The sequence below is a fragment of the Panthera onca genome, chromosome F2 (assembly GCF_046562875.1).
Source record: "Panthera onca isolate mPanOnc1 chromosome F2, mPanOnc1 haplotype 2, whole genome shotgun sequence".
Classification (NCBI taxonomy): Eukaryota; Metazoa; Chordata; class Mammalia; order Carnivora; family Felidae; genus Panthera; species Panthera onca.
This window is the reverse complement of record NC_138356.1, coordinates 22,201,651-22,490,008: the sequence shown is the minus strand read 5'-3', so window position 1 is coordinate 22,490,008 and position 288,358 is coordinate 22,201,651. Positions and strand designations below refer to the sequence as shown.

The window sequence follows — 288,358 nt, the reverse complement described above, 5'->3', positions numbered from 1 at the left end:
GGGTTGGAATCATAAAAGGTCACCAAGGTAGCAGTTGGAACCCCCATGGAGGTTAGTACACTCCCTGGGATGCAGGAGTCACAGCAGTCTGCCTCTTCCTGCTCTATACCCATCACTAGTAACTGTCAACTACTGTCAGAACCAGAACCATGAAGTTTTTATCTTCTGGCCTCCCTCCATGTCTCCCATGGGCAGAAGCAAACAGGAAACCAGCTGGCAAAGGCACATGGGAAACGTAGTTTTCAGATTCCCCAACCCAGCAGTAGTGAGCAAAGAACAGAACATGGGGATTGAGGCACATCAGAAAAATAAGCAGCCCTTTTGGCTATTCAGTATTCAAACACACCGTTCTATCCACATTTGAGCTTCCACACAACAGTGACAACTACTTTACACTTCCACGTAATATGAAGACGATGAATATTCTTTACTTTTCCTCAATAGTGCCTTGAGAGTACAAATGAAGATGACCTTACCCTCTCCTACAAAAAGTTGAGACACAAAGATCCGTCAATCATTTTATCTATCTTTGGATGACAGTAGTTTCCTTTTTAGTTCAGTCACCATCTCACTTGACTATTCTGTACCTGAGAGTCCATATTATAAAGCAAACCACCATAATACTCATAAAATAAAAAAATAATTTGGGGAAAAAAAGAGGAGGATAAGCTAATATTTATACACGTGAAATAACAAGTGGATTGTTTCCCTATTTCTGCATAATAAATTGCCTCAAAATACAAAAGCTCAAAACAACAAACATTTATTACCTCAGTTACATCAGTTTCTGAGAATCAAGAACCTTACCTGGGAGGTTCTGGCTCAGGGACCTCTCATGCTCTGCAGTCAGGATATTGGCTAAGGTTATAGTCATCTGAAGGCTTGATTGTAACTGGAGAGTTCACTTCTAAGCTTGTGCACATGGTTGTTGGCTGGAGCCCTTAGCTCCTTGTCATGTAGTTTTCGCCATAGGACTGCTCACGATGACAGGGTGGCCAGCTTCTGCCAGAGCAAGTGATCAGAAAGAGAAAACGACAGAGAGACCAAGACGTAAGTGTCAGGGCCCTGTTTAAAAATCACAGTCTTATAATTGGCATACCGTAATTTCTGCCGTATCCTCTCGGACACACAGATAACCCTGGTTTGATTTGGGAGGGGGTTACACATGGTGGGAGCATCAAGAGGCAGGAATCATGGGGGCCATCTTGGAAGCTTGTCACCATGACAAACAAGGAAGAAAATATACACAGCTGCTATAATCATTTCTGTAACATGTCATAAGGTTTTAGTCCACATTTATAACTTCCTTTTTCCACTATTCTTTGTGTTCTCTTTGCATACTGTCAGCACTTCAGCTGATTAGGATATTTTACCTAAATACCCCAAACTTTCATTCCTAAAGGATCTAGGTTCTCAATGATTCTACCTTGAGTTCTTACTGTCTTCTCTTAATTGCACTAATTGACATGGAAGTGCCAGGGGTATCCCACAGAATCCTGTAGGCTCCAAGCATACTCCTCCCTTTCCACGCCTATGTATAACTGCAACCAAATTTCGTTTTGCTAATTGGGGTCAATAACAGTAGCCAGCACAGGAATCTGCTTCTTTGCCTGTTCGGTCTGTACAATGATGAGACTCAAATGAATAGGTGGCAGGACCAGTTTCCAACTGGCAAACAATTGTTGTGTCTCCAGGGAACAAATCATATAAAGATGGGAAGGAAGATTTTGTGATTATTAGGTCACACACACACACACACACACAGATTAGAAACTTCACAGAGAATTAGCTCCATAGTTGGGATTCAATAGGCCAATTTTATCAGGTAAATGATAAGAACAATGAATTATTTGGTTGAAGTATCATTGCCTCTCTCCGTTTCTATAAAATGAGCTTCTTTGCTATATGGGGAAATGAGAAGGCACATACAGCACCACATATGAGGGGTGCTAGAAGTACACTGGGCAAAAAGGCAAACCTATATCCAGAATAAGCATCTGTTCCAGTGAGAACATGTAACTGTTCCCTGTAAGGTTAAAAGGGGCCCATTATAATCAGCCTCCAGGTGGCAGGTGTCTTACAGGAGCCTGGTGTTGGTCTACGCTACTAGCAATCTGGGAAGTGAACAATGGTGGCATCCAGATGAGCGATAGTGAAGGGAATCCACGTTGTTGAGCTTCTGCATATCTTCCATCTCTGCCCTGTTAAGTACTTGTAGGTGATACCATTGAGTACCATTAGGGTGACTGGGGGAGGAGTTTAGCTAACAACCAAAGAATGAATGAGTTTGCCCACCTGCTTATTGATAGACTCCTTTGAAAGCTAGTGCCATTGGTGACCAAATATCCTCATGCACTGGTCTCAGTTTGAGAGCTTCTTCCACATTGCTTTTCCCCAAACCTCTTTACCACCAATTCTCTAATCTTATGCTTTCTAAATTCTGATCATATAGGCTGTCTTAGTTAGCTCAAGCTGCCATAATAAAATGCCATAGACTGAGTGGCTTAAATAACACAAATTTATTTCTCACAGTTCTGGACACTGAGAAGTCCCAGATCATGGTGCTGGCAGATTTAGTGTCTGGTAAGAACCCTCTTTCTCATTGGAGATAGCTGCTTTCTTCCTGTATCTTTACATGGCAGAGAGAGAAAGAGCACTTTCTCTGGTCTCTTCCTTCCCCTATAAGGTCACTAATTTCACCCATGTGGGCTCCATCCTCATGACTTCATCTGAACCTAATTACCTCCCAATGCCCCACCTCCAAATATTATCACATTGAGCATTATGGCTTCAACATAGGAGTTTGAAGAGGTACAAACATTCAGTCCATAGCATAGACAACCCATTAGCACCTGTCCATGAATCAGTACATAACTACTCTGCTGGCCATCTCTTCATCCAGGCAATGTGGACAATCAGATGAACTGCTAAACATGCTTGGTGGGAGGGTTTCTCTTCCCCCTGTCCTCCTCTGAGTGACATTACAGTGCTGTAGCACCCCACTTCCGGCTGATACTGGATGCCCTGCATATCCACCTGTCAACCAGGCACAAATTGTTTTTTTCTTCCTTACTCAGTTCTTGATTGGCAGGGTGGGACTATGATAACGCAAAGGGATGCACCCATCACACAAAATTTAAGGAAGCATTCATTCCCAGGATGCAAGTTTTAACTTCTGTGAAAGAAAATAATAAATAATAAAATTTGTGCATATCTACTAATTTTGGCAAAAAGAAACACAGAAAGAATAAAGAATAAAGTAATGAGTTTGATTACCTATCGGGGGATACAAGTCAGGTGTATAAACCTTTGCATATTTTTGACTTTTGGAACCATATCAACGTTTTCATACCAAAAAAAAAAGTAACCAAATTAAAACATCAAAAATGAAGGAGGGAACTAAAATGTAATATAAACAAGAGCAAATGTATCTAATTGTATTTCAAATGAATAATATAGCTGTACTGAGGGAAGAAAAAAACAAGTAATTTTGAACAGAATGTTTTGCCTATATATCCACAGATTAAAGACAAAAGGAGCTATTAATGATTATTAAATATTAATCTAGTAGGTTTGTTTTCCCTGTGGTGTGGGTTAGCAATTTTGAAACTGCTTTTATGTTTTCTGCAATTGAGAAAATAAGCAAATGCATCGATGAAAATGAAAAGCAGATTTCTCATTGTTGAAGAAGGGGGTCAAAATATAAAAAGGGGGAAGGCTAGTATGAACCTCCTGATGTTGGACTGGAATTGGTGGTATTAGTATAAACATAGTTTTGGATATAGACATAGAAGTATATGTTTATATGCACACAATTTATGTCTTAGCTTTTTCTGCTGAAATGGTTTAGAAGCAATAATACTCTAGTATCAATGTTCATACATTAAGCCCAGATCTTGGCTTCTTTAAACCATTCTTCATTAAAAGGACTCTAGAATTAAAGCAGAGAAGGGATAAGATGAGCCTGGAAGTTCTCATGGGATCTGAAATTAAGAATGACGTCGAGATGCCTGAGGGGATCAGTCAGTTAAGCGTCCGACTTTGGCTCAAGTCATGATCTCATGGTTTGTGGGTTTGAGCCCCGCATTGGGCTCCGTGCTGACAGCTCAGAGCATGGAGCCTGCTTCGGGTCTGTGTCTCCCTCTCTCTCTGACCCTTCTCCACTCATGCTCTGTCTCTCTCTCTCACTCAAAAGTAAACATAAAAAATTAAAAAAAAAAAAAGAAGGACCTCAAAAAATGATGGGAACATGTCAAAAAACCAGAGGAACCAAGTCTAAAGGGGGTCACACTGGCCAAAATCTGGGAAAAGTGAGCTTCAAAATAAATAATGATAGCAAAGGGCAAAATCTGCTTGTGGTCATCTCCAAGATGGTCCACAATGCTTGTCACCTCCTAATATCTACCCCTTATACAGTCCCCTCCCACAGTAAATCAGAGTTGGCCTGATATCCACAGAACGCAGTGGAGGCAGCAGCAAACAACATCCAATGTCAAGCCACAAAGGCTTGCAGCTTCCCCCCTTGGCCTCTTGGATTGCTCGCTCTGGGGGAACCCAGACTCCAACCATAAACACACTCAAACAGCCCTGTGGAGAAGTTCCTATCACCAATCAGCACCACCTTGCCAGCTGTGAGCGAGCCACCCTGGAAGTAGACCTTCTGATCACGTCAACCTTGCTAAGTACTACAGACTAGCAGATACCCACTGCAACTCCACCAGAGTCCTCAGCAAGAACCACCCAGCCAAGCACCCTGAATCCATGACCCTTAGAATGCATGAGAGATAATATTGGCTATTGACTTAAATCATCAATTTTGACATGATTTGCTATGCAGTATTGGATAAAAAAAAATCCACCATCAAATAAAATGAGAATTCATGAGTTGCTCTCATGCGATAGATAGATAGAAAAAGAAAAGGACTCCTCTTTACAACAGATTGCCAAATAATAAACATAAAAAGATGATGGAGCTAGAAAATCACCGTAGTCACTGTAGTAATAAACAATTTGGTACAAAAAAAATTGTCAGTAGTTGCTAAAATTATTGGGTGAAAGTTTAACGAGGAATGAGATATTACGTAGTCTCGAAGTATCCTCCCACAAGGTGTTTTTTTTTAAATTAATTTGGAAGGTAAAACTAGTGATCTTACAGTAGAAAACCATAGCAGACGCTACCCTAAGAAATCAAAGTTGCCTGTCAGGGGACAGTCACATATCATGAGCCCCTTGCTACAATGCCCTGAACACATCGCAACTCTTTTCTTGGGCATTCTTGCCAAAAATGCAGTCTGAACCAAGGGATGAGGAAGCATCAGATAAAGCTCAAATCGAAAGGTATTATGCAAAACTATCAAATCAAAGAAAGACTGGAACCATTCCAGTTAAAGTAAAAGAGACAGGATGGCTGCACGCAACGCCCGGGCTTCTGTACTTAGGTGTGGCTTTATTTGCAGGTATAGTAGCTCCAAAGAACGTAGTAACTTCTGAGTTTTCAAATGAACAGAAAATATAATACAGGGTTGGTAACTCAGGGAGTTGTGTGGGTGCAGGGCTTGTGTGTACAAAGTACTTCTGCCTTATGTACGGAGCTTTACAAAAACCAAATTACATTTGTTTTAGTCAGGTTTATCTCCAGACTATTTGCCTGTCCTATTCTTTTTATTCATCTCTAGGTTCTGATACCTGAAAGGATGTAAGTCTGTTCTAATTTTACCTTACCTTCCTCTATACATATATATCCTTCCTACCAAGATGTATAAATGGAACTCAATTTTAGGTGTTAAAAATTTCACCATTGAAAGTACATATGTGAAAACTTAGCTTCGACCCAAATAGGGTTAAAAATGTAAACTGACCTTTTTGAAACAGATTTTAACAATGTAGCTAAGATTCTTGCTAAACATTATGAAGAAATCCACTGCATATGTCAATATATTTCAGTAGAACATAAAAAAAAATATTTGCATACATGAATCTTTCCCAAAAGGGTGGATATTCTAAGCAGAATGCTAAGTGCCTTTGTGGGTGACGGCACATAGGTTTGAAGTAGAACTTGGGACAGAGGAATTGCTTTGCAGTATAACTTCCTGAGAATTGAGAAGAAAACAGAGAATGCAAGGCAGGCTGGCACCCATGGGATGGGAGGTGAGCTGTGATGCAGAGTGCATGCATTAGCATGGGACGTGGGGATTGGAAAGAGAGAGGTCAAGGAGCAATGTTAGGGCAGCATGCTGTGCAGTATGACTCACAAATCCCACAATGCTTAGTGTGCTTGAACTGTGGTAGAAACTGGTAGAGATGGAGTTATGCATGTTGACTGACATGGGGCTGAAATCATCAGCCTTTGGACAAGGGCACTGCAGACAACTGACTTACAGAAGCAAACTTGGGCAATTGGTAACATGGACAGACCCAGTTGGGAATATGTTCCTTCCTGGGCCTTAGTTTGGTGGGCGTGTATTTCTCTGTATCATAAAGACTGGTCAACAGTCATTTCCTGTACTTTTTCGCACGAAGCCATTTTTACAATGGGACAATTTAATTTATTTGATAAATTTCTTAGGCTAAATCAGAGGCAAACAAACTCACAAGAGGATGGATAACAGTCTGTTCGCTGGTTTTCTCTAAATAGATACATGAGTCATCTCTTCCCCTTAGTTTACCATCTGCTATGATTTAGAAAAATCAGTCCTAATTTAATCAAGAATTTATTCTTTTTTTTTCCTTCCATGATATTCTTGCAGAAGGACTGTCCTAGGACTCACACATTTATTTTTTGTTGTACGTGACAAGCCGTATTTTCCGAAAGCCTCATTCTCTTGTTGTAAGCTAGGTAACCTAGTGAGATGTAATAGCTCTTTCAGATTGAAAGGGTGAAGCCTAGTGCTAAATTTTTCTGCGAGCCTGAAGGTTTTGTTTTGTATTAAGGCTTTAGGTTATTAATAGCCGTGTTATACCATGCATGTTATCAGATCAAGAGTTAGCAATTTTACTCAGGCCATAGGTGTTTCCACATAGAGACCTACTGGGCTGACAGCTAAGCTTGCAGGCTGACTAAGTAGCAGAGACCTCTCCCCGGCATTCTATGCTTTTCCCTGCCTTCAAACCACTTGGCAGATATGTGAACATTGTGAATAAATATGGCCATACTGAGAAGATGAACTTGTTAATTATCAAATCCAAGTTCCTTCCATTTCTAAATGGGCCAGGTCTACACTCATCAAAAAATTTGCTGATGGTGATCAATGCAATGTATTCCACTGTAATCTCTGCTAACTTTCTTTGAAAAAGGCTAGCATCTCTGTGACTTGGACCTGATTTAACTATTTGGAGATGATACAATGGTGTATACATGTGAGGAGCATCACTCAATCATTCAAAGAGCTATTCAGTGAAGAGTGTCCAACTCTTATTGGGTGTTAATGGACTGTCTGTCATGTTGTTATCTTGGAAGAGAACTTCAGAGTCAAAGAAGATAATCTGTATCTTTAGCCAAACTCAAAGGCTCGGGGCTCAAAGAGAGACGGAGAGGTATAAATCCTGTGTCTCAGGAGGATTTGTTTGAAAAAGTATAGAAGCTAGGAACATAAAATGTGTATCTACAGTAGGGGTTATGATGAAGATACAGAATTTGAAATGACATGGTCTTTCTTGAGAGTTGCCTCAGGAGATTTCCTTATCTTGTGCTGTGTACTTTTGCACAAAAGTTGGTCCTTTTGGTATTTCAAGGGTAGGAATTTCAGTAACTATCACTGGATAAGGGAATGGGGATACAAAGGCCAGAATAGAAACTAAATATAACTGCTTAACTTTTCTAAGTGTCCTCATTTATGGAGTGTGCATGAAGTAAATAACTCCTGAAAATGTGGTTGCATTTAATTGTCACAGCAATCCCAGGAGGGTGGTGTTATCAGATGAATTTTGATACTAAGCACGGAAGGCAGTGGTAGAGGCAGTCTCGGAACCCAGGGCTCTGTGGCAGCATATGTCACAGTCTGCCCCTGTATGCTAGAGCTGTGAAAGCAAATGCAAGTCAAAGTCTTGACACAGACCAGCTGCAGTTACCAGAGACCAGCCTCTTGGAGGTTTTGACTTGGCCCCTGCCTGTGGGAGTGGCTTGTGCTGTGCCTGGCACATGAAAGCACTCAGCTAATGTTTGCTGCATTTCTTTTCAGCTATTTCTTGCTCTTCCTAAAACATTACTTTGAATACTGTTATTCCCCTGCTAAAAATGGAAATTTTGATGGAAATCCATCAAAACCATAGAAAGTAGAATGGATAAATGACACATGGGATGTTTATACAATGATATATTAAATAGCCAAGAAAATACTTGAACTGTAGCTACATGCTACCTCAGAAACGAATATTACAGTGATGTTGAGCAAAAGACATAAGACTGAAAGCATTTTGAAAGTACAGAGGTATCACTTTCTAAAAATTTAAAAACATGAAAACTAGACTATAATTTCATCAGGATGCAAATCTAGGTGTGAAATATACATGAAAGCATATCAATTGTTGTCACAGAAGAAAGGCTAGCTGTTACATGATGGGTGGACGGAAGAGGCTGTGACCTAGAAGAGATATACCGGAGGCTGTTGAGATTCTAGCGACGTTTCTGTTTCTTGATCTGGCTGGTAGTTACCTAGAAACTGGCTTTGTAGCTATTCACTGATTCAGGATGACAACACACCTCAGCCCATGTCTATTGTCTTAGTGTCACAATAGAGGTTCACTTCTGGTTCGAGAGTCCCATATTGGGAGATAAATTATATGGGCATGCTAATGAAAATGTACATATAAATTTTAGCACTTTTCTTGGTGTGCATTATATCTCACAGTAAAACATTTTTAATAGAAAAAAACAATTGATATGAGTAGTATTGTCTATTGTCTAATGCAGCACTTGAAAAAATGAATGTTAGTAATAACATAGTAATAATTATATATTATTTGAAAAGTTACTGTGTTGAAAAATTACTATGTAACTGACCTTATTCTAAGCACAATGTATTAAATGATTTTATCCTTCCTAACAACTGTATGAAATAGGGGCTATTTTTATCCACATACGAGTATAATTTTATCCATACATACTAGTATACGTACATTTTATCCATAGATACTAGTATAATTCCAGGATTCAAATCCAAGAACTATGGCTCCAGTGGCCATTGAATAATTTTATATAAAACTATACTTGTCTGTATGTCATGGGACATAATGTCATTTGACTTCTGGTGGTCTCTGGTAGAGCATGCTTAAAGAATTATTTCCCCACAAGCAATAAGAAGGATGTAAATGCATCAAATCTTGACTACAACTCGTAACATATCACAGATGGCCATTTAAAGTACTTTGGATAATAGGGGCGCCTGCGTGGCTCAGTCGGTTAAGTGGCCGACTTCGGCTCAGGTCATGATCTCGCGGTCCGTGAGTTCGAGCCCCGCGTCGGGCTCTGTGCTGACCGCTCAGAGCCTGGAGCCTGTTTCAGATTCTGTGTCTCCCTCTCTCTCTGACCCTCCCCTGTTCATACTCTGTCTCTCCCTGTCTCAAAAATAAATAAAACATTAAAAAAAATTAAAAAAAAAAAGTACTTTGGATAATATGTGTCTGCTGGATCCTTGTTTGCATCTCAGTTTGTTGGCCTTCCAGTTCTTGCTTTCTGACATTTTCCTCACTATTCCCCAGCACAAACCCTCTGATTACATTCTTCTTCACATTAAATAACCACCCCAACTTTTCCTTCCTTCCTTATGTTCAACTCGTCCGTGTCACACCATCCAAGCCCCGCATCTTATATGTAACCCCTCGAACCAACTCCACAGTGACTTTCCCCCTTCAGAGGTTCTATGTCCATTATTACTGGGATAAAGAGTGGGTAGGATATAGGTATTTGCCTTGTAGATTCAGGACAACTGCTGAGACAAGGAGGGCAGAATGGAGGATGGGTATGCAAGGGTGCACACCAAGGCCAAGGTCCAATTAGCTACCCTGTGTTCAGGGTGAGCCTGTGGCTACAGCTAGAAAAACAGCCTGGACACTGACTGGATGGACACAGGCAGTATACCAAAAATGTGTGCCTGGTGGATCAGGAAGACAAGTGAAGATCCCAGGAAGCACATAGAATATCTAGAGACAGCTTGGTCACAAGGTTCAAACGCAACCGAGGGAATCTTAATAGTGGATGGTGCAGCCACAGCAAGAAACTGGCACTTCCCAAGAACAGGACATTTAGGGCCAAACCACACGCAAACCTCAGGACTTTGCAGGTGGATGTTACTGGGGGCAACCTATTAAAGTGGAAACAGCAGTGGAAAGAATGTCGTTTGTCATATTCCTGATACCACTTCTCCAAGGTCCTTTGGAATATGTCACATGCTGTCTTGCCTTTGATATTTATCTGTGTGAGTCTAGTACCCCAGCTCAATTATATGGTGTTAAAGGATAAGAATCACATGTTTTCCCGAGCTTCTGGAACAATCTAGCCCTGTCTAGAATTCTCCAGTCTTGGTCCAGCTACTCTTACCCTTCCCCTCCACGTTCCAGCCATCTGTCAGTTCCTCAAATCTGATAGATTCTTCCTATCTAAGAGTACTCACAACAGATTCTCCTGTCACCTGGATATTCTTCTCCCACCCTGACCTTCCTTCGCTTTTGTCAGCTAATAAATCTGCTTCTTTGAGGTCACTATTTTAACACTGTGGTCTGTGACATTTCTTGACCAGTTAATACACTCCTCTGGAGTCTTGTACTTGTATTCCAGAACACTCAGGTAATAGAACTAACAACTCACCTGCTATGCTGCAGGTACGATGCTAAGTGACATAATTAGACTCCTTTTAAATTCTGACAGCAGCCCAGAGGAGTAGGTATTATTACTGGTGTCACCAGTCACAAATGGAGGAGATGGAAGTGTGAGAATTTGAATAATTCTTCAGGATAAATGGTCAAAATCTGAATCTAGACAATGATTACAGGGCCTAAAACACAGTAAACTCTGGATAAATAATCTGTTCATTATGATTGGTGGTGCTCAATAAAAGACACAAGTGAATAAATGTGGACAAAAGGTTGTTCTCATCAAAGGTAACATCTAAGATCCCAAACATCTGTCCATTCTACTTTCCACAAAAAGGGTGGATTGATTTTCTAGTTTAACTGGAAAAGAAATGGTGAGGTCTTTCCAGAGGTTCAATAATTATCACCCTTTTTCTTTTCAGGTTTTCAAGTGACTTATAGTACCATCACTCAGCCCTAATGAACCCACTGCTAGAAAAAATTTTCCCCTTCGAACCCAGGTTTGTTTCAGCGGGAAAATCATGTTTGGCAGATGCTTAAATTGAAGCTGCTCTTTCTGCCCTTATGTTTTTTCCCCCTGGGGCATTGGTTCTCAAAGTGTGGTCCCTGGACCAGCACTGGCCGGTGCACTGGGGACTTCTTTCATTTTCAGGTCCCAGCCAGCCTTACAGAATCAGAGCCTCTGGGCTGGGGCCTGGCCATCTGTGGATTCACAAGCCCTCCAGGGGATTCTGATGCTCCTCACTGTTTGAGAACCACTGCCTGAGGGGATGAGTGAAGAACACACCTCAGACCTGGGCACCCAGTACACTTAGTTCCCTTTGTTGTTGAATTCCATATATTTGTCATGAGTTTCCCCTCCAGGCACGCTTTCAAGACACCTACATTAACTGCATTACCATGAGAAGTTATTTGCTATTTGCTATTTTTAAACTCTCAAGTCTAAAAATGAGGTAACTGAATTCTAAGATAGTCTCTCCAGTTTGCTCCTTGGTCCTGTTACAGATGCAATTTGGGGCAGCAATTCAGCCCTTTCTGTTACAGTGCTTGGTACTAATCACCTACAGGTAGCATCTAGGGCATGGCCGCAAGTGCCCGAGCACTTAGAACTGCCTTAGCAGATTCAGCTAAGACAGTAAAATCTGTGCAAAACTGTTCTTTCCCCACCACATCCTAAATAAAGTCCTTAAAAAAAGTCCCAATAAAGCAAGCCTCTTTTTTCCTGCAGGTGCATCTTCACCCAGGCAGTGACCACTTAGGAAGCCCCACCTGCATGGTGAGCTGCTACAGTCTCATCTGTGGAGACTCGCACTCAAGCTGGGGCCCTTCCCAAGTCCTTCTCAGCCCCTTGCTGAGGCCAAGCTCCTGTAAGGCTGACAAAATCTGAGCTCCACTTTCTCCAGTCTCCAAAGTACAGACCCACTTCTACACAGTCGCTGCTTATACAGGCAACTGACGTAAGTTGAGGCTACCAGTGTGATAACGACACCACCATCAGCCATCAGGCTGATGGCTTTTAAAAGCCTGTCTGGGGGCGCCTGGGTGGCTCAGTCAATTAAGCAGCCGACTTTGGCTCAGGTCATGATCTCACAGTTTGTGGGTTCGAGCCCCGTGTCCGGCTCTATGCGGACAGCTCAGCGCCTGGAACCTGCTTTGGATTCTGTGTGTCCCTCTCTCTCTGCCCCTCTCCCATTCATGTGCTGTCTGTCTGTCTCTCTCTCTGCCAAAAATAAATAAACATTTAAAAAGTAAAATAAATAAAATAAAAGCCTGTCTGGCCTGGGGTAAGATCAAGAAACCGTCAAGATCAAAACACCTGCTTATACACTGAAGTCCAAAATCCAACACCATAAAATCCTTCCTCCTCTAACAACTTTTCTTCCCCAAATTCCACTTTCATTTATCGATTTCAATGTTTCTGGTTCATGCACCAAGTCATAGGGTATCTGACAGGACCTAACATAAAAGCGCACTATCTCAACTTGAGATCTGAATAAGGTGAGAAATAAAACATGTAGACATAAAGTTTATTATGACAAATGCGAAATTGGAGAATGTAGCTTAGTTTGGTGGTCAAAGGTACCACTAATGGAAGCTGTATACCCTTGTCTCATGAGGAAGAATAACTGAGCCATGCACATCTGGTTTAATCTTCCAGAAAGGTATGGTCCTCAAAGTTGATATTTATCAGCCAGATGGGTGTTCTGCCTTCCACAGGAGAGACGGAGGGAAGTGGTGAAAGGAGACAGCAGCACTGGTGTTCCCTAACACTGAATAAGAAAACATTTTCAAAAGTCAGTTTCTATGGCTTATGCAGGCTGTTTTTGTAAGGTGTGGAAGGCCTGTGTGCACAAGCAACCTAAGATCTATTTAATTCTGCGTTCAAAAGTTGTATGCAGAATTTAAAGGCAAAGCACTTTAAGAAATATGAAGTTTTTGGGGCGACTGGGTGGCTCCATCGGTTGAGTGTCTGACTTCGGCTCAGGTCATGATCTTGCAGTCTGTGGGTTCGAGCCCCACATCAGGCTTTGTGCTGACCGCTTGCTCGGAGCCTGGAACCTGCTTCAGATTCTGTGTCTCCTCTCTCTGCCCCTTCCCTGCTCACGCTTTGTCTCACTCTGTTTCTCAAAAATAAATAAATGTAAAAAAAAAATTAAAAAAATAAAAAGATATACGAAGTTTTTGTTGTAGCCCAGTTTGGTTTATAAAACTGCCCAGAAACCTGCAGATTAAAAAAAAAAAAAACTTTTCAAAGGGTCCAATTTCGATGAGTGGGAGAAGTAGGTCAAATGGAAAGATTTCTATTTTCCTAATTGGAAAAGGAACGATAATTAAAGGATTGATTTTGCTTTGCACCTTTCTGTCTTTTATAGCTTTCTTTTATAGCTATAACAAAGGTGCATGGAGCCTAAGCTAGTTTTCCCCTCCTAAAAAAGAACAACTTCACTGAAGATTTGTGTTCTTAGTTATCAAGTTTTAAGATGAGAGATTAATGTTGCAAATTCACCAACTGTAGCCAAGTTGACTTAAATACGTAATACATTGAAAAGGGTTGAGTTCATGAGAGTTCTCCTTGTGGCACTCTAATTTTGTGGAACTATGATAAAAGTTTTTCAGTGTGAGTAATAAGAAAACTAACGAGTTTCAAAATGCAACTTTAAAGCAGCCTACTTTTTATAAATATCAAAGAAAATACTCTGGAAATTGATTGGATTGTAAAATTTTTGACAAGTGTCCCGATTCTAAACAACTTGTAACTATTTATTACATATCTGTATGTGTCTTTTACTCTGGAATGACATTTCAAAATGTCAATGATTTTCCCCAAATTTCTCTCAAACTGATGGGTGTAAAGATAGCCACACAGGGACATCACTAAGCAAAGTTCTAGGTCACAGTTGTAGTGTGATTCTAAAATCTGAAACTTTTAAATTTGTTTTAAGGAACTGACATGAGCATTTAAACCTAAATACACCCAAGAGTTTGTAAATTTGAAAGTACCGTGCCTGAAGACAAATGAAGTTCAATGAAATCAATGGAAAATCACATCTTTATTTTTCATTAATACCCCTCCATGAGGAAGGAAGGGGTTACGTAAATGTAATGCCTTAGGGTTAGCAAAGATTTAACTGTTTTTGATTTCTCATTCAGAAGAGACATTCACTATTCTTGGTGGTAGGCTGATCTGTGAATTGTGGAAGTGGTTCATGGAGATACAGATCAGTGCACAGAGTGTGGGTTTGGGGTGTGGATGTGCTGCTTGGCACCAAGGGCACAGGGTGGAGACAGGACAGGAAGTTTCCAGACGCTGAGCTAGCACCACAGTTCATGTGCTGAGTTCAATCCTGAGTCTTGAGGAATACATCTACTATGAATTACAAATCTGGCAAGATACAGGTAAGGCCAAGGTTAAGTCTTCATAATCAGGCTTTGAACAACATATATAAAGGCAAAGCTTGCAAGTTTATCTCCTTTAGTGAGTGTTTTTGATGCCCTATCACCAGCACTATTTGGTAGAACTGACACCGTATGTTTTCATAGTATGCATTTGAGATGAGCTGCAGGTGACTTGGGATGATTTTGTAAAGTAATCACAAGACTAAGAAGATAATGCAGAGAGGCTGGGGCATGTAGATGTAGGAAAGTCCTATCTAGAGCAGCTGCTAAGTTTCTTTGTTTAAACCCATCCTCCATTTCTCTATGTAGTTACTACAATGGGTGACCCAGTTCTTATAATTTGTTCATAAGTTTCATTCAAAAGTGTGATAAAATTTTTGAGCACCTACTGGGTGTGATCATTGAATGAGATAAAATCCTTGTGTTCAAGAAGCTAAATGAGAAAACCATTATACCTGCAATAATAAGGACATACAAACAGACTGAATAGGGTGATTTGGTCTAGCCTGGGAACTGAATGAAGGCTTCCTAGAGGAAACACCACTTGAGTTGTGCTGGAAAAAGGACAGATTAACCAGGAAATGGGGGTAGCAGTGGTGTTGGAGAGAAGACAATAAATGTTTACAGTGGAGGGAGTAGAACGAATAAAACCTCAGAGGTATGAAAAAAACGATGGGAATCACAGAGGCACAGCTAAAGAGTCACAAGCAGCTGAGAGCATGGCAGGGCAAGGCACGAGGACAGAAGGGTGGGGGTCATGCCTCAATAGTTATGTGGAATGGGTCATGGAGAACACTGCAAGACATACAGGGAGGTATGGACCTTATCTTTAGGTAATGTGGGAGCCACTAGAGGATGTGGAGAAGATGTCTTTAGAAAGACATGGTGGGGCGCCTGGGTGGCTCAGTCGGTTGAGCGTCTGACTTCGGCTCAGGTCACGATCTCGCAGTTCGTGAGTTTGAGTCCCTGTGTCGGGCTCTGTGCTGACACCTCAGAGCCTGCAGCCTGCTTCGGATTCTGTGTCTCCCTCTCTCTCTGCCCCTTCGTGCTCATGCTCTGTCTCTCAAAAATGAATAAACGTTAAAAGAAAGAAAGAAAGAAAGAAAGAAAGAAAGAAAGAAAGAAAGAAAGAAAGACAGACGTGGCTGTGTGCAGGAAGGATTCAAACAGACAAAAAAAAGCAGGAGGAGGAGGAGGAGGAGGAGGAGGAGGAAACCTTCAATGCTTTTTGCTTTTGCAGAGGGAGAGAGATGATGGACTAAATAAGGCAAAAACCACAGGGATGAATAAGGGAGATGGATTTGAGACCTCTCAAGGGCTAAAATTAATAGAATGTGGTGGTTGAATAAGGTAAAAGATCTGTATGCTGAAAACTATAAATGCTTATGAAAGACTTTGAAGAAGACACAAAGAAATGGAAAAAAACATTCCATGCTCATGGTGGAAGAACACATATTATTAAAATGTCGATACTACCCAAAGCAATCTACATATTCAATGCAATCCTTATCGAAATAACACCAGCATTTTTCTGAACTAGAACAAATACTTCTAAAATTTGTATGGTATCAGGAAAGATCCCGAATAGCCAAAGTAACTTGAAAAAGAAAACCAGAGCTGGAGGCATCACAATTACAGACTTCAAGCTGTATTACAAATCTGCAGTCATCAAGACAGTATGGTATTGGCACAAAAACAGATACATAGATCAATGGAACAGAAGAGAGAACCCAGAAATTGACCCAGAAATGTATGGCCAACTAGTCTTCAACAAAGCAGGAAATCAACAAATAGTGTTGGGAAAACTGGACAGCATCATGCAGAAGAATGAAACTGGACCACTTTCTTATACCATATACAAAAATAAATTCAAAATGGATGAAAGACTTAAATCATTCAAAATCCTAGAGAATAAAACAGGCAGCAACCTCTTTGACTGTGGCTATAGCAACTTCTTACTCAACACATCTCCAGAGGCAAAGGAAACAGAAGGAAAAATGAACTACTGGGACCTCATCAAGATAAAAATCTTCTGCACAGAAAAGGAAACAATCAACAAAACTGAAAAGCAACCGACAGAATGGGAGAAGATATTTGCAAATGACATCTTGGATAAAGGGTTGGTATCCAAAATCTATAAATAACTTACCAAACTCAACACATGAAAATCAAATAAGTCAGTGAAGAAATGGGTAGAAGACATGAATAGACACATTTCCAAAGAAGACATTCATATGGCTAATACACCCATGAAAAGATGCTCAACATCCCTCATAATCAGGGAAATACAAATCAAAACCACAATGAGATACTGCCTCACACCTGTCAGAATGGCTAAAATTAACAACTCAGGAAACAACAGATGTTGGTGAGGATGAGGAGAAAGGGGAACACTTTTGCACTGCTGGCGGGAATGTAAACTGGTGCAGCCACTCTGGACAATGGTATGGAGGTTCCTCAAAAAGTTAAAAATAGAACTTCTCTAGGACCCAGCAATTGTACTACCAGGCATTTCTCCAAAGGATACAAAAATGCTGATTCAAAGGGGCACATACCCCTTCTATGTTTATAGCAGCACTATCAATAATAGCCATATTATGGAAAGAGCCCAAATGTCCTTCGAATGACAAACTGACAAATGGATAAAGATAGTTGATGTATGTATATGTATAGACACACACATATATACACATATTACTTAGCAATCAAAAAGAATGAAATCTTCCCATTTGCAAGAATGTGGATGGCACTAGAATATATTATGCTAAGTGAAATAAGTCAATCAGAGAAAGACATTTCATGTGATTTCACTTATATGTGGAATTTTAAGAAACAAAGCAGATGAACATAGGGAAGGGAAGGAAAACAAAATAAGATAAAAAGAGAGAGGGAAGTAAACCATAAGAGATTCTTAAATACAGAGAACAAACTGAGGGTTGCTGGAGGGGAGGTGACTGGGGAAGGATGGGCTAAATGGGTGATAGGCATTAAGGAGGGCACCTGTGATGAGCACTGGGTATTATGTATAAGTTATGAATCACTAAATTCTACTCCTGAAACCAATACTATACTATATGTTAACTAACATGAATTAAAAAAAAAAAAAAGAATGTGGTGGTTGATTACATGGGGGAGGGTGAAGGAGGCTGTCTACACGACGAACAGACTTGGAGGGTCCTAAGTTTAGTTTTGGATACTTTATGTTAGGGCTCCCCAGTGGAGATGTCCACTAGGCATTTGGATATGTGCTGAGGGGCACAGCCAAGGTTAGAGCTGACACTACAGATTAGGAAGTCAGCGGTGGACACATAGGAACTAAAACCATGAAGTCAATGGGATAACTCAGGGAGAATGTGCAACATGCAGAGGTCAGTGATCAGAAGCAGCAAATGAATGAGAGGCCCATAAAAGAAGGGAAAAAAAAGAATCTATTAGTAAAAAGGAGACATAGGAAGGCATGGGTTGCAGTAATAATAGGGGATGAGCTTTAGAAAGGACCAGAGGGATTACAGAGAATGTCATAAAGAGTTTGATCTGGAATAAGACCATAAGCTCCCTTTAAAAGTTTAATTCTGGGGGCGCCTGGGTGGCTCAGTCGGTTAAGCATCCGACTTCAGCTCAGGTCACGATCTCACGGTCCGTGAGTTCGAGCCCCACGTCGGGCTCTGGGCTGATGGCTCAGAGCCTGGAGCCTGCTTCCGATTCTGTGTCTCCCTCTCTCTCTGCCCCTCCCCCGTTCATGCTCTGTCTCTTTCTCAAAAATAAACGTTAAAAAAAAAACAACAACGTTTAAAAGTTTAATTCTGAGACAGCCTTCGTTGATTAAGTGCACTTAAAATAGTTGAGCAAGTTTTAACCTACAAAGGAACATTAGTCCATTTGATATTAGGAGAAGCATTTTGATCTTTTGGCCAAGTCATTTGTGCCATCTAGCACCGTATTGTTTAGTACAGTTAACTACCGCCACACAAAGCTACATATATTTAATTCAAAGTAAATAAAGTTAAATATTTAATTTCTCATTAGCACTAGTACATCCACTATCCTAGTAGTAACCATACTAGTAGTAGGCGTAGCACCAGCATATTTCAAGAGTTCAACAGCCACATGTGGCCTGTGGCTACTGTATTGGACATCATTGATATAATACTGTCACCATGGAAGACAACTCTGTGAGACGCTACTGATCTCGAAAATAACTAATTTTTGTTATTGCCCAAGGAAGGAGCCATGTGCTAAGCAAAATGCAGTTCATCGGTTGGAACATGGTAGATCTGGTCACAGTAATTATGCAGTCCTATGCTTGAGATATAATGCATCGTAGTATTAGAATTAGAAATACTTCGAAGGTTGAAATTACATGGAGCTAATACCGAGAAGTAGTATTGCAGTAGTGAATAAGAAGTGAATTCTTTTCCGGTGTTCAGATTCAATAAAATTTGGATATGCTGCCACCATCTGGATGAGTAGGAAAATTGAACCAAATCTGACCATTGAAAGTTTGTATTAATTTTCCCCAAATCTGCTTGCTAAGTGCCTTTTGTGTATCAGAGATATTTTGCTTGCTGAAAACAATCTTTCATTGTCTCTATTCCAAACCAATGTCTAAAGTTTAAAGCGTTCAATGTTATAAAGTGAGAGATCAGAGGACCCCCAAATACTGTTTCACTGGAGGAAAAAAAGTAGGAGAAAAGTAAAAATTCTTCATGTTGGAGAGTAGTAACGTTAGCCTCTACTGAGAAGCAGACATTGGTAATAACAATAAACTATTCAAACGAAATTAGTTATCTATCATAGTAGTGACTCAGAAGACGAAGGTAGGAATTCACTAAGTAGCTCATTTGCTATGGCATTGATGCTGCTTTAATAATTACGCCACGGTTATCTGAGATGCTGGCCAAGTGGAGGATTCTGTCCAGTCTGGATGACCGCAGTGTGAGGCCACGTGGTTCACTGCCAACAGATGTGGTTGCCCGCTTAACAGGGGAAGCATAAATGGCTAACGGTGTTTTTGTGAGTGTGTGTGTTGACCCCAAGTAGTGGGTCTCATTGCTCAAGGAACACAGACATAAAATTGAGATGCCTTGTGGAAAACTGTTATTCTAAAGGCATCCAGCAGGTGGCAGCAGTGCTTTAGTTAATGAGCATGCTCTTTCTGCTAACTATAACTGAAACAGGGTAAACTTATGATCAACCTTAACTAATCATACCTCTTTATGACGTCAAGCCAGAAGCATAATCTAAAATCTATATTTTCAGGAGGAGTCTATTTTAATCTTGAAAATGACCAATTGAAATTGGTCAAATGACCAATTAATCTTGAAAACACAATTTACAGAAAGCTTACTTACAGCCTAACTTCAAAGGCAGGAATGTGATGTGAGGTGGGGGTAGGATAAGAAGAGTCCAAACATGAGATAAGTGGATAGACTTCCACTCTAGAGGAGACCATCTGGGAAGAATGACTTCTTGCTTTCTGTGGCTTCATAAAACTCTTACAAGTAACCCTAATGCATGGGAGGCAGATATTTGGAAGCAATATCACAGACGATTGGAATACAGCGACTGAGCCCTTGTTGCTGGTGCATGTCACTAATGTACACAGAGGAAGCTTGCTTTAGGGCTGCTGCCAGGAGAGAGCGAACAGCTCCTGACAAGGGCTTGAGGATTACAAAGATGAAAAACAGATGGGAGAAGGGTCTAAGATGGCGGTGTATGAAAATCATGAACCCACCTCCTACCATGGACACGCCAAATCTACGGCTACATATGGATCACATCCTTCTAAAAGAAGATCCAAAAACTAGATGAACTGCTCTTGACGACAAAAGATAAAACGACCACATCCGGATGGATAGGAGAGACAGGTGCATGGTTTCACAAAGTGAAATAAGACAGAGAAAGACAAATATTGCATGGTTTTGCTTACATGTGGAATACAAAACACAAAACAAAAAACCAAAACTAATAAAACCCAGATTCACTGATGGTTGCTGGAAGGAAGGGGGTCTCTGGGTGGGTGAGTGGGTAGAATGTTGAAAGGGTGAAGGGATTAAGAAATACAAACTTCCAGTTATAAAATAAGTCATAGGAAAAGTGAAATTAGTCAGAGAGAGGCAAATATCATAGGACTCCACTCATATGAGGAATTTAAGATACAAAACAGATGAACATAAGGGAAGGGAAGCAAAAATAATATAAAAACAAAGAGGGGGAGAAACCATAAGAGACTCTTAAATACAGAGAACAAACTGAGGGTTGCTGGAGGGGTTATGGGAGGGAGGATGGGCTCAATGGGTAAGGGGCACTAGGGAGGACGCTTGAGCACTGGGTGTTATATGCAGGGGATGAATCACTGGAATCTACTCCTGAAATCATTATAGCACTATATTGTAACTAATTTGGATGTAAATTAAAAAAAAATTAATTAACAAAATAATAAGTAAGTCATGGGGATGTATTGTAATGTAGAGCATGGGGAATACAGTCAATACTATTGTATTAACTCTGTATGATGACAGATGGTTAAGTGGATGTGGTGACCATTTTGCAACGGATACAAGTGTTGAATCACTATGTTGTACACATGAAACCAATATAATACTGTATGTCAACTAAACCTCAATAAAAAAGAAAAGAAAATAAGAGCAGATGGAACACAAGGATGCAGGTGCTGAGGAGGGCTTACTGGAACCAGAGCTGACGGTGCCGCTAATGTGAGGAGAAAATTAGTTCTCAGCTATGCCTGCACAGCAGGACCACTTGGGTTATTTTAAGAGAGTCACACCCCAGATGAAACAAGTAAAAAATATCCAGGAAGAAGACCAATGCATCTGTGTTTTTAAATCACCAGGTGCTACCAAAGTGTAGACAAGGTTAGGAGCCAGTTGGAATCTAAGAAAAGGTAGGAGAGAGGGGCGTGGGACCAAGCCGCCAGGGGGAATGCAGGTAGGAACATTCAGGCTGATCAGGTAATGTTTGGGGGAGGTACAATTTTCTAAAAGTCAACTATATTATGTCAGCATCATATTAAGCATTGAGTGCATGCAAGTACAAGGGCATGCCCTCGGAAATCAGTCCAGCCCCTGTAAGTTTGTTAGGACCATGTTGCTCAAAGCCAGGAAACCATTGTGGCCTGGTGGGGAGTGTAAATGGCTAATGGTAAATGTTGACTTTATCTTGGCATTATTGGAGTTAAAATGATACAATGCCACTTAAATGGGGGAAGGCTTATTTAGGAATTCATGAGCAGCCCCTGCCCCGGGCATTCTCGGCTGGTCATGAGGGACTCGCCTTCTGAGGCCACCCTCTAGAGAAGGAGAAACTCATTACCAGGGTCCAATAAAAACCTGGTTAACAGAAAAGACCGTGTGGAAAGGGTGCAGTGAAAGTGTGGCTAGACTGTCCACTGTGGAATGGAGCCCCAGGGGAAATAAAGTTTAGGACGCTCTCACTGAAGAAGTGAGGGATGCTGAACAAAACCAATGCATACAAAGACTCTTGGCCTATATGACCCACACAATCCATTAGGCAAACTGAGGCTGTTGGGTGACCACCCTCAATTTTCATTCATTCCTACCTGCAACACGTACCTTCATCCCACTCTCTTATTTATTCACTCATCAAAGATGTAGTGTTGACCATTTGCTAAGATTCAGTATCAGCCTTCAGAGAGCTTACCCTTTATCAAGGGAGATTCTTGCACTGCTTCTCCATGCTCAGTGAAGGAAGAGCCTCTACTCTTGTCCAAGACCAACCCCTCCACCTATGCCCTTGACTCCATCCATGACCTTGACTCCAAACCTTTGGCTTCCTCCAGGACCTTGCTCAAACTCATCCCTTCTCTTCTTTTTCTCTTCAAACACCCCTTTTCTATCAGTTCCTTCCCCTCAGCACATAAGGAGAGAAATATTTCCATCTTCCAAACCTCTCTTGACCTTTGTTCCCTACAGTGACCACCAAATTTTACTCTTCTTCTTATAAGCCAAAAACTTCTGGAAACCACTGTCAATACTTCCTTATCTCTATTTTCTCATCTCTCATCCATTCTTCAACTCAGCCTAATCTGTTTCCGATTCTCTTGTCTCTCATATCCTTCCTACAGCCAAAAGGGAAATTTGCCCAATCTCAAATCTGAGCATCTCTTTTAAGGTCACTTAGGACAGAGTTCAATTCCTGAGTTGGACATAGGAAGCCATGCCTCCTTACCTAACCTCATCTCTCCCTAGCAAATGTCTCACTTGATACTCCAGCAATCCTGAACTGCAGTGCTTCCCCCAGGCCTTTTCTCATTTCTGTGTTTTTTTCCTACTCTCTTCTATACCTAGAATACTCTAACCCTTCTCCTTTCCCAGCTTTGCCTGAATTTTCCTGCACATTCTTTCACACTCAGCTCAAATATCACCTCCTCCAAGAGGCTTTCCCTGATTCCCCAGATGTAGCTGGATAAGTGAACTCAGCTCTGTGTTTCTGCAATATATTGAGAGTATCTCCAGGATGTTCTTATTAGCTAATATGCTAATTATCGGTTTGCATGTCTATATTATTGTTATTTGCTTGTATGTCTGTGTTCCCTTCCAGACTGAGAATTGCTTTAGAGTAAAGAAGAGGTTTGAAAATTTAACAATACATTGAAAACTCCAAATAGAAACAATTATTACAGTACCATGCTCTGTCTTCTACACATTATTGAAATTTTTGTTTAAACAACTGCTACCTCTAAATACAGGCATTATAGTTATTTCAAAAGAACTACTGTAATGGAAAAGTTATGGAATTAATCTAAGAGCTCATTACTTAAAAAGAATGGAATATGGTTCTTTGGGAGGAAAAGTATACAAGCCTTAGAAAATCTAAATAAAGGTGAAAAAACATTGAAAAACAAAGACAATGTGACAAATACTTAAAGAAGGCTACTACCATTACAAAACACCATGGCCAACGATATGTTAATAAATTTGGAAATCATAATTAAAATAAACGTTTTCTGGAAAACTACCAAATTGATTCAGTATGAAGTTTATAATGTGAATAGACTATCTCCAAAGTTCAAATTTAAACACTTGTCAAACAGTCTACATACAGTACTTTGGATATCTATAAGTAAATTATTTAAATATTTCAAAGAAAATTTAATTTCTGTCCTCTTAAATTGTTTCAGAACATATAGTATGATTCATATTTCAGTCTAACAAAGAAAAAACCAAAAATGTATCTTTAGCCCCAAAACAAAACCAAAAAACTCCCAACACATTTCAATTGAGAATATATATATGTATATACATGTATGTATATATATATATATATATATATATATATATATATATATATATATATGTATTCCAAAGAATATATATATTTGAAAATCCAAAGAATATTGGCTAACAAAATGCAACTATACATTTTAAATATTATGCCTTGATTGTAAATGACTTAAGGAAAATGGGGTGATTCCATACCTGGGAAGTCATTAACATGTGGTATCTCAAACTTGGAGGAATATCTACACAAAGTTTTCAATTCTATCACAAAGGCATTTGATTAAATTAAATGACTATTTCTAAGAAATTCTCTTTGAATAGAATGGTCCTTAAACATAATGAAGAGCTTCAAGTATGGACCTTAATAAATTTACATTTTATGCATTTTTGGAGAAAGAGCCAATGGTTTCAATTTTGTGTCCTGGAGAGAGACTGTGGCAAATTGTTTTGAAATCCAAGTCCCCTCCAACTTTGTGCTAAAGAGCCCACAATATGTCTTGCTGGATATTTATGCAGTATTCTGCTAGGTTGCAGTGCTTTAACAATAGGTCTAGATGACTGAAAACTCTGAAATGCTTTTCCTGTAAACTATGTCTGTATAATTCTGGAGCTAAGCAATATCTCTATAACAATTGGGCAACTATCACTTTCCAGAGCAGAAAAAAAATTATATAAAATAGTGATGGGACAGAATTTATGTAAAAATGATTTAAGGAATTAGAAATATGAATTTTCTCTGTCAATTCTGTCCCAGGAGGAATCCAATGGCAGTTATGTTACCTTTGCTGCATAAAACCATCAATAAAAGTTGAACTACTAAAATACCTTAGAAAAATCTGATGGACAACCTCTCATCTTCTTAGTGATCGTTGATCTTGGAATTTGGAAGTGACAAGTAATCATTTCCCTATGTACATTATCCCCCCTACCCCAAATCAAAGCCAATTAAAAACACAACACACTAGTGGAGATGAAAAACATTAGTTTACAAATCGATCAAGTTAAATGGGGATGTGAGGCCACATTAGACTGCCAAATAACTCCCTCACTGAGGTTAACTTTCCCTCTATGCCTATGAGATTCTCCTGTTGTCGGCAGAGCAAAGTATGGCAAACTTATCACAGAGAAGAGCTGGGGAGCAGTCTAGCCTGAAAAACATACCCTTACACACTCCTTTCCCTAAATTCACCAACAAGATCATTTCTCTTCCCATGGGAAAAGGTGAGTGAGGTACACCTCCCAGCACTAGAGAAAAGGGATAAATTCCTAATTTGTAGGCTGACAGAAAGTACAGTTGATGCTACCAAATTTCCCATCTTCACTAAGTTCTTAGAATACTTAGAACAAGTCGTCATTGATCATTAAATGACTCCATGGTTTAAGATTATACCTAATTCATATGCTTAAAAAACAAACAAACAGTGGCTTAAGCAAGAAGGAAGCAGATTTCTCTCATGAAAAAGAAATTCAGATGTTTTTAGTACAGGCTGGTTTAGCAGCTTCATCATCATCTAAGGTCCAGCCTCCTTTGTGTTATTCCCTCTACCAATCCTCTTCCGTATGGCACAAGATAGATTCTAGAGCTGGAGCCATCATACAAAACCCACATTCAGTGTAGAAGGAAAAAGAAAGAAAGAAGTAAAGAAGAGTATGCCCTACATTATTAGAAAAATTTCCTCAAATCATACACAACACTTGTATGTTTAATTCCTTCGCCAGAACTTAGTAACGTGGCTATCCCTAGCTACCAGAGAGGCAGGGAATGTGCCCGGTTAACAGTGCTTATTATAAAGCAAGAAGGGGAGGAGGTGTTTGGGAGGCCAGGAGCCAAATCTGTCATGCCAATCAGGCAACGGTGAAGGAGTAATGACATAGAGCAACCCAGCTGATCTGAACTGAAAAGTTCTTAGGCTATCAATTTCTTTTACATTAAATTCTTACTCTTACCTATTTTTAATAGCATATAGTGATATAACAGTTTCAAGCTGTAAGTCAAACTCTTCATAGGACAAAAGATATTCGTTTTAGTCATATGATATTTGCATCAATTTCTCCATTCATATTTTAATGTCCACAGTGAAGAGAACGTGAAAGAGCAGTTTATATTATTATAGTAATGAAAAACCAACCAGATCTGCATAAATATGGCAACTTTTTCCTTTATACTTATAAATAACTTTTTTTGGGGGTGGGGGACCACTATGCATTTCAACTGTATATGTCAGGTTAAGATCAAACTCTTGAATCTGAGCCAGTCCAGGTTTTCATAGAGTTAAAGTTAGATTTTATCCAATCCTAGGAAAATTGTTAACTAACCAACCTCTAAATGTGAATTGAATTAAAAGAGAAAGAACCTGGAGGTTGATATGAATGAATCCCTTAGTTCTTCCCACTCCCAGGGGGCCTTATTCTTACACTCCTATTCTTATATTCTTATTTGGTCCGATTAACTCTGAGCTTAGTAGACATCCTGGGACTAAGCTAACATACATTCAAAATCTAGGGCACCCCAGAACCTTTAAGGCAATACAGCGGCAAAAAGGGAAGATTTTTTTTCAAGATTTTTCTTAATGTTTATTTTTGAGAGAGAGAAAGCGTGTGCAAGATGGGGAGGGGCAGAGAAGGACAGGGAGACACAGAACCCGAAGCGGGCTCCAGGCTCTCAGCCATCAGCACAGAGCCCAACAAGGGGCTTGAACGCACAAACCACGAGACAATGACCTGAGCCAAAGTTGGACACTTAACCGACTGAGCCACCCAGGCGCCCTTGGAAGGGAGCAATTAAAACATTTTTTTCCCCAGATGCTGTCACATTATATTAAGCCAAAGTACACACTCATTCCTCAGCCTGGATGGCTGAATAGTATTCCTGACAAGAGGGCACTGTTTGTTTCACTCATCTGTAAACACCATACTCATGCTTCCACAGGAATCATATCAGAGCCACCAAACTTCAGTGTCTAGTTTCATAACACAGCCACAACTCCTACAGAACATTACGAGCCACCTTTGGTTACCTGACATTTCAGGAGACTAATTAAATATCAGCTTCAGTTTGCAGCAAACGAACTGAGCTAGCTCCCAGCAAATGTCAATCCCCATGAAATCCTTAAAAAGGACAAAAAACAAAGGACAAAGAAGGTGACATTTTTCCACGTGGTGTCTGGCCATGTCTAGTTCAGTGGCCCTAGGATTATCCAGCATACCCCCAAATGGTAATCATTCTTACTTTTTTATGGCTCGGTCTTTCACTCAGGAGGCATGGCAGTGGCAGTATATTTGCCTGGAGTTAAGAAATCTCAATTACAATCCCAGTTCTTCTCCCAACTAGAGATACACCTTGGATGAGTCTCTTAATTTACTTCTCTGTTTCATACTCTAAAAACTCTAAAGTTTGCATTATATAGCTTTTAATCTCATTTTCAGTTCAGAATTCTATGATTTTGAGTACTTTTTGAGAACTCATTCCTTGGATGATACCTAGGAGTAATATACGTCCACATTTCTACGTTTCAAAGAGGCAATCTTGCTCTAAAGGAAATGGGCGCAACACTGTATGTAACGTGGGTTTTGTTACTACCACTTGTAACTCTCCAACAAGCAATAGTTCTTAGTGTTTTATTTCCAAAGTAATAATTTTTCAATACACGTTGAAATGTGTCCTCAGAGAAAAAAATTTGCAGAGGATTTCTTAAGCACACAGTGGAAGAAATGGGATAGTGTATCCATCGGCTCCCTTAATTTTACAAACCTTAACACCCTTCCTGCTACAACACTAGGAAACTGTTGCAGGCAAAAAGAAAAATACCTCCATTGAGGAAGAACAAGGAGGGCTTTTTCAAGAGTAAATAAAGTCTGATAAACTTGGTATAAAGTTGAAAAAAATGCTGGACTGCATAACAGCACCACCCCATGAATTCTTCCTCGGATGAGTGAGTCTATGTAACCACACACCAATGGGCAAGGAGAGCAGTACATAGTAGTTTCTTTCACAAGGAGGGAGTAGGGATAAAAATATTAGATTGAACTTTATGGCCGATTTTGTAGGACAATATTGGAAATCAGATACGCCTCGGCCAAATATTTCTGCTTCTTACGTGTGGGTATCGAGTGCCAATTCTCCTGGAATGTGGTACTGGGCACCAAGAATGCAGAAATACTGTTATCCTTAGTAATATCATGTCCTTAGTAATGACACCGTGAGAAGTGTTAGGCTGGACCTCCACAGGAGGTATGACCACAGCAGAACCTTCAAAAAAACACTCCAGACCTTGAGAGAGGGGATTGAGGGTAAGGAATAGTGATGAAGCCACAGGGAGTACACAGGGAGGCTTAGGGCACTGCTTAATTTGTATCTATTGCACTAACATTAACTAGAACCTCAGGTAAACATGTTGAGGAAGAGACAAAAGTATAATTGCAACTTTGTTCCATTTGGGAAATAACACATTTGAATACTCCACCCAGGAGAATGGAGTGTACAATGCACAGATTATTGATAGGCAGCTAATGATATCATCATTCCCCACCCTGTGGCTCCTGTCCTCACACTTCCCAGCCATTACCAAGATGCTTTTCTTAGAACTTAGTCTCAGGCCCTCTGCTATCACTCCTTCTCATGCACCTCCAAGAGCTCTTTCCATTTACATAATTTTGTCTGATTCCCTACCCGCTAGAAAGCCCTCTCATCTCAGCTTCTGGTCAGTCTCATGGGTACAGGTGTTTCTTTCCTGATTAATTTCACCCATGTACTACTCCATTTAATATCCCATAAATGTTAACAAGATCTTTAAACGCCTACTCCTTTGTAAGCATTCTCAGTCTTCTTGATTTGAATGCCTTGTGTAGTTCAACAGAATTGTGAACTCTGAAAGTGAAAACTTCATATTCTCAGGCAAGCCTGATATAAAACTGGATTCAGAGAAGAGATCACATACGTGGAAGTCTGCTTATTATTATTGATTCGTAGAATGATGTTCCACCTATCTAGGACCCTGGCTGGAAATCTCAAACTTCTGGGAACATAACTAACAGACACAAAATAAGATGAGAAAAAGTATCGAGAGAATCTAAGAAACCCAAATAAGTGTCATAGTATCCAAACACTAAGGCTAATGAACATTTCACATGGGAGGCCAAATCTGAACCCATTTCTGCTTACTTTGTATAGAAACGTAACAAATTTGAGTACCTGGTTTCCACAGATTAGAAACTTTGGTCAAATTAATATAAGTAGGTACGAAACAAGAGGGCTAATATGGCTATTATATAAATACCAAACATCTAAAGAAAAGGCAGAAAAAAATCAGAATGTAACATGAGACTTCAAAAGAGCAACTTCGGGTTCTTTAGTATCGTGACAAACAGTAGGACTTTCAACGGATTCTGTGGTAATGGCTATATTAAAATTCAGAACAATATTTGATACAGATGAATATATTTTCAACAAAAGTTAAAGGTAAATAGCTTTTAAGGTAACTAACAAAACAGATTTTAGTCTGTAAAAAATCATACCCAAAGGTTATTTATTTACTGATTTATTAAGGTTTATGGCTGAAAGTCATAATGTTCAGTCATCCAGAAATTCTGCTCTTTAGATGGACTTATCGCCCAAGGATTCTAGATAACTGAACTGCTGTTTAATTATTAACCTACTCAGTGTGAGCTTAATAAACAGTATTTATTATTACCTGAATGACCAATGTAAAATAAACTTCCATTGTATCTACCTACTCTAACCTTTGGGAAAGAACGTGAAGTATGAGAAATTTTATTTTTAATTGTGACAGGGTCATAGGTCACATAGATAAAGGGGAACGAACCCAGTGACATACTTTAACCCAGTTTTGTAAAACTTCTCAATTTCTCTATTTGTATTCATAATGACAAGCTGTAAGTATGATACCTCTGAAGAGTGAATGAGAAACTTCAATCTGATAGTTTACCAGATAACATCCAGGCAGACCATATGTTTGTGGGGGTGAAGCTATTAACTAAGAAAGCCCACAGAGATGGATCGATGATCACATGCAGGACGACTGTCAGACCGTTTCTGGGCAGTGGGGGAGCCTTTCCAGCTCAATCTGGTGGTTACTCTGCTGGCAGGGCCACTACTCACCATGACATTAAGCAGCAGACTGGAAGCAGACAGCAAGTAGGGCTCTATCATGGCACAGCCACCCGGAGAAGCCATTTCTCACCGCCAGACATCATGGCTGAGGGGCACCCTTCTTCACTTAAAGGGGGTGAAGACTGGTCTTAAAACCTGGTCTAAGAATTACCATTATTCGCAACAGCCTCTGATACGGAGCAGCAACAGCCCCGGGACACTTTCACACAAGATAAGAATAGCATATGACAAACAGACAAAGGTCTGTGGGATCTGGGAAGCACAGCAAAAGCAAACAGACACATTTCTTAAGTATCTCTCGGTTATGGGTCGAATTATGTCCTCACCATCATCCCCCCAAATTCACATGTTGACTTCCTGACATTCAGCACCTCAGAATGTACCCTTATTTGTTTTTTTTTTTTTTTTTTTTTTTTTTTTTTGGGACAGAGAGAGACATAGCATGAACAGGGGAGGGACAGAGAGAGAGGGAGACACAGAGTCGGAAACAGGCTCCAGGCTCCGAGCCATCAGCCCAGAGCCTGACGCGGGGCTCGAACTCACGGACCGCGAGATCGTGACCTGGCTGAAGTCGGACGCTTAACCGACTGCGCCACCCAGGCGCCAGAATGTACCCTTATTTGGACACAGAATCACTGCATCTATGATGAGTTAAGGTACAGTCATACTGGAGTGAAGCGGGACCCTAATTCAGTGACTGGTATCCTTATAAAAAGGGGAAATTTGGAGCCTGACACAGATGTATCAGGGAGAATGCCATATAACGAGGGAGGCAGAGATGGGAGTGAGGCGTCTGTAAGCCAAGGAATACCAAAGATTGCCAGCAAACCACCAGGACCCAGCAAAGAGCCATAGGACAGATGCTCCCTCACAACTTTCAGAGGAAACCAACACTGCTGACACCTTGAACTTGGACTTCTAGCCTCCACAACTGTGAGGCAATAAATGTTGGTTGTTTATGACACTTTGTTATGACAGCCCTAGCAAACGAATACATTTATTTAACCAGTTCCTTAGGAAGTATTAAAACTAACTACCAGAATACTACTGTACAGAATTTGTAATTATATTCATATAACTCATGTATGGATAAATAGGTGGAAGAAGGAAAAAGAAATAGGTGAATAGGTTTTAATTGTTTCTAATTATCTCTACATTTATGTGTCTATCCATCTATTTAATCTCCCTCCATAATTAACTACATAGAAAACTGTCCACCAATCTTATCCCATATAGAGGCATCAGTCATTCTCAGCGTCCTTTCTCTGGTGCTGTAATACATTCCAAAAAGTGTTAGAGGCATTTGCATTCCAGACCCTGTTGACCAATTAAATAGTGCCTCTCACGGACTGATGCTTCAGCCACACTCCTGCTGGGGGTATTACAAGTCACATCCAGGAAATTAAACAACTATCTCCTGTGCAACCACTATGTATAAGGCTCAGGCGGGGGGGGGGGGGGGGGGCACGTGGGGACAGCACATACATTAATAATTAACGATTAACCTGGATATTTATAAGAATACAGATATCATTTTTGCAGCCATTCATTAATGATGCCTTGGACAGGAAAAAGACTCTATCTTTGTTATAAGGTAGAGCCATATCACAGGACTTCTTTCAATTTATGATAGGTTTTGTGTTTCCAAGGTCTGGAAAAACCTAATTACAGCATTTAGCTCCTCCTTACAAAGGGGTCCAGTCTCTAAGGGTCCCTACTTCCTGGACATTCACCAAGTGAAGCCCTGTCACCTAGAAACACAACGATTAATAAAGTCATAGGTAGTTTATTATTGTATGATTATAATAAATCATACCTCTTCCATTTTAAAGATTTTTTTAAAAAATGTTTATTTATTTATTTTGAGAGAGAGAAAGAGAGAGAGAGAGAGAGAGAGTGAGCGAGCAGGGAAGGGGCAGAGAGATAGGAGAGAGAATTCCAAGCAGATTCCACGCTGTCAGTGCAGAGCCCAATGCAGGGCTCGAACTCACAAACCACAAGATCATGCCTTGAGCTGATATCAAGAGTCAGACATTCACCTGACTGAGCCACCCAGGTGCCCCATACCTCTTCCATTTTAAAGGGCAATTTTCTCAAAACCCTTACAATATGCACTGCTTATCTTCATGTACATTGTGAAAAAATGTTTATTTATGTAGTTAGGGATAATTTTATCTTGAAATATTCAATACATTTTTTTTCCACGTATTTCCTTCTTTTGTTCAGTGACTTTATGGAAAATGTTTTATGAAACACTTTAAATGTCGTATCCCCTCTCCTGTGTTTAAGAAGCCCATAGGTAATAAAAGATTTTCACATGGGCTAACTGGACCTCACTGGATTAAGGGACTTAATCTTTGCTCCAGGATGGCCCTCTGAAGATTGGATTTTTAAACATCATCACTTCACTACAATCAATAAGTCGCTTCCTTACTTATACACCAATGAAACTACTTTGTGAAATTGTTTGCTTTACTGATGGGATGGGAAGAGGTGCCAACTAGCAATCATAGGATCCATGAGCAAATATTAAGATTCTGACTGAAAGATTATTAAATCTGAATCCTTTAATTAGAATCCAGTATTTTGTCATAAGTGAGTTACTATCAGAGAAAAGGGAATCAAAACCACAATGAGATACCACCTCATACTAGTCAGCATGGCTAGTATCAAAAGACAAGAAATAACAAGTGTTGGTGAGAATGTGGAGAAAAAGGAACCCTCACACATATTGGTGGGAATGTAAATTGGTGCAATCATTGTGGAAAACAGTATGGAGTTTCCTCCAAAAATTAAAAACAGAAATAGATCTACTGGGTATTTGCCCAAAGAAAACAAAAACACTAGTTCCAAAAGATATATGCACCTCTATGTTTACGGCAGCATTATATACAATAACCAAGATATGGAAACAACCTAAATGTCCATAAGTAGATGAATGGATAAAGCTGTGGTATATATACACAATGGAATAGTACTCAGCCATAAAATGAATAAACTCTTGCCATTTGTGACAACATGGGTGGACCTAGATGGTATTATGCTAAGTGAAATAAATCAGACAAAGACAAATACCATATGATTTCACTTATATGTGGAACCTAAAACACACAAAAAAAAGAACAAACAATAAGCAAAAAACTAAAAAGACTCTTAAGCACACAAAACAAACTGGTGGCTGCTGGATGGAAGGTAGGAGAAAGGTGAGATGGGTGAAGGGGATTAAAAGGTACAAACTTCCAGTTATAAAATGAGCCACGGAGATGCAAAGGACAGCATAGGGAATATAGTCAAGAATACCGTAATACTCTTCTAGGGTGACAGATGGTGACTACATCTACCATGGTGAGCACTCAGTAATGCATAGAATTTGCATTTACAATTTGCAATATACACCCCAAACTAACGTGTTAAAAGGCATAGATCTTCTCCCCTTTTGAAAAGCCTTCTCTTGCTATTCTTTATTCTAAACTATACATGTCTTAATTCAAAACTGTTGGGCAAATTAAAGAAATATGGCAAAAAAAAATGTGGCAACTGACAGTGCTGGGAGCAATAGGGAGTAGAGGACTGTAGGGGATGGAGCTTCTCTAAAGCCTTTAGCTGTGGGTTGCTCCATGCAGGAATGCTGGCCCAGGAGAGTGTCCTGCTTTTAATGTCAAATCTTTACACTGTGCCAGTTGAACAAAACATGTTTGTGTTTCTATAGAAAGATTATTTCTTGCCTTCAGGATGTTATAATCATCGAATAAAGTGTGATAATAGAGGTCGACAGGAATCTATGGAAAACGGACTCTATCCACCCTGAGTGGGGTTTGGAGGGGAGCAGGGGATGGGTGGAGGTGGTTGGTTCTGGCAGATGATCAACCTTACTTTGCATGATGCTTGGGGTGGCCGGACATGGAAGAAGGCACAGGGATGATATGAGTAGAGGGCAGAAGAGAAGCCATACAGGTATGTGAACAAGACCACGGAAGAATTGGCTGTGGCTCTCTATGCCTGGGGTCCAGGTGAGGTGGAGAGAGATGGAAGCTCTGGGTAGAATTTATGGAATTTGCGCTGAGCTGAAAGATTTAAAATATTGCCATTCTCAGTTGTTTATCTTTTATTCAAGGTCAAAACAAGGATTCTTTGCTTTTGGAACTTTGCGAACCAGCCAGCCAGTGGGGACATGCACTTTTAAAAACTGATATAGAAGATAGCCTGTTGATTTATCACAGTTTTGGTGGAACATATCTATAGCTTAATTGAGTTTTAAGGGACATAAACTTCACATTTGATTAAAATTATAAACATTATTAACACATGTGTAAAACTGTCACCTCAGTAAAGATAATGAATATAAATCTTTCACAAAAGTGTCCTCGTGACCCTTTGTAATTCCTTCTTCCCACTCCTCACTGCCCCACCCTGTACGTAGGCAACCATTGATTGGTCTCCTGACACTAGGGATTAGTTTGCATTAAACAGAATTTTAAATAAATGGAACCATATCATACATACCCTTTATCATCTGTTTTCTCTCACCCAGCATAATTAATCTGGCATTTGTCTGTGATGTCACAAGCATTTAGTTCCCAAATCAAGTATCTGAAAGTTTCAGTCTTTTAAAATTTTATCCATTCTAGTGGGTATAGTGATGTATCATTGCGTACTTGCTTCTCATTTCAGTAATGACTAATGATGTTGAACGGCTTTTCATGTACTTATTTGCCATCCATTTACCTTCTTTGGTGGGATACAACCATTTAGGGTCATAGGCCCTTCCAAACCAAAACCACTTTGTAAGAAAAGATTCTTTGACCACAGACTGATTCTGAGCTGAAGCTTAAGATACCGTTAACTGATGAGACTTCACATTGGAGCACCATGAATTTCTGGCACTGATGTATGTTTAAACTCTGTGTTTTGATTGACTTACGTATGCTGCTTTAAAGAATTAGTGTTATTTTTTTTTTCTTTTTTTTTTTTTTTTTTAATATATGAAATTTACTGTCAAATTGGTTTCCATACAACACCCAGTGCTCATCCCAAAAGGTTTGCATGGATTGCTCCAGACCTTAACTGTCTGGCCCCCTTTTATGTTGTTGAATAGCCCCTTCCTAAAACCAGGTTCTACCCTTGGAGGCCTGGCAACAAGTAGGTGGCCCAACGATAGCCTGGTGGATTTCCAGAAATGCCCAAGAGCCACTCATCATGATGGCAGGAGGCAGCAGGACACATGGTCAACTCATGCGGCTGCTGCCTTTACTGGGAACCTCCAGTAAAGTTCTGTCCTTCCCCTGGCCAGATAAAAATAGCCAGACTCTTTGAGAACCTATACTTGTTCAGGAAATCTGCTTCCCTATTCCACCACTCCCCTTTCTCCGCAATACGATAAAACAGATCTAAGATTCAGTTCTTCCCCAATACCTAGAGACTCTGCCCCTTCTGGTAATTGGGTCCTGGGAAGCCAGGAGCCAAATGAAGGCTTGCCTGTGGTTTTATACATACTCTAAGTTGTATCTCTGTGTAAATGACCTGCTATCTAGAGAAAATGAACATGTTTTATTTTAAAATTAGTCTTTAATCGAGTTACTACAGGTCAGTAACTATTTACTTTGGGTTTTAAAATTCTTCTGTGAGGGCTTTATACTAGGTAGTGTCTCATACTCCTGCCAGCTCTAAACTCCCCACATTTGTAAACCTCAGTTTATGGAGGTATAAAACTTGTCACTGTTCACAGCTCAAGGCCTGGCTGTTAGTTCTTTCTTTCCCCCTCTCCCTTCCTATGTAATGGAAACATCTGGCACAGAAATTAAACAATATTAGGAGTGTTGACTGAATTTTTTAAATTTGTCAGGACATGATCTGTGACGTATGTTTTTACGTGTTTAAATTTCTCAGGAAATTTCAGTTGGCACTGTTGTATTACCATTGTTACATACAGGTTATTATATTATTTCTATTTTGAATTACTCATGTTTGCTATTTCCTGCCTTCTCATATAAAGAAAATTTTCTCTGAGGAGAGACAAGATTTAGAAGTCAACAGGGTGGCAACCATCCATTGGCTCCAAGAACTGGTGGGAAAATTTTTCTTCTAAAATGGAAAGTGAGAATTGCTTTAATTACTATAAGAGGGCTATCATTTTGGCAGAAATCAATAGTGCTATAAATATCCTGGTGTTTAAAAAATTCTACGATTTTTACCAATTCTTTTCAATAATCAAATAGTTTTAAAATACTTAACAAAAAAAAGTCTTCACATACCCCCACCATTTTCAACCCCACAAAGGCAATAATTTTCAATTTTTTATCTAATTATTTTATCTCCATATCACAAAATGTTTCTTGATTGTACACTTCTCGATTTCTCAATTTTAGTCCTCTATTAACGGTTCAAAATGGAAAATGAGGCATAAGCTCTTTTTCAGTTTCTCACAATAACACATACACTTCCTAAAACTTTAGTTGATCATAATTTTACCTTAGCAGGACTATAAATGTTCTTGAAAGCTGAATTTTTTAAATATACAGTGATTAGTTTTCCTTTTCTATACATTCTATTCTCACTGGAATTAATACTTGTCCTATTTTTATTTGCTAACTTCTCTATGTATTTATTACTTCTTTAACCTCCAACTCTCCTTTAGTTGTATAAGTCTCTCAGTATGTCCAAACGCTTTAGATAATCTATCAATTTTGTCTTGAGGATGTTTCTCTCAGAGCTTTTGGACTTGCTTCAGTCTGGACTGTTTTTTTCTTAGTCCTCCCGCACAGGGTCATTGTGGGGTGGGTCTCCTCTCCACATTGTCCTGGGGGATTAGCCTCCCCTCTCCTCCTGTCCTCAATCTCCAGTTTCCTGGATTCCATGTCTTCTTCGCTCCATTCCCTGGGTATGGTGTGGCAATCCTCTTTCAGCTTCTTTAAACAGAAAGCATCGGAGGGGTGCCTGGGTGGCTCAGTCAGTTGAGCTTCTGACTTCGGCTCAGGTCACAATCTCACGGTTCGTGGGTTTGAGCCTCGCTTTGGGCTCTGTGCTGACAGCTCAGGGCCTGGAGCCTGCTTCGGATTCTGTGTCTCCTTCTCTCTCTGCCCCTCCCCCGCTCACACTTTGTCTCACTCTGTTTCTCAAAAATAAATAAAAAGTGTAAAAACAAAAACATTTTTTTTTTAAATATAAAGCATGGGAGATAACATCTTGAGCTTGCTATTTATCCTATCTGACCATTTAATTGATAGTTCTGGGCTTAAAATTTCAGTTTGGAGATGTACTTCTTTCAAAACGTCGAAGTCATGAATCCATTATCTCCAATGTTCCAGTGTTGCTGTCAAGAAGTCTCTTCTCACTTTTTATTTATTTATTTTGAGAGTGCAAGTGGGGGAGGGGTAGAGTAAGAATGAGAGAGAGAGAGAGAGAGAGAGAGAGAGAGAGAGAGAGAGAGGGATATATTAAGAGAATCCTAAGCAGGCTCCACACTGTCAGCAGAGAGCTGAACTCAGGGCTCAAACTCAAGAACCGTGAGATCATGACCTGAGTCGAAATCAAAAGTCAAACGTTTAATCAACTGAGCCACTCAGGCGCTCTATCTTTTCCTTTTTAAAAATCATTTTTCTTCCTTTTTATAAAAAATATTTTTCCTTTCTCTTTGGAAGCTTGTTTTGGTTTTGGTTTTTTTGTTTGCTTTTTGGGTTTGTTGTTGTTGTTTTGCAGTTTTGCTCCACTTTTATATACTGTGCTGGGCACTTGGTGGGTCCTTCTGTCTGCAAACTCCTATCTTTCTGTCCTCTGAAACTTTCTTGAACTACTTTTAAAAGTATTTCCCCCCTTCCATTTTCTCTTTTTCCTTTTTCTAGAAGTCCAAATATCTGGATGTGCTCTACTTACCTTATTTTCTTGCTATTTTTCATCTATTTCTCTGTCCTACTCTGTAAGATTTTAATATTATTTTCTAAACTTTTTATTGAACTTTAAAATTTTCTGAAATGATCTATTACATATTATTCCCAGAATTTTTTCTTTGAATAGTTTCATGGACATGGTATCTTTCTTTTCTTCTATATTAGTGTTAGTTTTTCTTCTCATTTTAATCCTTTCTTCCCTCTTTTTATCTCTATGCCATACTTTTCTTGTGTCTATTTGTTCATTTTGGCTTCTTTTAAGTTTGAACATTCCCTTACATGCTTGGTGGTTCTTGGCTGTCTACTCCTATTGAAAAGCAGAGCACTAAAAAGCTGACTGAAGCTGAATGAATGTTGGAGGGCTTGTTGGCCATGAGCTTCACTAAATACTGACACGACTGGGTTTGTTGTTGTTGGCAAACACCAATATCAGTGTTTTTAATTTTCTTCTTTGAGCTGATGAGACTTCATAGAGAAATATTTTACTGGATGCTGTGGTGCATTCTTTTATTCAGGGCCAATGCACCTATCCCTTGCTTGCTGCATATATCAGCTACTGAGAACTCAGAGCTTCATTATTCACTAGGGTTGCCCTGTGCCACAGGAAACTGCCTCATCTAAGGTTATGCTCCAACCCAGGTGTCAAACCTTGGTAAATGATTGGCTGTGGCACAAACACAAATTTCTGACTCCTTTCCTCAATTTGGGGCACTTCTGAAGAGATATCCCAGAGACAGAACTGCCCATAAGATTGGCTAAGTCTTCAGCAGCAAATGTGCTGAGGCCTGGCTTTTACAAGATTTGTCCAATCCTGCCTTCACTTTCTCGCAGTTTTGTCTCACAATTGCCTTCCCCAATACACCTTCTGCATCCAAATGTCTCAGAGTCTGTTCCCAGGGAATTCAATGTAAAACAAGTATCTTCTAAAAAATAAATAAATAAATATATATAAATATATTTATTTATATATATAAATATATTTATTTATATATATAAATATATTTATATATATTTATTTATATATATAAATATATTTATATATATTTATTTATATATATAAATATATTTATATATATTTATTTATATATATAAATATATTTATATATATATATTTATATATATAAATATATTTATATATATATATTTATATATATAAATATATTTATATATTTATTTATATATATAAATATATTTATATATTTATTTATATATATATAAATATATTTATATATTTATTTATATATATAAATATATTTATATATATTTATTTATATATATAAATATATATATTTATATATATATAAAATGAATGAAAATAAAATAAAATAAAATAAAATAAAATAAAAAATAAAACAAGTATCTTCTAATCTCCTCTTGGGGACAATAACTTTGGCTGCCAGAGATCTGGCATTCCAATGGAGAGGAAAGCTGGGGTTTTGAAATTTGATAGATAAAAATTTACTTAATAAACCATTTATTTATTTTTACCTTCAACTGAGCTATCTTCTCTGTCTGATCCACATGTATCTTTTTTATCATATCCAGAGAATAAATTTCTCTTTTTTTCTAGGACGGTAAACAGACAATTGCATAATGTGTGTGTGTGTGTGTGTGTGTGTGTGTGTGTGTGTGTGTGTGTGTGTGTGTGTGTGTAAATGTTCCACCTAGATGGTGGGCTTTACTTTTCAGACTTTCAAATAATCCTTCAGTCTATCTTTAAAAGCATGTGTGTGAGGGGCGCCTGGGTGGCTCAGTCGGTTAGACGTCCGACTTCAGCCCAGGTCACGATCTCACGGTCCGTGGGTTAGAGCCCTGCTTCGGGCTCTGGGCTGATGGCTCAGAGCCTGGAGCCTGCTTCTGATTCTGTGTCTCCCTCTCTCTCTGCCCTTCCCCCGTTCATGCTCTGTCTCTCTCTGTCTCAAAAATAAATAAACGTTAAAAAAAAATTTTAAAAAAAAGCATGTGTGTGTGTCACATCTAACAACACAAGAAACTGAATGTATGTCACATTTAGTTGGTGAAATTTTGTAAATAAATTTTACTATATTATATGCTTTGTTCAGATTAACTTTTATTGTATTATATGCCTTTCTTCACTGGTTTTCTAAAATCACGGAGGCTCTGGGACTTGAGTAGTTTCCCAGAAGCTATTTAATCTCTTTAGGCATATTGCTTACATTATGGGTTAAATTGTGTCCCCTCCAAAATGCCCATATTACAGTACTAACCTCCAGGGCCTCAGAATGAGACCTTATTTGAAAATCGGGTGCTTGCAGATGTGATTAGGTAAGATGAGGTCATACTAGGATAAAGTGAACCCCTAATACAATATTGGTATCCTTATAAAAGGAGGAAATTTCAACACACACACACACACACACACGCACACAGAACACAACTTGAAGATGAAAGCTGGGATCAGGAATGCCAAAGATGGCCAACAAACAACAAGAAGCCCTCACAAGAAACCACCCCTGGCAGCACCTTGATTTCAGATCTCTGGCCTCCTGAGCTGTGAGGCAATACAATTTTGCTGTTGAAGTCACCCAGTTTGTGAAGCTTTGTTTTGGCAGCCCTAGCAAATGAATACATTTACCCACTAGAGTATCTTAAGGAGTAAACCCAGTGCCCCAGCCAAGAGGATATTTAATAATGCCCAGGGGTCCCAAAGAGTGCTGACAACCAAAGTGAACGACCTGGTTATAGAGTCCCCCTCGACACTTAGGAGTAGAAGTTCTTTCCTTGCTCAAGGGTATTACATAGATCTCTAGCCCTTGAGGAGCTAACAAAAGACAAACAGAACACGTTGTTTTCACACGTAAAGTTTCCTGAATCCCAGAATTCTTTTTTCACTATTTAAAAATTGTGGCAAAACACACATACCATAAAATTTACTATTTTACCCATTTTTAAATTTTTAGTTCAGTAGTCAGTTAAGTACATTCTCATTGTTATGTAGCCAATCTCCTGAATTCTCCCATCTTGCAAAACTGAAAGTCTGTACCCAATAAGCAACAACTCCCAGCTTGGCAACTAGCATTCTACTTTCTGTCTCTATGAATTCGATTACTCTAGGTACCTCATGTATGTGGAATTATACAATTTTTGACTTTTTGTGCCTGGAATATTTCATTTGGTATAACGTTTTCAAGGTTCATACATATTGTAGCACGTGTCAGGATTCCGTTGACTTTTAAAGTGGAATAATGTTTCACTGTATGTACATGTCACATTTTGTTTATACATTCATCGTTCACACACCTGCGCTGTTGTGAATAATGCTGCTGTGAACGTGACCACGGATGTACAATATAATCCTTTCTAATTAATGTTGCGTTTGCTCAGACCCTTCCTCAAAGGTCTCCGAATGTCTTTCTTCCCTTTGGTGTTTCATTGAAATTTTCTTTCTTCTTTGTTTTCTTCTCCCAATTTCTCTGTAGCTCCTTACTACATTCACAGGCTCAAGAGGGATAGTAAAGCAATGAGGCCTCAGTAGTTAGCAGGGTTTAGCTAAACATCAAAGGGACCTGTGCTTAGAATAACCCAGGGCTTTGGAGATTAAGGGATCTGGTACATATAAATTAATAGGGTTTCAGCTATTTTATGGATAATGTTTTATATGGCTGATCTTAGAAACTTAACCACAACTTGTATTGAATTTTCTGTAGCAATATACCGAGTAAATATTTAGGATAAAATTTCTATTCATCTGTGTAATAGGGCTGCAACTTGTAATTAATTTACAACTTAGTGGTATTTGTAGAAACAAAATATTTTAGAAATAATTTTAGCTATATAGTAACAAAATAATATGGGTATGGAATTGAATGCTGCCTACAAGTCTACAGTAATTTTAAAATAAGTACAATATTTTAGGCACTGAATGTAATAAGAACATTACCTCTTACTACATGCTTTAAATATTCTACCATGTTATACTCATAATGAAACTATGAGGTGAGCACAATCACTCCAAACCCCTTGGCAGGGAGCTCTAGTCTTAGAGAGAGTACATAGCTTACCAAATCACACAGATGGTCTGTATCAGAAGCAACACGGTCTGATTCTGCTTTTGGTGCTCTTATCGCCATGGTAGAGAAAAAGGCACGAAAACTAGGTGAAAGAGGGAGGAGGTCTTGGCATTATAGGATGGAGAGGGAACCCCTTCATAAAGTTTTTCATTTTAACCTTTGACTTCATTCACTAATATGAAAAAAAAAATACATCTTTCAAAAAGACTCTTAAAATTCTCTACATGTTATAGAGTCACCACAGTGTAAATTAGTGTTGTTCATTTTCCAAGGACGATGAAACACCTTTCTGATCTGTTACTATAGATCATCGCTCAGTTATTTAGCATGCCATATGGCTTCTCTACACAAGCAGTAGCATAATACATGAATATGAAAGACACCTGGAAATCACAACAAGGTATTTAATTCAAGTTTTATACAGATCTTTGATCTTTAAAACACAAACCTATTTCCTTCATTATTATATTCTTAAACTCCATGTTTTTAACTTCTGCCAAAAAAGCCCTTTTAATCTCAATGCTTTCTAATAGAACCTAGTTTATGTGACCGCATGTCTAGATGAGGTGTCGTTCTAACTAAAATTTGGTAGAATCATAACTGAGAAAAGCTTAAACTGAGATTTTTGTAGTGTAGGACCTCAGATCAACATGGTCTTAGAAAGGAATCTTTTTAATGGGCTTAATTGCAGGAACTCACTTGCCAATTCCCTTGTTACTAGTGTCACTCCCTGAAGAAAACAGTATGAAAATGATCTGAATCCAAGGAAGAAGGGGGGGATGCTCTTGGAAGGCTAATGGGTTTTAAAAGCCTCATCCTCGTCATCTCTGAGTACCCTGACTGGCAGCATGAAGCATCTGGAAGATGAAAAGCGCTCTCTGAGAGCACCGTTTTAACATTATTAACCTCACATTGAATCAAGGGTTCATATACAAAAAAAAAGTGCTGAAGAAAACCTCAACCCTGATGGGTAGTGACAGTGTAGGAACTGGACAGCAACAATAACTGGAAGCAGATGCAGCAGTGAAACAATCAACAGTTCTCCTCACTGAGTTCAACAGCAATAATAAAGGGCGGAGAAGAAATTTCTCAAGGCCGGCTGAGAGCATATCGAACCCTCAGATTTTATTTGACTAATTCCAACTAAGAGAGGTAAATGTGCCGCTGTGAACCACTGCTGGTACGTTCTGCCATTTGAGTACGTCCAGTCTGCTGAGACACTAGAAGCAAGTCTCTTCTCGATATATTAAGTCATATTCCAACACTTTAGAAGAAAGAATGTTGACTTTCACAAAAACCACACCCGGTAAGGGTTCTTTAATGAATACTGATGATAAGGACATCCCTTATCCACATTCTTCATGAACATTGACTTTTGCAGTTTGAGCAGGCCAGAGCAGTGCAGAGTCTCTGGATGGAATGTGGCCGTCCCAGGTGCACACAAGTGCTTTTTTAGACCCACCTCAAGAAATTGTCTCAGGAGTCCGAGCGCTTTCTAGGCCTGACTCTCCAGAATTCATGATCTCTCCTTTAAACTATTAGCGCCAGGGGCGCCTGAGTGGCTCATTTGGTTAAACACCAACTTCAGCTCAGCTCACGATCCTACCGTTGGTGGGTTCCAGCCCCGCATCAGACTCTGTGCTGACAGCTCAGAGCCTGGAGCCTGCTTCAGATTCTGTGTCTCCCTCTCTCTCTGCCCCTTCCTCTTGCCCTCCCTCTCTCTCTCAAAAATAAATAAATATTAAACAAAAATTTTTAAATAATAAAAAAAACTAGTAGCCCCAAATATCAAATCCTTCTTGTTTCCCAAAGCCTGGTTAAAGCAGTTTAACCTTTTTACAAAGAATTATACTTAAAAGAGGCTGAAAAAGGCATATGTAAGTATATACATCTTTATGTGAGATATGGCTATACAAGTCCAAGGCAGGCATAACTGGCATAGAATCTTCACTTGGCTTTCCGATTCCCTGACTATCTGCTATTTTTTGCCACTTTGTAGGAATCTGTATGTCTTTCCATCTTGCTCTTTCCTAGAGAAAATGTTAAAAATGCCCATTCGGAACTTACATCCAATAAAGCAACACAAAAAGACCCCAAATCTCTTGGTTCAAACCTCTAAGACCCCCACAGATCTCTGCCACTCAGTTTCAGATTCCAAGCAGGTTCTAGTTGCAGGAGGTCAAAGCTGACACCCCAGAGCTTCAGGGAATGGCCTGCTCATCACCAGCTCAGTACTCATCCTGGGAAGTCTATGAGTGTTTGTGCCAGTTAATCCTCCCTCCCTGCACAGTGGTATTCCACAAATAGAACTGTGGAAGAGTTATGATTTCCAATGACCTCAAAACATGTAGTGGTAATAACATAAAATGTGCCCTCACACCATAAAAGGGTGCTTTTCTCCAAGCAGTGAGTAGCAAAGACTCTACTGTGACATTCTTATTAAGTTTGTCAAAATACATAATTAGAACACAAGTCTTTTTTAATCTCAAAACACCCAGATAAAACTCAAAAGACTAAATGAATTTAACAAAGTAAATGAAAATTAAGTGATTATCAAAGAACACTAAGAGATTTATTTAGCCTTTTGTTTTGCCAAGGGTTTTTCACTTTTTTAAAGTGATAAATTGTAAAGACCAATAGGATAACTATTTTTCATTAGAAAAATTTTTACATATATTTTCATTAGATTCTATCTCTCTTTACATTTTTATTTAAATTCCAGTTAGTTAACACAATATTAGTTTCAGGTGTACAGTATAGTGATTCAACAGTTCCATACAATACCCGGTGCTCACTACGAGAAGTGCACTCCTTAGTCCCCATCAATCTATTTCACCCATCCCCCTGCCCACCTCCCCTCTGGTAACCATCAATTTGTTACCTATAGTTAAGGGTCTGTTTCTATAATTCTTTCTTGCCTAAAATGCTGATCACCAGAATTCTCCATGGGAAAGAAATCATGACAAAAAATCTCTATTATTAAATCTCAAAAGCTTTATTAGCTTACCAGTCTAAGAAATAAAAGAATTGAGGGTAAAATTCCAAAACCGAAAAGAACTAGCCTGGCTGAAATTCATTATAATATAGGCTTTGCTATGAAAGTTATTTTTGTGTTTAAACAGATGTGTGGCATAATAAGAAATACAGTTTGGGTTTCTGTTCCTGGTTCCTAACATAGCTCCTAAAGTTCTATAATTTCCTGTGCTATAGGGATGATAAGAATACCTTTCTTTCTAATATTTGGTCTTTGCTCTTATCTGACCTAGAGCTCCTAAATCCTTTGGAATTTCCTGGGTGATCAAAGTGTCTTTTATTTTTTTTTTTTTAATTTTTTTTTTAACGTTTATTTATTTTTGAGACAGAGAGAGACAGAGCATGAACAGGGGAGGAGCAGAGAGAGAGGGAGACACAGAATCTGAAACAGGCTCCAGGCTCTGAGCTGTCAGCACAGAGCCCGACGCGGGGCTCAAACTCACAGACGATGAGATCATGACCTGAGCCGAAGTCGGACGCTTAACCAACCAAGCCACCCAGGCACCCCGAAGTGTCTTTTAATGAAGTGGCTCTTGGTAGGGTCCTAAGCAGCTATAGGATGGGAGCTGCATAAAATCACTTAGCTCACTAAAGGCATTACAAGAAATAAGAGCAAACTGAAGTCTGTTGTATGACACTCCTGGATTGGAAATGAAGCAGGAACTAGAAAGCCAGTGGGAACCTGAGTCTCTAGAGAGGTCAGAGATTCTGCAGCAATCCCTGAGGATGTCCAATAGATTCCCACACTCTGCATTGCTTCTCTATTAGCATCAACTGTTTCCTAATACTCTGTCAGCAAGGACTAGCATAATACTCTTCTCTAACTCAATAGGATTCATATATTTTTTGTAAAGTTGTTAAGTTTCCAGGGTGGCCCTGTAGGGGCTGCCATAGTGAGTTGGAGTTGAAAGAGGGTTTGGGGCCCCCTACCCTTGATACAACCAGAGTAGTTTTATGTTTACCCATCACATACTGGGACTGTGAGAAAACTTTTGTTAGAAGGACAATTGTTGCTGGGGGAAAAAGTCTGAAAACTTTTAAGCTACCTCTGCTTATTTATAGTTTCTGTTTTCTTACCCTTTTCTTTTTAATTGTCTCATATGGCTAAATCAAATCCTTCACCCATGGACATGGGCCTCTCACATCTCACTTCAGGATTTTACTCTAAACGTATTTTTGGTTTCTGTGTCCACTGCTCAATAATCTCATGCTTTTGGCATTTTTTTAATTTACATTTTTCAAAGAAGAAATATGATGGACACAGTCGTTTTCCCCCCTTGCCTTTAAGTTCCCTTAAATTCTTGTCTCTAGTCCCCTCAGCTGTAATTGTACAGTGTATGCACAGGGCAAATCTTGGCTATCTTGAAAATCACCCATGTGTCTGCATGTGCTTTCTAACATTGAATCGTACCTTAGTGTGATTCAGTGTGTGGGACAACTATTTTCTCCTAATGCAGTATATTATACTTAGGGGGGAAAGACAAAACAATGGGTATCAAAAAGTGTTCACACAATGTTAAAATAATAACATTACAGAAACTTTGGAGTAGGGGAAAGATTTTTCATTAAAAAATGCCACTGATATATTCAAACAAGTGATTATACAACTGTAAACTGTGTTTCTAAACGTGTTACAAGGTTTCCTCTCTTATTTTTCTTGGAAAAATTGTTAATAGTTAAATAAAATCAAGTATTTTTAATAAAGGAAAATTTAGAATATTACTAAAGCTATTTTGAATACTAATATGAATGGGATTTATTCTTCTACATAGTAAAAACAGGATTGTTTTTAGAAACAAAAAGATAATTTGAAGTGCCTAGGAGACTTCAATTTACTACAACACATGTTGTCACAAAAATCAAAGGTTCTGAATAAATTATTCATTAAAGGTCCTGGTTACCTCCTTCCCATTATTATATAATTTGAGGAGTTATTGCCCCATGGATTCCTGGGGCCACAATGGATTTCAGGGAGTGCACGATCTACTGAAAGTAGTATGCTTTTATTCATGTATTAATGTGTATTTTTTTCCTAGAGGAATGGTGTATGGTTTTTGTCAGATTCTCAAGGGAGTCTATAATTCAAGTACAATTCAAAATAACCTCTTTTACTCTTTCATCATTGCTTAATTGTGTGTATGTATATGTATATACATACACACACACAATATACATACATACACACACACACATATATATATAATGTCTTTAAGACAATTTAGTTTGGAGTCTCTGTAATTTGCAACCAAAACCCTCAATTTATCAACCCTATATTCCTGTCCTCAATTACCTGGCTTTGTGAAGACCAAAGCTTGGCCAAGATAAGTTGTCTTTCATTTGCTTGAACAGATTATATAAGAGGAAAAACACCAACCTTGTGCTAGTATTGAACATCCATGAGTTGATTTTCTTCTCATCAGCATTTCACTTTTTTTTTTTCCTGCCATAATAACTGTAGCTGTTTCCTTTCCTCAGTGGTTGTGGTTGCTTACTTGACATTGCAGACTTAACATTACTCCTTCCTGAAAAGTAAAGAGGTCATTTTTTTTTACCTTCACCCTCTAGGGCATTCTTCTATATATCATCCTTTCTCTTTTCTGGCTTCTTGCCCTAGCAAGGGAGAATTCTTAAATAAGCGTTCTGAAATTCAACTCTGTTGAAGAATCTTTGGTTCCTCATTAAGGCTTCTTGGGAGAGATAGAAAAGTCATTCCCAGGAATCATATGAATGAAACACTGGATACTACTCTTGATGACATTATATAAACCTTCTTTATGAGGACGCTAACTGGGATTGACTTAGCACCACTCCTCCCTCTGTAGACATTTTTTTTTCTTATTATACTTAATAATGGGAAATTGTATACATTCTGCAAAATAGATGGAATAGGCATGTGGTCATATGTTAGTAACAGCAGACTAACCCTCCCGCTGAAACAACTAGAAAAAGCCAGATAAGTTATGCAAACTAGATTTTTAAAGGTATCGTTGAACTGTGGAAGCAACAGGATGAAATTAACTGAAATAGAGAAATAAATCCATTACAGAGTAAACTGATGACAGTCACATGTTTTTTTTCTCTGGAAGCGCTTGAAAATTCTTAGCATGGGCTGAAGATAAACTTGAAAACACACAGAGGGCCTTTTCAGGAGAAAAGGGGACAAGCAAAGCTTTTAGTGGTTACATGGGGCTGGAGTAATACATTGGAGGGAGACATAAGGGACTCCACTGAATAGCAAATTTTCCCACGGGCCATTTTCTGATACCTAGGTCTGTATAGGAGACTGGCTGAGAAGGAATACAAAACACTTCTAAAAGGCAGAATGGGATCTTGCGTAGTTTTACTGCCTAAAAACAATAGCTAGTACCCCTTAAGCTCCTTGACAAAATGTAGAGCCATGTGGGGTAAGGATCTAAAGAGATCACCTGAGCACCTCTGAAAGCAGAAGTAAATCTACAGTGTTTCAAGATTAAAGAGGCAAGCACCTCATCTCAATTAAAATCCCAGAAGGACACTTCTTTAACATTGATATGCAGCAGACCTAGAATCAGTCTTATTAAAATGGCAATTCAGGCGTGACTTAGCACAATCCTTGACTGAATTGCGATGCTCATCCTTTCTCCTTCTTTTCCTAAAAAAGGAAATATGGAAACGTCTCCGGTGGGAAATTACATCAACTAGAATGTTTATGGTTTTTTTAATACTAGATCCAATATGGTTCTTTATGGTTCTTTTTTTTTTTTTTTTTTTTTTTTTTTGGTCTCACATTGAATCAGCAATTACTAGACAGAGAGCTGACCCACGAATGACCCAGATAATGGGGTTAACAGACAAGGGCATTAAAATTCCATCAACATCATTAAGACAGGGTTTCATTGGCGCAAAGTAGACAAACTGAACGGAAGGACTAAATAGATATGCCAGAAATAAGCCTACACAGATCTAGATACCTGCTTTATGACAAAATGACCTAGAAGTACACTAGACAAAAACAGCTTTTTAATAATGGTTGTGGATAATTAGATGTTCATATGTTAGACAAGTGTATTTTGACTCCCCACCTCACACCATATACCAAAATCAATACTATATATATTGTAGATGTCTATGTAACAGATAAAGTATCAACATTTTTAAAAAGAAATGTCAGAAGTTATCTCACGACTCAGAGTAGGCAGATTGTTTAAAACAATACACAAAAAGCACTAAAGATAAAAGCAAAAGTTGGCAGAGTGGATGTTAAAATTAAGAACATCTGTATATTAAAAGACACTACTGAAGAGTATAAAGATAGCTCACAGAGGTGGGGGAAGATAACCTCTTACATATAGCTTAAAAAAAGGGGTCTTATTCAGGACATATTAAGAACTCTTACCAATCAGTAAGAAATATACATACATACATACACACATATATATATATATATATATATATATATATATATATATATATCCATGTATATATATTTTTTAATTTTTTTTAACGTTTATTTATTTTTGAGACAGGGAGAGACAGAGCATGAACAGGGGAGGGTCAGAGAGAGGGAGACACAGAATCTGAAGCAGGCTCCAGGCTCTGAGCTATCAGCACAGAGCCCGATGCGGGGCTAGAACTCACGGACGGCGAGATCATGACCTGAGCCGAAGTCAGCCGCTTAACCGACTGAGCCACCCAGGCGCCCCACCCATGTATGTATGTATATATATGTATATATATATGTATATATATATATATATATATATACATACTCAAAATATTGAAAAAATACTTCAATATATATGTCACAAAAGTGCATATCCAAATAGCTAGTAAATGTAAAATGCCCAACTTCACAGTTATCAGGGAATTGCACATTTAAACCATGTGATATCACAATATTCCTGCCAGAAATAAAAAATGAAAAAAATGGAAAATACTGAATGCTGGAAGAGATGTGGATAAATTGGAACACTTGTACACCATAGATGTGAATGTAAATTAGTATATTGTTTTGTAAGACAGTGGCATCTACTACAGCTTAACATATACATACCCAATGACCCAATAATTCTACATATATACTCCCACAAAAAAAACCCATGAACATATATTTTCCAAAAGACATGAAAGAAAATTTTCACAGTGGCACTATTGTTAACAGAAAAAACCTGAGAATTTAAAATGTTAAATAGAATGGATTAGTAAATGGTGGCATACTCACACATTGGAATAAATGCAACAATGAAAATGAATGATTTACAGCTACATAAAACAACTCCAAAATATCTCAACCTAATATTCAATGTAAAACCAAGCCATGAAGGACTCTTTCGTTTACATAAATCATAAAATTAGGCAAAGATAATTATGTGAGAAGCCAGGATGGTGGTCAGCTGTGGGAAAGTGGAATTAATACTAAAAAGGACACAAGTGAGGTCTTCCTGAGGTTCTGGTAATATTTTGTTTCTTTATCTGAGTACCAACTACACAGGTTAAATTTGTGAAATATTCCCTGAACATTACACACACACACACACACACACACACACACACACACACACACACACACTTAAACTCTATGTGTAAAATGTCCCTGATTCCTATGGATCTCTATGCTAGAGTTTTCTAGTTTTCTTAAGTGTTTTTCCCACATTTTATTTTTTGTAATGATGCACATGAGCAATTATGTTTGATAAAATTGCTTTTTTAAAAATCAGTATTTGTATTTAAAATTGTAAGAAGGTTCACATGAATTCAAGTAGCAGAAAATGGAAATTTACCTTCCTGTAGCAAATTTTGGCTTTGTGGATTCAAGTGATACAATAATACATGGCCATGTTTATCACTGTGGTTTGGATATTTATATAAATGAATTACAGTGCTTCCTGAGCACAGGATGTTTAAACCAATGATACTCTCCTTTAAGATGACAAAAGGAACTTATATCATGACCTAATTTTACTCAACATGTCTTGATGTTAGGAGCCTGAGTCATCATTGAAAACATTGGCCTAAGCCCCTGAAATACAATGGTATTCTCATTCTGCTGCTTCATTATTGGTGTATAGAAATGCAACCGATTTCTGTACATTGATTTTATAACCTGAAACTTTGCTGAAATCATGTATCAGTTCTAATAGTTTTCTGGTGGAGTCTTTTGGGTTTTCCACATAGAGTATCATGTCATCTGCGAAGAGTAAATGTTTGACTTCTTCCTTACCCATTTTTATGCCTTTTATTTCTTTGTGTTGTCTGATTGCTGAGGCTAGGACTTCCAGTACTATGTGAACAACAGTGGTGAGAGTGGACATCCCTGTGACCTTAGGAAGCAAGCTCTCGGTTTTTCTCCCATTGGGGATGATATTAGCTGTAGGTCTTTCATAGATGGTCTTTATGATGTTGAGGTATGATCCTTCTATCCCTACTTTCTTGAGGGTTTTTATCAAGAAAGGATGCTGTATTTTGTCAAATGCCTTTTCTGCATCTGAGAGGATCATATTGCTCTTATCCTTTTTTGGTTAATGTGGTATATATTACATTGACGGATTTGTGAATATTGAACCAGCCCTGCAGCCCAGGAATAAATCCCACTTGATCATGGTGGATAATTCCTTTAATGTACTGTTGACTTTGATTTGCTAATATGTTGAGACACATGAAAATATGTTCAACATCACTCACCATCAGGGAATAATTGGCTTCAACAACAGAACATAAGGAGAATGTGGAGGAGCCTCCTGCTAGTTTATTTTGTTCTTGAAAATATGGGAAATGAGTTCTACTTCCCTCAATAAAAAATAAAGCCAAAATTGGCGGGGGGAGGGGGGGGCTAATCGCTGCTTGATTTTGATTGGTTTCTTCTTCTAGCACTCAGGAGACATCTTACGAATTTCTGTCATTTTTAATAAAAAGAAAAAGTAATGAGATTTTTGTTGTTGCTGTTTTGTTTTTATAATGAGTTACTAATATTTTTCCTGTGCCACCATTGGCATTTCGATGAGAAATTGGGAGAGGCTATGCATTTGAAGGAATGTTTTTAAATGCAAATAAAATAAAGCCTTTATTGTTTTATTGACAAAAAGTACAGAGAAAAGGGTTCTGGGGTGGGTTGTGTAGCTCCACAACTGTGTCACGGACAGTAGAACCTGTCTTCTGTGTCACCCTTAGCATGCCATCTTCCATCCAAGCAGTTTGCCTTATGCTACAAAATAGTTGCTGCAGATCAAGGCACTAAATCCTCACGTGACAATAACCAAAGCTAAAAGAAGAAGGTAAGAAGGAAGAAAAGGGCCTTTCATCAAGTGGTCCTCTCCTTTGATCAAGGAGAAAATCATTCTCAAAAACCCACTGCTCCCTGGCCAAACTCCTTATGTCTCACGTTCTAGGTGTTCATGCTCAGAGGAATTACCATGATCGGTTTAGCCTTATTATGGCCTCGTCCCTGGGGCTCACTGAGCAAAACTCAGTATTTTCTTTTTTATTTTTTTTTTAGTATTCTAAGTAACCTTTACAACCAACATGGGCCTCAAACTCATAACCCCTAGATCAAGGGTTGCATACTCTACCAACTGAGCCAGCTAGGTGCTCCAAAACTCAGGATTTTCAAAGAAAAAATTGCAATGTACATCAGGTAGGCAAGTAACAACATATATTCTGGGTTGCACTGTGGCTGTTGGCCATGCACCATTTTGAACAAAAGTCTTCAACCTGAGTTTTCCAACATCAGTCTCTTATGAGATGCCACATGTAGGTCAACAAGAAGAAGAAAAAAAATAAAAATAATTGTTTCTTAATATTTTAATGCACTGACATAATACCTGTGTATATATTTTAATGGTTGGCTCACAGATCAGGTCACATATTGGAATGTAAACTTGCTCTAGCTGAATGAGAAAACTGAAATGAAGATAATATTTGAACAGACATTTTCAATTCCACAATAACACTACAAAGAATCAGTAGAAAGAGATGCCAGCAGATGAATGCAAATTCATCACCACCATGCAAAAATAACTACAAGCTTATGAACCTCAGGTATTTCACCTTTGTACCACAGATGATCATGTTATTTCTGTGAAATCAAAATAAAATAACACTGTCAAATGTATCAAAGAATCCCAAAAGATAGCACAAAAGTACACCAAAGGAAAAAAATCAACATTTGAAAATGGAGATTCTATGTTGATTACTATTCCGGAACAAACACATCTGAGTTTATGCCCTCCCCAAATATTTATTTCACTTGCTAAGATAGCTTTCTTGATGTTTTAAATTTTTCATATGCCTAAACACCCTTGGGAATAGGCAACAGCACCATAAAACAGTGATGAGGCAACTTTACAGAAAATCAGGCAACATCTGGCAATATAAACACATGACCATAATGGAAGACTAACATCTGCTCAGAAAGAAAATTAGCTGCTGGAACAGTGTGTGCCAAAGTCTGAAATGTGCAGTGCACCCTTTGTACTTGTGGCTGGTCAAGTTGGCCAGCATCTTGTGGGAGCATGCTCTATAAGGGGAGTAGATTTTCAGATTTTCACTATTTGAACAGATGGAAGGAATTGGATTAGAGGATTTCCCTGAATGGGGCTGGAATCCTCATTTAAGGTAGCTCACCCAAGAGAAAAATATTAATCTGGAAATGCAGGGTGCAGGAGAAAAAGCAGAAGGAAGATAGCACTGGAGAACAGGAGGATGGTAAGACAAGATAAACAGAGGATGACAGTTCCTTCTTGTGGGGATTCTTGGATGATTTCAGGGGCTCCTTCTTAGCCCAAGCTACTACTTTGTACCACATTTTTTCCCTACCTCACCACTTAAAGAGGCAATGCACCACACCCACATGGTGGGGTGCAGGTGGCATTCCTTAGGACATCATTCTTGGCTCTCCTCTCTCTTGATTCTAGATACAGCCCCAAAAGGTTTTAGTTTGGCTTACAGTCTTCTTCTTTCCCCACCTGTTCTTGTCCTTTTCAGTTGCCTTGGGAGGTGATTCTGGTGGGCTCTGTTAAAGCTTGTTGATGGGCGCAGACAGAAGACACCAGCAGAACACTGAAGGACGGCAGGAGAGAGAAGTCAAGCGGTTCTTTTCTGCTTCCTCCCTCCTTTGGTGCTGTCTCTTGGACACTGGACTTGTTCCTAGCACTCTAGGCCCTGGTGGGTTTGGCAAACTCTCTTTTTTTCTTTCCTTCAGCTCTAGCAGGCTGTAATGCTTCCCGGTGCATTTTTGCTACCCAGTGGAAGGTTGACAGTCCGTTGTTGGTTCTCTTAATACTAACCTGCCTCTACAAGAAGGCCTTTTATTAAAGTTGCTACATTTGAGTCATCTGTGGTAATTCTGCTTCCTTCTGGGACCTTGACCACACAGCTGCCATGTCTTACAATTGGGAAAGTCCCTCTTAGGAAATGACACTTGACAATACCAGGCCCCTATTCTCACGTCGAAACAATTACTTACAGCAGGAAAACCATCTGACCTTTTCAATCAGTGCTTCTCAAACTTTAGTGAACCTGAGTATCAGTTGGAAGTCTTATTAAAATGAATAGCTGGTTATAGGAGCTCTGAGGCTGGGCCTGAGATTTTGCATTTCTAACAAGCTGTCAGGCAATGTCAGTGTTGCCGATCCATGAACTACGCTTTGAGTAGCAGGGCTTTAGACGGATGTAGTCACCCACATTTGCCACTCTCAGTGATGTTACTTTCACAGTACTTTTTCTTCCTCCACCAATCCTTGCTCATTTATGATACTACTTTGGCTTATAATCTTTGCTCTACCTATTCACTTTGATTGATTTCCTTCACTCTGATGATGTCAATTGTTCCTCAAATTCAGAGCTCTCTCTTGATTTTTAGATGAATGATACCATCCACCACCTAGAAATGGAGTAATCCCAGAAAGGAGTTCCCTTTCATCTACCCACATTCAATTGCTTAGAATTTTTGCTGTTTCTGCCTCCTATGAATCTTATCCATCCGCCAGGCTCTCCATGTGCATTTGTCATACCCCCAACCAGACTCTTACCATCACTTGCCTGTTAAAACCTCCTAACCTATCCCATCTGTAGGTTGTCTTCAACCTATTCTTCAGATCACCAAACTAATTTTTCTAAGAAGAAAATTGAATGTTATACTTTTTTTTTTTTTTTTTTTTGGCAGCGGGGGCAGGGGTGGCAGTTACAATCTACAGGATAAGAAAGCCCTTAACAATCTCACTTCCACCTTATGATGCAGCCACTCACCTATCAATCTTATGCTCCAAGAACACTGAAAAACTTATCAGACTCCCAGTCCCTCAATCCTTTGTCCATTCTGTTTCTTCTCCCTGATATGCCCTACCCACCATCTTTTGACTCCTGTAAACATACCTATGTGCTTTTCCCCTTAGAAGAGGTCTTCAGACCAGAAACCATGCCTTTCTTTCTTTTATTCTCTTTTCCTTTTATCTCCAGTATCTAGTCCAGAAGGTCTTCAGCAAATGTTAATTGAACAAACATATCATTTAAAACAGGGGATTAATGTTTGACCATGTATTTATTCCAATTTGTTCACTAAGATTTATCTTAAATGTTGTTACATGGAAAACAAAACTGTGATATTTCTCTTGATTTCAATAGTACGGAAGTGATTTTTAAAGAAAGAGGGTAATAATCTTCACCCTGGCTCTCCATTTGGCCTTTATTAGAGATTAATTGGCTATCTCCCTTGGATCTGTGCTTGGAATCTCTCAATGAGGGTGACAGATGATTTGTCCAATATTAACCCTAATTTGGATTAATTTTGTACCTTACTGAACATGTAAGCAGTCATAATTTGTTTCTTTTTCTTCAACCACAACACAGGAAATTTATATCTAGAAGGATTTCCTCTTGGGCAGGCAATTTGCCTGGAAGTATTTATTGAGCACAGTCAGGATGAATCAGACTATCAAGTCTCAGTGTTTACAGATAAAAATAACAATTACATGAGCAGAGCAATAGAGGGAGTATTTGAGGCAACTTGTTGATGCACAGAGACCATTAAATGTTAGAACTGCCAACCAAAGATGCTACAGAACCTCTATTCATAACAGTCCTTAAAAGGAGTATACACTGACTTGGGAAAATCACTCTACCATTCTATGCCTTAATTTTCTCATTTGTAAAATGGGCAAAATAAAGGACCTACTACATAAGTTGTCATGAGAATTCACTGAGATAATAAATGTGAAGCACTTAAATGAGATAATAAATATAAAACCTGGCTCACTGTGATCATTAATAAATGTTGCTATCAATTTAGTGAACAGTTTTCCAGTAATTACTGTTGCTTCATCACTCCGGAATAAAAAGGAAGCATAAAGTATTATTTCCCTTGTATTACAGTGACTCAGTTAAAAAACCACTCTAGTCATGTCCCCAAAGGCTGGTACTATTCCCAAGAACCTCAATAAAGCAACTTTGACTTTAGAAGAGTCAAAGATTTAATGCTTCTCCACCTGAAAGGTTCATAAATGTTTTGTTTTGCATTGTGATCCTAATGCTCTCTCCTATTACTGATCATCAGCATAATAAGCATTTTGCAATCCTGCTGGTAAAACCCAGATGATTATGCTGCACAGCTCTTTACAGTTTAAATAGCATTTTCTCATACACAGTCCAATTTGTTTGTAACATAACCCAGTGAGGCTGGTTTTGCTACTTCCATATTGTGCATTAGACAAATTCAGAAAAGTTACATGACCAATTAAAGGTCACAAAATTGTTGGATGGGCAAGCTGTGACTCAAATCTTGATCTTACTTCAAATCCCATGTCACTGCCTGAGCCTTTGGTCTCTCGGCCTAGAAAAGATTGGTTTAGCAGAGCATTTGTGGGATCTTCGGTGAGTAGACGGTGCTTTGGGCATGGGTTTGCTGACTTCTTAATGAGGTGACAGACCAACATTTGCAGTGTCCTCTGTATTAGGGTAGAGTTGTTTTACTTTCCAATGTGGAATTATTGCATTTACTTCATTCCTGGTGAGTCCACAAAAACAAAACCCAAAATGAGCAAAAGCAAAAGGCAGGTTACTTGTTTTTTTGTTTTTGTTTTTGTAAGAACTCAGCATAATAGAAGTTTAAAATAAATGCAGGTCATTTACCACTTAAGTTTTTGAGCTTCTCATGGAATACATAGTGAAAAAGTGTTCCGTTTCAGTTTGTAAGGGTATCAGTGGTTGTATTACCAAATATATTTAACGGGCCAATTTCTGCATCACTTTCATTTCTTTGAGATTTTGCTATTCCAGAGAATGCAGCATTGCATTTTAAGTTTTGAGAAATTGTGTTCTTAGTAAAACCACAATTTTGCCCTCTGCCATATCCAGTTTTGCTAGTTCCTAAAAGCTATTTCTTATCCTTCAGAGATTTGGTATTGTATATTAAATGTCTGTTATTAAAATGTTTAATATTGACAATAAATAACTAAAGCATGTTATTTGGTATAAGAATTGAAAAAAATATTTTTTTTATTTGGCATACATTGAAATTTCGTTGTCATAGATTCCACAAGGTCATCATTCCTGCATATAGTATGATTTTCTATCATTTTGACATTGAACTTTAAAAACATTATTGCAGGGGCACCCGGGTGGCTCAGTCGATTGGGTGTCCGACTTCGGCTCAGGTCATGATCTCACAGTTTGTGAGTTCGAGCCCTGTGTAAGGCTCTGTGCTGGCAGCTCAGAGCCTAGAGCCTGGAGCCTGCTTCAGATTCTGTGTCTCCCTGTCTCTCAGCCCCTCCCATGCTCATGCTCTGTCTCTCTTTCTCTCTCAATAATAAACATTTAAAAAATTTTAAAAAAATTATTGTAAATTACAACACTCAGCATGATATGTTAGTAATAATACTCACATGCATTATCATCATCAAATTTCCCAACAAACTTAGGCAGAAATGTCAGAGTTCAAACTCTAGTAATTTTGTATAGAAATAATTTTTAATTTTTTTAATGTTTATTTATTTTTGAAGGAGAAAGAGACAGAGTGTGAGTGGGGGAGGGGCAGAGAGAGAGAGAGACACACACAGAACCTGAAGCAGGCTCCAGGCTCTGAGCTGCCAGCAAAGAGCCTGATGTGGGGCTCGAACTCACAAACCACGAGATCATGACCTGAGTCAAAGTCGGATGCTCAAGCAACTGAGCACCCAGGCACCCCTAGAAATAATTTTTAATGTTCAGAGCATAATCATTAATTTTATGTGCTTAATATCATTGTGATAAATATTAAATCCCCTTCTGATCTATAACCAAATCGCTTAAATACTAAAGTAAGCTGTACTATTGGTTAAAAAAATTTTTTTTAATGTTTATTTTTAAGAGAGAGAGAGAGAGAAAACGACACAGTGTGAACAGCGGAGGGGCAGAGAGAGAGGGAGACACAGAATCTGAACTAGGCTCCAGGCTCTGAGCTGTCAGCACAGAGCTGGACGCGGGGCTCAAACTCCCAAACCATGAGATCGTGACCTGAGCAAAAGTCGGACGTTTAACTGACTGATCCTCCCAGGCACCCCTATTTATTATTTATCATAGCAAATGTGATATTATTTCCAATGTTATTACAGTGTTTAGCATTAACCAACACATTTAAATTCTTACACTGCTGTTTGCAAGGTTACTAGTGAGATTCTAGTTTCCAACAGTGAAAAGTTATCTTTTGGTTCTCATTTTCCTTACCATTTTGCAGATTTTGCAAAATTAATTTTTCTACCATTTTGAAATCTCTCATCTCATGGCTTTCTGGATGGCAGGATCTTTTTTCTCTTTCCTCTCTGAACACATCTCACTTTTTCCTTCCTGTGCTCTCCATTGCAAGGAAACCAGAAACCTTGAAGTCATTCTATGATCTACTGTCACTCATTTCACCCTCCAATTGTCCTCCAATGTCTGTAGTGTTTATGTCCCAAACATCTAACATATGCTGCTCCCTCTTTATTTTCATTGCCACACTTTAGGACATCTTCCTTGCCAACTTTATGGCCACTATGTCATCCTTACTGATTTTACTGACTCTACTCTTGTCATGTGTGTTTTATGCTCACAATATTGTTAGACACACAGAAAATGGAGTGTTTTTGTTTTTGTTTTTGAGAGAGAGAGCATGAGTAGAGGACAGGGGCAGAAGGAGAGAGAGGTGGGGAGTAGAATCTTAAGGAGGCTCTGCACTCGGCACAGAGCCTGACACAGGGCTTGATCCCACAAACCAGGGATCATGACCTGAGCTAAAATCAAGAGTTAGATGCTCAACCAATGGAATCACCCAGGTGTCCCAAAAAGTTTATTTTTAAATATTATAGCTTTCATAAGGTAACTTGATAATTACCCTCTTTACAAGTGTAATTTTCTTCAAATCATATCTATGGTAGACACAGATGTATGCTTACTGTATGAGGCATCTATAGTAATTTATTTTAGATAATTCTTTCTTGGGTAGGTCAGTATTTTTTCCTCAATTTACTGGTATGTAACATATTGTAACAGGTTAGTGACAATGCTGTAATCTTTTATTTACTTTTCTTAGCAATCTTTTACTCAGTAGGAAGATGGTAACTAGTTTTCTGAAAAAGCTAGATAATTCTCCTAAGAGAATTAACTACATTGTTAGTAGTTAACCACTGTTAATTAACTACCACTGTTAATTAACTACATTGATTTGTGGTACTGCGTTATAAAAGGGTTATAGCAGGTGAAAAATTAGGTGATTACTTTTCAGTAACCAATAATCAAATTTTAAAACTGAAATTATGAAATCTTTGTGTTTACCCATTATTTATGTAAGATAGTCTAATAAAAAGGCATAATATTGACTCTTAGAATGAACCACCCCTTGTATAATTATATGGAACTATAAAAGTGGATGCAACCTATGAACTCTGTCAGAAAAGAACAGTTCTGTGCTTGGACATTTATACTCGTGTACCCTGAGAAACAGGATGTCGATTTCCATTAATGAAGGTAAGAGTAATTCTTACTATCTTGTGACTTTCATAGTTTTATTTATTTATTTATTTATTTTTTGTGACTTTCATAGTTTTAAAGGATAATGCATGTATTTCAGAAGTTAGAAAAGTCAAGTTTTCTGATATGAAAAATTAGTGTAATTGTAATTCTAATTTTATATCTGAAATGCTAGTTTGGGTTTCATCTGAAAGGAAGGTAGGCTCTCATTTTACATTTGATGTTATTTAATTTTAATATGATCTACTTCCTATCATAAATTGGATGAAAAAACAACTTTATTTTACAACTAATTGTATTTGAATTGTTTAAGTTATTGTTGTCCAAAATTCACTAAGAAGCTTAAAACTTGGGACCCTAAAGTTTCTCTCTTCACAGACTGGAATAAGTTAATATAGCCTTGAAACAGTAACAAGAATCTCTCTACAACTAAAGACAAACTGAACTATAGACATTAGTGTTAGCTACTTGAGACAAATTCAATAAAATTTTTTCATATTTTAAATATTTTTAAATTTAAATAATTTAAAATATTTTAAATAAAATAAAATAATTTAAAACAATTAAACAATAATTTAACTAGAAAAGCTCTATATGTAATAAAGTTGTCAAGGTAAAAAGCAGAGATGCTAAAGAGAAAAGAGCTTTCTTTTGTACTAATACTTCTCCAGTCTAAAATGATCCAGGTATAAATTAATTGTGTATCAGGAACACCTGGGTAGCTCAGTCGGTTAAGCATCCGGCTTCAGTTCAGGTCACGCTCTCAGTGTTCGTGGGTTTGAGCTCTACGTCAGGCTCTGTGCTGGCAGCTCAGAGCCTGGAGCCTGCTTTGTATTGTGTCTCCCTCCCTCTCTGTCCCTCTCCCGCTTGTGTGAGCCCTCTCTCTCTCTCAAAAATAAATATTAAAAAATTTAAAAATTAAGTGCATATCAAGTAAAGTTGCACCGTACAGGCATTTTATAACCAGCGGGCAGCTTGAACTGTACTTTCAAATCTCATAAAGTAATACTGCTACTACGAGAAATCTCCCATTACCTCTCATTCACTGGCAGATATCATGGAAATATCTTAAATTTTGTTGCCTTGGGTTAAATAGTTAGAAATAAAAATTCACAATGTAAAGATTAATTTCCTCATAAAATTTTGGCTATTGCTTCAGGTTAAACAGAAATAAAAATTCACGACATAAAGATAATTCCATAATCTGATTAAGTTATGAAATAAACACTTATACGAATATAATGAAAATAAAATAAATTTATATACCTTATTTTATCCCCAAATTTGAGATATTATTTGGCATGACACACTAACTTTTAGCAAGGGTTTCCTTATCTAGAAGGCCAATTTAACTAGCTTTTTAAATATATCACATTTTAAATAATCGTATCAGATTTGCATTTTTATTAATTGTTCCAGTAATCTCTGTAGACCATGGTTGCTAAGGACCCTGGGAATGGTGGTTTGGATAATCTATGCACAGCAATTGGTCTTCTGGGAAGTAGAGCAGAATATGCTTCAGGTTTCTCTGTAACAAAGTACACTTTCTCTGATTCCCTGGTAGAAAAGAGCATTTTATAAATGTCCACAGCAATGCGCGTATGTGTGTCTGTGTGTATTTCATCTCACGATTTATCAGTATTAAGCAAAATTTTCTACCTGAGACTCAACTGTCACCAAACTAACGACACACCCTTGTGAGTAGTAGAGTCTCATGCACATTAGTTTCCTCCTTTCCTTCCTGCTCCAATTGTCTTCTAATGTAAGTATTTCAAGACACGCTATGTAAAAAATTTCTCCTTTGCATACAATTTGGTATAAACAGGGTAGATTTTTTTAAAAATTACATAAAAAATAAGAGAAAGTGATTTGATTAAGACAGTTGTCTGAGTACTCATATATGCCTTATTTCCCATCTGAAAACCTATGAAATGGTTATATATATATATATATATATATATTTTAACAAAGAGTAAATACAGTGTGTCTCACATCCATGAGATACAACCAGACGAACACTAAACCATCTTGCACACCTAGAAAACTGATCTGAGGATCAGCGCAACAACTGCACAACCTGAACCACAGAATTTAGCAGGTACATGGCGTGGAGGGGTGAACTTGGGGAGAGAGAAGCCACAGAGGGCAGGGAGCCACTTTCATGTGCGGAGAGAGGACGGGGGGTGCGGAGAATACGGGAAAAGCACCCCTCCCCAAAAGCAGCTGGAGAGAAAGTGGAAAATTGGAAACAGCCACAGGGACTGAACTAAAAAGGGAGAAGGGAGAAAGGAGAAAGGAGAGGGTTTAAATTCCATTAAGACTGTAAACAGGGGGAGCACAGAGTTTGAAACTCTGCAGCTCAATACCTGGCAGTGCTCTGGTGGGAAGTGTGAATCCCCAGGAGCAGAGTGGGGTCTGGGAGGTTCTCGGGCCACACAGGAAGAAGTGGTCCCACTGCTGGAAGGACATTTGGTAGAAGCCGTGAGGCCACCTGGGCCCAGCAGACCCCAGAGAACAGCAACATTCACTGGTGCTGGAACAAGATCATTGGGGGTGAAGCCTGGTGCCAGATGGGTGTTGTGGTTTTCCATAATCCCTGAAATGCTGCTGCTACACTACCTCGTGAACTTTTTCTGGGGCGGGCTGGTACCTGGTGACAGTCTCTGGGCATCAGCAACAACACAGTCCCACAAGTGTTCCTGGGTACGACTGGCATCTGGCCATTGCTCAGTGAGACCCTCCGCAGAGGGGCGAAGTGGGTCAAAGCCGCAGTCCCTCTGAAGTGGGGGGCCAGGGAAAACAGCCGCATCTGAGACAACTTGGGAGGGAGGTGCTGCCTGGGGCTTGGTCACAGACAGTGTGGAAGTGGGGAGTAGACGGAAGCCAAAGATGAAGGACAGGTGCACGACTGCTGATCGGGGAGAACAGAGTTCGGATACTAGAGACTGGGTAGCTGGGTGACACCATTTTCACCACTCCCATGCCTGTGCATATGCACCTACAAGTGCCACAACAATCCACCCCAGTAAGCTTAGCAGCGCCATCTAGTGGAGAACAGAGCCGTTACACTAAGCCCCGCCCAACTGGGCCAACCTCGCTCTTCAACAACACAAGTCTCACCACCTGCTTGGTTTATGAACTATAAGGTGCTACACAGACTGACTTCTAGGGGAAAACAAAGTAATTTCAGTTGTATTTCAGTCTGTTCGTCGGTCCAACTATTCAATTTTCTTTTTTCTTTTTTTTCTTTTTCTTGAATACATAGAGGAAAAAATTAAGTTTTATTTTCAATTTTTATTAAAAATATTTTTCTTTAATTTTTTTCTATTTTTTTTTTACTTTTGTGTAATTTTTTTCAAATTCTATTTTACTTCCATCATTTCATTTTAGTCTACCTTTAGTGTATTCATTTTTTCAAATTTTCAAATGATTTCCTTTTTTTTCCTCCTGTTTTTCTCTAATCTATCAAGCCACTTTCAACACCCAGACCAAAACACACCTAGCATATAGCATCATTTATTCGATTTTTTTCCTGTGTGCTTGTTTTTAATTTTTTAATTTTAATATTTTTAATTTTAATTTTTTTATTTTAATTTTTTATACCTCAATTCCTTTTCTCCCTTGAAAATGATGAAATGAAGGAATTTACCCCCAAAAGAAAGAGCAGGAAAAACAACAGCCAGGGACTTAATCAAACAGACACAAGCAAGATGTCTGAACCAAAATTTAGAATCACGATAATAAGAATACTAGTTGGAGTCAAAAATAGATTAGAATGCCCTTCTGTGGAGATAAAAGAAGTAAAAGCTAGTCAGGATGAAATAAAAATGCTATAACTGAGCTGCAATCTCGAATGGATGCTGCAGTGGCATGGATGGATGAGGCAGAACAGAGAATCAGCGATATAGAGGATAAATTTATGGAGAATAATAAAGCAGAAAAAGAGAGGGAAGTTAAGGCAAAAGAGCATGATTTAAGAATTAGAGAAATCAGTGACTCATTAAAAAGGAACAACATCAGAATCATAGGGGTCCCAAAGAGAAAGAGAGAGAAATAAGAGTGGAAGGGTTATGTGAACAAATCATAGCAGAAAATGTTCCTAACCTGGGGAAAGACACAGACATCAAAATCCAGGAAGCACAGAGGACTCCCATTAGATTCAACAAAACCCGACCATCAACAAAGCATATTATAGTCAAATTCACAAAATACTCAGGCAAGGAGAGAATCATGAAAGCAGCGAGGGGAAAAAAAAAAGTCCTTAACCTACAAGGGAAGACAGATCAGGTTTGCAGCAGACCTATCCACAGAAACTTGGCAGGCCAGAAAGGAGTGGAAGGATATATTCAATGTGCTGAATCAGAAAAATATGCAGCCAAGAATTCTTTATCCAGCAAGGCTGTCATTCAAAAGAGAAGGAGAGATAAAAAGTTTCCAGACAAACAAAACTTAAAGGAGTTTGTGACCACTAAACCAGCCCTGCAAGAAATTTTAAGGGGGACTCTCTGAGGGGGGAGAAGATGAAAAATAAATAAATTAAAATAATAAAATAAAATAAAATAAAATATCAAAAGCAACAAAGATTAGAAAGGACCAGAGAACACCACCAGAAACTCCAAAGCTACAAGCAACATAATGGCAATAAATTCATATCTTTCAGTACTCACTCTAAACGTCAATGGACTAAAGGCTCCAATCAAAAGACATAGGGTAACAGAATGGATAATAAAACAAGATCCATCCATATGCTGTTTACAAGAGACACACTTTAGACCTAAAGACACCTTTAGATTGAAAGTAAGGGGATGGAGACCCCCCATTTGTTGCTAATGGTCAACAAAAGAAAGCTGGACTAGCCATACTTATATCAGACAATCTAGACTTTAACATAAAGACTGTATCAAGAAATGCAGAAGGCATAATTAATATATCATAATTAAGGGGTGTATCCACCAAGAAGACCTAACAATTATAAACATTTATGTGCCAAATGTGGGACACCCAAATATATAAATCAATTAATCACAAACATAAACTCATTGATAGTAATACCATAATAGTAGGAGATTTCAACACCCCACTCACAGAAATGGACAGATCATCTAATCAAAAAATCAACAAGGAAGCAATGGCTTTGAATGACACACTGGACCAGATGGACTTAACAGATATATTCAGAACATTTCATCCTAAAGCAGTGGAATATATATTCTTCTCCAGTGCACATGGAACATTCTCCAGAATAGACCACATACTGGGACACAAATCAACCCTCAGCAAGTACAAAAAGATCGAGATCATACCATGCATATTTTCAGACCACAATGCTATGCAATTCGAAATCAACCACAAGAAAAAAATTAGAAAGGTAACAAGTACTTGGAGACTAAAGAACATCCTACTAAAGAATGAACGGGCCAACCAAGAAGTCAAAGAGGAAATTATAAATGTATATGGAAGCCAATGAAAATAACTCCACAACCTAAAACCTCTTGGATTCAGCAAAGGCAGTCATAAGAGGAAAGTATATAGCAATCCAGGCCTTCCTAAAGATCTCAGATACACAACCTAACCTTATGCCTTAAAGAGCTGGAAAAAGAACAGCAAATAAAACCCAAAACCAGCAGAAGACAGGAAATAATAAAGATTAGAGCAGAAATTAATGCTATCGAAACAAACAAACAAACAAAAACAGTAAAACAGATCAATGAAACCGGAAGCTGGTTCTTTGAAAGAATTAACAAAATTGATAAACCACTAGCCAGTTTGATCAAAAAGAAAAAGGACCCAAGTAAATAAAATCAAGAATGAAAGAGGAGAGATCACAATCAACACAGCAGAAATAAAAATAATAAGAGAATATTATGATCAATTATATGCCAATAAAATGGGCAATCTGGAAGAAATGGACAAATACCTAGAAACATATACACTACCCAAAGTGAAACAGGAAGAAATAGAAAATTTGAACAGACCCATAACCAGTAAATAAATTGAATTAGTAATCAAAAATCTCCCAAAAAAACAAAAGTCCAGGGCCAGATGGCTTTCCAGAGGAATTCTACCAAACATTTAAGGAAGTGTTAACACCTATTCTCTTGAAGCTGCCCAAAAAAATAGAAATGGAAGGAAAACTCCTAAACCCTTTCTATGAGGCCAGCATTATCTTTATTCCAAAACCAGACAGAGACCCCACTAAAAAGGAGAACTATATACCAATTTCCCTGATGAATATGGACGCAAAAATCCTCAACAAGATATTAGCCAACCAGCTCCAACAGTGCATTAAAAAATTATTCACCACGACCAAGTGGGATTTATACCTGGGATGCAGGGCTGGTTCAATATCCACAAAACAATGAACGTGATTCATCACATCAATAAAAGAAAGGACAAGAACCATATGATCCTCTCAATAGATGCAGAGAAAGCATTTGACAAAATACAGCATCCTTTCTTGATAAAAACCCTCAAGAAAGTAGGGATTGAAGGAGCATACCTCGAGATCATAAAACCCATATATGAATGATCCAACACCAATATCATCCTCAATGGGGAAAAACTGAGAGCTTTCCCCCTAAGGTCAGGAACAAGACAGGGATTTCCACTCTCACCACTGTTATTCAACATAGTATTGGAAGTCTTAGCCTCTGCAATCACATAACACCAAAAAATAAAAGGCATCCAAATCAGCCAGGAGGAGGTCAAACTTTCACTCTTCACAGATGATACAATACTCTATATGGAAAACCCAAAAGATTCCACCAAAAAAATGCTAGAACTGATTCATGAGTTCAGCAGAGTTGCAGGATATAAAATCAATGCACAGAAATCGGTTGCATTCCTATTCACCAACAATGAAGCAACAGAAAGAGAAATCAAGGAACTGATCCCTTTTACAATTGCACCAAAAACCATAAAATACCTAGGAATAAATCTAACCAACGAGGTGAAAAATCTATACACTGAAAACTATAGAAAGCTTATGAAAGAAATTGAAGAAGACACAAAAAATGGAAAAAGATTCCAAACTCCTGGATAGGAAGAACAAATATTGTTATAATGTCGATACTACCCAAAGCAATCTACATATTCAAAGCAATCCCTATCAAAGTAACACCAGCATTCTTCACAGAGCTAGAAAAAACAATCCTAAAATTTGTATGGAACCAGAAAAGACCCTGAATAGCCAAAGCAATCTTGAAAAGAGAAAACCAAAGCAAGAGTCATCACAATCCCAAACTACAAGCTATACTACAAAGCTGTAATCATCAAGACAGTATGGTACGGGCACAAGAACAGACACTGAGATCAATGGAACAGAATAGAGAACCCAGAAATGGACCCACAAACATATGGCCAAATAATCTTTGACAAAGCAGGAAAGAACGTCCAATGGAATAAAGACAGTCTCTTCAGCAAGTGGTGCCAGGAAAACTGGATAGTGACATGCAGAAGAATGAACCTGGACCACTTTCTTACACCATACCCAAAAATAAACTCAAAATGGATGAAAGACCTCAATGTAAGACAGGAAGCCATCAAAATCCTCAAGGAGAAAGCAGGCAAAACCCTCTTTGATCTTGGCCACATCAACTTCTTACTCAACATGTCTCTGGAGGCAAGGGAAACAAAAGCAAAAATGGAACTACTGGAACCTCATCAAAATAAAAAGCTTCTGCACAATGAAGGAAACAATCAGCAAAACTAAAAGGCAACTGACAGAATGGGAGAAGATATTTGCAAATGACGTATCAGATAAAGAGTTAGTATCCAAAATCTGTAAAGAACTTATCACCTCAACACCCAAGAAAGAAATAATCCAGTGAAGAAATGGGCAAAGACATGAATAGACACTTCTCCAAGGAAGACATCCAGATGGCCAACTGACACATGAAAAAATGCTCAACATCACTCACCATCAGGGAAATACAAATCAAAACCACAATGAGATACCACCTCACACCTGTCAAAACGGCTCACATTAACAACTCAGGCAACAACAGATGTTGGTGAGGATGTGGAGAAAGAGGATCTCTTTTGCATTGTTGGTGGGAATGCAAATTGGTGCAGCCACTCTGGAAAACAATATGGAGGTTCCTCAAAAAATTAAAAATAGAACTACTGTATGACCCAGCAATTGCACTACTAGGTATATATCCAAGGGATACAGGTGTGCTTTTCAAAGGGACATACGCACCCCCATGTTTATAGCAGCACTATCAACAATAGCCAAAGTATGGAAAGAGCTCAAATGCCCATCAATGGATGAATGGATAAAGAAGAAGTGGTATATATATACAATGGAGTATTACTCAGCAACCAATAAGAATGAAATCTTGCCATTTGCAACTATGTGGATGGAACTGGAGAGTATTATGCTAAGTGAAATTAGAGAAAGACAAATATCATATGACTTCACTCATATGAGGACTTTAAGAGACAAAACAGATGAACGTAAGGGAAGGGAAACAAAAATAATATAAAAACAGGGAGGGGGACAAAACATAAGAGACCCTTAAATATGGAGAACAAACAGAGGGTTACTGGAGGGGTTGCAGGAGGGGGATGGGCTAAATGGGTAAGGGGAATTAAGGAATCTACTCCTGAAATCATTGTTGCACTATATGCTAACTAAATTGGATGCAATTTTAAAAAATAATAAAATTAAAATGGGTGTAAAAAAAGAAAAACTTAAATTAGCACAATTTGCTCATACCACTCAAAACTAAAGATAATAATGCAGTTATTTTGTTATTGTCTACAGTTATAATCCTAGGACAATCAAAAGAATTACCTAATGTGATTTTTTTTTTTAATTTTTTTTTGTTTACGTTTATTTTTGAGACAGAGAGAGACAGAGCATGAACGGGGGAGGGTCAGAGAGAGAGGGAGACACAGAATCTGAAACAGGCTCCAGGCTCTGAGCTGTCAGCACAGAGCCCGATGCGGGGCTCGAACTCACGGACCGTGAGATCATGACCTGAGCCGAAGTCGGTCGCCCAACTGACTGAGCCACCCAGGCGCCCCCCCTAATGTGATATTTAAAAACAAAGTTAGCTCCTCTCAAAGAAAGTATTCCAAGTTCAGTCTGATGTTAAGTTATTGAAGAGCTTCTCTGTATCTTTTGTGCTAATTATGACCTTTGCAAATATTTATCTTATTTCTCTGAGTTGATCTGTGAGAATATGAACTTTATGAGTACCTGTAACAGACCCTTTCACAATAAAGGCTCAAAAAATAAAAATAAATAAAAATAAAAATAAAAATAAAAAGTAAGGAGTAAATACAAAGGTAGGAAACAAAAAACAATGCCACCTATAGTCTAGAAATGTTAAAGAACTCTAGAAAGATGGAAGGTGGGCAGGACCAGATCTGTAGAGATATGAATAAAGGAAAACACAAGCATAAGCAAAAGTATACTGTGATGAGAAGATTGAGGGTGGGGGAACCACGGGCCACAGCATAAAAAGAGGTGATCTTCAAGCATGCCTCACAGTGGTTGTTAATGAGGGAGAAACCATCAGAGTGAGGCTAGTCAGCACCTCTCCCCTCTCTGATTTGTGGTAGGCAGTGGACACCAATTGTGTTTGCCCATCAGTGAAAGTACAGTGTGGGCATGGGACCCTGGAGGCAGAGCAATGATCTAAAGGGGAGACAGCTGCTCCACCCAGAAGGGAAGTTGAGGGACACTGCATCCCTCCCAACAGGACATCTGGTCTCTACCACACAATCACCAGAGACTAACCTTGAATAGCAGAGGCAGAGGCACAGAGGTACCAAACACAAAAATGAGCAAATAGGGATTACTCAACATGTGAAGGAAATGAACACTATTGTAAAGAGAAAAGGAGATCAGGACTTAATAAAATAAAATAAAAATGTGACAATATATTACATTTACAGAGACTTAACCAGAGATTTTGAAATAAAAATTTCTTCATAAAATTAAAAAAAATACTTGAATTATAGACATTACTAGAGAGCAAAATAGTGAAGTGGAAGATCAAGTCAAAGAATTTTCCCATGATAGAGTATAAAGGGAAAAAGAAATTATACACACACACATACATATGCATATATATATATGTATATATATATATATACATATATATATATGTATATATATATATACATATATATATATATATGACAGCTTAAGGTACAAGGAAAATGGATCAGGAAATTTTAATATGTAACCAGAAAAATCAAACAGAATGAAGGTATATAAACATCTATAAACTCAGCTGGAAATAGATACCATCAATTCCCCCTTCTTTTGCCAGTTTTACTCCAGTTGATCTCAGGGTGATGGCAATTATCCTTTCCCCATTCTCAGTCCATGCAATTCATTGACTCCCAAGTATGACTTTGTTGAAGGGCATGTAACTCAGACCTGAATAATCAGATCATAGTTTTTTCTGGATGTGGTGACTGATTAAGATATTGATTTGTAACCTAATTAGAGCCAGAAGTACATCAGGAAATTTTGTAGGGCTGGTAGAAAATTCAGTGATGATACCCATGGATGTATATGAAAGATTTCAGCCAGGAGCTACTGTAGGTGAGCCTTCAAAGAAGTGAAGAAATTTCTTGCTCTTGATGAAAAAAGAGAACAGCTTTGATGACATTGAGTTCCCGATCCATCTGGGTCTGAAGCTAGTTCTACCACAGGCCTTTTTAGTTTGGGGAACAATTAATTCTAGTTTGGGTTAAGCCACTTCTGATTGCATTCTTCTATTACTTGGTATGAAAAGATGCTTAACCTATGTAAGAATAAATAATGATAATAAACAAAAGAAAATTTCCCAGAGTCCAAGAGAGATAATCACTAGATTAAAAGTGACCACAGAATACAGAACAGGCAAACAACAGAAGATCACCACTGGATTGCATGATGGTAAAATTTCAGAATAAAAATCTTAAAGGTTTCAGAGAAAGAAATGAAATAAAGTACCAAGAAATAAATGAGAAGTAGATTGATATAATACACTTTATCTGCAAAAATGGATGATGAAAAGGCAGCAATAAAGTCTTCAACTTTCTAAGGGAAAATGACTTTGAAAGTGTTTCGTATCCATTTAAATTGCTATCTAATAGGAAGCCAAAATAAGGAGAGTGTTGGACATGCAAGGACTAGAAATTCTACCACCAACATAATTGGTCTAAAAGAATTACTTACATGTGGATTCCAAAAAAAAATTATATGAATTCAGGAAAAAGAATAAAGATTTTGAGAAATGGCAAAATAAAGTGTAATAACTATACAATTTATACTTGTCTAAATACCTTATAAAGTTTAATTTCTTAAAAATCAAACTAAAATACTGGTTGTATTAATACAGATAGAAGAGATAATCAGGAAGAAGAGAAATGCAAGCATGCTAGCTTATTTTATCATAAGTGGGGGAAGTTACAGACAATCATTAACTTTTGAGATTAACAAAAACCTTAAGTTTGAGTAACAACATCATATTATGATGACTTCTCATCAGAAACAGTGGAAGTCAGAAGGCAGTATAATAATATTCAAAGTCCTTAAAAACACACCTGTCAAAACAAAAGTTCTCCATCCAGCAGTTTTCAAGCAGACCTGCCTTACCAAAAATATTAAAGAAAGTCCTTGAGATTGAAAAGAAATGACACCAGATAGTAACTCAAAATCTACAGGAAGAAATGAGTCCTGGGACTTTGGAGTGCGTAACATAAAAAAATAACTTATTTTAAAAACCTACTAACAGGTGCACCTGGGTAACTGAATTGATTAAGCTCTTGATTTTGGCTCAGGTCATGATCTCACGGTTTCTGAGATTGAGCCTTGCAGCAGGCTCTGTGCTGACAGCATGAAGCCTCTTGGGATTCTCTCTCTCCCTCTCTCTCTGCCCCTCCCCTACTCTCCCTGTCCTGCCCCCCTCAAAATAAACTTAAAACAATGTTTAAAAAACAAAAACCTACCAATAAATGAGAATGGTTTGCTAAAAGAATTGTTGAACACAAAAGAAGGCAGTAAAGAAGGAACATGGCAGAAAGACATGAGACATGAAAAACAAATATCAAAACAGCAGTATCACAGCAACAATTACATTAAATGTCAGTGACTAAACACTAATTAAAAGGCAGAGACATCAAGCCAGATCAAAGAGTAATATCTAACTCTATGCTATATATAGAAATGCACTTTGAAGACACAGTCTTTAACTGTTTAGCACAAACAGGTTAAAAGTAAAAGAATGGAAAAAGATTTGCCATGGAAGAAGCAAATATAAGATATCTGGAGTAATGATCTCAGACAAAATAGACTTGAAATAGACTTTAAACAAGAAATGCTACTAAATACAAAGAAATCTCATTACAATAAAGGAAAAATATAGAAGTGACAACTATAAATACGTATGCATCTAAGAACACAGGCTCCCTCCCCCAAAATGAAGTACATCCTGAACAGAATTCAGAGAATAGACAATTTAAGTTATAATTGAAAATTCTAATACTCCCCTCTCAGTAACTAATAGAAGGATAGAAAACCACTAAGAATATAGAAGACTTGAACAACAGTATTAACTGGATCTAATAACATATTCAGAAACTTGACCAAATCAGAGCAAAATACTCATTCTTTTAAGTAACAATCTCCAGGATAGACCACATGGCAGCCATAAAACATGTTTGAACAAGTCTATATTTGAATTTAGACAGATCAAAATCATAAAAAGTGTGTTCCTTGACCACAACCAGATTGGACTAGAATTCAACAACTGAAAGAAATGTGGGGAAATCCCACATAGTTGGAAATTAAACATTATACTCCCAAAAATAACCTGTGAGTAAAAGAAGAAACTACAAATGAAAACACAACAAATCAGAGTTTATGAGATGCCATTAATGCAATGTTTAGAAAGCATCACGTAGCTTTAAATGCTTATGTTAGGAGGAAGATCTAAAATCAATAACCTAAGGTTACACACCAGGGATGTAGAGAAAGTAGAGTAAATAAAACCCAAAATAACTAGAAAGAAAAAGACTGGAAAGAAAAATGAAACCCAAAATAACTAGAAAGAAAAATGAGAGAGAAGAAACACTGAAAACAATGAAACCTAAAGTAGAAAAACAATGGAGAAAACCAATAAAATTAAAAATTGGTTCTTTGATATCAAGAAACCTGATAAACTATTAGCTCAGGAAGAGGGATGACACAAATTACCAAAATCAGGAATGAAAGAAAGGACACTGTTATAGACCCTAAAAGAATTTAAAGGATTGTAAGGGAATCTTATGAATAACTCTATGTCAATAAATAGGCAACAAATTTCTTGAAAGGCACAAATTACCTAAATTTACTGAAGAAAAATATAAATTCAGAAAAGATCTATAAAAGTGAATTGGTAATTAAATATATTCCCAGAAAAAAGCCAAAAGCCCAGACAACCCAATTCACCAGGCTGTACTGGTGACTTCTATCAGGCATTTTAGAAAGAAATAATACCAATACTATATATACAACTTCAGAAAATAGAAGGGAACATTTCTCAACCCTATCAGTGAGGCCACTATTTACACTGCTACCAAAGCCATACAGAGACATTAGACAAAAGAAAAACTAAAGACCAATACTCTTCATGGATATAAACACCAAAATCTTTAACAAAAGATTAGCAAACTGAATTCAGCAACATATAGAAGGTTGATTTGGGGTGCCTGGGTGACGCAGTAGGTGAAACATCCGACTTCAGCTCAGGTCACGATCTCACGGTCTAGTCCGTGAGTTCAAGCCCCACATCAGACTCTGTGTTGACAGCTCAGAGCCTGGAACCTGCTTCAGATTCTGGGTCTCGCTCTCTCTGCTTCTCTCATGCTCTGTCTCTCTGTCTCTCAAGGGTGAATAAACATTAAAAAAAAAAAGTTGATTTAACATTAGAAAATCAATTAACGTAAAAGAATAAATGAGGAAAAGCACATAATCGCCTCAATAGTTGTAGAGAAAGCATCAGCCAAAATTTAACACCCTCTCATGATTAAAAACTCTTAAAGTAATCATGGAAGATATGTTCCTCAATCTGCTAATAGGTAACCAAGAAAACTCTAATTTAACATCATACTCAGTGGTGAAGAGGAATACATTTCCCCTAAGACTGGGAAAAAGGCAAGATGTCCACTCTCTGGACTTCAACAATGCCCTAGAACTTCTAGCCAGTGCATGACAGTGGAGAAAAAAAAGTTAAAGACATATAGTTCGGAATGAAAGAAGCCAACTGTCCTTACAGCAAAAAATACGATCTTATATGTATAAATTTCTAAGAAATCCAGAAAAAAAAGTTATTACAGTTAATTGGAAAAAGAACCAATTTGGAAGATTTATACTATCTGATTTCCAAATTACCAGGAAGCTACAAAATCAAGACTGTGTGGTACTGACTTACTTACACAGAGACCTACCTACTGATGAGTGGGATAGAATACCAAGTCCAGAAACAAACCCATATTTTATGGCCAATTGATTTTTTATGAAGGTTCCAAGGCAATTATGAAGAAAGCGTAGTTGTTGTTTTTTTAACAAATGGTAACATTTGAATAGCCATATGCACTAAAAGTAAACTTAGACCTCTACCTCACACCATATGCAAAAAGTAACTCAAAATGAATCTGCGTAAGAGACCAAAACCATAAGCCTTCTTTTTAACCTTAACATAGGCAAAAATTGCTTTATATGAAACCCAAAGCATAATCTATACTAACAAATTAGACTTTTTATCAACATTAAAAGTTTTGCTTTTCAGAAGACACCAATAAGAAAATAAAGAAAAGCCACAGACTCTGAGAAAATATTTGTAGATCATTTATCCGATACAAAACTTGTATCCAGAATAAAGAACTATTACAACTCAATACTCAGAAGACAACTCAATTTAAAAAAGCAAAGTAATAAGAACTCCGTTAAGACATATGAGCGGCTAATGAGGAATGAAAAACACAGACAACATCATTAGTCATTAGGGAAATGCCAATTAAAGCCACAAGGAGATACCACTCTATACACACTAGACTGATTAAAATAAAAAAGACTGCTGATACCAAGATTTGGTGAGGATATGGAGAAACTGGAAACCTCACACTGTGCTCGTGGGCACGTAAAATGGCATAGCCACTGTGGAAAAACAGTTTGGAAATTTCATACAAAGCTGAACTTATACGACCCAGCAATTCACTACTAGGTATTTAACCAAGAGAAATGAAAATTTACATGTCCACAAAAAAGATGTGCATGAACAATTTCATAGCAGCATTATTTACAATAGACAAAAATTAGAAACAATCCAATGTCCATCAACTGGTAAATGGCAAACTGATACATGGTGAGAACTTCAATATTACCCTAAAGCATTCCACTTCACAGGTGAAATTGATAACAAGTTGCAATATCTCTTGATAGACTGAGGGCGAGGGCTTCGTAGTTCCAGAATATCACCATGCTCGGTTACCTGCCCTTAAGTTCAACCCAGTGTGGCCCCTATGCCAAGTAGTCCACAAATCTTTATTTAGTGTAGGATCTATGGCCAGGTCCTGGAGCCACGTGCGACAGGTGCTGGAGATTCCCAGGTGAATATGACAATCAAGGGCCTTAAAGGAGCACACAGATTGTCCAGACAAGAGACCGCCAAAGCTAAGTGCTGGCCTGTGCAAAGCTAATCAGTTTTGGAAAGAAGTTTTTTGTTTTTCTTTCTAACCTTGTAGCCTAAACATCACTGCAACAGTTTCAGAGGCTCCACTGAATGAACATTAAGAGAAGTGGCCTCTGCAATTGAGAGGAGACCCTACCGCCCCACAATTTACACCCATGCCCTTGATTAACAAATGCAGTGCAGGCCCGTGAAGATAAACCTTTCAAACAAAGCTGAGGGTAAACAGCCCACAGGAGTCGATAGGATTTACCTTTAACCTAACAAGTAACTTTTTCAGCCATTGTGAAACACCAAATCATGAGATAAGCATTGCCATCCACAGGAAAAGGAACCTGAAGTGCTAAGAGACCTGATCTAGTTGCTCAAACCGGTGCTAGGATTTAGTCCCTCTTTTTTTTTTTTTTTTTTTTTTTTTTGAAAGAGACGCTTTTCTAAAAACCTTATTTCCAAGTCAAAGAGCTAGACTTCTAAAATGAAATGAGAAACACAACCTCAGAAGCTTTGGGGGGGGGGGGCATCCTAAAAATTAAAAATCTTCCCAATGTACCCAGTTATTCTCTCATTCTCAACTATCACCCCCCCCACCCCACCCCAGCCTCCCTTCCTTCCCCCGCCCCTCTCCCCGGTTGTGCGGTGGGCGGTTCTTACTGTTTTTATTATAAAAGATTCCAGATTCCTTGGATCCACACTGGCCTGACACCATGACTTAGGGGGTGCGTTGCCGCGGTCGCAGGTCGGACAGGCGAGTCGTGCGTGCTCTGGGCCCGAAGCGACGAGCGGGGGACAGTCTCGGCGCGGCCACCCCTTCGCCGCGCGCGGACAAGAGGTCTGTGTCCCTGCCTCTTCCCGGTGTCCCTCCTGCTTCCTGCGCTGCAAGCGGCCCCGGGGCCGAAGAACCCCTTCCAGAAGTTCTCTCGGCCTCCGGCCGCCTCCCCACAATCTCTCGCCGCAGGTGCTCGCGCACGTGGGGAGCAGCTGGCGCAGGTGGCGACGGGGTGCGGTCGATGAGGCGCAGCCTGAGGAAGATGCTGAGCCCTGGGGGTAAGCAGGAGCCCCAGGGCGCCGTCTACCAGGGCGTGGAGAACGGCATGGACGGCCGCAAGGACTCGCTGAAGGTACCCTAGGCGCTGGGCGGTGGGGACGGGTCCGGAGCACGGGCGGGGGCGGCTCTGCTGAACTCTGCGCTCCTTCGTTCAAGGTTTCCCAGCCGGCTGCCCCGGGACCCGAGGGCGCCGAGCGCCGCGAGGTGGGCGGGTGGGTTTCAGGGCGTGTGTGCGGTGCACTGGGGGCCCCGAGGGGCGCGTTAGCCAGGCGCCCCCGCAGCCTGCCGGGTCCTTTGTGTTTGTCCGCTGGTTTGCGCGGCCCGCCTTTGCTCACCGGCGGGCACCTGCGGCTTCGGGGACTTACCCCAAAGTACCGAAAATGGCGGGACTGGCAGTTCCTCCAGGGAGTGGGGGCTTCGGGAAGGACTGTGAAAGAGGAGGCCGTTGGACGCAGGGTAGGTGGTCTTCGCGAGACCCCGAGGGCTAGGACGGGTTTCTGTTGTTTGCACGGTTCCCGGGACACCCTGACCTCCAGAGAGGCAGGGCGCAGTCTGAGCGCCGAGGCTGTTGGGGGCTCTGCAAACCCGCCCCTGGCTGTCTTCACGTGGTAGGCGGGAAGAAGGGTCTCTTTTCAAGCGTTAAAACGTCCCAAGTGTGTCTCCCGTGCCCCACCTGGAATCCCTTTCCACGGTGGAATCCATGTTAACAGTTCCTTGTGTATTTTCCAGAGCGCACAGGGAGGGAGACGCGGGTTGCACAAATACACGCCCGTGACTTACTATGTTATATTTTAGAATACTTTAAAGTTCAGCACCTGGAGGTGTACTTCACTCTTATTCTGCAGCTTTATAGTAGTCTCTTGTATGAGTTTATCATTCATTGGTCCAGCAAGAGTGGACAGGGTTTTTGTTTTGCATCACAGGTAGATGCAGTTTCTTTTGTCAGTACATTTAGTGAATATGCATGTATGTAAAAGTCCCAGCAGGATCAAGAGCTTTAATTAAAAAAAAAAAAGTTTATTTTTGAGAGAGAGAGACAGACCGTGCAAGACGGGCAGGGGCAGAGAGAGGCGGGGAGACACAATTCGAAGCAGGCGCCAGGCTCTGAGCTGTCAGCACAAGCGGCTCAAAGGCATGACCTGAGCTGGAAGTCAGACGCTTAACCGACTGAGCCACACAGGTGCCCCAAGAGCTTTAATTTTGATATCACCAGATTGGCACTGCTGCCAATTATGTAAGTCAGGCACCTGTAGTAAGTCAGATAAACTGACAAACCAGACTTCCCAAGGTGACTCTGTTTGCACCTCCAGATTAAACACTTTTTTCCTCCTCCTTAGTATTAGAGTATTAACCGGCATCTATTGGGTTAACCCAAAGACCTGAGCTCTCCAGTTGATTTCAAGCACTAGGATAATGTCTTCGGAATTAATATTATGGAATGGAAGAAAATTTTACATTTCAAAAATCGCATCCGAGATCCTTCACTTACCAATGTGGTTTTGTCTTAGATATTTACCGGAGGTTTTCTGCAGCACAAAGTCTCAAACTTCATTTTCTTCATGGTTTTTATTTAACTGTCTTTAGTTTTATTGCCTAAGTCAGGTGGAGCCATTTAGGTTATTTGAGACTTTTAGAAGCCACAATAGAGCTTGTAGTTTGAGGGATTTATGTATTTTATTATGTACAATAATTCCAGATCATTCTGTAGAAATGTCAGTGGTAAGACTAATTACAAATAAGTACGTATAATACTGTGGAGAGTTCTTACTCTAAGGATTTCCTTATTAAAAAGATATGGTGTATATTTTCTCCAGCCTAGACCCACTATTTCAGGAATACTAACAAAATCAAAGGTTGGGAGAAACTTTACAAGATGAGAAATGTGGGAAAAGAACCATCTGATGCTTTTAGCTTTTTTTCATGACTTTCTTTCTTTTTTTTTTTTTTTTTTTTTTTTTTTAACGTTTATTTATTTTTGAGACAGAGAGAGACAGAGCATGAACGGGGGAGGGTCAGAGAGAGGGAGACACAGAATCCGAAACAGGCTCCAGGCTCCGAGCTGTCAGCACAGAGCCCGACGCGGGGCTCGAACTCACGGACCACGAGATCATGACCTGAGCCGAAGTCGGCCGCTTAACCGACTGAGCCACCCAGGCGCCCCTTCATGACTTTCTTTCAAGAGAATTAATACATAAGCATTTGACCCTTCATTTGCTACAGTCTTTCACCTAGATTCCCTCTTTTTTACTCCATTACTGCTTGTATGTATTTCACTGAGGCAACCTAGAACAAATGTATTTGATATCTCTATTTTAAAGGGCTTAGAATTAACTTCTTTAAAAGTGATCTAGTCCATCATGTTCCATAGCTAGTCATATAGTTCAGAAATCAAGAGAATCTGAAGTAACTCTGTGACCATAAAAAACTATATTGAATTTATAATAATTTTCTCTAAATGACCTCCTTGGCTTACTTTCAGAACTTTCTTTAAGCAGTCTCTTCAAAGCCTGCCTTAACATATCATGTACTGAATTCAGACTGTTGAGCACATCTGATGAGCTTATATAAAGTACTTAGATGCTCTTTTGTCATTGTGAATTCAGCAGTACTTTGTGAGTATCTGAACTTAGTACTTGTTCTCAGAGTGTGTAATTGGGTTTGTGTTGACTGCACATCGCTGAGCAGACCTGTGAATTGTTCTTTCTGGCACCGTGGGGTGGGCAGTGTAATCCCTTTATTATCACTGGAAGAACATCAAATTCAGTGGCTAAAATACTTCCAAATGGAATTAGACAAACCCTGCCTTTGCTGGGTGAGACATTGGAATTCGCTTATTTCTGTAAGAAATTCATTTTAAATTTATAACTGAATCTGTAAATTTGTAAATGGTTGGATGCTATTCTATCCTTCATCCACTAAAATTATGTGTAGCTTACATAGAATTTAGTAGTTGAAAAGTGATATAATGTATTTAAAGGACTGTCCTGGAAAAGTGATTTATTTCTCTGGGACTATTCCATGATAATAGAGCAAAACCCAAAGTTCAAAATTTTAAGGGATTTTGTTTTATTTATTTCAGCCTGACATTTGATGAGTGAATGCTAATATGCTCCATGTGTATTAACTATGTTTTAAAATGCATTAGGTACAGCACACCTGGGTGGCTCGGTTGATTGAGCACCTGACTCTTGATTTCAGCTCACGTCATGATCCCTGGGTTAGGGGATTGAGCCCCACGTTGGGCTCCACTGAGCGTGGACCCTGCTTAAGATTCTTTCTCCCCCTCTCCACTGCTCGCTCTCTCTCTCTCTCTCTCTCTCTCTCTCTCAATAAAATAAAATAAGTACTTTAACACTTCATTTTATTTCATGTGTGTGAAATGTGACTAGTCATAGCTAAAGACAATTAAAGCAAGTACCTGGATCATCTGTTTGAAGAAGGTTTCAGCATTCTCAGGAAGTACTTATTCTACAGTGGTTTCTAGGACTATTATAAAATGTTTTGCTTTTGGTTCATGTAATGAAATATTAAGAAATATCTTCAGAAAAAAATCAGACAAATGTCTTATTTGGTCACATATTTGCAAAGCTGAAAGGGCCATTGAGAAATAATTTTAGTGCATATATTACCATAGCAATGGAATGAGGTTCCATTAATTTTCCACATTGCTTTTTAAAAAGGTAGTCTGGGGGAAATTCTGCAGCATATAATGGTCCATTTGGCCCCACCTGCTGCTCTGTAAGAGCTCTGGGTCTTAGTTCCTTCCTTCACTGTCTCTTTCTGGCATACTTATTTACATGTAGAAAGTATCACAGAAAATAAGTATCCAAATGTGTGGTACACATTCAGTACAGACAGTGTGAGGAAAGAACTAACGAGTGTTTTTCAAACTGTTTTTTTTTTTTTTTTGTCTTAGAATCCCTTTAAAGTTCAAATTGAAGATTCCAAAGAATGCTTGTTTTGGGGTTAGAGCCACCAATATTTACTGTATCGGAAATTTTTTAAAAATGGAGGAAAAGGGAATCCATGGCACACATTCCAGCAGCTGTCAGTGCTGTAATGTCCCCATATGTCCTGTGGCCTGTTATTGGGCACTTTTGAGAGACAAAGCAAGATCAGGCTAGAGAATAGCATCTTGTATTTCCCATGAAGGCCTCAAGGAGGAGGGAGAATTAAGGAGGACATTGGATTGGAAACAAGAAGAGAGAGGAGGGCACGCTTCACTCTGGTAGACAGCCTGGTTTAACTCTCGCTAAGTCCCCCATGAACACAGCACAGCGTGGGGCTAGAAGAGGTTAGCTTCTGCAGTAGAACACTTGTACACCGTTCAGGGACATGCCAGGGTTTGGCTACAGCCTGATTTTGGGGTCAAAATCTGCAATTTGGCTTTGGCAAGCAGATATCAAAATACCTAATTCAGTGCAATTTCCAGTGTCTCCGAATTGGTTTGTAATCAATACCATCCTATGTCAGCAATATAAAAATGTTAGCGATAAAATAAGGTATGTCATTCATATTTGTGGATCATACCTAGTACTCACTTTCAAATATAAGGGGGAATTCTAGAAGCAACTTTGAATAATTCTCTTATCACTCAATTGAAGTATAATTTATAAATGAGTATAATTATTTTGAAAATTCTTAATTTTCTGTATAAAACCGATACTAAGAATTCTCCAGTAGTTGAATAGGGAACTAGATTGTCAGCTAACACAGATCGTAAGAGAGGATCCATTAATTAACTTTTAGAAAAATGGAATATACTTTTTGATCTGAAGTATTTATGAAAATGTAAATAATGCAAGGCAGGATAATAGAAACAAGTTTATCACATGAAGGCTTTTAAAAAATTTTGTTTGCTAGAGTAACACTAATAACATCAAATAAAATTATTTTTGAAGGTTAGTTTTTAGTTACCTTAGTCTGTTTAGGCCATGAGATTTTCTAGAAAAGGTTCTGTTTGGGAATTTTTCATATCTTGTGAGAATCAAAAGCAGAATGTCAACACTGTCCCCACAAACTTTACAAGGAAGAATTATGATTATGATAAATCATCCTCAGTCCGATCATAATAAAGAATTTAAAAAACAGGAAGAAAAGAGTGTTAAAAACAGGTATTCATAAAAGCTCACACTCCTCCCTTGACATCAGTGGAAGTGAGCGTGTGCTTGGAGTTACACTTTTATAGGCCAGTGACAACATCAACTGTGCCAAAAGCTTACTGAGCTTACTCTACAAAGTCTGTTCTTATGGCTTATGATTAAAGCATTTACTGTATCAGAGTTCATTCTGTGATGATGGTTTTTACCTCGGCTTTACTTTCTACTGTATGTTGGTTTCTCCAACATTCGCCAGTCAGCCAAAATATATATTCCATGCGTCTCCGGTTCAAGTTCTCACTTTGCCATTTAGCATGCCTTTGGGCAAATTGTGTCACTTCTCAGTGTCCTGACATCTGGTCCTAAGTAAGTGCACAGAAATTCTGGCATTTCCAGTGTGCAGAGAACAATGAGGAGGTGAACCTGACCTGAATTGGCCTGGTGCAGGATTCCAGTAGTCAGAAGAGGAGGAATTACTTAATCCCAGGGCAGTGAGTGGGCAGTTGTTTTAGGGTACTGACCACGTAAGTTACATGACTTGATCCTTGCATTCGTGAAAATCTTTTTATCTAACCCAAATCCCCCATGCTTTAATTTAAGCACATTTTCACCTGACAAAGAAAACTTCTCTGTATTTTCACTATACTTAGTATTTCTTAGATCATGTCCCTTACAATTACTTCAAAACTTTTCAAGCATTTACTTGTACCTTCTATATGTCTGTGTGCATTTTGTGTTCTTTAAAAAATATTTTATCATAAGCATGATAAATAGTTTTGGATGATAGTAACCGTTTAACAGTTAATCTGTATTGAGTTTTATATATACTTGTTGGAGGTAACAATTTTTTGTATGCTTCCAGGTGGTTTTTGAAGGAAGTACATGTAGATTTAACAACTTGGTGAAGAAACGAAAGAAGTTAAGCAAATACGATGATGTGAATGCATCCCCTCTGCACCATGCTGCAGAAGAAGGTCAAGTGCAGCTGATGGGGATGATCATCAATGACTCCTCTTTTGAAGGTGACGAAATGTTATAATAAGTGCTACATAAGTCCATCATCTGTTAGATTCATTGGAAAGAGTGGTATGAAGTAATTTTGAAGGGCATATTAGTTCCAGATTATAAGGGACCTGAATATCTTACTCAGGAGTGTGGTTTGCCCTTTGGGCCAGTGTTCCTCAAATGTTTCCACTGAGGTCCATGCTGAATGTGGAGCTTGCTTGAGATTCTCTCTCTCCCTCTCCCTCTCTCTCTCCCTCTCACCTCTTTCCCGCTCACGTGCACTTTCTCTCTCTCAAAAAAAGAATATATATTTCCACTGAAATACTGCAAAGGATGGTACAAATATCTGGGATGCTATACAACATGAACAGATTTCCTTCAGATGCATTTTATGTATTCTTCTCTATTATTTCCATTGAGGTCATTCTGCACTTAAATTTCATATCATTAAATAAAATTGAGACTCCAAGAAGATGGAACATCGTCCCCTAGTTCAGCCTTGTGCATACACCATCTTGTTGGAGAAACTCAACTGTAACAAGGAAGGGGGATGCCACAGAGATTTAAGCAGTGAGATGTTATGATAAGACCTTCATTATTTAAGATGATTCTATCAATATTGTAGAAGATAGATTGGAAGTGGAAGCCCAATGAGAAAGCTATCTTAGTAGCAAAGAAAAGGTGAGAGTGCACCAGGGTTTTGAGATTGGAATAGGGAAAAAAAAGAATCAAGAGCTCTTTTGCATGGAGAGCAGACAGTGCTTGATAAGAGATTTGACGTGAAGAGAAAGTGGCAAGTGGTTGAACTGACTTTGAGATTCCTGATTTAGGAGATGAGGCTGATAGTATAGCCATCCAGAAAAGAAGGCATATGAAAAAAAACAGGGGCGCCTGGGTGGCTCAGTCTCTTGAGCATACAACTTCGGCTCAGGTCATCTCGCAGTTCACAGGTTCAAGCCCCGTGTTGGGCTCTGTGCTGATGGCTTGGAGCCTGCTTCAGATTCTGTGTCTCCCTCTGTCTCTGCTCGTCCCCCATTCGCACTGTGTCTCTTTCTCTGTTTCTCTCCCTCTCAAAAATAAATGTTAAAAAAAAATAAACAACAGAAGAAAACTCAGAGTAAGATGTGAGGAATAGTGAATTTGGTTTGGTCATACTGAGTCTGAAAGGCCCAGAGGACAGCTACTTGAAAATGTCCAGTAGATTAGTAGATTAATAGCTAGTGTTCTAGTAGACTAGAACTCTAGAAGGAAGGGAGCTGCCCCCACAGGGCCAACGAGGCTGTGGAAGTGCATGGAGATCCTTTAGGAGGCCATGAAATTGCCCGCAAAGGTAGCTAAGGGTAGAGCACAAATACCGAGGATCAGATGGCAGAAGAAAAACCAACAAGAGGATGGTGAGATGTGATGGATAAGATATTAATGGTACACAAGCCAAGAGAAGAGTTTTTGGATAGATGAGTAATGAGAAATACTGTATCACAGAGATCAAATAGAAGTAAGATCCCAATAATCCTTATATTAAAAGGCCTCAGTGACCTTTGTAAAAATGATTTCTGGAAAGTGATGGAGATAAAAGTCAAATTCAAGTTATTTAATGAATGGGAATTTATAATTTTAAGCCCCTATTTAAGTTGGGGCTGAATGAAATACTTGAGTGTCCTGATCAATCAAAATGATCAAATAATGTGTACGAGTATGAGGGAGAGGGCGTGTGTATGTGCGTGCACACTTGTGTTGCTGAGAATGAGGTACTTGGGTGAGTGAAAAGAATGGAAAGATACATTCTAAAAGGAGCAAAATGAGGGGTGGACACCTGGGTGGCTCAGTTGGTTGAGCATCTAATTCTTGATTTCAGCTCAGGTCATGATCCCGTGGTTGTGGGATCAAGCCCCACATTGAGCTCTGCACTGGGCATGAAGCCTGTTTGGGATTCTCTCTCTCTCTTTCTCTCTCTGCCCCATCCCCCGCATTCCTTCTCCCTCTCTCTCTGTCTCTTTCTCAATAAATACATAAATAAATAAACGAACATTTAAAAAGAAAAAGAAAAAATGTGAAATGTGGCTGCAGCATGGTTCCAGATGGTCCTCAAATAATATTTGTGACTGAATACTTTCCTCACGCCTCAGACATAAGAATATTTTGCCACTAATTAAAAAGCATATAGTCAAGTCTATTTTAGAACAGATGTAAGACATTGTGGTATGAAAGGGCATATTCTTAGGCTGAGCCCACAGGGTAAATAGTACAATATGTTGTATCCTAGAAATAAGTGGGAACCACATATGGCATTGGGAGCACAGGCCCTAATTCCAGTCTTCTAGTTTATTAGTGATATGTCTTTTTTTCTCATTAACATTTTTTGAACCATTGCTATGGGTCAAATAACTCTACTAAGATCTTCGAAGACATGATTTGATACTCTTTTCCCCCAAACATTGTGAAATATATCTATTTAAAATTTTTTCTTTCCCCTTTCTTTCCTCCCTTCCCCTCTCTCTTCCTTTTCTTCTTCCTTCCCTCTTACCAAATTTGAATATACTAACACTGAGGTTCAAAGAGGTAAGGCAGTTTGTAGAACTCTGTACTAGCTATGTAATGTTGGCAAGGTTTTGAAACTCTCCAAGGCTCATTTTTCTTTACCTTTCTGAAAAATGTTCATGGTTCCTTGTGGGCCCTTAAAGGGTTGGGTGCAATAATGATTGTATAGAACTTAGTAGAGTTCCTGGCATATAGTTTCTGCTTTTAGGTGAGCTCAATATTGTATAACTATCCCCAAATTCATACCACAGATAAAAGCTTGTAGCAGTAGGAGAATCTATTTCTTACGGATGCTGCAGACAGACATCTAACTCATTTGACAAAGTCCATGCCATACGTCAGCATATCTGCTGTATATTCAGGTGTCCATTAGATGTGTCTTAAGAACTGAAGCAATACTTTAATTAACAATTTTTTAATGTTTATTTTGAGAGAGAGCAAGTGAGCAGGGGAGGGGCAGAGAGAGAGGGAGACAGAATCCCAAGCAGGCCCTGTACTGTCAGCATGGTGCCCGATGCGGGGCTCAAACTCCTGAACTGCAAGATAATGACCTGAGCCAAAATCAAGACTTGGATGCTTAACTGACTGAGCCCACCCCTTCATTTTATTATACAGAAGGTGAAGCCTGTGTTAGTGGCACTTGGCGCTGAGCTTTGAAGTGAATAGGCATCAGTAGGTGTTGGATATAGTCCAAGCAAAATGTAATCCTTACTTCGGTGTCTTTTTCTAGTGCTGAATGTGATGGATGATTATGGAAATACCCCTCTGCACTGGGCCACAGAAAAAAACCAGGTTGAAAGTGTTAAGTTTCTTCTTAGCAAAGGAGCCAACCCAAACCTCCGAAACAGCAACATGATGGCTCCTCTTCACATCGCTGTGCAGGGCTTACACAATGAGGTGATGAAGGTAAGGCTTGTGCCATCTCCCCATCATAGCATGGGATAGGACCCACGTCCTGTGGTCTCTGCCTGAGCCAGAGTGGCCAACCTAACCTTACCAGAGCGAATGGAAATAGTGGTAATAATGTTGGTTTTACTTCTGACCAGCCAATGATGATTAATGATGATAGTCTTGCCTTTATGCGCCAGCATTTTCTAAAAAGATTCATTTATTTTAATTTTTTTAATCATCATTAAAAGAAACAGAACATTGTAGTCAGACTGTTATTGTCCCCATTTCATAGCTGAGGAACTGAGGCACAGATAGAATGAAATAATTTGCCTAATGTTGCATAACTGGTTGGAAGCAAGAATTAGTAATTTTGTTCTCATTTCCATGTTTGTGAGTTAATGCTTTACTTTTTTTACCTGCCTGATTTAATGATGAAAAGGAAGACAGTGATGAGTGCTTCAGTGAACACAGAAAACATAATTGTGATTTACGACTTTTGTTAGGATGGACGACATGCCTTAGCGTCTGGCATGTCTTAGCAGAAGAAGAACCATACTTTCGGGGAATTTATTTTTTCCAAACCTTCAGAGTGAGTTCTGTCAAATAGTGGAGATACTGGTGAATGTCTAAAGGGTAAGGTTTAGTCCAAGGCTTTTAAATTGCATCGCAGAGTTTCATAGACACATTAGAAGACACACATGCTTACTTAAAGGGCAATGAAATTTACAAATGGAATATGTTCCAGATATCCATTTCTATTTTTTTAATATAGTTTATTGTCAAATCGGCTTACATGCAACACCCAGTGCTCATCCCAAGTGGCCTCCCCAATGCCTATCACCCACTTTCCCCTCTCCCCCGCCCCCCACCCCCATCCACCCTCAGTTCTCTGTATTTAAGAGTCTCTTATGGTTTGCCTCCCTCCCTCTCTGTTCCCCTTCCCTTCCCCCATGGTCTTCTGTTAAGTTTCTCAAGATCCACATATGAGTAAAAACATATGATATCTGTCCTTCTCTGACTTATTTCACTCCGTAGAATACCTTCCAGTTCCACCCACATTGCTGCAAATGGCATGATTTCATTCTTTCTCATTGCCAAGTAGTATTCCATTGTATATACAAACCACATCTTCTTTATCCATTCATCAGTCGATGGACATTTAGGCTCTTTCCATAATTTGGCTATTGTTGAAAGCACTGCTATAAACATTGGGGTATGTGTGCCCCTGTGCATCAGCACTTCTGTATCCCTTGGGTAAATTCCTAGTAGTGCTATTGCTGGGTCTTAGGGTAGATCTATTTTTAATTTTTGGAGGAACCCCCACTGTGTTTTCCAGAGTGGCTGCCCCAGTTTGCATTCCCACCAACAGTGCAAGAGGGTTCCCGTTTCTCCACATCCTCGCCGGCATCTGTAGTTTCCTGATTTGTTCATTTTTGCCACTCTGACAGGTGTGAGGTGGTATCTCAGTGTGGCTTTGATTTGTATTTCTCTGACGATGAGTGACGCTGAGCATCTTTTCTTGTGTCTGTTAGCCACCAGATATCCATTTCTAAAGGAGGCAATTTGGAACCGAGAGTAAGTTTTCCTAAGGAAATTATACTGCACAAAATGACTTGCATTTTGTGCTAAGCCACATATCTTAGCCAGTTCAAGTTGCTGTAACAAAATACCATTGGCTGTGGGCCTTAAATAACAAACATTCATTTCTCACGGTTCTGGAGGCTGAGAAGTCCAAGGTCAGGGCACTAGCAGTTTCGGTGTCTGGTGAGGGATCACTTCCTGATTCACAGATGGCTGTTATCTTAGTGTCCTTGCAAAGTGAAAGGGGTTAAGAGAGTTTTCTGGGGTTTCTTTTATATGGGCACTAATGCCATTCTTAATCACCTTCTGAAGGCCCCACCTCCCAGTACCATCACATTGAGGATTAGCATTTCAACTTTTGAGGGAAAAATTTCTGGTCCATCATACCACACGAAAACCTACCTTGTTGATAAATTACCAAAGAAATCCTAGGGGTGTTCTTGAGCTCCATGCCCCTTTTAACCCAAACACCTTCCTCTCAGCCTCTTGGGTCCTTGGGTTCTTGAGGCCAAGCATAGAGGGTGTGAGGGGAGCCTGCGTTCTGCTTTCCCACTATAACTTGTATATAGCTCTACCATAATACTTAACACATGATGTTGTAATCAAATGTTCATTTGGTTTTCTCTTGCTTTGGCTGGTTATCCTTGAAGGAGGGACTGTGTGCAACTAATATAAATCTCTCCAGTTCTCACCTGGTAAAGGATGGCTCTTGAATAAGTGAATGAATGAGTAAATGGGCATTTTGCCCGAAGGAGAATGGAGGAACTTAGGTATCAGCACCTAAGAAGATGGGTCAGGACAGCCCCTTGAAGAGGTTATTGAAAAGGCCTTTGGCAGTAAACTGTTTTTTAATTGTCTGCATTATTTTTGAGCCAAATGCTCCTTCTCTACCATTTGCATTGGAAACTAGTGACTGTGGGGATTCCCCTCCCCACCCAGAGAGGCCACATGTTTCCTCAAGGAACTCTTGTGCTTCCTCTGAAGGCTCTTTTCAGAAGCAAGTGCCCAAGTACTCAGTTAATCTTGACTGTGAAAGTTTGATTTGGGAATTCAAAGGCAGGTAACAGTTGAAAGGCTGTTAATTAGATATCAGAAATCTTCAGATACAGAAAGGTATCACATAGAAATACAAAATAGAGTTTAGAAATAAGCCCATAACTGATTTATAAATTAGATGGTGTATATAACAGAATTTCCTGGTGACACAAGAACAAGAAAAAAAGCTGGGTTATAAGAGAATTGAAATTAGTGGTCTCTCCTTTGCTTGGTCTTACCAGTCATAATAACTTCATCAAAAAGTGTCTCCAAACCCCTTTACTGAACCAGAGATGAAGAGAATGGAAGGAGGAGGAATTTTGGTGTGTTTATGTGCTTACAAACAAGCCTCTGGGGTTACCCTTCCCAGTTGCGCCCCTGGGTCCGGCTTGTACCCCACCAGCCGTAATGTAGAATGCTTCTCCATTGTCTCCTTGGCTAGCCTTCCCCCAGGCCTTCCACCACTGCCTAGATGGTTGTAAAGTAAAAAGTTGTTATTCACATGTCACCTCGGGTTCTTGTGCAGACACCAGTGGTGTGTTTAGTGTTCCGTGGGACGCGTTGGCCTGGGGGTTAGCAGGTAGTCTGGCCTTTGTCCTTAGGGCTCAACCCTTAAGTATCCAGTGGTTTGAGCCTCCCATGAGGCTTCCTGGATTTTTATCAAAGGGACCTCTGGAGGCCTCACCTGCAAACCTCCAGACTTGCCTGGTCTTGAGTGAATCTGAAGTGGGCACAGTTTAGTTGCTCTCTCTGGGACCTCTGCCACATAGAATTTTACACAGCTTTATGAAAAACTGTGCTTATGGTAGTAAGCAATAACACCCTAATAAGTGCCATAAATCTATGGTCTCTGATTCTAAGAGGGCAAAGAGAAAAATCTTATAGACTTGGTAGGTTACTTTGCATGAGAATCTAGTGTTTGTTGAGAACAGAATGTGAAAGTGCCTGAGGTTCACACTGAACTTGTGCTCTCATTTTCTTTCATCTGTCAATAATTTTCTACGTGTTCTTATGTACTAAAATCTCAATTTAATTTTGGTTTATGAGCAGAGTTAATTAGGAAGCCTAATTCATTTGCTGATCTATCAGGACACGTTCTATTAACAAGGAGTTCTGTGTGATTTTTTTTTTTTTAAGTCAAGGTTTCTAGCAAACAGCTTATTTAATAAATTCTTCTTAAGCAATTTAATTGTAAGCACATATTATAGTTTTATTATAGTCTCACCATGAGAGAAAAGACCTCTAGGAGGCCAACTCAAAGATTTCTGTCTTGGGAGAGACGTTTATATGAGATAATTATTGTTAAATTTAATATAAAATGAAGACTGGTTAAAGATCTATAGATTCTTGGCCAATAATCAGCTAGAAGTCAGCCAGGTGAGGGGGCAACAGGTCGTTAAGTTCCATCAGAAAAATTGCATAACCATTTTATCAGGAATGCTAATTTATTACATCCTACAATAAATTTCTGTTCCAGACTAAGTTTGAATGAATTGAGTTAACCCATACCAGCTTTATGTGAACTCTCTTTTCTATGCTGAAGAGAATGGAGTTTTAATTGACATTTCCCACAATACTTGGAACAGAGGTACAAGAAAAATGGCTAGAGAGGAGAAAGCGGCCTTTCCTCTCCCTCCCTGCCTCGCTTTCACTCTCCCTCTTCTTCTTCCCTTCCCTTTCCGCTCCACACTCACATATTCCAGATGGTTCCACAGATTTTTTTCTTGAAGATATTAGTCAACATAGTTCATTTAATACAAGTGAAAAGTATTAAGTGAGCTACGTTTACTAGCATCCATAATTCATATTCTATTTCCAGTTTCACAACTCCATATTGCCTAAATCGATGTGATATAGAAATCACCATTATTTCATCTTTTTGAGAAACTTACGTAGTACCAACTATGTTGTGCCAGATTCTGTGGGAGAAAGATGAAAAAAAGATGAATAAGGACATGGTCCCTAGCATGCAGGTGCTTATAATCTAATGGAAGACAAGTACCGTGTTTGGAAACTTGAAAGCTAACTTTCTGACCGTTATTCCCCTCTTTTGTGTAGGTCTTGACTGAGCACAACAACACTAATATTAATTTGGAAGGAGAAAATGGAAACACAGCTGTGATAATCGCATGCGCCAAAGATAATAGTCAAGCACTGCAAATCTTGGTTTGTGTTTTAACCCCTGTCCCCATCTTCTTTCTTTCCATTAGGATAGCATGAGTCATCGGCATTTATAACAGCTCTCAGCTTCTCTTCTTAGCAAAATATAAAATGCAGAAAATGTCAGAAAAAAAGTTCTCCATGTTTTTGTAGTTATACACACCCCTTAAATCTTAAGTCCATCTGAAATCGCTTACAGAAGGCTAACAGGAAAACAATAAGGAAAATACAAGTGAAAAGAAAGTATGGACAGCAGAAATGAATATGAAGCTGGTGGTCAGGCGAGACTACAAAATACAAAGCATAGTGGGTTGTGTGCTAGTAAAAGTGGATCTGAGCTTCTGAATGGTCTAGGGAGAGAGAAACATAGTCAACTACAAACTTACTGTTGGGCTCATGAAATATAAACCAAGAGAAGCCATTCATGTTCGCAGGACTAGAAGATTCTCAGAAAGGGAGCCCTGCATGGCATAATGACCAAGGTCCTTAACCACAGCCCTAAAACAAGAGCCAGCCCTTTCTTCCTGGTGAGATTTTCTGATGTGATCCACAGAAACTCTGGAGATGCCCATCTAAATGACTGACTACGTCGTGTCCCTTCTGAGTGTGGTATTAGAATTCCAGAAAATAGCTTTCTTTCAACTATCCCTTAGTCACTTGTATGTTATTCAGGCCAGGTTATATATTTTTACCACTTGATTTTTTTTCTTCACTATCCCAGAGAGTAGGAAAACAGAATAAAAATAATTTTAGAATAGCTTTCTGAATATTTAAATTTACAAATATGTTCTAATGTGTTAGATGTTTTGGAGAAAAAAAATACATATTCCTATAAGATGTCATGATTGGACCAAAAAGAGAATAAAAATAAGTTAACACTCAAGCCAAGAATTTAGAAAAAGAGCCCCAAATAAAACAAAACTGTAATAAAGGAATAAAGTTGAGAACAAAAATTAATGGCTTTTGGGAAAAAGCCATTATCATTATATCATTATCATTATATGATAAGTCGAGTTGTTTCTTTGAAAATGATGATAAAATAGAGCTGTTTTTGGCAAGTCTGAATAAAACAGAAAAAGATAAAATGCAAATAACAGAGGACTTTATTTGGATATGATGGAGAATTTTAAGATGATAAAAGATCACTGTGCATAATCCTATCCTGAAAATGGATGAGTAGCTGAGAGGAATTGAAATTTAGAAATTAATTTAAAAATTAAAGACCTGTAGAGAACTATAAAAAAGTTTTAAAAATGCATTATTAAGCTCTGGAGCCAACTAATTTATAAGCTTTTGTAGTTTATAAGCTTTTGTAGTTTTTTGTAGTTTGCTTTTGTAATTTATAAGCTTTTTACAAGTTCTTTCAAACTTTCAGGGAAAAGTTTCCATTTCAAGTAACTGTTTTATATCACTGGAGAAGAGCGAAAACCTCCAGATTAATTTTAAGAAGCAAAAGTAATAATAATTCCAAAATTTGACAGTTTTCCTCAAAAGAAAGAGACCAGTTTTACCTGTAAATAAACATAGATGCAAAATCTTAAAAATACTAGCAAATTGATTGAAATAGTTAAGAGTAACACATAGTACCATGTTGGCCTTATCCAGGGAACGTACAGATAGTTCAGTATCGGATGATAGCACATCAGTTGAGCTGAACCAGACCAAGTGTGTAATTACATCCATTTGTTTATTTTTAAATGGATAAACATTTGTCTATAAGGTATTCTTACAAATTTGTGAGGAAAAGAGAGTGCTCTACAGAATATTGGCAAGGGACACATGAAGTTTAATTTCTCTAATAATGAAAAAGAAACCCATTAAAACAATGAGATCATTTTTTCGTCTCCTAAATTGGAAGGACGAAACAACCTTATTGATGTTCAGGGTTAGAGAAATTTTAATGAATCAGAGAATTTCATTCACTGTGCGTATGAATATTTTTGATTTACCAATTCCAATTCTTGGAATACATTCCAAGGATATAATTAAAGCTATTACTGATTTTAATGCCAGTGTTACATACATATATACATATCGATATAGATACATACCTATGTATATCTATCGATCTATCTATAGATATATATTGGAGAAAACTGAGAAAAAAAGTTTAGTAATAGAGATTTTATTGTATAAACTTTTGTGTATCCAAAAATGGAATATGTACTTAATAAAATCATAGTTTTAAAGAATGTCATTAAGTAAAATCTTTTTAAGCAGTGTGATTACACAGTATACACGTAATTACTTTTGCAAAGAAATAAGACAAATGTCTCCTACAACGTAAACCAACACTGTCCCTCAAAGGTGAGTTTCCAGGTAATATTAGCCTCTTCACACTATTCTGCTTTTTCAAATTCTTTACTTTTGTGAAAATAAAAGGCACTTAAAACTGAAGTTCATTGATGTATTAAAAAATGATAGTTGAAAATGATGGACTCAGATCAAGATAACATTAGATTCGGTTCTTCTATTGTCCTTTTAGCAGAGTATTTCCATTAATGAAAATACTTGATTTTCATAGTTTAACAAGAGTGCTGGTCTTACCACTTATAAATTTTACATAAGTGAGAGGAAAGAATCTGGGAAATATTATCACGTTATTAACATAAAGAATTGAGCATGGATATAGAAGTCATGGTAATGTTTTAAACATTTCATTAATTCCATTGAAAAATGTGTTGACTTTAGTTTGGAGTGTAAGGATTATGTTTATGTCCACATTGTTACTTCATCTTTGGAAATATAAAATGTCTCTAGTTCATTATCCTAGCCTACTTCCAAAATTACTTTCGTGCCTAAATTTCATAGTCTATGAAGCTTTTCTATGTAGTGTTGCCGAGAATAATGAAATTGTCTGGGAGAGGCATTTAATTCTTGTCTGTCCTTGTGATTTGAGGTTTAACTTGTGTCCTTTGACTTTTTTCTTTGACTCCAGTTAAATAAAGGAGCTAAGCCATGTAAGGCAAATAAATGGGGATGTTTCCCTATTCATCAGGCTGCATTCTCAGGTGCCAAAAAATGCATGGAAATAATATTAAAGTTTGGTGAGTAGAGGCTTTCATACATTATATATTGTAAAGAATCCTATTCTGGTGGATGCTATTAATTTGAAAAATATTTAATAGAGTTTATACACCTGCTTCTATATAAATCTAAATGTCCTTTTTTCCCTAAAATTCCTCTTATTTATTTATAATAATTGTTGTCTTGAATTGTTTTCTTCTAAAGGTGAGGAACATGGATATAGCAGAGAGTCTCATATTAACTTTGTGAATAATGCAAAAGCTAGTCCCCTCCACATGGCGGTTCAAAGTGGTGACTTGGAAATGATTAAAATGTGCTTGGACAATGGCGCACAGTTGGATCTGATGGAAGTAATTGTTCATATTCTACATGCTACTTTTATTTAGAATTGGCATAAATTAGATTCCAAAATGCTTTATAACTCCTTTACATTTAATTTAGATTGAAGTAGGTATTATTTTTTGCTGCTCATGTAGAAGCAGAACAAGAAAATATCCCAAATTTAAGCCTAGCCAAAGAATTTTAAGAGCTACCCAAAACAATTGCAAATGCAAATACAGTACAGGTAATGATACTGATAATGACGGTAGAGATACTGAGATGTTAAGAGCTATCAGATTGCATGGAAACAAAATTGCTAGCCATGATTCTTATATCGATGCTTGATTTTGTTGACTTGGGAAGAAAAAACCCAGAGCTGAATTTAGGTTATATCCTTAAATTTGGACTTAAATATTGGTTCTGGTATTAAACCTCTTTGCAGAATGGGAAGTGCACACCCCTTCACTTTGCTGCCACCCAGGGAGCCACTGAGATTGTTAAATTGATGATATCTTCCTATTCTGGTAGCAGTGATATCGTCAATGCAGTGGATGGAAATCAGGAGACACTCCTTCACAGGCAAGTTTCCTACCTATCATTGTGTGTACACATTTTCAGTCTTCATGTATTAAATTGTACGCTGCCAGAAAAAGTTAGTGCTTATAGTAACAGATTCTATAGTTCAGAAGAAAATAACATAAAGATTCTGTGTTTCAGCTGGAATCTCTGTGTTCCTCTAAAATTAGAGCGTTAAATAGATTTTCATAAAATAAAATTTCCAGTGGCATGTTCTGGATCATTTCTCAGGCCAGCGGAATAGGCTCAAGATGAATTCTCTGTATGCACAGGAGGTCAACAGACATGTCCTTTCCAAGCCTTTTTCTAATCTGTTTCACTTCGTCATATGTGTCTTCTCATGTTTATTAGAGATAATGGAGCAGATACATAGGGGTGTTCCACTTTTCACACCCCATTACCCTTTCCACTCACCCTCACAATTACAAATGTTTTCAAAGCATCCAGTTTTAGGAAATGGTCACCAAGCACCAAACAAGATAAATGTGTGTGGGTTTTTTTTTTTTTTTTTTTTTTTTTGAGGCTTAACAGAAATACACATCAGAAAAAAAAAAAGCATCTGAAACTGTAGGCTTACTAGATGGTAGGATGGGAAACAGGCAGTGTGGACTGAGTTCAATTCCTTTTGGAAGACAAGGATTAAATGCTTCCTGTGTGAGTGAAAGAGGTAGGCAAGATGAGTCTTCCCTTTCTCTCTCTCTCTCTCTCTCTCTCTCTCTCTCTCTCTCTCTCTCTCTCTCTCGCACACACTGTGAGTATGCAGAAGCCCTGAATGGCAGGAAAGAGCTGAGTATTCCCAATAGGTAACTGGACCAGGAAATCTACACTATCCCTCAGGGACAAAGAAACTCTGGCTACCAATAGAAGATCTAGTTCTCAACTAGGGAGGTGGATATGAATGTCCACGCTAGTAAGAGCACCAGCCACAATGAGCTATGTGCGAATGGAAAGAACCTCCCACTTAGGATGTGTTTGCAAAGTAAAATTTCATAGCAATGAGGAAAATTTATAGAGGACAGCAAGATCAACAAAAGGGTAATTTGCTTCCAAGGAAATAGAAATAATAGAGCAAGCTGAAAATAATTTGAAAATAAGGCTATTTAAGATGTTCAGAAATTTAAAGGAAGGAATAATCAACTATGTGAAAATAAGTAGATTAAGATGACAGATTATTAAAAACAAATTGGCATTTGGAATAAAAGACTGGTGATATGAAATGGCTGATCAGAACAAAAACAAAAGATAGATTGACGTCCACACTGGAGAGTCTCAAATTGCTGCCCCTTAGAATCATGGGGGTAGTTTATAAAGTCCTCCTGCCAGTTCATATCCCAGATTACATCAGATTCTTCACGATGGTCTTAGGAACTTTTTAAAACTCTGTAACTATTTCCAGGTTGTATCCAATTTAGAACCCCAATGATCTGGATATAGTGGAAATGTGTGCATTTAGATCACAGCTTTAATGTACAAGTATGCATAAGAAGAAATTATTTAAGGAAAAAATCCATTCACCTTACCCATAAGTGTCTTTAGCCTGGTGACTACTCTAGTTGGACATACTCACCTTGGATTGGCTGTAGATTTCTTGGACCAATTCAGCCCAATTCTAATTAACCTAATACTGATTTAGAATCCTGGAATATCCTTCTAATAGCCAGTGACATTTGGAGTTTATCTTGAACTTCAAAGGAAGGTTTGTTCTTTGGGCTAGAATTCTTTTTTTACCACAGTGCAAAGACCTCGGTACATTATTCTGGCTGAAACAATAAGCTTTGGAGTAAGGGGAATGGGGTGCCAGCCCTACCTGGCTATGTAACATTTGGCAAATCATTTACCTCTCCAAGCCGCAATGCTAACATCTACTGAGAATGTGCATTTTTAATGAACGCCCAGGTGGTGCCAGTGCTGCTGGTCTGCAGCCCACACTTTGAGTAGCAAAGCTCTAGACTGGGGGGAGGGGGGGGGTACAAGAACAAATCATATGGGGCTCATAATGTTATTATTCATTTCCCTTCAATTACTAAACAGGTTGAATGTAATTTAAATATAAAACAACCTCTTGTGAATTTGGGGTGAAAACTGACAAACTGATTCTGAAATTTATATATGAGGCTAAGAACAGATGAGATAATCTTAAATAGGGACAAAGAAATTATATTTTCATACGAAACATAAGCTTTCAATTATTAGCATTAACATTTGCTATGGAGGCACTTTACTTTAGATTGAAAACTTTGGTTTGCTTTATAAATGTCATTTTGTGACTGGCTATGACATAATGCCACAATGACTTCAACTCTCCCCATAATTTGTTTTTGGCTTCATAAAACCTTAGGAAAGCTAATGCTTTGTTAACTTTGGTGAAGAGAGGGCATTTTGAATATTGCAGGTGAATTGTAGGTGCACCTTGCATGCAACTGTTTTTTCCCCCATGATCACAGTGATAGCAGCCTGTTCTTTTGTCGTTTACTTTAAGCTCTTAGGACAGATGTTACTACTCACTTCACATGTTCAAGATGATTTGATGAGGACATAACCACTTTACTAAAAGATGAGGAAGAAAATATTGTGATGTGTTTGAACTTTCTCGATTACTATTACTTTGAAAATATTACCCTAAATCACAATCAATTATAAATTTTGAAAGGCTATTGATTTTCTAGCATTTTATTATGTTGTTAAGTGCTAATGTAAATAAACTTTTGAGTATAGTATAGCTTTATTTTTATATATTTATATCAGTTGTACTTTAATATGCTTATCATTCTCTTTTTGCAGAGCCTCATTATTTGATCACCATGAACTGGCAGACTACTTAATTTCAGTGGTAACTATTCTATAGACAGTTTTTTGTTTTATTACTATTTACAGTTAGAAAATCATATAATTACATAATGGATTTTCAAAAGTAAGCCAAATTTTGTTACTTATCAGCAAAAAAAGTTTACAAAAAGATGACTGACACATTTACAAATAGAGTATGTTGTATACGAATCCATAATGGCCGGACTTCATTACCACCAAGTTGGGCAGAAACTGTACCCGTGTTTTTAGTGTTGGGAGTTGGTGGGTACATAGCAAGGACAGTTCTGTGAAGCAGTCCTCGAGGAGTGTTAGGCTTCACAGCTCTGCTGACTCTTCATGCACAAGCAGCTTGGAGAGGGACACAGGACAGGCAGTACACGTCACCTTCCACATTCTCCTTAAGCTTCCACCCCGGCTGCCTCAGCGCCGTCTTTCCAACGATGGAAACTGAGAAAAATACTGTCCAGAGTTTGTTACAACTGAAAGCACACAATCTTTTTCATTCTAAGAGGTGTACTCAGTTGACTTTCGAGTTAAATTTTAACAAGTCATTTACACAGATGACTATATGATGTATGTATTTAAGCCCCACCATATCAGCAATGAATGTAGTTCCATTTGTCATGTTCCTCAGGCATTTGTTGTCAATAGCAACTATTGAAATTGTGATATTTACATAGAGGAATCCTGGAAAGATTCATTATATGCCATAGTTTTGTCATGCGTGGTTTTCTGCGAACACAGCTGTGTCTTTGCCTGGCAAGAGAACTGTGGCAGGAGCTCACTAACCAATATCAGGCTTTCAAAGGGGGTACTGGTGCTGTCATCATCTGTATTTATTGGTCCCCAAAGAACAGGGAAATATCCAGAGTCGGAGTTTAAGCTATTTTATCCCTGTCCAAGAGACAGAATTCTTCCCATGAATTTTTTTTAAGCTTTTGTTTCTGGTCCTGCAAAATATTATAACCGTAACACATAATGTTAAATATTGACTTATTAATTTAAAATCTATCTGTACGATATGATTTTTAAGTATACATTTTATCAGATATTTGACTAAAATTTTACTTTAGGATCTGAATTACTTCAGTTATTTAAGTTCATCTATTTTAGATGAAGTAGATTTTTTTAAGTGAACTATTTCTTGTGAATGTTTTAAAAATCCTATATGCAATAAATATGGATGATTTTTTATCATGGATATTCAAAAAAAAATTTTTAATGTTTCTTTTTGAGAGAGTGTGAGTGAGGGAGGGCCAGAGAGAGAAGGAGACACAGAATCCCAAGCAGGCTCTAGGCTCCCAGCTGTCAGTACAGAGTTGGATGTGGGGCTTGGAACCCACCAACCGTGAGATGGTTACCTGAGCCAAAGTCGGACACTTAACTGACTGACCCACCCAGGCGCCCCTATCATGGATATTTAAAAATGTTTTCTTACATTGAGAACTAAACTATTGGTATAGGTCAGAGGATTTTAGTTTTATGATTTCGGTAATAACATTGATCTGTCACCAGATGTCAGTCAAAAGGTTAACACGTGAGGATAATTTGTTGTTGAAATTATAAAAGAATGCCTTGATTTCTGATGCTACAACATATGAATTCTAGGGAGATTTCAAGTAGTTATATAGTCATACATTTGAATGCTAGCCATATATGGACACTTTATTTCAATGAATTAACATTATTTACAGATTGCAGTTTGTAAGCTAATTTGTTCATAAACTCTTTATTTTAGGGAGCAGATATCAATAGCACTGATTCGGAAGGACGTTCTCCACTTATATTAGCAACTGCTTCTGCATCTTGGAATATTGTAAATTTGCTACTGTCTAAAGGTACCATGAGGGACCAGGCCAAGCTTTACAACTACTACTTAATTTGATATTAAACATTTATTAACCACTTATCATGTGCCAGGCATTGGGCCAGGTGCTGTGAATACAGAGATAAATAGAACACTTGCCCTGTCTAGAAAAATTGTAAGTTCAGTAAGGGAGTGATCCTTAAAAAGATAATTTCGAACAATAATAGATGACATTTATAAAACAAGTTTTATGTTGTGTGCATGCTGCTGAACATTTTATCTACATTCTCTCAATGATTAATCCTGTGATGTAGGTACTGCAACTGTCTCCATTATAGGTACTACCTGATGTAAAGATAACAAAGAAGATAACTACTGTCCCTTTTTTTCTTGATATCTAATCTCTCCATCTTTATATTTTATGCTTTAAAAAGGTGAGATCTCCTACATTAATTAATGCAACAAATCATAGATTCTCTACCCCCCCACACACACATACACAGTAAGGTAAATCCATTTTAAATACAGTTTTCTTTTATAAATAAAGTTTCCTGTAAGCTAATGGTTGACAAAGTTTTAAGTAAAAAATCTTTGATTTTCTTAAACTGAAAATCAACCATAGGTCATCCTTTAAATAAATGAGTAGAAGTTATATTTATATTATGTTTTTATAGGTGCCCATGTAGACGTAAAAGATCATCTTGGACGTAATTTTTTGCATTTGACTGTACAGCAACCTCATGGATTAAAAAATCTGCGACCTGAGTTTATGCAGGTAATGGATATATATGTGGATTTACATAAAGCAAGTTGGGTTCAGGTAAAAGATATATATGTGGATGTCCATAAACTGAGTTAGGTAAAATGATTTTGCTTATGGTTTTTATTATTATGAAGTCTCATTTTGGAATTTAAAAATTATTTTAAAGTAAAAATTCCATATTTTAATATTTACAACATGATGGTGATGATTATGATAATAAATTTCATTGGGGTTGAAATTTTCAAGTTAGAGAGGTTTCCTATATGTCCCATCTATTTTTTCTTAAGTTTATTATTTATTTTGAGAGAAAGAGCATGCATGGAAGGGGCAAGAGAGAGGAAGAGAGAGAGGATCCCAAGCAGGCTCTTCATCGTCAGCATGGAGTCCAGATGTGGGGCTCTAACCCACAAACCGTGAGATCACGCCCTGGGCCAAAGTCAAGATTTGAACGCTTAACTGACTGAGCCACCCAGGTGCCCTCTCTATATCCCCATCTATAATTTAGCTTTCCATCAGTATTTTAACTATTACAAATTACATATCAGTGGAAAAGCCAAGTATGGGAGTGAATTCATAATACTTAATCATCAATTAAGAAAAACTATTTGGGGTGCTTCGGTGGCTCAGTCAGTTAAGCATCTGACTCTTGACTTTGGTTCAGATGATGATCTCACGGTTTTTGGAATCCAGCCCTGCCTGGGGCTCTGCACTGACAGTGCGAAGCCTGCTTAGGATTCTTCTCTCCCTCTCTCCCTCCCTCTCCCCCCCACCCGTGCGCCTCTGCCTCTCTCTCTCTCTCTCTCTCTCTCTCTCTCTCTCTCTCTCTCTCTCTCTCTCTCCTTTCCCCGCTCATGCTTGCATGCAATCTCTCTCTCTCTCAAAATAAATGAATAAGCATTAAAAAAACAAACAAACTATTCAACATATTTCACTTGACAGGTTGAAACATTATCTCTGTATTTATATTCACCAGCTAATACTTATCAAGTGACTATTAGGTGTATCTGAAGTTCACCATATTTTTATAATAGATTTTTAACATTGTCAAAGTCTTTAATTGAGAATAAAAATCCGTGTAGTTGCATGTTTAAAAGTAAAAATGTTTATTGATTGGACTAAGTGCTCATTTTCCATTCATTTTTTAATTTAATATTCATATAAAAATAAAGTAAACCTAATTTTTAACATCTCCTTCCTTTTGTCTAATGGGACACATTAGCATTAAGTTCTTAAGTGTTATTTGGGACAAAAAAGTGAAAGGAGGGCTGAAGAGGGTGGCCTGTAGCAATGCTGGATTGAATAAGTTAAGTACACATCTTATTCTTAGGACTTTGCATAACCTTTAATATGGAAGTCTACGTTTCAGGGAGACAGAGCATGCACCATCATCCAAATTAATTTTACTCTAGTACCTTTGAGTTATTTATATTTTTGCCCTCAAGGTGTACATATTGACCATTGGAAAATTCTGTCCTACAGGATAGTTTGAAAAACACTACATGAGCTTGAGAACAGTTATATTTAGAATATTAATTTTTTCCATAGATGCAACATATTAAAAAGCTGGTAATGGATGAAGATGATGATGGGTGTACTCCTCTACATTATGCATGTAGACACGGGATTCCTGTCTCTGTAGATAACCTCCTTGACTTTAATGTGTCCATTCATTCCAAAAGCAAAGATAAGAAATCACCCTTACATTTTGCAGCCAGGTAAGGGTCCATTTACCTTGACCCTGTGAGCGTGCCTTCTTTCTGTTTAATGTTTGCTTTGAAAATATGAAACCTAATTTTTTCAAGTTACGGGCGTATCAACACCTGTCAGAGGCTTCTGCAAGATATGAATGACACGAGGCTTTTGAATGAAGGTGACCTCCATGGAATGACGCCTTTGCACCTGGCTGCAAAAAATGGGCATGATAAGGTAGTTCAACTTCTTCTGAAAAAAGGTGCATTATTTCTCAGGTAAGGATATGTAACCAGAATATTTATGTATTTTTTATTAGCCATTTTTTGGCTGTTTTTCTATTTTATTCTGAATTATGATATCTAACTTTCTCACTAAGTGCTTTTGTCCATCTTATTTAATTCTCAGAACCTACATGACTTTTCATATGTTGAACAGGACATCAGTTTTATTTCTAATTGACAGTGACATCAAGGTTTATAGATTTGAAGACTTCATTTGAGTTCACAGAATAAGTGGCTTGGTGCAAAGTAGCTTGAGACACAATTCTTCATATTTTGCTTTGTCATGCTACTATCCTTTTATGCAGATACATGTACACACACACCCCATACAAATTCAAAGACTTTTTCATTCTGTCTGATGAACGATGGACGTGAAGATCTCTCTTTATGCTACAACACGAAACATGAAGAATTCGTGAATTTCGTTATACTTAAGTCTAACACAAGGAGCAAAAACAAATTAAAAATAATTAAACATAATTAGAAGATAGCGTAATTAAATGACATCTTTGTAAAAAGCCAAGTTTTATAGAAGTGTGGTGAGCTATCTTTTAATTTTACCAATGTGGAAACAAAGAGCTCATTAGGCTAATGTTCAAAAACACACTTCTGTATCAGAGCACCAGTCCTGCAAAGTAGGGCTGCAGCTGAGAAGTGAATGCTCTGCTCAGTTCCTTTCTGCCTTCAGCGGACATGCATGGGGGACCCCAAATGGATCCAGGCCAAACACTTGTTGCTTAAGTGCCTCACAATTGAAATGGCGAGGTGGCCCTTGCAACCTAAAATAGGTGCTCACTAGCGCTGAAATTAAGTTGTGTCAGGATCTCATACTTTTTTTTTTTTTCCATCTGTAATTTGGAAGGATGACAAGGCTTCATTGTATTTACATCTTGAATTTCTGTGAGAGAAAGGATGTTTTCTAAAGGGATTAATAAGCGTCTTTGAGAGCACTGGAGGAATGATCTTTTCAGTCCTGAAGTCTTAGAAACAGAAGTAGCATTAAGCTAAGCATCTTAAGGCCATGTATTGTAAAATATTATTAGCAGCAGCAGCAATTAGTGGCCATGAAGACTAATAAACACCATCATGGAAAAGTTTTGATACAATATTCAACGAAAGAATAAAACAAGATTTAAAATAGTGTGTATAAGTACATTATAGTCTTGAAAAATATGTTTTTTCAAGTTTTACCCACCCACAGATGTTTGATGTGTTTATATACTTTTATATGTTAATCTACTAAATTAAAAAATATGTGTGAATCACATTATTGGAAGATTACTTAAGACCATTAGTCTTGAAATTAGCTCATTTTTAGAAATATGTAATACATATTTAGTTGCTAGAACTCAGATATGCATTTATTTTTTGTACTCATCAGACTCACCTTTCAAATGGGTGGCATTCCTTCCCAGGATTCATCTGAGAAGTGAATGAACAGTCCTTTCTTAACTCTTAACAGTGACCACAGTGGCTGGACTGCTTTGCATCATGCTTCCTTGGGCGGGTACACTCAGACCATGAAGGTCATTCTTGACACTAACATGAAGTGCACAGATCAGCTAGATGAAGAAGGGGTATGTACTGTGTTCTCCATACCTATCCAAAGTCTTGGCATTGAAGAAACTTCCAAAATTGCATGAAAGCGTCCTTTCCAGCCATTTTATTTCCTTCCTTGCTGCATTCATAGTCTTTTATTGGGTTCTTACTCTGCAGACGCTAAGTGAGGAATGAGTAAGAGGGGAACAGAATAAGGAGAATGCCAACAGGTGGGTGCATGTTGAGGACACCTCTTGAGTCTCGCAGAGAGTCCACAGGCCCACACAGATTGATGAAAAAATTTTCAGTACTCCCTGGTGAACTGAGAAAAATGAAGAGGTCCGGGGTATGTTTTAATATAGCTAAGTGTATTTGATTTGAAAGACTATCCTTTATTCTGCTGTAATATACTTCCTCTTTTTATGGAGAGTATTAAAATTCACATTCTTTCATGAAATGATAGAGGTAGAAGGTTGTTATTGCTTTTTAAGATGTCTTTATGTGTCAAATTAAAGATTGGCAACCTTAGAGCAATTCCTGATTTTTAAAAAATTTGACCAGACTACAAAAAGCCAACATCTGGAAATCATTGCTCTACTAAGACAAGAAACCTCTTAGAAGTATTCTGTGTTCACTCCAACATCTTTACTCTGAAAGTCTGTCATTTGTCCTTGCGGAATCATCCCAATATAAAAACAAAACAAACCACTTGGAATTGCTTGTGCGCATGCACACACACACACGCACGCACATACACACACACACACACACACACACACACACACCCCGTGTGTGAACTAGAAACTCCTTATTTGATGCTTGACTCTGAGCATTGGTTTTAAATTTTACGTATTTTGGTATTAAATAGTTGGGTTTGTCAATAATTTATTTTAAGCAGTTCAAAGATGAAAGCAGTATGATAGCCAAAGGATGACTAGCCATTGTCACTGGATTTTCTGTGTCCTGTTCTCTCTGAAAGAACACTGCACTGCACTTGGCTGCAAGGGAAGGCCATGCCAAAGCCGTCGCACTTCTTTTGAGTTATGATGCTGACATCGTCCTGAACAAGCAGCAGTCCTCCTTTTTGCATGTTGCAATTCACAATAAGAGGAAGGACGTGGTTCTTACGACCATCAAGAACAAAAGGTATGCTTTCTTCCTATCCCACTGTCATTTCGTGTCCTCTGGCACGAGGGATGATTTATAACCTGAAAGGAAACAGAAAAAGAATAAGTTTCAGCTGTTAATCAACATTTCTTAAACATCAGTTGTTGACATAAAGTTTTTAATGTACTCTTTGGGTAATAACGGACATGTTACTGAACTCTCTGGTTTTTGGTTTCCATTTCTAAATCGTGGGAGCATAGATCACCTTCATAACACTCATGTGACACTCATGGGGTTCGGGCATGGGTAGTGTCTGGCACTATGGTCATTGTCTAGCACACTCTTCCCTGCTCAACCTGAATCTGCCAACACTCTCTTGCCAATACAAATGTGAAAACCGGATGTTGGTGAAAATCCTCTCCGGGGTATATCCAGGTTGTTACTAGGGCCATCGATTGGAATTTCCCTTAACACATAACCTTTTGTGGTTGTGGGTTTTTATGCCATATTTTAAGGAGTTCTAATGATAAAGTTGGAGGGTAGTTTGTCCTAGTTTTTGTACATAAACTTTTCTGTATAATCACAGATATGCTCAAGGGCCCCGTATCACCCAGTTGTGGACACACAGGTGAACCATTTCATATTCGAGACAGATAAGCCTGTGTTTTTAAGCATGGGCAATCTCAAGACCCACCCGTCACCAATGATTATACCTTTGAAACACTAGCCAATGCAAGCGTGCAACCAGAAGTTTGCCACTGATTATGCAGATGTTCTAGATTCATTTTACTGATACTGTTAACAGAAAGTTTGGTACTTTTTGGAAGTAGTCTCCTATGACATAGGTAGGATCTTGGAGATAAATGGTCTCTTCTTTACTTCCTGTTGGAGATTTATTTCCTCCTTGGTATCAAAAGCACCTTCTTATCGTGTCCAAACAAATGGCAGGCAAGAAAAGAGCAGACTCTGTAATCTCCTGGCAGAATCCATGCTTATTAACGTACTTGACACATGTTATTTTGTAGTTTAATTCAACACGATATATATACACGGATTACCCATTAAATATCACGTGTTCAGGCGCGCCTGGGGGGCTCAGATCATGATCTCACAGCTCGTGGGTTTGAGCCTGCTTCAGATTCTGTGTCTCCCTCTTTCTCTGCCCCTTCCCTGCTCACACTCTGTCTCTCTCTCTCTCTCAAAAATAAATAAACATTAGAAAAAATTAAAATATATCATGTTCAGTACCATGTTGCTATTGTATATATGTGAATGTGAGTATCTCTACTCAGCATGACCAGCTCATACTATTTCATGATTTCAGGAGAAAAGAAGGTAAAAGCTTACCTTTTTAAGAAGGAATTTAGAGAAAAAGAACAGTGATTATATCCATCCTAGAATTTTCCCACATTTCTAATTTCCTCTAATGGACAAGGATCCTATTAATGGTTTGATCTTGATTCGTGAATATTGGTTCCATTGGAACAATTTCAGGTTTCTCCTAAAGTTATAATCTTGAATTTCAACTGGCATCTTTGTGGTGTAGAACCGAAGGATTATGACTTGTGATTGTTTTATTACTATCACCATTGTTTTTTGTTTTGTTTTGTTTTGCTTTTTAATAGATGGGAAGAATGCCTTAAGGCTTTTAGTCATTATTCTCCAAGCAATAAATGTCCAGTTATGGAAATGGTAGAATACCTCCCTGAATGCATGAAGGTAAGCTCTCCAGACAAAACTGATTCTGGGTATATGCTTGGCATATAATATAATATGAGGATTTATTGCTGTAATCACAAAGTAAATGTAATTTTCATTTTTAAAGTAAAGTTTCTAACAGTAGGCTATTGATCAGAGAAGTTAGCCAACAAGTGTTTCCTTGAATCAAAGAATGATGTTAGTTTTTATATGGAATATAGGAAAACATGGTCAACATTTTTTATTAGAATAATCCAAATCGAGAACAGAGACTACTAATGGTGGTTGCTGGTGGAATACAGCCTCCAGGTAGTTTTTTGGGGGCACGTATGTTATTGTTTCAAATCTGCATTAGTTGTTAACATTTAAAACCAGTATGCCTCTCTTAAGGATCCAGATATCTGGCTTCCTGTAAAAATCAGATCTGGTGAGGCAGAAACTTCCGGGCAAGTAGCAGCTGCTTCCTTGAGATAGGGCAAGCACTCTCCCATTTGATACATCCCACCTGTTCCTTTTCTTTTTTTTTTTTTTAATGCGATTTATCATCAAATTGGCTAACATATAGTGAGTACAATATGTTCTTGGTTTTGGGGGTAGATTCCCATGGTTCATCACTTATATACAACACCCAGTGTTCATCCCAACAAGTGCCATCCTCCAAGCCCATCACCCATTTTCCCCTCTCCCCCCACCCCCCAATCAGTCCTCAGTTTGTTCTCTGTATTTAAGAGTTTCTTATGTTTTGCCTCCCTCCCTCCCTATTTGTAACTATTTTTCCCCCTTCACTTCCCCCTTAAGTTTCTCAAGTTCCACATATGAGTGAAAACATATATGTCTTTCTCTGACTGACTTGGCATAATACCTTCCAGTTTCATCCACGTTGCGGCAAATGGCATGTCATTCTTTCTCATTGACCAGTAGTATTCCATTGTATGTATAAACTACATCTTCTTTATCCATTCATTAGTTGATGAACATTTAGGCTCTTTCCATAATTTGGCTACTGTTGAAAGTGTGGCTATAAACATTGGGGTACATGTGCCCCTATGAATCAGCACTCCTGTATCCTTTGGATAAATTCTTAGCAATGCTATTGCTGGGTCATAGGGTAGATCTATTTTTAATTTTTTGAGGAACCTCCACAGTGTTTTCCAGAGTGGCTGCACCAGTTTGCATTCCCACCAACAGTGCAAGAGGGTTCCCATTTCTGCACGTCCTTGCCAGCATCTGTCGTTTCCTGAGTTGTTAATTTTAGCCACTCTGACTGGTGTGAGGTGGTATCTCAGTGTGATTTTGATTTGTATTTCCCTGGTGATGAGTGACATTGAGCATCTTTTCATGTGTCTGTTGGCCATCTGGATTTCTTCTCTGGAAAAGTGTCTATTCATGTTTTCTGCCCATTTCTTCACTGGATTATTTGTTTTTCGGGTATCGAGTTTGGTAAGTTCTTTATAGATTTTGGATACTAACCCTTTATCTGATATGTCATTTGCAAATATCTTTTCCCATTCTGTCAGTTGCCTTTTAGTTTTGTTGGTTATTTCCTTTGCAGTGAAGCAGCTTTTTATCTTTTTTTTTTTCCAATATATGAAATTTATTGTCAAATTGGTTTCCATACAACACCCAGTGCTCATCCCAAAAGGTGCCCTCCTCAATACCCATTACCCACCCTCCCCTCTCTCCCACCCCCCATCAACCCTCAGTTTGTTCTCAGTTTTTAAGAGTCTCTTATGCTTTGGCTCTCTCTCCCACTCTAACCTCTTTTTTTTCTTTTTTTTTTTTCCTTCCCCTCCCCATGGGTTTCTGTTAAGTTTCTCAGGATTCACATAAGAGAACATATGGTATCTGTCTTTCTCTGTATGGCTTATTTCACTTAGCATCACATTGTCCAGTTCCATCCACGTTGCTACAAAGGGCCATATTTCATTCTTTCTCATTGCCACGTAGTACTCCATTGCATATATAAACCACAATTTCTTTATCCATTCATCAGTTGATGGACATTTAGGCTCTTTCCATAATTTGGCTATTGTTGAGAGTGCTGCTATAAACATAGGGGTACAAGTGCCCCTATGCATCAGTACTCCTGTATCCCTTGGGTAAATTCCTAGCAGTGCTATTGCTGGGTCATAGGGTAGGTCTATTTTTAATTTTTTGAGGAACCTCCACACTGTTTTCCAGAGTGGCTGCACCAATTTGCATTCCCACCAACAGTGCAAAAGGGTTCCCGTTTCTCCACATCCTCTCCAGCATCTGTAGTCTCCTGATTTGTTCATTTTGGCCACTCTGACTGGCGTGAGGTGATATCTGAGTGTGGTTTTGATTTGTATTTCCCTGATGAGGAGCGACGTTGAGCATCTTTCATGTGCCTGTTGGCCATCTGGATGTCTTCTTTAGAGAAGTGTCTATTCATGTTTTCTGCCCATTTCTTCACTGGGTTATTTGTTTTTCGGGTGTGGAGTTTGGTAAGTTCTTTATAGATTTTGGATACTAACCCTTTATCTGATATGTCATTTGCAAATATCTTTTCCCATTCTGTCAGTTGCCTTTTAGTTTTGTTGATTATTTCCTTTGCAGTGAAGCAGCTTTTTATCTTGATGAGGTCCCAGTAATTCATTTTTGCTTCTAATTCCCTTACCTTTGGAAATATGTGAACCAAGAAATTGTTGTGGCTGAGGTCAAAGAGGTTAGAGATTGGATCTTTCTCCATCCTGTTTCATGGTTTTCCTCTCGTCCAGATACAGTCCTATGCTTCCCCAGCTTCTCTTTCTCTTCCCTTTGTCTCTCCGCAGAAGGGGATCCCTCCCTTCCTTGCCTATGCAGCCTGTTTTCTCTCTCCCACGGTCATACACCTATGGCCCACCAGCTTGTCCTGGTGGGTCCTTAGGGACGTCTCTGTCCCTCTGCAGCCCAGACTCTTGGAATTCAAAGTCCTTTGGCCTCAACACTTCTGTGTTTGAGGGACGAGGGAACTTCGGGTACCCCTACTTCTCCACCATTGGCCCGCGAGTCCCACCTCTTCCTTTTGTATACTCAGTCTAATGCCTACCATTCATTGCCATGTATTGTCATTTTGGTGCAGCTGCTCTCCTTGTAGTCGAGAGATATTTCTCTATGTATGACCTTACCCAAATTGTAAAGACAGAAACCAGCCCAAGGAGAGACAACATTTCAAAAACAGTGGAAAAGAGCTCTTAATGCTGGCACAGTTCATTCATTTATACTACCCCCTGGCTTCTGTGGGCCTCCAAGTGTGTGATTCTCTGTGCTGGATTGAACATATACCCAGCATGTAACTGGACTTTCACTACAAGAGAAACACCCATGAACTGTTGAGCATGTGCGTGTTTAAGGATGCAGGTAAAAACCTCCTGAGAAGGTTGATATTTGAAGATTGGGACAAAGAATAATAATAAAAAAAAAAAAAGATGCCTTTGGCTGTCATTCAGAGGGAAAATATATTCAAATATGGAGGAGGCAGTGAGACATAGTAAGACAGGGGCACAGGGACAAAATTAGAGCCTGATGGTCCTGGGTTTTGGTCCTGGCTCTTGCTACTGCTTTAGGTGAGTCATTTCCTCCCTGAACTTCATTTTCTACTTCATCTCCAAACAAGTGACACTGATACTGATCTTACAAAGTGATTACAAAAAGTAGAGGCAAGATATATGAAGTATTCAGGAGGGTGCTTGTCATACCTTGTACAACCTACTGTTATTATACTGCTTGTGTGGTTGGTTATTAGTACTACAGATACTCACACTTAACTGTTTTTACTTGTCAGTAAGCACTTAGTATGTGCTAAGTACTTCACATGCATTTTTTTCCTTTACAATATCCAATAGAAATTGGGGCCCGTCCAGTTCATAGGTTAGCATTTCAAGTACTTAAATTCATCAAAGGGAACATAAATACTCAGGATTGAAAATGATCTCAGAATTTCTTACTCAATAATTCTAGTTGTTGGAATCTGTCCTAGTGAACAGAGATACAGATTTACATATAGTAATGTTTTATGTAGCATTAATAACAGTAAAAAAAAATATGTTAGAAATACTCACATATGGAAAACATGGAAAGGAACTTAAAAGATTACACCAAAATGTTAATAAGAATTACTACAATTGTGGGATTATGATTAGTTTTTCTTTTCTTTACATGATTATATATTTTCTAGTTCATTTTCGATAATTTGCTTGCATTTTAGTATTGTGAATTTGTCCTTAAATAACTTTTAGTTTAGCCTCACATCATACATTTGAGTAATTTACATAGTTCCTCCCCATGTTTCCACCTTCCTTTCTGTAGCTTATGCTGGTTACTAATTAAAAAGGTCTCAAACAGTCTCAGACCTGCTTCTCTGGTTCTGCCTTGCACAGCACTACTGACTAATTTTGTCCTTATTTCTTAGGGTGCTTTTTATGATCCTTAGTATCACTGCCTGGTCACCAACAGAGACTGAAAAAAAAATTTTTTTTAATGTTTATTTATTTTTGAGACAGAGAGAGACAGAGCATGAACGGGGGAGGGTCAGAGAGAGGGAGACACAGAATCTGAAACAGGCTCCAGGCTCTGAGCTGTCAGCACAGAGCCCGACGTGGGGCTCGAACTCACGGACCGCGAGATCATGACCTGAGCCAAAGTCGGCCGCTTAACCGACTGAGCCACCCAGGCGCCCCGAGACTGAAAATTTTTTAAGTCCCTCCGGGTGTTTGAGACTACCAGCAGGACAGGGGTGCCCTCCCAATGGGGCCTGGGTCCCTGTTTCTCTCCTTCATGAAGGGGTGCTGTCCAGTCCTCTACCCTTGCTTCTTGCAGGTGGGGTTGACCAGATGCCCCAGGAGTTTTGGGGGACACACTGGTGGTATCATCTGGAGCTTTTTGTGTCCAGATTCTTCTCCAGGAGAACAATCTGACTGGGCAGTATTCCTTTCTTGGGATGATGAATTTGGGCACCAGAAAGGTGCCAGCACACAGATTGGGGGTGACTGAAATAGTTTATGTTAACAGGGACCCCACAAAAACATTTATCCCTACATGTCCTAGAGGTAGCTGTAATGATCCCTTAAGTGTTCTCCCCTTTTCTCAAGCACCTGAAGGGCGTTCAATATTTCTTCATTTAACCTCTGTCCTTCAGTATGCTGTTCATGCTGCTCTGGGCAAATACTTTGTCAGTGTTGTTCATCAAGTGAGGACAGAAACCAACACAGCACTCCATGCTGGAGCAGTATAGAAGATGAGATATAGATGGAGCAAAGGAACCCTTTATAAGCTATATATTCTGTAGAAGGCCAGAAGGACATCAACTCTTGGGTAAAACTCACAAAATATTTTTGACTCAAATTTAGTAAATGTGATTTCATTCTTAGGCATATTTTTCAGAATCACTAGGTATTTCTGAGGCATGTGGTAGTAGTTGAAAACTTTATATTTTAAACTTTGTTCCTGAATGGCATGGATTATAGTTTATCTTTGAAGTACCAGAAATAAAGGAAAGGGAGAGGGGAGTGTCTTGGGTATAATTTTTGAAATGGGATCAAATCCCATCTCTCATTTCGTTTTCTGACCAATGTCGTAGCCATGTTTTCTCTCTTAAAGGTCCTTTTAGATTGTTGCATGATGCCCTCCAAAAGAGACAAGTCCTGCCAAGACTATTATGTAAGTTTGTTTTATCATGGTCATTGAAAGTTTATTATAATTCTTTAATGAATACTAAAAACAATGTTACTAGAGTTCCACAGTCTCAGAAGGTGGTAATTACTGTCTTCATTTGTCATATGATTATATCCTCTGCTTGTGAGAGAATTTTTCCTTGGTTTTCCCCCAATATTTTAATTGTTTCTAATAGCATTATTTAGAGTTGTTTCTAGTCTTTGTATTTTTTTGGGTAGTACTAACCTGAAGAATGAAATTCCAAAGATCTGAGTGGTCTTTTGAGAATTCATCTTCTTCCATGACTGTGGGTTATAGAAGGTTACGTAACAGCCTTTCAGGATATTTTTTTTAATTCATATGAAATAACAATCTACATTTCTTCAGACAAAATGACTCAATTTTATTTGAAATATTTAATTTTCAGAAGAATGGTAGACTTACGTATTTGATTTGTCAAGACCTGCTTTGGGGTGTATACTAGATTGTTAATGTTTTAAAAATTGTGTCTTCTACAGATTGAGTATAATTTCAGGTATCTTCAGTGTCCATTAGAATTTACCAAGAAAGTAACACCTGCACAGGATGTTACATATGAGCCTCTTACAACCCTCAACGTAAGTCCAGTGTTTTCACTATCTAGGTAGTTTCTACATGGGTTCTGTGTTTTGGTATGTTTCCAGGGAGGGGCCTGAAGAGAATTCCACATTTACAGTTTGATGTCTCTCTCTGCCATGTGTCCTAATCCTTTACTTTTTAGTGAAGAAAGCAGTCATTTTCCACAGATCCTTTACTTTAGTCCCCTTAAAGTTCTACACTCTTAATCACTTTAGTTCTAATGGTCATGTCAAACCTGCCTCATTCAAAATCCAATAAACCATGGACAACATAGGCTGACAGTCAGTGCTTACTCCCTGACTCCATCCATCTAAATATAGACCTATATATTTAAGAGTTTTCTCCATGCAAGCCACAGGAAAATGTAGGGGCGACATTTTACAATCACAGATTCTAAGTTCAATCTAAGGCGCTCCATGGTAAACTCTGACCTTTCAGAAGCTCTTTGATCCTTCTGGAGGAGTGATCCCAATCTGAAATCAGGCCTAACATGCACAGTATGGACCCAAATTGCCCGAGAGACTTAAGACCAAACCAGATCTTACTCCAAAGTGGATTTTACGTTTCTAGCAGATGGGACAATAAAAGCCATGCAAGATGATCCACTGCAGTCTAAATCGGGGGTCTCCAACTCAAATACATAACTGCAGAGGAAAGACGTAACTGATGAGTGGGCTCCTCGTCTAAAGGGAGAGCAGCTAGCAGCATCAACAGATTGGTGCCATGTGGGAATGGCGACCCAGCCCTGTACACACTGGCAACAAATTAACCCTGTTGCAAGCAAAAGAAAACCTATTTGAAAGTGATTTCCAAATTGTGGTCTAGGGTCTAGATCTGTGTTGTCTAATACAGTAAACGCTAGCCATGTGTGACTACTTAAAATTCAAAGTTTATTTCCTCATTTGCAGTACCCACATTGCAAGCGCTCAGTAGACTATGTGCCTTGTGGCTCTCATATTGAACAGCACAAATATAGGACACTTCCATCATTGCAGAAAGTTCTATTGGACAGCTCTGGTCTAGACCAATTGGGAATTTTTATTCACTTTAAATTAATTCATTTCTCTACATGGGAGCCTTTGATAGAGACCATGGTACCAACCATCACCTTAAGTGATATCTAGAAGGCTTACTGAGTACTTGGAGTGGGAGGGATGCAGAGTCCTGTGGATTTTATGCCCACAAGGTTGACAGTGGAAACTAACCTCATGCTGGCTCTATGCAAAACATTTTACCTCTGCTGGAGTATGTCATGTTTTGTAGTTGTTATTTTAGTTCAGACTGAATAACAAAGTCACCTAAAAGTAACTATACTATAGCTCTACTTAGAATTTTTGTGTGTGTATGTGGAGGTTTTTAAATTATAATTTGAAGAACAGGCAATACTTCTACCAGAGTTTGTTTCCACCAGCAGAATAAGGAGGAAATAAAACTTTGTAGCTTCTAAGAGGAAATAGGCTTTGTATACTATAGACTCAGAATAATTTATATGACACAGGTTTGCTTGAATAAATACACCTCACTTAGTGGTTGGCTTTTAGCATAATTGAATAATGCCTTAATAACTAACAAATCTCTCATTATATCTGAGCTGAGTGGGGTTCTTCTGGAAGGAGAGCTGGTCTGCGATAGGAAATTATTGTTCACAGAAGTCTGAGAGACTGGATGGACCTATCAGTGCTTAGATTCAGGCAAGACAGAAACCAGTCCCTTGGGCCACTCCCTGAACAATTAGAACATTCCACATATCGCTTTCCTCTTCAGGTAGAAGCCAGGAGTTGGGGATTTTCTCTTGATCTCATTGTTCTGTGCTGGGAGAGGGGCTATGGCAAGTAAATGCCATGAATTTTCCTACTGTTTTTGATGTGATTCTTCTTGGCTACAGGTTCACTTGGGGTATAGGAACCTCTTAACTGGTTTCTGTATTTCTCACAAAAGCAATTGGTCCAGGTATTGTTAAGTTGTGATAGGTCTTGTCTCCATGGGCATAGATGGTCCAGGACTTCCTATTCCACCATCTTGCTGATGTCACTTCCTCTGTGTATTTCTTGAATAATTAAAAATTGTTTTTAAAATAGATATTAGTTCCCAATAATTCATGAAAACTTAATCCACAAGCTAATTTAATGACTATGAGTACTCTACTATTTAAAATCCTTCTAGAGAGATAAGCCTGAGTTTCTTCAGGGAAAGAATGAGTGTAGCTCTTGCTCGTTTATTTTTAATACCCTTTCCAGTTGTAACTTTGTGTAAGATTAAAGTGCTTATTCTATCTCAACTGGTAAGAAATTGAAAGAGACAAAATGAATCAAGTAAGTGCATTCATATAAAATGGTTCTAGCTTGTGGTTTTTTAAAAATACATTCCTGATATAATTTTTGATTTTTCAAATTTTCATAAAGTGTTACTTTTATAATATTAAAGTTATAAAACCAGCAAACAAAAAACTTAGTTTGTACTTAATAGTTTAATATGATTTATTTTTATTATTCTCAGGCAATGGTACAACATAACCGCATAGAGCTTCTCAATCACCCTGTATGTAAAGAATATTTACTTATGAAATGGTGGGTATTAAGCAGCATGTATGTATGTATGTATTTTTTTTAAGTTTATTTTTGAAAGAGCGAGCAAGTAGGGGAGAGGCAGAGAGAAAATCCCAAGCAGGCTCTGCACTGTCAGCATGGAGCCTGATGTGGGGCTTGAACCCAGGAACCATGCGATCACGACCTGATCTAAAATCAACAGTGAGATACTTAATCACCTGAGCCATCCAGGTGCTCCAAGTAGTATTTCTTTTTAATAATTTAAAGTCTCTTAAATAATATGTTTTTGATTTTTTTAAGTTTATTGATTTATTTTGAGAGAGTGGTGTGGGGCAGGGGGAATCCCCTGTCCGCACTGTCAGAGCAGAGTCCTACACGGGGCTCAAACCTGTGAACCGTGATGTGATGTGAGATCATGATGTGAGCCAAAACCAAGGGTTGGACACCTAACCAACTGAGCTACCCAGATGCCCCTGGACTTTATTATATTAATGTGTTACACTTTGAAAAAGAAATGTGTCAAAGGCAAATGTTTTGGTATTAAGAATGCTGATGTTGTTTATTTTTGACATTAAATGAAATATTTAGGAGGTAGAAACCCCTGTGTGAGATATGAAGAAGCATTGCTGGGCCTTGCAGTTTAGTGGACAGTAAAGTGAGAGGGGTACCTGGGAAGAGCAATCAACGTGGAAGTCAGAAAATATGAGCTAAAGTCTCTGTTCTTCCGTTAATTGGTGAGATATTTTAAGTAAGTCATGATTTCCTGGGAAGTTGAGATTCTTTTCTGAGAATGAAAAAAGGTGAATTTGAAGATCTTGGTTCTAAAGTTCAATGAATTTACCAAATAGATTTCTGAGAGAGATTATAACTACCTTTTCCACAGGCTATCTTAAGTAAATATTTTTTGTTGAGATTGTGATTTATTTTTGTAGGTTGGCTTATGGGTTTAGAGCCCATATTATGAACCTAGGATCTTACTGTCTTGGTCTCCTGCCTATGACCTTTCTTGTTGTCAGTATAAAGCCAGGTATGGCTTTCAACTCAACTGGAATCATCAATGAAACTAGTGATCATTCAGAAATATTAGACACCAAGGTATTTTTGATTAGTCATCATATTTCAAATTTTTAAAATAAAAGATTATTACAAGTGTGTTTTTTTCCTCAGAAATGCTAACCCCATAGTAAATCTGAAATATTAAGGCTTTTATTATTATGGACTGTATGATTCATATGTGAACAATTTTTCCTAAGATCTTTTGTGAAATGCGAGGGAATATAATTTAGTCAATAAATGAGTTCGTAAATTAATTTAAAGGAATGGACATATGAGATAGTAGCTTTAATACTGAAGTATATACTACTTTAAAATATGTCTACAATAAAGCAGATTTATGGCTGTCTGGGATTTTAGGAAGAGGGGGTCATTCTTAGTGGATGCATGGCTTCTGTTTGGGAGTGATAGAAAAAAAGTTATAGAGCTAGATGATGATAGATGGTGGTGATGGTTGCATAATATAGTAAATGTACTTCATGCCACAGAATTATACATTTTGGAATGTAAATGTACGTGTAAAATGTAAAACTTTTAAAATGGTAAATTTTATGTTATGTGTATTTTACCATAGTAAAACACATTTTACATAGGTCTACAGATTCATACTCTTTTAGAGTTCATTTGGTGATTTTTGAACCTCTTAGGACATTATGAAATGAGTATGTGTCTTTATATTGGTATCACAGTAATTTTCTGTTTAAAGCAAATATAACGCTACATAGAAATGAAGAAGAAAATTAAATATTTAATAGTGGAAATTATGCAAAAGCAAAAGTGTTTTATTTGCTATCTTTCATAACTGTTTTACACATTTTTGTTTCAGAATTCCTATTCTATAAAAGTTTGTATGATTTTAGTTTTTTTATCAAGTATATTTGGATATTGCAAAGAAGTGGTCCAAATTTTCCAACAGGTACATGATACATTTTATATCTCTAAAGTTGCAAATATTTTAATATGCAGAACATAAATTGCTAAACTATTATTGAACAACATATGTCAGAATAAAATCACATAACTTGACCAATGTATAGATTGGAAGTACCAAACATAAACTTTTCAAACTGTAGAAATCACATGATTTTAGACAAGATTCTTGCATCGGATGGTGCCTATTTGATAAATCTGAAGTAGAGATGTTCTAGTTCTACTAGTCTGTATGAGTTTGTTTACAAATGAACTTATGAATGACTTTTCTGTATTTTCTCTATCAGTTTGATATTTTGCTAACATGATAGCGGGATTTTGAATTAGGTACTTTTGAATATAACTATTTATAAAGGACTTACTTGGCCCATGGTTCCATTTCAAATGGGTCTTTTAATTCCTTTCTTAATAAGAATGCTTTTCTTTACTGGATAAAATTCTCAAGTTATAATAAAAATTTGGGAACTTTTTATAGCATAATTTTTACTTCATGCTTTTAAATGGATGAACCAAGTTCAGATCAGACTCAAGAATTATGTGAATTATCTACAGGTCCTTGCTTTGGTTAATAAATGGCATCAATCTTTTATTTAAAGTCTTTTATTATTCATTTTTTTGTGAATGTTATTTTTATAAGATGTGTAACTTTTATAAGTACCTCACTGTATGTGAAAATTTACTTTTATATAAGCACATTGATACCTGCCTTAAAGAATGTCAACGACCATTACAATGCTTTGCATTTGTTTGGTACTATATATTTGCAAGTGTGTGTGTCTGTATATAGTTTCAGTAGATTGTCACAATTCTGAGAGTTAGACTGTATTGTTCCATTGTAGTTTGAATGATTGAGGGCATATTAATCTCATCATAATTCTCATTTTTTATAGATTATACTCTAAATTGAACTATAAAGTTATATGATTTCTCTAACAGACTTGGTCTCCACATTTTTTAATTGATACTGAAATTGTCACCTCTATAGAAAATTTGATGTCCAAAACTTGAAATTTTTAATGATAGGAAATGACATCAAATTGTTACGGCAATTAAGTCTTAGCACAGGTCTCAAACCTCCTTAGAAGAAGCTTTAGTTCATTTGTATCCTGAGAAATCTATATGCATGTCCTTACACAGGCATAAAGGAATTACTAAACCAACCTGCAGCTTCCCAGGACTTTCCTTAAGAAGGAATGGACTCGGAGAAAGCCCACAAAGTTGTAGAATTTACTTAGGCATCAGATTCCCAAAGTGCCAATTCAACAGAACAGATTGGGCCACCTTCAACACTGGTCCATACCCAGGGCTGAGTGTAGTCCAGGATGGCAGAAGCTGGCTCCTTGGTCCTAAACCTGTCCAACTGCAATGCCAGACAGTTGTTGCTACTGGTCAACATTATATATATACATATACATATACATAATACATATACACACACACACACACATATATATACGTATATATATGTGTGTATATATATACATATATATACATATATATATATATGTATACACACACACACACATATATATATATATATATAAAATCATCCATAAGATGCTAGGTCCTGGTCTCTACCTGTGGTAATTCTGAATTCTTTTTAACCACAGAAAAGGAATTACATCTTGGATAATGCCAATGGAGCTGAATGGATTATCTACACAACAAGTATCATTTTTGTGTCACCCTTATTCATTGGTATACCAGCTTATGTGCAGTGGCAATGTGGAGCGATTGCTATATACTTCTACTGGATGAACTTCTTACTGTATCTCCAAAGGTAAAGCCAGCTTGAATGACTTCTATATCCCTTAGACATTTTTAATATTAAAAGAATAACTGTTGTAAGTACCATATTTATAATTGGCTTATTCCTTTTCCAATTGTTTTAGACTGTGGAGGTACCTTAATATGTATTAAGGAAAAGGGGAGGGAGGTTTGGAGTTCAGAGTATAGACCAGGATTTTTCAACCTTGGCACTACTGAAATTTGGGGCCAGATAATTTTTTGTTGTGGGGGGCTGTCCTGTGCATTGTAAAATGTTTAACAGCATCCCTGGCCTCTATCCACTAGATGACCAGTAGCAACCCCCCTCCCCACCATGTGACAACAAAAAGTGTATCCAGATATTGCCAAATATCTTCTGAGTGGCAACATTACCCCAGGTCAAGACAAATCTAGATTAAGTGGGGGGAGTAAATGGGAATAAAAGTATTGGCTATTCTTGGTTTTACTTGGTATTATTTGCTAAGCATTTACTTTAGATTAAAACAGTCAAAATAAAGTGATAGGTATGGGGAATAATAGCGATTTAGGAGAAGAAAATAAGTTCAAAGAATCTAATTCTAGAGGGGGAACAAAGGGCAAAGCTCTCCTACCTCCCATACTTGTTATTTCACATATCTTAACATTTACCTCTAGTTATTGTAAAGATAACTTGTAATCACTTGTGGTATATAAAAGAAGATGAAGGGCTAAGTAACTTTCCCAGGATCTCAGCTAGTAAGTCAAGATGTAAGCACTTTTACCCGTCTTTCCAACCCCAGGGACAATGCTTTCCCTACCATATTTTCTATATGTCATGCACACAATGCTGGAGGGTTGAAGCCAGCCCCTTTAAAAGGACATGGTATAGTGGGAAGAGCAGTGGTCTGGACATCAAAAGGCTTCAGGGCAAGTCTAGGTACTGTCATTCCTTTGGCTTTGTCATCAGTGACCTTACCGAGTTACTAGACGACTCTTGGGAGCTAAGTTTCTGAGACCTCTGAAGTCCTTTGCAGCTTTAAACTCTTGTGATTCCCCCTTTAACAAGTTGTCTTTGCCAAAGGAAATGTCCACATTGGTGGCTGGATGGCACACCTATTACCTACCCAAACATTTCACAATGTTGGTTGCTGGGAAAGAAAAAAGAAACCTCAGGAGGTCATGAGGATGGTGAATAAACCATACGCAGGTGCCCTTCAGGTACATGAGCTCATGTGGAGTCTCCACTGGCTGCATCACCCATCTCACCTCTCAGATCCATTTATCAAGCTTTGGTAGCACTTTCTTTGATACTGGGAAGATTTTTCTCTCCTCCTTTGTGTGAAGTAATGCCTAGTGGTCAAGTTGTAGGACAAGCTTAACAAGAAAGAAGAAGCAGCAAAGCTGTTTAGTGAACAGCTTGAAAGTAAGATGACTATTGATGAATTCTGTCTCCTTTTTGAAAGTGTGACTCACCTGTGAAACCTAGTACCTAATGCATGATAAATATAGACATTGAATGAAATACGGTTTGACCAGAAAAGTGAATATATAATTTTTAAATATGCCTAGATTTGAAAATTGTGGAATTTTCATCGTTATGTTGGAGGTAATTATGAAAACTCTGTTGAGGTCTACAGTCGTGTTTGTCTTCCTACTTTTGGCTTTTGGCCTCAGTTTCTACGTCCTCCTGAGTATACAGGTGAGGCTCGTGCATCAGTACTTAATTCTGTTGCTGTGAATATTGGGAATACATATTTATACTTGAATCTGAATGGCCTAGAAAATTTATAGTAATAGGACTTTATCTTTTTGTCTGATAAAATAGCCTTCAAATGATTTTTATTGCAGCCCTACCTCATGACTTTTTCCCATTGTCAAAAAGTTTAAATATAATGCGTGATTATTTGTTATATGTGTAGAAAAGATATTTTTGATGACTTTATCACCAATTTATTAGTAGTTCTTATCATTAGCCATAGTCCTGTGATTTAAAAGAGTATTTTAAATATGCTTTTTATCATTTTACTCTCCAGAAAACATTTTTTCATTGTACACGTTTTGCATTGCATTTTTACCTTACCATCTTTTCTCAGGATGCTTTCAGCTCTCCATTGCTTTCTATAATCCAGACCTTCAGCATGATGCTAGGAGATATTAATTACCGTGATGCCTTCCTAGAACCATTTTTGAGAAATGAATTGGTATATCCAGTTCTGTCTTTTGCACAGCTTATTGCCTTCACAATGTTTGTCCCAATTGTGCTCATGAATTTACTTGTAAGTAATTTATCCTTGTGTTTTCTGTTTGTTGATCATTTGGGGCATTTGACAGTGATCATTATTTTTAGCCTCCTTAATCTTCCTCCATGAAAGGAATTAGGGACTATTGTAAAATCCACTCATTCAACATTTATTTAGTACCAGACACAGCACTAAAGCCCAGGGGATGCCAAGATGCATTCATTTGGCAGATACTTATGAATAATCTAGACACTGATCCAGGTGCTGGGAAACAGTGATGAATAGACCAATACCCCGTCCTTACATTATAAACTAGTCATGAGGTAGTAAATAAATAACTATGTAGTATCATGTTATGGGAGTGATAAATGCTATCTATGAAGAACTATAAAGCAGAATAAGGAAATAAAGATAAATGGTGTGTACTGCTCTGGTGTTAGGGTGGGGGTCAGAGGTTAGGCAGAGACCTTGAGGGAATAAAGGATTAAACCTCATCTCTGCTCTTAAATTTCTCATCGACCAGATATTCAAGTGGCAAAGAGCCTCTCAGGCATGAGGGAATCTGTGGCATTCAGATGCCATCTCTAAACCAGTTACAGGTTGAAAATCCTCAGCAGATGTGAATATGCCCTTCACAGAGAACCTGCTCTAGCCATGACCACGTTAGCCAATGCAGACAGAAGTACATCTCAGGTCCATGGAGAGCCCGAGCTGACCTGACAGTGCATGTTTTTTCCTTATTTATGCATATATGCACACATTCAATACATTTTCTGAGTGAGACTATGCGCCAGAGATTGTCCTGTACAATGTTTCTGGAAAGAAAAAAAAAAAATACTACTTAATGTTTTGATTCACTTACTTGATACAAATCCAGAGTTTTATTTTGATGACCTAGAAACATAAAGGATAGCACTAAGAATAATTAAGAATGACATAAAGCCCACATTCTTCTCTTAGAATTGCTGACATTTCAGAAGATCATTATCTAGAGGATTTGGCTTAGCATTAGTCCATGTTAGTGCCATCTCTACCTGCATGTCCCAGAGGAAAATCAGTCCCAAAAGAGCCGGCCAAGACTCCATGTTTTATTTCCTTCAAACTTTGCTGCCGCCTCTCAGTACCACCTCCTGGTCCTCTAACTCAGATCATTGGAAGAGACTCTAGATTCAGCCCTGCCCTTTGCTCAGTTCTTCTGGTAAATATTTTCCTCTTACACCCACTTCCATTTGCCTTACACCCTCATGGTTCCTCATCCATATTGCTGCAGTAGCCCGAACAGTCTGTCTCCTCTCACTTCTGTCTAATCTTTCCTGAAATTGTCACCACAGTGATCTTCTGATAAGGAAAAGCTGGGCCTGTCAGGCCTTTTTTTTTTTTTTTTTTCTTCTATGCCTCTTCAACTCAGTCTAAACCCATCAGCATGGCGTGCAAGGATCCTCATGATCTGGGTCTTACCCAGATCTCATCCACCCCTCCCACTGTTGGCAAGATTTGCCCAGACATGTACCGTCAACTTTCACTGAGCATGCCCTACATTCCTTTGTGCCTGAGCTCCACACAAGCTGTTCCTTTTCCTCAAAGACCTTCCCACTTTGGGTTAATTCTTTCTAAGCTGTTAACACTCAGCTCTCAAGCATCAGATCTCCTGGGTAGACCTTCCTAACCAACACCCTCCACCCCATCATCCTATCTAAATTGGATGCCCCTTCCCCATATTCTCAAAATTTTTAGGACACAAATCAGAAAAAGGTAATAAAACCTACTTCCTAGGTTATTAGGATAAAAAGAGTTAATACAAAGCATTTGAGAGACATCTGGGTGGCTCAGTTGGTTAATCGTTCAAGTCTCAATTTCAGCTCAGCGTTATGGGATTGAGCCCCATATCAGGCTCCCCATTGAGTATGGAGCCTGCTTAAAATCTTCTCTTTCTCCCTCTTCCCCTCTCCCCCAGTTATATTCTCTTTCTCAAGTAAAAGTAAAGCATTCAAAACCGTGGTTGGCACATAAGCACTCAGTAAATGTTAGCTACTATTAAATATTAGTAACTTATCTACTCTATGACTCACAAAATCAGATGTCTTCAGATCTCAGGCAAGTATCTTAAATGTGTGAAGCAGTATGAGACTGTTTTTATTTAGTGTGTGTGTGTGTGTGTGTGTGTGTGTGAGAGAGAGAGAGAGAGAGAGAGAGAGAGAGAGAGAGACAGAGAACCCAAAGCAGGCTCCATGCTGATAGCAGAGAGCCCGATGCAGGGCTCAAACTCATAAACTAGGAGATCATGACCTGAGCCAAAGTTGGACATTCAACCGACTGAGCCACTCAGCTGCCCCAAGACCATTAGTTTTGATGGTGGCTGATATAAACTAGAGATAATGCCTACCTAAAGGCGTCCGCGTTAAAAAATAAACATTATCCTGCCAAATAAAGTGTCTGACTGTAGATAGTTCTCAATGCTAGTCTGCACACCCTAGCATATACTCTTCACTGCTTATTCACTCAGTGACTATTCTGTGTATCTACTACATGCTCTGCATGGTTCTAAGCACTGGGCATCCAGTGGTGCCCCAAACAGAGCCCCTCTCATGGAATTTACTTGACTTTGAGCTTCTTGAGAGCATCAGCATCCAGGAGGCTGGTTGAGCATAGACAGGTACTGGTTATCTAACAAATATGAGTCAGCTAATTTAAGTAAGCGATTTCATTTGGATTGAGCAGAGGTGAGTGTCCCCTCACCTAATTCTATCTGGCCACAGATTTCTAGATACAGTTACTGCTTTATTTTTTTAATCAAAGCCACACCCACCCTCGAAGCGTACCTTTTCCTGCCAAACATAGGTAAGGTATAAATTCCCGCATTGCCTCAGTTTACTATTTTAACTTTTCTGTGTTGTCCGCTCACTCTTGTTTACCTAGATGCTAAACTCCTGGAATCTGCAACCATTTGCATGGCCACCCCATTGGCATTTGATACCATATGACCCCTGTCCTCTTCAAAAGGAACATTTTTATTTTAAATAATTTCAGATTCACGGGTCTTAATTCTTTATGATAACGCTTAAGGTTACTGAACCCACCAATGTGGCCACCAGTGTTACAAAGGTGTACAGATTTTGCAGTTTTCTGTAAGATGTGTTGGCAAAAGTATGTTGAGGCCACTAGTAGGCAATTATATGCCCACTCCCCCACTGCAGCTAGAGAGACCTTTAGTGCATTTATAGGTGCGCCATTAAATTGGTAATGACTCAATGCTGTGTTGTACTTCAGATTGGGTTGGCAGTTGGTGACATTGCAGAAGTGCAGAAGCACGCATTGTTGAAGAGGATTGCTATGCAGGTAAGTCTTACGTTTATCTAAAACGTATTGAAATTAGCACCGCCCTAATTTTCCATGTATACGAATAGCTGATTTCTGAGAACAGGTATTTAAGACAGGCACTTTGTCAGTCCTAAAGCACCGCACCATACGGTACCTTGTTGTGCACGTTCTCTGGCGTGCCTGCTGTGGTCAGAGAGTGAAAACTAATGACAAAATTTTCTTAGAACAATCTGAGCAGAGAAATTGAGACATCACCTGAGCTTTTTAAAATGTCAACGTGCAGCCAACCAGGTAGCTATCTGCTAAATAAGAATTATCGCAGGTGTGAGGTATTCTGTCCTGTCACAGCCCAGCTCTTCCTAGGACTTCTTGATACTCTGGCCATCGCATTGCAGGCTTCCCACATAACGTGTTATATTGAAGTGTTCACTGCATCCATGAGGTTTTGTTCTTTTGGGACCTCCCTTACGTTTTTCCTTGGCTACTGAATCTTGTGAGGTGGTTCCTGTTACACAATGCAAAACTATTTCTATGCTGTCATTTGCATTGTGTTTATCAAATTTGAACGGGAATATCTGATGCTTCAAAAATACCTGATGACCAGTTGAACGTACACATTAAAAAACTTAGGCAAGTTCAAGAGAAAGACAAATTCATGTTAAGAGGTAACTCTCCCCTCACTCTTCACTGTTCTTTGTCACGCTTCATTCTTCTCTGTTACTCGTTCTGCTATACGTCAGCACATATTTATTTCTAAAAAATGCTCCAGTACGTGGTATGTGCAGAGTACAACTGACCATGAGAACCCAGAGGAGTTAAAGGCCTGTGTGACCTTTGACTTCACTAAGTAAAATAAGTCTAACTGGAGAGCACACCAATTAAACAGTCAGAGTTTAAAATCTCAAAATCAACTTAGAACCATCCTTAAACTCTATGCTCTGTGACTAAGCTGCGTATTATGCAGAGGACTTGGCGTGTTTAAAGAGCAAAAGTACATAAATTAAATGGTTAAAATATTAGGTACAGAAAATAAACAGTTATGGAAATGCTACATGGAAGAGTTGGCACGTGAACCAGATGTTGAAAGATGGGATTTAGAGGAATAGCAAGACTGGTCCAGAAAGGCAGGACCCAGCAGGAGCAACGGGCTAAAGGCAGAACAAGGAGAAATGACTAAGGACGGGTGAAGGGCCCCTGGCCTGGAGGGATGACTCCTTAGAGAGTATTAAGGTGGCCCAAGATGATAGAGCGCTTTATTAAAAAAAGAGCTAACAAACGAGGAAAACCTTAGCTTTGAAAGATAGGGCAGTAAAGGGTGAAGTGCTCCAAGTTATTTTGTTAGTGGGAAGTCATTACCAGCTCTTCCAAAGAATGGGAACAACATGGGAGTGGTACGTAAGATGATCTATTATCACCTTAGCGGGGAAAGTTTGGAGGAAGGAAGAGCTAACTGACCAGTTATTACCACAACAAAGATGGAGTGTAGGACTCCAGGTAGGTGGATGAAGAGAGGAAAAGAGATGCAAAAAGGCCTCTTCGCAGACATGTCATTACTTCATAACTAGTAATTCCTGAAAAGATCAAGGAAGAACAATATAAGCAACAGCACTATATGTCTAGGGGAGAGCCACTAAACTGCAGCGTCAGTGCGGGTGATTTGAAAAGCACAATTCTGTATCAGAGTTGATCTCTTCCCTGAAACACACGGCACAAAGGCCTATAAAGTAAACGGCAAAGCAAGTACTCCCGTGTTAGCGGTTCTTGTTTTGGATCACAAAGAGCATTGACTGGAAAACCAGGAAGCCATTCTCTTAGTTCTCTGAGTTTTTTTAAAGCAAATCTCTACATCCATGTACAACTCTCTATGTCAGACTTATAACCTAAGTCTGAGGCCGCATCAGAACCAGGGCATAAGGGGACAGGCAGCAGTACGTGTCACAGAGAGAGACATTCGTCTTCTCACAGAGTCGTCTCAGACCTAAGTGGGGACAGCACATGCTGGGCGGTCTAACAGTTACACAGGGGCAGGAGTTGTGAGTATTGTGGGGGGCTTAGAGCTGTTTAGTTTTTAACATTTGGTGACCACACATCCAGCACAGGCTGGCAGCTGTAGACACTCCACAGACGTTCACGTCCATGCCGCAAATCACAAAAGGAAATGCACAGAGTGCTCTTACCTTCAACACAGAAAACCTGCCAGTTAGAGGAGGTGGAGATGCTCCCTGAGCCCAGAGAAGCCACGGGCAATGGGTCCCACTAGACCCACCAAGGGGGGCTGCTTGCCATCCTCCCCAGGACCCTGTCTGAGAGAGAATAGCTGGCAGGTCCTATGTGGAAAACAAATAAGGTTAAGACAAAACATGTGCTTGATCTGTTGGCAAACACCAGGCTTGAATAAATCTTTTTCAGTGAAGTTTAAGTAAGTGAATGATAACATGTGACCTCTGAAAAAAATGTATATTGCAAAGGGAAAGGATTATTGACCTTAAGACCCAAGGGGAAAAGGAACCTTGGAAGTTATTATAGAAACTCAAACATCTAATTGGTATTGTTAATAAAATACAAGAAAACATAGCTTTCCTTGAAACTGGAACTAATATATAGCATGTTATATGGTGGTAAGTGCTACAAAAATAGGGAAGCAATATGTGGAAGAGGGGCCCAAAGCTTTAAACATCTCACCATTTGTGGATGGAAGCCACTTAAATACCCACATATAAAAAAGCCTATGGTCTTAGCAAACTCTCACCTATATGGTAATTACAATAAACTATTCTAAACAAGAGACACAAAGGGCTATAAAAAAAGAGTAGAAGACAAATTTGGTAAACAAAAAGTTGAAAATATGAGAAACTATCAACTCAAGGTAAATCCATTAAATGAGACAAAGGATTGTTATCTCTGAAAATAGAAACTGTAGTCAAGATATGGGGCACCTGGGTGGTTCAGTCAGTTAAGCGTCTGACTTCGGCCTAGGTCATGATGTCGCCTAGGTCATGATGGTTCCCGAGTTCCAGCCCCAGAGCAGGCTCTGTGCTGACAGCTCAGAGCCTGGAACTTATTTCAGATTCTGTGTCTCTCTCTGCCCCTCCCCCATTCCCACTCTGTCCTATCGCAAAAATAAACATAAAAAAAAAAACTGTAGTCAAGATATAGCATGGATAACCCATTTTGCACCAGATCGCACAGGGTGAAACGTCGATGAAGTACTCTTAGGTGTGCCGGGTGTAATCCTTTCAGTGCTTACCACTGTTTTCCTCCATCGAAGCACTGTTTCCTGTCCTGCTACAGGCGCGCCTTCATACCAGCACTCTGTGCAGTCGTGTACATTTTCTGTAACACCCCAGGGGATGGACGAAGGCTTTTTCTTATGGGCCCAGTGTCAGTCACAGTCCCTGAACAGTGAACAGCTGCTCACTTGAGTTTAACTTCTTCTTTAAACAATTTGTCCCAACTTCATATTGCTGCCCCTGTCTTGTCGGTGATTGAGAGGAGAGATGGGAAACCCAGCTGCGTGGTGTAAAGGACACAGGAGTCGTTTTTCAGTTTACTGTACTCATCGCTGTCTCTGTGTAGTGTAAGGATTCTAGATGCTTGCTAGTCATTTCTCTCAATAAATCCAAAATGCGCTTTAGGTGGAACTTCATACCAGCTTAGAGAAGAAGCTGCCACTGTGGTTCCTACGCAAAGTAGACCAGAAATCCATCATCGTGTATCCCAACAGACCCAGATGTACAGGGTTATTAGTAAGTACATGTGAAAAATACCAGCGTGGAGAATGTGCTGCTGCTTGACATTCACTCGTTGTGTTATCCTTAAGGGTACCCTTCTATAGACTTTGAGTCACTGTGCCTGTGGAAAAGAAGGAATTGTGACTTAAAAAAAACAACAAAGTGCATGATTACCCAACAGTGTGAAAAGCGATGGGCAGTGGGAGGGAGACCTGTGCTCCTTCTTCCTAGTGGCTCATTCACAGCATCAGTGTTAAACATGTACCACATCCCTGTGAGAGCACATGGGTGGGTTGGACCGACTGTACCTTGTATCTTTTTTAAAGTGCAGGTGTACCTTTCTTGTTTTTCCCAGTCACCTATCACTTATATGCATGTGCAAATTATGTGTGTGTCTATATGAAAATATAGAGCACATATGTACATTCAGGTACATATATGCACACACATGCGCATGGAGAGTGTGCATTATAGAAAATACACTAGATATCAAAGACTAAACAAGGCCACTGCATTATAATGGTAAAGGGGGGACTGTATTGAGAGTCAGAAGCAGTGGATGCTAATCCTGATCATGCCTGGGCTTCCTCCTAGTTCTATGAACATTCTGAGTTCTTTGCATGTTAATTTTCTGTGCTGTGGTCATAAAATGATAAAGTTGATTTGGGTATTGGCCTAGGCCTTATTCTAACTACACTAGCTCCCTGTATAATGTCATTCATACCCGTGTTTGCAACTACTCACTCCTGAAACACAGAAGGCTTGGCAATTCATTCTTCCGGGAGCTCTCTTTGAGTTCCAGGCTCTTCTGTCCAACTGTCTACCTGACATCTTCACTGGTATGGCTCAAAGGTACCTCAAATTCAGCATATTCAGAATAAACTCTTCAAAAGGAACTCAAAGTTTTCACTCCTCCCAGGTTTCAGTCTCCCTGCAGGGAAAGAATGACAAAGCCTCCTCTCTCCAAAGTTTCTTGCTTCAGTTAACATCACCACCATTCATTTGCCTGTGCAAGAGGTCATCCTTGACCTCCTTTCCCTCTCCTCACCCCTCACACCCAGTCACTCCCTTGTTTGGTTGATCAGTCTTCCTGGTTGGCCTGTGCAAGTTGCCATCTTCTCTTCCGTGGACTCCTAGGATTGACTCATTGATTCCTGGTCATTTCACGTCCGCCCTTAACGCTTTCCAGTCTACCAATGGTTTAAAAAACACTAAATTTTGAAAACACACATTAAAATGGCATTTCTGAAATTTCCTCATGGGAAATTCAGTTGTGCAGAGCAGTTTTAGAGAAAGAACTAATCCTGTGTGGAATACCACTGATGATGGACATTTTTCATGAGAAAATATAAAATGATTCAGTTTTACCTTTTCATAAATAATCCCCCACTCCAATTTTCTCCTTCTTCTAGATTATCTGTACATCTCATACTTTATTATAATTATGTATGAGTTTGTCGTATAGCTCTTTATACGTCTATTTCTCTCAAAAGACTGTGAGTGCCTTGAGGGTCATAGTCGTGTCTTAGAATATCTGTGGTGTGATCGTACCTTGCTCAGTAGCTGAATCATGGCGCATGCGCAAGAAATAGTTTCTGAATTGAGTTCAACCTGAGTAATAATCATTTATCCCGCAGGCTATATTTCATTTTATTTTTTATACCCAAGAAGAAAGGCAGGAAATTCCAAATGTTGACACATCTCTGGAAACAGAAATATTGAAGCAGAAATATCGGTACGTATTTTTCCTTATCTGTATTTGATAAAACTTTTAAATAATGATGTAAGGTTATGTTGTATAGTTGTGTTTATTTCACATATTAAGTCGTACTTTTAATTGACTGATGTCATAGCATATTGAGAATCATTTGAAAATCATTTTTAGACCCAACAACTTATGTGCTGCAGTTCACCAGTTTGCCAATTAGTGTTTTAAACTGCATTCCCATGAGCCATCCGGATTCATACATGAAAGCTTTGAAAGCTTTGGAGAATTCCGAGAGAAGCTGTATAGAGTGTGCAGTGGTTGAGCACGAGGGCTTTAGAATCAACTGATCTGAGTTTAAGGCCCTCTTCAACTACTTCCTAATGCACTGACCTGGGCAAAGCAGTTTAATCTTTCTGTGCAACTGTGTTTTAATCTTTAAAATGGGAGCAAAAATAAACTAGGAAAAACACTTAAACTTAAAAAATATGTATTGCTGGGGCCCCTGGGTGGCTCAGTCAGTTGAGCATCTGCCTTTGGCTCAGGTCATGATCTCTGGTTCATGAGTTCAAGCCCTATGTCCAGCTCTGTGAGGACAGCTCAGAGCCTGGAGCCTGCTTTGCATTCTGTGTCTCCCTCTCTCTCTGCCTCTTCCCTGCTCGTGTGTGCGCTCTCTCAAAAAATAAACATTAAAATATTTTTTTAAAATATGTATTGCTTAGAAAGATTATAAGTACCAGGATGCTGTGACCTGAGCACAGCTCATCTGATCTAGGACACTTCTAGTAACCTAGGCCTTCCTGCACTCAGAGACTGAGAAGATAACTGAAAACAAGTTCATGAGCCCTATATATCCTTTTAGGCTGAAGGATCTCACTTCTCTTGTGGAGAAACAGCATGAGCTTATTAAACTCATCATTCAGAAGATGGAAATCATCTCTGAGACAGAGGATGAAGACAACCATCATTCTTTTCAAGACAGGTTTAAAAAAGAGCAGTTAGAACAAAGGAACAGCAAATGGAATTCTGTGTTGAAAGCAGTAAAGGCAAAAACACACTGCCCTTAGTCTGCAATGGGGCTTCCTATCGTGGGGGCGGTGGTTTGCAGGACCCTATTGGGTCTCATTTCCAGTTTGAAAAGAGTGAGGAAAAAGTAGAAATAGGATTATGATTTCATGACTTGCAAAATGGTGGTTCCTGCATTCTTTGTAAAGAAACTACATCTTTCTCTTTTTTCATATTTTATGCCAGTTACTATGTATAGAGAATGTCTTTGCTAATAAGTTTAAGTTGCACTTCACTCATTATTTGAATGGGTAGAAAACTAATTTGGTACAACACAAATTTTAATAAGAAGTAAATGCAACTGTTAAATGTAACACAAATGTTAATACTGGATTCCTGCTTGATAATTGTATAATATTCATATTACCTGATTACATATTATATGAGGTACAAGTACATCATATAATAAAATATTAGGTTATACCATTCAGGTACGTGTTTTTGGTGTTGGAAGAACCTGTGTGTGGAACCCTGTGTCCTCTGTTCCAACTAAAAGAAATTGCCACACCCTTCTTGTTGCTCCTAACAAACCTGATGTCACTCTGAGTTGGGATTCAAATTAATAGACCTTATGATATGCATGGGGTTTACTATGGATATAGATAGTATATGTTATTTCTGTATTTTTGGTTTGCTAATAATAAAATAATCATAATAAATGTAAAGCCTATGTAGTCACCTCACTGATAATTGTGTGAGCTTTTTATTGCAATTAGTTTGAGATTTATAAAAATGCTTCCATCACATATGGAAATAGAGAAACACACTACAAAAAAAAAACTATAGTCCAATATATCTAGTGAACATAGGTGCAAAAATCCTCAGCAAAATGTTAGCAACCCAAATCCAACAATACATTTTTTAAAAAATTATATACTACTATCAAGTGGGATTTATTGCCAGGATGCAAGAGTGGTTCAATATTTGCAGAACAGCCAACATGATACGTCACATCAATAAGAGAAAGGATAAAAATCATATTTCAATAGGTGCCAAAAAAGCATTAGACAAAGTACAACATCCATTCATAATAAAAAAAAAAAAATCCTCTGCAGAGTAGGTCTACAAGGAACCTATCTCAATGTTGTAAAGGCCTTATATGAAAAACTCACAGTCAACATCATCCTCAATGGTGAAAAACAGCGCTTTTCCCCTAAGGTCAGGAATAAGGCAAAGATGTCCACCCTCACCACTTTTACTCAACATAGTACTGGAAGTCCTAGCCGCAGCAATTAGACTATATACAGAAATGGAAGGCATCCAAATTGGTAAAGAAGAAATATAACTCTCATTATATGTAGTTTATATGACACTATATATACAAAACTCTAAAGACTCCACCAAAAAATTACTAGAGCTGGTAAATCAGTAAAGTCACAGCATACAAAATCAATATACAGAAATCTGTTGCATTCCTATACACTAAGAGTTAAGCAGCAGAAAGTGAAATTAACAATCCCATTTATAATTCCACCAAAACAATAAAATATCTAGGAATGAACTTAACCAAAGAGGCAAAAGACTTGTACTCTGAGAACTGTAAAAACACTGATAAAAGAAATTCAAGACAACGCAAAAGAACAGACCTTCCATGTTCGTGGGGTGGAAGAATATCGTTAAAGTGTCCATACTACCCAAAGCAGTCTACAGGTTTAATGCAGTCCCCGTCAAAATACCAATAGCATTTTTCACAGACTAGAACATACAATCCCAAAATTTACATGGAGCCACAAAAGACCTTGAACAGCCAAAGCAGTCTTGAAAAAGAAAAAAACTAGAGAGATCACAACTCCAGATTTCAAGTTATATTACAAAGCAGTAGTATAAAGAGTATGGTACTGGCACAAAAAAATAGACAAATGGATCAGTGAAATAGGACACAGAACCCAGAAATAAATAAAGTACACAAGTTAGTCAATCTTCAACAAAGGAGAAATGAATATACAATGGAAAAAAAGTCTCTTCAACAAATGATGTTGGGAAAACTGGACAGTCACATGCGAAAGAATGAAACTGGACCACTTTCACCATACACAAAAATAAACTCACTAAATGTGAGACCTGAAACCATACAAATCCTAGAGGAGAGCACAGGCAGTAATCACTCTGGCATTGACCATAGCAACATTTTTCTAGGTACATCTGAAGCAAGCAAAATCAAAAATAAACTTTTGAGACTTCATCAAAATGTTTCTGTACAGTGAAGGACACAATCAAGAAAACTAACAGGCAACCCACTGAAGGGGAAAAGATACTTATAAATGACATATCCAATAAAGGGTTAGTTCTAAAATCTATAAAGAGCTGATACAACTCACCACCCAAAAAGCAAGTAATCCAGTTTAAAAAGGGGTAGAAGACATGGACAGACATTTCTCTAAAGAAGAGTTACGGATGGCCGACAGACACTTAGATACTCAACATCACAAATCATCAGGGAAATGCAAATCAAAACCACAATGAGACATCACCTTATACCTGTCAGAATGAGTAACATCAAAAACACAAGAAACAACAAGTGTTGGCAAAGATGTGGAGAATATGGAACACTTATGCACTATTAGTAGGAATGTAAATTGGCACAACCGCTGTGTAAAACGGTATGGAAGTTCCTCCAGAAATTAAAAATAGAAATACCATATGATCCAATAATTTCACTCCTGGGTATTTACCCAAAGAATACAAAAACACTATTTTGAAAAGATACATGCACCCTTTTGTTTACTGCAGCTTTATTTACGATAGTCAAACTATGGAAGCAGCCCAAGTGTTCATCAATAGATGAATGGATAAAGAAGATGTGAGACATCCAAATTGGCAAAGACTTTATATTGAATATACGTTCAATATATACACAATATTTATATTCAATAATACACTATGCATATAGCATGTATATACAGTATATACACAATACTATAGTATAGTGTATATACACTATGTATATAGTATATTACTGAATATAATTCAGCCATAAAAAAGAATAAAATCTCAGCATTTGCAACAACATGAATAGAGCTAGAGAGTATTATGCTAAGCAAAATCAGAGAAAGATACCATATGATCTCATTTGTAGAATTTAAGAAATGAGCAAAGGAGAAAGACAAACCAAGAAGCGGACTCAACTATAGAGAACAAACTGTTACCAGAGCAGAGATGTGTTGGGGGATGGGTAGAATAGGGGATGAGGATTAAAGAGCACATTTATCATGATGCAAAATAAAAAAGCATCCATCACATATGCCCTTTTTGCTTTTGATATCCACCACAAAGTATGAATCATCACATACCTCATCATTGATCTTTTCAAGGTCCTTCTTTTTCTTTTATTCTTTTTTCCCCATTCACCCTGATTCTCACATTTATTCTCTCTCTTGCCCCAGGAGATGCCCACTCTAGTGAATGCTTTTGGCCATGTATGTACCCTTGTGTTATGTTGAACAGTGTATGTGTTTGTATTTACATAGGTGTTATTACGCTAGGATTCTTCTCTTTCCACTTGATGTGATGGCTACAAGGTACAGCTGTAGTACCCTCTGTGCATCTAGTACAAGGGTGCCGACAGATGTTACTCTCATTGCACATACCTCCGTTGCATGGGCTCATCTCTTCTCCACAGATGGACATCTTGGTGGCCTCCACCTCCTGCTATCACACACATTCGCAACCACACATTCACGCGAACACGCAGAGTGCTGAGTCACAAATAAGAGGAAACCAGACATTTTTGCATTCGTGGTCCAGCAGAACACGTGCCTAGAGACAATGTTGTATGTTCCTTAATCTTTGATTCAGACACGGTCTTTGTCCTTTATTTTCCTTAAAACAGAAAGGCTGGAAGCACACAAGAACAATAACCAGGATGTCCTAATCATGAAAACGAATGGTCTCCTCAAACATTGAATAGCATTGCATATTACAGACCTTTAACATTTACTGGACACCAAGAATGTGTGCAATACTCTATTACATCTATTCTGGGGAAATGTTGAAATAAATAGGTAATGTAGCCTGCTCTCAGGGAGTTTACAATTGAATAAATCATTTAGCTTTCTGAAATTCTCTCCTTTTACCCCCAAACACTGAATTCTGCTGCTTTTTCCACTATTTTGCTTACTGCTCCTCCTCTGCTTCCCACTGACTTCTCTGTACTACCTGCTAGCTAGATGTTTACACCCCTGAGGTCTGTCTTTGGCCCTCTTCTCTTACAGACTCACCTCTTGGCAGTCTTGCCATGTCACACCTTCACTTACGTTTATAATGGACTGACTGATATAATCTCTCCTGCTCCTTCTCCCAAAGTCCAGTTCTGCATCTCCATAGTTCTTCAAATTAAATACATTAAATACAAATGGAGGAGGGTAAACCAGTCACTTCCTCCTGGTATCCTATTTCCTGTCCATGGTACCAGCATTCTCTCAGGGTCCTAGACTTGGGACTGACATACTGCATTGCTTAATCTTTCTAAAATCTAGCTCTAGGCCTTCACACTCATGCTGTAAAGCTTTCTTTAAAAGACTTTTCTTTCATAAGCAAACTGATCTTCCTAACCTGGCTTTTCAATCTAGTTTAGCCTTATCTTCCAATATTCTGCACTTCCTTCAAACCAGAAGAGCACTATTTCATCCAACCACATCATGGCTTCCCACCACCTTGCCTCGTAAGATGCTGTCTTCTGCCGAGAATGTCCTCCCTCCAACTCTTTTCAAGTTCATTTTAAATGGCACCTGCACCTTGAGGTCTTCCCTAACATCCCAACTGATGATGCTCCTGCCTCCTCTGACCTGGTGACACTGCATTTCTCCTCTGGCACTTCTGCCTGCCGTGTTGACCATGACTCTCTTTTCTACTGGGGTCCATGGTTCACTAACGTCATTAGTCTCAAGAGATCCAAAAATCACCTTTTTTTCCCCCATGCTTTGTAGCTCCTGGTACAGGCCCTTGCACGTGACAGAGGCCAATACACACACATAAATAATAAAAATCAGTGAAAACAATAAATATCACAGGCCTGAAAGATTGCAAGAAAACTAGTTCAATCTGCCTCAGAAAAGTTTAGTGTTCCTATTCTGTTGACTCTTTGCCCTACAAAAGTTGAATAATTTGCCCCTTACTGGTGGAAGAGACATTAAAATACCACTTTTCTGCCTTTTCTACTGCTTCAATCTTTTTGTTGTTGTTGTTGATTATGGGTTTTTACTATGGTTAGCCTGGGTGAAGTCTGTGCTTTGGAATAAGACAACTGGAGCCTTAATACTGACCCTAACTCCTATTGGCTGAGTGACTCTGGATATGTTTCCACATCTGTAAAGTGGTGATAAGAGCATATATCCCTATGGTGTGGGTAGGATTGGAAACTATGCATGCAAAGTACCTACCACATAAATGCTATTGCAATGTGTTTAAGAGAACTTATTTACCTGAAGTAAAAGGGATCACGAAACACAGGAGTTTCATATCGTATGGATTATGCATGGAATTTCCTCAGAAATGAATGAATTGTCAGCCTGATACAAGCTGGCACTCCCAGGTACTTCTGGATCTCATTAGCCAAACAAATCCTGGAGTGTGTACCACAATAAAATCTCACATTTAGAGAATAATAATTAAAATATGTACTACAGCACTTATCTTGGTCTTTGCCCCAGATCCAAATGACCAAACATCAACAGAGCACCAGCTCTTTGCTAGCCAGAATAACCCATCAGCATTGTGTATTTTGAAATCATTTTTGACATGTTGATAGGAGCAGATTAAAAAAACCCCATTTAAAAAATTTTAATGTTTATTTTTGAGAGAGAGGGAGAGCATGGGGGGGGTGGGCACAGAATGAGAGAGGGAGACAGAGGATTTGAAGCAGGTTCAGAGCTGACAGCAGTGAGCACCCTGTGGGGCTTAAACTCAAGAACCACAAGATCATGACCTGAGCTGAAGTCGGACACTTAACCGGCTGAGCCATCCAGACACCCCTGGATATTAGCAGATTAAACAACAGTAATAAGAAAAAGGCTTATGAAGTATTTACTGTGTACAGGAAAACCCTAGTTTGCAAGCATAATTTGTCGTGGAAAGATGTTTGTAACCCAAAGCACTTATACACCAAAACAAATTTCCTCATAAGAAATAATGGAAACTCAGATTATTCATTCCACAACCCCAAAATATTCATATAAAAATTATTACAATACTGTAATACAAAATAATAAAGCAAATACAAAATATAAAGAAAAATAAACAAATTAACCTGCACTTACCCTTGAAAACCTTCTTGGCTGGTGTGAGGGAGACAAGAGAGAGGAGGGTTATTGTTTAGGAAGCCTTTCACTATCACTAATGGAATCACTGCTATCTATTGACTCAATGGAATCCTTTTCTTTTCATGCAACTTTAACAAGGAACCTTTCCAACGGCACTTGCTTTTGCCTCCTTTTGAGGATTTTGCAGAAATGTGACCTTGCACTGTTATTAAACAGATTCATCGCTCACACTGCTACAGCCTTATTTGGGCGTTGGTCTTCTACAAAATTTTGCAATGCTTCTCACATTTTACACATCTCCCTAATCTCATTTAAAGTGAGGGGTTCCAATGTTTATAGCAGCACTCTCAACAATAGCCAAATTATGGAAAGAGCCTAAATGTCCATCAACTGATGAATGGATAAAGAAATTGTGGTTTATATACACAATGGAATACTACGTGGCAATGAGAAAGAACGAAATATGGCCCTTTGTAGCAACGTGGATGGAACTGGAGAGTGTTATGCTAAGTGAAATAAGCCATACAGAGACAGACAGATACCATATGGTTTCACTCTTATGTGGATTCTGAGAAACGTAACAGAAACCCATGGGGGAGGGGAAGGAAAAAAAAAAGAGGTTAGAGTGGGAGAGAGAGCCAAAGCATAAGAGACTCTTAAAAACTGATAACTGAGGGTTGATGGGGTTGGGAGGGAGGGGAGGGTGGGTGATGGGTATTGAGGAGGGCACCTTTTGGGATGAGCACTGGGTGTTGTACGGAAACCAATTTGACAATAAATTTCATATATTGAAAAAAAAATAAAGTGAGGGGTTCCTCTGCCTTTTTCTCCTCCTCCTCTGCAGAAGAGGTGCTGATATAGACTTCTCATAAAATCTTGCAATTTCGGCCACTCACATACCTCGTTTGTATATCTCTATGATTTCCTTCTTGACTTCCACCATAATCATCTCCTCCTCCTTACTGCCTTTCTTTTCAACCTTTCTCTGCATGGGGACCATTGTATACGCTCACACAGATGCTGACTACAGTACAGTATTGATAAACTCTTGTCATCTACTGTATTTAATGTAACTGGCAATAAGGGAGCAGAGGAAAGGGTCTATATCCTCAGGCAGCCTGACCTAGAATGAAGCAAAGCATTCCTAAGCTTACTCTTGGTATGGGAAAGCAAAGGACTGTGCTTTGAAGTGACAAAAAAGCAAAGGATGGTGCTTGGTATGGGAAAGCAAAGGATAGGTGCTTTGAAGTGACAAAAAAAATACTCTAGTGCCAGTTTTGGGCACCTTCCAACATTCTGAAAAATCACTGATTTCTGTCAAACACTGTGGTCTGAGACTGAGCATCCGAGCATGGGAGACAATCACCCACAATCCTGCAGCGAGCGAGAGAAAGGGAGAACCATTGGCTCAGTTGTGATCATGTGACATTTGGCATCATGTACGACTTATATTGCAAGACACTACTTATTTATCAAGTTGAAATTTCTTAGAAATGCTTGTTCATCTCGCGGAACAGTCCCAGAAGAAGTTACTGTCAATCCAAGATTTTACTGTATCAGGTACTGCTCCAGTGCTATGTATGAACTCATTTGATTCTCAAAACAGCCATAAGCGGGTAGGTACTATTACTCATCATCCTTGTTTTATGAAGGAAATCATGACACTTGTAGGTAGAGTAGCTTGTCCAAAGTCACAGTGCTGAGACGTGACCTCAGAGGGTTACTTCTGGATGCTGCGCTCACATCATGAAGCTCTCTATCCTGTCTCTTAAATAAAAATCAGGAAGAAGATCATTTTTTCCTTGGGGACTCTGCTTGAAAGGTTACCAAGTGGATATTCTCAATGTAATATTCACAGGTACGTGCATTTGAAGGTTAGGAGGCGTGGGACACTGCAGACATAATGACATCAGATACGCAGGCTCTGAAGTCTGGCTGCCCGAGTCTCTCTCCACATCAAATGACGTTCTGTGTGACCTTGAACAACATACTTAAACTCTTGGTCAAGTGCGGATATTAAGGGTATGTGCCTCACAGAGTTGTGCTGAGGATTAAGTGAATTCGTGCCAGTAAAATAGTGAATTTGGCACTATTCTGAGTATTAGCACTCAAAAATTACTAGCCATTATAGAAGAATAAATCACTTGCAAAGTTCTGGAAGAACAACTATTTATTTAAAGCATTTTTTCCTTTTGAGTCAAATTGAAAAATGTGAACTGTAGAAGGACCATCTTAAAAATTTAGCTATCATATCCTAGTTCAGATTTTCCTCCTGGTTTGATTCCCAAATTTCTCAAATCTAATTTCATTCATGTGCTTGATATGACCTATCTTCCCACAGATCATGGTGACATTTTGTAAGTTATAAAACCTCAAATGGGCAAATTGCTTTTTTTTTTTTAAACTATGAATAAGATAGAGGAGCATTGTGTGCCTGGTAACCCTTTCATGAGTCTAATATATGTTTCAAGTAACAGTGATTATACGAAATGGCCAACATAAAACATATCATTTGAAGATTAGGTAATGAAGGTTAATGCATATAGGAATTGCCTGGGTTCTCTTTCTATCTGCCAGGTATGTTTAAGCCACAGATTTATTTTAAAGGCTGGTTTTTAAGGGCAATGAGATTTAAAAATGTAGCCTGGAAATTAGCATCCTTCTAAGACAAATAATCATTGGCCAGGGTAGAAAGTGATTTTTACTTATTTATTTTTTAAGTTTATTTACTTATTTTGAGAGAGAGGAGAAAAGCACAAGTGGGGGAGGGTCAGAGAGAGAGAGGGAGATAGAGAATCCCAAGCAGGCTTCGCACTGTCAGCACAGAGCCAGATGCGGGGCTCTATCTCACTAACCGCGAGATCATGACCTGAGGGGAAATCAAGAGTTGTACACTTAACTGACTGAGCCACCAGGTGCCCTCAAAGTTATTTTTAAAAAACATCCCAGGGTACCTGGGTGGCTCAGTCAGTTGAGCATCTGACTTCGGCTCAGGTCATGATCTCATGATTCGTGAGTTCAAGTCCCGCATCAGGCTGTGCTCACAGCTTGGAGCCTGAAGCTTGCTTCAGATTCTGTGTCTCCCTCTCTCTCTCTCTCTGCCCCTCCCTTGCTCACATTCTGTCTCTCAAAAATAATAAATGAACATTAAATTTTTTTTTAAAAATATGAAGTACATTTAAGAAATGTTTAAACATCACCTAGTGCACGCAGCATATGCAGGCCTAGGGTGTGAGGGAGGGGCCAGTGACCCCGTAATCCAGGGATCCCACATGTTAAGACTGTCACTGAAACCTGCAGAGCAGCACCTGCTTGGCTGCAAGATCTCGAGTGTAATCAGAGGGAAATTGCAGGAATCCGGGGCTAGAAAACTCCTGATGACATTATGGAAATGGGGTCTAAAAATCAGAGGACCTGTCTCTGATTCTGGGGACTGTCTCAGTTCCTGTCATTGCGTGGCTTCAGGATGGGTTAAATTTCATTGTTACATCTGAACCTTCTAGTTTAGAGTCCCTGACACCAACATCTTTGTCATTAACTTGCTCTCAAAGAACAGTTTCGGCGGGAGACAAGACAGGAAGCTGCAGGCCACCCCTTGCCATTTCCAACTCTAGACTCCCCCGCAAAAAGCCATTCAAGCATTTCCACAGGTTCTCAGGAGATGAAAGGAGATTTAAGACAACTGAACTGCAACTCCACTAATGGCAACGGTAAAACTAGCGCCCCCTAGAGGTGCGAATGATACTGAGCCTGAACGGAAGACCTCATTGCCAGAGACCTGTTTTGTGCCACAGGTTTCTTCTTTGCTTTGTTTTGCTTTGTTTTTTAAATCACAGGAAAATCTCCACTGGCAATTACATACAATTTTGCCCATTCTCCTACTGAAATGTATTGATCACTTGCAAGGGCAAAGGTAGATGGTGGTACTAATTTACCAAAGGCTTCAATTGCAATTGCAGCATTACATTATTTAAGCTGCCAGTAAATGATACTTCTGTGTAAATCACAAGTATTTAGTGGCTTAAAGGAGATGTTCCCTCTCTAGAACCAAATCTGAAAAAAATGAGTAAACTGAGGAATAAAAGTCTCAGAAGACAAACTTATCAGTAGGAACTTCAACTGTTCAATTGTTTTTTAAAAAACTGATGGAGAAGAAAAGCAGAAAAAGGGGGAGGAGCAAGGTTATTATGGTTCATGGACAGAAGGGGTCTCAGTGGTACCAGCAAAACCTCAAGAGGACAGTTTCTCTTGAACCTTCTTAAACCAGCTTTCAAGAATCTAATTTTGAAGCAATCCTGGAGCTCAGGAACCTGTTAGAATAACAACCAACTCTTCTTCCACAGCCCCACAGCAACAGTTCCTCTCAAAATGCAAATATCTCATCAACACCTGCTGCAGGCCTGGTTTCAGAGCAAAGCAGGACCCTCAGTGTAAGCCCCTGCCTAAGTGTGTCCACAAGAAGAGGGAAATGTGTGTGTGTGTGTGAGGCAGGGTGGGGAATCAAGTGGCTCAACAAAGGTAATTGTTTTCCTGTCTACAAACAGACTCAGTAAAAGTGAAAACACTACAGGTCAGTTGCGAACCATACGCTGCACAGACACACGGCACTGATTCTAAAGAAGCCAAAGCTGAGAAAATCGCAGTGGGAAAAACCAGGAGCTGGGGATGAAGAGCAGACATCTCTACTTTCAGGACACCTTACGTTAGACATAAAATCTTTCACAACCAGGTAAACCCGCAAGTCCCAAGTTTACTGTGACTCGGGGAGGTGTCCCCAGCCCTGGAGATACAGGATGGGTCCTGTGAAGAAATGAAACAAGCCAGCCACACTGCTGTCTTGAAAAAGGGACTCCAAGTCTGTTCCTCTCCACATGGTGACCCACACAGGTTTTGCCTTTCAAGTCCAGGGTGTACGACAGGAACCAGAAAAGTACCGGAGAGCTGTGGTGTTGAACTGCCTGTAAAATTGTATGCAATTACCACCATCCAATGTCGCTTTGGAAACTTTGCCAATTATAAATTTGCCTTAAAAATGTATTAATCCAAATTTATTTATTTTTAGTATGAAATTTATTGTCAAATTGGTTTCCATACAACACCCAGTGCTCATCCCAACAGGTGCCCTCCTCAATAGCACGGGAAATGTTAAACCCAATTGTCCTCCCCTTGCGGTTCCATGGCAGTCGGAGCACTGCCATCTAGTGGTCAGCCTCCGCCATTCCGCCTCAGCTCCTAAGAGCGTCGAGTGGCCTTTTTCTCATCCAAATCACTGGGAACAACCCCTGACCAGTCCAAGCACTGGTAACAAGCTCTTGCCACCCTGTAAGAGCTATGCTGCCACTTAATGCCTTGAAATGGATTCGACCCAAGTTTGTCATGGTGACACTGCCAGCAAATGACCAGCCAGAAGATCAGGGATTTTCAAAGTTTCTATACATTGGTGAGTGACAGTCCACAGAATTTATCAAACCCCTGAAATGCGGAATATATTAATTTCACAATATGAAAGTACTGCTTATGTGGCAGGTCAAATTTTTCACAATGTTAAGTTTTTAAAATAGAGGGGTGTGTGTGTGTGTTTTAACTATGAAGAAAAGCCAGTGAGAGAGAAATTAAATGTTATGGAAATATTTTGAGGTATGTTTGAAACTGCCATTTTAAGTCCTAGAATTTATAAGAATCATCATAAAAATGCAGTGATTTCCTTATTATTAAGATAATAATGTGGCGGGGGTGCCTTTCTGGCTCAGTCCGTAAAGCATGCGACTCTTGATCTTGGGGTTGTGAGTTTGAGCCCCATGTTGGGTGCAGGGAATACTTAAACAAATAAAATCTTACAAAAAATAATATTGTGCTGGCTTTACTGATGTTCTTTTCATGTGGAAATTCAGCAAACTGCTGCTTTAATTTTCCCTAAGATTGGTACATAGTTTACCATAACCCATGAGTGGCTTAAAGTAGCCATTCTGTTCTATTTTTAGTTTTTAAGGGTGTTTACTTTGAGAAGCGTGCTACTAGAGCAGAAACCTGGGGTAGGCCTTTCAGGGTGGGCAGAACTTTGCTGCTTGGGTAAAATGTTTCCTAAGATGCAGGGCCTCACCTGCTTGGAAAGGATGACAGAGAAAAAGTCAGGATGGGTGTTTTGATTAAACCATTTCAAATGGTAATTGCCATAGATGTTTCCATTTATGGTTAATATTTGCTTTTAAATGAATATTTTAAGAAACCATTATCATAGGAAAACACATACACACACACAGTCTCAGAAAACAATAATTAGCTGTGGTTTTTAACTTCCCAAGGATACACTCATATATCTTCATATTCTGAAAAATGACATCCTAAGAACTATTTATAAGTGAATATATTGAGAGTTACCACTAAATATAACTTTTGAAATGTAAACTCTGATTTGAACAGTACATTTCAAATGACACAAATCACATGAGTAAATACAAAATTAGGGCTACGTATCTGGGCTGTAATGTTAATACACATTGTATTGTGTGTGTGACTTAAAATTCTGTATTTAGGTAAGAAGTATCAGATGCTTTTGAATTAAACAAAGAATGTATCACTGATAAAAAAAAAATAGCCAGTCATTAAGCGGCTATCATAACCTTCAAAGAAGATTTAAGGCAACACAAACAACCTTTCCATGTAAATATTCTAGAGTCAGCTCTAGACGGCTTCAACTCTGCACCACTAATGACACTTGTGACCCACAGAATTCCCAGATGGATTTAGCCTGTCTGCACTGAACTTTTAAAACAAGTTAGAAAAAGGCAAGCTCTCTGTTCTTCTGGTGCCATGTGTATATATTCTGGCTATTTCGGGATACAAGGTAATGGGAAAAAAGCACCTTTTGTTTCATTTTTCACCGTAATGAGGAACACCATTTGACATGTGCACCAATTCCACTAGATAAGACAAGAGTAATAAAATGCAGCGCTGAAACCTGAAGAAAATAATGTTAACTAAGGTTCTACTGGGCACTGGATAGTTGTTTTTTGATATTTTAAAACTCAGTTTTAACTGACTATGCCTGAGTCCAAACTCTGGAGCAGAAACAACTATGAATTCTCACTGATCAACAAATGTTCCAAGAGATCGGGAACACCACAGCGTGGATGTATATGCTGCAAGACACAGATGTTTATGGGGGAAGAGACTAACCTGTTTGTAAATTTCCACCGTATCCATTTGAAAGACCGCCAGAGCTGTGTACCTGTAGATTATACCTTCAGTACTGATCAATGACAGCTCTGGCAACGATAAAAAAAAAAGTCCAGCTGTTTGCATTTCGCAGTTATGGTGGTAAACAGGGGATGGCAAATGTACTAAATCATTTTTCTTAGCAAGGAGTCAATTCTATTCAAATCAAGTAAAGATACCGTTTCATACCTGATGTTTGAAACTTAAGAAATACAGATTAGACAATGTCTTTTAAAAATTGTTAAGTAACCACAAACATACTTTAAACAGAATACCTACGATTAAAAATAGCAGAAAGTTAACCAAATGAGTAATATAAGAGAAGCTTTCTTTTAAAAAAAGGAAAACGCCAGGACATGCAAAAATCCAAACACATAAACAAGACTACCCAAATAAAAGAAAACCTGTCGACTCTGACAACAAATCAATTGAATGAAGAAATTTAATTACTAGAGGATAATATAAGCTAGCATTGTAGAAAGATAAACAAAGATAAGTCTAAAAATGTAAACAATGGTAGTGATCCAATGAACGTAAAGAACTGAAGGGAGAAATTATGAAATTAAGCAAAAATAGTGCTTTCCGCTGATAAAGGTTTTGATCTATTAAGGAGTCATGAGTTATTAGCCTTTTTGTTTCAAATAAGTTACCAAAATATGTCAAGCCATAACTGGTAGAAATGAATCACTGATAGAAATATTATGGGAGAACCTTATCACACCTCCATTAGACTAATCCCAAGCTCTGCATTTATGAACTGTGTGACCCACAAAGGTTATTAAAACACGGTTGTCAAGGAACCAGGAGGGAAGAGTCTGCCAGGCCAAGGCAGCCAGCAGAGATCAGCAGCCGCTGGAGTAGCACAGGTGCCAGAACCAGGTTGGCAGACGAGAACAGGGCCTCGGCAGAAAGATGGGTCTTCGGAGGGAGAAGGGTTTATGAAACTTTTTACATATCTGACTATATTTTGTGGTCTTACCTTACTTACCTTACTACACTTGACTCAGGTTAACCTCTTTCTATCTCAGTCCATTTTCCCCCTCCAATTTCTGACATTAATATCCCATTTTGAAAAATGAGTTCGTTTTTAAAATTTCATAACCTACAGAACTTGAGTTTGTAGGTAGAGAAAGAAAATAATAACAAATCTGAACGAGTACTGTGTCTTTCTCCCCGCCCCCATCCCCTCCTCCCACCTGGGTTTTCATGGCAAAATGAAGCTCCTTTAGCCCCTATGCCAATTAGGGGCTGTTTAACCATCCTTGTGTCCCTTCTCCAGTTAACCCACCATCTAAACGTTAGCCAAATGCAACCTGCCCTACTTAAGCTACTTCAATTTAGTCTTGCTTGCTGCTTCCTCCAAAACGTGTTTTACATATGGGTTGATCCCACATTTCCTCATCCCTTCTAAGCAGCATACTGGTTTAAACAATTGGTCCCGATGGTGAGTAGTATATGCTTCAGTGGTGGTATATGCTCTTTCATGGGGATACCAAATATTTTTCTTGACTCTAATGTGTTCTGGAGCCTTGCTATTCAAGGTGTGGCCTGTGGACCAGCCGCACGAGCATCTCCTGGGAGCTCGCTAGAAACGCAGAATCTCTTACCCCACCTTATACCCACTGAATCAGAATCTGCATCTTAGCAAGATTGCCCGGTGATTCGCGTGCATATGACAGTCTGAGAAGCACTGGTCTAGTGACTATTTTCTGCTAATAACATTGGATACGTCATTCAATACCGTGTCCAGCCAACCCCACTCCACTTTCACAATGTACGTTGGCTTAATGAAGTCTCTGATAAAACTGTATTGAATAAGCCAATTTTCTTTTTGCTTCAGTCTTTTTGAAACCTATTCTTCCATGGATCCCCCTGTCACACGAAAACTATTAACATCCTTCAGAATTCACATCTATGGAGCATTTTGGGAAATGCTGGACTAATGGACATAATATGATGAATGAGAGCAAATCACCAATTAGGCACATCTTTGGATTTCAGTTTCCTCACCCATTTGATGTGGACAACACTGTGACCTTTAATTAATTAATCAAAGGGTGGTTTTGGAGGAAAACGTGAAATAGATGTGAAAGCCCTGTGGAAAATATGAGTGTTGAGAGAAATTCCATTCATTCATTTATTCACTTAACAAGTATTTATGCGTGTCTACTCCTTCCTAGGTCCGTGCTGGGGAAATGGGGGCTGCAGCAATAAGAAAAGCGGACACGGTTCCTACTTTCATGGAGCCAAAGATCAGTTCACATGAATTAAGGCTTAAGATCTATAGACCACAAAGGGATGCAAGAATTCCCCTGAGGCAATCAATTGCTAAATGAATCCCATCAGTGGTATTTCAACTCAGAATTTATTTAATTAGCAGAATGCTTTCTCCAAACCACAAGGGAGTAAAGAGTGCCTACTAAGAATCATAATGATGTTAACATTTATACAGAATTTATGGCATATGGGCAACCCAGCCCCTGACGTGTACTGTGTGACAATTGCCACGGTGTATATACTCTCACAGGACCAATTAATTTCAAGCTACTAATAAGATGTTACTGGATGTGGGGATGGGAGGATTCGGAGAATCAGAAAAGGTGTACATTATCAGTCCTTGTGAGCCAGTACAAACCGGCCGCAGCACATCATGACATGGCTCATGAAAAGTAGTTCACATAAAATAAATCATAACTGGTAAGAAAGCAACTATCATATCCCCCCACTTGACATGTGAGGACACTGAGGCATAGAAATATTACATAATTTCCAGGATCATACACTAGCAAATGGTAAACTGGGATTTGAATCTAGAGACCTATGACACCACAGGCCCCACTTTTAGACACTATAGCCCAGTGTTTAACAGAAAGCTCTGGTATAACTGCTTGGGCTAATGTCAGCCAAATCCACCTCATTCATTCATCACTCACTCACTAACTCACCAGGAGCAGTCAACGATGGGGAATACATTTTGGCTGAGATGTTCACAGCAGTTCCACTGGCGTGAAAATATTCTATGTGGGACCTAAAATAAACCAACATTTGAATGTGGCTAATGCACTCCTGTGTGATAGAGCCACACTATCAGAGGGGAGCCACAAGATTTCCTTGCTTAGTCTTTCCAGATAAAGGAGATTGGCTCAAACTGCTGATCGGGGATGGAGATTATGATAGAAGGTCAGGTGGGCACATGGGTATGTGTGGAGTTTCTATTATCTGAATGGTAAGAATATCTGAATGGTAAAGAATAATATTGCTCTGGATTAAGCCAAGGTTATTTTGGCCAGACCTGAATTGGCTAGGACAGGGTATTAGTTGCCAAGGGCTGCCATAACCAGGTACCACAAAGTGGATGGCTAGAACAACAGAAATTTATTGTCTCACAGTTCTGGAGGCTGCAAGTCTGAGATCAAAGTATCAGCAAGGTCTCTTCTGAGGGTTGAGAGAGAATCTGTTCCATGCCTCTTACCTAGCTTCTGGTGATTTGCTGGAAATCTTTGCATTCTTTGGCTTGTAGAAGGCTGGCCTTGATCTGTGCCTTAATCTTCACCTGGCATTCCCCCGGGGTCCAAATTTCCTCTTTTTATAAGGATGCCAGTCATAGTGGATTGAGGCCCACCTACTGACCTCATCCAAACAGATTATATCTGCAATGACCCTTCTGAGGTACTTGGGGTCAGGACTTGGACATACGGATTGGGGGAGATACAGTAACAGGTCTGTCCACAAGAGCAAAACCTAACTATAAATGAAAGTGTAAAGTTAAAATAACATAAACAAAAAGCTTCTCTGTAAACAAAACCTAGAGGTGAATAGCATGGGGAAGATATGGCAACCATGCTTTACAGACTCTTTTGCTCGCCATCCTACCATCCAAGCATGTACCCTGTTTTCAAGGTCCCAAATGTGGGCATCCATGTTCCAGGCTATGGATTAAAGGGAGGGACAGAAAAAAGGACTACATCACATATCTCTCAAAGAAGGTTCCTGGAATCTGTCCACATTACCCTGCTTATATGCCATTACTTGAACTTAGTAAGACGACTACGCTCTGCCTTAAGAGAGTTTGAAAAATTTAGCTCTTATTCCATTCATCTAGATGAATTGTGGAATTTGCTACTATTTGGAAGAAGGGGCCAATAGATGTTGCCGGTTAACCAGCAATCTCTACCACAGATTATAAGGGAAAATTCAAAATTACACCACCTGTTAAAAGAGGGCAGGCTCTGAAAAAGGGAGCTCTTTCTGATGTCAGATACCTCGTCTGATGGGGAAGACACGAGTCTTTTTTGAGAGGGGGGAGGTCTGAGTCTTAGAATAGAAACATTCTCTGGGATGATGAGTCTTGGCTAAACAGAAGGGAGAAATTTGCTCAGTCTAGTATTTAGAATGGCACAAGTATCCGCAAAAGTTTGCAAGAGGCTAGACGTTAAATAGAAAACCAGTTTCAAAGGCAGCACGATGGAAACTAATGACATACGCCAAGCAAGGCCTTCCTTTTCTTTCTGGAGGTCCAAGGGGAAGGGGATAGCAGGGGAAAGCTCCCAGAGAGCAAACACTTATTTCGCAAGCCAAATTACCTAGTTTTATGATACTCCATTTCTCTTTTCACCCATGAATTTACTATCGTTTATTTTTTAACATTTTGTTCCTATTTCAAGTCTGAGCCAGTTGTTGAGTGAAGGGCTTTTGTTCACACTCAGCTCAGAACATTTGAATGATAAAGCGAACCCATGCCAGGCCAAGATGGGAGAGGTAATTACTCAAATTGCAGATGTGGTCCTGCATGGTCCATCACCCCATCCTTCCCTACTAGAACTTCTACTCGAGCTGACTCTGGAGTGTGTGTGTGTGTGTGTGTGTGTGTGTGTGTGTGTTGCACTCACATCACTGTGAGCAGACAGCTTCTACAGCCTGTTGCACACACTTTCACTCCCAGACTCTCTCCTTATTTCTCCTCTCTGCTCAGTCCCTGAATTCTGTAGCTGCTGGTCCATGCTTAACCAAAAAAAAGAACTAGTTAGTAATGCTCTTCCTGCTCCAACAACCATCAGGAATCCACAACCAGGAAAACAAAGCAAAACAAAGGAATCCGTGGATACCTGCAAAAACTCCTGAAAATGTCACATTAGGCTCTCACGCTAGCGTGGGAAGGTCTAGCACACCACTGGCTGTTGAACTGATGGATGACATAACAAGAAGGATTTACCTCAGATTCTGAAGTCGCACCAAAATCCAGTCGCAAGTGGCGAGAGCCAGAGCAGCCCTATAAACATTCCAGAAGAACGAAGAATACATTCAGGTGTGAAGGTATGAAGGCAGTCCTAAAAGAGGGTTTGGATGAAAATCCCCATCTTCAGAAAAGCATAACACTGCTGTATCAGGAAACTGTAATAGGAAGGAAAATAGTGAATGAACTAAGCAGAATGGAGATTTTCCTCTCTGATGCACCTGCTCGCGTTGTGAAATGTCTCTACCGAATGCTGAGTTTACTTCCGTGTCCATATATCCTGAGAGCAGAAGTTACTTAAACCTTCAGATAAGCTTACTTCTGAAGATCCAGGAAGAGCAGTCCTAATTTTTATCTCTCATAAAATAGGACTTTAATTTTCTATATTTTAGCTTCACTACTATTAAGGATTACACAAATTGATTAAAGTCAATCTTGAGAGAATTATAATTCTTAGTGTTCGAAAAACATGGATAATTTAAATTTGAATACTCTGAATACGATATATTCTTTTTATTCTGATTCTAAGTAGTCTAAGTTCAGTATTTTGTTGATTTTATTATTTAACAAAAGTTCACAAAAGGCAACAGAACAGGAATTTTATATGAACAACTGGAGACATCTGAGGCAAACTGAAGACACCTGAATGAAGTAACTGGAGATATTTGAAACAAAGGCCACTTCCGTATACACCCAGAGATGTAACTACTATAGCTATAAAGACAAACATGAAAGCAACTTGGTGTTTGCCTAAATAGCTTCGTTGGTTTTTAGAAAATGTTTCAGAGCCTTTAGAACTCGAGTCTTTAATATAAAGTTCAGATGCTTCTCTTGGGGCTTTATTAAAGTGAAAGTTCAAGCTCATTTGCAAAAGTGGAGAAGTCCTTTTCCTCACCATCTCCCTAATTAATTTGTGAGTTATACACTCTCTCTTTCTGCTACAAACTTTCTGGCCAGCAATGGAAGCATCTAGTCCTATGAGATGATGCTCCATGGAAAAGTCCATGGAGCAAGGGCTGATACCAGTGATGGAGGTCTGGGGAAGATGAACAGAGAATAAGGTGAGGTTGAGCCACAGGACGTACCTCAGTAGGCAGGAAGCACGATTTGTCAGGACATGGACATCACAGCACAAGACTAGATGTTCAGGAGAGATGGTTTGCGTGGTCCCCTTTAAACTGAATACAGAGGGCTGGGAGAAGAATTTAAGAAACAATATGAAAAAAAATTAATTTATCTGGTTAACACTAGATGGCAGTGAATGATAGTACTTAGTTGGAAATAGGAATCTGGCATCATTAATAATGACATTGTGGACATGTTTGGACTGTCTTGAGTATTGACATAGAACAACAAAAATCATCTGTTCCACTCTTGCTTTATTTCACTGTTTTTGCTATAATCCACATGAAATATTAAAGGCATTTCCCTTTAAAAAGGGAACTATTAAAGTTTTTCCCTTCTCTAAAGGTAACTATAGTGTTTGTTTCGGTCTTCTGCTTTACTGTCAGTTTCTCTATTCATTTTGCTGCTGTGATCTTTCGTATTTATGTGCCTTAGTGTAAATTTCTCTTTGAAAGCATATATGCATATACATATACTTATGTATATAGGCTCTTTAAAGATAGGGAGCATAGTTCATCCTTCTATTTATTTGGTTATCGTTGTTATCAATTCTTACTCAAATGCTTTAAATGTCTTGGACTTGGAGGGTCCTTAATAAAATCCTTTAAATATAGATTTCATTAGTTTTTTGTTTTGCCATATGTGAAGTAAGCCTGTGGTATTTGTTTTCCAATTGTTAGTCTTATTTACTGAAAGTGTATAATATTACTAAGGAAGAAATTGTTATAGTTGTATATCCTCAGGAAGTAGAAATTTAGCGTCTTGGACCATCAGAGCTGAAAGGGGCCTTAATAGTCACATGGTACAAATTTTCAGATGAAGTAACTAAGGTTCAGAGAAGTTTAGTAACTTGCTAGAGGTCACACAGCCCATCAGTGACAAAGTTAGAAGTAGAACCAAGGTATCTTGGTCTGCATAGCTTCTTCAGTACTTTTTATAAGCTCCTAGGCCAAAGGTGCTGAGTGGAAGAAGTAGGTTCTCCAGGCTAAGGTACCAGGTTGGGGGTAGTGTCCTGTCTACGGGCATGTCCTTTTCAGCTGGCTTCTATGGGCTTGAAGCCCAGCAAGATGGGACAGAAGTCCTGCGCAGGCTCTGTAAGCTTCAGTTAGGGGCAGGACAGTCAAATAGGTGTGATATGAAGGACAGGCTCCTTTTAAGCCACTGGAGCAATCCCCCTCCAAAGAGTGAGTGTAAGTTCCCGAATGTTGCTGCCTTCAGGAGGAAATGGGTGTCACGGATCCTAAACTTAAAGGAGGCTGGCAGGTTGGGGGTCTATCTGTGAAGCTGCATAGTCTGGGACCACACAGGTGGATGCACAGCTGAGCCCGAAGTCAGGGCAGGGAACCAGCTCCCGTGACCCGCCCGCCACAGCGCCTGGTCCCTGCCTCTTGACGCAGACCCAGCCGTCCTTTCTGAAGCCTGATGCCTCCCCTCCTCCGGCCCAGTCCCCGAGGCCCCTTCCCTGGGGTGGCACGGGCAGAAATGCTCCCCACCTGTCAGCGAGGCCAGGCTGTCAGTGCAGGCTCTCCCGCCTCTCGGAGAGAACCTGTGAGAGCACAGAGTCCACAGGACCCCGGCAGGACGGCGGCTGGCCCCGGGGTGCTCTTACCCGCAGCGGTGCACCTTGCGGGAGGCAGGGGCCCTTGAAGCAGGGTACCTGACGTGGTCAGCCCGGCTCTGCTTCCTTCCAGCTCCAGCTCTTCTCAGGCTCCCAGGAAGACACATCTGCTCTTTGACATTGTGGAGCCAAGCTGGTCTGCTGCTCAAGGAAAAAGAACACAAACAAAACAAAACGCCCTCAAACTTCACTAAGCTTGAGAAAGCTGCAAGATTTAAGGGACTGGGGCCTTTGTGGGCATGCCTTTTAACCTCAGATCGCCTGCCAGTAAGTATTAGCCAATGTATTCGTGGGGCAGCTGCTAAGTGTCAGGACTGCGCTGGGCACGGGAGTTACCATGGTGAGCGAGACAGATGTGGTTTCTTCTCTCATGGAGCTTCACCTTTAGAGGAAAAGGCTGACACGGAGGAATAACCCAGTTACAATATCAAATGCTGACACTACAACTTACAGTGGCGTGCCGAAGCCTGCTGCGGCTGGTGCCCCAGGACACCTGTTCGATATTCAGGAATTTTGTCAGCCGGTTGTTAAACACAGCCGTGACTGAAATCAGCTAAGGTGGGAGAACTTAGACCGCTGAAATCGGCAAGTGTCACAAACCAGTCCTTCCCCGAGAGCGCCTGTTAACTTTTCACCCGCACAGCATTGGAGATAAGCGTGTGATCTTGTGCAGGGTTCTACCCTTGCTACTAACCAGGATGTAGTGAGCATTTCCAACTACCAGCTGGGCCGGGGGAGCTGGGAAGGGGGCCAAGGCATCTGACTCCAGGCTAAGGGAGCCACCAGTGGGTGTCCTTTCCTTCTCTACATCAGTAATCTGAGGAGGAAGGATTACTTCCTAGGCCATCTGTGCCAATCGGGCAGCCAGGTAGTGTAGACAGGACACCCACATGTGGTGCCGCAGAAACATCTGGGTTAGGGAGGTTTGATGAGTTCAAGTAAATGCCCCTGAAGCACCCTCCTAAACTTTAGACAAAAACTTTCCACCATCAAGATTTTGCCTGATCTGTATACCTCTTCTTCCATTAATAACTTCATGTTTTCTTTAAATTGGCTTGCTTTAGCCCCCAAAACAAATATTTGAAGGGAAACTTTAGGCACTACCCTTAAGGAAAATCAATACTGTTTGTAATAAATAGAAAGTAATCACTAAAAAAATGAGAGCAATGAAAACAAAACAATGCTGTTAAATTCCAACTGAGCTTGAGGTCTGCTCAGAGTCAACCGCAATGCATGTACAAGATAAACTAGTGCCACCTGGCCACATTCTTCTGGCGGTCATGAGAACACTTGAAATCAAAAAGGAAATAACTTGGGGCACCTGGGTGGCTCAGTTGATTAAGCGTCAAACTCCTTATTTTGGCTCAGGTCATAATCTCATGGTTCCCAAGACCGAGCCCCACATCGGTCTCTATGTTGACAGCTCGAAGCCTGCTTGGTATTCTCCTTCTCTCCCTCTTTCAAAACAAACAAACAAACAAACAAACAAACAGGAAGTCACTCCATCAATGTGTGATTTGATATTTTTGAATGTCTTATCAGAACATCACTTAAAATTGTCATCATAGCGATGATGAGGGTGATATATAACAGTGACATTTCCTGAGCACCTCATGTGTGTCAGGTGCTGTTCTAAGTAACTTCCCCTCTTCTATGGTAATTGGATATTAATGGAACTCTCTCCTTTATTCAGTCTCTGCCAGTTCTGTTGTGATTCTTTGGTCTTTTTCTACTCATAATGCTTCAGCCGATTTAATTTCTCCAGAACCTGAAGCAAACAATTCACTACTATGATAGTTATCTTCCAATGAACACACAATTAATCCTTCTAATTAACTGATAGACATCACTTTAAGACAGGTCTTCATCCTATTACTGCTATGAAAACAGAAAAAAAATATTTCCCCTGAAATTAAAATAAAATTAAGCTTTCTTGACTGATTCATTAATTCAACAGATATTTGTTGAGTACCTATCACAGGGAGCAGCAGGTGAACACAGAGAATGAGCTTCCCTGGCTGATGGCCCAGCCAGAGTCCCTGAAGTCATGGTCTCTCCCAGATTGTGGACAGAGTAAATGATCACATTGATATCAGCAGTTATCTGAAAGAGTTTATGTAAGAGCAGAAGGAAAGCCAGGAGCTGAGAGGTTCATTCATGATTAAGAGACTAGACTTCCAAAAGGGGAAGATAAAAAGTACAGCATGGTGATTAGAGTTAATAATACTGTATCATGTACTTGAATGTTGCTAAGAGAGTAGATCCTAAATGTCCTCATCACAAAAAAAGACATGGGAACTATGTGGAGAGATGAAGAAGACAGCTAAATATTATGGTGGTAATCGTTTTGCAATTTATAAATGTATCAAACCAACACATTGTACACCTTGAACTTAAATACACTTAAATCCCTTGCACAGGCAAAGTCCTAGAAAGATGGTCCATATTGTAACTTCAGTCCTGCTAGCCTTTGCCCTAGCTAGCCTTCTTTGGTTAGTACAAAAGTTTTCCTTTATAATTCACTAAATTGAAAGACTGTTAGTGTGTACTCTATTATTCCATTCTTTCCCTTCTCTCTCTATACAAGCTCATTTCCCCCAGTGTTTTTGATGAAATGGTCTATCTAGACCTCTCCACACCTCTGTCATCTTCCTATGGTTACAGTCCCACTTATTAATGTGTCCTTTAACAGGCTTGGATGCAGCTGGAGCTTTGTGGCTACCTGCCCCCCCCCTCCCCCCCATCGAGAGAGGAGAGCGGGCTGTGACATGTCTCATCACTATGGGATACAGGATAAAGACATTAAAAGAAATGTAAGAAGCCAGAACATAATGCCCAGGAAAGTCAACCGTTTACAGGAGGGGAAGCCGAAACAGGCGGAGCTGGGATGACCTCCAGGCCACCTGTGAACAGAAGAAGCCTGTATTTTTCTTCTTTAGTGCATTTTTCTAAATGGAAATCTGGCCCATTTCCTAATGGCAATTTAAATGCAAAATGCGTGTGGTTTTCATTTAGTTTGAAGAATGAGGGATAAGGACATTTTGGTTATCCAAAATGCTACTTGCAGGGAATGCTACTTGCATCTAATGAGTATGATACTAAATGTTCTACAATGTACGGGACAGCTCCCACGACAAAGGCTTATTCCCCAAATGTCCACAGCCCGAGGTGGACAGACATGGGATTGGAGGAACAATATTCAGGACTCTAGAATCTCAAGTCTATAACACCCTGCAAGAGTTGAAACAGCCACTGAGAAGGGCCACCACTTAACTGTTCTCTAGAATTCCCAGAAGATCTGGTGTATTTATCTCCTGTGACAGTGCATGGACTCATTCATAGATGTAGTTCTAAGATTTTAAGATACTCTTAAAATATGTTCTAGCTACCCACATGGATGCCCCCCTTGATGCTAGATCAATTTCTCATTAAGAGACTTTTGCTAATTCTTAAACTACCTCCTTACTTTGCATTTCTGTAACTCAGCATCACATCTGAAAATAGGCAGATTAGTCAGCACTGCATCTGAAAATAGAAAGATTAGTCAAAACCCCAAAACGAGCACCTTTTTTGATGTTTGCTTCAAAGGCCAAGGGCTCAATCACCAATCACAGTTGCATTCCGAAAGGCATTACAGCAAGAAGTAGGGCACGAATGCACTTGGAGGCGGTCAGTAAGCCAGGCGGGGGCCCTGACCGTGCTGGTAATGTGATAGCATGAAGGATGTGCAAAGCTTGGCCTCCTGGTCGCATTGCTCACACTTCAGCCGGTAAGACTGACATTTCTTTCAGTTTAACTCAACAGATACGGTGGAATGAATCGCATTTTGTAAGGCTGGGGCTTCAGAAAACTGTCCTGTTTCTTTATTTTACAGATTGGATCATTGTCAACTTCATGTTTTTTTCAGATGTGACCCGGTCATCAACAGTGACCAGCAGCAGCAGAGAATGGGGACGGCAAGGTTGTAAAGGTTGAGCAGTTGTAGGATTAGCATAGAAGGGAAATTTATACTATAGTGATTATTACTGCATATTATATACAACTGAGTATTACATATTGTTTATATTTTGATATTAATGTAATAATTATTCTATATGATTATATATGATATCTATTTCTATTACAGGGGAAAGAAATCGCAATGTGTGCACCTGGTTTGGGGAGAAGTATGTAAATAGAGCCATGGAACATCAACATGACGAGGAAAAGGGCGGGGCTAGAGCGAGGACGGAAGGCAGAGTAAACACAGCTTGTCTGAAAAACAGAGATGGTCCTCGGTCCTCGTAACTTTGGCTCTCGGGGGTGCAAATGGCGTATATCTGATTCCGCTCTGTGGTAGCAAGATGCTTCTTCACCTTGGGTAAACAGGAAATTACAACTAAAGGACGCACAGAGTAACCTGCTGTGTGTCACCTGCACACTGGACTGCAGTGCTCTTGGATTTATACATAAATACTTCAGAGCTTTAAATGGCAAAAGGCTAGATCTGTTTACCTCTGCACTGTGTACTTGGGAATTACGAAAGAATTAAGGAAATAATTTACTGTTGTAGTAAAGGCCCTGAGTGCAATATTTATAACATAAAATTCCTTCCCTTAAGAAACGTGGGGAACTCTGTTGTAGGAACTCTTAAAATGACATGCAGAACAGAATGCTCCTTTTGCAGATGAAAAGCTGAGAGCACCCTGTCCTTCCCCAACACTTATAAATATCAAGCAAGCCGAAGAGACCCTTCTCTCAGGCTCCCCGTGCCTGGATACTATCAGAGATTCACTTTTTGTCTCTCATGAAGAATTTGCCCCTTTTCAGAAATGGGCTCGTCAAAAGAGTGCCCTGCACCTCTGTTCTGCACCTTTGTTCGGAGAACCAGCAGGCTTCGTCATTACAGAACGCCTGGGTACTGGCCTTCAGGGCCCTTCACTGAGATGTCAGAGGCAAAAGCTAGAAGTGCTCCCAAAGAGATCCTAAGATTTGCTCAGGGCTGAGCAGATAGGAGGTGACTGGGACAGCACTGGCACCCTGGGCTTCTGACTCTGGGTTCAGGGTTATGTCTGCTTCTCCTAAAATGCTGAAGGTCCCAGACATCCATGCAGCCATGCTTCTAGACCCACAACCATCTGAAGGAAGGGTTCTCTCCAGTCACTCTAATAATTGAAACCCACTGGCATGTGTCAAACATACCTAAGAATGCTTGATCTAAAGGAAAGAATGAAAGCCCACCTATCCTCATTTTTTCTAGTCGTTTCAGAGAGATGGCCAAAGTGCCTCAAATGTACCCTTCCGTGCAGCCAGTATCATTTTAGCTTTAGTATCTGAGTACCTTGTAGAAAGAAAATAGATTGTTATAAGCACAACTAGCACTAAGATCAACTACAATTCCACTTACTACCCATTTACTCTCAGGGTAAACTTCTGGCTGTCAAATTCATGAGATTCAGTTACCACTTCTGCAAAAGGGGCGACTCTTGAGTTCCACTCTAAAAGATTCAGCAGTAAGGGGGCACCTGGACAGTTCAGTTGGCTAAGCATCTGACTTCAGCTCAGGTCATCATCTCACGGCTCATGGGTTTGAGCCCCACGTTGGGCTTTGTACTAACAGCTCAGAGCCTGGAGCCAGCTTCAGATTCTGTGTCTCCCCCTCTCTCTGTCCCTCCCCCTCTCACGCTTTCGCTCTCTCTCTCTCTCTCTCAAAAATAAACAAACATTAAAAACACCAAAAAGAAGAAAGATCCGGCAGTCGGGGGTGTGGCCCAAGAACCAGCATTTTTGGAAAGCTCCTCATGCCATCCTGATGCACAGCCAGACATAGGAACCACTGGTTGATTACAATGATTCCAAGAGAATAAAACAATTATCTCAGAAGAATAAGGGACATATTTGCATTTTTAAAAAATGTTTGCTTACTTTTTAAGAGAGAGAGAGAGAGAGAGAGAGAGAAACAGCATGGGCGGTGGAGGGGCAGAGAGAGGAAACACAGAATCTGAAGCAGGCTCCAGGCTCTGCCCTATCAGCACAGAGCCTGATGCGGGAGCTTGAACCCACGAACCACAAGATCATGACCTGAGCTGAAGTCAGAGGATAAACTGACTGAGCCAACCAGGTGCCCTGACATATTTGCATTTGATGTTAACCCAAACCAGGCATGAACCTGGGAGGATACAATCCTAATTCAAGAAAGGCTTAAATTTAGCATGTATAATTTTATAGACTGAGATTAAGAGGGGGGAGAAAGCAGCAGGCCATGTGATTGCTGGCAGGATTTTCTCAGCTCATTTGTGTAGAGTGCTTTGAACAGGCCTGGGTACACAGAAAATGCTCAATAAATGTTAGCAATTATTTTTGTATTGAGTAGAAATTGCATTGATTAATTTGGGGAAATTGTAAATGATCATCAAAGTGGGGAATGGTCAGCTCTTTATGTGAGCAAAATGTGTCTCAGAAATTATATATAAATATCAAAACAAATTAAAACTTCACTGGTATGTTAATTTCTTACATTTTCCCACCAAGCGATATTGGCTAGACCTCTTCTTACTCTCACCTTGCTTTGTCTTCTTTAAAACTGGTATCGATCCCTTTCTTTCTGAAAAATAAATACTGAAAATCATCTGGAAAAGGCATATGTTCTCATTCCAAGGAACTGGAGGTGGACAAATCCTTTAGATCATCTCATCTATCCTGGGGACAAACAGTGGAAGAGGATATTGCAATATGCACAGATTAAACACACGTCTCTATATTCAAATCTCACAAACTTCTCCTGCGTTGTACTTGAGTATCTTACAAAATGTATCGGAAACAGTCATGATGGTTGAAGGTAGAAGATGTTTGGTTTTAGTTGTTTCATTTCCCCAGCGGAGTTTCAAGGGAGTGTTTGGTCTTCATAAACTTTCTGCAACGTGCAGGTATCAGCCTGCTTCTTCCCGGTTCTTAGCTGGGACCGGGCGATACCTCTTAGCAGGTACAAAATGACTAAGTAACTTTTAGTAATGTCAGTTCCGTGCTGGGTTCTTAATGCAAGACCACTTTGTGACCCTGCTCAAATATTTTAACCCTTTCTTCTCCCCAAGGTGTCCCTTAACCAAAGCACAAGTACTATTAAAACATGATAATAAATCATAGGCATTTGCCCACTGACCTTCCTTACAACACCGAAAAAAGAAGCCGTGAGCTCTGAGGGCTCAGACCCAACTTAGACAGCGTCTCTGCTGTTGATGAATCTTTATGGAAGCCTTATCTTACATTTTTAACAGCAAAGCTCGGGCTCTGTTTTACTGAAGCTGTTTATATATCTAATCAGAGTAGATCAGGAAATGTGGTTGACAGCATAGGGCTGCCTGAGAAACATAATATTTGCTGGCCAGCCTGAAGGCGACCTCTCAGCTTAGAGGCATGATCAATGAAGTGTGCCTGAGGCCCTGTTTAGATTAAGGGAAATAGCACATTGGTGGCCACATTCATCCCAAGCAAATCGTTTTCCCTCATGCAGGCTGCAGCGAAAAGCTTTCCAATAAACCGATGACAGGATTAAACACAAGCAACTCCTCATGTGCCCCTCATGTGGCTGTGGGCCACAGGCGGGGAGGAATGCCGGCCCTCTGTGCGACTAGGAGGAGGGTGGCCCTTCAAGGACCAGCAGCCCACACTCTACCCTGCCACTAACTAGCTGCGTGTTCTACAGCTAATTAATATCTATCTCTGGGACTTGTTTCGTCATTTGTAAAAGAGAGATGCATTAGTCAGGGTTCTCCAGGGTTAAAATACACAGCCCCCGCCCCCCACGCGCACACACACACACACACACACACACACACACACATGAGAGAGACAACGATGTATTTTAAGGGACTGGTACACAGGATTGTGAGGGCTGACAAGTAAAATCTGCAGTTAGAGCCCCAGGGAAGAGCTGGTGCCCTCTCGGGTCCAAAGTGTTCAGGAAGCTGAACTCCCTCTTTGTCAGGGGAATTCAATCTTTCTTCTCAAGGCCTTCAACGGACTGGATGAACTGGATGAACTCAACCACATAGAAGGCACTCTGCTTCACTCAAAGTCTGATTTAAATGTTAGTCTCATCTGAAACATGCCTTCTGAACCACATCTCAGTTGGTGTTTGGCCCCAAACTTGGAACCATGGGTACCACAGCCTAGCCAAGTTGACACGTAAAGTTAACCATCACAGGGCATCATGGTAACATTTCGCTCAGATAGGTCTGAGGAAAATTACGTGCAAATGCCAATAAAACACTTGGTGCAGGCTTCAATAACTGACTCTTTGTGTCCCAAGATTTGGGGCCGATTGACTAATAAAGGTTACATTTTAAAACATTAGAAAACCTGAGTTAGCACTGGGCATGATTCAGCATTACCATCTGATAGCACCTGTTTCACACACCTTCTCTCCGCCACAAGGAGTCGTGGGCTTCAGTGGGTGTCCCTGGAGAGCGAAGGATGACACATTTGTTGCGAAGGCAAGTTTATCAGCTCCCAGACTTTTTAAAGACTTACCTTCTGTTGTTGAAAACCAATAAAGAACCTTTGTGGGCACAGTCAACTGTTCATGGATGTTTCCCTAGCACGTGGCCCTAGCCATTTGGAACACGAAGTAGCATGTTAAGGGCTCATTTAACTTACAAAGTGCTTATCCCAAAGTTGGAAAAGGGTGCTGAGGAATGCGGCCTCCACGTATATCTTGTTCTCGTGGTATGAAATACGGCCGCAAAGAAAACTTCATTGTTTCCATTGCGAGGTTCTTTCATGACAGGGGAGCCTGGACAGTTACTGGTGGAACGCTACCTTTCTAAGATTTATTAGGAGTCATAGAGGGCTCAGCAAACTCGGAAGTTACCTTTGTATCCTACAGCACTCAAGACTGATTTAATTTCATGTCAGTCCTGGAACTGCAACCACAATATGAACTGCAACTTTATAAATTGCTCCTTGGAGCAGCTGCCCTTACAGGTGGGGAGTCAAATGGGTGGAAATGTGGAGGAAGCCGGACGACTGAGAATCGGCACACTGAACGAGCAGATACGTTTCACCAAACTCTGCGGTTCTCATCTGTCCCCCATCTCACCCCCAAAGCCCCTTCTTTCCCTTGTGTTTGTCTCCTGCTGAAAATATTCTTTTTTTTTTTTTCAGAGGGATGTCATATGAGATGTGAGGGAGAAAATGAATTATGCTATCATAGTACGTAAGGCTTTTGGATTTCCAAAGATTATTTCATCAAAATCCTGCTTGTAAGAAACGCAGAATAAACAGAGTAAAACCTAATTTACGTCTCCTCTCACAACAGCGTCCCTGATGAGAACGTTAAAACAAACTGATGTCACTAAGAAAACAAAGCTAATACTCAGAAGCACTGACTTCTTACAGGAGCTAGAAAATGGTTTCATAGCATCAAGTAAGCCATGCCTTAAAATGAACGTGCAACAGACAGTGTTACTGGAAGGAAAGCACATACCAAGTATCAGGGCAAATCTCCCAACAGTCTAGTAGTTCCGTCACAGTGGAGCACTGTCTTTGCAGGTGGTGGTAGCCAGTTCTCTTTGGTCACTTGGAATTATTCTGGTCCAAGCATTTGTGGACAGTGTGGGGACAGACTTGGTGATAGGATGGTCACAGTAGCTTGAGAGAGGTATTCCATGCCTTGAAAGCATACTTGTGGTTAAATCTAAAAAAAAAAAAAAATCTTTTAGAAGAAATGTAACCTAAAAATAAAGTTAAAAAGCACAGGATAAGGGGTGCATGGGTGGCTCAGTCAGTTGAGCATCCAACTTCAGCTCAGGTCATGGTCTCATGGTCCGTGGATTTGAGCCCAGTATTGGCCTTTGTGCTGACAGCTCAGAGCCTGGAGCCTGCTTGGATTAGGTGTCCCTCTCTCTCTGCTTCTCCCCTATTCATTCATTCAACCATTCATTCTCTCTCTCTCTCTCCCCCCAAAATAAATAAACATAAAATTTTTTTAAAAAAAAAACACAAGATAATGAAATATATTAGTACAGGTTGCCAGCTCCAGTTGTCAGGTTTGAAGTACATGCTCTTACAGCATTCACTATACCCATTATAATTCATCAGCTAACACAGATCCACAGTCACATGGTCTCTGTGTCTTACAAAGAAATGTTGTCTTTGTGCTACTCACATTTCAGATATTTAGGCAGATTTCTAGAATGAAATTAAATGCTTATGTTTGCTCTCACCAAAACTGGTCTCTACATGGCTTTTCACTGGGCATTTTAATGATTAGAGAACAAAAAGAATCACAACTATACATTTACAAATCTCCAGGCTTACCAACATCTACCACCCTTGTGAAGAGAGCACACTGATCTATAGCATAACACACACGTGCTCAGGTGCACAGACACCTCCCTAGCAGCCCAGGTACAGGTTAATCTGGCACAACTTTACACTATTCATTTGTTGTGTGCTCACTGCTTTTTTAAATTTTTTTTTAATGTTAATTTTTGAGAGAGACAGAGGGCAAGCAGGGGAGGGGCAGAGAGAGAGGGAGACACAGAATCCGCAGCAGGCTCCAGGCTCTGAGCTGTCAGCACAGAGCCCGACGTGGGGCTCGAAGTCACAAACTGTGAGATCATGACCTGAGCCGAAGTTGGACGCTTAACCGACTGAGCCACCCAGGCGCCCCTCTGCTCCTCTCTTTAATAAGGGGATTTCCTTGTGGGGTACCTCTCCTCTGAAATCAAATATAGAAGAGTCAAAAGAAGTGTATGTCTTGTCCCAAACCTCAAAGCAGAAATGTGGGTTTTAGCCCGGGTCTAGTGTCATCCACCTGATCTGCATTTCCAGCTCGTCACTCAGCATCCATCATCACCCGACTACACCAGAATTGCAACAGGCGGGATTCAAACGTCGTGGACATTGGGACATACTTCTCATCCCTGAGCTGTGTGTTTGCTTCAAGATTGAGAGGGAGGAGAACTAGGGAGTGTATTCCTTTACTGAAGGGATATTGTGTGTAACAGCGGTTGGAAGGAAGGATTAAAAATATGTATCTGGTTCCAAGACATTTCTAGCACTTCTGGAGGCACAGCGTTGTGAATTTCTCACTTTGAAGTGGTTACTTTCAGGGTCACCTGGGGTGGCTCAGTCAGTTGAGCGTCTGACTTCAGGTCAGGTCACGATCTCCAGGTTCGGTTCGTCAGTTTGAGCCCTGTGTTGGGCTCTCTGCTATCAGCACAGAGCCTGCTTAGGATCCTCTGTTCCCTCCTTTGTGCACATCCCCTGCTCGCTCTCTTAATAAAGAAAACATTTTAAAAAGTGATTACTTTTATGTCATGTTAATTTCACCTCAATAAGTTATTTTTTTCCAAATGTATTTATCCACGGAGCAGTCACCTAAACGATCTAAGTGTCCAACAATATCCTCCCCCACCCTCCCTCCTCCTGTCCGCTTTCTTTTGGTTGCATTTTAAGCCTCTTAGTATCGGTCACATTGACCGGTCCTGGCCCACTGTGAGGTGGGTGAAGTGTGGCTGATGGCCTCCTCGGCCCCCGCCGTCCCTCTCATCTGCTCCATCAGTGTCCCCAAGCCCCCATGTCTTCTTGCTACTCGGTACTTCCAAACCCAGAGAAAGGAACCGGAATGAACATATTTGGAGGTAGCAGATTGATGTTTTACTCCCAAGTGTTGGGGTTTTGTTCAGCCAATTACGCACCACATAAATATATCTTGAGCATGTCAGGTGTGCCGGGAACAGCGATGCGTAGTGCAGTTGTGTCGGTGACCCAGACAGGGTTAGAAGTCACCCCGGCTCTCAGGCGGCTTGGTCTAGTGGGGAGTGTGTAGTCAGAAATCTGAATACCGCGATACGGCATGTGCTGGCAGGCATGTGCTTCACAGAGATGGTGGCATTCGACATGAAGTCTGACTGGCAAGTTGTTCTTTCCTGGGCTAAAGGAGAGGTACAGCCAAGAAGAGAAAGTCATGGAGCTGTGAAAGGGCCAGAAATGTTCCAGGAAAGGTAAGAATTTCTTGTGCCTGAAGCAAAGGCAAGTGATCAGTGGCTGAGGAGCTCCCAGCCTAGGAGCCGCCTTCTAACAGCGTGGGAGCGAAGATGGGGTTCGCAGAGGCTCTGGGAAATGGCCAGAGGACAGAGTCTGGGAGGCGTTTGGGATCGACTGAGTGGCAGGGGTTGTGAGTGAGAGAGAGGGCGAAGGATACACAAGTCGTCAGCCTGAGGGGCCCGAGGGCAAGTCACACCGTGGAACAAAGTCACCACTTAAAGTAATGGGAGAAGCCTGTAATGGCAGATACCAAATGCTGTGGTAACTTGACTGAGAGGCAGATGGGGGGCAGAAAATTCTCCCTCAGACCCTTTCAAAGCCTCCTTTCGGGTTAATGATACCTGTGCTGATTCAAGAAGAGAGTCCAACAATAACGAAAAGGAGGCTTTGTGTCAAACTCCACAAGCTGAGTTAATTTTGAAGGAGAATTTTAACAACGGTCACACACACTTTTCCACACTCAATTATAGAATATGCATTTCAATCCCCAAATAAGCTTCAGTCTGTGACCCAAAGTTAGTTCATTTTCAAGTAAACTTTAAGCTATGCATTTTCTTTTTAGTCTGATGGACGATTATTTTATTTGACAAGGATCTAAGGAAAAGCATTCTGGTCAAAGTTAAAACAGCACAGAACATTCATTTAAGAAATCCTTTATAGGAGGTGCTGTATTTTTTCTGGAATATTTTTATGACATCTCATGGGTCAAATACACAATAAATTACTTCTTTCAATGTGAAATTCTATCTAGATCAAGTTACGCTCATCGTGTGCCTTTGTCTACCTGTGAAAACACCCAGCCACTTCCACAGCCAATACCTGCTACGTCGCCAGCATCATAAACCTAACAGTCACTTCTATTACAAGGCGGGAGGCAGATTTCCTATAGAGTGGTTTTCATTTGGCTTTTCTATTTTATTCTATCTTAATAACCTTTCTATTGTAAGCATCTCATTTTAAAAGTGGGGAGAAAAGTTAACAGTACTATATAAAACCATAGATGAACCAAAACTAAATGAGAGTTGATATAAACTAATTTGAACCCATTTATTTCTGTGAACTATGCCACAAATAATCCCATTAAAAGGGTAATACAGTTTTGGGGAAAAATTCTAGTTGCGAGAAAAACAAATCAGAACATTTACGTACTTCGGCATTGAAAAAATCAACTTGAGGATTATAAAAATAAGCAAGTGCCTTAAACTAATGAGATAACAAAATCTTTCCTCTTGTGAAATAAATGGTAAATTTAAAGAATCGTACCACATGTAGTAATTAATAAAATGAATGTTGCTAAGGTGGTTCCTAACTATCAACATTTAATTGTAAACTGCTAAGGTAAAGTCATTTGGACATCAGTAAATGGATTTGAAATTTTGTCCCTAATTTCCAATTATGCACTGCCCTTATTTACACATATTCAAAGGGAAAGAATAACACTAGCAACATTCCAACCTAACACAATGAGGAAGGTTGGAAACCAAGCTTTGGGTTTTAGGAAATCAATACATCTAGGAAATCAATACATTTAGGAAATCAATACTAAAAGCTTTACTGAGTTGACCTTGTAACTGACAAAGAAGTGAGTGTAGAATGCAAATAAAATGGAAACATTTCATATACCCGTCAGAAATTTTGAAATTTTACTCACAAAACTTAGGGGAAAAGTAAACAGAATAAAAGTAGAGTAAATAATTCCAGAAAAATATATTTGGAAGGGATTTGCAGCCTTCTAGAAAAAGAGCTTTCATGTGTTTTGGTAACGGTTTAGACTCCAATGCTTTAACATGTTTCCTGGATTTACTTAACAATTCCCAGTAATAGACTTTTATAAAAATGTTATTAAAGATTTTAAGGTTAACCTTGAAAATCTGTTAATGTATTAATAAAAGATAAAAACTTCTTATCCTAATTTTGTAAAGGTCATAACAAATCACTAATCAAATATTTTTAAAGCATCCCTTTTTACATAATAATTGTATAGTTTATTGTACAAAAAGTTGGAAGCTTCTATCAGGTGCCATTCACTGTTAGGTACCAATGATAAATAAGGTTTTATTGTTACAGTAATGTATACGTTACTTGTGTGTAGATAAACTTTAAAAATTCTGTGAACATTTATTGAGTTTTCTTGACAGGTCTACTGAGGTAGAGGGGAGAAAAAAACCTCTTTTTAAAAAAGTAGTCTCGGGGCGCCTGGGTGGCTCAGTCGGTTGAGCGGCCGACTTCAGCTCAGGTCATGATCTCGCGGTCCGTGGGTTCGAGCCCCGCGTCGGGCTCTGTGCTGACAGCTCAGAGCCTGGAGCCTGTTTCAGATTCTGTGTCCCCCTCTCTGTGACCCTCCCCTGTTCATGCTCTGTCTCTCTCTGTCTCAAAAATAAATAAACGTTAAAAAAAAATTAAAAAAAAAAAAAAAAAAAAAGTAGTCTCCATGCCCAACGTGGGGCTTGAACTCACAACCCTGAGAATACAGAGTCATAGGCTCGACTGACTGAGACAGCTAGGCAGCCCAGAAAAACTTTTTTTTTTTTTTTTTACTGGAAAAAAGCTTCTTTTATATTCCAGACTCCCTGATAGGACTTTATATCTATTTTTGTCATTTTACCCTAAAGCTAGGGGGTAGCTGTCATTACTCCTTCAACATCACATATGTGGAGATTTTATCTTTAAAAATAAGGTGTGCTAAACATTTACAGAAAAACTAATGCTATTCATTTTCAAACTCTTCCAAAAAGTTGAAGAGGAAAGAATATTTCCAAAGCCATTTTATATCTAGAAGTGTGTTCGCTAGTTCACGGGAATATTAACTCTTGCAAAAGTGAGGACATTAATTGTGGAGATTGTACTTAGTTTATGGAAGCACTGGAATTCTGTAGAGCACAGAATGGTCATACAACCAAAGACAAAGAGAAAATCAAGGGACAAACTTTGCTACCTTGGTATGTATGTGAGAAAATTCTGTTATCTTCCAGAAGAGCAAGATGGTACTTACAGGGCTCAACCTCAGGAAAGGCCAGGAGGAGGAGGCTGTGAGTTAGACCATGGTCTCAAAGGCTGTCTTGTCTAAAATGGCCCAGAGGCTCAAGAGGCTGAGAGGAGGTATTGGACCGGTAGGAGATTAATGGACACGCAGGGCAACAGGGAGGGAGTTTGACACAGCAGGTGGGATATTTCTGGAATTTGTTTTTTATCTTCTCTTCTCAATTCCTGGCACCATCCGCCCAGTTCAGCTTGTCACCTATTCCCATATTAATACAATGCTTCCTCCCTGGTCATTGACCCACTCCAAACCATCTTTCACCTCTGGGCTAAACCATCTTTAGAACAGCTTTGGTCTCAGTACTTCCTTGTTGAAAACCATTCAGTGGCTTACCATTACCACCTGAATCCGTTACAGATAGAATTTAGTTTGATACTCAGAAACTTCTCAAGTTCGACTTTAGCCTATCTTTCCAGGCATAGTTCTTCATTTCTCTGTTTTTAATTAATACTTAAATTTTTATTTCAAGTTGTATTTTCCATGTCTTTGAGAATGAAATAGTTCTACAAGGTTTGTCACAAAAATGGCAATCCCCGGTTCCAGGTATGTGCTTCTTTGGTGTTAGTGCATATCTCCTACACAGTGATCAGACCAATTTATATTCCCACTCATTCCCATTTCCCACCTCCTCACCAACACTTAGTATTCTCAGGATACCTGCTCAGATGGTGGGTGTGAAAATTTAGCACATTTACAAATCCTTTTTTTTTAAATCTAATTTTTATATTTTTTTAAATTTACATCCAAATTAGTTAGCATATGGTGCAACAATGATTTCAGGAGTAGATTCCTTAATGCCCCTTACCCATTTAGCCCATCCCACCTCCCACAACCCCTCCAGTAACCCTCTGTTCTCCATATTTAAGAGTCTCTTCTGCTTTGTCCCCCTGTTTTTATATTATTTTTCTTTCCCTTTCCTTATGTTCATCTGTTTCGTCTCTTAAAGTCCTCACATGAGTGAAGTCATATGATTTTTGTCTTTCTCTGACTAATTTCACTTAGCATAATACCCTCCAGTTCCATCCACACAGTTGTAAATGGCAAGATTTCATTCCTTTTGATTGCCGAGTAATACTCCATTGTATATATATACCACTTCTTCTTTAATCCATTCATCCATCGAGGGACACTTGGGCTCTTTCCACACTCTGGCTATTGTTGATACTGATGCTATAAACATGGGGGTGTATGTGTCCCTTCAAAACAGCACACCTGTTTCCCGTGGATAAATGCCTAGTAGTGCAATTGCAGGGTAATAGGGTAGTTCTATTTTTAGTTTTTTGAGGAACCTCCATACTGTTTTCCAGAGTGGCTGCACCAGCTTGCATTGCCATCAACAATGCAAAAGGGATCCTCTTTCTCTGCATCCTCACCAACATCTGTTGTTGCCTGAGGTGTTAATGTTAGCCATCCAGATAGGTATGAGGTGGTATCTCATTGTAGTTTTGATTTGTATTTCCCTGATGATGAGTGATGTTGAGCATTTTTTCATGTATTGGTTGGCCATCTGGATGTCTTCCTTGGAAAAATGTCTATTCATGTCTTTTGCCCATTTCTTCACTGGATTATTTGTTTTTTGGGTGTTGAGTTGGATAAGTTTTTTATAGGTTTTGGATACTAACCCTTTATCTGATATGTCATTTGCAAATATCTTCTCCCATTCTATCAGTTGCCTACAAATTCGTTATTACTAGTGAAGGTGAACATATTTTGTTGTTTATTCATCCTTAAATTCAGATCCTTTGCCCATTTTCTAGTTGGGTTGTAGGGACTTTTAAAATATATTAATTCTATGAATTCCTTTTTGTTAAATTACATTGTATATCCTCTCCCAGTCTGTAATTTGTATGTTGGTTTATTATAGAAGATACTTTCATCAGTTTTTGAAAATAATGATGTAAATTTTATTCATTTTTTTGTTTTGTTCACTTTATATTGTGTTCAAGCAATCTTTATCTTGATGTCATAAATAATTTTTTATTTTCTTTCAGAAGTCTTAAGGTTAACTTTTCAAGTTTAGTCCCTTAAAGCAACTGGAGTTTATTTACCTAATGTTATTTTTTTCACATTATAGCCATTTGTTCCTGAATTTTTAACGAAATAGGCTGTCATTTTTTTTCTGTTAATTTATAATGTAATATCCCAACTAATTGTTAAGATGACAATTTACCTCAATGGAATTTTTTACATTTTTTTAATGTTTTAATTATTTTTTGAGAGAGAGTGAGTATGAGCAGGGTAGGGGCAGAGAGAGGAGAGGGCAGAGGATCTGAAGTGGGCTCCCTGCTGACAGGCTGACAGCAGTAAGCCCTTCACGGGGCTCAAACGCATGAACCTTGAGATCAAGACCTCAGGCGAAGTCAGACGCTCAACCACTCAACAAAGAACCACCAGGCACCCCATTACCTCAACCGAATTTCTAATGTTAACTCATCTTTCCATTGCTATGATAATAATTGGTCCTAACATTTTCCCAGAATATTAGTGGATTCAATATGCAATCACTTAATATATTTCTTTTGTATTTAAGAGTAAAATTTCAATTACAATTTTTGTCATTGACTCATAAGTTAGTTTGAAGTGATTTTAATAGTCCAAAAGTATTTGGAGGCTATGGTTTTAAATTTTTTTTCAATGTTTATTTCTGAGAGAGAGAGAGAGAGAGAGAGAGAGAGAGAGAGAGAGAATGGGGGAGGGGCAGAGAGGGAGACATAGAATCTGAAGCAGGCTCCAGGCTCTGGGCTGTCAGCACAGAGGCTGATATGGGGCTGGAACCTATGAACCCCAAGAATATCACCTGAGACGAAGTTGGACGCCCAACCGACTGAGCCACCCAGGTGCCTCATTTGGAGACTATGGCTATGTTTTGATTAAATATCACTAAAATTTAGTTCCTCTCTACTCATAGAATACAGTCTGTACAAAAATTCTTTGATAGGTGTTGAAATTTATGTTGAACTCTAGTATAGGAAATATTTTTGTTAATGTTCCATTGGTCCCAACAAAACATTCTACTGACAGATCTGTATGGATATGTGTATTGTACACAAATGTATACGAGTGTATATGTACATTTTAATGAGATCTGAAACTTGGGCCTCATTCCTATCCCCAGGTTCTGTAATATCAACTGCTGAAAAACAAATTCCAAAACTATACTACCTTTGTCTAATACTTAGGCCTTGACATTAAGAGTGCAATGCATTAAGAAAATGGCACAACTGGAGGAAAACACAATTACCTAAGAAAGACAAAATGACTGACACAAATACTGCACAAAATCCTGACCAGAGACCTAAGATTTGGTGTAGGTCTGTCGGAATCGACATCAGGCTTAGGGATTTTCGATGTATCTTACTCAAAAAAACCATACAACAAGCACATTCGACATGTTATTTTAACTTCATTAGTCCGAAGACAGCTGAATCATCCTAGTATATAAGTTTCACTTTAAATCATCTAAAAAACATTTTACCAGTAAGCTCTTTTCTTATTTCCTTTAGAAAATAAGACTTGCCTTTAGAAAATGCCTTTGAGTGCTTGCTTCGGGAGCACATATACTAGAAGATGCCATTGAATGAACTGACATTAAAAATCAGTGAAAATCAGGGGCGCCTGGGTGGCTCAGTCGGTTAAGTGTCCGACTTTGGCTCAGGTCATGATCTCATGGTTTGTGAGTTCAAGCCCCACGTCAGGCTCTGAGCCAACAGCTCAGAGCCTGGAGCCTGCTTCAGATTCTGCGTCTTCTCCTCTCTCTGCCCCTCCCATGCTCATGCTCTGTCTCTCTCTGTCTCTTAGTAATAAACACTTGAAAAAAAATTTTTTAAAAATCAGTGAAAATCAGACTGAACCTGCCAGCGAAGAATACAAGTGGCCAGCAAAGTAATAGTTTTCATTCATCAGCGAGTCAAAATAGCTAAGGTCATTAATATTCAGAATCACCTAATCTGTTGAGAAATGGGTGTGCTTCCACTGTTGAGAGAGGGAATACTATAAATCCTTTGCTAAAGAACATTTGTTTATTTTTAGCTGTTTAGTGTCCACTTTGTTCTTTTTACCATCTATACTTTGAACTGTCTTTGGGGAGAATTGCCCATTGCCTGGAGTCTTGACAGCAGCTCCTGGGAACCGGTCTGGTGGAGTGGTCAAGGGCATGGATTTTGATATCAGACCACCCTGAGCTTGATACTTGTCCCTGCCATTAACTCTACATCTTAGGAAAGTTGCATGACTTCCCTGAAACTCAGTTTCATTAATTGTTGATATCTATGTATAGATCTGTCATATAGGCGCCAGTGGGATAGCTACCTGAGTTTAGCTTCGAGTTGAACCAGGGCAAATCAAACAGAAGAAATGGGTCCAGGTGTGGAGAGCAGAAAGGAACTGATGTGTCCCGAGTTCCTATGATGTGCAGGTACTCCCAGGTAATTCACATACATGGTCTCATTTGAACACCCACACCCATTTCCTAAGATAGAAAGCTCATTAGGATGCCCATTTGATAGATGAAGAAATAGAGCTGTTCCCTAGGTCATATATTTAAATAGCAGAAGCAACATTTAAACTGAGGTCTGAAACCAGAAGCCATGCTTTTATCTACCACTTAACACTGTCCCAGAGGGCTCAGGAAGCAGTGAGGGGAAGTCATGAAAGGACTAGATAACTAAGGAATGGAGACCTGTGTAGGGGACGGGAGGCTGAAGTCTAACTGATCTTTAGGACTGGATCACTGACCCAACCACCTACTTCCACAAATGACCACAGTTCCAGACAGCAGATAGGCAGATTCCACCTTCAATGGTTGAATAGTTTCCTAGTACTCCTGAGGACACATATAATCAGTAAGAAAAATTGTTTTAAGAAAATAACGGGATTATCTGAAGTGGTCTCCCCTTTCTTTCTAAGAAAGAATCGGAGGGAGGGAGAGAAGAAAGAAAAAAAGGCAAAGAAAAAGAAAACTAATCTCCAAAGAAATGGCTGGCCATTAGAAAATATCACTGGTCTCCAGGGGCCTGGGTGGCTCAGTAGGTTGAGGGTCCAACACTTGATTTCAGCTCAGGTCATGGTCTCCTGGTCCTGTGATTGAGCCCTTCATAGGGCTCCGCACCGGACTAGGCGTAGATCTTGCTTTGGATTCTCCCTCTCCCCCTCTGCTGCTCCCCAATGCCCTTGCGCATTCTCTCAAAAAAATAAAAACTAAAAAAATATACATTACTCATCTCAAAAATACTTTATTGCTTATATGAAAATTACTTGAAATCAGACTTGAAACAATTTGCTGTATTTGAAAGAGGTGACATAGAAACTATTCACAGTATGAATCTATTCAATGTTTAGAGTCTCTCTCCCAGGTCAGTTTTCTATTTGAAAACAAGAGAGAAGATCCAAGCAGCAAAGACAGAGATGTCTTCAATCATTATTGAATCAGTATCACATATTCTCACAAGAAAAGAATGTATTTTTAATACCTTAAATTTTTATTCAAGGAAAACACTAGATCTATTCAGTAGGTAAACGTATTAAAGATCCACAAGTCCTAAATAGTCCACACTTTATAAGAATTCTTTTGACGTCTTCATTGTCACCTGGGCATTCCAGTTTTGAGACTACCAGTTGCTGGTAAGATGTGAACTTGTGAAGTTCTCATGAACTTGCACTGTATGTACAATGACCTGAAATATACATCTGAGAGGACTCAGCTGCAATGAAACGATTGATAGTCTGTATGCCTATAATCTATAAATAAAAGAAACAAATCTTTGTAACAAAGAATACTCAGTAACTAAAAAAGGACTCATTCAGGGTGCCTGGGTGGCTCAGTTGGCAAAACTTCCAACATAAGCCCAGGTCATGATCTCGGGGTTTGTGAGTTCAAGTCCCACATCGGGCTCTGCGCTGACAGCTCGGAGTCTGGAGCCTGCTTCAGATTCTGTGTCTCCCTCTCTCTCTCTGCCCCTTCCTGCTCACGCTCTGTATCTCTCATCTTCAAAAATAAAAAATTTAAAATTAAAAAAAAAAATAAAAAGGACTCATTCCCTGGAATAAATTAATAACATTCATAACAAAGCTGCCCACTTGGTCAGCTTGGGCTGCTGTAACAAAACATTATAAATTGGATGAGTTAAGTGACAGATATTTATTTCTCACAGTTATGGAGGCTGGGAAGTCTAAGATCATGATGCTGGTGGATACAGTGCCTGGTGAGACCCTTCTTCCTGTCTTGTAGGTGGCTGTCTTCTCACTGTGTCCTCACAGGGCACAGAGAGGGAGGAGGAGGGAGGAGGAGAGAGGGGGAGGGAGGAGGAGGGAGAAAGGAAGAGAGAGAGAGGAGGGGGAGGGAGAGAGAGAAAGGAAGAAAGAGAGAGAGGGAGGGAGAGAAAGAAAGAGAAAGAGAGGAAGAGAGCAAGAGGGGGGGCAGAGAGGGGGGAGGGAGAAAGTGAGGGAGAGAGGGAGAGAGAAAGCGAGGGAGGGAGAGAGAGAGAAAGCGAGGGAGGGAGAGAGAGAGAAAGCGAGGGAGGGAGAGAGAGAGAAAGCGAGGGAGGGAGAGAGAGAGAAAGCGAGGGAGGGAGAGAGAGAGAAAGCGAGGGAGGGAGAGAGAGAGAAAGCGAGGGAGGGAGAGAGAGAGAAAGCGAGGGAGGGAGAGAGAGAGAAAGCGAGGGAGGGAGAGAGAGAAAGCGAGGGAGGGAGAGAGAGAGAAAGCAAGGGAGGGAGAGAGAGAGAAAGCGAGGGAGGGAGAGAGAGAGAAAGCGAGGGAGGGAGAGAGAGAGAAAGCGAGGGAGGGAGAGAGAGAGAAAGCGAGGGAGGGAGAGAGAGAGAAAGCGAGGGAGGGAGAGAGAGAGAAAGCGAGGGAGGGAGAGAGAGAGAAAGCGAGGGAGGGAGAGAGAGAGAAAGCGAGGGAGGGAGAGAGAGAGAAAGCGAGGGAGGGAGAGAGAGAGAAAGCGAGGGAGGGAGAGAGAGAGAAAGCGAGGGAGGGAGAGAGAGAGAAAGCGAGGGAGGGAGAGAGAGAGAAAGCGAGGGAGGGAGAGAGAGAGAAAGCGAGGGAGGGAGGGAGAGAGAGAGAGAGAGAGAGAGAGAGAGAGAGAGGGAGAGACGGAAAGGGAGAGACGGAAAGGGAGAGACGGAAAGGGAGAGACGGAAAGGGAGAGACGGAAAGGGAGAGACGGAAAGGGAGAGACGGAAAGGGAGAGACGGAAAGGGAGAGACGGAAAGGGAGAGACGGAAAGAGAGAGACGGAAAGAGAGAGACGGAAAGAGAGAGACGGAAAGAGAGAGACGGAAAGAGAGAGACGGAAAGAGAGAGACAGCGCTCTGGTGTCTCTTCCCCTTCTTACGGGTTATCAATCCCATTATGAGGTTTCACACCCCCTGTGCCCCCATTACCTCATCTAAACCTAATTAGCTTCCAAAGGTCCTACCTCCCAATACCATTATAATAAGGGTTAGGGCTTCACCCTATGAATTTTGTGGGAACACAAACCTCAGTCCATAACGTCTGCCAGCTATTCACTCTGGAAGTCTTATCCCTTGTAACACTAGCAAGATTAGATTCTGATTTCAACCAACTCTCTGAATGCCGGCTGCTACACATTTAAAGTTCTTAACCTAATTTTTCTCCCTTAGCTCCTGTTTCCTGGTCTAATTTATAAGCTTATTACCTATTTTTGTTTATAAATGCTTGTTTTTGAGAGCAGGGGAGCAGCAGAGAGAGAGATAGAAGCCCAAGCTGACGGTGCGGAGCTCAATGCAGGGCTCAAACTCAGGAATCCCAAGATCATGACCAGATCCAAAACCAAGAGTCAGACGCTTAACAGACTGAGTCACCCAGGCGCCCCACAAAGCATCTTTTTTTTAAAACTAATAACATGTTTAACTAAACTTGGATTTCTCACCACAAGCCTATCAAAAGGTGCACCTGTCTTAAGGTTTCAAATGCTCTCAATGAGGATTGCTCAAACTCTCCTTGATGAAGAAGCGCTCTCAATTGGTCTAACATCTCAGAGCCCACAGAGTTGGGGGAGAGGCTACAAGGTATGACAGGGCCTGGGGTCGTAGGTTCAGAGCTCCAGCTGCCAACCTGAGAGCCTCTCAGGTAATGTTTGGGGATCGCCTACTTGTTGGGGATCCAGCTATACAGTGAATGTTTGTGCTTCCCCCAAATTCATATGTCGAAACCCAACCCCCACGGTGATGATATTTGGAGGTGGGGCCTTTGGGAGGTGATTAGCCCATGAGGGTGGTGACTTTATGAATGGGATTCGTGCCCTTAAAGAGACCCCCAGAGACAGCGCTCTTACCCCTTCCACCTCATGAGGTTACAGCAAGAAGGCTTGTGTCCGCAGAATCTGTGGGCATTGTGATGTTGGACTTCCTAGCCTCCAGAACAGTTAGAAATAAATATTTGCCGTTTATAACCCAGCAAGTCGATTGTACTTTGTTAGAGTGGCCTGAACAGACTACGACAATTCTGCTCAACATGCTAGGCTTTTACAGAATTTTCAAGATCCTAAGTGGAAAACCCACAGTTTTTATCCCTGGAATAACTAAGTATAGAAGGGGAATGATAAGTGTATAGGGAAAGCTTAGAGGGGATTCATCCCTGATCTCTTCAGTAAATTTATTTTTTTCCACTCTTTTTTTTTTATGCATTAGCACTCTTCGAGGGCACATGTGTTTCTCATGCAAAGCTTCAATTCACATGTACAAAAAGACATCTGTGTATCCAAATAAGATGAGGGCATCCACACCTCCACTATCCATGTGTACACAGGTGTCAATTTTTTTGTGTTTATTTGTTGAGAAAGAGAGAGAGAGAGAGAGAGAGGGAGGGAAGGAGCAGGGGAGGGGCAGAGAGAGAGGGAGAGAGAGAATCCCAAGCAAGCTCCATGCTATCAGCACAGAGCCTGACACCATGATCAATCTCCCGGACCAAACGGTGAGACCAGGACATGAGCCGAAATCAAGGGTCCGACACTTAACCGACTGAGCCACCCAGGCGCCCCCACAGGTATCAACGTTTTAATGAAGAGTCACTGAAGAGCACACTTAAAACGTCACATTTCATGAAACTTTCCCCCATCCAAAGACATAAAAATGTGGCTGGACGTGTTTGTAAAACTAAAACTACTCTCAGAGAGGCTTAGCTCACCACCTTCCCATGGCAACCCAAACAAGTCTGGGATTTAAAGGATATGAAACTGCAGCTATTCCTTTTAAAAATATCATTTTAATGCTCGAGGGGGCATTGGAGACCAGGACAGCCTCCTACACATTCGTTTCGCAGAAGTTGCCTCCAAATTCACTTTGGTGTCAACCCCTCGTGAGCTGGGCTCCCGGCAGACCGAGTGCACAGCGCCGATGTCGGCAACGCCTCTTTCGGAGCAAGTGGGAAAAGCCGTCAGAAGTCCCACCACGGCTTATTTCATTCTCCACACTCGGTGTTCACCACCAGGAAGCAGAGAGAGAGAGAGGGGAAGGAGGCTTCGCCAGAGGATTTGGTTCTCCCAAGCCCTCACCCAGGCTACAGTCACATCATCCTGGTCACATCTCATTTGGAAAAAGAAAACTCTTCATGGAGACAGTGAGTTCACAATCGCCCGTGAAACAAAATCACTGCGCAGTCAACTCTGCCCATGCCCTTCCCGTGTCAGCGCGGCTGCTCGTGTATCACGAACACAATCAAATCCATTCTCGCACCTCAGGGTGCTGCTTGGGTTTCCCTGCTAATGCGTTCCTGCAGTGCCTGCCTTTCATGTTCTGACTTTGCTCCGAATAAAAACGACTGGGTGTCCCCACTCTGTATATTCTGAAGCGAAAAAGAATCAATTAAACCAGCCATATTTCCATCAGGGGGGCTCCCGCTGTTCCCCAAACAGCTTAAGCTGTCTTCTCATAGTTTATGATGTCAGCAGGATCTCCCGACTGAAATACAGCCTGGAAATCTCACCCCACCCCTCTCTGGCCCTCTGTCTGCAGTATATATTATTCTTGTAGTTTTCAGAGACAGCTGTGTGAATTAATGAACTGATGTGAGAATCGGAGTTGGCCTGGAGCCCCATTTAAAAGTCATGTCGATGACCTCATAAAAACAGCAAAGAATGCTTACAGCTTGCTTGTAAAAGAAAGCCATTTCTTAATAACTTGGAATGCCCACATAATTCAGCACATATTTTAACCCAAAATGATTATTTCATAAGAGAATGAAAATTTCCCATGAAAAAGACATTTAGCCAACCCCGGCAACTATAAACTTTAATTGACATTTCACAGTATGTAGCAGCGTTCTCTCTCGGGAGTGTAGAATATCATTCCTGCACCTGCGCTTTACCTCCAGAGTTATAGTATTTCAACCATTAAACATTTTTCATTAAAGCACTTCATATAGAATTAGTCTAATCTGATTTTAACAAAAGTATTCTATATTTAGTTTTTCACACCGTATTAGCTCAAACCGTTAGAACTAGAGAGGCTGGGCCTTTGTTCACTGGCACAAGCAGAAGGGTGGTCTTGTGCCCACTCACTTCAAAGATGGCCCTTCCTGCGCTTGCTGTCCTTTGAAACAATCACAGCATTTCTAAACGAAGTCACTCCTGGGTAAACTGTAGGCCTCAGAGAAGCAGAGACCCACGGTAAGCTCAACCGGGCTGCAGGGTTCTTCCTTTCCCTGTGAACAGTCGTAGCCCACCCCCCCACCCCCACCACCCCCACGCTGGCGCAACAGCTCTTAGGAAGCAGGGAAGGTGCAGGATATTTTTGCTAGGCTAGAACTGAGAAAATGTGCACAAATGTGCATCTTACGGTTTGAGTTTTATAGCTGTTATCTTGCGGGCAATCTTGGGTGAACAGCTGCAGGATTTTAGGATGTGTGACTTGAACAACAAGGAAAGGGGCCTTTCTAAATGCTTCCAGTTAGAATCAGAGAGGGCTGAGCAGCATAGGAGCTCACTTGGGCTCTGAAGCTGACTGAGGAGTATTTAAAGAGAACCACTCTACTCCAGAGAACGTTTTCCCTGAAACGCTACACTCTATTCTCTCTCACTTAGAACACTCATTGCTCAGAACTGAGAACACCTGATGTGAATTCAATTTCATTTTGGACAATGGTTATAAGTGGGGGTTCCCCCCCCCCCAAATAAACAGGTCCATGAATACATTTTGGATTTAGCTTCTCTGGGTCTAGCATGGACTTCAGACAGCTTAACATTATTTTATTGATGTTTCAATTGGACAATCAACTTTAATATGATATATGACCGTTTATATATAGGACACTTAGGCGATATAAGACAGTTAATTCTGCTAAACAGACACGGCTGTGTTTGGCTTTACCAACAAACCAAACACAAAACACTAGTGTGGCAAACAAAGATGGGTCACAGGGACTTATATTATAAAAGTAAACTGTAAGTCATAAGAAGATCTTCACTAGGTACGTTGATATATTAAATCTTCTAACACAAGTTCCGATAAAATATACGGTAGTTGACTTCATATAACATAACGCCTCCGCTAGGCTGGCTTGGGTTTTGGAATGGTGAGGTGCCAGGCTAAAGCATACAACATCATGGCGCTGACTTTATGACTTACAAACGTGGCTAGTTCATAGGATCCCATCTAGCATTTCTGAGGCCTCTGTGTCACCTGATGGAAGGAACCCACCCGGAAGGCAAGCCACCGGGGAGAAGCCAGGCAGTGCATAGCGAATGTGCGAAGGAGGGCCCCCATCAAAGGGGGCCGAGGTCAGCAAAAAGCCACCAAAGCGGGAGGCCTCTTGCCCACACTGTACGGAATCAGTCTTACCTTACTCTGAAGAATAATCTGCGTGCTGTTGTCACCAGGATAGCTGCCTGTCATTGTCGTGAATCATCCTAACGTGTTCTGGACACTTACTCTCAGACGCTTCTCTGGCAAGTGCCGCTGGTAGAGACTGGGACGGCCCAGGGTTTCCTGGGTGAGCTGTGGCTGTGAAGGCACCAAGCTGGCCCCAGAGGGGCACAAGCTCAAAAAGGAAATACTAGAACTCTGACACTGGACGGGAGACAGGTGGCCAAAGCCAAAGATTCCGCGCCTGTCAGGCGGACTAATAAAGCTCTGCGTTGCAGTGAGCATTTAATGACAAAAACCAGGTACAGCACCCGGTGTAGACTAGACGTGCCAGTAGTATTTTGTAAACTACTGTTAGCATTCATGGCTGCAGCAGCAGGAATGAGAGTTAAGTCCAAGCCGCTGGGTCAAGCCAAGTGGCTGGCTGGGCAAACGGGAAGCGCTGTGGGCAAGCTACCCTCTTAGGAGTTACAGATGTCAAACGGGCCAGCGTGAAGTGCGGAGAAAGTGCTTCTTATTTTCCTAGAATTAACTACTACAGCCTCTTGATGAGGACCCAAGGGACTTCGTGCCGCCCAGTACAGGGGTCAAGATTTCCAAGGCACCGTTTTCGGGGAACTGGAAGGACCAGCTCTCTTCCCATCCCCGCCCCCCCACCCCCAAAAAATACCCCACTGCGCATGCGCACACAGGATGAGGCCTCTAACTGGGGAAGGAGGCTTTATGAAGAACGCAGTACGTGGAGCATCAATGATCTCTTCCTAAATTGACTCAGACACCTGGCTTCTCTTCATACGAGATTGAAGGATGCCTGATGAGGCTGCGTCTTGTGTGAAAGTAACTGAAAGTCCACAAAACCAGCAAAGTCCTTAGCGGGGGCGGGAGGCACGGAAGTACAGGGGACGGCCATCCTGCCATGAGCCGTCAAAGGAAGAGTCATCCGTTTTTCTCTTCTTCCTCCCCATCCCTTGTGCCTCGTTTGATAAGCTGAGGAAGTTGGTTTAGTAAGCAGTTTCAGCTGACTGGGAGTTTAAACATGAAATACTTTGAGTTTTCCAGTATCTGCTCTCAGCTGTGCTCTATCAAACTCTGCATTCGAGGCTGCTTTCACTTGTCCTCAATGATACCAGTCTGAGGACATCTTGTTGAGTCACTTCGACTTATTGAATGTTTTATTTTAGTTCTTAAAATGTACCGAAGTTCATTTTTTCTTTTACACTTGAACCTCATAGGTATTTCAAGCTTCGCTCATCCCCAAGCCAGCACAAGTGGGAGGGGCCTGGAGTGGAGGTGGGGTGGGGCTCCCTCTTCCTTCCCGCTACTCTTTTGTGGCTGAGTAGGAAGGAGGGAAAAAGAGGCCAGAGTGTGTTAACCTGCTTGAAGATCCATGATGAGGTTGCCATCTTTTCCTGTCATTTGTCATGCCTTCTCTGCAGCCCTGAGTGGCTCGTAATTCCCTCTGTGTATCAGATGCCCATATATTGACTAGCTCAGGGCCTGTGGGACACTGCTGGTTCCTCAGCATTGCTGACTATCTAAGGCCAGTCCTAGCACCCCAGGTCCCTGAGAGAAGTGGCTCAGAGCCCATGCTGGATGAACTCGTTCTGAGTCCTCTATCTCCTTAAAACTCTACTTGCTTTGGCATGAGAAGGGGGGGAACAGTGACTGAATTTGCTGCCCTAGGCCTGGCTGGTCAATGCAGTCAACTACTGTCTACAAAGGCACTGGAGTCTCCATAAAGTGGAAAATGGATAGCACATAAGAGTAACACCTTTAGGGATAAAAATGTAGTGAGATGGTCCTGTACTAAATCGAGGTGGTCCAGAGGCATGGTCCTGGAAAAGAACCCACTAGAATTGCTGACTGTTGTGTTGTTTCACTGTTGTAATAAAGAAAACCATAGATGGGGGAAAGAAGGGAGGAGCAGAGAGAGAAAGAAGGGAGGCAAATTGGAGCATGGAAAACTGAAAAATAATACAGTGATTTCTTTGACGACAAAAACCCATTTTATTGATAAATTTACTTATTCATGACTAAAAGGAAACATGAAGGAAAAATCCCAGGAAAAGCATATAAAGGAGTTGGGTTGACCCAGGGTCCTTGCAATCTCTATGTCCGGACTAAAGATTTCAAAGTGTTTGAGACCTCATTGTCGAAGAAGACAACATAAAAAAGGAAGCCATGGGAATGAGCACTATTGGGCCTGTTTAGCAGTGAGGAGACAGCTGTCCCATCCTTGGGGCTCTCTTTCTTACTCTGCAATTACATTGGACACTACTTATTTGAATCACATATATAGATTTTCCTTGTAATGACAGCGAATCGGATAGCTATTGCTACAATAGTATTGCATTATAATCAACCACAAAATCTCAGTCGCCAGCAAAAATGTGCAGGGAGGCAGGGCTCAGCCGGGCTCAGCTCTGCTGGGCACTGCTCCAGGCATGTTTCATCCTTCTCCTGGGACCAGCAGGCTAGCTTAGGGCCAGTCTTCTCATGAACACGGCAGAGGTGCAAAAGGGCTAGCTGAAGCACAAAACCGCTTTTCAGGATTCTGCTTATGGCATGCTTGCTAACATCCTGTTGACCAAAGCAAGTCACAAGGCTGAGCCCAAATATAAGGCGTGGTGAAAATATTCCTTTTTACTGGGGGGGCTACAGAATTCCATGGTGAAGTGTGAGACTATACAGATGAACAACTGAGGACATTAACACAATCTGACAAAAACAGGAGTTGAAATTTTTAAAAAGACGAGTGAAACTAAATTAAAACGTATCCCCTAATCCCAACATTCACAGATAACCATGACTTATAATGATATCATTGTTCCACTATTTTTTCTAGGGATGTAAAAAATTCTTTTACTATTTTCAAGCTTGATATCAAACTAAAATAGACTTATGTAGGCTTAAAAAATCTCATCAAAGTATATCAGAAGCATCTTTTGATGTCACCGAATTATCTTAGACAATCTGCTTTTGCTGTCTATCTGTTAGTCCAGCATAGAGATATGCTATATTTTATTTCATCATTTTACTGTTAGTGGGCATTTAGTTTGTGGACACTTTTTTCCTCACAAGTAGAAGGGATACCCCCGATGATAAAAATGACACCTGTTTGTGCCACAGAAGCATGAAGGAGCATCCTTAATAGGCAGATTGCACAGCAGACAGGGAATCAAAATCCAAACCTGAAAAAATTGTAATACACTCATCTGGATTTACTCTCAGGAATTCTGTTCCTTCTTCATAAGCGACACCAGCCATGTCTTAGCTTTTAGTAAGCTCTATTTTGGATATTAAAACAAAAAACAAAAGACAAAAAATCATGGTATCACATAAGAAAAAAAAAAAACACATGATATCAGTGTATATCAACTAACCCTGTAGTGTTTTGCTTTACATGCATTGTTCTCCTAAGCAATAGTAAAGTACTAATAGCCAGCAACTTAAAAAATTTATTTATTATTTTTGAGAGAGAGAGAGAGAGAGAGAGAGAGAGAGAGAGAGAGACTGAAAGCACATGAGCAGGGAAGGGGCAGGGAGGCAGGGCAGGGCGGGAGAGGATCCAAAGCAGGCTCTGTGCTGACAGCAGACAGCCCAGTGATGGGCTCGAACTCATGAACCATGAGATCATGGCCTGGACCAAAGCTGGACGCTGTTACCCAGGCACCCCAAAGGCCAGCAATTTTAATGTCTTGGTGATGTTTCCAGGTGGTTTTGTAATGGCCATGCCATCCAATCAGGGAAAATTTTATGCTATTAATAGTTGGTCAACTATTTTAAATGGTAGAGGATTTTTTCTTTATCAAAAATAGCTAAAGACCTACTAATCCATAAGATCTTTTTATTGAGATATGATTGATATACAACATATTAGTTGCAGGTGCACAACATTATGATTTGATATAGGTATATATTGCGACATGATTACTACAATAAGTCTAGATAATATCCAAGATCCCTCTACTGTTCACAGAGTGTTGTCTTTCAAAATTTACATATATTCTGGGAGGAGAGTTGAGGTCAATTATAAGTCTTTTACAAATTAATATAATTATCAGGTCATTTTGAAACAGCCAATACTGAAAAGGGTAAGAAAGCATAAAAACATTAAACCCAAGAATTTACTGAAAGGAGATAGAGCTTGAAACTAATTATTGATTAATTACTAATTTATTTTCATTTGATGATAACACTGACACTGCTAGAAGAGTGAACACATGGGAGCCAGTTACCATACCCAGTGCATTAATGGATTCTGCCTTTATGTTCCTATTATGTCCATGCAGTTATGCATTCTGGTTACTAGATGGCGATTTTGTGCACAATAGCTCTTGGCTTTGCAACCTTTGTTCCTTCCCTCCCCAAATAGTGATTGGAAATTCAAGATACATCTCCACATTCTTACCTAATTAGCCACTCATTAATTAAACTTGTAATTTTCATAATGTCTTAGGAAAAACCTATAAATACTTATCAATATGTCAAAACAATCAGAAAAATGTTCAAATATGCAATCTACCCAAATCATCTCTATAATAATATAATATGAAAACTCTTTCCAAATAAAAGAATAATTTGCCATCAAGTTCTGCTTCACTAAACCAACAGATCTGCTAAAAACAGTGCAATGTGTCTGGGAGAACAACTTAGTAAGGGTCTTGGTTGAAGTTAACCAACGTATCAAAAGTATACTTCTTTATATTTAAATAAACAATTATAGGTAACAACCACACAACATAACTTTTTAACTGAAAATCTAGTTTATTTGCTCTTCCTTTTTGCACTCAAGTTTTTGAGTCCAATTAGTTGAAGAAATTTTGGGCTAGTGTTAAATATCCCTTAAGTGAAGATTTTGCTGCTCTCACAAGTTCTACCTCACCTGCTCCCCTCCTCCCGCCCCTCTTCAAGACAGCCAACATACAGAGCTTTAATTGGAAACTGAGACAGCTGTTAGGGAGTCAGGTAGAAAGGAAGCACAGCCGCTCCCTAGTAGCGTTGATCCTCAACTGTAACACATTATCATCAGTATTCATGTGGTTTTCTTCACACGGAAGCTTTCCAAGAATATGTAAACTAGATGATGTCAGTAACAAAAATGATACTCCAAACATCTTATATCTCTATAAAGTTTTCAATCATTCACTAGTTAATAAGACACCTCCTTCAGTAAAAAGAGAACCCGGATAGTGACTCAAGTTACCAAAACTCCACAAGACATCCACAGGGACAGGGCTAGCTCTGTGGGTCTCCAAAAAATTTTGGCTTTTGTCCTTTTCCTTTGCGAAAAAAAAAAATCTGTGATTCTCTGTGGTATCTGTTAAGGTTATCCTCAAATTGTTAAAATTTTCAGTTGATTCCAGTCACATATTGTCAATACATCAGTTAATTCAAGGTGGTTCTTTACTCTGAGACCTAACAGGAAAAATGATGAAACACCAACCAGAAGAAATTCTCTCTCAGGAAATAGAAGAGTTTGGTGAATGGAAATCGAGAGCAATAATCAATCATATGATGCAGTTGGTTGGATTTAGCACAAATAAACTGCTAGATGAAGGAATTCTTAATTATTTAAAAAGTTTTATTGTGTAAGAATAGCTGATGGGTCAGAATGTGAAAACAGTGGATAAGGTATGAACACCACTCTTACCTCCAGACATCAGGTCACAAAGCAAAGTTCCACTTGCCTTGCTGCCAAACAACCATGATATTCACTCCCTCCTTCCTCAACAAAGAGTGTAGTGAAATCAGTGGTCACCTCCCTAATGGTGATCTCGCCAATAAGGGGTAAGTAAGAAAATTTTAGTAAGGAAATTTACCTCCCATTTTTGTTTATAAAGAATAAAGCATACGAAACAGAAAATATCCAGGCGAAATAAAGGGTGCAGGCATTGCTTCAGCTTCCTGCATAAAGCCCAGATCCCCGAGCCTTCTGCAGTCTGACCTCAACCCATATGTCCTGCATTTTCTCCTATCACACAGTTCTCCACGTGCTTTAGAGAAGTAGCTGAAGCCTTCTCTGCTCTCAGACCTACCCTGTGCCTGGGTGGCCCTGTGCCTTTGTTTGTCCCTTCAGTCTCCCCGGGGCACCCATTTCCCACCAGTTTTCCATGTCCAAACATATCCGTTCTTCAAAATCCAACTCAAATTCCACTTCCCCATAAAAGACTTTCTGATTCCCCAATGGGATGATCTCTCTCAAGTATAAATCTCTATGGCAATGCATATGTCCATAAACAAATAACTGTGGCTGTCTGACTATAAAACTAGCTGTCTCTATCTTCGGTACTGGGTATTTGTGCGTCTTATTGGATTTCTGGGGATTTTTCTCTACTGGAATCTCTTCGTTGGCAAAGGAGGTGTCCATGTCCTAATAACTTTGCATTTATTCAACAAAGGTATGCTCGGCCACTATTGGCTGAATGAAAGTAAACAAATGCTTACTGCTGCTTTCAGCATGTTCGTCAGTAGGCAATAAGTCATATATATTCAGTCATACAGCTGAGTGCCTCAGCTAGAGAAAAAAGAAAATGTTGCTGGTCCCTTATTTCCGTACAGTGGTTCTAATATCCGTCCAGCTTTTCACTGGACAGTGAGGACTCATCCTATGGATTGGGAGCTGAGGTAGATTAGTAAAAGCCATTTAATGTTTCTTCTGCTCCCGGGATTCTATGATCCTGTGAAGTTTTAAGAGGTTCTGATAGCAGGACCTTCATTAATACTCTTGAATGAATGGAGTCGGCAGACAGTATTGGCAAATATGTTTGCATCCTACATAATGTGTCAATGTAGAGTAGACCTAACCATCTACGGGCAAGGGCTTCATTTAAAAGCGTATTTCCAGCTATTACTTGGTAGTTTGTTTTTCTTTCGAATATTCATTATACTTACAGAAACCAAAATTGATCTCATTGCCAGAAGGATAGTCCTTTTACTACCTTTGATCATTTCTTACAGTGCAAAGAAGATAAACAGTTGCACAGTTATCTTTGTACACAAAAGTGTATATTTTCAAATACTTTTTATATGTAAGTGATGATGTTTAGAAAAGGCAGAATTATAGTCAGCATTTTGATTAAAAAATTTGAAGCTGATGATCTGAACTTCTTCAAAATCATTCCATCTCTCCCTCCCCACAATCTTGTGTTTCTGCCTACCCCCCTCAACTTCCACCCTTCAGAAAGGCTCCCACCTTCTTACCAAAGGTTCTGTTCCTTCCTTCCTTCTCCTGACCTTTGCCCCGTAAGTTTTCAACCATGTCTCTTCAAACTTTCCTCTTTGTTCCATTTTTCCCCGTTTCAGATCAGCAGTATCAAGTTTCCTTAACCTTAGAAAGAACAGCCACCTTCCTAAACGTAGATCCTTCTCTAGGTACTTGCCATCTATCTCTTCCCTTTTATGGTCAAGCTTCTGGAAACAGATGGAACTCGCCATCACCTCTTTTTCATCTTCCACTCATTCTCTCCATCAAGTGCCGTGTGACTTCCCCTCATACCACTATGCTGAAGTCATCCCTGTCAAGGTCACCGATGACCCACCGAATCACAGACTGATTCAACCATTTTAGTTCTCATGTTGGCCCTTTTGACAATTCTTCTTGAACTTTGGTAGCTCTTGGTTTTACAGTCATCACACCCCACTGGTATTCACACTTCTCTGGCCACTGCTCTTACACACAAACACACTTTTTAACTTATAAGGAGAGAATTATTGTTTCAAGTCCAGAACAGTATAAAGTAATTTAACAAATACCCAGAATTCATACCCATTAAACTCAGAATCATTAAGTACCCATTAAACCTCAGAATGAATACCTATAACAGTGTGTGTTATTTGCTGTCAGACTCCTCTTTCCCTAATTGTACCCTTAAAAATTATGTAGGGGGGCACCTGGGTGGCTCAGTCGGTTCAGCGGCCAACTTCAGCTCAGGTCATGATCTCATGGTTCGTGAGTTCCAGCCCCGCGTCGGGCTCTGTGCTGACAGCTCAGAGCCTGGAGCCTGTTTCAGATTGTGTGTCTCCCTCTCTCTGACCCTCCCCTGTTCATGCTCTGTCTCTCCCTGTCTCAAAAATAAATAAAATGTTAAAAAAAGAGTTTAAAAAAAATTATGTAGGTAATATCACCCTATATTCTCCTTTAGAAACAAAAAGGAAAAACTGCATTTCAGATAAAGCTGAAGTTTTTTTTATTCACCCTCTTATTCAACACTCCGTGCTTCTCTGCCCTTCTCCTCGTACAACCATTATCATGACATGGGTGTATAGCTCTCCGGTTTGTTTTTAACTTTTTACTTACACAGATGTGTAGTCATGTAATACATATATTACATATGTGTAGTCAGAGATTACACATATATTCTCTGTGTGCTTTCTAAATTTATATAAATGATAACATGGTAAGATTTTAAACTTTTTGTGCCCTTTTTTTGTGGGGGGGAGTCCAACATTATTCTTTAAAGGTCAGCCTATATTGCTATATGAAAATCAAGTTCATACCATTTAATTGTGTTAATACATTTATTGATGTGACTCTCCAGCCCTTGATGTATTCAAGCCTTCAATACTGGGCATATAGATGATTTCTGATTCTTTGCCATTGCAAAGAAGGCTGTACAAAAGCTCTCTGCCCATGTCTCTGACCCACAGGTGAGAAATCTCAGGTCTGCTCAGGTCTTGCTTCAATTAGATGCATGCCCCACCCCATTTGCCAAGTTCTCTCTCTATAATAAAAACCCAGCAATGTGACTTTCCTGCTTACAATCTTCAGCTGGCTCCCCCTTTACTACACTATAAATTTCATAGTCTGGGACTGAGAGAAGGCCCTGCCCTATCTCATCTGGCTTCCACCCACCTCTCAAGTTCATCTCCCACCCCCTTGCCTTATACTCCAGTCCTACAGATCTACTTTCAGTGTTTCAGCATTTCAGAGCTGCTTTTCAGCGTGTGACACCGTGGCCTCTTGTTTCTCTGTATTTGTACATTCTGTGCCCTGTGTTTAGGATGCCTCCCCCACACCACCTTTGCCTGCTAATTCCTTCCCGTGCTTCGAAATTCAACTGAGGTACAATCCCCTCTGGGAAGCCCACTGTCTCTCTCCTTCTAAGATGACGTAGACGTTCAAGACAAAATGTGCATTTTCTAATAATTAATTGCCAAGGTTACTAGTCAACATCTCCTTCCCTTGTGTCCATACATTAGCGTTAAGAACGTACACACCTTTTCTGCTCCTAACAGGTAGCAGATCAGGCATGAATCCTCTGGAATATGCCCATGGTTGGTGTTCACTGAGAACACTGGGATCGGAGGAGGCAAACTGTGTACTTTTGGCCACATTAAAGAAGGGTAAATGCACTCCGCTTTTTCCAGAGAATGAAGCTTCACGTTCTTATCTGTTACATGACTGCCCTCTGTTCTACCCTCTCTCTCTCTTTTCTCACTTATGCAAGAATGAGTTTTAAGGATACAACTCAAAAACTTCTTTTCTCAGTGGGGTCACAGTTACTATTGAAACATCTGTGCCCTGTTTCACACAATCTCCATGAACAAAAGACACAAAGAGCTCACTTGGGCTAAAATGATTTCACAGATTATGAACTTCACTGTGTCTTACTCATGAAAGAGTTTCCTCCTACAGATGTGAACCGCGAGAACCGTCATAACTGATCCAGGCCTCCACAGACAAGCGCATTTCACACATAATCAAGAAAAATTATCATTCGAAATATGGGAATAGGAGTACAATCTTGATCCTCTGTGAAGGTAATCGAGCATACTGCTCCATAAGGATTGCATTTCCAAAGCCTACAGTGAGGGGTTCTGACCGTGAGGGGGGAAAGGAAGAAAGAAGAAAGGTTTGGTTAATAATCACGTGGAGGGAAATTTACATGTTGAGTAAGTAAATAAGCTTCCCTTTTTCTTATCTACTACTACTCTCAATAAGAAACTTCAGTGGCTATCTACTCTGTGCCAGACTCTGTTCTAGGCTCAACTGATTCAGAGATAAGGGGCTGGGAGCAGGACAAGGAGGAGTTCATGGTCTGGGAGAGGAGACAAATAACCAGATCATTAAATCTGTGTGATAAATGCTGGGATGCTGCCACAGGGCACTTGCTATGAAACCATCCAGGAAAGGCTCCTAAATGAGACATGAGGGACAGAGGCCCAGGACAGGACTGGGGGAGAACATGCTCCTTTCTGTGCAAGGTGGCTCTCAAGGGACAACAGGCTGCCCCATAAATTCGATCTGTCCTCAGTAGCAGGCCCACACATGCACAGCTCTGGGAGAGACCCAGCACCTAAGAGGGCACGGAAATAGTGCCCACCACTGTCCACCGGTCCCCCGGGGGGTGTATCTTCTTGGTAGGGAGCACACCAGTGTGTAAAATGCTATCCTGGTGACAGCTGCCACCAATGCACACTCTGGGGCCAGACTGCAGAGCAGTCTTCACCTGGGAACAGACGCTGCTTTGCAGTTGGCGGGCGGGTCAGCTCAGGCTTTAGGTTCCTTCGTGATTCCTTAAAGCTCACAGGCAGCTGTCACATTCACGCTGGGTGTAAGCTTCCAAGGTACAACCATATTTGGGTGCTGACTGACCCTAAGGCTTATGAGGCTTCCTTCCTTCCTTCCTTTCTTTCTTTCGCTAGTCTGCAGAGACAAGAGGCTCCTAAACATGTAGATGCCCTTCCCGACGTGGCCCCTGCTTATCCTTGCAGCGTCACCTCCTCCTGCTCCCTGCAGCTCCCAACCCCCTGCCCAAATGCTCACTGTGTCCTAGAACTCGCACTGCTTTCCTTGACGCCACACTTGCACGTCATGTTCCCTAGGACTGTAATGACCTTTCTCGCTTTCCTTTTGCAACTGTAGAAAACCCACACATGCTTCAAAGTCCAGCTGACTCATCTGAGTCATCCTCAAGCAGAAAGGGTCACTTCTGTGTGTATTCGTAACTCTGAATACGTCCTTTGCCAAACTGCTCGATATTGCTAGCTTTACAAGCTGAATCCCACTCCATGATCAAATTTCCTCTCTGCCCGAAACCCAGTATCCTCTCCTATTCCCATATCCCAGTGAGCACCTCCACCTGCCCTGGGCAGATATTCAGGATTCTCCTCTACCTGATCCCCTATGCATTATCTAAGCTAATTAATTGTATCTTCTAAGTATCTCCTACATTCATCTCTGTATTTGCTGTATCACTGGCATGGATTATTATTTCTGTCCGATCACGTTGCTTTCGCTTTTTCACTAAGCTCTTTACCTCTGGTTTCCGATCCCTCATGCTTTTGAGGCACTACAGCCAAGTGGTTAAACATATGGAGTCTCCTGCCTGCTGACCTTGGTTCCAATTTCAGCTTTGTTACTTATTGTTTCTGTGGCTTGGTAAAAGAAGAAATGCTAGCACTTACCTGCTAGGTTGCTGTGAAAAATGTGAAGTATGGTAAGAGATGTAAAGTGCCTAGAAGAGACCGTGGCAGGAATAAGGATTCCCTAAATGTCAATAGCTGTTATTATTCTTTCAGCATCTACGCCACCTCTCGAATTGTTTCCAGGTCTTCTTTTTGGATGTCTGATAACTTCCCTCTTCTGGAAAGAATGCTTCTGGGACCTTCCATGGGTCTTTGAAATTTGTGGGGTTTGTGAGACACCCCCCCCCCACGATCTACTCCCATATCCCCTTCTAGCCTTTTCTCTTCTTCAGACAAGAGGGGTGCTTCAGACAAGGGGCTCCCACCCTTCTGTGGACTCTCTTTAGCCTTCTTTTCTGCTGAGTTATTTCACTATAGGACATTTCCCCTTCACCCACCTGGCCATTTCCAACTTATTCTTCAGACTCAATCCACAGGCCAAGTTCACTATCCGAGAAGCCCAAGAGAACAAATAAACAAACAGAATTATTTCCAAACGTGGTGATAGATATTTTTGATTTGCATCTACAATGATACAGCAGTATACATAGGTTATATTATATGATAGTTATTTGGGACTTTTCTCTTCTCCACTGTTGTCAACAGCTCTTCTGAACTGACCACCAAATAACTCTCTGACCTTTGCATTCCCCAACTAAAAATGACTTTTGGCTTTGAGTGTTTAAAATAATATCTTTGTTGAATGACAGATATCCAGAGGCACCCACTATGCATATTTCACTATTCATATTTCAAAGCCATTTTATAATTCAGTAGATTTGGATCAAGAATCAAAGGATTAAAGAAATTTGGGGCTGTGAGATTTTTAAATGATTAATCTCAATTAAACACATATTTAACACCCTTCTCTATCCTGTCCTGGGGCGGGGGGTGGGGGGGGAGCATACAAAATAAGAGAGGGAAAAAAATCTCTGTCCTTAAGTTGCCAAGGCTGATGAGGAGACAGACACGCTGATCAACAGATTCAAAGGAATGATAAATGCTTCAACAGAACACAGGCTAATATGAGAAGAGAGGCAGGAAAGAATTCAGCCCTGTCTAAAAGTGAAGGTGAAACCCAGGTAGATAGAGGAAGGGACTCACAGGACTGGGACTTTTCTTGTGCATCCACTGAAGGAAAAACTCAACCCCAGGGCCTAGAGGCATGGAAATCATGGGCCTCATAGCACAAGAGAATAGAAAAGCTTGGAGATGTGAATAGACACGGAAGGGTGACAGGAGGTAATTCTAGAGAACCCTGTGGAAGCCACAGAGGAAGGGACTTCCATGCCATGTTAAAGAACCTGAATTTTATGCTGTGGATAATCACATCCCATTGAAAAGTTTTAAGATATGCAAACATGACCATATTTCTGTTTTTAAAGGAATAAATTGATGCTAATACTGTTAGGTGCTAGAAGTGTCATTGTTTGAAGGCAAGGGGAGCAATTAGCAGGTTGCTGTTATAGTCCAGGCAAGAAGGGAGTTGGCAAGCCTACTACATATTAGAATGAGCTCGATAGGGAGTAATTTCACAATAGGAAAGACTCCGGTCTTTGTAGAATGGTGTGTGGCTGCATCTGCAGATCTAGGGGAAATGGTAATATGACTTCTAATGTGCATTTCTAGTATCTTCTGTGTATTTCTACAATTAACTACTTCTGGGCCATACCAATTATAAAAGTAGATTGTTAATATTTTGGGTTTTTTTTTGTTCCAATGTTGTATTAAAAGTATAGGACTCGGGTTTCTGGATCAGGAACGTTTCGATCCTGGACATAAATGGACATTCTCAACATCTAGGATTCTATTAACAGAAGAGGAATTCTAAAGAAGCAGCTTCTTTGGTATTTGTTTGCCTGAGCTATGGAGGCAAAGTATTGGATGAGAAGGGAAGGCCTCCGAGATGCTTTCTTGGATAGAATAGACCAGGGAGGAGTTAGGACTATTGCACTGGCTCTTGTGCATGAGAGTGGGCTGACTTCGTAGGTTCTTTCAATCTGTTCAGTCCAGTTGATCCTTAGCTGAAAGGCAATGCCAAGTAGAATGAAGACATATTCAGATGAAGACTTGATGGGAGTGGCATGTACACTGGGGGCTTGGCCAGGGTGATCTGGTCTCTTTAAAAGAAGCCTAGGGGCATCTGGATGGGTCAGTCAGTTAAGCGTCAGACTTTGGCTCAGGTCATGATCTCATGGCTTGTGGGTTCGAGCCCCCGCTCTGGCTCTGTGCTGATAGCACGGAGCCTGCTTCAGATCCCCTGATTCCGCTCTTTCGCTGCCCCTTCCCCACTTTCTCTCAAAAATAAATAAGCATTAAAAAAAAATAAAAGAAGAGTCAAGGTCAATTCCCTTCCTTAGGCCCCTGGCATATGTAGTGATGCCCAAAGCGTACGATTATACTGAAATCAGACCACCTCTGCTGAACTAAGGAAACTCCATACTCACTGGCTAAATAGTCATTTTTATTATCTCAAACCTGGGAACTCTTCTTTTTCTGTGTGCTCTATCACTAATCTTGGGCATTATTTTCTTAAATAAACAAGCTTTCTTCCCATGTCTAAATCTCTTTGTTAGATCTCTTAAGATAACGGTTCTTAAGACACATATGATGGTCTATCTATCTATCTATGTAAACATGGCTGATTCCACACCCATTTTATGTGACTAGTCAGGTAACATTTGAAATGTGCAGGAAAAAAAATCTTCCTCACTTTGAATGTTGGGGCCTAAAATTCTACCTTAAAAAATATGCATCTGCTTAGGTTACCTTCTTTCGCATGTCCTTTTGGGAGGAATGCCTACTCTGGACAGAGGATTCATGTATCAGCCCATGATCCTTTATGATGAATGCAAATTCTGGAGCCCCCTGGGAGAGGGGAAGGGGATGAGAGCTACAGAGAGGGAAAGGAAACAGAAAGGAAGCCAGCATGAAAACTCAACATTGGTGGAGATTCCCTACCTACATGTTTTGTTCAAAATTATCTGTGAAGAAGAACACAAGGTCTTTCTCAAGGCCCTCTCTCACATCTGAAGACAAACTAACACAGTTTCCTTAGTGAAATATTTATGTGATAGAGACTGAGTCATTCAAAAGAAATGATTACAGTGGAAGAGAATGAGTTTAAGATTCAATTGTAAATTCCCCATCATCCTATCATCCAGCAGGTGGTGCCTGTAGAGATTAGATCAGTTTAGAAAAATAAAGATGGGACACTTCATTGCATAGGTGAGCAGTATGTGAGTAAGTCGGCAATCCTGTAAGCACAGCCGATGGCCTCACGAGAGCCCAGCCAGGATGCACCTTAACAGTCCTGGCGCTCAGCGACTAGGATTCATCCACTATTGCAAGCCTGTGGCCCAGCTTGCCCTGGGTGAAATACTGGGCATCTTCTCACCCTTTGGGCTCAGCATTTCCCCCTCTTTCCCAGCTTTTGTGTCAACGTGATTTCCCTTTCGTGCTTGCTCCCCACCTTTACTGAAGACCTGCTCTGAAGCCGTCCACCTAATTCCCCATCTGCTTCCTAAGCATGCCTTCTCCCGAAGGACTGATCTGGCCCCCGTATTCTCAAAGGACGCCTAAGATATTTGGTTTTCCCACACAACCAAGAGACTGCCTCAAGTCTAACAAAATATTGCTGTTTCTTAGGCAACCTCACCACCCCACCTTGTGGCAGCCCAGATAAGACAAACATTAGCAGTGCCCCCTTGTATACTATCAAATGGCTAACTGAGTTCCTAGGGGTCAAGACCACTGTCACATTGGTTTGGATTAGCCAGAGACCCATCTTGTCCCAATTGACTTTTGCTATGTGCACCACTAGGCCCACTTCTGAGGGTTATGACCACTAAACAGAAAGGCAAATGCTAATCAAAGAGTCTAGATTAAGTGAAGATCATATAAATTAGGATTTAAGGAAGAAGGTACTAGTTGTATGCGGGTGTTTATTTTTTAAAAGCTCAAAACGTTCATTTGCTTTATTATCCAATGTGTTTTGATTCACACAAATTCATGACTGGTGAACTTGAACAGAACAGCAATTCATGACCATTGATAAATCACAACCATTTATGAATTTTGTTGCAAGTGATTTACTAGTAACAATATGGTTCCGCGGAGTTTAGAAATTGGTTTTTGTAATTACTCAGAGCAACTTCAGGTTTATTTCTGCCACAAGACTATTTTCACTTGTACTCTGAGATGCTTGCTGGGATGGAATAGGAGGCAGAGGAGTATGACCATGCATTAGAAGCAATGCATGGGTGTGGACAGGCTGGATGCAAATGTCAGTGGCCACAGGAGAAATGCTGACGACTGACAGTTTGGAACATGCAGGCAAAGGACTTCCACTTGGTTGTGATGCTTTGGAGAAGGCCACTGAAGTAATAACAAAGATCCACCGACTCTGAAATTGCTTTCTTTCCTATAGGCAAACTTTAAGAGCTTCAGTTATCACGATGCTGTGGTAGATACCACTAATCAGTTATTAGGAGAAATTATTATTTGAAATTTTACCACCATGTGTAAAGAGAGCCCAAATGGAGTCACAGTATTCCCATCACAGCACTCCCGGCAAAGGCTTTATTAGATAATCTTTCTTTAATACCAAATTCCTTTTGAGGTCTCTAGAGGGCCTCTTCCTGATTTTGCCCTAGAGTAAGTAGCTCTTTCCAACTCCAAGCTAGAGAGCTCATTGATTTCAAACATTAGCTATAATTTCTGTTGTACCGTGTCACATCTTGCCTGCATAGCCTCATTTAATCTTCACAAAGCTGTAGGATCTAAATACTCCATTGTCCCCATTATGAAGATGAGAAAACTGAGGCTTAGAGAGATTAAGTAACTTGTGTATGGTTGTTCTGCTGCTAAGTGATGCTGACACTAAGCACTGAACGATCCTGTCTGCCTCCAAAGCCTGAACCTATAACCACAGTCCTCAGCTGCCTTTCTGTGGCCCTGCGAGTTCCAGTGGTGTTGGGACATGCTCTGACTGCAGAAGCTGGTCTCATCCCAAGAATAAGGGACCGACCTTGAGCTGCAGCTCATAGCTCTGCGTGCACGGCAGACATCTTGGAAGGAAGAACATGAGCCAGCATGAGTACTTTGCTCACTTAAAAGGGCTGGGTAATGACTGAGGCAGTCCTGGGCTCTACCTGCCCGGGCTATGGGCCCGAGCCCAGTCCTGGGCTCGAGGAAGCCCAACAGGGCCAAGCATACTTAGAGGGAGGTTATTATGGTACCTATATTGCTACCCCCAAGAAAATCTGGGTGCACCAGAAACCCAACACTCCATTAGATACCTATTTGCTAACTGTCCGTTTCCCTCATTAGAATGTGAACTCCATGAATACAGTGATTTTGTTGTGTCCCAGGGATGGAGAACAGTGTCTTTCAGTGAATAGATAATCAGTCAATATTCTCAAGAAGTGAATCCTTGGTTCCCCTCAAGGGAAGGGGAACTTGAGTCAAGTCTTTTAGGCTAACATTTCAAAAAGAGCCTTTCAGCCACATACAAAACCACCCAGCGTAGAGAGTGATGGGTACCAGGAAGCATCTGAGTGGAGATGTGGGTTGGTGTCCAGACTGAGAACCAGATGTGGTAACGGGCCGGGCAGGGCACCAGATGGAGCAGCGCCCAAGGGGAGAGTTAGACCCCAGTTGAGCAGGCGGAACAGGGAGGAGACCGGAGGTCGCAGAAAGCCCCAGTGCCCCTCATAACCCCACATTCTGAATCCCCGGAGAAGAGAGAAGTTAACAGATCCCTCTGGATTTCACCTCATTCCCTGGGAGTGAATAGAGGGAAGGAGGTTACCAAAGAACTCAGTAATCACACGTGATAATTGATAGGTAGTGGGTACGCAGTAGACACCAGGCACTGCTCTGGGCATATCGTACGGGTGACTCATCGAATCCTCAGACCATCAACTGATTTAGAGAGAGGCTAAATCATCAGGGTTAGCCAGGGAGCAGCAGAGCCTGGATTTGAACCCAGGCTGACTGGCTCAAGGACCACTGCTCTTCATGATGAGGTCTCAGGATGGTAATGGCATCTATCCACAGGGTCCCAGGAGGGTGCCTGAATCAGACAAGATAGTGCTGGCAATGTAGACTGATGCTGTCTCAATAATGGGTAGTGGATGAGAAAACAAGGATTTTATTCACACGATGAGCATTATGTTTTCCTCAAGTTCTCACACAAAGTGCTGAGGCCATGACTTCCCCGTAGGGTTTCTTTCCTTTTTGGAACACGATCCACAGAAACAATTACACGGGGTCCTTGGGACACCTGCCTGGGTCAGGGGTGTGTCTTTGTTGAACTCATGAACACCCACAGTGTAACAGGTACCATTTTAGGCCAAGGGGACAGGGCCTTGGGGACACCCAAGGGGACACCCAGGAGAATTAGATGGTCTGGCCCTCAGTATCCTTTTGGGGCAGTGGGACAGTCCTACACCTCACACACGCTAACTCAGGGCAATTGAAAAGTGGCATGTTCGCAAAGACAACACCTTGTTTCTAAGAGGCTCCCATAACAGCAAAAATGGGGGGGGGAGTTAACTTAGAAACAAAAGAGTCTTGGGGCGCCTGGGTGGCTGTAGGTTAAGCGTCCAACTTCAGCTCAGGTCATGATCTCACTGTTTGTGAGTTCGAGCCCCGCCTCTGGCTCTGTGCTGACAGCTCGGATCCTGGAGCCTGCTTGGGATTCTGTGTCTCCCTCCCTCTCTGCCTCTCCCCCATTCACACTCTGTCTCTCAAAAATAAATAAACATTAAAAAGAGAGAGAGAGAGAGAGAGAGAGAAACAAAAAAGTCTTAACCAAAACCTGCCAGAAGGGCTTTTTTCTATCTTAAATACACACAAGGCCACACACACCCACACACAGCCCCACCTCACCCCACCCACACACACACTTGTACCACTACCCCCATCTACATACACAAAAGTTACTTTTCCTAATACCTATTTTAGCCTGAGAAAAAGAACCATACCTGGATAGATTTAGAAATCAGATTACCTGGTGGCAAATAAAAGAAAAAAATTCTCCTTATAGCAACACGAAGTTAAACTTCATAGTTCAGTAATGCATAGTTCAAATCAAAACCTGTTCGAACCACTGCGTTTCCTACAAGGCACTGCTCAGAATCCTCTGCCAGCTGGCTGGGGTGGGGTGCGTGTGTGAAAAACCGTAACGTTTCGGGAGTCGTCCCTGCACCAGGCATTTTTTCTCAGCATTGCGGGCTGCTTGCGCCGCGCGGCCTGGGCACCTGCGGGATCAGTCAGTTTGCACAAGCAGCTTCCCAGGCGGATGACGTAGCTCCCCTTCTGTTGTTCCCAAAGACCAACATCTGTCAGAGATCAGCATATGCATCCGCGTATTAAAGCGCTCACTGTTCTAAGGCCCTGCACTTAATTTTCCCTTGGGTAAACAGAGCCAATAATGGATAAATACTCAAGGATCAAATATCCTTAAACTATTGGAGAGAGCTGTGAGCACAGACTTTAATCCACATCAGAAGTGAGAAAAAAACAGAGCAAAAAAATATGACAGAGGCTCTCCACATCATGAGTGAGGGGCCTGGATGGGGTTTATGCCACTGGTCATGCAATGTCCTGGGAAGCATCTTGATGAATGCTGGTGGGGAAAGGGCGTTTAGGAGCTCTATGGTTGAGGGTATTTAAATGCATCAGAAAGTTAAATAGGGCATGATCCAAACAAACGATCTTTGCTTTCTTCAGAAAATAGCATAGGATGGTCTGACGTCCTCCGTCCTCTACATTAGGCCAATCCCACACTCTCTGTAACCATACACCAAAAAGATGTCTAGCAATGTCCTACTAATTGCATTTCGAGGCAAGTCCCAATAGGAAGATGAACTTTGGACAGGCTGACAGTCGTGGCCTTTGAGTCCACAGTTGGCCTTCTAATGGCTGAGCCAGCCCCACAGGGAAAACACACAGCTTGAGTTTATCTTTCAAGTATAAACTTCTGAGGATGAACACTTCAGACTCTCAGGAATTCTAGTCTCATACAAGGGCATGATGTATTTCATAATTTCTATACAACTCTCTTCATTTAAAAAAAATGCTCTAACCTTTGAGATAATTTTGCCTCAAAAGATGAGCTTATCCAAACTTTATCACCATATGCAGTCACACTATTACTTTCTGATTTGCTTTAAAAAAAAAAAAGACCACATTCCAGATTAGAAATTTTATTTTTGTTACTTCAAAAGGTTAGAGATGTTTTCTTGTTGCTTAAAGAAAGTCTATAAATCTATCTTGCCATGAACTGCTACTCATCATAGTCTTGTATGTATCTTACCTAATAAACCATCTGAGCCTACTTTTGAATTATCCGTATTCAGAAACCTCAAAAAGAGTTTAAATACATGGCTGGTGGCTATGGTGGTAAATTGCCAGTAGGAAAGCAGAAGGAGAAATTCCAGGTAAGATGTTCCTCAGAAACAGTCTGACACTATCCACAGAAGAGCCACACAGATGTCTGCACTGGATTGTTCTCTGTCTCCGAAACCCTGGCTACCCATGGGCAGCCCCCATAGGTCCTTTCTAGAAGCTGAGGCCTCTGCTCTTATTCAGCCTTGCCAGGATAGCACCTGAGGAACCTTCCAGGCAGACAAATCAAAATATTACCTGTACTTGAGTAGGAGAAGCAGGAAAGCATCAAAGGATTTGGTCTAACACAAACATGGGTTCCCAGCTCTCTCCTCTGTAAGAGTGAGCTGTTGGCATGACACCAAAAGAAAATGGGAAACACAGAAAGCAAAGCCTAAGAACTCCACTGCATTTGTTTTCCCATGGATAAAATAATATCTAAGTCTTGAGAAATCAGTGAGGGAATAACAACACATAGGTCCCCTAAACAATAAATGAGCTGGATATGTAACCAACTATAGTAAAACTGCATTAGTAAAATTACTAATAGCCAACAAGACAGAGACAGCAATAAATAAATAAAATTGCCATCACTCTTCAAAACTCTTCGTTCTTATCACTTGTGTTTTTGCAAACGGGTCCTTTCCATGTAATGTAGTGAAGATAAACAGACAGACGTGCATGCGTGTGTAAGAGATAACAGCGATGGGACACTGTCATTTTTAAGCCCACTCAACAAAATTTCTCCTTCTCTAATAGCAATGCCCCATGGATTTGTTGATTTGCTTCCAGGAAAATTTATTTCTGTGCTTCCGTCTTCCTCAGAACCAGAGATCTTCTCACCCAAGTTCGCATGTATTTTCCCATGTAATATTCACAGTCCACAAGTTGGTTATTATTTTAGAATAAGCAAAGGAAAGGCTTAGCGAAGCTGGGAAAAATGTGTGTGCCCAGTGTGTAGAATTAGGCCTCTAACCCAGAGATATCTGGACCCTATGTCTCATGTCTTAACACATCCTGTTTTCCCTTCCAAAGGAATGGACTCCTGCCTTCTCATCACCAAGAGCCTCTTGTGTTTTTGTTTGTTTTGTTTTTAATTTTTTTCAATGTCTATTTGAGAGAGAGAGAGAGACAGAGACAGAGGCAGAGCTTGAGTGGGGGAGGGGCAGAGAGAGAGGGAGATACAGAATCCCAAGCAGGCTCCAGGCTCTGAGCTGTCAGCACAGAGCTCAACATGGGGCTTGAACCCACAAACCATGAGATCATGACCTGAGCTGAAGCTGGAGGCTTAACTGACTGAGCCACCAAGTGTCCCAAGAGCCTCCCGTTAATGTATTATTTCCCTCCCATCGGACCCAAGTTTTGATAGAATTTTGACCAGCAAGGAAATTTTAAGAATTAAATGACAACTAATTCCTCATTTGTAGTCCTAAAAAAATTGTTAAAATACAAGGGTCTGACCAACATAAGATGCTGAGCTGATACCATTTCAGTCAAAGGGTTTTCCGAAAGACATTCTTATTAGTCTATTCAACTCCTGGTGTTTAAATGTTTCATCTACACTGTTCGGCTTTTTGAAATATTAAAAAGAGCCACCCTGAGGGCCTCTGGGGACCACTTGCCTCTAACCTGCCATCGGAAGACACACCAGATTCTGTTTTTAAATAACAGAAGCAGGAGATGTGACTGTTCTGTTTGTGGGAAAGCATTACCTTGAGTCAGAAATCCTTTCATACACCAGTCTAAATCCCTCCCGCTCCAGCGTAAACCCATTTCCTCCCCTGGCCTCAAGAGAAATGGGAACAGCTGCTGAGCATCTTTTAACTCCCCTTGTGCCCCAGGCTGGTGTCTTTATTGTCCGCACCAGGCTGTGAGCCACACTGGGCACATTCTTGACGAACTGTACGTTTGTCGTCCCAACTCTCATTTCCCAGATACGTCACAGGTTCACTTGGTGGTGTGCAAGGAGGGACTGAGATTCTGGGGAGCCGGACAGTAAAGCTCCAGCTTGAGAAGTAACCCACAGTACTGCTGTGCTCCTCATGAAGCACCAGGCTGGAGAAGGACAAAAATCTGATATCATGATAACTGAGACTAATATCTGTTCCTGCTTATTCCAGTTGCATTTAGGACTTCTGGAAATGCTTGCCTCGGGTCACAGTCCTATTACCAGCTGGGGTCAAAATACACCAGATGAAGGATTCATATTTCGATCTAATTCATTACGCTGATGGCTTTTACGAAGCATCTGGAATTGAGCATAGTAGGGGGGAACCCTAGAAAATCCATTTGGAATAATGAGAGAACTATTTTCTGTTGATCAGTCAAATCATGCCCAATCAGGGCTTGTTTCAATTCTCATCAATTCCACTTTTAATGTCCTACTGACAAATAAAAACATAGCTATAAAAATAACATTTTATCCTGCTCTTACAGAATCCTCGGGCAAACTCCAGAAAGGGATTTGATCTATCTCCCTACAGCTCAAATAATCCAAAATCGATGTTTTCCAGAAAAAAATCTTTTTCTCTTCTTGTGTTGCTTTGGATCTTCAGGTTTGAAACATCAAGTAATAGTTGTAACAATGCTGAGAATAAATTTCGATCCTTCATGCATCAACTTCCCAATTCTATTTGCTATCTCCCTAAGGAAAGCAAAACAAAACAAATACTCCCCAAATGCATACACTCTAATTTCTTTTTTTTTTTTAATTTTTTTTTTTATCATTTATTTATTTTTGAGACAGAGAGAGACAGAGCATGAATGGGGGAGGGTCAGAGAGAGGGAGACACAGAATCTGAAACAGGCTCCAGGCTCTGAGCTGTCAGCGCAGAGCCCGACGCGGGGCTTGAACCCACGGACCGTGAGATCATGACCTGAGCCAAAGTCGGCCACTTAACCGACTGAGCCACCCAGGCGCCCCTCTAATTTCTAGGAAAAAAGAAATAAATCACCCAGAGGTAACATCAGTGGCATTAGCTTCAGTCAACCCAGGTTCTTTAAAGTGAAGTTTCTGATAAGAGCTGTATATATCCAAAAAGAGAGAGAGAGAGAAACAAACAAAAAAGGTGCACTTTAGGGGCACCTGGGTGGCTCAGTCGGTTAAGCGTCTGACTTCGGCTCAGGTAATGATCTCACTATCCTGAATTCGAGCCCCACACTGGGCTCTGTGCTGACAGCTCAGAGCCTGGAGCCTGTTACGGATTCTGTGTCTCCCTCTCTGTCTCTGCCCCTCCCTCACTCACGCTCTGTCTTTCTCTCTCTCTCTCGAAAATAAATATACATTAAAAAAATGTTTTAAAGGTGCATCTTAAAAAAAAAAAAAAAGAAGAGCCATATACATCCAAGAGCAACTGATAAGTCCATTCTTTTGTAAAGCTTTTGTTATTGTTGTTGTCTATTGGGGGGGGAGGGGGAGGGTAGAGACAGAGGGAGACAGAGAATCTTAAGCAGCCTCCATGCTGTCAGCATGAAGCCCAATGTAGGGATGGAACTCATGAACCCTGAGATCATGACCTGAACCAAAATCAAGAGTCAGATGCTTAACCGACTGAGCCAACCAGGTGCCCCTAAAAAGCTTTTTAGAACAAAGCTGTCCTTCACTCCACAACCTTAAATTTTTATGAATATTCTCAACCTTTTTTTTTTTTTTTTGCCACTTTTTATTTCCCTTTGGCTTCTGAGCCTCCACAAAAAACTTCCTCTGGTCATTCTCTTTTAATTATTAGAATAAACATCAACTGCAAGAGACCTGCTGGAAATGGAAGCTGCAAGTGGCTTTCCTATTGAACAATGACTTCCTAAAAGCCAGGATTCAGAACGGAAATCGAGGGAACTTAACTGGACTGAACCTTCTACAAAACCTACACACCTTCCACAAACATTTTAAAGGGGTAACTTGCAAGTCTATTTACATTTCCAGGTCCATCTAATCACAAGAAGAAAGTTTCTTTTATGAGTGCTTTTACTGAAAATTAACAACTTCATTTCTGCCACCAAGCAAAATGAAGCAACGACAACGACCTCGGTCCATATATAATTTTATGATGCTACAATGAGGCAAGTCCCCGGGGACTTGAAATCAGAAACTATCCTTTCATGGCTATAGTGGACGGACTGGTGCCCGCCCTCCTCTCCCCTCCCTCCCCACTGCTCCAGTATATCCATGTCATATCCATGGAACCTATAAATGTTAACTTATTTGTAAAAAGAGTTTTGTAGACGTACTTCTGAGGAAGTTAATGTAGATTATCTAGGTGGGCCCTAAATCCAACAACAAGTGTCTTTATAGGAGACATACAGAGGAAAGACACATGGATGGAAGAGAAGGTGGTCACGTGAAGAGAGAAGCAGAGAGATCAGACCTATGTACCCTAAGCCACCTGGAGGAGAAGATGATATGACCATGGAAGTAGAGATAGGAGTGATGTAGTCACAAGCCAAGAAACACTTGGAGCTACCAGCAGTGGGAAGAGGAAAGAAACTGAACCTCCCACAGAGCCTTCAGAAGAAACTCATCCCTGTTGATACTTGATTTCGGGCTTCCGACTTCCAGAACTGTGAGAGAATAAACTGCTGTTGTTTTAAGTCACCTAGTTTGTGGCAATTTGTTGCAGCAGCCACGGGAAATTAATAAAATGATTTTTTTTTTTAAACCGACCATCCTAATAACCGAACTTAATCATACAGCCAAATCTATACAAATTTGTCCATGAATCAGTAAATCGAATAGCTGGGAATAAAAAGATTCAACTACAGGGGCACCTGGGTGGATCTGTCGGTCGAGCGTCTGACTTGGGCTCAGGTCATGATCTCGCAGTTTGTGGGTTCGAGCCCCGCATCGGGCTCTGTGCTGACCACTTGCTCAGAGCCTGGAGCCTGCTTCGGATTCTGTGTCTCCTTCTCTCTCTGCCCCTCCCCTGCTCATGCTTCGTCTCACTCTGTTTCTCAAAAATAAATAAATGTAAAAAAAAAAATTAAAAAAAAAGATTGAACTACAGTTTTGTCATTCATAAAACAAGTATTTACTCAACTCTCATGTGCCAAGCTTCAGGGATAAAATTGTGAGTAAAAAATCAACATAGTCCTTGCCCTCCCAGACTTTACAGGCCAGCTGGGAGACACAGACACCCAGTGAACAATCACATAATCAGAGGGGAAACTCGGACTATGGGGAGTATTTCAGAGGGATGCCACATGGTTGGCTCTGTCATTACTGCACTTACTATATCCTTGCTGGGCGACTACACACTGGTTACTATCATTTGCACACTATGTCAACTGCCAAGCATCTTCACTAGTGCAGAGCAACTAACTGCCTTACACATTACAAGTGCTCAAGTTTCTTGAAAGAATGGTCTCCACCCACTGTCTCCGAACTTCCCCCCTGCCACTCTGCAGGCTGCTCTCGAACTACTGTCTGTCTATGTGACTCTACAGAAACTGATCTCTGGGACAAAGTGATAGGCACTTTTCTAGAGACAACGCAATGTCATAAAGACAGCGTGAGCTTTGATTTTTGTTCACACCCAAGTTCTACTTGACCAACGTGCATCTCTCCTTCTTTCAGGCTCAAGGGAGCCCTTCCTTTGGACTCCTCCTCCCTTTTCTGTCTCTGCTTCCTGCCCAGTTTTTCTCAGTCACTTTTAGGGGAATCTCTTCCTCCCATGCTTCCAATATAAGGTTCTCCAGGATTGTAGTCTTATTCTCACTTTCTCCTCTTCTATACATCCGCCTGGATTATTCAATCAATTCTGTGGCTTCAAATATGCCAAACACATGATAGTTTATATATACATAGATACACATACACATAAGCATGGTCATGTATATTATACATGCAGTATATATATAATATATATGAGCCATATACGTGCACATATTGTATATGCATAACATACGTGTGAATATCACCCACATCTGCATCCTGAACGCACATCCATATATATCCATTTATCTCTAGATATTTTCACTGAGACATCTCACTATTGGTTCAAACTCAGCATCTCCATAGCTAAATTTCCCCCTAAACCTGCTTCTCCTCTTTTTCACCTACATGAAGGAATGTGTCACCTTCAGCTTCCCACCTAGTCATCCGAGCCAGAAGCCCGAAGACCATTCTATACGTCTCTTCCTTCACATCACATCCAGTTACCAAGTCTTAATCCTTCTACTTCCAAGTTTTCCTGACATGCATCTTATCTCCTTTCCCTGCCCCTGTCTTCCTTCAAACTCCTATTATTTTTCTCACATGGATCCCTGAAACGGCCCCTTAAGGCACTCCCTTGCTCCCAGCCCCTTCTTATAATGCCCATCACAAACTATCACCCTCCAGTCCCTCTCCACCAGGGCCAGGGTAATCATTTGTAAATGCAAATATGATTTGCCACCAAATGTGACTCACCCCCACTCCCAGCTGAAACTCTCCTGGGGTTACTATTAACCTTCCTCACAAAAGTTCAACATTTTATCAGAGCATATAAGGCACTTACAGTGTACTAAAGAGATGTTAGTTTTACTACATTTTTTCATTTCCCTATATATTTATAACTAATAGTCAGGGAGGTTTTAATGTTTAACAAAAAAAATTTAAAGGTCATAGAACAATCATAATTTCTTCCCATTGATTATTAACACTGCTTTGTATGACTTCAGCTCACACATTCTATAGACCTGCACAAAGCAAGGACTGCCTACATATATCACTGACTTGACCAGGCTTGCTTTTTCTTGATAATTAAGTAACAGCCACTAATGACTTGAATACTTAGGCAATACAAAATATGTGATAACAAATACAGAAAATTAAAAAAAAATTATAATGTTCAATAATGTGTTCAATAATCCCACGTTATTTATCTGAGTAGCCAATCACAGAATTTAAAAATGTTAGGAAACAGACAGTCATTGTCCAGCTCCTGTAGAATTCTGAAGGTTCGATAAGAAGGCTGAGGGCATTTCCAGTATCTTCCCTGGCTACTAAAAGTAAAGCTACTCTGTCAATGAGTAAATGAGATTGGGCCGAGACCTTGCTTAGACAAGTTGGAAATCCTTTTGCAGTTAGCTCCCTCCCCCCAAAACAAACCTGGAGCATGTATAGAAGCTAAAGAGAAGGGTGGTTCCGGGGCCAGAAACGACAGGAACCACCACAAGAAAAGACCCTGGTAACCTCTTGCTGAAACCACGGGTTGTCTTCAGCCCATACGTATGGGACCCGAGCAAGATGCAGTGGTGTGAAATGGATGCACTGGAGGAAATCACTTAATTTTCCGTTTCTTCACTTCATATTGGCTTGGTGTAATCACTGTCCGTCCAGTACCTAGAAATGGGGAAAAACAGCCCAAAGCACCAGTACGGATGTCCTTGGATATTAGGACAGTTGAAGAACCCTGCGTTTTGGAACAGTTAATAAAAGTGGTAGTGGGTGCCCACCAAGGAGATGCCCTCAGGCACCTCATTCTCCAATCCCTTTTCATCCAAACCAGCATGGCTGGTGGAACACCACCCAAGGAGGCTACCTTTTCCTAGTGCTGCGTCTTCCTAATAAGTGTGGAAAGGTGAAATCCTGCCCAAGAGAGTTACTCGGTTTAGTGGCAGTACCAGGAATCATCAGTAGTGGATTCGGGGTATTTGGGCCTCTCCTCCTTGGGGCTCATCCTAGCCCTTCTCTTTAAGCTCAACAGAACTGATACAGTTTAGAGAATGGACTTGAGTTCCTTCCCCACGCATGTTTTCTTTCTGGCTGAGCACCTGACACTGTAGGGAATATCATAAAACCAAATAGTTCAGACGACAAAGAAACTAAACATATACTACTGAAGCAAAAATCAATCAATCTGCTTGCTTGATTTACTATATTGTAACATATAGTAAAGAGAAAAGGGAAAGATTCTAAAATCTTACAGAGGGAAATAATAGAAACAAAAGAACAAGGTTTATATATAGTACATTTACCAACAGCAATTCTGGATGCATAATACAGTAATATTTTACTCTATTAAGGGAAAATAATGTTTCCCAGAACTCGATATCAAGCTGGTTAAAATGTGAGGATATAATAAAAATATTCAATGACCTAACAGGGCTCAGAAGATTTTCACAAAGATCCACCTTGTGGAGAAAGTATTCAAAGAATATGGAGAGAAAAATGTGGTAATTATTTCATGAGTTATGGATTGTCAAAGAAGTATCTTATGGAGTCTATTGTTTATCCGAAAGAAGAGGCACAACAACAAGTAAGAACCAAAGTAACAAAAGAAAGTACATCCACTAACCTGTAAATAAAATTCTAGGTAATATCATTATGATGTGGCATTGGAGGAGACAGTTTCAGGTTATCTTTTTGAACTTGATGGGCCTAAGAATTCAATAAAAGTGATTAAAATTGAATATGAATTTGAGTCAAGAATTTGTACCCTAAGGACAAAATTGGAAGGTGTAAAACCTATAGAAGAACACTTGAACATGTGTTTTATGGAAAACATAAAAAATAGAGAGAGAGAAAAGAAAAATAGAGAGAAAAAGAGTAAAGGGAAAATACATAATGAGATGAAAAAAAATCAGTCCAAATATAAAGTAATTACAATAAATGCGAAGGAGTTCAACTTACCAATTAAGAGACAGTAATTCCAGACTGGCTTAAAAAAATAAAACCCAACAATATATTGTCTAAAAATGACACATTTAAAACAAAAGACACAGAGACGCTGAAAATAAAAGTAAGTAAAAAGATTGGCCAGGCAAATACAGATCAAAAGATACCTACAGGAGCAATCCTGACACATGATACAATGGTGAGAGATGAAGGTGAATTTTATATACTGGTAAAAGGAACAATAAAAAAAGAATATAGATCATCATAAACATACATGGACCTAACAACACAGCCCCAAAATAGAAAAAAAAAAAAAAGCTGACAGAACTTCAGGTAGAAAAATCAGCAATTACAGCTAATGATTTTAGCATTGTCCCTCTCACAAACTAATGAATCAAGTGACCAGAAGTTAAATTGAGATGCCAAAAATATGAACAATATAATTAATAAGTTTTCTTTCTGTCCCTCTCCTGCTCACACTGTCTCTCTCTCAAAAATAAATAAACTTAAAAATAAATAAATAGGGGCGCCTGGGTGGCTTGGTCGGTTAAGCGTCCGACTTCGGCTCAGGTCATGATCTCACGGTCCGTGAGTTCAAGCCCCGCGTCGGGCTCTCTGCTGACAGCTCAGAGCCTGGAGCCTGTTTCAGATTCTGTGTCTCCCTCTCTCTCTGCTCCTCACCTGTTCATGCTCTGTCTCTCTCTGTCTCAAAAATAAATAAACGTTAAAAAAATTTTTTTTTAAATAAATAAATAAATAAATAAATAAATAAATAAATTCAGGCCTAAGTAAATTCCAAATGATAAGTAATAATTTGCTTTCTTTCTTATAATAAAATTATATTAGGAATAAAATAATATTTATAAATAAAAAATTTTAGAAAGTAAATAAAATATATCTAAACAATCCTTGCAACGAAATGGAAACCACATAGGAAATTAAGAATTCAGAGAGGTTTCCATCACTGACAATCACCTTTTTATATAATCTGAGAGTAAATTGAATTTATCAGGTCACAACTACTTTACGGAACTAGTTGAAGTGGCCAAAAGCTATGACAAACAGTCTCCTTTTAGTGGGGATGATATCTGAAGGATACACCCTCCTACCATTTTACTTGGAAAAAGATCAGACCAGTGTGGTAAACAGATACATTGTAATCTTCTTCCCACAAGAACTTTTAGGACCTTTCCCTTTCTCTGGGTTTTTGTTTTTCTGTTTTTTTTCAATACGATATTCCAGATAAGCTATAGCCCTTCAGGGCTTTTTTTTTTTTTTTCTTTAAAGATTAATTAATTAATTAGTTTATTTAGCACAAACAGAGAAGGGGCAGAGAAAGAGGGAGAGACAGAATCTCAAGCATGCTCCGCACTGCCAGCTTGAAGCCTAATGTGGGGCTCAATCTCACAAACCATGAGTTTATGACTTGAGCCGACATCAAGAGTTGGACCCTTAACCTACTGAGCCATCCAGGCACCCCATCCTGCAGTTTTTATAGTAAGTTAATAACGGCAAGTAAAAACCAGTTTTATAAAAATCAACAACAAAGATGCATGCAATACTTGAGGATTTGGTCACATGTAAAACTCACAAGGACATTTTTATTCTTTGTGTAGAGAATGAAAAGAAAAAATGTATAAAAGGAACATTTAGAAAGAAAGCCACGAGAAGAGAATTCTTAAGAAATGGAGGGAGGAATGGAAGGTGGGCAGCCTACAGAAATAATTAATACCTTGGAGATGGAAGGAGCCACAGGGCAGGAAGCACTGAAATAATAGCACATACAGCATGCTAGGTAGGAAATGTTATATAATTCCCAATATTACTTTTAAAACAAAAGCTAAAAGAAACCCTAAATAGAATAAAATCCAAGTGAGACCTGTGATTATTCATTCATCCTTCTCACCTTCCTTCCTTCTTTCCTACCCCTCCCCCACTTTTTGGACATAGGAGGCTTGTACATTCAGAGTCTCCTACGAAGCGAAGGTCATTTTTCTTACCCTCATGTTAGTTTTCTAAGGGGTAGATTTAACTGCAAAATACAGTTTAAAACCGTAGACTTGCCTCTGTCTCCTGCAAATCCAAAATGGAGTTTATTTGTATCCTTAGTTTTGATTTGAGATTTTGGCTTCCTGAATCTGAACCTAGAGTACCACTTACAGCTTACCAAACCAGATAAATGGTTTCATTAGTATCTTGGTTTCATTAGTATCATTAAAAGCAAAGCAAAGACTGGAGACATGTGTAATTTCTTGAAAGGCAGTCAGCAGGCTAATTCTGTGACAGCCACACACAAGTATACACTAGGCCCTGCTGTTATTTCCTTCTCCAATAAATACCCGCTGAGAACCATAAATGACCCATATTTTAGTTTGAATGAGTATGTGTAATTTTTTCAAAGGCTCATAGGAGTAGCAGAAAGAGCTCAACTTGTCTCTGAAAGGAACAATTACCGAGAGTTAACCTTCTTAATGTATTGTAGACTGTTGGACCCAAATATCACCAGGACTTATGAGCTCTGTTGGAATCATTTCTATTTCCAGATTACAGTGACTCTATCTTGAACTATAGGTGCCATACCATAACTGGGACACCTTCCTGGTGGCTTGAATGAGTTGTGGTTTTTTTGTAACGCTTAACGACCAGGAAGCTATTTCAGTACAGGACTATGGGGAAAAAGGTGATTTAGTGTTGTTTTAAATATAAATATATACATTAATATAATAAATACACAAATATAAATATATGTGATTTCTTTCTCCCTCATCCAACCTGTCCAAGAAGCCCTACTAGCTATCTACTCTAGAGGGTTATTTGAACTCTTAAAAAATTATGTGAGAGAAAAGTCCTTCCCAACTTAACAAAATGATCTGTGGATGATGGTTATTTGTGATTATCTGTAGAGACCATGTCCTGGGCTGTCCTAGATCAAGGAAAGCAAACGATTTCAAACACTATCCCTAGAGTGACCTAGAATTCCAAATACAAACAGCTACTCTCTCTCTCTTTTTGAAAGAAAGAAGGTGGGTTTTTCCCCACTCGCTCCCCTTTCCCAAAGAAAGCAGACAGGCAGGAAGATCCAGGATGTGTATTTAAGATTTTAAGATTTTAGTAACCAAAGTCAAAGCAGGAAGTATGCCCTGAGTTACTTCACAGAAGAGCCAGCCACTTGGGTCTCCGTAGAACACATTCACCCTGAGCACGGGAGAACTGAGATGTGGAACCATTGCTTGTCCTGATGGTGAGCAGGGAGCACAGCACAACGAGGCACTGTCCTTCTTAGTTCTGTCTCATCCACAAGGGCAGCCATTTTAATCAGTACCAGACCCAGAAAAGGTCTCACTGGGGGAAAACTCTCTGGATACCATAGTGCAAGTCAAATGAACCAATCCAGGAGTTGGCTCTTCTTGCTGTCATAAATTACTCTCCGTTCAACGACAAGGGGCTATTCCCAGTTGCATGCTACTTCCAAGTGAAACTTTTTATTGCTCTTGAAAAGAGACGAAGGAAAGCATACACTTACCCCCTCGCTAAAGGATGCTTCATGTCCAAGATTACTTGCCATGTGCATTTTCTCCTGACGCAGAGCAGGATGTGGTCAGTCTAATATTGACAGTTATATAATCAGTGGTCTCAAAAACAGTCTTTACACATTCCCAAAGAAGACGGGAGCCCATGCCCTCCTCTGACCATACAAGAGACAATTATCTGTCATGTCAATGAAACCGTCCTGGTTTAATTTAGAAGACACACATGGAATCTATCCCCCTATTGTGCTGTAGCTCATTTCAGAATTGTATTCATTCTGCCATGACCTGTCTTAAACTTCTCCCTTTCTTTGAATCCCCCTTTACGCTGGACTCATAGGTTGTTTCCCCCTTAAGACAGTCTATTACCCCTTTCCCTTTTCCCCAAGCCATTAAAATTGTGTTATTTTCTTAATATATTCACATATATTTGGCATGTAATAAAACCCCACTGAATCGTCCTTGGAATGAGTTATGTGCAGTCTGGTGCAGCTTTACATTCTCAGTTGCCAGCACTGCCTGTGATTTGAAAAGGAAGTCCATAACGCAGAAGGATTTCAAGGCCAGATCTTACGTTAAATTAAAGGAAAGAGTATGACAAGGCATTTCTCACCAAGGTGCACCACAGGAAGAATGGAAGTTTGCTCTAGCTTTGGAAAATCATAGGGAAAATATGATAGGAGAAGCCAGACCGATCCGGGGCAAGTTCCACCCGCGTGCACTGTTGCTGTTCTCTCACTGAAACATGGAAGAAGACAAATGGATATTCTTTGTAAATTTCAGGGCTTTTTCATTTGAAAATGTTATCTTAATACTTACATTGCTCAACGCACTTGATAAAGTGACTATGAAAACTGTCTCTTATTTAATTCTTTTAATGTGGCAAGACAACCCCAAAAAATACTTTTCTGAATTTGAACAGCTCGAATTCCCATTAACAAGAGACAAACAGGCAAAAGAATTTAGAGTTCTTAGCTTTTATTATTTGAAATCAGCCACTTGGCTTGGTTTGTACACAGTAGTAGAGACTGAGCTAATTTAACGGAACCAGCAAACAGGTTGCATTTGTGTGGTAGGAAGGGGATGAGTTTTCAGATAGAGTTGCTCAGAGTGGAAATCAAGTATAAGGAACACCTGGCCTGACTCCCAGCCATGCATTAGTTAGAAACTGGAGAAAGAACCACTTTTAAAGCACTAATGAGCCCCAGGTGAAAATGCTGTTAACTAGAAGCCTCCTTTTTTTTTCTCAAAATTTCAGTGTTTTGATTGATGAGCAAATTGTTTAGGATTCCTAATTTTCCATTACATTAAAACATAACCTTTGTTCTTCCTCCCAACTAAAACATTTTTGTGTCTGGCTACCACAAATGCCTATCATTAGTTACAGAAAAGGCCAGCATCCATTTGGGGAATCAGCGAGTGAGACAGATATACTTATGGTAGTGTGAATCTACAGAGTGTTTATGATCAAAAAAAGTAAAACGAGGGACATTTTGGGGGTTAAGGTGGCTAATGAAGCACACGCTGTTGCATTTTCTTACATTCGCAACATTACTACCTTTGACCAGATTTAGAATCTTCCCATATCTTAAAAGAAATTGGCTCTTTAAATTTGTAAATAAAATGTGCAAATGTTCAGGGGTGCCTGGGTGGCTCAGTCAGTTAAGCATCCAACTCTTGATGTCGGCTCAGGTCATCTCACGGTTCGTGGGTCGGAGCCCCTCACTTGGTTCTGCACTGGTGGCACGGAGCCTGCTTGGGATTCTCCCTCTCCCTCACTCTTTGCCCCCTTGCTCTCTAAATAAACCAACTTTAAAAAAATGTGAAAGTGTTCAGTTACTGTCAAGTCTCAGGTGCTAAGAACCACAGGCTCTAAAGAAAAAGAACCAAAGTGTAATTGATTACACAACATCACTCACTCAGCATATACTTTTTATGCACACTGTGTTATGAACTACTAAGAAGAAATAAAAGCATACATAAGGAAACCAGTCATATTCCACATTTTTAACACCAAAGTTTTGTAGCTATATGGCAACATTTTGAAATTTGGTGGGTTTTTTTTTTTTTTTTTGGTTTAACTGTTATTTATTTGAAAAATTATTTATTGGTCTTTCAGGCTTTCAGTCCAGGGCACTTTTTGGCCCACAATGCAGCAAGGGGGTGGCCTAAGTGGACCAGGGGTATCTCACCGAGACTGAGACAGAGATTAGAGTTCATGAGGCTGAACCAGCTGGGATTTGAGTGTTAGGGTTTGAGAGAAGAGGATGTTTCATAGAAGAAGTTCCAGAATTCTCCACATCATTCTTCCAGTATTGTTGGATAAATATGAATACATATCTGTGTAGGGTAGAATTCCATAAAACTGGACCAAAAAAAAAAAAAAAAAGAAGTCAAAGGCTGAACGATTTCCCATGCTCACATAGCACTGGGATATACTCAAATTCTGATGTCAGAGTAAAGAATCCTTGTTGAACACTCAGAGCATTTAATAAAAACTCTAGAAGGGCCATGTCCCGGAGTAAAGTCTACTCTGAACTTTCTCTAATAAAGATTAAGAACAAACCTCCAAAGGATCACCTAGATCCACATAACACTTAACATCATGTCAAAAGAAAGCCCATCACTCTTTAAGAAAAGACAACAAAATCCAGCAATGTAGTATGTACAATGCCTATACTCTGCTTAAAAACTACTAGACAGGCAAAGAATTGGAAAAGTGTGACCCATAACCCAAAATTAAAATTGGTCAATAGAAACAGACAGGAATAAAAGAAATGATATATTTTGCAGCAGGGACTTAACAATAGGCGACTATAAAGATGTTCAAGGATTTAAAAAAAAAGATGAATATAATACTAATAAAATTAAAGATATAAAGTGAAGCAAATGGAATGTTTAGAGATAATATATATGAAATAGGGGCACCTGGGTGGCTCAGTCAGTTAAGCGTCTGATTTCAGCTCAGGTCATGATCTCATGGTTCATGAGTTCAAGCCCCTCATTGGGCTCTGTGCTGACAGTGCAGAGCCTGCTTCGGATTCTCTGTCTCCCTCTCTCTCTGCCCCACCCTCATTCGCATTCTGTCTCTCTCTCTCTCTCAAAAAATAAACATTTAAAAAAATTTTTAAAAAATGATATATGAAATAAAAAAGCTAGATCGTTGGATAGAAGGAAGAACTTATGAGCCTCTACAGAAGAAAACATCAGTGAGTTTAAAGACAAGTAATGAAAATTTTCAAATGCAAGCACAAATAAAAAAGACTAAAAAGATTAACAAAGCCTCAAAAGTGTGTGGAATAATATCAAATAGTCTATGATAGCTATAATTACAGTCCTAGAGGAAAAAGATGAGAAGAGGGTATAGAAAACAATATTCTGAGAAATAAAAGCTGAAAAATTCTACATTTTATGAGAAATATACACCTACAAATTCAAGAAAGTGAATGAACTCAAAGCAAGATAAGCCAAAGAAAACTACATAACCAAATTCCTGAAAACTAAAATTGAAAGTTATAAGAGAAAAGTCACAGAAAATTATAAAGTCAGATATTAAAAAAAAAAAAAAAAAGAAACACTACACAGAGAGAAAGAAAGACCAGAAGGACTGCTAACTTTTCATCCAAAGGGAAAAAAAAAGGCAGAAGACAATAAAATGATATCTTTAAAGTATCGAAAAACTGCACCTGAGATGTAGAAGGCTTGAGAGAGAACCAATAATAACAAGAAAATCCGGATAATTTCCAAAATTAAAACTTTCCTTAAGCCCATTGGAAATGAATACATGGGGCAACCAAATACTCTGACATCTAAGAAAAAGCTAATACCTCCCCAAATAGGCTTATCTGGGGCAGGGTATGGGAAGAAAGCAGGGCTCTCAAAAAAGCTGGCAAAATGTCAGCTAAACTATTTGACATATTATGAAAGGCCAATTGGGAGCAAGAATTAAAGTGTACATCCTCTGAAGATCACAAATACAACAGGGGTTTGCACCCACTTGCAGACTTTTCTCCACAGGTTTTACTCACAAGAAATATTGAAGCAGGACAGGTGACCTACAAAAGCTTCCCTGTGTGTGGGTCTACAGTAGAGGGACAGCTGCCAGTTTGGAAAGACAGAAAGTCGTACCCATAGTCTTCTTCTAATGGGACGAAATGCCTTAAGTCATTAGAGGAAGAGCAGAAAACTCTGCCATCCCTATGGCCCAAGCGACAACTAGGAGGTGCCTATCGGGCAATATATAAAGATGCCTTCACTATTGTTCCATATTGTTCACTGTTACCACTTGTGCTAACCTTGTACTTGCACAAAATGGATACTGAGGGTTCCTAGATGCCTCACTTGCTTCACCAGGTCTCAGCCTTTCACATGCACCAGTGGAAAATCTATTGCATCTGGGGAAGACAGACAGAAGAAAAATGAGTACCGCTGAGGAAGTAGTAGAAAACTGGCATGGACCTACAATGCAAGAGACCCCCACCACCACTTGACAGAAACAGGATCAGTGAGAAAGCCTGAGGCCCAGACACAGACTCTGCTGAAGAATGAGGCTGAAAGGAGACAACAGATAATGTCTGCCATTCTCTCATCACCAAGCTAGCAAGCCTGGAATAACAAATAACATTAGTCTGCTACTTGGAGATAGACAGGAGCTTGGAGAGAGATCCGGAAGCACTTCTCCTGGAAGTGCAGGCTCACAGGAGAGTCTACAGCTAGGAGTGAAACAGGATATTAAGAAAAACCTGCCAGTAACTGAGTCCTCACCCTGAGCACAAAGTAATGCTAGAAATATTTGAAGCCAGTGGCCCATTAAGAGTAGCAATAGCAACACTCAAACCAAGCTCAGCTCTTAACTAGAAGGACTTAAACCCCCACAAAAAAGACCAGAGTAGAAGGTCTGTGCTCATGCTCAGGTACAAATACTAGTAATCTCACTCTGCTATCCTACACATCATGCCTGAATTTCAATAAATTATGATAAGACACCAAAAAAATAGAAGGAAAAAACAAACACCCCACCTGACTGTCAAGAGATAAAACAGTCATCAGAACTATACTCAGATGGGACAGATGCTCAACATACCAAACAAAAAAGTGAAATGACTATGACTCACAATGAGATATCAAAACACATGTATCATCAAAATGGCTAAAATTTTATTTTATTTTTTTACTTTTATTTTTCAAATGTTTTATTGTTATTTGTGACATACAGAGACAGAGTGTGAGTGGGCAAGGGGCAGAGAGAGAGAGGGAGACACAGAATCTGAAGCAGGCTCCAGACCCTGAGCTGTCAGCACAGAGCCCGACATGGGGCTCGAACTCACAAACTGCCAGATCACGACCTGAGCTGAAGTCAGATGCTTAACTGACTGATGCTTAACGCCCCTACAATGGCTACAATTTTAAAAATAAAAACTGATAATATCAAATATGAACAACAATTGAAACTTTTACACACTACTTGTTGGTATGCAACATGATACAACCACATGGAAGACAGTTTCTCAGTCTCATAAAGTTAAACATATATCTACATGTCTCAGCAATCCCACTCCTATGTATTACCCAAACAAATTAAAAAATTATGTTCACACAAAAGCATACACAAATGAATACAGCAACTTGATTCACAAATGCTGAAAACTAGACACCTAGGTGTTCTCCAACTGATATACTGATAAACAAAATATGGTAAATCATACAGTGATATATGACTCAATAATAAAAAATAAACTATTGAATTACATAACAGCATGGATTAAATTTAAATGTACTTGTCTCAGTGAAATAAGCCAGATCTCAAATGCGATATACTGCATTATTCCATTAATATGACCACTTGAAAAAGGGAAAATTATCAGAAGGGAAAAGAGATTGGTGGTTGTTAGGGATCCATACTGATGTAAATAAACAAATAAATAAAAAGAGGACAACTCATCCTTATAGAATAAATGTAGATGGAATGAAGCGGATGAATGAAACTAGCCATTAGAACACTATAATAACAATTGCTACAGGCAAGATCTATCAATGAATGCTAAAATTAGTGGACAAAAGTTTAAGGAGAAACAGGATATTTACATAGCCTCAAAGTATCTCCCCCCCCCCCCACCGCCAGTATTTATTAATTATAAATAGAGAAATAGTAATTTCACAGTGAGGATACCTGCCAGATATCACCTAAAGCAAGTTACCAAAATCAACATCATCACCAATAAGAGATATTTATATCATAAACCCCCTGGTACAATGCACTGAGAAAAGCCCATCACCTCTGTGGTACTCTTCCCCCAAAGCGATAATCTCAATCTACTCATGAGAAAAACACCATAACAAATAAACTGAAGGACATTCTACAAAAACCTTGGCAGTGCTGTTGACACTCCTAAATGTCAGGGTCATAAATGGAAAGGAAAGACTGAGAGATTATCACAGGTTGGAGAAGACTAAAGAGACATGGCAACTTAATGCAATGGGGGACCCTACATAGGATCCTGGAATAGAAGAACAAGGACACTAGTAGAAAAACTAGTGAAATTCCAGTGAGGTCTGTAGCTTAGTGAACAGTGTCGTGCCTAGTTAATTTCTCAGCTTGGGTAAGTATACCTTTGCCACCCAAGATGTTAATGTTGGGGGAGGCTGGTTAAACGTCTACAGGAACTCTCTCCTATCTCTGCAACTCTTCTTAAGTCTAAACTGGTTTCCAAAAAAAGTTTAAAATTACTATAATTAATATGTTAAACGTTCTAGTCAAAATGGTAGGCATCCAGAAAAAGATGGGGAAATTTCAACAGAGAGGTGTAAACTAAAAAATAAATAAATAAATAAATAAATAAAAGAATCAAACTAAAATGATACCAATACAAGGATTGTCTTAGACAAGCCCCACTACTAGACTTGCCACCACTGAAGAAAGACTCAGTGATCTTACAACGGGTCAACAGAAATTACCCAAACTGAAACAGAAAGAAAAAAATAGTGGAAAACAAAGTGCAGTACAGTACCAAAGAGGTCTGGGACAAAATCAAATGGTCCACTACAATATCCCTGGAATCCCAGAAGGAGAAGAGAGAGAATAAGGCACAAGAAATATTTTAAGGAAGAATGACTGAAATATTTCTAAGATCAATGAAAAGTGTCAAACCACAGACCCCAAAAGGTTAAGAGAACAACAGGCAAGAGAAATACTGAAATGCTGGTGGGGAGGGCAATTAAAACCTGACCCCACAGCGTGCTATAGCTAAGAAAAATGTCCTTTAAAATGAAAGTGAAAGGGAAAAACTTTTGAAACAAACAAGCTGACAGACTTTGTTGACAGCAAAACTTCGCTACAAAAAAAATGTCAAAAGCTCTTCAGTTGGAAGGAAAATGATATCAAGTGTTAACCTGGGTCTGTATAAATTAATAAAATGCATCAGAAATGGCAAATATGTGGGTAAATGTAAAAGCCTTTTTCCCCTTATTTTTAAGCTTAAGAGGTAGGAGGTAGGAAACTGATTCCTTACAACAAAAATAATTACAACATTTTGTGGGTTTATAGGCTCTGTAGAGGTAAAATGTATGAGATAAACTAAAATAAACAGTTGTAATTTTTTTCTATTATAAATAAAGTGGTATAATACTATTTAAAGACGGACCAGCAATATTAACCAAAAAATTAAATACCACAGATATAGCAAATATAGTGGGGAAAATGAAGTACAAAAAATATTTAATTGATGCAAAAGAAGGCAGGAACAAGGAAAGAAGGGAATAAGATGAGAAAAAATAGAAAACATTTAAACTACATCATATAGATAATCATTTTAATGTAAGTAGTGTTAACATAGCAATTCAAAGTCAGAGATTATCAAAATAGATTAAAAAAAAAACCCTCAAGTAGGGGCGCCTGGGTGGCTCAGTTGGTTGAGCATCCGATTTCGGCTCAGGTCATGATCTCACGGCTTGGCAGTTCAAGCCCTCGTTGGGCTCTGTGCTGATGGCTCAGAGCCTGGAGCTTGCTTCAGATCCTGTCTCCATCTCTCTCTCTCTCTCTCTCTCTCTCTGCCCCTCCCCTGCTCTCTCTCTCTCTCAAAATATAAACATTAAAAAAAATTTTTTTTAATCCTCAAGTATATGTTGTCTATCAGTAACAAAAATTAAATATAAAGACATAGATAAAAGTGAAAAGATTAAAATGATATACCATGCAAATACTAAAAACATAAGAGAGCTGGAGTGGTAATTTTTATATTAGACAAATTAGACTATGAAATAAAAATATTACAAGAGATAGAGACATACATCATAATGTTATAGGAGACCACTCATTAAGAAGACATAACAATAAAGTTTTAACAAATTCCTAATAAGCTTTCAAGAATTTTTATTGTAGATACAGAAAAGATTATTATAAAACATACCAAAAGGCGAAGAAACTAGAAGAGCTAAAAAGCACAGGAAACAATTTATTTTTTTATAGTCTTTTTTTAATGTTTATTTTTGAGCGAGAGCTCAAGCGGGGATGAGTCAGAGAGACAGGGGGACAGAGGATCCAAAGCAGGCTCTGAGCTGAAAGCAGTAAGCCCCATGCAGGGCTCCAACACACAAAAAGTGAGATCATGACCTGAGCTGAAATGGGACACCCAACCCACTGAACCGCCCAGGTGCCCCAAGCACAGGAGACAATTTAAAGGGGGCTCCCCCATGACCAAATCTATGACACTTTGAGCAACAAAATGAATAGTAATGAATTACTGAAAGTAATGGATTATTACTGAGAAGAAACAAAAAAGAATCGATGAATCTATATTGGGGTGTGTGTGTGTGTGTGTGTGTGTGTGTGTGTGTGTGTGTGTGTTTATGAAAAGAGAGATAGGACAGGAGGGAGAGAGAAGGCAAGTTCTTCCTCAGGTAACAGAAAACTCCCTATATGTGTTTACTTGCTAATTAACAAGATTTTCTGTCCTCTCTACTCCTCTCTGGATAGCAGGACTTTTTTTTTTGCTAGGTAAGTTATTATGGAGCCATCGGCATGCTCTGGGGAGCTACCCAATAATCAGCATATCTCCGTGTTTCCAGGGAAGAAAACCAAAGGTTCAGGAGGTGAGCACACAGAGGACTGTGCGGTTACAATAACTTTTATGCGGGACTTCACAATGTTCAAGGCTATCTTGATTTTTGCAATGAACTTAAGAGATACGCAAGGTAAGAGATTAATCTTGTTTGGCAAACTGGGAACAACAAAGCTCACAGACTCAAGTCAACTGTAGAGATGTAATTAGAGACGAGATTTTATGAGTCGGTGCACTGTTTCAGGAGATACATTCTCTGGAAGTTTTTGTCCGCAGCGAAGGAGTGCTTACAATGGTCAAGTATATTGCAGCCATCCTCACCACACAGCAGCAGTAGCACAGCCAAGCAGGAGACGATCTGGACTCATGAACCTGAGCAAGTTTAATATTCAAAGGCCATGCTCCGTTTCTGCCGCAAATTTGCTCTGTGTAGCCGACTAATAGTAATGCAATGGGAGTTTTCTTGTCTATTTTTTACACTTGAAAGCATAAAACATAGAGTTCCATAATGTAGATAATTAAAAAGAAATAGGGTTAAATCAGAATTTTTTGCTTTTGATCTCACCACCATTTCTGGACTTCAATGTAGGATTTGCATGTGGCAGTTTGAAGCCTGAGTCCGGGTTATTTGCAATATATGAAACACCGTGAGTGAATAGTGAAGTTTACATTTGCAATGAGATCTTCCTCTGAAAGGATTGAGGCTGAACTACTATTTAACTTTCCATGTTTGGAAAAGGAACTGAAAAAAGCACTTAAATCCCTTTTCCCCCATTTTTGTAATATGAGTCAAACTTCAGGAAAGCTCTCCTCTTTCCCTACACAAAGAAAATTTTTATGTTCCTATCTGGTGTAGAGCTATCTAATGACCAAGGAAAATCCCCAGATCTTTTTTTTCCTGGAAAAGCCACTTGTTTAATGGAACAGTCAGCCTGTCAGGGAGAACACAGCAAAGTTAATTGTCAGCCATAGAGCAGATGGTTCCTGGAGTCTGTTCATGCACCTGATATGGCTAAAAGAGTTATTGAAAGGCCAACATATGGTTTTTAAATTGCAGGGAACTGAATATTATGAAAACTCCACTCATAATTTGCGGCATCATTTAGTATTTCACAAACTATTATTTCCCAGAGTATTCTGTGAATAAAGGCATCGCAGAGAGGAACTGAAAACGTTCTTTATGGCATACGTTCGGGACACTCAGTTTCTCGATGAATTCCCAGTTGACTCTCGACTTTAAAAAGTTAGGACTTCCCACGTTTGTGCTGTTCAACATCAATATTCTGAAGCATAATGCTTCGTGTTCAGCCAAGTGCTTTCTTATTCATCCATCCATTCATTCAACAAATACTGTGCATCTCCAAAATACAAGATACTGCGAGGAAAGGAAAACTATTGACCTAATCTCTTCCCTTACGGAGCTCAATGAGGGTATGAGGGTAACACAAGCATTTATTTGTAAAACACAGACTGGTGTGGTAAATGACAGATGAGAAGTACTCCATGCCCTGGGGATGCTAAGGAGGAAGGAATCCCATGGATACGGGGATCTTTTGAAAGCTTTGCAGATGAGACAGCAACTTGGCCTGAGCTCTGAAGTTGGGAGGATTTCACAGGTGCACTTGTAGGATAGTGACATGGCAACAGCAGAAACTATGATGTCCAGGCAGAGACATGTATGACGAGTACTCTGACAGCCAATCTAATCAAAATTGTAATGTTGATGACCACGGTGACTTACTGCTCAGATTACACTGAACTATTTGGTTTCCTGTAACACACTGGCCCCAGCATCCGAATAATTTTGAATGGTTGATGGTTTCATGCTCTTCCTAGTAGAACTCCTCCAAGTGAATAAAACAATGAACTATGTAGCAATATGCTTCAACATTTAATAACTATAAACAGCCTTCTCTTGAATGTCATAAAAACCCATGACCATCTTTGTTAAATCTCTGACAGAGTCAAAGTTGAAACGCATAAACTTTGCTTTGATAGAGTGTTCTGTGACATTAGGACTTGTGTATGTTAAACCGATGGCCACTAAATAGTTTAGGCTTTTGTTTCCTAACCTGCAAAGCAGAGACTCAGATCATTTGATCCAAATAATGCTTCCAGCTGTATGATTCTCTAAACACACCTTAATTCAATATATTATTAGTTGCTATCTAGATACTGCCCAAATGCAACAAATTCTCAAACATCAGTGCCTGACTGTACCATGAAACCTAGTAATTTTACAGAGCCATCATTTTTCAAGTCAGAAGAAGGTGCCCTGACCCAGAAGTGCCAAAAGCAGCCATCTGGGGAATGGGCTGAGAATACCCACAGGAAGGCTGGAGCTCTTGCCTGAGGGGAAAAGAAGCTTGAAAGAGTAGAGGAAGCAGACGTCGTGGGGAGGAAGTGCACTGACTGCGAATAGGAAATGTGTTCTGTTCCCAGCTCTGCCACAGACTCGCTGTGTGACTCTGGATAAGTCCTTTCATCATTCTGGGCTCCCATTCTCTGGCTATAAATTGACCCAAGTAATGCCTCAGACCCAACTTGGCTCTGTAAAAATCTTTGATTCTGTGTGAGACATACGATTCAATGTCTTGGTGCTAAACCACAGCAATAATGCTCAGATTCACCAAAAAGAACACATACCATTATATTGCACAGACAATTCAGGAAGTCTTTCCCTATTCGCACTCTGGTCCAGGCCGGTTCCTGGCTTTTACCACTGACTCTCCTGGTTGAAATCAATTGTTCCCAGTAGTGTAGATGTTCCTGCTTATCTTCTGAGCCCTTCCAGGAGGGTTTCTGAAGCTTGTTCTCCAGCTCCAGTCAGTTATGTGGGAAACAAGACTCTCTTAATACTTCCCTTTGCTAAAAATGGAATCTATTCAGCCCAGAGCCCCCAGCTATTAGCCTGGGAGATAAGCAGAAAAATAATTGAAACTCAGAACAGCTGCAGTCCCTGGTAGGTCCTTATATTTCTAGTAATCAAGTACTAACGGGAACTTAGCAAATGTGAGTCCTTTCATTTGTTTGCTAAGGTCATGAAACAACGCCCCAAAAATAAATGAAGGTTATGACAGTTTATAGAACACATATATTTATGAAACAATTACTAGCAGAAAGATGATCTTGGCATTAAGGCCAATTTTATCCTTACTTTATATGATTTCTGTCGCTGGGGGGAAAAAAAGGAAACCAAAACAAAATTCCTGCTTGTCAAGAAAGTGTAGCTTCATATATTTTTGCTTATCTCCATTCATTCATTCATTCATTCATTCATCCATCCATCCATCCATCCATCCATCCATCCATCCATCCATCCATCGACTCACTCATTTGTTGAAAGAAACACCTAGCTTCAGGAGTTTACTAGTTTCACCTGGTTTACTAGTTCAGGTTTACTAGTTCTGGTTTTCTAGTTCAGGGACCCAGGTGAGAGTAAATTCACTAACTAGTTCACCGGTGCACTCTGAAGGTCAATGATAGCCTCCTTCTGCCTGTGAATTGGCTCATTAATGATCTAAGCTCTTCTAATGGTCACTGCCTTTTATCCTGCCCTCAGTCACTCAAACAACACACAAAACATGCTTTTAAAAAGAATTTAGAAGCGTTGGTCATGTGACTTTCTTGTCTAAAAAATGAAACCATTTATATATTCTTTCCCACTTCATTTATTCATTGGCTAAAATGACTCCAGGTCATACTCTGGAATGAATGCTAAGGCAAAGAAAAGTATGCAATACGGTGGATAATAGTTATAAAGCTAAAGAAGAATCAAAAAATAAAAAGCCTGTGAAACTAACAGGAAAGAAACTAAAAGTCCTCCAGAGGTGCTGTCGGATGAGGAAAGCTGGCGGACTCTGGGGCCCAGGCTTTCAGAGGCTTCCTGACTCGATGGCGGTGCTGGCTGCAATGGAAGCAGTTAGAACGCGCTGCGTTTAAAGTCTGGAGGGCAGCTGAAGGCTTGCTGGTCAGCGCTACAGAGTGAGAGGGGCTCGCTGGGGCTAACCTGCTTCAGTGGGCCCCACCTGCAGTCCTAGGAAGTAGCTAGTATTACTATATTTTTATTAATAAAAAATATTTCAGAACTAGCATTTACACAATTGAGTAACTTTGCCAAAGTCTCAAAGCTTTGACTCCGTGCCTGAGTCGGAACTCACACCCAGGTCCACTCCAACTCCAGAGCAGATCTTGGCTCCACGGCCTTCCAGGCACATGTAGATGCTCTGCTCCAAGTGCTTTGTTCTTCCAACATCCCTAGGTCTACCGGAAGCTTAGCACACACAGTAATTCTTTGCTTCCCACTCACCTCTCCTACTGAGTGCTGCAAACTCCTCTAGGGACTTCAGGTCTGATCGAATCATTGCACACTTAATAAAATACAGGTCTTTGGTATCTTGTAAATACTGGCATCTTCCTATTTGCCTTATGCTTTCCCTGTACTTTGCCAGCGCTGCAGATAAATCCTTTCCCTACGGTCTGCTTTTCAATATCTAAAGAAAAGATGCAACGTTTTGCGTTTAGTATAGGTCTTCTCTCCCTTTTTCTTTGTTTCTTTTTCTAAATGGGTCATCCCTGGCCCTAACATCTGGAAACAAAATGAATTTCTGATCTAAGGAATGTAAATAGTGTGTGTGTGTGTGTGTGAGAGAGAGAGAGAGATGTGTGGATTAATCTGTGGTGTGAACTTCAAAAATTTAAATTTATTATAAATTATTCCAGACATATAAACGTATATGAAGAATAGTATAATAAATGCCCATATACTGATTCCCTATCTTAAGAAATAAATTTTTTCAAATACAATTCAAGTGCTCTAATGTTCCACTTCATAAATACTTCGTGATGAACTGAATAGACATTACAGTACCTGCTTCCAGTTCATTTGTAAATTAATTTTCCATTTTCAAGTTACCTTTTTCAATTTCCTTGTCAAATTAACTTTTGAAGATTTACTTTCATTAGTAACAAACGGTTCTGTCATCTTCTGTGACCTAATTCTGTGTGTCCTTGGATGTCTCTCTGTCACTTCACATTCAAACAACCAAAACCAGAAATTACCAACTTCCCTACCAAACTGCCTTCCCCTATGTGTTTCCTCATTCTGTAAGACGCATTGCAGTTTCCCCAGGTCACCCAGGTTTACCGTGCCGGATCATGGAAGAATCTGTCCTTTGCAGTCCCCCACCCTTCCCCCCATATCTGATCACTCCCCAGGTGTTGCTGTTTTGTGTCTCTGCCTTGGTTAAGTGTCTCCACTCCTCTGTCACCCTCTAGCCCAGTGGTTCTCAAACTCTTATCCGGGAGCCCGTGGGAATCTTCAAGAATCTCTCAGGGTGTCATGAGGTCAAAACACTGTTCGTGATTATACCAAGGTATTATTTGCCTTTTTCACTTTTTCTCAAAAGTGTCCGGTGGAGTTTTCCAGAGACCACATGTCACGTGACATTGCGATGGATTGAAGATGTGACAATTGAACGTATGACGATCCAGCTGGATTCCAGTAGGCCAGACAGTAAAGAAACTTGCAAAACTATAAACCAGCGACACTCTTCCTACTATGTCTTTTGCTTTCACGTTATTGTTTCTTGAAGATGCTTTTAATGTATATGTCCTTATTATTTTTAAAAAAATTTAATAAACTATTTTTAAATTTCTGTTTGAATTTCAAGTCTGAGGAACACAGATGGATAAAACCCACATAAACAAAAGCACTTGGGAGTCCTCCGTCGTTTTGGTCTCCGTCAATAGTCCCAAGATCAAAACTGTGAGAAATGCTCTGCTTGTCCTTGTCTTCATGGACTCACGTCTTTCGGCCCGTGCAACATCTTCTCAGAGGATTCCTTCTGTCTGTCCACACACGCCTGCCAGGTCCACCTTCTGAAAGAAATGCTGTTTTCTAGGATATCGTTTCCTTCTCAGAATCCGTTGCGATAGTCACCTTTAATTCCTGTACAATTAGACCGTCCCCTGGTCAGGCCAGTTGCGCTGACCCCAGAACATACTCTCGTCCACCTCCCAATTCGGTTTAGATTGTTCCGTCTCCCAGCTCCTCCTTGGACCGAGCACCTCTCCTCTGCCCGGTCTGAGGAGGCAGCATAGAGAAGCGTAAAGAGTCTGTGCTATACAGTCTGCCTTGAATTCCAGCTACGTCTGGTTAGCTATGTGATAGGGGCAGTTTACCATCTCAGACTGTAAAATAGAAAATGAAACACAGTGGTACCTACTTCAAATGGCTGTGGTAAAAATTACATGAGATCAGGTATTCAGTAAGTGTTAAGCAATGTTATCATGCAACTCCTGCTTCTAAGAGTCCAGCTCTTCTATGCCGTCTTCTCCAACATTGTTCTCTCTTCTACTTCACTTAATGGAATGGAAGATTCTCACCCACACATGTTGGGCTTCTCCAAGGGAGATAAGAAGGGACCACGTGAACTAACTCTGCTCTTCTCCCTCTCTTTCCGCACGTGTGCCTGTTTCCTTAGACCTACCCAGTGCCGTTACACCTGACTCAATAAATTCAATAGGTGCGTTCCTGTTCCTCTGCTTTCCATAAAATCATACACATAAACCATTTCTCAGCTGGCAAGGTCACCCACATAAAATGCATTTGATCTATAACCGTTCATTCATCTTTCCCTTCTCAGAACAACGAGACCAAGTCTTCCTCTAGGATAATAAATCCATTCATTTGCAAAAGGAAACTCAAACAGGAAACATTTTATACAGAGAAACAGATCTGATGGTAGAATCATCCAACGACACAAAAATGAGGCTAAAGGCTGGTTGATTCTGGCTGCAAATTAATCCTCCTGGGACATGACTTCTAGCCATCCTCTACTTCCTAGAAGTCTGCTGAGAATTTATAGAGCTCGAAGCCCGCAGTTAGGGCTCTGTCAGTTAGGGGCAGATTATTACATGGTGTGGAAAAGCCTTCAGCTTGGATTCCAGATTGGACCTGATTTGCTCTGAGGCCACGGACCGCTGCTTCATGACTGTGGGTTGGTCCTGTGGCTTCCGGAAATCAGCTGCATGGTCTGCTAAATGCCTCATGGTTGTTACAGGATCAAATGAGATAAATATATCTCATTTATAAGATTTCTGTGTAACACTGAAATCCACCTAACATGAAAAATATTTCACAAGTTAAAAGTCTGAAAGATTTGTGTGGTGATCTCAAGATACTCCAATATTCCTATAGATACTGAGATACTTCAATAGTTCCAATATTTCTATATATTTCTATATTCATAAATGACAAAACCACAAAAGTCTTTGCCTTAAGCATGACTCTGGAATGTAATTATTTATTATGTCTCAAGGTCATTATAATACTGTAAAAAGCAGACACCAGATATTTGGTAAGATATATTAGCAATTAAGGCAAATAGCATTTTCCTCAAAATTCTTTGAGCGATCTCTACAAAGGCCACTAAAGAGAAAACAAAGTCCATATCCACATGACTTTAATATTTTGGAGCTTATCAATCATTTTCTTGTTACCTTAGAAAGGTTGTATGGGAGAGTGATCCATATCGCAAGTTCCAAATAGAGCCAAGCTGCGTGAGTTCAAAGCCTGTTTCTGTCACGCAAAAGCTGTGTGACTGAGCAAGTCATTTAACTTCTCTGTGCCTCAGTTATCTCACTGGTTAAACGGGCACCATAATATTTACCTCATAGATTTGTTATGAGATTACAGGATTATGACTATTATCCCCATCATCATATCTCCAGGCCAAAATAATCTAATTTTTATTTTACTTTTTTAAAGTTTATTTATTTGGAGACAGAGAGAGACAGAGAGAGAACACTCACAAGCTGTGGGGAGGCAGAGACAAAATCCCAAGCAGGCTCAGTGCCATCAGCGCAGAGCCCTATGCTGGGCTCGATTTTGAGCCTAGATCAAGAGTCGGATGCTTTAACCTACTGAGCCACGCAGGTGCCCTCCCCGCCTCCCAATAACCTGATTTTTGAAGCAATAAGTTTGTGCACAGAGAGTGTCAGTACCTTTGATTAACTAAAGGAATTCAGAGAAAATTACCACTCAGTGATATCATTTCCATGGAAAAGCAACTTCCTCCTGAAGCCCCCCAAGGCAGAGTTGAGAGGCACAGTGTTTTCAAACAAGCTGTGGGATAGCCATGGTGTAGTCCGGTGCTTCTCAAATCATCTGTAGTGAAGAACCAATTTCATGTTTTGTTTTCAACTTGTGGGTCAGTACTTTTGTCACATACAAGGAAACAACTGCGGCAATGTCAAACTGCAAAAGTTTCTGAATGCTTGTTCTCCTTTTCTTTGTGTATCTCATCATGCACCCACAACAGAAAATTCACAGACCAGCACACTGTGAGGAGCCCTAGCATAGTGGACATTTGGCCTTCTTCTTGGAGGCCTCGTATCTAAAACTGTCTTCCTAGGTTTAGGGAGTTTCCTTCTGAGGCAGAGCTCTCCTTCCGTTCTAGAAGCTGAAAAGGTTCGCTACTTCCATTTCCAAGTCTTCTATGCAACTAAAATATGGGCACATCAAGCCAGGTAGTGTTAGTCAAATGCAAAGATCCCAGACTTTGTTGTTGTTGTTTTTTTTATTTTTTAATGTTTATTTACTTTTGAAGGAGAGAGAGACAGAGTGTGAGTGGGGGGGAGGGCAGAGAGAGAGGGAGACACAGAATCTCAAACAGGCTCCAGGATCTGAGCTGTCAGCACAGAGCCTGATGTGGGGCTCGAACCCACAAACCGTGAGATCATGACCTGAGCTGAAGTCGGACGCACAACCGACTGAGCCACCCAGGCGCCCCAAAGATCCCAGACTTTGAATCAGAAGCCAGAAATTGAAGAAGAGGGGACTGTGCAGAATCCATTTCGGTGAGGCTGCCTGCAGACACATCTAGTTACCGAAGGCAAGAGTGGCAACAGTTCCAACCGCGGTATCCCAGATCTATGATTGGTGATTAGCTATCTGTTGCTGTGTCATAAATTACCCCCCAACTTAATGGCTTTAGACAATGATATTTCTTTCTCCTACGGTGTGGGCCAAAAATTCAGAGCAGCACATTTGAGCGGCCATACATGAGTCCCTCAGCAGTTTGGAGGTAAGACATTAGTTGGGGTTGCAATCATCTGCAGGTGCAGATGGAGATGAATGGTCTCCTTCCCAAGTGACTCACTCACCTGGCTGGTAAGTCAGTGCTGGCTGCCAGTAGGAGGCCATAGTTCCTAGCCACAGGGCTCCTTGCATATCCTTAGAGCATGACAGCTGGCTTCCCCTCTTCCCAGTCCCCACCTGTGTTATCTCAGAGACCAAGCAGAAGCTTCAGTGTCCTCTATAACCCAGCCTCAGGAGTCACACACTGTCACCTCTGCAAACTCTAATGGTCACACACAGCATCCCTATTTCAATGTGGACGGAGATTGTACAAGAGCATGATACCAGGGTGTGAGATTGACTGGGGCCATCTTGGGGGACTGGCTACCCAGCAGGCTGTGGGATCTGTACCCCATGGCAATGGCAGTTGGTCTGTAGAGAATTGAAATGTCCCTAAGCCTGGTTCTTTGACCCTCTGAGAGACTCACTGAGTTACTAAATATCCTTTAATCAAATTTCTTTTAAATTAACCAGTGTTGGCTTCAGTTCCTTGTAATTAAAAACTGATGTATTTAGGGGAAAAGAGGAACTCTTTTTACCTATTTTTTTTCCACCTATTTTCCTGGAAAGCAACCTAGTATCTTTCTGCCACATGGAAAGTTTGGTTATGTAACATTAGATATACACTCTATTTCCAAGCCAGACTATAGCCTTGCTTCATGGTGATTCATCTTTCATTGCAGAACTTATAGCCTGGCCTTTAGGTGGAGTTGTTAGTACCCCTATGAAGATATGTTTTCACAATTACGATTTAACTCACAAAGTGCCACTCGAAATAACTGTATTGGCAAAATTATTTTTAAATATACACAGCAGAGTGTTTTTCAGATAATCTTTCGGTTTCAGAAAATCTCATGGCAAATGAGATTGGGAGAAGCATTACAGGGCAGCACAGGCACGCATAAAAAGAAAGCACGTAGAACCACTTTGCAAACAGTTCGGCCTTACCTGCCATAAGGGAACATACACATACTCCATAACCCACCACCTTTACACCCAAGAGAAATGCACGCATGTGTTCACCAAACAACATGTACGACCATGTTCCCACCAGCACTATTATCCAGGCACCAAAATAGTAAGTACTACATAATTCCACGTATACAGAGTATCAAAAAACACAGGAAAAAGAAGTTTGTGGTGTTAGAAGTCAGGGTTCTGATTACCCTTCCGGGTAGGAAATGGTACTGACTAGCAGAGAACAAAAGAAGGGCTTTGGAGATAAGGCTCTGGTGATGATCTCGTTCTAGAGAGGAGTGCTGGTTACACAGGTGTAGTTAATATCAAGCGGTACACTTATGAATTGTATATTTTTCTATGTATATTTTCCCTCAAAGAAAATTTTACTTAAAATCCAAAATAGGGACATTCATTGGCCATTTCTTGTCTTTTTATTTTCCATGGCTTTTAAAAACAATAACTAAGGAGTTCACTTGTATGAGCACCAGGTAATGTATAGAACTATTGAATCACTATAATATACACCTGAAACTAATATAACACTGTATATTAACTAACCGGAATTAAAATAAAAACTTAAAAATACAAATACAGGGGCACCTGGGTAGTTCAGTCAGTTAGTTAAGCATCTGACTCTTGATTTTGGCTCAGGTCATGATCTCAGGGTTCATGAATTTGAACCCCCACCCCCACCCCCACCCCCCAAACACTTCTGCCTGGGATTCTCTCTCCTTCTGTCTCTGTGTCTCCCCTGCTCGTATGCTGGAGCGCTCTCTCTCTCTCTCTCTCTCTCTCTCTCTCTCTCTCAAAATAAATAAAAAATGCAAATACAAAAGAAATAATAAATTTTCTTATGACTTTAATTGATAAAACGTTCATCTACCACGACGAACTTCTTGCTTTCATTGTTCCATTAAACGTCCTTATTTACAAAATCCTTTGCATATGAAAAGCCTCCTTTTTAAGGGAAAAAAGTGAGGGAAAACTTTTTACCTTTTTCTAAAACGGAGAAGTTGATTCTTTGTTACAGTTTAGAATCCATTGCTTTTTAAACTTGGCAAAGAAACAGTCCGAGAGGAATTAGCTGGGACAACCTGAGTAAGCGATGGTGGAGCCGCAGTGAATGTTTGGACTTTAAGGGCTATATATAACCATAACCAATGTGTTTAAACTAACTTCAGCAGCCTGTGATGCGCGCCCCTTTGGATGAAAGTTGTGGCTAACTTGTTTACTCGACTGAATTTCCTGACCTTTATTTTAACATGAGCCTTGAAGGGGGAAGAAAATGTTCCTTACAAAAACACTTTATCTGAAACCCTGGAAAAACTCGTAAAGGACAGTTCAACTATTTCGTGACATGACGGCTAGCCTTCAGCAGTAAAACTCAGCACTGGAAACGCCTTCCCCAAAAGTCTACGCACAAACTCAGACACCTCTGACTATCACAAATACATTGTTTTGTGGCAAAATAGATCTTTGGTGTAGGGAAGCCTTCAGATTGTAAGAACTTCCTTCTTACGATTCTGTATTTTTATTTAAGACCATGTTCCAGACCATGCACAGACCTTGCAAAAACTACAGCTACTTTCCGCCACCAAAACAGCATAATGGAGTGTCACAATCATACTCTGGGAATTACGCCAGCTAAAAAAAAAAAAAAAAAAAAGGTGTCTGCCGAGGCTGTCACACCCAATTACCTGCCTTTTAGGTTTTATGATGGGTATGTCTATGTCAGGGTAGGTCTGATCCAAGATCCTTCTTAGATGGGTGGTGAGGAATGGCTCAGGAATTCTTGCGCTAGCCTAGGAGAAAGGGACCCAGCAGGTAAGAAAATGCCTCTCTCTTGGCTTGCTTACCTCTCAAGCATTTTATATTAAATGATCTAGAAGTTCAAAAGCCACTATCTGAGTGGTACATTCTCATTTATTCAGTAGTTCACTGAGCCACTAAAACGTTCCGCACAAAAGCATTTTTCTTTGGAATCCTGAATGCAAGCGGTCTGCTCAGTCATATTCTAGGTTACTTGTGCACACCACGGACACAGTATCCATCTTACTCAATAGTTTTCCTTCTTTGTGTCTCTAGAAACCAGTCAGTTCCCCAGAACAGAGCAGATTCTCAATAGATGGGTGATGAGCACAGGAACAAATGAACAGTATGTGACCCTGCGCAGTCAGGGGGAGCCAGAGGCCTTGATGGAGTTGTGAGCTGATAGTATCGAATAGAGCGGACCTGAAGAAGACAAACTCAGCTCTCGAGAGGGAGTTACCCCAGGACGTTAACTGGACTGAACAGCTCGAACTGTGAAGATCATCCTCTAGGCCAAGCTGATTCTGATTTCCGAAGCTTCAGATTCGCTACTGAAAACCTCCCTGCACTCACAGCCGGACCAGCGTGAAGGCTGCGAGCCCTCTGGCGGGCTCCAGTGCCCAAGCCATGGCTTCGGGCAAATCGTCACTCATTCTGAGTTCAAAGATAGCTACAGAATGTCTATTATGTGCCAGGCTTTGAACCTTTTACTTAAGTGCCTAAGTTCATTTACGTTCATAAAATTAAGATAAAAGTATCTATCATGCAAGGTTATTGTAAAGTTAAATGAATCACAGCGTATAAGTCCCCTAACATTTTGTCTGGTGCACCAGAGTTCAAAAGATGATAGATAGCTATTAATAGTGAATATAATGAAATGCAATTTATTGCAAAACCTGATTTGGGAAACATTACAGCAGTTAAAAGGCAAATACTGAATTTGTAAATAGTTGGTTTGGATATTTTCTGATTCTTTCTGAATAGTTGTCATTTATATGCGGTTATAATCTAAAATGGGCTTTATCTTTGTATTTGACCCAATATTATAAAAATACAACTAGATATTTGCATATTGCAAAACTCTAGTAACGATTATATTAGCATGACTCCCTGGAATTATAGTTGTTAAACAGTCTCTCTTCTAAAAACCGTTGCTGTGCCCCAGGGTAAATCAATCTCACCGGATATAAAGCGCTTTCTTTCGTGGCTACAAGATCAGTATTGTCTAAAAGCTATGTGACAGTCCGTGTGTATGAATATTTAACCGAGGCCCTCTGAACCCAAAATGAACTTCTCCTCACCTGAAAATGTTAAAGCTTCATCAGTGAAGGCAAATTCTTTACTGTTACTGAACAAATACTTCAATAGCAAATTAACTTAGTCATTTATGTTTTAGTATCGATAAATTTACAAGGCCTTTTCCTAAGCAAGTACTGAAGGGTATGGAGTAAAGTAAGCTTCTGGAGGACAGTAAGAAAATGGTTTTCAAGTCTTGGAGCTCAGAAAGGAATGCCACATGGCGTTGGGGGTGGGGATGCCTGCAGGGACCTGGAGAAATGTGCTAAAAGTGGAGGCCAGGGTGCCTCCATGCCACTCATTCATCTTTCAGAAATTTATGGATAACCAAATTAATGATAACCAGATCATCTGTCCATCACAATTCATTAAATCATGAGACCCTTGCACCAAAAGCGGTTCTTTGACATTCACTGGTCATTTAAACTGTCTGGACGTTAATTCCCTTGGCTGCAAAATAAGAATTGCGTTAGACAATCCTTTGGTAATCTATGAGTCATTGATTAATAGCCTGTATTAGTGGTTTTCAAACTTTTCATGTATACGGATGACTCCGTAACATTAAAAAACAAAACAACAACAACAACAAAACAGCCCCAGTGATGTTCCTGCACTCCACGTGCAGATTCTTGGACCGCTTTCCACTGTGTCTGATAGTGTCAGCGTTTCCCCCATATTCCTTGAGCCCCACTACTCAGTTACTCCAGATGACTTCCAGTGGGCACAGTCTGCCTCTCAGGGACAGAGGACTCTTGCCAGAACTATGGAGGTACAGGTGGCAGGGAATTAACACTCCCTGGAGGCAGCCTGTGGACAGAAAATGTTTATTTTCTGTCTCAGGATCCCATCCAGGATACATTTCATATGAGAATTTAAAATCAGTTAATAATGTTGAGAACTGGTATGTAAGTATTCAAGCTTCCTTGCCTCCTCAGAGGAATTATTCTGTGAATCCTGCACCATTTCCCAGTGTTTTCCCTAGGGAACTGAGCTCCTGTGGTCCACACTGGAGCTGCGTTAACAACTCACTCTTTCAACAATAGCCAAATTATGGAAAGAGCCTAAATGTCCAGCAACTGAATACTACTTAGCAATGAGAAAGAATGAAATCTGGCCATTTGTAGCAACATGGATGGAACTGGAGGGTATTATGCTAAATGAAGTAAGTCAGGCAGGGAAAGACAGTTACCATATGTTTTCACACATATGTGGATCCTGAGAAACTTAACAAAGAACCATGGGGGAGGGGAAGGGGGGAAAAGTTACAGAGAGGGAAGGAGGCAAACCGTAAGAGACTTAAATACTGAGAACAAACTGAGGGTTGATGGGAGGTGGGAGAGACGGGAAAGTGGGTGATGGGCATTGAGGGGGGCACCTGTTGGGATGAGCACTGGGTGTTGTATGGAAACCAATCTGACAATAAATTATATTTAATACAAAAAAAAAAAAACCCTCACTCTTTACCAGCTGTCTATCGTCCCTGTATGATTTTTCCCAACATTTCAAATACAAATTTCAACTTCAAAAGGAACACTGGAATATCTAAGTCTTCAGAGTTATCTCACAACACAAATATACCTTTCCTTCAGGCCCTACATAGATTAACTAAGATTAGGTAAATGCCTATTCCCTACAGGCCCTAGATAGATTAACTAAGATTAGGTAAGTGCCTATTCCGATGATCAGAAATAGATCCTGTGCCTTTAAAAACAAAGCAAACAGAACATAACCAGATAAATTCCAGTTCCTCAAAATGAACCATTCACCCCTAGTGGAAAGAGAAATCCAGAGATGGAAATTTCATGTGCTCTCATTTTTCTAACAAAACTTTTCCTTCCCCAAATTCCCCTAGTAAATGTTCTTGTAACATAATATCTGATATCTAAAAATCCCCAATTTCATACTTGCATAATCTTACCAACAATTTGATTTCTTCAGTATTCTGTGTTTTGTAGATTAAATACATAATTTAAAAAAATGGTTATCACCGGTTTTTCTTACAAATATAGCATTAATTAGCTGATAGAGACTTGTTAGATAGAAATGTCTATCTCCATCGGATGCCTGGGTGGTTCAGTCCATTAAGTATCTGACTCTTGATTTCGGCTCAGGTCATGATCTCATGGTTTCGTGGGTTTGAGCCCCACATTGGGCTCTGCGCACTGACTGTGGAGTCTGCTTGGGATTCTCTCTCTCTCCATCTCTCTGCCTCTCCCCTGCTCACGCTCTCTCTTTCTCAAAATAAATAAATAAACTTAAAAAAAAAAAAAAAGAACTCTATCTCCAAACTGCCAACAGTTTATTAACTCATAAAATCAATGTAAACTAGCTACCAAATCTTCCTCCTCTCAAAAACATGACTTTGGAATATGCCACTGATGTTTTCTCTGGGCAGTTCTGAACCCTATCTTTGGCCAGCACAGCCCTTTCAACATGGCCCTCTTGGCATACAAAGCTCAAGAAGCCTGAAAAATAGCTAAAGTGAGTACCAAGAATCTAGCTCTTTATCATCGTCGTGGCCATTCTTGATTCTAAAATCATCCCCCTCTGAGCCAAATGCCAAACAGTCCTGCAAGAAGCCAAAATAAGTGTATCTTCAGGGTGACAGAGGGGAGAGTCACTGGCTCTTAGTGAAAGCCCTTTCCTACCATTCTCTCTACTGGTACAGCCCCACCGAGTCTTGCCCCAGCCAGCTCTGGGGAGATAAGTCAGTTATATGTAGTGAGTCTCCTACACAATGTATCAAAGATGGGCCCGAGCTCCCTAGCTGATCAGATATTTTCCAGTTCCCTCAATCAGGGAGCCCATGTCAGTGCTCCCCTTCTAGACCTACCTGGAACTGGAGCGCCGTTTCAGGAAAGGGTATTACATGTGAGTAGGTTACAGATTTTCTTCCAGGACTTGCCTAATCCAAGCTCCACACACACACAGACACACAAGTCAGTATCACTTGTAAATTAGGAAGTGAATTATATAATAGATACGAGATTACTGGAAGATACACCTTAAAGTGGCAATATAGCTAAGAAGCCATTTCCTTTTTCATCTTAAAATAGGTTTAAAGAAGCCTTTAAAAACATACACAAAGGACAGAGTGATTCAGCCATTTGCCACAATCATCATTCCAAGAGCTCACGGAGGGGGCCTCTGATAAGTCTCTGCCAGTTTTCTTAAATATCTAACCAGGTTAACAGCATGGATAGGAGTTCAGCCCCAGAGTTCTCAGGAGGCAAAACTAATAAAGTTCTTGGTAAGCACTGAACAGACATAAAAGCCACATGCACTGAGCTAGGATACTTGAGAGCTTCAGAAAATCATTTCATGGACATGAAAAAATATTGTGTTTGAAATGTGAAGAGTTCTGAAGATTTATTTGACTTTACAGGGGTAAAAAGAGCAGAAATAAATAATATAGTTATAGAAGACACTTACAGTGAGCTTTAACTCTCAAACATTCACATTTGGCCCCAGAACCATCTCCCTTCACAATACCCCACAAAAGGGAGAACTCAATTTCTAAGTCCTCGCCAAATCTGACACCAGAAAGACACGTTACAGTTAAGCTAAATGGAAAAACCTTTGCAGATTTCAGCCCTTCATTTGAGGGGCGCCTGTTTTATTTTGTTTTCATCTCACTTAGCCAAATGGAAAACTCAATAGATGCCATCCCTTCTCTAAAGGTATAGATCACCCAACTTGATCCCCCTCTGCTTGAAAACAGAGCCACAGAGCTCAGAAGATTAGACATTTTTAGTAGGTTTCTAATCCTTTCTGAATATGGGTAGAGGGGAGGCAGGAGTTGCAAATTTCAGAAGAAAAGTTTCCCTTGGGGTAAATTTGGGGCTTTGATTCTAAAATAAACCAAGAACAACAGAGACACAGTTGTTGTTTTCAGATGAATAATGCTATCTCATTAAAAACATTCCAGGGTCACCTGGGTGGCTCAGTCGGCTAAACATCTGACTTCCGCTCAGATCATGATCTCACAGCTCATGGGTTCAAGCCCCACGTCAGGCTCTGTGCTGACAGCTCAGAGCCTGCAGCCTGCTTTGGATTCTGTCCTCTACTCTCTCTGCCCCTCCCCCACTCACACTCTGTCTCTGTCTCTCTCTCTCAAAAATAAATAAACGTTAAAAAAATGTTTTTAAACATGCCAGAAATATTAACCGTGAAAACACAATAAATAGAACATAATTTTTCTCGGAACCTGTGTTCCACCCCTCCTACAATGGTCTTTCTTTCTCTAGCTCTCATTCTTACAGGCTTTCTTCTCTATGTTCTTCTCCATACCCAGTGTCCCCCACTGACGGTGTCCAAACTGCAGGAACGGAAATGACACGAGGGCAGATGAATACTAAATTTATCAATTATTGGAATCATAATTCAGAAAAAAAAAGTTCAGAAAAAAAAGTCAGTGAGTCAGTAAGTTCATTTTTGGATAACCTATCATTACATGTTGTAGCTCACCCACACAAGCGGTAGCTTATTAATTCCTCCAGGTGGAGTCACGGAATACTGTCAGGGGGTGTGGCCTCTGCCACCTTCCCCAGCCTCCCCAGAAATATCTGAGACGCAGGAGGACCACGTTCACTGCAGCGGTCTATGAGAAGTTTTAATCAAGAGAAAACTCGCATGATGCACATGTCATACGGTAAGGAGTGTTTCAACAGCAAGTATCAAAAAAGTTTTACAGTGACCCCAGCAAATAGGGGTTTATTTTTCTCATACAACAAGAATTCTTTCTACAGGTAGGCAAATGCTGGTGTTAGTTTAGCAGTTCGACAATGTCAGGGACAGTGACTCTAAAGTCCTTTCCCTCCTTTATAAGACAGTGACCCCCAGATTCTGGCAACACATTCCACTTAAACTAGAATGATGAAAAGAAGGGATTAGGAGCAAAGAAGGCACATCGGGCCCTTTTATTAGGAAAGCAAAAGTTTTTCCAGAATCCTACTCTACACCTCCACTTACCACCCCACTGCAGTCTTCTGCTTATCTCCCATGTCTCCACCAAGCTGCAGGGGAGACAAGACTGTGAAGGCAAGCATCTGGCTCTCCCAGGTGCTATAGCAGAAGTACACAGTTGGGCATGGATGTTGGGTCGAACAATTCATGGTCTGCACATATACGAGCTGGAGGCGAGAAAACAACGGCAGTTTGCATTATCCTCCGTCCTTGGCTGTCCTCCTTGGGCTTGTTACTTTTCCCCACTAGGCAGGTGAGACGTTGAGGGCACTGGCTCCTGTGTCCAGCTTTCCGGCTGCTGAGACCTCACTCTGTGCACTGAATCTTGAGAGCAACCGAGAATTCCTGTAATTCCTCGTGTCTTCAGCATTCGGCCAAGTCCTTGGTCAATCGCTTTCCCATCTTCTAACAAGATGCAGACCCCAAAGCAGCTGAAACTTATTTGGTCTTTTCTTAACCTGAGGCACATGTGCCCATTCAAACTTCCCCGGGGGGACATGAAACCCACTACTTGTTTTCATCGTGGCCAACGTTTTCCTCTTTTCCCTCCTTGCTTTGCCAGAGTATCTGTCCCCATTAGGACTGCCAGGAACACGGGGGTGAAAGACTTGGCAATTGTTTCCATGTAATCTGTTAACATATGCAAGATATTATCGAACATATGCTTGCGGACGAAAGGTAAAGGCAGAAAGCTCGCTTGTCTTCACAACAGGCTGCCGGCTTCATTAGTGGAATCCCTCAGTGCAAATCATTAGCTGATTGGTTTGTCCGTAGGTTATTTTATCTGCTTTTTAGGACTTCGGCATAGTCTCCCGCTGTTCTGGATACCTCCTGAGTAGAATTAAGAATCACTCCTTTCCATAATTATTCAGCAATGTTTCCAACTTGGGATCACCCGTTTGGGAAATTTTTTACTTGATGTAGCAGCTAAAATAGCCACAAAATAATCAGGAGTCTCGCAGTTATTAAAAAGAAAAAAAATAACACTAATGAGGCAGTTTGGTCAATACAAAAATTATCACCTGGGTTTTCCCGGACCAGGGGGTAGGTAATTAGCAAAAAATGTGCCCTCTACCTAGGTTTCACCACGTGTGAACTTCCAACATGAAAAACTCCTCCTGGTTGTGCTACAGAATTCAGGTGGATATTCCTAGAAGATGGAATGGGGAATCACTATCAGTGTTGTCTTTATCTCATCCTTGCCATCCAAAGCGTTGGGGCTGGCTCAGGATAGAACGAGAGGAGGAAGGGGTAAATTATGACCGAGGTCCCAATGCCTTCAGACACCCTGCTTCCTTGGCCGGCTGCACCCTGGCACACACGGTCAGGTTCAGCCTGCTTGAGCAGATCTTCAGCAGCCCAGCAATGTCATCATTCCCCATCTGAGTAGACCCACTAAGACATTCTCAGAGTTCTTCTGGGCTTTCACAAAATGATGCGTGAGAATACTTTGCAAAGCACAAAGTTCTTCGTAAATGTTAGGTGTGTGTCTGGCATGGTGTTAAATGAATGAGTGATAAATGAACATTGTTACTCGAATATCAATCTGTGTTAAACCTATAGTTTAGTCTATAAACTAAAATTTATTTTTTTTCAGCCTTTCAACTCACATTTAAACAGAGCTACTTCTTTAAAACATAAATGTGAATAGTCAAATAATTTTATTAAAACCGTAAGTTTTAAGAACTCACAGTTAACTAATGGAAAATACTCTGCATAGAGTCCTGCTAGTAGCGACCAGTATTTTATTTTATTTTATTTTATTTTATTTTATTTTATTTTATTTTATTTTATTTTATTTTATTTTTTAAGAAAAAATAAGGAAACATAATCAGCGAGTTAAATGGCAACAGGTGCTGTAAGGCTGCATTTAATCTGTGAATATAGATGAAACTTTATGGATCTAAAAATCTGACAAGCTCTAAATGGAAATTCTTTTTTTAATGTTTATTTATTTTTGAGAGCAAGAGAGAGCATGAGCGGTGGAGGGGCATAGAGAGAGGGAAACACAGAATCTGAAACAGGCTCCAGGCTCTGAGCTGTCAGCACAGAGCCCGACGCGGGGCTCGAACTCACAGACCGCAAGATCATGATCTGAGCCGAAGTCGGCGGCTTAACCGACCGAGCTACCCAGGCACCCCTGGAATTTCTTTTTTTTTTAATTGCCAAACTGCCAACAGAGCCAGGCCAAAACTTCCTACCTGAACTCCTACCAGTGTTACGCCCCCTTTCCTGTGTGTTATGTTCTGCTCTGCCAAAGGGAACATAGTCATTAAAATCCTGCAAAATATCATTTTCCAGGCAGCAGAAAGGTCCACCTAATATTAGGATACATCTTTTTTTTCCCTAAGCCAGAGTATGAAACTTCCCCTCACATAGCTCTTCTAAAAACTCCTGTGAAAACTGTCATCTTTGGAAGCCCTCATGATGTTATGGGCCAGGGTTCAGCTTCTCCGTCTTCCTTTCTCCGCCTCCCCTCCCCAGCCGGTTTTGTGTGAACATGTTTTATGTTGGCAAGCGGCCAAAGAATTTGCCATAAATAAATTTGCTGCCTGTCTGCAAGAAGATAACTTAACTGACTTCCTTGGTCTTGCTAATTTGCTTCAACAACGACTGAGGGCGCAGGGATGCTGCAAGCCTCTAAAGGATTGTGTTTGTGTGCGTGGAAATCTGGAGATTCTGCACTCCTTGAACCTTCCACAGGCCGGTTAGAGACACAAGTCATCGAGTACAAGTTACTGTGCCTCCAGGCCCCTAATTTACCACTAGTGAGTGACAGGTTCACCAGAAATTTATGTCAAGGATTTAGAAATAAGAGTGAAAGAAGCAGATTATTCTAATGTCTTCCTATCGTTCACCGAAGACAGTGGGCAAGTCAAGGAATTATAGAGTTGTCCACGCTTAAACAGAAAGAGCACAAAGACAACAGCAGGGATTCCTTCAATATGTGGTGGACATGCACTCCAGAAACCACATGTCACTTGCTTATTAGAATTGCTAAAACTTCTGTCGGCTCAGATTAAAACCCCAAGTAGATTTTTTGCAACTGTAGGTTGATGTGTTTCATCACTGACTATCGATGTGGACAATTTGAGCCACCAAGAGACTCAGTTTGGGAACAGCTGATTCGAGATCATTGTTTAGTGCATGCACTTAGCACACATCACTTTTTTTTTCCTAAAATAATCTCACACACTAGATTGCCCACAAATGGAAACTTCTGATGTCGTCTGAATGTGTAATTTTTACTGACAGAGTAGATTTACCTTAATTTGCATTATCAGTGGTGAGCTTTAAAATTAGGTTCCTGTTCAATTTTCTTTTATTAAAAACATGGAGTGTAGTGAACCAGACAATGCCCAAAATCTGACAATATCAAATGTTAACAAAGCTGTAGAACAAAGGGAACACATGTGCTGCTGCTGTTGGGGAAGTGACTTAGTCCAGGTGATTGGAAAGCACTCTGACACTGTCCAGTAAAGCTGGGGCACTTTCTGCCATCCAGCAGCCCCTTTCCCAGTGCCAGTGCAGTATTTTCAAAACTGAGGCTGATGGGCTATGACCCATTAGTGGCTCTAGAGATCAACATAAAGGGACATAACCAGAATTTTTAAAATAAAGTGAAATGGAGGGGCACCTGGGTGGCTCAGTCAGTTAAGCATCCAACTTGGGCTCAGGTCATGATCTCACAGTTGGTGGGTTCCAGCCTCGCATTGTGCTCTGTGCTGACAGCTCAGAGCCTGGAGCCTGCTTGGGATTTTGTGTCTCTCTCTCTCTCTCTCTCTCTCTGCCCCTCCCCTCCTCATGCTCTGTCTCTCTCTCTCAAAAATAATAAATAAAAATGTTATAAAAATAAAAAAAATAAAGTGAAATGGAACAGAAGAGAATGGACTAGAAAGCATCAAAAAAGCATCCCTTGAAATCAAAGTATTTTAAATTTTTTGAAGTTTATTTATTTATTTTGAGAGAGAGAGAGAGAGAGAGAGAGAGAGAATCCCAAGCAGGCTCCACACTGTCAGCACCGAGCCCAATGAGGGGCTTGAACCCACAAACCATGAGATCATGACCTGAGCCGAAATCAAGAGCTGGATGCTCAAACCAGGTACCCCTCAAAGTATTGTTCTGTAAAAATTTTGCAAAACTAATTTATATATTACTCAGGGAATGAAGAGAACAACTTATACTATTCTAGAGAACGTCTTCTAGCTCAGCTCACATCGATAACGGAAAAACAGTATTTCTAAATTATTTCACATTCTGTATGCTTACATCCACAACAAGTAGGCCCTGAAATATATGTTTGTGACATTCGAATGGATAAAAATATCTGTGGGACACTATTACAGACACTACATAGCAATAAACAGGAATAATGGCAGCTTGGGCATCAACATGATTAAATGTTCAATGTAACACTTAAAAAAAAAGCCAGAGAGGAACACATACAACAGATTCCATTTATATATGCCTCAGTAGTTTGCAAAGTTTAAAAATATTATTGTGTTGGGGGATCTGGGTAGCTCAGTCGGTTAAGTGTCTGACTCCAGCTTAGGTCATGACCTCATGGTTCATGAGTTTGAGCTCCACATCAGGCTCTGTACTGACAGCTCAGAGCCTGGAGCCTGCTTGGGATTCTGTCTGTGTCTCCCTCTCTCTCTGCCCCTCCCCTACTCACACACAAACACACACACACACACACACACTCTCTCTCAAAAATGAATAAACATTAAAAAATATATATTGTTGTGTGTGGATGCATACATATGTAATAAAATCATAAGGAAATGCAGGAGAATGATAAACACAAAATTTAGGCTCACAACCACAACCTTCAGGGGGGCAGGTTGAAGAAGGGACCCAACAGGGAAAATGAGGATTGTAAATATATTGGGAACATTCTATTTCTTAAAGTGGGTGTTGGGAATATGGCGATTCATTTTACTGTTCTCTAAAGTGTGCATATATATTATTTATACTCTTCTGTGGGAATGACATATGTCATAATGAAAAAATGTGGGTGGTAATGTATGTTTCCAGGATTTATCATTATTTTGTGATTCATATTGCTCAACAGTGTCACAAATTAAATTCTTCATATAAGTTAAAATCTGTTCTCTTTGATCTATTAACTATTTCAGATGTTACTTTCATATATTTTATATAATTTATGACTCGATACAGATTCCATTGCTTCTAGAGCTAAGGGAAATACAATATTCAGTGAGGTCATAACCCTCCATGTAGGAATCCATTCTCCGGCTTCAGGAGTTACAATAAACATGCTAAACAATGTCTGTAACACACGAAGAAGTTCTTTACATGGTTACCTCATGCTCCTTTCGTTGTTATCACTCCTTACCACCCGGAAGCACAGCACAGGTGGGTAGGGGCTCTGGGAGTGATGCAGTTCCTGCTAGCAAACTCGAAGGTGTACTTTTAAAACTGATACCTCCGTCTTGCTCTCAACTGGATAAAACTCAGTATGTTTTTAGGAAAAACTAAAAAAAAAAAAAAAAAATTTTCAAACTCCCCCCCCCACCCCCGCCCCAACCTCTAGGTATCATATTGTAAAGAACCTAGTAGTAACATGTCAGATTGCGTTCTCTTCCCCTGACCATTTGGGTACAATTGCCATCACCCTCTTTCAGGGCAGACACGGATATACTTACAGCAATCTAAGGTAATCAGATTGCATTAGAGCACTGGATCTGTATCTACCTATTTAGAATAGATATTCTATCTAAATAGAATGGGTAAATATAGAGGTAGTGAAAATGCAGAAAAGATATTCAGCAGATATTATGTGGTCTGTTTCAATGAGCACAAAACCAAGATTCAGCAAATGGCTGTTCAATTTGGATTATGATTTGCCCAAATGTTATTTGTTTAAGACCTAACTCAAATTCTGTATCTTCTACAAAGTTTTTCTTGATTTCCTTTCCCCATCTCCACCCAGGTAAATAGAATTGTTCTCCCTCTGGCCCTACATAATTTTCCTTTTATACTTAGCTCTGTTCCATATCACAGTTCCATGTGTTTGTATATCACTAAGAATAGACACTGAAATACATGTTAGATGTTCATTATGAATAACTAATGATTAACACCATTTACATTTTATTTATTTATTTATTTATTTATTTATTTATTTTTATTTATTTATTAAATGTTTTATTCACGTTTTGAGAGAGAGAGGCAGAGTACGAGTGGGGGAGGGGCAGAGAGAGAGAGAAAGGGAGACACGGAATCCAAAGAAGGCTCCAGGCTCAGCACAGAGCTGGACGCGGGGCTTGAACCCATGAACTGTGAGATCATGACCTGAGCTGAAGTCGGAGGCTTAATCGACTGAGCCACCCAGGCACCCCAAACACCATTTACATTTTAAAGACTAAGTGGTATCATTCAGAATCCTAGGCTGGAAACAACAGATATCTGGCTAAACAAAGCAAAGGCTAGTCCATGAAAAGCATATTGAAAGTCTCCTAGAACAGTATCTGAAGAACGAATCTTGGGAATAAGGAAGAGCCATGGGTGCTAAAAAGGGAAACCATAGCAGGAAGAGTGGTCAGCACTCTGTCCCACAATTAAAGACCCCTGCCTTCCCTCCATAAATGCTACTTGGCTATGCACAGGATGCAAGAAAGTATCCAAGGAGAGAAGTGGGCACGTACTGGAAAACACCCTTACAGTAGCAGACTGCCCACGATAAGGGGCAAGGCTCAGAATGAAGGAAAGAAAGGAGTGGAGGAGGAAAGAAGGGAAAGAGAGAGGGAGAGAAGGAGCGGGGAAGAGACAGAGAGATCAGAATGGCCAAAATAAAAACTAATGCTAGTACCAAAGGATGGGTGGGATACAAAGAAATTGGACCACTTATGCCTTACCGGTGGAACTATAAGGTGCTGGGAAGAAGATATAAACCACTCTGGAAAACAACGTGGCAGTTTCTTATAAAACTGGACATGTAATTACCCTATGACCCAGCATTTGCACTCTTGGATATTTATCTCAGAGAAATTGAAATTTGTGGTAACCTAAAAATCGAAACATGAATATTCATAGTAACCTCATTCCTAATAACCCCAAACTGGAATCAGCCCAAATGTCCTTCCAAGGCGAATGGTTAAACAAACTGGAGTATACGTGTGCTGCGGAATACTACGGAGCAATACAAAGGAATGAAGTATATGTAGTCACTGCAATATAAGCAGTAACTTGGATGAATCTTTAGGCCGTTGCAGTGAGTTAAAAATAACCAGTCCCCAAATAATACATACTGTATGATTCCACTTATTAACATTTTGAAAGGACAAAATTTTAGACAGTAAAGACAGATAAATGGTTGCCAGAGGCTAGGGATTCAGTGGGAAATAGGGGAGGGGTGGAAAGATCGAGATGTGGTCATAAAAGGGCATAGGATGAAGCACCGTGACATTGGAACTGTTCAGTATTCTGACTGAGGTAGTGGATACATTAACCTACACAGGTGACAATTTTTAAGTAACCTTAATAAACACACACACACACACACACACACACACACACACACAAGTTCAAGTAAAACTGGGAAAATCTGAATAAAACTGGTGAATTTTATCAATGACAATATCTTGGTTTTCATATTATACTATTGTTTTACATTACCATAGGAGAAAAATGAGCAGCCTGTACAAGGGTCTCTATTATTTTTGAATAACTGCATGTGAATGTAAAATTATCTAAATCATTTAATCTTAACAGAAATTTCAGTTGAACCCAGACCCCATTATTAAACACCAATTAGGTGGCAAAAATTCTCCCCAAGAGCAGTTCAGGGATGATAATAGTGAAGACAGTGAAAGCGACAAATGAATTATTAATTTCCAAAGAGTATGAAAAGCACTATGGTTGCAGGTGTGTGCAATAGGCTATGAAAACTGGAGGCCTGGCAACACACAGGGAGATCCTCAGAGGGTCTGACATCTTTGCCAGACTACAAAGCAGAAGCCAAAGTTTACTAGGTAGAAAAGGACAGGGCAGCGGGAATAGCACGTGGAAAGGGAGTAACCCAAGGAAAGGGAGGACCCAAGGAATAGCTCTGAGTGTGGCTGGAGCTTAGAGCATAGTGATGAGGAGATAAGGCTGGGACCCAATTGTGATCAGTATTGTGTTCTGTCCTAAGAGGTTGTTATTGGGACCTGTGGGCAAACTGGAGCCAGCCAAGAGGATGGACTGGCTGGGTCACATTGGCTAGTTATGTGTCCTACTAATCATCTCTCTCCGGTTCAGTTGCCTTCTCCGTAAAATAGAGATAACTCTGGTGTAAAGATTAAGTGGACACAGTTCATCATGTTACTATTAATTAGGCAGACACACATCTAAAGGGTTTAACACTGTACTCAATACATATTGGAGGAGGAGGAGGAGAGGGGTGGGGTGAAAGGAGTAGCAACAATAGTGTGCTGAAACCTAAAGGAAACTGAAAGACCACAGGAGAGGTAATACGAGTGGGTGAAAGCAAGGTTGCAGAATAGACATAGTGGGGACCAGTGTGGGACCCCTGGGAGCCGGAGGGAGCAAGGGGAAGGATCTTGTAGACAGAAGTGCGAGGTGTCATAAAGGAAGGAAATGAGAATGTATTAAGTGTCTGTCATGTATTTTTATAATATCAGCTCATTTAATCTTTAAGACTGGTATTATCCCCACTACACAGAAGAGGAAACTGAGACTCACAGAGGTAAACCTGCCAAAGATTATACAGGTGGTAAGTCAGAGCTGAGATTCAAAACCAGGTCTGTCTGTACAATGTCCATGTTCTTCCCACTACACTAGGTAAATCATTTCCCAATCCTTGTAAATGGCCCATAAAAACGGTTCACCATCAGTAATAAGTAATTCTATACAACAAATAATTCTCTGTAACTAATGGGGTTTTTATGCCTCTCAGTGCTCCCCCCACCAAAAATAACCCCCCCTTACTCTATTAGAAAAAAAAGGGAAAAAGTCAACAGGAAAGGAACACATAATTGATTATGATTATGGCTGACATTCTAGATGCAGAGAAGATAAATGATTATCCAAGTTGAAGCTGAATGTTTGATAGCACCTTATACTGTCATCCAGTAACAATTACCCCTCAGCTCTCACCTTTCTCCAGTTAAAATCCCCTAATGGTTTAAACATAATCTTCCAACCTATACACCAAATTAAAGACAGAGATCCAGGAATTTGAAGAAGAAATCCATAGGGAGCGAGAGAATAATGGTGGTCACCTTCCTGGCTTCTACTCTGGCTTGGTGCAAACCTTTTATTTCATTTGTTAATTTACCATTTAGAGCCCAGGTAACAAATCTACTTACTCTCTAGATTTCTAGGTACTATAAAGACCAAAAAAAAAAAAAAAAAAAAAAAAATTCTAGCACTGATTCTCTTTAAGCACTTTCTACTACAACAAACAGTAAACTGGGAATATTTAGACTTCTGGTACCTGTAATTTGTGATTTATCTATCTGGTTTTTCTGAACTGCAGAGATACATGTTCAAGGTATCTTATTCTCCTTTATTATATATATATATATATATATATATATATATATATATATATACACACACACACACACACATATATATATAATATGTAAATAATTTATGTAAAATATATAAATTTTATCTATATACATATATATGGCCTAAACCAGTGAGACATATTTTTTTCATAAGTTACACCAGCCTAAAGGATGATAGAATGTCTCTTTCTCCTAAAGTACTACTTGGCATTTATTTTTTAAAATTATATGCTTAAAATGTAATTTTACTTATGGGCCACCAGGGTGGCTCAGTTGGTTAAATTTCTGATTTCGGCTCAGGTCATGATCTCGCAGTTCATGGGTTCAAGCCCTGCACTGGGCTCTGTGCTGACAGCTGGGAACCTGGAGCCTGCTTCAGATTCTGTGTCTGCCTCTCTCTCTGCCCCTCCCCTGCTCAAGCGCTCTCTCTCTCTCTCTCTCTCTCAAAAATAAATAAACATTAAAAAAATTAAAAGTATAATTTTACTTTGCAATGGTGTTAGATAACGTGAGGAAGTCTGAGCACTGCAGAAAGGTAAGGAATCTAAATTCATTTTATACCATTGCGTTACATATTCTCTTTTTCCTGAAAACAGCATTTCTCAACACTGGCTGTCTTAGAATCACATGGCAACTTTTAAAACAAATACTTGTCTCTGGACATCTCCTCCCTGATCCTGACTGCCCCCTACTCCCAATGTGATTCTGATTTAATTTTCTGGGGTGGAGATCACAAAATTAAACTTCATTGAAAGTCCTCTCCCTGTGATTCTACTGCGCACGCAGGATAACATCCACCACACTAGACCAGAACCTCCCCAAACTGGCTACTTCCATTTTATTTACCCTATATGTCTAGTCCTGCTTGCACCACAAGGGATAAAAACTGAGTAAGACAAATTGCTGTCTAAAGGGGCTTATTATCTAGAGCTGCGTTGTTAAATACTATAGGCATTAGCAACATGTAGCTACTTAAAAGTTAAATTAAAGTTAAATCACATTAAAGTTTCAGCTCCTCGGTCACACTAGCCACATGTCAAGTGTTCAACACGTGAACAATATGTGAACACCAGCCATATGTGGCTAGTGGCTACCATACTGGACAGCACAGATATAAAATATGTCTATCACTGCAGAGTTTCATTGGATAGTGTAACCATAGAGATTGCATTATTAGGAGGAATAAAAAGAATAGATATTAAGGGGCGCCTGGGTGGCTCAGTCGGTTGAGCGGCCGACTTAGGCTCAGGTCATGATCTCACAGCTCATGAGTTCGAGTCCCACGTTGGACTCCGTGCTGACAGCTAGGGGCCTGGAGCTGGTTTCAGATTCTGTGTCTCCCTCTCTCTGCCCCTAACCCACTTGCATTCTGTCTCTGTCCTTCTCAAAATTAAATAAACATTAAAAAAATTAAAAAAAAAAAGAATAGATATTAAACAGTTGTCAGATAGATAAAGCTACTTGTATTTCTAGCATAAAGTATATTGCACCAGAATTAGCTTATGACTCTTATCCTCAGATAAATGTCTGTGGCTACGCTAATTTGTAAGTTTCTCTGTTTAGATCAAAGAACTATTAAATAGCCTCACTTATTATATCAAAACCTTTTACAACATGCCTTTCTTTTTACTTTTTACTGTTAAATAGTTATAGATTTACAGGAAGGCTGCGAAGATAGTATGGAAAGTTTCTGTATGTTCTTCACCCAGCCTCCCCTAAAGTTAACATTTTACATAAGTATAGTACATTTATCAAAACATTTCACCAGTTTTTTCCACTAAAAGTCCCTTTTATGTTCCAGGATCCATCTGGTATAGCAAGATGCATTTATTCATCAATTCTCCCTAGTCTCACCCCATCTGTGACTGTTTGAATCTTTTTTTTTTTTTCCATGACCTTGATACTTGGGCAGAGTGCTGGTCAGGGATTTTAGTAGACTGACCCTCAATCTGTATTGGCCTGATGTTTTCTCATGATCAGACAGTGAATATAGATTTGGGGGAGAATACCACAAAGGTCAATAGTGTTGTCATCACACTGTATCATCAACCTTATAATATAGCCATAGAAACAGTCATTTTCTCACTTCCTTTTTTTTTCTCCCCAAATGGTATTTAGAACTAAGATCTGGGCACTAGGTATGCTCATGGCTTATAGGCCCTTTTAGGGAACAGAGTTAGCTTCCCCACCCCTGCTTATGTTGAACTTCTTTCTCTGACAGTGAGAAATGTGATTCTTATTAATACAGTTAATTCACGTATTTGCTTAACCCTCACATAAATATAAGTTAGTTTCAGAATTGCTAACCCCATGAGGCTCTAATTTACCAACTAGAATATAATTTCTATGTACAGTTCTTTATTGTCTTTATCCTTAGAATATCCAAACACTCATTTCTAAAGTAATTTAGGTCAGTTCCCTTTTCTCTAACCCCTTCAGTGAGGTTATGTCATGCATTTGAAATGCAGTTATAATCTGTCTTCATTCCATCCTAGGATCCCCCAACATCTTAGTTAATTTTTTTACACTTTGTAACCAACCCCTATTCCCTCCTGAAACTGTGACAACCACTGGTTTGCTTTCAATTCTAGTAATTTTCCCTTTCCCAGAGTATCATAGAATTGTAATCATGAAATATTTGGACTTTGGAGTCTGGCTTTTTTCACCCGACAAAATGCAAATAAGCGTCATCCATATTGTTGTGTGAATCAACACCTGAATTGTTGAATCAATAGTTTTCCCCCCTTCTTTTTATTGCTAATGAAGAGGAATACAATTGACTGTTTTATATCGAGTTTTCATCTTACAACCTTGCTAACTTGTGTTATTAGTTCCAGGCACTTCTGTATAAACCCCTGAGCTTTCTACATAGACACGTTGACCATGAACTGAGACAGTTTTATTTTTTTCTTTTCTAACCTCTATGTACCACATTTCTTTTTCTTGCCTTATTATACATGGTTGAATAGGAGTGATGAGACATACTTGCCTTTCTTGATCTTAGGGGAAAAATTTAATGTCTCATCATTCAATATGATACAAGCAAGTAGATTTGTTTTTTGGTTTGGGTTTGTTTGTTTGTTTGTTTTGGTTTTGTAGATGCCCTTTATTAGGTCAAGGAAATTCCTTTCTATTCCTAGTTTCCTAAATGCTGTTATCATGGAAGAACGTAGAAATTTATTAAATGCTTTTGCTGCTTCTATTGAGATGGTACTCTCTCTATAGTCTGTCAATGCATCAAATTATATTAACTGGTTATCCAATGTTAAACCAACCTCTCTTAATCATGATACATTATACTTTTTATATATTGCTGGATGCAATTTAAAAATATTTTATTGAGGAATTCTGGTCTATATTCATGAGATACCGTTCTGTAGTTTCTTTCTCTGGTTTTGGTGTTAGAGTAATGCTGGTCTTGTGGAATGAATTAGTAAGTGTCCCTCTTCCGTTTTCTGGAAGACATTTTGAGGAATTTGGTATTATTTCTTCCTTTGAATATTTGATAGAATTTGTTAGGGAAACTGTTTGGGCCTGGAGTTTTCTTTCTTGGAAGGTTTTTAACTACAAATCCAATTTCTTTCATAGTTATGAGATTATTCAGGTTATCTGTGCTTCTTGAGTGAGTTTTTATAGTTTCTTTAAGGAATTTGATGTGTCTTCAAGGAATTGGTTAATTACATGTAAATAGTTAAAATCAGAAACTTAACGTTGTTCATATCTGCTTTATTATACCTTAAATTCTGTGGGACCATTAATGATATCTCTTATTTTCTTCTTGATATTGGTAATTTCTGTCTTCTCTTTTTCTTGATTAAGCCTGACTAGAAGCATATCAATTTTAGGATCTCTTCGAAGAATCAGCTTTAAGCTCCATTGATTTTCTTTAGCTTTTTCTGTTTCCAGTTTAATTGATTGCCGCTCTAAGTTCTGAGGAGGAAGACCATAGGATAAAGTAAAAATTTCACTACATCTTCTCAAGGGTATATAGTGTGAACATGACTTATCATTGTTGATATTAATCTTGGTCACCTGGCTGAGGTAGTGTTTGTGATGTGTCTCCACAGAAGACTCACTCTTTTACTCTTCTCTCCCCTCTCCATACTGTATATTTGGGAAGAAAGTTTACAAAGTTTACAAAGTCCACCCTTAAGGAGTGGAAAGTCATGTACCATCTCCTTGAGAGTGGAATACCTGTATACATTATTTAGAATTCTTCTGTATGAGGATTTGTCTATTCTACCTCATTTATTTCTTCACTTATTCACTAATTCATTTATCAGTGTGACTCATGAATATTCATTTTATGTTTTGGGTTATAATCCAATACAATTTATTCTGTTGCTCAACTTGCTCTAGCTCTGGCCTCTGGAAGCTCTTTTGGTTGACTTTTGTGTCTCTTTCACACATCCCATCATTGTTGGTTTTATTTATGTTTTTTAGCTTATGCCACTATAAGATGCTCCAGACTCATCTTCTATATTTCCTGCCCAATCCTAGAATCAGCCATTTCTCTAAGAAGCCCTGTTCCTTTTACTAGAAAACAATTTTACAAGCCCAGATCTGGGTAGTTATACTTGTTGCTACTAGGGTTTTCATTGTTTCAGGCCCTCAGCTAACAGAGCAAGAAAATATGTGTGTGTATCCTAAGCTGTATGTGTGCATTTCTGTACGTCACCATCTGTATCTACACTACGCTAAATGTAAGTTCATACTGATGTCCCCAACTCTAATATAAATTAGACCCCATGGATCATTTTAGTCTATTCCTCTTGCTCGTCTCTAAACTCCTTTGTCAGCAGTGAAAAACCTATCTCCCACCATTGCCATCCATTTGCTTAGTTGTTTAATCCCAGGATACATTATAGTGGTATCAGAATTATTAAACCACACCCCTATGGTCAACAACTTTATCAACTCAAGTACAGTCTTACATATTCCACTCATTTCCAAAATTACATAGTTCAGTATCTTTCCCCCCTACACACCTTTCCCCCTTCATACATTTGTAAAGCAGTTGGACTGTCTTGTCCCATTCTGTATTCCATCCTGGGTTCCCCCAACCTCCTATAAGATTTTTTTTTTCTAACTTTGCGTACATTTAACTTCACTTTTTGTGCCGTAAAGTTCTGTGAATTTGACAGATGCATAATGTCTCACATCTATCACAAGATCCCCAGTGGAATGCAGAATAATTTTGATGCCCTAAAAATTCCCAGTGCTTCAACCATTCATTCCTTTCTCCTTACCCTTGAACTCCTGGAAAACACTAATCATTTTATGGTTTCTATACTTTGGAGTTTTCCAGAATGTCATATAATTGTAATCATGCAATATAGAGCCTTTTCAAAGTGGCTTCTTTCACTTACCAATATCCATTTAAGACTTTTTGTGGGGCAATTATAAGCAAAGCTGCTACAAACATTCATGTGTAAGCTTTTGTGTGGACATGTTTTAAAATCAATTGGATAAATATGTAGGAGTGTGATTTTGGAATTGAAAGATAAGACTATGTTTAGCTTTGTAGGAAATTGCCAAATTGTCTTTTAAAGTAGCTGTATCATTTTTCATTTCCACAAGCGATGACAGTTCCTGTTGTTAAACATCCTTGCCAGCAATTAGCATTGTCAGATTTTTATTTTATTTTATTATTGTTATTATTATTATTATTATTATTATTATTATTATCTCCACTCTAATAGGTGGATAGTGGTGTGAAATTTCCCAGTTACAAATGATGTTGAGTATCTTTCATGTGCTTATTTGCAGCTGTCTATTTCTTTGGTGAGGTCTCTGTTAAGATCATTTGTCCTGTTTTAATTGGGTTGCTTGCTTTCCTATTGTTGAGGGTTCAAAATATTTTAGAATTCCCCTGAGGCTTACTTCCTTTTGGCCTCATGGATTATTTAGAAATATACATTGTTTAATTTCCAAATATTTAGAGATCTTCCAGATATCTTTCTTTTTTTGATTTCTAATATAATTCTGTAATAATCTGAGAACACACTTGGTATCATGTCTGTTCTTTTAAATGTATTTGTTTTGTGACCCAGAATATGGTCTATGTTGGTGAATGTTCTATGTGCACTTAACAAGAACGTGTATTCTGAAGTTCTTTGGTGTAGTGATGCCACTTAAGTCAAGTTGATTGATAGTGCTGTTCAGATCATTTATATCCTTACTGATTTTTTGATTATTTATTTTGTGAGCAAGTATAAAAAAAGTGCTGCAGTCCCCAGTGATAATTATGGATTTGTCTGTATGTCCTCTCAGATTCACCAGTTTTTGCCTCGTGTATTGTGAAACGCTGCTATTACATACGTTCACCTTCAGGACTGTTAGGTGCATTCGGAGAGCTTATCCTTTTATCATTACGTAATGGTCTACTTTATATCCGACAATGTTTCTTGCTCTGAAGTCTGCTTTGACTAAATTTAACACAGCTACTCCAGGTTTGTTTTTTTTTTTTTCTTTTTTCTTTCCTTCTTTTCTTTCTTTTTTTCTTTTTTTTTGTTTTGTTTTGTGGGAGAGAGGAGTAACACTGTTAGCATGGTATATGCTTTTACTTTTAACCTGTTTACGTCTATATTTAAAGTAAGTCTCCTGTAGCAACATGTAACTGAGTCTTACTTCTATACCCAATCTAACAATCTTTGCCTTTTAACTGATTATTGTGATGGTTGGATTAAAACCTATGATCTTGCTAGCTGTTTTCTATATGCTCTATTTTTTCTTGTTTTACTTATTTATTTATTTATTTGGTTCACTTTCTGCCTTCTCTAAGTTAGTGAGATTTTCATTATTCCATTTTAATAGCTATTTATGCCTCTTAGTTATTTATGCCTCTTTTTTTTAACAGTGGATAATTATTAAAATAGTTGATTTAAGCATCTGCAATAATCACTTCAATCTCTACCCCCGGCTCAATGCCGATGGAAGTAATGTGGTTATCATTCTTGGAAGGATGGCGCAAGTCAATGACCTGCATCTAGAAATGCTGCCATATCTGGACCCTTCACCACCAAATTATTTCATGGTGATTCTCAGTCTTGGTAGGCATCCCAGCCAGTCCTTTCATTTGAAGGTTCTTTCCCTTTGCACCTCTGGTCCAGTCAGTGCACACCTCCAGGGATTTTACATCGTGGATGGTTTGGGTGATTCTAACTCCGTGAACTGCCTCCCTCCGATTCCACCAGTCTTTCCGGCATCCTTGAGAGCCATGGCTGCCCCACGGCTGCAGCATGATTTCCTGAGCAAGAAGGAAAAGTGGTGAGTCAGGAGCTGGCCTCAGTGTCTTCTCCACAGAGGACTGATACCTCTTCTTTAACATTTAACTTTTTAATGGTCTGTGAGTCTATCTGCAAATAACATTATGCCACTTCATACACAATGTAACGATACATTCCCCAATTCTCCTCTCCTTGTACCACTGTTGTCATGCACTGCTCTTTTCTCACTAGGATAAACACATTAATACAACTTCTTGTTTTAAATAGTTAGCTTGTAGAGCAATTAAATATAAGAAAAAAATATTCCGTTGACCTCCACTCTGCATTCTTTGCATAAATCCAAGTATTTTTTTAATCATATCATACCTCGTCTATCTGAAGAACTTCTTTTAACATTCTTTACAGAGCAGATCTGTGGTTATTAAATTACATTAATTTTTCTTTGTCTTTGTCTGAGAAAGACTTGTTATTTGAAAGGTTTGTTTGACATTTTATTTGTCTGAGAAAAGTGTCTGCTTCACCTTTGAAATATATTTTTAAGTCAGTTTTTTTCCTCCTTTATAGCACTTTACAGACACTATTCCATCGTCTTCTTGTCTGCAGAGTTTCTACTGAGAGGTCCACTGTAATTACTATCCTTGTTACCCTGATGTAGTATCATTTTTTCCTCCAGTTGCCTTTAAGGTTTTCTGTCTTTGGCTTTCAGAAGTCTGAATATGATGTTCACCGGGGCTGGGTTTTTGGAAAATTCTTACTCATTATTTCTTCAAATATTTTTCATGCCCTCTTCTCTCTTTGTTCTCCTGGCATTTCCATTTATGCCTGGGTTGTATCACTTGATATTGTCCCACAGCTTTGGATGCTGTGTTCTATTTTTCTACATTTTTTTTTCTCTTTGTGTTTCACTTTGGGCAATTTCTATTGATCTACATGTTCAAGCTCACTTGCTCTTTCCTCAGCTATGTCAAAGCTATGTTTTTGATTTGTTGAAGGCATTCTTCATCTCTGTTACTGAATTATTCTTTTTTAGTTTCCGGGTCTCTGCTCAACGTTATCTACCTGACCATGCATGTTGTGTACCTTTTCCACTAGAGCCTTTAACATATTAACCATAGCTATTTTAAATTCCCCATCTGATAGCTTCAACAGGTAGGTCACATCTGAGTCTGGCTCTGTTAACTTCTTCGCCATTTTAAGCTGTGTTTTGTCTTCCTTCTTTGTACGCCTCATACGTTTTTTTGTTGAAAGTTGGACTTATTATACAAGATGATATATGTGGAGATAAAGAATTGTTATGCTTGGAGATGAGCACACCTTTCCTTCCGCTGAATTGTTAGTGTAGGTGCTCATTTTAATCTAGTCAGAAGGTGGTCTGGGTTTGAAGCTTGCTTCCTTACTGGCTTTGGATCTCCCAGGGGCTTTGGCATTCTCCTTTGCGCAACAGAGACAGAATTTGGCTCTTCCAGCTCTCCTAGCTGTATTCCACTCTTAACTGTGTTGCCACTAGTCTCAACTGTGTTGAAGAAGGAGGACTGGCAGAAGAAGGCATTCTTAAGAAGCCTCAGATGTAGGCAGCCATTGTGGTCTTGCATCTGGGACATTCTCAAGTATTCTTGCTCCTTCTCCAGAGGTTATAATGGGCTGACACAGAGTCCCACCCCCCTCCCAAGGACCTCTGTCTACACTTTTGTTCCCTTTTCCCTGCATGTTAAGGATCTTGTTCCTCGGAGATGATAGCGAAGAGGAGTCTGGCTGCAAGTCGGTAGCGGCTTCTGTTCTTTCCCCTGCTTCAGCCAGTATCACGGGGGATGTTTTCTTGGGCTTCTCCCCAACTTTCCCTGTGAATTCCTAGAGGAAAATCCTTCAAGAGTGAGACTTCCTATATACACACATGTCTTCAGCCTCCAGGAACTTTACATTCCCACTCAGCCTTTAGCAATTCATTAAAAATACCTCGTTGGGTCTTCTTTTTGGCTTATTTGGACTTTGACAACATCTTTCTTTGCAAGCGCTTGTCTCTCCCCATATCTCAGGAGAGCTGTTGCCCTGCAATCTCAATTCTCTCATGGGTACAAGAAAAGTCATTAGTTTCCAGCTTCTCAACTTTTTTTTTTTTTCCTGTTGTGTGGGTAGGAGTGAGAGTTTGTTCAACACTCTTCCTCTGCAAGCTGAATTAACAAGCCTTTTTTTTTTGCAAAGAGGCAATTTGACCCACCTCGCATATTTCTCATAAAAGGGTAAAAATAGGGTAAAGAAACTACAAGTTTTTAAAAGGAAAAAAAAAACAAAAACAAAAACTGGTTTCCAGTTCCTGCTATGAAATTAACCAGGAGTATGACTTCAAACAAGAGAAATGGACTGGGGCACCTGGTGGCTCAATAGGTTAAGCTGCAGACTCTTGATTTCAGCTTAGGTCACAATCTTCACAGTTCGTGAGTTCCAGCCCTGGGTCAGGCTCTGCACTGACAGTGTGGAGCCTGCTTGGGATTCTCTCTTCCTCTCTCTCTCTCAAAAATAAACTTAAAAAAAAGAAAAAAAGAAAAATGGACTAATTTCTTAGGCCCGCCACCCCAAAAGGTTCAAATGATATAACCATGTGAAAGTGATCTGAAAAGCCAAAAAAATTATATATATATACATTTAAAATAAGTGCAAAGTATGAGCTTATCTTTGATTCTTTAGTTCAAGATCATATATATATATATATATATATATATATATATATATATATATATGTATTCAATAGGGGTTATACAATAGGTGTTTACATCTGGCCACATAAAGGTTCATTCAGATCAGTTCAACATTATTGAGTGCCTACTATCCGCCAAACTCTGTCCTAGTCAACTATTCATCTGAGGAATGAACAGGACATAATCTGTGCCCTCAAGAGTTTTTAGTCCAGCAGAGAAGACAAATACATGTTTAATTTGATTCAATCACTTAATTATAAATATCTGAAACTAATATCAGTCTACTTCATTTTAGAGGAAAACTGAGTAGGGGCTCCTGAGTGGCTCAGTAGGTTGTGTCCGACTCTTGATTTTGGCTCAGGTCATGATCTCACTGTTGGTGATATCAAGCCCCATGTCAGCCTCTGTGCTGACAGTGCAGAGCCTGCTTGGAATATTCTCAATCTCTCTCTCTCTCTCTCTCTCTCTCTCTCTTTGCCCCTCCTCCACTCATTCTCTCTGTCTCTGCCCCTCTCTTTGTCTCTCTCTGTCTCTCTCTCTGTCTCTCTCAAAATAATAAAAAAAGAAAACTGAGTAACACAATAAATACATATCAAAATATTTTTTTACAATTAAATTATTCCACATTAGGATACTGTTTTAAATTAGAAGAAAATGACAACTACTTTTCTCTCAAAATATTGCCTTGATTACAACTTCATTAAATGCATAAAAATTCTTCTAACAATGAAAGAAATATTTTACTCTATAAACTATTTGTAACTCAGACATTGTAGTATTAAATTAAATTAAAATTAAACTCAGACATTAAAGAGTTAAAACTTGTCATCACCGGAAAATTACATTAATAATACTTTATCTTTAAACAGAAGCATTTTTATGTATTACTTAGGTAGCTCCTTAAATGATTTACTCTTTTTTTTTTCAGTAGGTCATTTATAATTGAGGGATTCCTAAAGCTGAACAGTTAGATGCAAAAACATGTGTTCAGAGTTGAGACAGAAATGGCAAATGGCCACATTCTTAAGATCATGTAATTGAGTCAAATAGGGAATTCAATACCTCAGCAGATGACAAGTTCAAGGATGACCCTGTTTTAGCAAAAGCTAAGTTGGAACACATGAAACCATCTGATTTTGAATTTTCATGTGAATCGTTTTGGAGCACAAGGATTAATGAATGCATGAGAATGTGTCCTTGGATTAGAATGCATTCCTACAGAATGAGAATAAGAAATATGAGAAATATTAAAAAGAAAACAAATACAGCATTGTTAATTTCTTACTATGTGACTAAAAGACTTGAAGCAAAGGATTTGTGTGACTTCAGTGGTGGGTTACTTTCCCACAATGCACCTGCATCCAAAAGACAACTGTAAATAGTATATGATTCTGTTTAGAGTCAGAAATATTCACAAGCTACCACCGAACTCAACTCAGTCTTCTCTCTACACTGCTAGGTTTGTCTTCTGCAACTAACAAGATTAGAACTTCAAATCTGCTTTTTGGACCAAGAGTAGAATTACCTGAAACCATATACATGTATTTTTATATGTACACAGATATATTAAAAATGTTAACCGCACAATTTGGGAGTATTGTCAGTAGTTAAAAATGAGATTAAATTAACTATGTAATTTAAGACTCAAATGGCACATGGAAAACTCTGTCTTCAGTTCCTGTGTATGATGTCATCAAATGTAATAATAGACTATGAGCTAAATAAATAATACAAGTAACTTAGACCCTGCTTTGCCTTATAACAAGGGCAAGTGAAAGGTCTGCAAAAATTGTGAACTTTTCTACGGTTCAGGGTCAATGTGAACAAGAGTACCAGCTGTTCTATTAGGTAATGTCTTGGATAAAGTCACTCTTGAATGAAATTTTTCACACTTCGTAGTAATAATGCATTGCTATTGAAATGAAAAAAAAAGATGACACATATCTGAGATGGTCTGAAAATGAATTCTTTTCCATGACTAAATTTATCTTCTAAGCCAGAAAAGAATTAGTTATCATTTTTCCAAACTCCCATGATTCTGCAGCAGTTTACAAATTGACGGTGTAGTATTCGTGCAATGAGAACATGTATCCAAAGTGTGAAAGCAGTTTACTACTGTGATCTTACCTCTCACTATAAGGAGGAATAAAAATAAATGAGCAGTTACTTTTAAGTTGCAGACCTACTTGACAATAACTTGGAAAAATTCGGGAGGTCATGCAAAACACAGACTGATACGAGAATTAATTGTTTCTCGTTCCTTCTTCCAAAAGAATTGTTTCTTGTTCCTTCTTCCAAAAGTGTTATTCTTTGATCTTCCAAACACTTATCAATTGGTACTGAGAAGAAAGGAAGGATACTCTTGCCCATGATGAAAACACAGGTGGGAATGTTCATAAACTTATTCTGATGGCAGAGGTTTTTATGGGGGGGTAATGAGATTCTTAAAAAATATATTTTACTTGTGCAGCCAAAAGATGTTTACCAGTTGAAATGGTCAGCTATATAAATGAGAGGTTACTTTGAGATTTTCTTTTTATATGGCAGACTTTCTGTTTAGATGGCACAAAATCACAAAAGTTTGCTAAGTTTCCTTCCCCCAAGTCATAACGATCGCTGGGAACTAGGTAGCAGTGTTGAAGTTTTGCTAATAGTAAATCATGTTCTTTATTCGAACTATCGCTTTACATCGATTTGAATTATGCCAGAATTCTGGTCTAGACCATTTGAAATCAAACATGAAAATATTAATTTCTCACAACCAAGACATCTCATACCACAATATGATACGCATGGCTGCTGTACGGTCATAGCCGAGCAACATTTTTTAAGCAGAGAGCAGTTAGTGTTCTTTTCCAAGGCAGATGTTTTCCAGATTTGCTATTGTCACTCATTAAGAAAGTAAGAAGTCTGTGAGTTATGATAATGTGAGGTACGATATTGTATAGGCCATCTCATCCGTAAAGCACCACAGATTTTCTCGGCTAATTCTTTCCTTTGCTTGCTTTAATTGGTTCAGTATGACTGCTTTTCCACTAGTGGAGAGATACTTATTTTGTCTGTATGATAAAATGTACTCAGACAGAGACAATAGGTAGGTCTTGGGAATGCTGCTAAAGTGAAAGGGAAGTAGATAGTCTAGTTAACAGGCCTCATTATATATTCAAAAATTGTATTGTTTTAAAGTAATTATAGTGGGAAATGATTTTGTGTGTTTTATGAGACATTTAGCACATACAATTGAATTTAGGGAACAATGTGTATATTTTGAGGAATTCAAACCACTACACAAATATTACCCAATGAACACATCCATTTAAGAGAATAAAAGAGGTCTTGCTGTGTCCATAGTTTACTGGAGCAAACACAGCTCAAATGGCTTGATAGCATCAATGAAGTACTTAATGAGGAAGAACAAAACTCGGATTATTTTCCCTCCCATAAATTGAGTTTAATGCCTGAATTGTCAGAAAAATAATGTGGTAATACACCATTGGCTGACTGTAATTTTCAACCCAATATATATCCTCTTAAAATTATATCCTTAGCTAATGTGACCTTAAAATTTAAAGTAAGATAGATAAGATATATAATACCTTGTTTAAGAATCCATTGTTGGGGCACCTGGGTGGCTCAGTCAATTAAGCTTTCAACCTCAGCTCAGGTCACGATCTCACAGTCGGTGGGTTCGAGCCCCAGATGTCACGGCATGGAGCCTGCTTTGGATTCTGTGTCTCCCTCTCTCTCTGCCCCTCCCCCTCTTGTGCTCTGTTTCTCTCTCTCAAAAATAAATAAATACTAAAAAAAAAAAAAAAAAAATCCATTGTTGACCTGGTTGACATTCCAATCAATTTAAAAAATATATAATAATTGATCATCTTTCTTTCAAATATTTGAGTTGAAATATCCTTATTAAAAAATAGAGATTTTTCAATAACCGCTATTTTAAAATATACTTAAAAAAATTATTGAATCTATAGGGGTCATTAAGTGATGAGCGAGGTTTCTATTTTCCCACAGCAGCGGAGCATATTATCTGTGTGGGGCTCCCAGCTGGCCTGCTCCTCAGAACAGAAACTGCAAACCCACGTTCCAGATTGCCTCAATGTTGCACACGAGATGACTTAAAGAAGTGACAACACAAATATCTTGAGACAGTCAATGATAATCAAATCGCTATTTTACAAAACTTTAAAGGGGGAGCCTCGGGGCGCCTGGGTGGCTCAGTCGGTTAAGCGGCCGACTTCAGCTCGGGTCACGATCTCGCGGTCCGTGAGTTCGAGCCCCGCGTCAGGCTCTGGGCTGATGGCTCGGAGCCTGGAGCCTGCTTCCGATTCTGTGTCTCCCTCTCTCTCTGCCCCTCCCCCGTTCATGCTCTGTCTCTCTCTGTCTCAAAAATAAATAAAACGTTAAAAAATTTAAAAAAAAAAAAAAAAAAGGGGAGCCTCATTTAAAAGGCACTATTTTTCTCAACCCACTGAAAAATCATGGCAACATCCATATACTCATGACACTTCACTAATTTTATGCAAACACCGAATAAAATATTAAGCTTTATCATACAGAAGACTCCTCATTCATCAGTAACACCCTTCCGCACATAACTTTCAGCAGTAGCCCTTAGGAATTTATATACCAAATGCAAACCCACAGACTCAGCTGTGGGGATGATAATAACGGCTCCCAGAGTTTAGTAATTCCAAGTACAAGCATTATGCGTGTCTCTCCTTTCTTCCCATTATACTAGAACCATAAAATTTATTTCCCTCCCAGACAGCCAGCATGTACAGCCAATTTGTTATGATTATGATGACATAAAGAGAGGAGGGGGGTGGTGGCTCGAGACGAAGGGACTTCACGAATGTAGAACACTGACGTCAATATCAAGGGAATTCTGAGGCTGACGGGGATCCCAGATGTCACAGATGAGATTTCTACACAGATGAACTGCTGAGCTCTCAACTGGCTTTTCTTTTCTTTTCTTTTCTTTTTTTTTTAATTTTTTTAAATGTTTATTCATTATCGAGAGACAGAGAAACACAGCGTGAGCAGGGGAGGGGCAGAGAGGGAGACACAGAATCCGAAGCAGGCTCCAGGCTCCGAGCTGTCAGCACAGAGCCCAACGCGGGGCTCAAACTCACAAGCTATTAGATTGTGAACTGAGCCGAAGTCGGACGCTCAACCGACTGAGCCACTCAGGGGCCCCTCAACTGGCTTTTCTAATGCCCTTCAATGTCAGCACATGCTGAGCTGTACTCAGACCTGATCTGAGTCTAGCTTGTGGCCAGGGCTACAGTGAGGTGAGAAAGCCCATGCTGCAGAGGAACTGCAGTCCCGCAGAAAGATGCTGAATTTGTTACCTTCTGCTGACACCATTCGTCTATGGAAGTAAATGATCCTGGCCCCAGGCAGACTGATAGTATCTGCAACAATCTGCAACATTGTCAGCTCTGGAACCAAAAAGAGGCCCCTAGAGTTCATGAGCGCCTCCACAAAGTGGCAGAAAGAAAACATATAATCAAGGCTTTAGATCTCTCTGAAGAAATCCAAAGACAACCTACTGAATGACTACTAGGTAGCAAGCACTGTCCTGGGACACTTGACACAAATTGTTTCACTTGATTCTCAACATGATGTTTTAGTATTCCCTATTTTACACGTAATCTCCATAATCACAGCTAGGGAATGATGAAGCTCTGCTTAGACAGGTTTGTCCAAGCCCAAAGTTCAAGCTCTTCTCACTGCTACCCCACCCTGTGGTAGATTAAAGATGGCAACAGACAACTTGCGACTTTTGTCACTGAAAGATGGAGTTTAATTATCTAATTCCTTTCTTCCTTGAAGCTAGTTTGGCCTGAGTAACTTGCTTGACCAACAGAATGAAGTGAAAATGACATCTTTTGACTTTTGAGTCTAGGTTACAAGAGGTCTCGCAGCTGACACCCAGGACCACTTGGGACAATCACTCATGAAGTCCTGAGCCACCGTGAAAGAACATGTGAAGAAGCCCTGAGGCTAAATGGGAAGGATCCCCAGTTGAACCCAGCTTTCCAGCCATCCTCACCAAGATGTCAGGCATAAGCCATCCTGGCCTGTCTCAGCCAGGCCAGCCATCAGTTGAACATCTCCAAGTGACCCCAGTCGATACCATGTGGAGAAGAAAAATCGCCTGGCTGATCCTTAGACAAATTCCTGACAGATGAAATCACCAAATATGATACAATGATTGTTGCTATAAGCACAAAGTTTTGGGGTGGTGGGTGATGCAGCAGTAAATAACTACAAAAAGCTTTCTTTTCTGATATAACCATGCTGTGAACCTGAAGACAGTCTTGGGTAAAGACATAGCCTAATATTGTTGAAAAATGGAACATTCTCCTGACCTTTAAAAAACAGGATTTGATTCTTTGCTTTATTATTCAGGTTGAGATATACCTGGATGAATAAAGAGGAAAAAGAAAGAAGAGGAGAAAAAAAGATGCCCTCATATAACATTCTGAGAGGTACCAAAGACAAAGTGAATTAGGATTCTTTTGACTTAAAGTGACAGAAATCTTAATTAAAGTGCTTTAAACCAAAACAAAGGCATGTATGGAACGTATTGGCCCATGTAACCGAAAACTGTAGTGGGATGTTGTCCTTGGATATGTCCGATTAAGACGCTCAAAGATATAATAAAACATAGGTTTCTCCCCATCTTGCAGCTTCATTTTTCTCTGGGCTGCCTTCATTCTCAAAGCGACTCCTTCCTCATGGTGACAAGATGGTCAACAGTAACTCTTTGTTTATATTACACGACCTCAGCTGCAAACTCTCCAGCAAAGGGAATTTTCATTTGTAAGAGGTTCAGGAAACGATTGTCATTTGCCCGGACTGGGTCACATGCCCTTCCTGGAACCAGTTCCCAAGGTAGAGAAAGGAAATGTTCTGACTGCCCAGGTCTAAGTCGGCACACGGCCCATTAGCATTGGGAGTAGGCCAGCCCCACTTTTACCAGGTGGACTGAGAATCCCACTTCCCAGAGGAATCCTGCGTACTTTTTCCATCATAAGGACTGAAGGATAAATACTACCGAGAAGAAAATGCACCTTCCAAAGGGCAGTGAGAAGGAAGTACTTATTCCTTCCTCACATAATGAAAATCATGCTAATGGCTTAACTTGGTTATCTCCATTATAGCTACAACTTAACATTTGCATAAAATTGCTTTAAACAAACTTATGACCTTCATCTCCTTCACATCCATTTCCCTCTTCCCTCTCCTGTATGAGAACACATTCCCTTGCTCCCCAGGGTACCCTGCTGCTCTCACGATGGCAACCCACATCTTCTCACCAAAGTCCTCTCACCTCCCCTGGTGAGTGCCCTGTTTTCCGGATCTAATCTTCTTCCTAAGAACTAGACGACTGCCATCAACTAGTTGAGCTGGTCACCAACCTGTTCTTGGCCCCTTCTTACTGTAAAATTAGGGGACTGTGTAAGTAGCCTCTAATGTACCTTATATAAACAATTTCCTCAGACTTTTCACTGAGGCTAACGCTATAAAAGCAAACCCTAAGCCATGTGCACATCTCATTGCCATGGTCGGATGAGAGGGAGAGACTCTCGTTCCCCGTCATAAATCCACAGAGGAGCAGACGTACGGTCTCTTCCTCACTCTGGAGAGAGGCGATGCCAACACTCCCAACCTCTTTCTCCCTTTGCTTGTTCACCCCCTCAGCGGGGAGAGGTGCTAATCTGTTTGGTGGGAGCCTGGCTTCCACTAGAGCCTGTGCTCACCTGTGGCCCGGCATCTAGTTCCCTTTGACAGATCTGTGCTAAGGCAGTGAGTTCCCTCTCCTACTCTGGTGCCAGCCATTGTGCTTCATGTCTCTGAGTACTAGCCCACGTTGGGAGAACTTACTCCAGTCAGTAGAGATGCTTGCCATTCTCTCTGCATTCCAGTTCCTCCTGCCCTCCAGAAGCCATCTCTGAACTTCAAGTAAGTGGGACTGGAAGGCTGCACAGCAGACTGGGCTCTCTTTGTAAATACAGAGGTTTTTCTTTGGGTTGGGTGAGAGGAAACCCGATCTGGGCCTCAGGTTTAAGCCACATTTTCCAATCTCGACTTCCCAGGGCCGAGAATTTTATTCGCAACTTCTTTGCCTAAAATGATGATCCTTTGGACCCCCGTTTGGCTAGTGATTCCTCTCTTATGGGTGAGAACCTGACAGAGAGGAGAGGTAATTTTTGGCTCTGGTCTACCTCTGACAGCCATCTCCAAACTACTTGCACATTAGTCCTCATCATTTCATTTTCCGCCTGCCTTGTGGTACTGCCAGGCAGGGATTATTCATTTTAATTTACAGCCAAGAAAATAGAGATTTAGAAAGTTAAGAGACTCAACCACAGCCTAGTGAGTTCGTGGCAGAGGGGGACTAAACTGAAGTGATTGGACACTGGAACAGAATCTCAAAGTCAGGGGCACACTAACGTTCCACGAGAAGAATAACTCGGTCAGCAGTGACTACCTATCCCTTGTACAACTCTGGCAAGGAACTGTTATAAAACCTTAAGAGGTCGAATCCTTATGTACTACAGAGGATGTAGGCAAAAAGAAAATCGTTCAGATAACAAAGTATCATAATGTCAGGTGCATGATTTAATTTCTAAGCTACTGTGACACTGTGACCAGGCAGATCACAAAAATAACACATTGCAGATGTTTTATCCGTGCAGATCTGAGTGAACGTTATGGAACTCTACGCCCTGGTGAATACGCTAAGTGTGCTGCTTCTGTTGTTTTTAAGGACATTATTGGATAGGATATTGGATATCACTAGAGATAATGCAAGCCTGAAAGCCTGTCAAATTGAGGCAGCATATGCACCTGCATCCAGCCGTCCACCACCACAGCCGTTCTGGCAGCTGTCAGTGTTCCCACCCTCCCCCACATAACTGGGAGTATCAAGCCACATGCAAACTGTGTCTGCTTGTGGACAGAGAGGACACAAGGTGACAGCCAGTAAACAGGAAAGCCTTGGCAATCTTGCCGCTCCGAATACTAAACCAGACAAAGTAATGAGATCTCTTTGGAAATGGTACCCCGAACATATTTGGTGTAGAGGTGGAATCCTTCAAGAGGAAAATTTTCCCACAATCTCATTGTCTCAAATTAATATCGAAGTATGTCTCTGCATGTTGAGCAACACCAGCGGAAAAAAGAACTAACTGATGACCCGTTCTCTAGTATTCCTTGTCTCATACTAGGAAGTGGTATGAGGTTAATAAACTATTTTCACTTAACATCCCTTGGTTTTATAGGTAGTTTTTCTATTTCGCTTTGTGTGTGGGTACATGCACACGTGTGTGTGTGTGTGTGCACGTCTGTGCGTGAGAGGAGGAAACACAACAATCTTGAATATTTTGTGTGACATTGGATCACTTTGTGCTGTGTTTATACTAAAAGAAGGGGCAGTAAAAATACAGTCAATTCCATAGTCCATGTTTGCAACCAAGATATAGAAGAAATAGAATTCTGGAATTCTTGGAGAATGATGGCCAAATGTAATCACATGCCTAGTCCATAGTAGATGCTCACCATGTCTTTGCCGAAAGAGTGAACTTCATTTAACTGGGTTCATCACAGAATGTATTGACTGAATACATGTTAAATGACTATTGTCATTTCCAGAGTTGGAATGACTACTGATTTCCAGAATCACCACCACTCGGGAGTAGCGACAGACTTGTGCTTGTACGTGAACATAGCTGGGAGATAAGAATAAAAGAAGCTAAATACTTTTTGTTTATTTTTATTCACCTAGACACTGTTTTGTAAAAGTATCAGAGAATATCAAATTGTATAAGCATAGATGCAAATAGTTAAGCCCACCTCTTCCTCTAAGTAGCTTTTCCTCTCGTATCTGGAGGGAAAGCCTTTGAGTCGCAGCTGTTCCTACACCCACTTCTCTCAAGAGAATGTTTCAGCCCCCGCCAGGGAAAGTCTCACTGCAGACAAGCTATTCAGAAGATGAAGAGGCTAAAACACAAATGCACAGGAGAGTGTTTACCTATGAGAATGTGTTAAACAAGCATTTCGAATCCCTGCAGCTAGCTGTTCCTTGGTTCCACTGGTCTGCCTGATTCTTGCATCAAGGGAAGTTAAAAACTTCAGAAAAGACTGAACACGAATTCCTCAACATATGGGGGACCTCTTAACATTCTCCTTCCTACAGGTGAACAGGAGAATTGGCACTTAATTTATTGCCCTTATGATTAGATCTAATGACATACATAATATATATCAAGATTCAGTGGGAAAGGGGATGATGTCAGCAAAAATGGCAGATTAAGGACCTCCAAAAAGTCTTTTCTCCATAAAAGCAATAAGAAAACTCACCAAAATTGTCAGAATCAATATTTTCAGAATGCTAGAAATTAACCAAAGGCTTCCAGCAACCTGGGTAGTATTTTTTTTTTTTTAAGAAAAACATCTGAATCTTGAAAAGGACTGTGTGATTTGTGGCATTTTAACTTACCCTATTCCCATACCTCCTCTCTGACGCCACAGTAGCCTTGAAAATGGACAGCTCAAAATCACAGTGAAACCCAGCAGCCTTGAAGCCACTGGAAGGTAGAAAATGGCACTCCTATGAAAGTTCACTCCAAGAGAATTGTCATTATTTGACCTGTTAGTTCCTGGAAGACCCTACTTGTAAAGATGTCTTTATTTAACCTGACTCAGAGCTCATTCAGTGCAAAAAAAATCTATTCCCCAGGCACATTATCAGAAGCCATTATATGCAATTGTTTAACTTTGAAGCAGCCTAAAGAGGTAAATAACAGTTGGGGGAAATAATAGGCTAATCAAAAATTTAAAAGGAAAACTCTGGGGAATGAGAATTCCATAGAGGCTTTGAAAAGCTCTGAGATGCTCCTGGGGATTGAGAAAGTCACAAACGCAGGTAGGTCTGTGCACCTTCCCAGAACTGTGCATATGATTAAGAAAGACCTGAAAGGCCCTAAACTCTCACCTCTGGCTGACCTTGAGGTTCTGTGCAAGCAGGAAGTGAAGGCTAAGGCAAAATCGTAAATTATTTGGCCAAGCATTGAAGTAGTGCCCCAACACACAGAGAAAGCCCCTCAGTGAAGACTGAGAGATTTAGCAGTTCAGAAATTTAAGGAAACCTCTGTCCAATCATTAGTGGACCACTATGCTAACCAAGTAAAAACTTCGGTGGCCACACCTGACATAGAGTACGGACTTCACAGAATTGATGCAGAAAAGTCATTAAACAGAAACAACAACACACAACAGCAAACCCTGGGAAGGAGGACGAATTTGATTTCCAGAATTGCCACATTATGTTATTTTGAACATCCAGTTATCTACAAAGAAATCATGAGGCATGCAAACAAACAATAAACGTATGACCCATTCAGGAGGAGGAGAAAAGCAACCAATAGGAAACTATCCCTAAGGAAGTCCAGACACTGGATTTACTATACATGTACTTTAAATTAGCCATTTTATTTTATTTTTATTTTCTTAATGTTTATTTATTTTTGAGAGGGAGAGAGACAGAGTGCAAGTATGAGAGGGGCAGAGAGAGAGGGAGACACAGAATCTGAAGCAGGCTCCAGGATCTGAGCTGTCAGCACAGAGCCTGATGCAGGGCTCGAACTCACGAACTGCGAGATCATGACCTGAGCTGAAGTCAGATGCTTAACAAACTGAGCCACCCAGGTGCCCCTAAATTAGCTATTTTAAATATGTGCAAAGAGCTTTTAAAAGAAAACCATGTCTAAGGACTAAAAAAATTCTAAAAAGAACCCAAAAGATATTCTGGAATTGAAAAATATCTAAACTTAATGAAAAGTTCACTAAAGGGGTTTCAACAGGATATTTGAGCAGTCAGAAGAACCTAACAACAGGGCCCCAAAATACACGAAACAGAATTTCTAAGAAGTAAAGGAATAATTAGCAAATTCAACAATAATTGAAGTTGGAACTTCAATACCTCATTTGCAGTAATGGACAGAACTAGAAAGAAAGTCAACAAAGACACAGAATACTTGACCAATACTATAAACCATGTAGCCCTTACAGATATCTATAGAACTCTGCATGTAACAGCAGTGGAATACACATTCTTCTCAAGTACACATGGAACATTCCCCAGGATAGAATGTATGTTACATCGTGAAAGAAGTCTCAATAAATTTAAAAGGATTGAAATAATACAAAGTATTTGTCCAGTAATAGAAGGACATTTGGGAATTCAAAAATATGTGGAAAGTAAGCAACACTCCTTTAAAAAAAAAAGAGTCAAAGAAGAAATCACAAAGGAAATCAGAAAATACTTTGAAAAGAAAATGTTATACTTAGGTATGGTGTGATACATACAACACATTAAAAATACTTATGAAAAAAACTAAAGACACAACAAACCAAACTTAAGGAATACAACACAAACGGTGCTTGAGGGAACTTTATAGCTGTTGTATTAGTCAGGATTCTCCAGAGAAACAAAATCAACAGTATATATATATAAGAGAAGATTTATTATAGGAATTGGTTTATAAGATTAGGGAGGCTGCGAAGTCCCCACATCTGCCATCCGCAAGCTAGAGAACCAGAAAAGTTGGTTGTGTGATTCAGATTGAGTCTGAAGGCCTAAGAAATAGCCCAGCTGATGTCCAAAGGCAGAAGACAGATACCTCAACTCAAGCAGAGAGAGTGAATTTGCCTTTACTCCACCTTTTTGTTCCATTCACATCCTCAAGGAATTGGATGACACCCGTCTACGTTGGTAAAGGCAGTATTTTTTAATGCACTCTAATGATTCAAATATTAATCTTCTGGAGACACCTTCCCAGAAACATCCAGAAGAAATGTTTTCCCAGCTATCTGAGCACGCTTTAGTCTAAACTGACATATAAAATTATCCACCATGCTTATAATAAATGCCTATATTAAAAAAGAATAAAAAAAAGACTTCAAACCAATAACCTAACCTTCTACCTTAAGAAACTAGAAAAGAGAGTAATAAACCATACCAAATATAAGCAAAAGGGACAAAACAATGATTACTGTAGAAATAAAACTGAGAATAAGAAATAAAGAATAGTCAACTTAATTAAACATTTAACTAGAATGACCAAAATGAAGATATGGCACTCAAATTACTAAAATCAGCAATTAAAGGGAGAACATTACTGCTGACACAGAAATGAATCTTTGTGACCATAGATTAGACAATCATTTCCTAGACAATACCCAAAACCTAAACAATCAAAGAAAATACCAGATAATTAGACTTTGTCACAGTCAAAAACTCTTGTGCTTTAAAGGAAAGAATCACACGAAAAGACAACTCACAGAACAGGAGAAAATATTTGCATATCATGTATTTATCCAGAATAAATAAAGCATACTTATAATTCAACAACAAGAAGACAAACAATCCAATTTAAAAATGGACAAAGAACTGGAATAGACATTTCTCCGAAAATACACAAATGGTCAACAAGGACACAAAAAGATGTTGAACATCTCTAGGTATTAGGAAAATGCAAACCAAAGCACAATGAAACATCATCACTTCATACTCACTAGGAGGACTATAATCAAAACAAACAAACGAAAAACAATAAAAAGTACTGGTGAGAATGGAGAGAAATTGGAAACTTTCTACATTGCTTCTGTAAATATAAAATGGTATACCTGCCTTGGAAAATATTTTTATAGACTCTCAAAAAGTTAAATATAAGCTTACTATATGACTCAGCATTTCCATTCCTAGATATATACCCAAGAAACTTGAAAACATATGTTCTACAAAACACCGTACACAAATATTCATAACATCATTATTCCCAATAGCCAAAAAGTGGAAACAAACCAAACATCCATCAATTGATGAATGGATAAACAGAATTTGGTATGTAAAAACAATGGAATATTATCTAGCCATATAAAAATGAAGTGCTATTACATGAAAAGCATGGGTAAACCTTGAAAAAAAAAACCCATCATATTTAGTGAAGTAAATCAGGCACAAAAGGTCTGTGACTTATAATATGAATGGCCTATAAATGCAATTAGATGATTCCATTTATGTAATAGTGTCCAGAATAGACAAACACACAGAAACAGAAACATTAGGGGCGCCTGGGTGGCGCAGTCGGTTAAGCGTCCGACTGCAGCCAGGTCACGATCTCACAGTCCGTGAGTTCGAGCCCCGCGTCAGGCTCTGGGCTGATGGCTCAGAGCCTGGAGCCTGTTTCCGATTCTGTGTCTCCCTCTCTCTCTGTCCCTCCCCCGTTCATGCTCTGTCTCTCTCTGTCCCAAAAATAAATAAAACGTTGAAAAAAAGAACTATAAAAAAAAAAAAAGAGAGAAACAGAAACATTAGTGGTTTCCAAGAGGCATGGACTGACTGCTAATTGGTATAGGAGTTCATTTTGGGATGACATAAATGTCTGGGAAATACATAATGATAATGGTTGTACAACCTGTTAATAGACTAAAAACCAATGAACTGCATATTTGTAAAGGGTGAATTTTGTGATTTGAAAAATGATAATTCTATTAAAAGAAAGATGGCTATATCCATCCAAGCGACATGAAGAAAAATTTCTAATTAAAATTTATATTTTTTGACAAAGTAGCATGATAATATTAAAAGAAATATGAAAAGTCAATGTTTTGATATTTTATAGTTACTTGGAACATTTTCCTCCCTGGATAGAATAATTTTTCCATGACATTGAAAATAAGGACTAAATTTCAAGAACTATGAGATTCAATATCCCTTCATAATTTTAATTTTCCCAATTTAAGCACAGAGTGCATAGCATTACATATTATCCTGCTTACTAAATTGTCTAGGATTAGCATACTTTGTCCAAGAACAGTAGATACAGGGTAGGCCAGCAGGCTAGAGATGGAGGGAAGGAGTTGAGTTCAAGTCTGAAGGCAGTCTCCTGGCAGAATTTACACTTCCTCTGGGGAGGTCAATCTTTTTCTATTAAGATAGTCAACCGATTGGATAAGGCCCACTCACATTACAGTGGATAATCTGTTTTAATCAAAGTCTACTGATTTAAATGCTAAGCTCATCTAAAAAAAAACAAACCCAAAACAAACAACAACAACAACAAAAACAACAACAACAACACACCTTCATGAAAACATCTAGAATAATGTCTGGCCAAATATCTGTATATTGTATCATAGCCAAACTGACACATAAAATTAGCCATCATGGGCATGATATGGTAACAAGAGTGCTAGACTCCTATCCCGGGACTCTGAATTCCCCTTCAACTATCTCCATGATTCTCAGCAAGGGACTTTGCCTCTGTTAACCTCAATACGTTTATTGTAAAATGTGAGGAGATACTGAAATTTAGTATGCAGAATAAGGAAATAAGGTCCATGGCGGGACAGACAATCTGATCTATTTCACCTTTTCCCTCCATTAAATTATACATCACATGCCAGTCCATACCCTATGGCTAATATTAAGAAATCAGAGGTTTAGTATTGATGTAAAATACCCACTCTTTGCTGTGACCTAGGTGGCTGTGGGACGTATTGAGAGAAATCTGCTAATACTCTCAACCTAAATTTTGAAGAATAGTTTGTGTTTATATATGCATGTATGCCTGCATTTATAGATTTTTTGTCTTTTATATAGACAAAGCACAACGGAAAAAATAGAAGAAATATACCGATTCTTTCACATTGTACTCTATGTCAATGGCACCCTCAAGTCTTGTGCAACACAGTGTTACCGCCTCTCTCCAAATCCTTCCCTCTTCACTTAACCCCCAAATAAAATTATACATATATATATACATGTATATATATACGTATATAAATATATATATATATATATATGTAATATGTAAGTATGCCTTCGTTTTGTCTTTCTCTTGCATATCAGGGGTCTCCAACTATAGAGGCTTCATCTGAATCTCTGTGAGTGTCTCCCCTAGACATCATGTTCCCAAATTGCCTCTCTAACCTCATCAAAACCTGACTCACCCACTAATGGCTCATTCTTGCCAGTTCTTGTTACCAAGGATGTAAACAGGCAATCTTATTACCAAGATTCAGCTATTTCTAACTGAAAATCACTACGTATCAGCCACTATGCTAGATTACTTCACAGTTGTTAATGGCTGAAAATGCTATTCAGTCAACCTCATCAGAGCCCTTAACACTTCTTTCAAATAATTTTCCTTACACCTCATCAGACCTTTCTTATAGTCTCTAAAATGGTTACTTCTCACATTTCTCACGGTTTAAAATCTGGATACCTCATGCCTACTCCCCTATCTGAAGTCAGTAACCTGAATTTATACTCTATTGAGAAAACAGAGACCATCGGGAGCTTACCTCTCAAACTTCCTGTGACAAACCTCTGCTGATCTACATTGGCAACCCACGTTATTTTCATCTCATTTTAGGCAGAGAGGTAGATTTCTTGTTTTTCAAAGCCAACCCCTGTCCCTATTCTTTCCACCTCCTCTGAGAAGTTAGCCCATCACTATTCCTTTCTGTTTCTCATATTTGTTAATATCTTTAATGTCTTCATCAAAATACAACCATGTTTAAGCAACTCTCATCCTTAAAAAAAAAAAAAAAGGAAAAATTAGTTTCCCACTAAGGTAGAAGTCCAAAGACTTGCACTTGTGGCCAAAATAGATAAGACTTACCTTTCCACCTGAAACAACCACAAAACAAACAAAATATAAGAAATAGAGACTCTCAAAACATGGGGCATGAGGTAGTGGTTAGTGGACTCTAAGAGAAGGGAAACAAATAATGCAAGTCCTAAAATCGCTATAGTTTCTCCAGCTATTGCCATGCCAGAACATTCCAAGCTAAGGAGCAGAAAGGGAGAACCCAGGCAGACTCCCTGAATGGAGAGAACAGAGCTGAGAGACTGCAGAGAACAAGGCAGTTAGAATTCACAGAGCAGGGGCGCCTGGGTGGCGCAGTCGGTTAAGCGTCCGACTTCAGCCAGGTCACGATCTCGCGGTCCGTGAGTTCGAGCCCCGCGTCGGGCTCTGGGCCGATGGCTCGGAGCCTGGAGCCTGTTTCCGATTCTGTGTCTCCCTCTCTCTCTGCCCCTCCCCGGTTCATGCTCTGTCTCTCTCTGTCCCAAAAATAAATTAAAAAAAGTTGAAAAAAAAAATTTAAAAAAAAAAAAAAAAAAAAAAAAAGAATTCACAGAGCAGAGTACCAGAAAGAAGGGAGCTACCCAGGGACAGAACTCAGAGACCTGCAGAGGGCCCCCTGGGGCGTTCAGCTGATCAATAACTACCAGAGGCTGAAGGAAGAACCACCAAAAGAGATCAAAGGGAGCAGTGCACCAAAAGAGATCAAAGGGAGCAGTGCTAGGTACTCACACGGGGCCAGGAATAATACCCGCTCCAGCTGGGTTGGAAAATCTCAGAATTCACAGGGCATTGGGTTGAGTGCTCATAGGACTCGTACCTTGGTAGGGGAATGATTTCCCCTAAATGAGCCCTGCTCTGATTCCTTCTACCAACCTCCAAAGGAAGACCAAAAAGGATTACACCATTTCCAAGTAACTTAACTGAATCCCAGAGCAAAGATCAACAGTATTTACAGGAATACAGAGATATCCAGAACCCAACAGACAACATTTATAATGTCTGGCACCCAAACAAAAGTTGCCAGGCATGTGAAGAAGCAGAAAAATGTGACCCATAATTAAGAGACTAAAACAATTGAAAATGACCCAGTCGCAGAGCCAATACACTGGCTAGGCCTGCTTCTGTGTGTCTCCTTAGCGGCTGCAAGCACCTTGTTCCAGCATCCTAATTTAAGGAGTGACCCAGGGGAGTCTCCGTCCTCACAGGGGACAGCTAGGCTCCTCTTCTCTGCAAAGGTTCTCAATTCTGGAGTACTCCTGCCTGAAGGAGACGCTGAGGACCCACCAGGAACTTCAACCCTACTCAACATTCTGTTTCTGTTCCAGTCCTGGTGCACAGAGGTACTTTTTCTTGCTTTTGAACATGACTATGTCTTTTTAGTTTTCTATTTCTACATCTTAACTCTTATTACCATGTGTTTGGAGCACAAGGGAAGCTTCAAAATGTGATCTTACCATAGCATCTCAACTGGAAGTCCCCACCCATGATTTCCTGAAACTCCTCCCCTGTTTTCAATGACACTACTCACTTTTGGTTTTCCTCTCACCTCACAGATTCCTGTCTTTCTGAGTCCTCCTTCTCTGCTAACCCATGAAACTTTCAAGGGTCCCATTCTCTCTTCATTCTATGAGAAAAAGAGTAATCTGAGGTTTTGTAGGTCTGTGATCCTCTGCAACTTTATAAAAATTCTGATTTTTTTTTTTTCAATCAGGAATAAAAAGTTACAAATGGTATTTAAAGCTAGAGTTCATTTTTATAAGAAGAGATCTTGCTGCTGGGATGTTCATAATAAATGTAATCCTTCCGCTAGTAGGAATGAACCCTGGGACTGTGGCAAGTATATCATACGAAAAGTAGACGGATACATAAGCTACATTTGAAAACAGGAAATAACTCTTAAAAGTCCATTCAGTTAGTGAGAAATCTAATTGGGTCTCTGTAAGTATTGATAGTAGGGTAGAGTACATAGGAATAAACTGAGTTGGTTAAATGAAGGGCAAATTACGGGTTGAGTGTGCACCTTCCATTAATTATGGGTGAAGGCCGGATTGTGCTCATGTGTTTGTGAATGTTTTCAATCACCACATATTTCGGCAGTGCCTTCTTAAGCTGCTAGCCACTGAGGATACCCAGATGAACAAGACACAGTCTCTGCCTTCATTGAGTTTACAGTTAAGTCTTTCGTTGTTTTTTTTGTTGTTGTGTTTGTTTTTTAATTCTGCCCCTCTCTTCCCTAAAGGAAGCTGCCAGAATGTGGCAGTCTAAGAAGGGATGGGAGCAGGGCAATGTAACCAGGCGTGAGGGTTCCTTAGGTAGGATGTTTGCAACATCCTCAAGGAGCTCTGCTTGAGAATCAGACCTTAAGAGGAATGTAACAGAGTGGATTTTTCTCCCCCGCTGCAAGTTAATTGGCTCACTTTCCTTGCTAATTGGGCAGAGCCGCACAGATAAGCCAAAGGGGGGAAAATCAAGAAAAAGTGGGCACATTTCCCAAAACACTTCCCTGTTTTCTGATCATCTATGAGAGCTCATTTTAGAATTGGAGGTCAGAGGGGCTTGGGGCTGGAGAAACAAAGTTTGCATGTAAATAAGCCAGGCCCCTCTTTTATAGAAGAGCTGATTAAGGGCCTGGTGGACAAAGTGCACAGAATCCCTGCTCTCTGACACCACAAAGTATCTATTACATGAGAACTTCCTTCTGGCGCCAGGAGGCATTTAGTTTTCACTTGGGTGTTCCGTAGGGGATGAGGCACTGGGTGGGGCGGGGGTCGTGGAGGATTGGACGGCTGCTAAAATGAAAGCAACTCTCAGCAGGGGAATGACTCTTTTGCTCCAGGGGGTACAAAAAGAATGGGACCCTAGGAGAGAGGATGGAGACAATAACATAAGAACTAACCTTGTGCAATGCCCTACATTGTCCAGGGGTGCCTGAACGCTGGGAAGTCTCTGGGAGGTGGGCTATCCACAGAGAAACAAGTCCATGAAGGTGAGCAAGTGTCCCAAGACCATTCAGCTGACAAATGCAGAAATCTTCTAAAGTCCACAGCAAAGGGGGCTCTTTCCGGGAGGAGCCACATGGCAGGATGTCATTCTCTCCCAGGTTAACTCCACAATTAACAAGGCTTGGGACCGCATATTGGAGACCAGAGCAGTGTGCTACATTTCAAGGGGTGTTTTGATAATGAAATATTTTCACACTTCCAAGTACTGCCGATAAACACTAAAAATCTCTTGGCACAGAAGTTTCTTAGCTTCTGCCCAAAAGTGGAAGTCTGTCTCAAGAGATTAAAAAAATTTTTTTTAATGTTTATTTTTTGAGAGAGACAGACAGACAGAGCATGAGCAGGGGAGGATCAGAGAGGGAGGGAGACACAGAATCCGAAGCAGGCTCCAGGCTCCGAGCTGTCAGCACAGAGCCCGACGCGGGGCTCAAACCCATGAACGGTGAGATCATGACCTGAGCCGAAGTCGGACGCTTCACTGACTGACCCACCCAGGCGCCCCAAGAGATTCTTTAAAAAATAAGACTGCACTCAGACTAGCTCACCCTTCAGAATGCCCCCAAATCAATGAGGTCCAGAGATTCTTCAAACAGGCCTCCTTCGGAGGCCTTCACCGCAGGGCTTTTTCTCCCTGAGAGCTGGTGTGCTTCACTCTGCTAGTGGAGCAGTCAAAGTCATTTTCAGGAGATACACAGCATGCCAGGGGCAGGAGAGTTTACGGTTTCAATCCGCAGATACTGCTTTAAAAAAAATCTTTTCCCAAAGCCACCTGCATTTTTACTTGTCAAGACAGTCAGTGAAGATTTTTTCCTTCCCTCTTGATGGCAGAGAAAATCAGGTCTCTGAAACATACTCAGACTTTTTCGCCCTTGAGCCTCCGCAGACCTGATGTGTCCAGGCACTGGCCTGTCTACGCACTGAGGCCTGTTGGGGCTCCAAGGAAGCAAAAATCTTGGCACAACTTCTGGATAAGAAGCCAGCAGTGGATGACTGGTTGTGTCGTAGATGACAGAGAACTCCTCTTGTCCTTTCCGAGTGTTCCCACAGGTGCTTGGCCGCTTCCTTGGTGGCGCCCAAATGCCAGGAGTCCCTTTCCTTCCTGGGCTGGGAGTGGGGGTGGAGGGGACATCCTGGACGACCCGGGATGGAGGCTGCAGGGGACCTAGAGCTGGGCACGTGGCTTCGTGTAGCCAAAGAAAGAAGAGACAGGGCCTGGGGTGAGGCTGGCCTAACTGTGTCTCCAACCGACCTGCTCCCCGTGTGACCAGCACACCACGTGACTAGCAGTCCATGTGGCCCGTGCACAGCGTTCCCCAGATCTTTTACCTCGCTGGCCTAGGTGTCCTGCTCCTTAAGCACTGAAAGCCTAATGAACTGGGCCATGGAGCTCTGGCTGATGTCTGCAGAGTGTCTGTTATGCCTGGGGGGGGGGGGGAGGGGGGGGTGGGATCAAGCTCAATGCTTCTCCAGGGCTAAGGCTTCCGTTACATAGTAGGGCAGAGTGTTTCTCAGCATGTTCTAGGGTCAGGTGGATTATGTGAGGTTGAGGACGCGTGGTGAGGTGCAGGGGGGAGATGACAGGGATGAGGGACAAGATACGTGATGTCATGTGTGCTTCCCGAATGATCATGCTTTTTCCCACGAGAGTGTGTCCTGAGTAGGTGGGAGTTGGTCTCACAGTGAACCTTATACACTCCATCTATAGTAGCATAGTTAATGCCTACATTATCCAAAAGAAAATAATCTGAGCCGCATATATAAATCAAAATGTTTAGTAGCTGCATTATCAAACCAAAAAGAAACAAGTGAAAATAATTTTAATCACATTTTTTTCAACCCGATATATCCAAAATGCCATCATTGTTAGACATAATTTTGGAAACATATTCATGATGTATTTTACATGATCTTATTCATTTTGTCTTCAATATCTGGTGTGTGTTTTACTCTACTGTACATGACTAGCCACAGCTCAAGTCCTCAATAGCCTTCTGTGGCTAGTGGCTTCCATATTGGCCAATTGGAGACTCTGTTTTTGTAGATCAAAGATATGGCAATTTCTTCAGCCATCCAGATGGCTCAGAATATCAGGAGACTTTAGGAAGATACCATCAGGAAGGTCAGTAGGGAGGGCTCTTTCCATTCAAATGCATTGTCACGCCAATCATTTCTTAAGCATTTACTTACTAATGTTTTGGCCTGGTGTTCCCAGAACGTAGATGCAACCGCTCCTCTCCCAAAACCCTAAACCCACCTGACCAGCCCAAATTCAGACTTTCGCATCTAGTCTTCCAACAGAGTTAGAAGGGGCAGTGGCCATAAATGGCCTATTTTCTGTGGTCTCTAATTATTAACCTACCTTGGTCTACCTTTTTAGAAAACCTAAGTTTTAGATATTTTTAATACATTTTTAAATATTTATTTTGAGAGAGAGAGAGCTCATGCACATGTACATACGAGTGGGAGAGGGGCAGCGAGAGAGAGAGGGAGGGAGAGAGGGAGAGGGAGAATCTCAGGCAGGTTCCAAGCTCAGCAGGGAGTCTTATACAGGGCTCAATCTTAAGACCATGAGCTCAGGACCTGAACCAAAACCAAGAGGTAGATGTTTAACCAACTGAGCCACCAAAGCACCCCTAGATATTTTTAATGTTTTAAACCATTTAAAATATTTAAATATTGCATTTAAAAATATTTTAATATATTAAGTGCCTTTTCCATGTTACATCTGAGTGTGCTTTCACATACACCACAATTTCACGTAAACCTTTCAATAACTCTGATTTAGGAATGTTATTCCAGTTTTTAAATAAGGAGAGTGAGGATTGGAGAAGTGCTGTGACTTTACGGGAAGAGAACCTGGAGAAAGAAATGTAGGCCCATCCATTTTCCCTCAGTGAAGTCTCCTACAAGATCTATGGGAAATGGGATCACGTACTTCAAACCCTAGAAGCTTGCGGTTAAAGCAAATGGCATCCTGGGGCCACCGAAAACCCAGAACAAGTCCTGGAGTACAAAACCTTGGTCAGTTCCTGACCTGATACTTATCAGCTATATGACATTGGACAAAGCAATTAATAGTGATGAAAATAACTCGCATTTTTTGAACTTCTTCCATGTATCAGGCTCTGGCCCAGGCATTTGCTCATACCCTTCCTCTCCCTTATGAGACAGATAGTTCATTTTATAGATCAGGAAACTGGGCCTCAGAAAAAGGAAATTGCCAAAGGTCATATAGCCAATAAGCAGGAAAACCAGGATTAGAAAACATTATTAAATGTATTAATGTTTGTTTTATAATGTAACTTTTAGCCCACCCAGCCTCCCTTGCCTACTTAAAAAGGACATCTTAAAGAATTTCAAGACGATTAATATATACCATAAATATCTGTATATTCAGGCCACAAATCTAAAAGGTTGCAAAGCAGGGTGCCTGGGTGGCTCAGTTGGAAAAGCACTGGACTTGATTTCAGCTGAGATCATGATCTCATGGTTCATGAGTTCCAGCCCCAGGTGATGCTCTGTGCTGAGCCTGCAGCAGATTCTCCCTCTCTCCCTGCCCCTCCCCCACTTGCACTCTCTCTGTGTCTCTGAAAATAAATAAATAAACTTTAAAAAAAAATTAAAGAAAACATGTTGCAAAGCAGGGGCAGATAGGAATTATTTTCAATATGCTTTTTTTAAAATACAAAAATAAAGTCTTTACGATTCATTTGCAGTGTACAACTTGCCAAAACATTAGAATAGCTGAACCTTCAAAAGAATAATTATACTTGCACTGTTCAGCTCATGGGGCTGTTGTATTGAGAGAGAAGGGAAAGTAAAAGCATATTCAAAGTGTAAAGAGGTGACAGACGTCATATATTACAAACATGCTTAAAGCAAACTGCAGTTATACACTAATATGAAATGCATTTGAAGATACACTTCCTGATCTTTATTGGGAGTCTGCAACTTGAAAAAAAAAAGAGTAAAAGAAAAATATTACTAGAAAGAAAGGGAGGGAAAGGAATAATGAAAGAAGATGAAAATAGCCGCCTTTCTTGAAAGAGAACACAGGAAGGGAGGGAAGAAGGAACAGAGATAAAGAAGAAGGAAAAAAGAATGGAAAGACGGAAAGATAAAGAGGCACAAAGAAGAGAAGAGAAACAGAAAGGAAAGAGCTATGAAAAAAATAAGCAGAAACATTTGGGGTCAGTCAGTTCCTACAAGCAAGAGAAACTGGCCATGACCTGCTTAGCTTTGAGACTGGGTACAGATTTTTGCGACTGTTTAGAGAAAAACTAGCACTTTGCCCACCATTAATCTTTTCTAAAGAAAGACTTTGTTCTGCACCTGTATAAACAATCCAGATTTTTAAAACCTATATGCCTGCCTCTAATGTGTGAGACTATGTATTTATACTGATAGATTCAAGTCACCAATAGGTGATGCAGAAATCTAGCTTACGATCTCCTTTTTACATCCTTCGCTCCCCCTTCTCACTTTTTCTTCCCTCCTTGGCCTGTGGCACCTAAAGTCAAGTTCAAGTTCGAGCACCCCTATGAAGAACTCTACATTCTATGGATACTCTCTGCCTTTTCCCAGCCCAGAGAGAACGGAAAATAAGCGATATTTTCACTCAAATGATCCCCAGAGGAGCCCCTGCCCCATCCCTTAACAAAATGACAAAATGTATAGGGAGAAAACCTCTACAAATGAGGGCGACCAGGAGGGCTAGTGTGAAACATCCCCCACCAGGGAGGCCTGGCCTGGGATACGAAGGTGGACGATGCCTGAGTGATGAAGTCAGCCCAGGCCAGCCACCTGTTGTGGCACTTCAGGCACGAAGCCGGGAGCATTTGTTCTGCGGAGTTGCTGGTGGAGGGAGGCTGGCCCCATGGCTTCTGCCCACTCTGTCCTGGGCTGACTGCACATTTCTTTCCTCGCACTTGGCTCCGTTTGGGAGCCTGTGAGCTTTCAGGGAAAGGACAAGTAAACACCTAACTCCGGTTTGAAGCCTAGGTTTCCTCATTGCTAAACGGAGTTACCATACCCCAACCTCGCAGTGGTTTAATCATTTTGTTGTTTTGTTGTTTTCTTTTAATTCCTGTGGGCAGTCGTATGGCGCCCAGCCCAGTGACTGGCGCACAGCAGGTACTCAGTAGCTGGCCATAGGTGCCTCCTTCCAAAGTGAAGTACCCATTCCAAGAGCACCTACCTACTGCAAAGGTCCTTTGAGTTAGAAAATAATGAGGCCACGGTTTTGTTTTGTTTTCTTTGGGGGAGGGGAGTGGGCAGAGGGCTTATTTTTGGTTGGCAATGAACACCATAATTCTGGATGCTGTTCTGTCGGAGTGTGCTCTTCAATACACAATCTAAAATAGGAATCGATTCCTTAGACTACAACGCAAAGAGTTGGGGCAAGAGCTTCTGTCTTATGCATTGTGGTATTACAAACAAAACGAAGCATCAAATTCTCAAGACAGTGGAAAACAGTGGATATAACGGCTTGTGATGTGTGGTGAGGGAGGCGTGTTAGCGACTGAAGACCGAGGGGCCGGGGATGCTAGACACGGATCTCCGTCCGTATTCTACTTACCAGCCCGGTGATTGGGGGTCCTTTACTTAAATCTCTATCTCTGTGGCTTAGCTTGAAGTTCTGCAAAGTGGAGATAACGTTTAAGTCACAGATGTTTGAAAATGGAACGAACCGAACCAATGTACTAAAAGTGCTTTGTAAATCATAAAGCCACGTTAGGGGAAAAGGAGGACGGAAAAGGGAGAGGTTAACTGTTGTCAGTGTTGTTTGCTTGCTTTGCTCTTAAGCTGTGGTCGGGCAAGCCCAGGATAGGCAGTCCTACATGATGCGTTATGAACTTGGGAAACAGTTCCGCTGAAAAGTCCGGGAGAGAAGCAGAGGTCGCGATCCTAGGGCTTTGAAGCATCTGGCAATCTCCGCCATCGCTAAGACTAGTTGGGCGTGGAAGTGGGGTGGGTACGAACAAGGTCCCCTCCTTCACTTGCCCGACACACATCTCTCACTGACAATCTGAGGGTCCCACGGACCCGGGGCCCCAAATCGCGGCTCAGCGGAGACTTCCCCTTCCCTGCCCCCAACAGCAGATCCTGAGCGCAGAAAAACGGTCCCCACCCCTTCCACGCCCCCGCCCCACCTCTTGCTCCCCTTTCCAACCCCCTCGTCTTTGCCCGGGTGGTTTGTCCCGAGGAGTACAAATAAATAGTCCTGTCAAAAGGCGCAGCTAGCGCTAGTGCGCGCGGGGCCTGGGCGGGGGCGCGGACTCCTCGGCCCGCGCTCTCCCGGGTCCGCGGCACGGCTCGCTCCCCGGCGGGGCTGCCTACCCGGGTCTCCAGTCTCGCTCCGAACGCTGCCTGGCCCCCCGCCTCCGCCAGAGGGAGCGGAAGGCCGACACCGCGAGGCTGGCCTGGGGCAGGAAGGCGGGCGCGCGTGGGCGTGGGGGACGCGGTGATGTCCACCGGCTCGGTGAGCGACCCCGAGGAGATGGAGCTGCGGGGGCTGCAGCGGGGGTACCCGGTCCCCGCCTCCAAGAGGCCGCCCCTCCGCGGCGCCGAGCGCAGCTACATCTCGCCCAGTGACAACTCCTCGGCCGAGGAGGAAGACCCCGACGGCGAGGAAGAGCGGTGCGCGCTGGGCGCGGCCGGCGGCGCGGAGGGCTGCAAGAGGAAACGGCCGCGCGTGGCTGGGGGCGGCGGCGGCAAGAAGCCCCTCCCGCCCAAGGGCTCGGCGGCCGACTGCAAGCAGTCGCAGCGCAACGCCGCCAACGCCCGCGAGCGCGCCCGGATGCGCGTGCTGAGCAAAGCCTTCTCCAGGCTCAAGACCAGTCTGCCTTGGGTGCCCCCAGACACTAAGCTTTCGAAGCTCGACACGCTCCGGCTGGCTTCCAGTTACATCGCGCACCTGCGGCAGCTGCTGCAGGAGGACCGCTACGAGAACGGCTACGTGCACCCGGTGAACCTGGTAGGGGCGCCGCACGCGAGGCTCGGGGCGAGCGGCCGGGAAATGCTCAGGGAGCTCCCGCGTGCCAGGCAGGGTCAGCCCCCTGGCAAGAACCCGAAAGGGGGGGGGGGTGCTGGAATGGGTGGTGAGGAGTCCAGTTTAGTTTCTCCCAGTCAAGGGAGGGGCCAGGCCGTTTTCCTGGGGAAGAACCGTGCACCCTTCAGTGCTTCTTCATTCTGATCTTTGTACCTGGTACTTTGCCCTGTGACAGCAGTTGGCTTAAATCCTACTTCCGGGGTGAATCTCGATGCCATCTGCGTCCACCAGCCGGTTGCAGATTCAATGGCAAGTCTCTGTCGCCCAAGCTTTTCCATCTAAGAGTCAGACAGGTTCCATTTAAGGAGCCCTACTTACTGAAAGGAAGGAGGGAAGGCCGAGCTCTATTTAATCAGCCTTTGGATGTTAAAAAGTTCTTGCAGAATAGCAGAGGTTTCCCCAAAAGGGATTTGTCTGGAAAGTCCCTTTCTAACCTGCCAACTTTCCAGGCTTGAGAAAGAACCTATTCCAGTTCCTACTTAGAGTGGAGGGCTGATGATGGGGTGTGTGTGTGTGTGTGTGTGTGTGTGTGTGTGTGCGCGCGCGCGCGCGCGTCCTGGGGGAAGGGAATTAAACACAAAATCCCAAACTTTTGCAAGTTTCACCAAATCATCTTGAGGGCAAAGTCCAGGAGGAAGCGTGGACGGAAGTCTTAACGTCTCACGCAATCAAAATCCAGTAAAATTAAAATCCCACTTTGGAGAGAAGATACCCAAATTCCCAGAACACGGATAAAATCTGAGCTACTCAAAGCCAGGGGTATTCCAGGGTTCATTTAAGAGAGCGGTTTCGCTTTGAGACGGTATTTTTTTTTTTTTCCTTCGATGTCTGATTCTCTTTTGACTTTACAGACATGGCCGTTCGTGGTCTCAGGACGACCTGACACCGACACCAAAGAAGTTTCCGCAGCCAACAGATTATGTGGGACCACCGCTTAGATCGAAGTCACTTGCTGGAGTTACTGTTCAAGCGCGTGTGTTTGGGGGCCACGGAGAGAAGGGAGCATGAGAACCCCCAGAGAATGGGGAAAAGTGCCATCGGACTCTGCTAAATCCTCCTCGACACCCCCCACCCACCCGAACTGTGAGCAGGACGTGAGGCGGGCGTTGGGGACAGAGCCTGAGGGCTGGCCGTGTGGCCGTCATCGCAGGGCGCCAAGGGCTGCGGCTGCTGGGGATCCTGGCGACGACAGTTTTCTTTTCCAAAGACCTTCCTTCTGTCTCTACAACGCGCAACCAGAGCCAGCCTCGGGCTTTAGCAGTGTAGAGTGACCCCCGCGCTGTCGTGCCAAACCGCCTACGAGTTAGTTTCCCGACTGAGCCAGATAGACGTATACGATGGCGGGGCCCTGCCCAGCACAAGCTTGTTACGGTGAGGCAGTGGTTAGAACGTGCTCTGGATGAGTGGCTTTACAGACAGCAGTCTTCACGCGAGACCAACATCGGGGCATGTTTTTAAGTTGCAAAGAGAGGGGAGTGGCACACCTGGGCTAGGTTTGTACCCCCACGGGACCCCAGCCTCCGGGAGGCAGGGGCACGCCCGCTCCGCCTAGGGAAAGACGGAGGCGCCCTTTCCCAGACCACCTGACCCGGGTTGGCCCGGGGCGCTCCCGGCGCTTCTGCCTCCGGGCTGCAGTCAAGCCCTTCACTCCCCCCAGGCTCCAGCTGCTTCCCAGCCAGGCTTCTGTCTCCACCCGCCTCCCATCTAAACTAGAGCCTCCCACCCCCGCACCCACACCCCACCAGGCTCGCGTCCCCTTCAGGCCTCCGTCCAGTCCTTCCTCCCACGCCTCCTTGCAGCACCCCTCCTCCGGCCCCTGACCATCCCCAGCGGGCCTGCCGCCTCCAGGCTCTGGTCGCCTCCCCCGGCCCACCGTCCAGGCTCTGCCTCGCGGGAGGAGTGCGCTGGGTGGTCCGCTGAGGCTGTACGTACCCAGTGACCCCGCTCAGGGGAAATGCGCCGCTGTCTCGAGGCTGCACTACCACAGCAACTAGCAAATGTAAATAAATTTATTTTTTTATGAATAATAAAACGCGTTGTGAAAACCGAGTGGCCGTGGGCGCGGCAGAATGTGGTCTTTGTTGCCTTTTACCTAGGTTGGTCCGGAAGTTCATTTAAAGGTGCTTTCTTGGCTCCCTGCGCTGGGATTGGTTCTTTCTCTGCAGAACGGGTGGTGATCACATTTAAATTACTGCGCTTCCAAATGGAACTCTCATTACTTTCTATGATTTGATTCTTCTGGAGGCCGAGGTTACTGGAAGACAAGAACCAGAGGCTCGTTACACCAGAAGAGTCTTTGGGGCCAGGGCCACTTTGAAAGGTATACAAACAGGGTAATATAGGTACACTTCTTACACTTACACACACACACACACACACACACACACACACACACACACACACACACAGGATGCTTTCTCCAGCTTAAACCCCTACAGCCCACACACTGGAGTGGGGAGTAGGTCTCAGGTCTAATTGGCAGAATAAAACCATAATACAAGGCGCCAAGCTGTGTTTCAGTTAGAGCTTTTCTTTCTTCCCCTAAATAATGTTTATACAGTGCTTTTAATGTACACCACCTCATTTTCCGTGTTATTGTCTTTCATATTCACTGCAATATTCTCAAGAAGTAATAACCTGGAATACCATCATATGGTTTTTCAAACGCCAGTCTTTTTATTTTATTTTATTCTATTCTATTTTATTTATTTTTTAACGCTCATCTGTTTTAAAGCTGCATTCTCGTTGTAGAACATTTAGAAAATTTGGAAAAGTGTGAAGGAGAAAACTACCTAAACAACTACCTGATTTGGAGTATGTTCGTTATTTAATAAAATCGAAAGGCAGTTTTCTTGACCAGAAAGAGAAAATACAGCTGGGGTTTAGGAGGTGAGAGGGAGCTGGGGAGCATGATTTCCTGTTTTGAACTAAACTAAACCAAAACTCTGGATAACCGCTTTCGGAGACGATTTTCTTGGGCTTTATTCACAGGGGGAGGGACCTGGCCCTCAGGATCTAATCTGTCACAACACCAGAGGTTGGCACAGGATTACACTACTTGGTTTCTGTGGCATTAGGGCTCTCTGGTAAAAGCAAACTCAGGTTTGCTAACTAGTGACGGGAAACCCTAGTATCGTGGTTTAAAGGCACTTAGGCCCCCTGATAAGTTCTGGGTGGCCCGCTTCTTGGGGGTGGGGTGTCTCCTGGAGGCCAGCTGTTAGTGTCTTTTCCAAAGTTTCCATCACATTCGATCCGTTTTAAGGGAAGGGGGCAGTGTGGTATGTTGTTGAGGTGACCTTGAATGTCCACAGAACCCAAGTAGAAATTGAAGCTCTGCCACCCACAGAATAGTGACCATATGCAACCCCTCTAAGCCTCCGTTTTATCACCTACAAAATGGTGATAATAACAGTGCCTACCTAGGAAGAGTGCCA

At 40.1% G+C, this 288,358-nt stretch overlaps 2 protein-coding genes and 3 long non-coding RNA genes across 7 annotated transcripts; 2 read left to right on the top strand and 3 right to left on the bottom strand.

Annotated features, from left to right (window-relative positions):
- Positions 1–76,370: 76,370 nt before the first annotated feature.
- TRPA1 (transient receptor potential cation channel subfamily A member 1) lies at positions 76,371–131,916 on the top strand. The gene is made up of 27 exons (XM_078441547.2): positions 76,371–76,784; positions 82,673–82,832; positions 86,084–86,259; positions 90,919–91,026; positions 93,959–94,067; positions 94,252–94,397; positions 94,811–94,947; positions 97,726–97,774; positions 99,491–99,590; positions 100,234–100,334; positions 101,868–102,037; positions 102,125–102,289; positions 103,758–103,872; positions 104,814–104,980; positions 106,567–106,660; positions 112,238–112,297; positions 112,810–112,908; positions 115,406–115,476; positions 116,388–116,550; positions 117,335–117,424; positions 119,049–119,218; positions 120,754–120,883; positions 121,278–121,460; positions 124,692–124,760; positions 128,378–128,488; positions 130,111–130,208; positions 131,041–131,916. The coding sequence occupies exons 1-27, from the start codon at positions 76,674–76,676 to the stop codon at positions 131,243–131,245; spliced, it is 3,357 nt and encodes a 1,118-aa protein (XP_078297673.2). The 5' UTR covers positions 76,371–76,673; the 3' UTR covers positions 131,246–131,916.
- Positions 131,917–149,864: 17,948 nt separating this feature from the next.
- Positions 149,865–154,143, bottom strand: LOC132664173 (uncharacterized). The gene is made up of 3 exons (XR_009603494.3): positions 152,683–154,143; positions 151,034–151,140; positions 149,865–150,106 (listed from the first exon to the last, which is right to left on the bottom strand). It is a non-coding gene; the product is annotated as an uncharacterized LOC132664173 (long non-coding RNA).
- Positions 154,144–155,533: 1,390 nt separating this feature from the next.
- On the bottom strand, positions 155,534–159,735 carry LOC145713438 (uncharacterized). Its single transcript, XR_014136514.1, has 3 exons — positions 159,233–159,735; positions 157,912–158,011; positions 155,534–156,216 (listed from the first exon to the last, which is right to left on the bottom strand). It is a non-coding gene; the product is annotated as an uncharacterized LOC145713438 (long non-coding RNA).
- A 2,242-nt stretch (positions 159,736–161,977) lies between these two features.
- Positions 161,978–285,302, bottom strand: LOC144615140 (uncharacterized). 3 transcript variants are annotated; one of them, XR_014136594.1, is made up of 3 exons: positions 284,213–284,327; positions 283,452–283,511; positions 161,978–162,364 (listed from the first exon to the last, which is right to left on the bottom strand). It is a non-coding gene; the product is annotated as an uncharacterized LOC144615140 (long non-coding RNA). The 3 variants fall into 3 exon arrangements; XR_013553623.2 differs by lacking the exons at positions 161,978–162,364; positions 284,213–284,327 and adding exons at positions 255,000–255,522; positions 285,078–285,302; XR_014136593.1 differs by lacking the exon at positions 161,978–162,364 and adding an exon at positions 278,225–279,053.
- On the top strand, positions 284,340–286,973 carry MSC (musculin). The gene is made up of 2 exons (XM_060610727.3): positions 284,340–284,849; positions 285,776–286,973. The coding sequence occupies exons 1-2, from the start codon at positions 284,340–284,342 to the stop codon at positions 285,860–285,862; spliced, it is 597 nt and encodes a 198-aa protein (XP_060466710.1). The 3' UTR covers positions 285,863–286,973.
- Positions 286,974–288,358: the final 1,385 nt, after the last annotated feature.

What these genes read in the sequence shown, in the direction of transcription:
- TRPA1 (XM_078441547.2), top strand. Translation starts at nt 76,674, where the DNA reads ATGAGGCGCAGCCTGAGGAAGATGCTGAGCCCTGGGGGTAAGCAGGAG. An exon ending in TACACAATGAGGTGATGAAG is followed by an intron (nt 86,260 to 90,918) that starts GTAAGGCTTGTG and finishes TCTTTTGTGTAG; the next exon opens with GTCTTGACTGAGCACAACAA. An exon ending in CAGGAGACACTCCTTCACAG is followed by an intron (nt 94,948 to 97,725) that starts GCAAGTTTCCTA and finishes CTCTTTTTGCAG; the next exon opens with AGCCTCATTATTTGATCACC.
- MSC (XM_060610727.3), top strand. Translation starts at nt 284,340, where the DNA reads ATGTCCACCGGCTCGGTGAGCGACCCCGAGGAGATGGAGCTGCGGGGG. An exon ending in ACGTGCACCCGGTGAACCTG is followed by an intron (nt 284,850 to 285,775) that starts GTAGGGGCGCCG and finishes TTGACTTTACAG; the next exon opens with ACATGGCCGTTCGTGGTCTC.